This window comes from Macaca fascicularis, chromosome 19 (assembly GCF_037993035.2).
Source record: "Macaca fascicularis isolate 582-1 chromosome 19, T2T-MFA8v1.1".
NCBI lineage: Eukaryota > Metazoa > Chordata > Mammalia > Primates > Cercopithecidae > Macaca > Macaca fascicularis.
The window spans coordinates 8,073,922-8,325,000 of record NC_088393.1 but is presented as its reverse complement, the minus strand read 5'-3'; the positions used below and the strand labels follow the sequence as shown (position 1 = coordinate 8,325,000).

General features: G+C 52.0%; 6 protein-coding genes and 1 long non-coding RNA gene across 48 annotated transcripts; 2 read left to right on the top strand and 5 right to left on the bottom strand.

Moving 5' to 3' along the window:
* Positions 1-21,928: 21,928 nt before the first annotated feature.
* PNPLA6 (patatin like domain 6, lysophospholipase) lies at positions 21,929-50,121 on the bottom strand. 26 transcript variants are annotated; one of them, XR_012428312.1, is made up of 35 exons: positions 50,046-50,121; positions 49,393-49,567; positions 48,729-48,797; positions 48,286-48,373; positions 48,032-48,114; positions 47,760-47,857; positions 44,209-44,349; positions 43,959-44,118; positions 43,557-43,637; positions 43,216-43,344; positions 42,833-42,913; positions 42,577-42,739; positions 42,190-42,273; positions 41,578-41,687; positions 41,320-41,487; positions 41,164-41,241; positions 34,178-34,383; positions 33,860-33,991; positions 33,652-33,775; positions 33,193-33,306; positions 32,717-32,944; positions 29,700-29,843; positions 29,443-29,506; positions 28,992-29,160; positions 28,640-28,822; positions 28,349-28,467; positions 27,933-28,089; positions 27,136-27,252; positions 26,981-27,050; positions 26,421-26,537; positions 24,541-24,842; positions 22,912-23,028; positions 22,567-22,663; positions 22,361-22,470; positions 21,929-22,205 (listed from the first exon to the last, which is right to left on the bottom strand). XR_012428312.1 is itself a non-coding variant. In XM_074025618.1 (35 exons), exons 3-35 carry the CDS (start codon positions 48,753-48,755, stop codon positions 22,131-22,133), a joined length of 3,984 nt encoding a protein of 1,327 aa, XP_073881719.1. In that variant the 5' UTR covers positions 48,756-48,797; positions 49,393-49,567; positions 50,046-50,121; the 3' UTR covers positions 21,929-22,130. The 26 variants fall into 26 exon arrangements, 12 of the variants coding, with proteins under 12 accessions (XP_073881719.1, XP_015296149.1, XP_073881722.1 ...); XR_012428313.1 differs by having other exon boundaries at positions 29,700-29,840; positions 49,393-49,545; XR_012428302.1 differs by having other exon boundaries at positions 26,421-26,739; positions 32,869-32,944; positions 49,393-49,545.
* Positions 50,122-50,297: 176 nt separating this feature from the next.
* On the bottom strand, positions 50,298-62,865 carry MCOLN1 (mucolipin TRP cation channel 1). Of its 4 annotated transcripts, none has more exons than XM_074025622.1 (14): positions 62,341-62,865; positions 60,307-60,512; positions 58,540-58,707; positions 58,256-58,421; positions 57,567-57,675; positions 57,238-57,334; positions 56,941-57,040; positions 56,495-56,601; positions 56,228-56,377; positions 56,008-56,109; positions 55,498-55,620; positions 54,785-55,000; positions 50,635-50,765; positions 50,298-50,529 (listed from the first exon to the last, which is right to left on the bottom strand). In XM_074025622.1, the coding sequence occupies exons 2-14, from the start codon at positions 60,394-60,396 to the stop codon at positions 50,493-50,495; spliced, it is 1,596 nt and encodes a 531-aa protein (XP_073881723.1). In that variant the 5' UTR covers positions 60,397-60,512; positions 62,341-62,865; the 3' UTR covers positions 50,298-50,492. The 4 variants fall into 4 exon arrangements, with proteins under 4 accessions (XP_073881723.1, XP_045235763.2, XP_065391314.1 ...); XM_045379828.2 differs by having other exon boundaries at positions 62,708-62,865; XM_065535242.1 differs by lacking the exon at positions 50,635-50,765 and having other exon boundaries at positions 62,708-62,865.
* A 1,697-nt stretch (positions 62,866-64,562) lies between these two features.
* On the bottom strand, positions 64,563-70,355 carry ZNF358 (zinc finger protein 358). Of its 2 annotated transcripts, none has more exons than XM_045379824.3 (2): positions 70,273-70,355; positions 64,563-66,383 (listed from the first exon to the last, which is right to left on the bottom strand). In XM_045379824.3, the coding sequence occupies exon 2, from the start codon at positions 66,343-66,345 to the stop codon at positions 64,639-64,641; it is 1,707 nt and encodes a 568-aa protein (XP_045235759.1). In that variant the 5' UTR covers positions 66,346-66,383; positions 70,273-70,355; the 3' UTR covers positions 64,563-64,638. The 2 variants fall into 2 exon arrangements, with proteins under 2 accessions (XP_045235759.1, XP_045235758.2); XM_045379823.2 differs by lacking the exon at positions 70,273-70,355 and adding an exon at positions 69,397-69,550.
* A 7,413-nt stretch (positions 70,356-77,768) lies between these two features.
* SAXO5 (stabilizer of axonemal microtubules 5) lies at positions 77,769-86,135 on the bottom strand. Of its 3 annotated transcripts, none has more exons than XR_012428299.1 (8): positions 85,521-86,135; positions 82,567-82,670; positions 82,380-82,480; positions 81,413-81,525; positions 81,223-81,306; positions 80,738-80,939; positions 79,769-79,854; positions 78,153-78,397 (listed from the first exon to the last, which is right to left on the bottom strand). XR_012428299.1 is itself a non-coding variant. In XM_045379821.3 (8 exons), exons 1-8 carry the CDS (start codon positions 86,095-86,097, stop codon positions 78,176-78,178), a joined length of 1,515 nt encoding a protein of 504 aa, XP_045235756.2. In that variant the 5' UTR covers positions 86,098-86,135; the 3' UTR covers positions 78,153-78,175. The 3 variants fall into 3 exon arrangements, 2 of the variants coding, with proteins under 2 accessions (XP_065392664.1, XP_045235756.2); XM_045379821.3 differs by having other exon boundaries at positions 81,223-81,332; XM_065536592.1 differs by lacking the exon at positions 79,769-79,854 and having other exon boundaries at positions 77,769-78,397; positions 81,223-81,332.
* A 12,649-nt stretch (positions 86,136-98,784) lies between these two features.
* PEX11G (peroxisomal biogenesis factor 11 gamma) lies at positions 98,785-110,659 on the top strand. 3 transcript variants are annotated; one of them, XM_005587753.4, is made up of 5 exons: positions 98,785-98,872; positions 101,827-102,015; positions 105,300-105,478; positions 109,159-109,221; positions 110,101-110,659. In XM_005587753.4, exons 1-5 carry the CDS (start codon positions 98,813-98,815, stop codon positions 110,333-110,335), a joined length of 726 nt encoding a protein of 241 aa, XP_005587810.2. In that variant the 5' UTR covers positions 98,785-98,812; the 3' UTR covers positions 110,336-110,659. The 3 variants fall into 3 exon arrangements, with proteins under 3 accessions (XP_005587810.2, XP_073881716.1, XP_065391214.1); XM_074025615.1 differs by lacking the exon at positions 110,101-110,659 and adding an exon at positions 109,515-109,747 and having other exon boundaries at positions 98,785-99,403; XM_065535142.2 differs by lacking the exon at positions 110,101-110,659 and adding an exon at positions 109,515-109,742.
* A 2,749-nt stretch (positions 110,660-113,408) lies between these two features.
* Positions 113,409-247,313, bottom strand: ARHGEF18 (Rho/Rac guanine nucleotide exchange factor 18). 9 transcript variants are annotated; one of them, XM_074025612.1, is made up of 31 exons: positions 247,211-247,313; positions 243,776-243,985; positions 243,540-243,596; positions 229,173-229,297; positions 218,649-218,908; positions 216,041-216,191; positions 215,164-215,278; positions 213,478-213,535; positions 212,915-212,959; positions 211,377-211,454; positions 208,855-208,957; positions 208,546-208,687; positions 152,972-153,110; positions 151,716-151,828; positions 151,429-151,569; positions 149,057-149,307; positions 146,284-146,409; positions 141,929-142,046; positions 132,829-133,077; positions 130,061-130,137; positions 127,525-127,703; positions 126,197-126,288; positions 123,826-124,008; positions 122,226-122,363; positions 121,483-121,613; positions 118,889-118,945; positions 118,747-118,794; positions 118,181-118,651; positions 116,806-117,112; positions 115,879-116,004; positions 113,409-115,785 (listed from the first exon to the last, which is right to left on the bottom strand). In XM_074025612.1, exons 4-31 carry the CDS (start codon positions 229,185-229,187, stop codon positions 115,613-115,615), a joined length of 4,086 nt encoding a protein of 1,361 aa, XP_073881713.1. In that variant the 5' UTR covers positions 229,188-229,297; positions 243,540-243,596; positions 243,776-243,985; positions 247,211-247,313; the 3' UTR covers positions 113,409-115,612. The 9 variants fall into 9 exon arrangements, with proteins under 9 accessions (XP_073881713.1, XP_065391211.1, XP_065391210.1 ...); XM_065535139.1 differs by lacking the exon at positions 247,211-247,313 and having other exon boundaries at positions 113,409-115,364; positions 115,596-115,785; positions 243,776-244,066; XM_065535138.1 differs by lacking the exon at positions 247,211-247,313 and having other exon boundaries at positions 243,776-244,066.
* On the top strand, positions 121,567-121,976 carry LOC135968431 (uncharacterized). Its single transcript, XR_010583227.1, has 2 exons — positions 121,567-121,699; positions 121,811-121,976. It is a non-coding gene; the product is annotated as an uncharacterized lncRNA (long non-coding RNA).
* Positions 247,314-251,079: the final 3,766 nt, after the last annotated feature.

The following is a 251,079-nucleotide window of genomic DNA, read 5'->3' as shown; positions in this document are numbered from 1 at the left end:
TGGCTCACGCCTGTAATCTCAGCACTTTGGGAGGCCAAGGCAGGCGGATCACCTGAGGTTGAGAGTTTGAGACCAGCCTGACCAACATGGAGAAACCCCATCTCTAATTAAAATACAAAATTAGCTGGGCATGTTGTTACATGCCTGTAATCCCAGCTACTCGGGAGGCCGAGGCGGGAGAATTGCTTGAACCTGGGAGGCAGAGGTTGCCGTGAGCCGAGATCGCCCATTGCACTCCAGCCTGGACAAGAGCGAAACTCCATCTCAAAAAAAAAAAACAAAAAAAAAAAAAACAAAAAAAAAAGGAAAAAAGAAAATGAAAATTAAAAAATAAAAATAAATAAAATAAAAAATAAATTTAAGTCTATTAATACAGGAAGGAATTTAAAAGGCATGCAAAACATGAACCCAGCTGTCGTCAAATTACTATGTCAAATTACTATAATGATTCTATGTATTTATTGATTGACTGATTGAGATGGGGTTTCACTCTGTCACCCAGGCTGGAGTGCAGTGGTGTGACCATGGTTCACTGCAGCCTGGACCTCCCAGGCTCAAGCAATCCTCCCACCTCAGCCTTCCAAGTAGCTGGGACCACAAGCATGTGCCACCACATCTGGCTAATTTATTTTTTATTTTGCAGAGGTGGGGTCTCGCTATGTCGCCCAGGCTGCACTAGAACTCCTGGGCTCCAGTGATCCTACTGCCTCGGCCTCCCAAAGTCCTGGGATCACAGGCGTGAGCCACCGTACCCAGCCTTTAAAGATTCTAAAAGCTGGCCGGGCACAGTGGCTCATGCCTGTAACCCCAGCACTTTGGGAGGCTGAGGCAGGCAGATCACCTGGGGTCAGCAGTTTGAGACCAGCCTGGGGAACCTGGTGAAACCCTGTCTCTACTAAAAACATAAAAATTAGCCAGGCGTGGTGGAGCAAGCTATTCTGGAGGTTGAGGCAGGAGAATCGCTTGAACCTGGGAGGCAGAGGTTGCAGTGAGCCAAGATTGTGCCACAGCACTCGAGGCTGAGAAGCAGAGTGAGACTCCATCTCAAAAAACATAAATAAAAATAAAGGCTCTGAAAGCTTTTTTTTTTTTTTCTGGACTCTTTCATCTAAATGGGAAATCAACAGCTTGGGACCAGCTGCAGGCTGCGGTTCACACTTCAAGTAGTACCAGTTTAGGGTTTCTTGATCACGGCACTATTGAGATGTAGAATATTTGGATAACTCTTTGCTGTGGGGGCCGTCCTGTGCATTGCATAACGTTTAGCAGCACCCTTCGTCTCTACCTACCAGATGCCCGTAGCATCCCCCTCCAGCTGTGACCACCCAAAATGTCTCCAGGCATTGCCAAATGTCCCCCAGCAGGCTGAATCATTGCCCCCTTGAAAACCATGTACAGGCTGAGCACAGTGGCTTGCTCCTGTAATCCCAACCCTTTGGGGGGCCGAGGCAGGTGGATCACTTGAGGTCAAGAGTTCAAGGCCAGCCTGGCCAACATGGTGAAACTCCATCTCTACCAAGAATATTAAAAAAAAAAAAGGTAAGCTGGGCAGGGTGGTGTACACCTATAATCCCAGCTACTCGGGAGGCTGAGGCAGGAGAATCGCTTGAACCCGGGAGGCGGAGGTTGCAGTGAGCCGAGACCGTGCCACTGCCTTGCAGCCTGGGCGACACAGCAAGACTGTATCTCAAAAAAAAAAAAAAAAGAAAAAAGAAAAAAGAAAAAGAAAGAAAAAGAAAACCGCGTACATATGGGTGACAAAATCAAACCTGAGAACTTGGTCCAGTAAAACCCATGCACATCTGTGGGCTTCAGGTGGCCCTTGGGGGACCTGGTGTTTCCAAGACAATTCCGGGTAGATCACGGAGGCTTCGCTAACGAGGTCAGCCCCAGGGTGTGGCTTTCGGGCCAGGGAGCACACACGGGTGCAGAATGTGTTGGGAGATGGAATTGGCAGGGCTTGTGGTGGATGAGAACAGGCGGCCAGGAGAGGGAGGGCGGAGCCTTGGAAGATGCCCAGATCGCTGCCTTTCGCAAGCAGGTAGATGGTGGTGCTGCATGCTGAGATGGGGACAGGAGATGAGGGGCCAGGCTGGGTGGGGAAGATGAGTTTCGTCTTGGTCGGGTTGAGTTTCACATCCCGGAGGGCCATCAGGGAGGCCAGAAATGTGTCATCTTTACCACGTGATGAATGCTGGTCCAGGCGCCTCCACCGATACACAAGATCCCCAGAGCAGTGAGAGGAGGGAGCTGTGATCGCGCCACCGCATTCCAGCCTGGGTGACACAGCGAGACCCTATCTCTCTTTAAAACAAAAAACAAAAAAAAGCCGGGCGCGGTGGCTCACACGTGTAATCCCAGGACTTTGGGAGGCCAAGGCGGGCAGATCACTTGAGGCCTGGAGTTCAAGGCCACTCTGGCCAACATGGTAAAACCCCATCTCTATTAAAAACACACACACGCTGAGACGGCCGCCCGTCTGATCACCAGGAGGTCAGGAGATCGAGACCATCCTGGCTAACACGGTGAAACCCCATCCCTACTAAAAAAAAAAAAAAAAAAAATTAGCCAGGCACGGTAGCGGGCGCCTGTAGTCACAGCTACTTGGGAGGCTGAGGCAGGAGAATGGCGTGAACCGGGGAGGCAGAGCTTGCAGTGAGTGGAGATCGTTCCACTGCACTCCAGTCTGGGCCACAGAGCGAGACTCCGCCTCAAAAACAAAAACAAAAAAATTAACCGGGCGTGGTGGTGCAGGCCTATAATCCCAGCTACTCGGGAGGCTGAGGCAGGAGAATCACTTGAACCTGGGAGGCAGAGGTTGCTTTGAGCCAAGATCATGTCACTGCACTCCAGCCTGGGTGATAGAACAAGAAGAAAAAAAAAGCTCTGAAGCTGTGAAAAGACATCAAAGAAACTTAGGTGCATATGGCTAAATGGAAAACACAGTCAATCTGAAAGGACTACTTATTGTGTACTTCTCCAACTCTACGACATTCTGAAAAAGGCAAAACTATGAAGATAGTAAAGTTCAGTGGTTACTAAGGCTTAAGAGGGAGGACGGATGAGTAGGTGGAACACAGAGGATGTTTAGGGCAATGAAACTACTCTGTATGATACTATAATGGTGGGCCGGGTGCCGTGGCTCACGCCTGTAATCCCAGCACTTTGGGAGACCAAGGTGGGCGGATCACTTGAGGTCAGGAGTTCGAGACCATCCTGGCTAACATGGTGAAACCTCGTCTCTACTAAAAATACAAAAAATGAGCTGGGTGTGGTGGTGGGCGCCTGCAGTCCCAGCTACTCGGGAGGCTGAGGCAGGAGAATCACTTGAACTCGGGAGGTGGAGGTTGGAGTGAGCCAAGATCGCGCCATTGCACTCCAGCCTGGGGGACAGAGCAAGACTCTGACTCAAAACAAACAGACAAACCTAGACTGGGAATACAGGTGTGCTGGTGATAAAAATGGAAGCTCCATGGAAAGTGAGATATGGGGTTGAGGATGTGGCCCTGGGAGGGAATGGAGGAGAAAGAGGAGGCTCTGAGTTTCCAGAGAGGGAGGAAATCAAACAAACAAGGGAACAAAGGCTTCGGGAAGGTGGGAGTAGTCTCCAGTGTCCTGGGCTGGCCTGGAGGCTGTGTGAGATAAGAAGTGGGTGGCTGCATTAGATCCAGGGACACGGCGTCCTATCGTGACCTTGGGGAAGATGGTCTTAGCGGTATGTGTGTGGGAAGGCAGGAAAGAGGGTGTCTGATGAAGAAGTCAGTGAGAGGAGTCAGTGAGGGAGATTTCGCCTAAAACCTGCCCTCCTAAACCTCTCTGCATCATCACCCACCATCCACTCTTCTTTCTTTCTTTCTTTCTTTTTTTTTTTTTTTTGATTGTTTTATTTTTTGAGACAGAGTCTTGCTCTGTCATCTAGGCTGGAGTGCAGTGGTGCGATCTCGGCTCACTAGAATCTCCAACTCCTGGCTTCAAGTGATTAACCCACCTTGGCCTCCCAAAGTGTTGGAGTTACAGGCGTGAGCCACCACACCTGGCCTTTCTTTCTTCCTTTCTTCCTTTCCTTCCCTTCCCTTCCCCTTCCTTCTTTCTTTTCTTCTCTTTCTCTTTCTTTCTCTTTCTCTTTCTCTCTTTCCTTCTTCCTTCCTTCCTTCCTTTATTTCTCCTCTCTTTCTCTCTTTCTTTCTTTTTCCTTCCTTCCTTCTTTCTTTCTGACAGAGTCTCACTCTGTCACCCAGGCTGGAGTGCAGTGGCGTGATCTCCCAAGTAGCTGGTATTATAGGCACCCACCACCACGCCCAGCTAATTCTTGTATTTTTAGTAGAGATGGGGTTTCACCATGTGGGCTCCCATGTTGTCCAGGCTGGTCTCGAACTCCTGACCTCAGGTGATCCACCCGCCTCAGCCTCCCAAAGTGCTGGGATTACAGGCATGAGCCACCGTGCCCAGCCAGTGTCCTCATTTTCTGTTTCTTGTCCACCTCCTATCTTTCCCCCAAACTCAATCCCTGTTGTGGAATTGTAGACTATTCCAGAAGAACGGAGCCTTAAACATCTGCTAGTCCAAACCTTTCCCCAGAGCTCACAAAATTCAGCCTATCCTTGATTCTTTCTGTGAACAGGGAGCTCATTATTGAGAAAAACTGTATTTTCTAGCTCTGATGGCCACACAGTTAATCCTTTAGCAGAATCATGCATACAGTAAGTACCCAATTGATGTTTGTGGAATCTGTTTCCTGGCCTTTCTGGTACTTTCTGAGCCCCCATCACCCTGACTTACCTTTCAGTATGCTCTCCTCACTTCTCAACTTCTCTACTGAGTTATGTATCCTAAGGCTGGGTGCAGTGTCTTATGCCTGTAATCCCAGCACTTTGAGAGGCCAAAGCGGGAGGATCGCTTGAGCCCAGGAATTGGAGACCAACCTGGGCAACAAAGGGAGATCCACATCTCTACAAAAGATTTTAAAAGTTCGCAGGGTGTGGTGGAGCACATCTGAAGCCCCAGCTACTCAGGAGGCTGAAGCAGGAGGATGTCTTGAGCCAGGAGTTTGAGGCTCCAGTGAGCCATGATCACTCTACTACACAGCAGCCTGGGAAACAGAGTGAGAACTTGTGTGTGTGTATATATATGTATGTGTACATATATATACATATATATACACATAAACATATATACACACATATACACACGTATACACATCTATACATACATATATACACATATACACACATACATACATATATAAACATATACACACATATATACACATATATACATACACACATATATACACATATATACATACATACATATACACACATATACACATATACACACATATACATACATATATACACATATATACATATATACACACGTATACATATATACACACATACACATATACACATACATACATACATATATACATATACACACATATAAATACATATATACACATATACACGTATATACACATATATACACATATACACATATACACGTATATACACATATATACATATATACATATATACACATATATACATATACACACAGATATACATACATATATACACATCTATACACATCTATACATACACATATACACATATATACACACATATACACGTACATACTTATATACATATACACACATATATACATATATACATACATATATACATATATACACATATATACATACGTATATACACATATATACACACACACATATATATATATCTTCTAGATGTAAACATAATTTTCAAGGTGTGGAGTGACTTGCAGTCATCACAGAGTTTATTATTTTATTTTATTACTGATTTTGTTTTATTTTATTTCATTTTGAGACAGAGTCTTGCTCTGTCATCCAGGCTGGAGTGCAGTGGTGCAATCTTGGCTCACTGCAACCTCTGCCTCTCGGGTTCAAGCAATTCTCCTGTCTCAGCCTCCCAAGTAGCTGGGATTACAGGTGTGAGTCACCTCGCCTGGCCATATACGTATTGATATATATATATATAGTTTTCTATAAACTTATTTATAATACATATGTTAACATATATTTATTAATGTATTTGTTAAATACAGATTAATATGTTAACATATTCATCAATGTGTTTCATATTGGGCAAAGATACACAGTCTCTGTTCTCATCAAGCTTATATTTTCTTTTTTTTTTTTTTTTTTTTTTTTGAGACGGAGTCTCGCTCTGTCACCCAGGCTGGAGTGCAGTGGCCGGATCTCAGCTCACTGCAAGCTCCGCCTCCCGGGTTCACGCCATTCTCCTGCCTCAGCCTCCCGAGTAGCTGGGACTACAGGCGCCCGCCACCTCACCCGGCTAGTTTTTTGTATTTTTTAGTAGAGACAGGGTTTCACCGTGTTAGCCAGGATGGTCTCGATCTTGTGACCTCGTGATCCGCCCGTCTCGGCCTCCCAAAGTGCTGGGATTACAGGCTTGAGCCACCGCGCCCGGCCCAAGCTTATATTTTCATGGGAACACAGACACAGTTATTAATTACAATGGTGGTGAGAGTTCTGGGAGGAAGAGATATAGAGTGAAGTGTAGACAGCACTTTGGGAGGGCAAAGCGGGAGGATCGCTTGAGGGCAGGAGTTTGAGATCAACCTGGGTAACACAGGGAGACTCAACAAGGAGGTCTTGACGTATGTTTAATACTCTTATTACACCTGTATAGATGAAAATTGGTCACACAAAATCACCAAGCAACTAATGTGAACAAATCTGTCCCTTAGGGGCAGAAACTTACCACAGGGAGGGGCTTCGTGTGGTGGATTGCGGAAGTAATGATTCCCGGTTTGTTCACTTCTGCTCGTATCCACACCCCTGGGGAGTCCCCTCCCATGCTGACTCAGGGTTTGGCCATATGACTTATTTTGGCCAATGGGACAATAGAAAATATAACAGAAGCAGAGGTTTGAAAAGCATTTGCACAATGAGGTAAAAGAGGGGATATCACTACAGTCCCTATGGACATTAAAAGGATAATGAGGAATTTTTTTTCTTTTTTTTTTTTTTTTTTTTTTGAGATGGAGTTTCACTCTTGTACTCTGTTGCTCAGGCTGGAGTGCAGTGGCACGATCTTGGCTCACCGCAACCTCCACCTCCCGGGTTCAAGCGATTCTCCTGCCTTAGCCTCCCGAGTAGCTGGAATTACAGGCATGCACCACCATGCCCGGCTAATTTCTTGTATTTTTAGTAGAGACGGCGTTTCTCCATGTTGGTCAGGCTGATCTGGAACTCCTGACCTCAGGTGATCCACCTGCCTCAGCCTCCCAAAGTGCTGGGATTACAGGCATGAGCACCGTACCCGGCGGATAATGAGGACATTTTATCAACAACTTTGTGGCAAGACATTTGACAATTTACTTGACATAGACAAGTTCCTCAAAATGAAAAACCGCTAAGCCTTTATTTGATTTTATTTTGAGATGGAATCTTGCTCTTGTCACCCAGGCTGGAGTGCAGTGGCACAATCTTGGCTCACGGCAAACCGCCACCTCCTCGGTTCAACCTGTTCAAGCGATTCTCCTGCCTCAGCCTTCTGAGTAGCTGGGATTGCAGGTGCCCACCACCATGCCCGGAAAGAAAAGTACGGACCAATATTCTTCAGGAACATCGATACAAATAATACTTAACAAAATATTTGCAAATTGAGTCCAGCAGTATATAAAAAGGAAAACATGTCCTGATCAAGTGGAATTTATCCCAGGGATGCAAGGTGGGTTCGGCATTTGAAAATCGATCAATGGGACCGGGCAAGGTGGCTGAGAGTGAGACTCCATTAAAAAAAAAAAAAAGTGGCCGGGCGCGGTGGCTCATGCCTGTAATCCCAGCACTTTGGGAGGCCGAGGCGGGCGGATCACGAGGTCAGGAGATCGAGACCATCCTGGCTAACACGGTGAAACCCCGTCTCTACGAAAAATGCAAAAAATTAGCCGGGCGAGGCGGCGGGCGCCTGTAGTCCCAGCTACTCGGGAGGCTGAGGCAGGAGAATGGCGTGAACCCGGGAGGCGGAGCTTGCAGTGAGCCGAGATCGCGCCATTGCACTCCAGCCTGGGCGACTAAGTGAGACTCTGTCTCAAAAAAAAAAAAAAAAAAAAAGTGGCCAGGCGCAGCGGCTCACGCCTGTAATCCCAGCACTTTAGGAGGCTGAGGCGGGTGGATCACCTGAGGTCAGGAGTTTGAGACCAGCCTGGCCAACATGGTGAAACCCCATCTCAACTAAAAATAAAAAATACTCGGGTGTGGTGGCAGGTGCCTGTAATCCCAGCTACTCAGGAGGCAGGAGAATCGCTTGAACCCGGGAGGCGGAGGTTGCAGTGAACCGAGATCAAGCCATCGCACTCCAGCCTGGGGGACAAGAGTGAGACTTTGTCTCAAAAAGAAGAAAAGAAAAGAAAAATCAGGCCGGGCGCGGTGGCTCAAGCCTGTAATCCCAGCACTTTGGGAGGCCGAGACGGGCGGATCACAAGGTCAGGAGATCCAGACCATCCTGGCTAACACGGCGAAACCCCGTCTCTACTAAAAACACAAAAAATTAGCTGGGCGAGGTGGCGGCGCCTGTGGTCCCAGCTACTCGGGAGGCTGAGGCAGGAGAATGGCGTGAACCCGGGAGGCGGAGCTTGCAGTGAGCTGAGATCTGGCCACTGCACTCCAGCCTGGGCGACAGAGCGAGACTCCGTCTCAAAAAAAAAAAAAAAAAAAAAAGAAAAATCAATCAATGGAATTGCCAAATGAAGAGATTAAACAAAGAAACACATGAAACATGGCTAATATCGTACTTAATAGTAAGATTCAATGTTCTATCCTAAGACTGGAAACAAGGTAAAGATGTCTAGTTTTTTGTTTGTTTGTTTGTTTTGTTTTTGAGATAGAGTCTCACTCTGTCACCACGCTGGAGTGCAGTGGCGCGATCTCAGCTCACTGCAACCTCCGCCTCCCGGATTCAAGTAATTCCCCTGCCTCAGCCTCCTGAGTAGCTGGGACTACAGGCACGCACTACCTTGCCTGGCTAATTGTTTTTATTTATTTATTTATTTATTTTTGTATTTTAGTAGAGATGGGGTTTCACCATGTTGGCCAGGATGGTTTCGATCTCCTGAGCTCGTGATCTGCCCACCTCGGCCTCCCGAAGTGCTGGGATTACAGGCATGAGCCACTGCGCCCAGCCTGGTTTTTGTTTTGTTTTTTGAGACAGGGTGTTACTCTGTAACTCAGGCTGGAGTGCAGTGGCACCATCTTGTATCACTGCAAACTCTGCCTTCCAGGTTCAAGTGATTCTCCCAACTCAGCCTGCTGAGTAGCTGGGATTACAGGCACGTGCCACCACACCCAGCTAATTTTTGTATTTTTAGTAGAGACGGGGTTTCGCATTGTTGGCCAGGCTGGTCTCAAACTCCTGACCTCAGCCTCCCAAAGTGCTGTAATCCTCCTCAGCCTCCCAAAGTGCTGGGATTACAGGCGTGAGCCACCATGCCTGGCCAAGGATGTCTGTTATTACTACCTCTATTCAGTAATGTAAGTCCTAGACAGTGCAATAAGGCAGGAAATGAAATAAAAAACACACAGACTTGGAAAGAAGATAAAGATGATATCGAACATATATGAAAAGAAAGAAAAATAAAACATCATCTACACAAAAAATCAGAATGAATGTACAAAAAAGCTACTAGATCCAGTAAGTGATTTAGCAAAGCTGTAGAATACAAGGTCAACATGTAAAACTAAACTGTATTTCTACACGATAACAATGAATAATTAGAAACTGAAACATTTAAAAATCGATACCTTTTTTTATTTTTTTGAGATGGAGTTTCACTCTTGTTGACCAGGCTGGAGTTCAATGGCGTGATCTCAGCTCATCACAACCTCCTGGGTTCAAGCGATTCTCCTGCCTCAGCCTCCTGAGTAAATGGGATTACAGGCATGCGCCACCACGCCCATCTAATTTTTGTATTTTTAGTAGAGACGGGGTTTCTCCATGTTGGCCAGGCTGGTCTCAAACTCCCAACCTCAGGTGATCCACCTGCCTCAGCCTCCCAAAGTGCTAGGATTATAGGTGTGAGTTACCACGCCTGTTTGTTTGTTTGTTTTTTTTTTTGGACTCTCTCACTCTGTTGCCCCAGACTGGAGTGCAGTGGCATGATCTCAGCTCACTGCAACCTCTGCCTCCCGAGTTCAAGTGATTCTCCTGCCTCAGCATTCCCGAGTAGCTGGAATTACAGGCACCTGCCACCACTCCCGGCTAATTTTTAAATTTTTAGTAGAGATGGGGTTTCACTATGTTGGCCAGGCTGGTCTCGAACTCCTGACCTCATAATCTGCCAGTTTCGGGCTTCCAAAGTGCTGGGATTACAGACACGAGCCGCTGTGCCCAGCCGTGACTCCGTCTTTATAAAAAAAAAAAAATTAAAAATGAGCTAGTCATGGTCATGCCTCTAGTCCCACCTACTTGGGAGGCAGAGGTGGGAGGATGAATTGAGCTCAGGAGGTGGAGGCTGCACTGAGCTGTGATCATGCCTCTGCACTCCCTCCCAGCTGGGCGACAGAGAGAGACCCTGTCTCTAAAAAAACAAACAAACAAACAAACAAAAGAATAGGGACCTGGACGTGCACAGAGTGGCGAGTTCTGCCGCTTGCCAGCTAGATGGGCTTGGGTTTAAGCTCTCCCAGACTGTTTTACCATCTTTGTATTCTACCTAATTTTAGTCCCTGACACAAAAGGTTCCTTTGTGAGGTAAAGAAAACCAAACAGGCCTGGGGCAGTGGCTTGCCAGTAATCCCAGCACTTTGAGAGACTGAGACCGGAGAATCATCCAGTTTTAGAGACCAGCCTGGGCAACAAAGTGAGATCCCAACTCTGAAATAAACCAAACACACAAATTAGAGATCATATAAAGAAATCCTCACAGATGCATGTGAAGATTCATACATAAAGTTATTGATCCCCTATTACAGAGGCTCATGCCTGTAATCCCAGCACTTTGGGAGGCCAAGGTGGGTGGATCACCTGAGATTGGGAGTTCGAGCCAGCCTGGCCAACATGGAGAAACCCCATCTCTACTAAAAATACAAAATTAGCCAGGCGTGATGGTGCATGCCTGTAATCCCAGTTACTCGGGAGGCTGAGGCAGGAGAATCACTTGAACCTGGGAGGCGGAGGTTGCAGTGAGCCGAGATCATGCCATTGCACTCTAGCCTGGGCAACGAGAGCAAGACTCCATCTCAAAAAAAAAAAAAAAAAAAGATATTTATCCCAGTTTCATTCATAACAGTGAAACGTCAGAAACAACCATGATCACAGGATTAAGTTACTTGATAAACATAATTGTAATCCCCCCACCTCAAAACAGTGGCTGGTATACAATAAATGTTCAATAAACATGAACGATGCTTGATATTCTGCCTAATTGGTGTGACAAGTATTTCCTCCCAGGCTGTTGCTCTGTCTGTCTTCTGTTGTGTTTTGTTTTCTGGGTTTTTGTTTGTTTGTTTGTTTGTTGTTTTTGAGACAGAGTCTCGCTCTGTTGCCCAGGCTGGAGTGCAGTAGCACTTGACTCGCTGCAACCTCCACCTCCCAGGTTCAAGCGATTCTGCTGCCTCAGCCTCCCACGTAGCTGGGATTACAGGCGTGCACGACCACGCCCGGCTAATTTTTGTGTTTTTGGTAGAGATGGGGTTTTGCCATGTTGGCCAGGTTGGTCTCGCACTCCTGACCTCGGGTAATCTGCCTGCCTCGGCCTCCCAGGGTGCTGGGATTACAGGAGTGAGCCATCATGCCCAGCCTTCTGTCATTTTAAAGAAATATTTAGGCCAGGCGCAGTGACTCAAGCCTGTAATCCCAACACTTTGGGAGGCAGAGGTGGGCGAGCCACTTGAGCCCAGGAGTTCAACACCAGCCTGGGCAGAATAGTGAGACTCTATCTCTGTTTTTGTAAAATAAAAAATAATAATAAAATTTAAAAAGATCCAGGCAAGGTGGCTCATGCCTGTAATCCTAGCACTTTGAAAGGCCAAGGTGGGCAGATTGCTTGAGCCCAGGAGTTTGAGATCAGCCTGGGCAACATAGGGAGACCTCATCTCTACTAAAAATAAAAAAATTAGCTAGGCATAGTGGTACATGCCCTGTAGTCCCAGCTACTTGGGAGGCTGTGGTGGGAGGATCGCTTAAGCCCGGGAGGCAGAGGCTGCAGTGAGCTGAGATAGCACCACTGCACCCCAGCGTGGGTGATGGGATGAGACCCTGTCTCAAAAATAAATAAATAAATAAATAAAAGAAAAAGAAATATTCGGGAGGCTGAGGCAGGAGAATGGTGTAAACCCGGGAGGCGGAGCTTGCAGTGAGCTGAGATCCGGCCACTGCACTCCAGCCTGGGCGACAGAGCGAGACTCCATCTCAAAAAAAAAAAAAAAAAGAAAAGAAAAGAAAAAAAGAAAAAGAAATATTTAACAATTTCAAAACAAGATCATTTCTGGGGGCTTTAAAAATTATCAAAATAAATAAAAAATTATCATAATAATGCAATTTCATTGTTAAAGTGTCAAACAGTAGAAAAGTAAAAATACTGAAATTCTCCCCCTTAAATTCCCACCCTGATATTTCTTCCCAAGGAACTATCCTCCCAGCACGTCCTAGGCATGTACAAACCTGTGTGTCACTGATGGTCTTGGACGTAAATGTGATCATACTGCACACAATGTTCCATGGCTTTTTTTTTTCCACGGAGCAGAGTACCTAGGAATTTTTTTTATGTCTCATAGCTATATGTCAGTTTTATTCTTGTTAATGGTTTCAGAGCGTTCCCATAATGCCATAATGTACTGTGCCCTAATTTGTTAAACTATGCTTCTATTGTCAGTCACTGAGACTGTTTTCCAATTTTCACTTTTACAAGCAATGGCATCATTGCAGAAAAACGCTGTGATGAACACACATCTTTAGACACATACATTCATAGAGGATCGATTGTTGGATGAAACCCGGCTAGGTTGAAAGTTATGTGCTTTAAATTTGTTGTTTGACAACAGTCAAATTCCCTTCCCCCTAAAATCTCCATAGTTGATGGTTTCCCAGCCCAACACTGTGAAGATGTTTCTTATTCACCTAACTTTCAGTGTGACCGGATGTGTTAATATTTTTAGCATTTTCCAAATTAAGAAGTGAAAACTGGCTGGGCACAGTGGCTCACACCTGTAATCCCAGCACTTTGGGAAGCCGAGGCAGGAGGATCGCTTGAGCCCAGGAGTTCAAGGCCAGCCTGGGCAACAAAGTGAGACCCCCCCACCATCTCACTTTGAAAAAATGAAACAAATTAGGCGGGTGTGGTGACAGGTGCCTGTAGTCTTAGCTACTGGGGAGGCTGAGGTGGGAGGATTGCTTAAGCCCAGGAGGTCGAGGCTGCTGTGAGCTATGACTGCCCAACAGCACTCCAGCCTGGGCGACAGAGTGGTATCCAGGCTCAAAAAAAAAAAAAAAAAAAAAAAAAAACCCAAAAAAAAACCCAAAACAAAAACAAACCGAAAAGATAAAAAAGGAAATAATAATAGCACCTGTATCAAAGGGCTAAAGATTAAGTTATTTGATAAATATAACCCCCCCAAACAATGGCTGGTATATATAATAGTAAGTGTTCAATAAACGTGAACAAAGCTCCATCATCTGCCTAATTTATGTGACAAATATTTCCTTCCAGGCTATTGGCTTTGTCTTCTGTCTTTGTTTAGCACGTTTTCATGTCATCAACGCGCTCATCTTTTCTTTCAAGGCACTGACTTGCAGTAAAAGCAAATCTAGGACATTTAAATTGATTGCAGAAGAAAAAACTGACTCTGGGCCGTGCGTGGTGGCTCACGCCTGTAATCCCATTGCTTTGGGAGGCCGAGGTGGGCAGATCACCTGAGGTCAGGAGTTCAAGACCAGCCCGGCCAACATGGTGACACCCTGTCTCTACTAAAAATACAAAAATTAGCTGGGCGTGGTGGTGGGCGCCTGTAATCCCAACTACTCAGGAGACTGAGACAGGAGAATCGCTTGAACCCTGGAGGCAGAGGTTGCAGTGAGCCGAGATTTTACCACTGTATACCAGCCTGGGTGACAGAGTGAGGCTTTGTCTCAAAAAACAAAGCAGAGCGAAACAAAACAAAAGAAAGGAAATTGGGATAAAAGAAGAGAGTATTAGTATTAGCAGTGTTCATGTCCAGGCGGTGGAATTCCTATGATCTTTTCTTTTTTTAAGACTCTGCTTTCCTAATGTTCTAATGAACATATATTTCCAAATGAATGAACATAAACACTACCTTTATGTTTATGTTGCATTTGTTTTTTAAATTTGTTCTAAGCACACAAGTAATAATTTGTTTGTTTGTTTGAGATGGAGTCTTGCTCTGTCACCCAGGCTGGAGTGCAGTGGTGCGATCTCAGATCATTGCAAACTCCACCTCCTGGGTTCAAGCGATTCTCCTGCCTCAGCCTCCCAAGTAGCTAGGATCACAGGCGCCCACCACCATGCCCGGCTATATTTTTGTATTTTTAGTAGAGATGGGGTTTCATCTTGTTGGCCAGGCTGGTCTTGAACTCCTGACCTCAAGTGATCCACCTGCCTCGGCCTCCCAAAGTGCTGGGATTACAGGCATGAGCCAATGCACCCGGCCGAAGCACACAGGTAATGATTTTATAGTGAGAACAGTACTCCCTCCCCTCCCGTCCTTTCCAATAAATGTTAATTCTAAAGGACCAAAAAAAAAAAAAAAAAAAGTAAGAAGTCAGTCCACAGCCACAGGATGCTTAACCCTCCCCTAGTCCGCAAAGCTCCACCCCGGAGCCAGATGCCTGAAGGCCATAGCAGGATCGCCCCCTGGTGGCAGAAAAGTAAGAAGCCGATTCAGGTAGGTGTGTGAGTGAGTTTCCTCCTGCAAGGAGCTCTGTTTTGTTTTATCATTAATTTTTTTTTGAGACTGTATCTTGCTGTGTCGTCCAGGCTGGAGTGCAGTGGTGTGATCTTAGGTTCACTGCAACCTCTGCCTCCTGGGTCAAGCAATTCTTCTGCCTCAGCCTCCCAAGTAGCTGGGATTACAGGCGTGAACCACCACGCCTGGCTAATTTTTGTATTTTTGGTAGAGACAGGGTTTCACCATGTTGGCCAGGCTGGTCTCGAACTCTTGACCTCAGGTGATCCACCCGCCTTGGCCTCCCAAAGTGCTGGGGTTACAGGCCAGAGCCACCATGCCTGGCCTATTTTATTTTATTATTCATGTATTATTCTTTATTAGAGATGGGGGTCTCACTATGTTACCCAGGCTGGTTTCGAACTCCCAACCTCAGGCGATCCTCCCACTTCAGCCTCCCAAAGTGCTGGGATTACAGGTGTGAGCCACCGTGCCCAGGCTGTTTCCTTTTATTTAAATCACAGTCTGGGCGTAGTGGTTCACACCTGTAATCCCAGCAGTTTGGGGGGCCAAAGTGGGAGGATCGCCTGAGGTCGGGAGTTCGAGACCAGCCCCACCAACATGGAGAAACCGGTCTCTACTAAAAATGCAAAATTAGCCAAGTGTGGTGGCGCGTGCCTGTAATCCCAGCTACTTGGGAGGCTGAGGCAGGAGAATCGCTTGAACTCCAGAGGCAGAGGTTGCAGTGAGCTGAGATGGAGGTTGCGGTAAGCTGAGATCATGCCATTGCACTCAAGCCTGGGCGATAAGAGCAAAACTCCATCTCAAAAAAATAAAAAAATAAAAATAAATTACAAAGCAACCCATTAGGACTAAAATTAGGTAGAATACACAGGTGATGAATTGGAGAATGGGGGAAAGGAAGCCCAAGGTCAGCTAGCTGGCAATGGGCAGAACCTGCCAGTGTGTGCAAATCTAGCACCCTGATTTTTTTTTTTTTTCTTTCTGGCAATAAAGAAGGAAAGGAAAATTCCCTGATTTTTGCTTTTTTTGTTTTTATTTTTTGTTTCAGAGATAGGGTCTTGCTCTGTCACCCAGGCTGGAGTGGAGTGGTGTGATAATAGCTCACTGCAGCCTCAAACTCCTGGGTTCAAGCGATCCTCCCACCTTAGCCTCCCAAAGTGCTGGGATTACATGTGTGAGCAGCCACGCCCAGCCTCTTATTTGTTTTTAATTTGTTTATTTATTTTTTGAGATAGAGGCTTACTCTGTCGCCCAGGCTGGAGCGCAGTGGAGTGATCTCGGCTCATTGTAATCTCTGCCTCCCAGGTTCAAGCAATTCTCATGCCTCAGCCTCGCAAAAATCTGGGATTACAGGTGTACACCACCGTGCCCAGCTAATTTTTGTATTTTTAGTAGAGAAGGGCTTTCACCATGTTGGCCAGGCTGGTCTCCAACTCCTGGCCTCAAGTGACCTACCCACCTTGGCCTCCCAAAGTGCTGGGATTACAGGCATGAGCCACTGTGCCTAGCCTAAACTTATTATTAATAACATTATTTTTATAAAAGGTTTTGCTCTGTTGCCCAGGCTGGTGTGCAATTATAGCTCACTGCAGCCTCTAACTCCTGGGCTCAAGCGATCCTCTAACTTCAGCCTCCCAAGTAGCTGGGACTACAGAAGCGCACGACCACACTCAGCTAATTTTAATATTTTTCATAGAGTCAGAGTCTTGTTATGTCGTCCAGGCTGGTCTTGAACCCCTGGCCTCAAGCGATCCTCCTGCCTTGGCTTCCCAAAGTGTTGGGATTACAGGTATGAGCCACTGCACTGGGCCTGGGAGGCCGAAAGATGTCCTACAGCCTGACCAGGCTGGTTCTTCCTTGTCCAGCCTCTACATGGCCATTTCCAGAGACTGGACAACAAACACACCAAGAGGCTGGGTGCAGTGGCTCACACCTGTAATCCCAGCATTTTGGGAGGCCAAGGCAGGCAGATCTCTTGAGGTTAGGAGTTCAAGATCAGCCTGGCCAACATGGCAAAACCCCATCTCTGCTAAGAATTAAGAAGAAAATTAGCTGGGCATGGTGGCATGCGCCTGTTATCTCAGCTATTCAGGAGGCTGAGGCAGGAGAATCACTTGAGCCCACGAGGTAGAGGTTGCAGTAAGGCGAGATCACACCACTGCACTGCAGCCTGGGCAACAGAGAGAGACTCTGTCAGAGAAAGAAAGAAAAAGAGGAGAGGGGAGAGGGTGAGGGAAAAGGAGAGGGAGAGGGGGAGTGGGGGGGAGAGAGAGAGAGAGAGAGAGAGAGAAAACACTCTCGTGAATTTGACTCTATCAGTCTCTTGAGTCCATACCTCGTGGCCAAATCCTGTGCATTGCAGGACAGGTTCCCTGACCCTGAACCTAGGTCCTCACTGGAACCTCAAAATTTCTTGGCACTAGTTGAGTCTCAAGCTCTGGAGCCAGAGAAGGGTAGCCTAGAGAGTTCAGGAACGTCCAGTCCAGGCTCAGTTCCAACTCTGTTAGTCAATAGTTCGTTTTTTGTTTGTTTTTATTTTTTGAGACAGGGTCTCGCCCTATTGCCCATGCTAGAGTGCAGTGGCATGATCGTGGCTCACTGCAGCCTAGACCCCCCTGGGCTCAAGTGATCCTCCTACCTCAGCCTCCCTAGGATCTGGGATTTCAGGCTCACACCACTATGCCTGGCTATTTTTTTGTATTTCTGGTAGAGATGGGGTTTTGCCATGTTGCCCGGGCTGATGTCGAACTACTGAACTCAAGTGATCTGCCCGCCTCCGCTTCTCAAAGTGCTTGGATTACAGGTGTGAGCTACTGCGCCCAGCCTGTTGATCATTTGTGATGATCACCAAATATTTCCAATGCTCTCTCTTCTGGGAGGGCTTTTTCCTGGCCACTTACATACGGTTGGGTAGAAACATGTGACTTTTTCTGAGCAATGAGCAGTGAGATAAAAATATTGCATCATTTCTGAACCACAGTATTTAATTATGGGGATGAGGCCTTCCAGAGACGTCTTGCCTCAGTTACAGTGACCCAAAACATTCCAGATAGTGACTACTTCTGTTTTAGAGACAGAGTCTCACTCTGCCGCCCAGACTGGAGTGCAGCGGTGAAATCACAGCTCACTGCAGCCTTGAATTCTCGGGCTCAAGCGATTCTCCTGCTTTGACCTCCCAAGTAGCCGAGCCTACAGGTGCATGCCACTCTGCTCAGCTGATTTTAAAAAGTTTTTTTAGAGATGAGGTCTTGCTATGTTTCCAGGCCGGGCGTGGTGGCTCAAGCCTGTAATCCCAGCACTTTGGGAGGCCGAGGCGGGTGGATCATGAGGTCAGGAGATCGAGACCATCCTGGCTAACATGGTGAAACCCCGTCTCTACTAAAAATACAAAAAACTAGCCGGGCGTGGTGGCGGGCGCCTGTAATCCCAGCTACTCGGAGGCTGAGGCGGGAGAATGGCGTGAACCCGGGAGGTGGAGCTTGCAGTAAGCTGAGATCGCGCCACTGCACTCCAGCCTGGGCGACACAGCGAGACTCCGTCTCAAAAAAAAAAAAAAAAAAAAAAGAGATGAGGTCTTGCTATGTTTCCCAGGCTGGTCTCAAACTCCTGGGCTCAAGCAATCCTCCTGCCTCAGCCTCCCAACTAGCTGGGACTATAGGCGTGAGCCACTGCACCCAGCTCAGGAATTACTTTTGTATTATTTTTGTCCCCTCAAGACTTTGGTGTGATTTGTTACAGTGGCATAACCTGACTTGTCCTGACTGATCCATTACACCATCCACATCATGGCAGCTGAGTCTAGCCAAGGGCTTCTATGTTAGTTTGCTAGGATTTGCTGTAACAAAGTTCCACAGATACAGTGACTTCAGCAAGAAAAATGTATTGTTGACCGGGTGCGGTGGCTCATGCCTGTAGTCTCAGCACTTTGGGAGGCCAAGGCAGGTGGATTGCTTGAGCCCAAGAGTTCAAGACCAGCCTGGGCAATATGGTGAAACCTTGTCTCTATCAAAAATACAAAAATTAAGCCAGGTGTGGTGGCGTGTGCCTGTGGTCCCAGCTACTAGTGAGGCTGAGGTGGGAGGATGGTTTAAGCCTGGGAGTAGTTGCAGTGAGCTGAGATGGCACCATTGCACTCCAGGGCGGGCAACAGAGCCAGACCCTACCTCAGAAAAAGAGAGAAAGAGAGAGAGAGAGAGAGAGAGAGAGAGAGAGAGAGAGAGAGAGAGAGGGTGGGAGTTATCTCAGGAATCTTTGCTGCATCTCTGGAGCTTGATATCATTCAACATTTACTGAGCACCTACCCTGAGCCAGGTGCTGTTCTATGCAAGGTTCTTCCAGTGATGGAACTTATATTTAAGTATGTCTTGTAGAGACAGATGAGAAACAAGTAAGTAAGTGAGGCCTGGCATGGTGGCTTATGACTGTAATCCCAGCACTTTGGGTGGCTGAGGCAGGAGGATTAATTGAACCCTGGAATTTGAGAACAGCCTGGACAACATAGCGAGACACTTGTCTCTAACAAAAAAAAAAATGTTTAAAAATTAGCCAAGCCTGGTGGCACACGCCTGTAGTCCCAGCTACTCGGCAGGCTGAGGTGGGAGCATCGCTTGAGCCTGGGAGGTTGAGGCTGCAGTGAGCTATGACTGCAGCACTGCACTCCAGCCTGGGCAAAAGAGCAAGATCCTGTCTCTAATAAATAAATAAATAAATAAATAAATAAATAAATAGTTAATTAAAAACTTTAGGCCAGGTGTGGTGGCTCATACCTGTAATCCTAGCACTTTGGGAGGCTGAGGCAGGCAGATCACCTGAGGTCAGGAGTCAGAGACCAGCATGGCCAACATGGTGAAACCCGGTCTCTATTAAAAATATAAAAATTAGCCAGGTGTGTTGGTGGGTGCCTGTAATCCCAGCAACTTGGGAGGCTGAGGTAGAGTAGCTTGAACCCAGGAGGCAGAGGTTGCAGTGAGCCAAGATGGCACCACTGCACTCCATCCTGGGCAACAGAGTGAAACTTTGTCTCAAAAAAAAAAAAAAGTTTTATACCTGTAATCCGATCACTTTTGGGAGGCCAAGACAGGCAGATCGCTTGAGGCCAGAAGTTTGAGACCAGCCTGGACAATATAGTGAGACTCCCATCTCTCCAAAAAAAAAAAATAATAATAATAACTAGCTGGGTGTGGTGACTCACGCATGTAGTCCCAGCTACTCAGGAGGTTGAGGCGGAAGGATCACTTGAGCTCGGGAGGTCAAAGCTGCAGTGGGCTGTGATCGCACCACCACACTCCAGCCTGGGTGACACAGTGGGATCTTGTCTCAAAATAATAATAATAGTAGTAATAATAAACAACTAAAACAATAAAAACAAGTGAAGCAACGATGACTAATGAAGTGCTTTAAAGGCGAGGAGACGGGGCCAACAGGGACAGGGAAGTTACTGTACACAGTCTGAAGAGGTGACAGTTAAGGACAGGGTTAGTCAGCTACACAGAGAGTAAAAAGCCCAATTCCAGGCTTTGAGCCAGGAATCGATGGAGAATTTGAGGAATAGAATGAAGCCTGGTACAACTGGAGCCTCGTGAGCCAGGGGGGAAGGAGAGCCAGTTAAGATGCAGACACCAGTAGGTGCCGAACTATGGACTGAACTTTCCCCTTAATGTCCCCCTCCACCCTCAAAACCCAGAGATCTGGAGGGCGCAGGGATATCGGGGGGCTTGTAGGGAAAGACACAGAGGGGGCGTCAGTAGCACCTCGGACAGCACCATCCCTGTCCATGGTGCTGACAGTTCGAGGCACTGACAGTCGGTGGGAATGTAGAACCGTGCAGCCGCTATGGAAAAGTTTGGCGTTTCCTCAATTCAACACAGAATCTCCATATAACCCAACAATTCCACTCCTGGGCATCTAGCCAAGGAAACTGAAAGCAGGGATCCAGATAGTTGTACACCTGTGTTCACAGCAGCATGAGTCACCATAGCCAAAAGGTGGAAGCAACTCAAGTGTCCAACATATGAACCGATAAACACCACGTGGTCCATTCACACAATGGAATATTATTCAGTCATAAAAACAAAAACAGTTCTGGCCGGTCAAGGCGGCTCACGTCTGTAATCCCAGCACTTTAGGAGGCCAAGGTGGGCGTATCACTTCAGGTCAGGAGTTTGAGACCAGCCTGGGCAACATGGTGAAACCCCGTCTCTACTAAAAATACAAAAATTAAGGCCAGGTGTGGTGGCACATGCCTGTATTCCCAGCACTTTGGGAGGCTGAGGCAGGTGGATGGCTTGAGGCCAGGAGTTTGAGACCAGCCTGGCCAACATGGTGAAACCCCATCTCTAAGAAAAATACAAAAATTAGCCAGGCATGGTAGTGCTCGCCTGTGGCCCCAGCTATCTGGAAGGCTGAGGCATGAGAATCGCTTGAATCCAGGAGCGGGAGGCTGCAATAAGCTGAGATTGCATCACTGCACTGCAGCCTAGGCAACAGAGAGAGACACTGTCTCAAAAATTAAAAAAACAAACAAAACAAAACAAACAAAAAACCCAAAACCCCACAAAATTTAGCTGGGCATGGTTGCGGCTGCCTGTAATCCCAGCTACTCAGGAGGCTGAGGCAGGAGAATCGCTTGAACCCGGGAGGCGGAGGTTGCAGTGAGAGGAGATCACGCCACTGTACTCCAGCCTGGGTGACAGAGTGAGACTCTGTCTCAAAGGAGAAAAAAAAAAAAAAGAAATTGAGGGATGCCACATCGGGCCTCCAAGAACACCTGTGAGCTGGGGAGGGTGGCATGGAATGCTTGGCCCTGTGGTCTGGAGTCAGCACTGGCTTCTGAGAGCCAGAGAAGGGGCAGAGTGGGGACAAGAACCTAGTGGGGCCCCGTGTGGATTCTAGAAAGGCACTTCCTGTGGGGGGCAAGCACCAGGTGGTGTCAGACCCCAGCCCCAGCCACCCTGAGCACAGAAGGTGGCTCCCCAACCTAAAGACGACAGGAGGTCATTTCCAAGAGGTGAGTTTATTGGGGGAGGGGACTGGTCAAGTCATCAGTGCAACACGGCATCCCCGCTCAGGGCAGGTGGGTCCAGTGTGTGAGCCCCGGGGGTCAAGGCATAGCAGCAGGAGGGGGAGTGAGCTACCCCCACAGGGCCATCCCCAGCCCAGTCCAGGGGCGGGGGGAAGGGGGTGACCCCTGGCGAGGTCCTCAGGCATCTGTGGTTGAGCCGGGCGGCTCCTGGGGCAGACAGTGTCGGTGCCGGAGAATCGACTTCTCCTCCTCCTGCAGGGACAGGTCACATACACGTCACCCAGCACGGGACACTGATATGTCACTGCGCACATGTCAGCCAGCACCCAGCATCTCAAATACACCCCTCCAACTGTACTCATGACTCTCTGGGGGATGTGAGGGGACCCTGGGCTCCCCACTCTCACCATCTCAGAGGCAGTGCTGGGGCTTGCACCCTCCGGGGACCCCCCTTCATCCCTCGAGCAGTCGGGTCCGGCGTCCTCCTCATACTCTGTCAGACAATCTGACTCCTCTCCTGGAGTCGGAAAGCAGGGCATGGGTGAGGGGATCAGGGCTGGCCTGTCATCTCCAGCCACTCCCTTCCCTCTTGGGGGTCCCCTGGGCCCCTCACCGTCAGCACAGCCATCGGAGACATAGCTTGTGGGGGGCTCAATCCGGGACACGATCTCTGCCAAGTCGGTGAAGCCAGAGCTTGGGAAGGCAAGCACCTGTGGGGTGACATTGGTGAGGCTCTTGGGGGGGCCCACAGAGTCTTGGGGCCCCTGGGGGGCCTAGTGGTCCACTGGGGGCTCAGAGGAGATCCTAGGGTGGGAACTCTCTGAAGTCAGCGGAGGTCTGAGAGCTCAGCAAAACCCAGGGATATATGGGGTCATCTGAGGTTTGGGGGAGACTTTAAGGGGGCTTGGGTTCTGGAATCACTGGAGTCAGAGTGGCCCCGGGGGCATCACAGGCTTACGTCTGCACGGCGGCTCTCATTAAGGTCTGCAGACCGCCGGTCTGTGAGCATTTTCTCAATGACGTTGCCACGGCTCCAGCCTCCAAACACTGCCTTCCCGTACTGGTAGCCCACATCCTGCGGGAAGTGAGGGGCTGGGTCCATGTCTGCAACTCCGTTTTGCTTGTCCCCACTCTGTCTGCCCCTTCTCTGGCCCCTTAAAAGCCTGATGCTCTGGGGGAGTTGGCATTTGAGACTCAACCTATTTCAGAGTCAGCTGCACATAGCACACTCCCCCACATATCCCCTGTCCTGTGCTTGACAGACATTACCAATCAATCTCTCCATGTTCTTTCCCACTCAGCCCCATGCAGGGTGTTGGGTAGCAAATAACACAAACTGGTGATATGTGAGCTTATTTTGAAGTCTGCAAACAGGCAGTACATCTGTGGATATTGCCATCTCCCAAGCCCACAGCAAACATCTTGAATTTCTCATGGCATGGCAGCCCAGTGAGCCCCCAAGGGACATCACATATTTCTTCTCAGACTCAGGGCTTCTGGGCTGCAGCTACTGATCAATTTTTCTTTTTTAAAATTTTTAAAAATTATTTTTATCTTTAATTTTTTAAATTAATATTATTTTTTGAGACAGAGTCTCACTCTATCACCCAGGCTGGAGTGCAGTGGCACAATCTTGGCTCACTGCAACCACTGCCTCCCAGGTTCAAGCGATTTCTCCTGCTGCAGCCTCTCAAGCAGCTGGGACTATAGGTATGTGCCACCACACCCGGCTACTTTTTGTATATTTAGTAGAGACGAGGTTTCACCTTGTTGACCAGGCTGGTCTTGAACTCCCGACTTCAAGTGATCTGCCCACCTCGGCCTCCCAAAATGCTGGGATTACATGCATGAGCCACTGTGCCTGGTCCTTTCTTTTTTTTAGAGACGGAGTTTTGCTCTGTCTCCCAGGCTGGAGTGCAGTGATACAATCATAGCTCACTGCAGCTTCGAACTCCTGGGCTCAAGTGATCCTCCCACTTTAGTCCCCCGAGTAGCTGGGGTGACAGGCGTGCACAACCACATCCAGCTAATTTTTTATTTTTAATCTTTGTAGAGATGGAGTTTTGCTATGTTGCCCAGGTTGGTCTTGAACTCCTGGCTTCAAGCAATCCTCCCACCTCAGCTTCCCAAGGTGCTGGGATTACAGGCATGAGACACCATGTCTGGCCCCTGATCAGTTTCAATTGGCTTGGGCTATGGCACATTTTTCAGGGTCAGTGGCACAACACACACACACTGCTACATCCCTCTCCTGGACCTGTGGCAGGCATTACTACTTCATCACTATTCTCATTCCCGCCAATGCAGAAATGGCATTAGAAATCACTATACAGTGCTTCCGGGGGGGCAGTTGGCCCATAAAGAGAAAGTTCATACACAGCACATGCACAGCCATATCCCCACCACATCCCCTGCAGACATCACTAATTGATCACTGATCTGTTTTCCAGATTCCAGATAGGATTCCTGGATTTCTCCCGGATTCCTCCCCCTCCTGGATTCCTCCCCCTCACACTGCTCTGAGCTTTAAGTAGCAAAGCTTTGCTGGACCGCCTATGCAGGCGCCATGCCACTCCTGCCCACTCACATAGATCTGGTCGAACTTCCCGAAGTCCATGGTCTTGAAGCAGTCGATGGGCGGGCGCAGGTACTCGCAGTAGGAGCTGGACTTGACAACCTCTAGCTGCCGCACGCAGGACACGTAGGCCAGGCGGGACTGGATTTCAGCCATGTCTGGAACCTTCACCTTGTCCGCCCAGGGATTCAGCCGCTTCCACAGCAGCCACCAGCCAGACAGGCTGTCTCCGTAGGTGCTGAGGTCCGTCTCGTCCTGGCTCCCCACATCGATGGCGATGACCGTTTTGGCACCCATGCTGCGGGCGATGTCCGCTGTGGGGTCAGAGGGGTCAGCGGGCTGCTCCTCTCAGGGGCAGGGGGCACAGATGTTCAACCCAGTCCCACAGACGCCATATACAAATGATCACGCAAAAAAAAAAAAAAAAAAAAAAAACCCACACATGAAAACAACATGCTGTCATGTACAGGGAATAGAAATGATGCAACTGAAGTTGAAGAGTGGGGTCAGGTGTGGGGAGGTTTTGTTTTATTTTTTGAGAGAGTCTCACTGTGTCGCCCAGGCTGGAGTGCAGTGTATGATCTGGGCTCAGTGCAACCTCCAACTCCTGGGTTCAAGCAACTCTCTTGCCTCAGCCTCCCGAGTAGCTGGGATTAGAGGCACATGCCACTACACTCGGCTAATTTTTGTATTTTTAGTAGAAACCGGGTTTTCACCATGTCGGCCAGGCTGGCCTTGAACCCCTGGCCTCAAGTGATCCACCCGCCTCAGCCTCCCAAAGTGCGGGGATTACAGGCCTGAGCCACTGTGCCCAGCTCAATAAAGCTTTATTTATACAGTCAAACAGAGGGCAGGATTCAGCCTGTGGGCCATAGTTTGCCCATCCCGTCCTATAAGATTGTGAGTATGTGTGCAGCTAGCGTACATGTCTATTCGTGTATGCACACTTCTGGGGTGTGAAATTTTAAGTTGTGTACCTGCCCACCTCTCACCTGCACCCATAAAGGTGGCAGGCATGGCTTAACTTGGTCAGAGGTGCCGCATCCTATCTATGTGTGTGTACATCCCTGCATGTTTGAGGGAACGTGAAGGACAAGTGGGACAGACTGGTATACATAGGCAAATGCCCTATTTCACTGACACACGTGTTCATCTGTGCACATGTACCTGTGTGTACACATGTGTGTGAGCTCTACCTGCCCGAGAGAAAGCATGTGTGTGTGTAGCCAGTGTGCACACATATGAATGTTGCATTCCACCTGCATGTCCCCTGATGTGCGTGTGGACATGGGCACCTGTCCCTCTTGTACGTACATCCACTTGTGCATAACAGCACGCCAGGAGGTAGATGTAGATTTCTTTTTTTTTTCTTTGAGTCGGAGTTTCAGTCTTGTCACCCAGGCTGGAGTGCAATGGCACAACCTCGGCTCACTGCAACCTCTGCATCTTGGGTTCAAGTGATTCTCCTGCCTCAGCCTCCTGAGTAGCTGGGATTACAGGTGCCCGCCACCATGTCCGGTTAATTTTTTGTATTTTTAGTAGAGACGGGGTTTCACCATGTTGGCCAGGCTGGTCTCGAACTCCTGACCTCAGGTAATATGCCTGCCTCAGGCCTCCCAAAGTGCTGGGATTCCAGGCTGAGCCACCGCACCCGGCCAGGATGTAGATTTCAACTGCACATGTCGCTGTCCACAGGCACCTCCATGTGCACGTGACTGTATGTGTCATACACGTGACTGTGTGTGTGTGTGTGTGTGTGTGTGTGTGTGTCTCACCCCTGCACGGGTGGCTTCGGCATGTGTCCCGTCGTTGAGCCTGTCTGTGTGCCCGTGCGTGTGTGTGTGTGGTGCGGGAGGTGCTTGCGTGTGTGGGTGGTGCGGGCAGCCACTTGCCTGGCAGGTTGTTGATGTAGCCGCCATCCATGAGTAGGTGCCCGTCCTTGGGGTCGCACAGCGGCGGCAGGTAGCCCGATAGCGTCATGCTGGCGCGCACATACCGCCACAGGGAGCCTGCGCGGTGGGACACACAGACACAGACACGCACAGACACGCTCAGACACTCCGGAGGCCCGGCCAGCCCGGCGGGCTTGCTGACCTGGGACGTTGTTAACGTAGCACCCATCCACCAGCAGGTGCCCGTCCTTGGGGTCGCACAGTGGGGGCAGGTAGGGGCAGTAGGAGGCGCTGGCCCGGATGTAACGCCACACACAGCCTGTGGGGATGGCGTGACGGGGGTAAGGCGCCCGACGAGTCTCCCTGCTCCCCTCCGCCGAGGACGGACGTACCTGGGGTCTCCGGGGCATTAGTGGGTGGCGGTTAGTGGTCGGCGATCGGGCCAGGGTGGACGGTCACTCGTGTTAACAACGTCCCAGATGTTCAGCGGCCCTCCCGGAAGCATCCCCCCAACCCCACGTGGTGTCAGCGGTTGCTGCAGGCTGGGCGGGGACACCCACCATCTTTGTGGACTCGCATGGCTGAGGCGGTGATATCTGTGGTCACGTTGAAGTAAGGCAGCCACAGGTCCTGCGGGGACAGGGATCAAGGTGGGGAAGGAGCAGGGGACTCCTTCGAGGAGGGGCAGGCAGGGCAGGGGACGGGGTGGGCCTACCTCAATCTGTTTATCCTGGAAGACCCGGTGGATGCTGCGGTTAAAGGCAGACCCAGTGAACATGGAGGTAACTGGGTACGTGAGGTCCAACACAGGTTCCAGCACTGAAGTCATGCTCTAGGGACAAGGGCGCCAGACAGGGTCAAATAGGAGTCACGTGGGGTCACAGATAAGGTTCACCAATAGGGGGTGAGCAAGGAGCACTTAGGGGCCAGGTGCAGTGGCTCACGCTGGTAATCCCAGCACTTTGGAGGCCAAGGTGGGCAGATTACTTGAGGCCAGGAGTTCGAAAGCAGCCTAGCCATCATGGTGAAACCCCATCTCTACTAAAATACAAAAAAAATTGCCGGGCTGGTGGGGCGCGCCTGTAATTCCAGCTACTCAGGAGGCTGAGGCGGATAAATCACTCCAATCTGGGAGGTGGAGGTTGCAGTGAGCCAAGATCGCGCCACTGCACTCCAGCCTGGGCGACAGAGCGAGACTCAGTCTCAACAACAACAAAAAAAGGAGCATTTAGGAATGATGTGGTCACCCAAGGCCGTTCACAAAGCGGTCACCAAGGGCCCTGGGTGCTCTAGTTGGGGGTTATGGGTTAGGGTCAGTAAACAGGAGGTCCCAAAATGGTTACCCAGAGTTCTAGAAGCATATCTATAAAAGTCCGGACAGCTGGGGTTTACAGTTTGAATCAGGAAGGGTAACCCTGACTCCGGAGTCTCCCCCATGGGATCAGATTAGGGTGGAGCCACGGGTTTTATGGCACTCCTGGGGTGCCGCAATCCCTCCTCCCAACACCACACCTTGGCCCACTCCCGGGCGCGCTGCTTCGTGCGGCTGGCGCTGCGCTCCTCCGCGTACAGCGCTCCGATGAAAGAGCCAATGGACGTGCCGCCTACTAGGTCCACGGGGACCCCCGCCTCCTCTAATGCCTTTAGCACTCCGATGTGCGAGCAGCCCCTGCCGGGAAAATGGGCCCCAGTGACCCGCTAGGCCCCAGCGGCAGGAACTCCCCTGCCCCCACCTCCTCCCACCTCCCACACTGCTAAGGAACAAAGGACCCGCCCCTACCCACGGGGTCTCCCACCGGGAGGAAGCTCCACCCTTGGACACCCAGGCCCCGCCTCCAGGAGCAAGCCCCGCCCCCACGGTTTCTCCCAGGAAGCTCCACCCCCGGATATCCAGGCCCCGCCCCCAGATAGCAAGCCCCGCCCCTCACCTGGCCCCGCCCCCGCCCAGCACAAGGGCAATGGTGTTCCCTGTGAGCACCCTCGCCAAGCGGGAGAAGTCGCTGTGCCGGTCCGCACGCCTGGAGAAAACCTTCTCGTAGAGCTCATGCTGGGATAGGGGAGATAGCCGCGACCGAGGAGCATGAGGGCGGGGTCCGGCGGATCCCCCAGGGGCACTCTGACCTTCGAGCCGTCCTCAGCTCTCCCAGGCCCCGCCCCAATATCCCAAGCCACGCCCGGTAGCCACGCCCCTGGAAGGTGGGGGCCGGCCCGCTCCTCACCAGCTTGGCAGGGCTGCGGCGCGAGAACAGGCGGCGCGGACAGCGCAGGTGCAGGTGCCCCGAGCACCAGCTGCGCATGTTGAGCCACTCCACGGTGCGTGTGGGGCCCGCGCCCTCCTCTCGGTGGAGCAGGACGAGCTGCTTAAGGGCGCGCACCGCCGTGTTCTCCAGCATCTGCTCCAGCTGCGGAAGATGGACGGCAGAGGTCACTAGCCACCCCACTACCACCTGGCCACACTTGGGTCCCTGATCACCTACCCCCACAGCGAGGGTACACGTGGCCTGGTGCAGGCACGGAAGGGCAAGGGATGGGGCCCGAAGCGGGTGAAATCAGGGGGCACAGCCTTCCAACCTGGCCGAGTGTGGGCTCCTGGTCCCCCAGGCCCACGATGAGGATGCAGTCGGCCTGTCGCAGGCAGCGCACGGTCCAGGGCGTCAGCGAGGCGTCCGTCTGGTAAAGTACGATACGGTGTGCATCCTCCTGCTGGGCCAGCCACCCTGACAGCCGGAACTCTTGAATGCTAGGGTAGGATGAGGGCAGCGTCATCCTGGGGCTGGCCTGGGTTCAGTGTGCTCCCCGAGACCACAGAGCTCCGTTGCTGGGAGGAACTTAGACACCCAAACCCCCACCATGGAAGTCCGTGCCCTGGTGGGCAGATTCACACCACTGCGAAACTCCCCGTTGACCTACGGGTAGGACGCATGCTCCGTGGTTGGAAGCCGAGAACTTGAACTCAGGTCTGAAAGAATTTGAGGCTCCAAGCCCACCCATCACCCTACCCACTCCCTTCTGCAACACATACCTATCCAGTGCGGAGGCCCCCAGGCGTGCCCGGATGATGTCACTGTTAAGGAGTAGCGTCGGACCTAGGGGTAGGTGGGGAAGGGAGGCTGGGAACCATGGTCCACAGGGCTGGGGCCTCACTCATAAAAGAATATCCATTACCCCACCCCGGTGGCCCTGTTCCCCTCCACCCCCCAAATGACCTACCCGAACATCTTTCACTCACTAATGTCCCACCCACGGCCAGCCCCCACCCATGACCCTCACCCCACTGACCAATGGCCTGCAGGGCATGCTGCAGCTCCAGCGTGAAGGCCACCATGGGGACCTCAGCACACACGGGCAGGACTGCCACCGTTGCCAGGTTGCTGGCTGGGTTGGTGAGTTCCGAGTGTGGGGGCACACCCAGCCCAGAGCCTGCTGAGAACCCAGTGGATGAGATTTGTGGTGCAAACCTGTGTCTAGAGAGCTGAACCCTCCTCCTCCTCCTCTTCTTCCTCTTCCTCCTCATCTGAAGTTCCTGCTCCTCTGCTCCCAGACTGCAGCCTCCAGCTGCCCAGTCTTGACTCTACCATACTGAAAACCGTGGGTCTGGTCCTAGACCCCCAGCCTTAACTACTATCCCCTCTTTTGTTAAAACCTGGCCATCCACCCTCCACTTTGGGCCCTGATCACCTCAGTGGGATCCATTACACAACTCTACAACCATTCAGATTCACTGTGCTTGGGAGATCAATTGGCCAGTGTCCCTGCCCCATTCTGGTCTTGGTTCCTCTGTCTAATGGGGGACCTGAACACAAAACGAGGCAGAAATAAAGCTACTTTTAGCCTGGTCAACATGGAGAAACACTACTCTACTAAAAATATAAAACAATTAGCCAGGCGTGGTGGCATATCCCTGTAATCCCAGCTACTTGGGAGGCTGAGGCAGCAGAATCACTTGAACCCAGGAGGCAGAGGTTGCAGTGAGTCAAGATCATGCCACTGCACTCCAGCCTGGGCTACAGAGCGAAACCCTGTCTTAAAAAAAGGAAAAGAAATGACAAAGACAAGAAAAGAAAAGGAAGTAAAGCTACTTTCGACCCATCTGTTGCTTCCCAGCTTCTCCACTAACAGCCTAGACCAAGCTGTCAACTCCCATATCTTGCCTAGACCTCTCGTTTTCTCCTTACTGGTGGAATCCTTCTTCCCATGTAACAATCTAAATAAGCTCAAATGCCTGTCCACAGCCCCTAGCCCCTATGTGACTTACCCCCCAACTCCTGCCACCTCTCCCCTTGATCACTTTCCTCCTCTCAGTGCTTCGAAACCACCAGCCACCCTGTGCAGCATCCCTGGTTTCTCTTTCATGTCTGGCCCCATCTCATTTGTCGTCTCAGCTCACTGTCTTTAGAAAAGCCTCTTTCTTCCTCCCTCCCTCCCTCCCTCCGTCAGCCACACACCATCATGACCCTCTTTTGTCTTCTAGATATTGTTTTGTTTTGTTTTGTTTTGTTTTTGAGACAGAGTCTCGATTTGTCGCCCAGGCTGGAGTGCAGTGGCGCGATCTTGGCTCACTGCAAGCTCCGCCTCCTGGGTTCACACCATTCTCCTGCCTCTGCTTCCCATGTAGCTGGGACTACAGGCGCCCGCCACCACGCCCAGCTAATTATTTTGTATTTTTAGTACAGACGGGGTTTCACCGTGTTAGCCAGGATGGTCTCGATCTCCTGACCTCATGATCTGCCCGCCTCGGCCTCCCAAAGTGCTGGGATTACAGGCGTTAGCCACTGTGCCCAGCCAATATTGTATTCTTTATCTGTAATTTCTTTCCTTCTTTTTCTTTTCTTGGTTTTTTTTTTTTGAGATGGAGTTTCACTCTTGTTGCCCAGGCTGGAGTGCAATGGCACAGGCTCCGCTCACTGCAACCTCCGCATCCCGGGTTCAAGTGCTTCTCCTGCCTCAGCCTTCCACCACGCCCAACTAATTTTTGAACGTTTAGTAGAGATGAGTTTCACCATGTTGGCCAGGCTGGTCTCGAACCCCTGACCTCAAGTGATTCATCTGCCTCGGCCTCCCAAAGTGCTGAGATTACAGGCGTGAGCCAGGCCTCTAATTTCTTAAAGATGTCTTTTCTGCCACTACTGCCCTGCCCCTGCCTCGGGGGATCTAGGGGTCAGGGCCAATTGGGTAGAGCCCCTGGAGGGAAAAGGGGTATCTAGGTTGCTGGGCTGGCCCAGAATCTGGCTGCCACAATGTAGAAACTAAGGCCCACATTTCAGCAGGCCTCCAACCCCATTGCACGCCCCATTCTGTTCTAGCTCATTGAAATCACAGGCTGAGACACGGGCTACATCTCCCAGCATGCTGTAACTTCAGAAGGCAAGGTGCCCAGAGTCCTAAACAACAATCCACAGACTATTTTCCATCACGGTATGGGAAGTTTTGTTTGTTTGCTGTTTTATGTTTTCTGAAACAGGCTCTAGCTCTGTCGTCCAGGCTGGAGTACAGTGGCACGATCACAGCTCACTGCAGCCTCAACCTCCGGGCTCAAGCAATCAATCCTCCTGCCTCAGCCTCCCGAGTGGCTGAGACTACAGGCATGTATCACCACGCCCAGCTAACGTTTGAAAATTTTCGGCCGGGTATGGTGGCTCACACCTGTAATCCTAGCACTATGGGAGGCCGAGGCGGGCGGATCACAAGGTCAGGAGATCCAGACCATCCTGGCTAACACGGTAAAACCCCGTCTCTACTAAAAACGCAAAAATTTAGCCGGGCGTGGCGGCAGGCGCCTGTAGTCCCAATAGGGAGGCAGAGGCAGGAGAATGGCGTGAACCCTGGAGGCGGAGCTTGCAGTGAGCCGAGATCGCGCCACTGCACTCCATCCTGGGCGACAGAGCGAGACGCCATCTCAAAAAAAAAAAAAGAAAAAGAAAAAGAAATAAAAAAAAGAAAAGAAATTTCTGTAGAGACGGGTGGTCCTACTGTGTTGCCCAGAGTGGTTTCAAACTCAATCTCCTGGGCTAAAGCAATCCTCCTGCCTCAGCTTCCCAAAATGCTGAGATTACAGGCGTAAGCCATCACGACCGGCCTTGCCATCATATTCTGATCTAGGACTCCCTTTCTCTCTACATCCAAGCCATGGACTTCCCCAGCAAGCCCAGACTCCCGGGCAGACTCCGCCGCCTAAGACTCCATCCCTGGCACCACTGATTCACTTTCCAGCCCATTAACTAGCACGCCTGGGGTCAAGGACTCTGTTTCCCAGCATGCTCACGAACACGAACTCCATTCCCCAGCATGCACTGCACCTCGGTCCTACTTCGGGTTTGAAACCCGCAGGGGCATGATTTCTTCGCGGAACTCCATTTCCCAGCATCCCTCAGGAAGAAGGCGTCCCTCCCAGCATGCTCTGGACGCGGGACTACATCTCCCAGCACGCTCCGGGCCGGCCGGCTCTCACCTGGGAAGGGTCCTTGCAGCTGCTGCAAATTTCCTAGAATTTTCTGGCTCAGCAGGTGGATAAGACGGGTCACAACCTGGGGGCGTTGGAGGCCGGCATTTCAGTGAGACCCGGGAAGCAGCTGTCCAGGTCCCACCTCTCCCTCCTCTGCCGGGGCTCCTGGGTCCCCGTTACCTGAGTCCCACCCCCAAGAGCCCCGCCCTTACTCTCTCGCCTTGGCACCTCCCTCGGCCCCCGTCCCTCCGGAAGCCCCTCCCACACGCTAGGCCCGGTGCCCCCGGGGTCCGGCCTCCGGCCCTCTGCCCCGCCCACAACAGGGCGTACCTGCGGGTACCGGCGTTTGATGTGACCCAAGGTGCCCTCGGGAAGCTTGGCCAGCTCCGTGTCTCGCACCGCGTGCACCGTCGTGGCTCGCGGCTGCCGGGTCAGCGCCTCCACCTGGGGAGCCGTGTGCGTAATTGAGGCTGCTTGGGTGGGGAATGGGGAGGCCGAAGATTGGTGGAGAGGGGGCTGTACTGCCCCATCTAGGGATCCCCTGCAATGGGGGTGCAGGGAAGCAAGCCTCGCTCGCTACCCATTAGAGGTCCGAGAAGAGGGAGAGGACAGGGATACACGACAGGCGGAATCCCCTTTTCCGACGAAATGAGGTCTGGGAGGGGAGCGGACTGGGTGACGTCAGAGGTCGGGAGCTGCATTCACCACTTTACCCGGGATGATGTGTGTGTGTTGTGTGGGGATTGGCCTGGAAAAGGCCAGAGGTCAGTGGGTGGGGGCCGCGCTCACCACGCCGATGAGGTCGCCGCGGCCGTACTCGCCCACCAGCTCCTTCTTGCCACTGCCTCGCTGGATCACGCTACGCAGCCGCCCATTGAGCACGATGTAAGTGCAGTCGGAGCGGTCCCCCTGCCTGAGTGGGCGTGGAGATCAGCAAGGTCTGACCACCCCCAAGTCCCCACCCCTAGGCCGGGCCTGAGCGTGGTGGAAGCTGCACCTGTACAGCGCGCGTCCCGCCTCCACTGCCGTCCAGTCGATGGCGAAGTCCATCTGGCGTACGAAGGGCGACATCCTGGCTGCCACCGTGTGCGCCGCGCTCAGCACCACACTGGGCTGTGCGCGCATGATCCTGCAGGGATAGACTTGGGATGAAAGAGCAAGGCCTCAAAATTGCCCTACACCGGCGCCGGGGGGCCAGATCTGGAGGGTCCCTTCTGCTCTTCCAGGAGTGAGGTTGAGGGATGGGGTCCTGGCCACTCTCACGGGTTGGGGGTCCTCCGAGTGCCACCCCCACTCCAACCTCAGGCCGTCATACTCGTAGAAGTCGGACTTGGAGATCCGCAGGAAGGTGCAGTCGCGCTGGGCTCGCAGCGTGAAGATGAGAGGTTCGCCAGTGAGCACCGCCAGCTGCCCCACCAGCTCCCCGGGCTGCGCTACAAACAGGCACACGTCCTCCGCCTTGTCAATCATGCGCTGGTACACGTGCAGGCAGCCCCAGAGCACGAAGTGCAGGCTCACGTCCTGTGCGGGCAGGGGATGTGATGAACACAGAACCCGGACAGCGTGGACCCCCAGCTCAGGTCAACGTGCTCCACAGAAAAACATTAAAGAAGGAAGGAAGGGTTAAGAAAAATATGAAGGCGCAGGACGCGGTGGCTCAAGCCTGTAATCCCAGCACTTTGGGAGGCCGAGACGGGCGGATCACGAGGTCAGGAGATCGAGACCATCCTGGCTAACACGGTGAAACCCCGTCTCTACTAAAAACACAAAAAACTAGCCGGGCGAGGTGGCGGGTGCCTGTAGTCCCAGCTACTCGGGAGGCTGAGGCAGGAGAATGGCGTAAACCCGGGAAGCGGAGCTTGCAGTGAGCTGAGATCTGGCCACTACACTCCAGCCTGGGCAACAGAGCGAGACTCCGTCTCAAAAAAAAAAGAAAAAAAAAGAAAAAAAAGAGAAAAATACGAAGGCGCAGGACGTGGTGGCTCACGACTATAATCCCAGTGCTTTGGGAGGCCGAGGCAGGGGAGTCATTTGAGGCCAGGAATTCGAGACCAGCCTGGCCAACGTGGCAAAACCCGTCTCCACTAAAATAAAAAAATTAGGTGGGCGTCGTAGCACATGTCTGTAATTCCAGCTACTCAGGAAGCTGCGGCAGGAGAATTGCCTGAACCTGGAAGGCGGAGGCTGCAGTGAGCTGAGATCATGCCACTGCACTCCAGCCTGGGCAACAGAGTGAGACGCTGTCTTAAAAAAAAAAAAGAAGAAGGCCGGGCGCGGTTGCTGACGCCTGTAATCCCAGCACTTTGGGAGGCCCAGGTGGGTGGATCACGAGGTCCGGAGATTGAGACTGTCCTGGATAACGCGGTGAAACCCCGTCTCTACTGAAAATACAAAAAATTAGCCGGGCACCGTGGCGGGCGCCTGTAGTTCCAGCAACTCGGGAGTCTGAGGCAGGAGAATGGCGTGAACCCGGGAAGCAGAGCTTGCAGTGAGCTGAGATCACACCACTGCACTCCAGCCTGGGCGACAGAGTGAGACTCCGTCTCAAAAAAAAAAAGAAAAGAAAAAGAAAAAGAAAAACATGGAGGAGAGAATAAAGACTTTGGATATGAGCAGCATCTATATATACATATAAATACATATAAAAACATATAAAAATATTTTTACATAGATTATAGATGAGCAGCATCTTTCTCTATATATGTGTATATATATGTGTGTGCATATATATATATATGTACCATATACCCAGGATTCAACCAACCTTGGATCTAAAATATTCAAGAAAAAAAATTGCACCTGCGCAGACCATTTACAGACTATTTTTCCCCATTATTCCCTAAATAATACAGCATAATGACTATTTACATAGCATTTACATTGTATTAGGTATTATAAGTAATCTCGAGATGATTTAAAGCGAGCTTGTCCACCCTGCAGCCCACAGGCTGCTTGTGGCCCAGGCTGGCTTCGAATTTGGCCCAACACAAATTCATAAACTTTGTTAAAACATTATGGAATTTTTTGTGTGTGTGTGATCTTTTTTCTTTTAGCTCATCAGCTATCTTTAGTGTTGTTTGCTTGTTTGTTTTGAGACGGTGTCTTGCTCTGTCGCCCAGGCTGGAGTGCAGTGGTGCAAACTCGGCTCACTGCAACCTCTACCTCCAGAGGTCAAGTGATTCTCCTTCCTCAGCCTCCCAAGTAGCTGGGATTAAAGGTGCCTGCCACATGCCCGGCTAATTTTTGTATTTTTAGTAGAGACGGGGTTTCACCATGTTGGCCAGGCTGGTCTCGAACTCCTGACCTCAGTGATCCACCTGCCTCAGCCTCTCAAAATGCTGGGATTACAGGTGTGTGCCACTACGCCCAGCTAGTGTTAGTGTATTTTATGTGTGGCCCAAGACAATTATTCTTCCAATGTGGCTCAGGGAAGCCAAAAGATTGGACACCCCTGATTTAAAGTATACTGAAGGGGCTGGGTGCAGTGGCCCACAACTGTAATCCCAGCACTTTGAGAGGACTAGGTGTGAAGATCGCTTGAGCCCAAGAGTTTGAGACCAGCCTGGGCAACATAGTGAGACCCTGTCTCTAAAAAAAAAAAAAAAATTTAAATTAGCCAGGCATGGTAGCATGTGTCTATAGTCCTGGCTACTCTGGAGGCTGAGGCAGGAGGACTGCTTGAGCCCAGATGTTTGAGGTTGCAGTGAGCTATGATACCAGCCTGGGCTACAGTGCAAGACCCTGTCTCTAAAATAAATTAAAGGCCAGGTGCAGTGGCTTATGCCTGCAATCCCAGCACTTTGGGAGGCCAAGTCAGAAGGATCGCTTGATAGTTTGAGCCCAGGAGTTGGAGACCAGCCTGGGCAACATAGCGAGACCCCCGTCTCTAAAAAAAAAAAAGAAGAGTAAAATGGGCAAAAGATCTGAATAGCAACTTCTCCAAAGAAGACATACAAATGGCCACAAGGTGCATAAAAAGCTGTTCAACATCAAGTCATTAGAGAAATGCAAAGCAAAACCACAATTACACTTCACACCCACAGAAATGGTTAGAATTACAACGTGTTAGAGAGAATGTAGAGGGACTGGAATTCATACGCTGCCAGTGGAAATGTAAAATGGTGCTGCTGCTTTGGAGAACAGTCTAGCAAAGAAACAAACAAACAAAAACAGTGCTTAAAAAAATTAAAAATAGAGGCTGGCCGTGGTGCCTCACATCTGTAATCCCAGCACTTTGGGAAGCTGAGGCAGACGGATCACTTGAGGTCAGGAGTACGAGACCAGCCTGATCAATAAGGTGAAACTGTTTCTCTACTAAAAATACAAAAATTAGCTAGGCATGGTGGCATGTGCCTATAATCCCAGCTACTCGGGAGGCGGAGACAGGAGAATTGCTTGAATCTAGGAGGCAGAGGTTGCAGTGAGCCAAGATTGCACCACTGCACTCCAGCCTGGGTGACATAGTGAGACTCCCTTTAAAAAAAAAAAAAGGCCGGGCGCGGTGGCTCACACCTGTAATCTCAGCACTTTGGGAGGCCGAGGCAGGCGGATCACGAGGTCAGGAGATCGAGACCATCCTGGCTAACACGATGAAACCCTGTCTCTACTAAAAATACAAAAAAAAATTAGCCAGGCGTGGTGGCGGGCGCCTGTAGTCCCAGCTACTCGGGAGGCTGAGGCAGGAGAATGGCGTGAACCCGGGAGGCGGAGCTTGCAGTGAGCTGAGATCCGGCCACTGCACTCCAGGCGACAGAGCGAGACTCCATCAAAAAAAAAAAAAAAAATAGGTGGCTTATAACCCAGCAATTCAACTCCTAGGTATATACCCAAGAGAAATGAAAACATATGTCCAAGCACTTTGGGAGGCCAAGGTGGGAGGATCACTTGAGCCCAGGAGTTCGAGACCAGCTTGGGAAACATAGTGAGACCCCACCTTTAAAAAAAAAAAATAAAACATATGTCTACACAGAAACCCTTACATAGGACTAGGTGCAGTGACTCATGCCTGTAATTCTGGCACTTTCGGAGGCTGAGGCAGGTGGATCACCTGAGGTCAGGAGTTCGAGACCATCCTGGCCAACATGGCGAAACCTGTCTCTACTAAAAATACAAAAATTAGGCGGGCATGGCCGGGTGCGGTGGCTCATGCCTGCCTCAGCTTCCTGTGTAGCTGGGACCACAGGCATGCGCTACCACGCCTGGTTAATGTTGTTTGTTTTTTGTAGAGACTGGGTTTTGCTGTGTTGCCCAGGCTGGTCTTGAACTCCTGGACTCAAGAGATCCTCCCGCCTCGGCCTTCCAAAGTGCTGGGATTACAGGCGTGAGCCACTGCGCCCAGTCTAAAGTATATACTTTAAATGGGTAAACTGTATAATACATGAATTATAGCTCAATAAAACCATTACACCCCCCCCAAAAAATATTGTTCCACTTGAGGCTCACCGACTCCCTTTTTTATTTCTTAGAGATCAGCCTATTTCTTCCCACCACACATTTGTACAAGCTCTTCCTTCTGCCTAGAATGACCTTTCCAACAACTGCATCCAGTTTGTTCCTCCCCCTCCTTCCTTCTTAGGTCATGGCCTTAGAGGTGCCACCCTGTCTAAGCCAGACTTTGTAGTGCCAAGATCATCTCCTTTGTAGCACTAAGCACTTATGATTTTACAAGAATTTGTGTAATCCTTTGAGTCATGTCTCTCAGAATACTGTGGGCTGCCCAAGGGCAGGGACCACTTAAGGGCTTTCCCTGCCCACATTTGTTTTTGTTTTTGTTTTTTTGAGACAGGGTCTCACTCGTTGCCCAGGCTGGAGTCCTGGGGTGCGATCTCAGCTCACTGCAACCTATCTCCTGGGTTCAAGCGATTCTCCTGCCTCAGCCTCTCGAGTAGCTGGGACTACAGGCATCTGCCACCACGCCTGGCTAATTTTTGTATTTTTAGTAGAGATGGGGTTTTACCATGTTGGCCAGGATGGTCTCGAACTCCTGACCTCAAGTGATCCGCTCACCTCGGCCTCCCAAGGTACTGGGATTACAGGCATGAGCCACCATGCCCAGGCCTTTTCCTGCCTCTTGTCCAGCTGGCAGCACATGGTTCGGGATGGGGCAAATGCTGGGTAAACACATGTTTCTTTCTTCTTTGGGTAGCCTGACCAGCTAGACACCTTCCTGTTCCACCCCTTTATAAATAAGGAACTGAAACTGCCCAGAAATGGAGAGATTCCTTCTTTATCCACCACACCAACTTGTCTGGCACCCAGTGAAGCTCCACCTGCCAAAACACTGCAGGGACCCCTGGGTGAGGCGCAGTCCCAGGAGATATAAACACATGCTGGAACCTTCTAAGACAGAATTTCCAGACTGTGGCCAGGCACGGTGGCTCATGCCTGTAATCCCAGCACTTTGGGAGGGTGAGGCGAGTGGATCACTTGAGGCCAGGAGTTTGAGACCAGCCTGGCCAACACGGTGAAACCCTGTCTCTACTGAAACTATAAAAATTAGCCAGGTGTGGTGGCACGTGCCTGTAGTCCCAGCTTCTAGGGAGGCTGAGGTGGGAGAATCGCTTGAATCCGGGAGACGGAGGTTGCAGTGAGCCAAGATCGCACCACTGCGCTCCAGCCTGGGCAACAGAGCAAGACTTCATCTCAAAAAAAAAAAAAAAAAAGTTTCAAGGAGAAGCACAGGAAAGCAGGGGGTCTCTAACAAAAGTCCTGCCAACCCAGAGAAGCTCTGAGGGGCTGCAGACCAGCCTGGTACACTGACAGGCCAGGGCTGGGTTGTGGCCAACAGTCTCCCAGATAAGCAGGGCCCAGGGGCCCCCAAAGAAGCCACAAGGTAACCTTACTTCCTCAGCTGTACTAAGAACAGCTCGCAAAAGCCTCGACTTCCTCTCCAGAAAAGAGCCCATCCCTGCCATGGGTGGTTCAAGGGGACAGCAGAGTCACTGGGTCAAGTGACACAGCAACACCCTAGCTGGCTAACAGTAGGACCACAGCTCCCACCCCACCCCGACCTTGCCCCAGGCTTCTCTCCCCCGAGCCTGGGGCAGTGCTGGGGTCCCAGTGCCTATGACAGCTCACTGTCACCACAGGCCCTCCTCAGAGTTAGCTGCTGCTAAACCCCCTCCCTGGCCACCTGTCACTCTTACAAACCTCACACTGTGGATAATAGACTGGATGGTTCCAGCCTGTTGCTTCTGTACATTTGAGCATCCCTGGTCTCTACCCACCAGGTGTCAGAAACAGTACCCGGTGAAATCCTAACAATCAAAAATGTCGCAGCAGGCCGGGCATGGTGGTTCATGCCTGTAATCCCAGCTCTTTGGGAGGCCGAGGCAGGTGGATCACCTGAGGTCAGGAGTTTGAGACCAGCCTGGCCAACATGGCGAAACCCCATCTCTACTAAAAATACAAAAATTAGCCAGGCATGGTGGCACAACCCTGTAATCCCAGCTATCTGGGAGGCTGAGGCAGGAGAATTGCTTGAACCCAGGAGGTGAAGGTTGCAGTGAGCTGAGATTGCACCACTGCACACCAGCCTGGGTGACAAGAGCAAGACTCTGTCTCAAAAAAAAAAAAAAAAAAAAAAAAAGGCTCATTGGGGTTCTGCAAACTGGGCATCTCTTCTTTATTACCCCATTCCACTGATGAGGAAGCAGAGAACCTTCTAGATCATCTGCCACACTCTGGGGGCAGAGTGTGGGTTTCAACTTTCCTCTTCTTCCTCCTCCTCCTCCTCCTACCCTGGGACTTCTTGACTTTCAGCTGGTAGTCGGGTCACTAACCCTTGACAAGCCTCAGTTTCCCCATATGAACAGTGGACAGAATAGTGGGATATATTTTCCTACACATCCTGGGTGCTGCTACAAGGCCCTGAAACCCCGCCCCCATGGTTCATGGCCTTCCAGGGCCAGATGGCAATTTGTAGCCATTTATCGAGCCCCTATCCTGGCAGCAGTCAGCGTGAGAAGCAGACACGTTAGCGAATACTGCAGGATCAGAAGTTCAGAAAACAGAATTACAGGAAGAGCCAGGGCAGGCAGGAGCGATCTCGGAGTTGGGGTCCTAGGGCGAAAGGTTCAGGGGTCACAGGTGAAGAGTTGATGGGTCCAGAGGACATGGGGTGGGGTTGGGGGTGGGGGTCACAGGATCCAAGGGTTAGAGGTTGGAAATGATAGGATGAGAGAGGTCTGTTTCCATGGGAGAAGGTGCTGGTCTTACAGTCAAAGGGCAGGGATCAGAGGTCACAGAAGACAGAGGGAATGATCTCAGGTGGCATGGTTACAGGTCAGGGGTCAGCCTCACCTGGTCTCCCTGGCGGGCAATGATGGTGCCAGCTTTAGCGTGGTGCAGCAAGACTCGGCTGTTCAGGAGGGAGGGGTCCTGGGGAGGGAGGGGGGTTGAGATGGGGGCAGCCAGGCCTCCCTCATGCCCTGGGCCCAGCTCCCCTTGGCTGCCCACCTCGATCCGCATCAGCTTGGCCAGCTCCCGCTTTGCTGCCTCGAAGATGCTGCTGGTCTGGCGACCCTGGTAGGGCCCGAAGGGGCAGCCGCCGGTGGCCGACTCATCCTCACAGTAGCTGTATTCGCAGGCGCCTGCTGGCTGCTCACGGGGCTCCTGAGTAGGGGTCTGAGTGGGGCAGGCTTGTGACCTCCTGATGCTCCCTCCCAGCCACCTTCCCCAGCGGGCTCCACCACCAGCCAGGGTCCCAGGCCTTACCCGAGCGGGGGTTGCTTGGGACCCCCCGGAGGCCTCTTCCTGCAGGGACACGGAGATCCGGCCACGCTCATAGGCCATGTCAAAGTCGGAGCGGGGGCCACCCTGCAAGCCTGCAGGTGGGCAGGAGGGCAACAAAAGCCATAAAGATGAGAGTAAGATTTTTAAAAAATGAGCCGGATATGGTGGTATAGGCCTGTAGTTCTAGCTATTTGGGCGGCTGGGGCTAGAGGATCACTTGAGCACAGGAGTTCGAGGCTGCAGTGAGCTTTGACAGCACCATTGCACTCCAGTCTGGGAGACAGGTCTCAAAAGAAAAGAAAAGAAAAAGATGAGAGTAACCACAGTTGCGGTCTGAGACTAATGGATAGCAACGTGCCATGGGCCACTGCTGTAGCAGACATGACCAATCAATGCCTGCACTCTCTCTGAATCCTTCTAAATACAGGTGGGAGAAGCACTATCTCAATGAATACCTACCAAAAAGTGCCCGGGGAAGTACTGGCAGTATTCCCATTTCACAGATTAAAAAAAAAAGTCAAGATGGGCAGGCAATGGACCTGGATTCAAATCCGGAAGCCCCATGGCCCTCCCCCCAGACCCAATGCTCCAAACCTGAGATGTCCCCTGGCATGGAGACGCAGCGGCTCAGCAGAGGGGCCGAGGTGGTTTCCAGGGATGTGGGCTTCACGGGGTCCCCTGGGGGAGACACATGTTCAGGCTCCTGCTCGTCAGAGCCACTAGGCAGATTAGCAGGTTGGGAGATTAGGAGACGCTGGGGACGGATGAACTAGTGAAAGCAATTCCAATGGGTCCTTGGGGATGAGGCCAGAGCTTCCTGGGTACCAGTCAGGAGTCAGACATGGGTACCCAGCTATGGGGTCCCTGTGGGGCTAGACAGGGTCACGTTGACTCTGTAGAACTAAAAAAGGGTCTGGGGGCTGAGACGGGGCTTCCTGGGAGATTGGGCAAGGCTGGGTCCCACCTCTGGTCCCTGGGTACCTGTAGGTCCAGGCAGCGGGGCCCCGGTGGGGTCAGGTGGCCGGCCTGGCGTCTCCCTGGGCTCGTCTGTAGCTGAGGTGCTGACCATCCTCTTGGAGCCCCGCACAGGGCTGGTGCGAGTTGGGAGGCCGGGGCTGGGGAACAGACGCAGCGGCTGGATCTCCTGGGGGCAGAGAACAGCTGGTGGCCTGTCCTAGGAGTCCCATCCTGATCCCGCCCCCATCCCGCCAGTGCTCGCTCCCCGCCACCCACTCACGTGGCTGAAGAGCTCATTGGTCAGACCCAGGTAGTTGTGCAGCGCCAAGAAGGTGACTCGCTGCAGCCGCACCATGATGATCTGCAGGGCTCGAGGGGTGTGGCCATAAGATGGGGCGGGGTCAGGGGCAGGGCCAGATAGTGGGCAGGGCTAGTTCGCAGCATAAGGGGTGGGGCGGGAACCAGGGAGAGACCCACAGTCTGGGGAAATGGGGCGAGGCAGCTAAGGGAGGAGTCCGCGGCTGCGGACATCTGGCTGCTCCAGGCCGATAACCACAGCTCCAGCGCCTGCTGGCTGCTGGGCCTCTGCCCCTTGGAACCTGGAATGGGTGGAGGCCAGGGTGGGGTCCCTCGGGGGGTGACGGGAGGCGAGGGCCCGCTGACCTGCACGACCCGCACCAAGCTCTCCGGGTACTTGGTGAAGACCGCGGAGAACGCTTCCACGGGCAGGCGCAGCACTGTGGAGTCCCGGGCCGCCCGGGCAGACACGGTCCGCTGGGGATGCTGGTGACCCTGGGGGAGGGGAGAGCGTGAAGAGAGACAAGGGCAGGGGCTGCGAGTCCCCCTCGCTACTCCCCCAATCCTTCCTGGCGCCAGTCCCAGGAGGGGCCATCGGCAGCATCAGGGATGAATCAGAGATTGGGGATCCGGTGATTTCCTTCAACCTGGTCTCTTGGGTGGGTCCTCGCACCCCAGCCCCCCTGCCCCAGGGACTGGTCACTCACGGTGATGACATCCAGGATGCTGAGAAGGCTGTTGACGCTGTCCCCGGGAACCACTTCCTTCACCACACACTCCTTCCCGTCCTGAGACACAGGGGACCAGGGATCCTTGGTGGCCTCACCCTGGTGACTGGCATGTCACCCCCTCATCCATCCCAATGATCGCTGACACCCCCCATCCCTTCTCAGGGGAACGTGCCAAGCCTTCCAACCAGCAGGCATCCCCCGTCGTTCAATACCTGTAACTACTGAGCAACCATGCCGACCACCCCAAATGTCCTTGGTCACTCCCGTTCCCCTGACTTCCGATGACACGTCTCCAAAGACCACCAGCTCTACAGACCTGCCTGCTGCCCATCCCCACCACCCATCCTCCTGCAGCAGCCCCTGGGGAGGCCCACTCACAGGCCCCGGCAGACAGAGCTCCAGCAGCCCGTCCTGCACCACGTAGATGCTGGCATCTGGCTGGCCTGGCCGGAAGACGTAGTCACCCTGGCCCAGCCGCTGGAAGACCATGTGGCGGCAGAGCTCCAGGAAGAGCGGCTTCTCGAAGTGGCCCAGCACCCTGTTGGACAGGCAGTGGGGGACAGAGGCTGGAGGTCAGGGCGGCCCCACGTCTGTAGTCCTCCACCCCCACCTGCATCCCAACACTGACCGGACGTTCTTGAGCATATAAAGCACTTCGGAGGGCAGATGGGAGTTAGCCAGGTCGCCCTCGGTCAGGTCAGCTTCCAGCACTGCGGGAGGGGGCTCCTTCCGCTGCAGCGTGGGGGTCTCTTTCTGGATGCGCAGAATCCTGGTGGGAGGGGAGGGGTGCCGGGGGATGAGGGGGACAGGGAGAAGGCTCAGGCAAACCTGAGACCCCCACATCCTCTTTCCCTAGGGCTCACGTACAGCAAACTCTGGCCTGCTGGCCAAATCAGGCCAGCCACCATTTTTTTTTTTTTTTTTTTTTGAGACGGAGTCTTGCTCTGTCGCCCAGGCTGGAGTACAGTGGTGTGGTCTCCGCTCACTGCAAGCTCCGCCTCCTGGGTTCACACCATTCTCCTGCCTCAGCCTCCCGAGTAGCTGGGACTACAGGCGCCTGCTACCACACTTGGCTAATTTTTTTTGTATTTTTAGTAGAGACGGGGTTTCATTGTGTTAGCCAGGATGGTCTCGATCTCCTGACCTCATGATCTGCCTGCCTCGGCCTCCCAATGTGCTGGGATTACAGGCTTGAGCCACCGCACCCAGCCTTTTTTTTTTTTTTTTTTTTTTTTTTTTTTTTTTTTTTTGAGACAGAGTCTTGCTCTTTTACCCAGGCTGGAGTGCAGTGGCGAAATCTCAGCCCACTGCAACCTCCACCTCCCAGGCTGAAGCGATTCTCCTGCCTCAGCCTCCCAAGTAGCTGGGACTACAGGTGTGCGCCACCACGCCCAGCTAATTTTTTGTATTTTCAGTAGAGATGGGGTTTCCCCATGTTGCCCAGGCTGGTCTCAAACTCCTAAACTCAAATGATCCTCCCGCCTCAGCCTCTCAAAGTGCTAGGATTACAGGTGTGAGCCACTGCACCCGGCTGGCCACATTTATTTTTGTAAATAAAGTTTTATTGGTACAAAGCCACATTCATGTATTTGCATATCATTATGGCTGCTCCCATGCAGCAGAGTCAAAGAGTTGCAACGGGGCCATATGTGGCCAGCAAAGCCTGAAACATTTACTATCTGGCCCTTTATGGAAAAACCCTAGGACTCCAGACCTAAAGTTCTCCGAGATGGCCCCTCCACTAGGCATAGGCCCCTGAGCTGAACCCTTTAGGGAGGCAGACCCCGACATAGCTTCCAAGATAAGGGTAAGCCCGGAAATGGTACGTATGTTTGTCGTGGGCGTCCTGAAACGTTCCCTCTAGTAGTCACAGAGTAGACTGCTGAGATATTGCCCTTAACGTGAGTATGCCTTTGACATGGCTTCCAATATATAAGAAGACCGAAGATACAGCCTCTCTGCTCTATGTAAACATTCCTGAGATAGACCTTCCTCCCAGTCTGAGAGAACCTTGAGACAGCCCCTCTGATGGCCACAGAGGTCCCTGAAGTAGCCCTCATTATCAATGGAGAATCCAGAGATAGCCCCTCTGCTAATTGTGGACCTGGGCAAGCCCTTCCCCACAAGTCACAGTGATTGCTGAGACAAGACTCTCCACTGGCAAAAGATCCCTGAGATAGACCTTGGAGGATGGGACCCTAGGTTAAACTCAATGAAATCAAGAAATTCCAATATAATTCCTTTTTTGGCTGGGCGTGGTGGCTCATGCCTGTAATATCAGCACTTTGGGAGGCCGAGGCGGGAGGATTGCTTGAGGCCAGGAGTTCAAGACCAGCCTAGGCAACACAGCGAGACCCCCCATCTCTACAAAACATTTAAAAATTAGCCAGGCATGGTGGTGCATGCCCGCGGTCTCAGTTACTTAAGACGCTGAGGCAGGAGCGATCTCTTGAGCCCAGGAGGTCAAGGCTGCAGTGTGCTGTGACTGTGCCACTGCACTCTAGCCCGAACAACAGAGTGTGATCCTGTCTCCAAAATAATAATAATAATAATAATAATAATTATTATTATTCCTTTTCTGATCAGGGATACCTTGAGCTAACTCTTCCCTAGGTCACGGAAAGCTGAGATAGCCCCCTGACTTTCATGAAGACATCAGGGTAGTCCCTGAAGAGTATGCAGACACTAGAGACAGCTCCTGTGATGTGGAGAAACCTGAGATATGGACCCTCAACCCTCATAGGGAACTTCGAGATAGCCCTTCTACTCAACTCATAGAAAGCCCTGCCATTGGCCAGGCGCAGTGGCTCATGCCTGTAATCCCAGCACTTTGGAAAGCTGAGGCAGATGGATCACAAGGTCAAGAGATCGAGACCATCCTGGCCAACATGGTGAAATCCCATCTTTACTAAAAATGCAAAAATTAGCTGGGCATGGTGGCGTGCGCCTGTAGTCCCAGCTACGCTGGAGACTGAAGCAGGAGAATCTTTTGAACCTGGGAGGCAGAGGTTGCAGTGAGCCGAGATTGCGCCACTGTACTCTAACCTGGCGACAGAGCGAGACTCCGTCTCAAAAAAAAAAAGAAAAAAAAAGAAAAGAAAGAAAAGCCTGCCATTGCAGGACTATTGATCATGGAGAGCCCTGGTGTGAAGAAACCCTTGAGGCAGACCTCCAGGTAGACTCCATGACATAAGGGGATCCCAGAGCCAGCACTCAACTTGCAAAGAGAGTTGGAGAGCCTTTCTCACAGACCCTGAGATAGCTCCTTGCTGCCAACAGGGATCTCTGATGCATCCTTCCTATATTTCTAGTGCAAGAAAATTCCTAAGAGCCCCTAGGGAACAGAAACTCCTGAAACAGCCTCCTCAGTGTGGGAAGAACTCCAAGGTCCATAACAGGATTGATGCCTTCTGATGTAGAGAGATGCCTGAGATAACCGCTGGAGAAGAGAGGCTGGAGGCTGCAGATAGCCCCTTTAGGAGATCATAGAAACACAGTTACCTAGTGAAGTACCCTGGAAGAAAACCACTCATGTGAGGAGACCCATGAAATAACTTACGTGGAGACCCCTGATGTAGACTCCCCCACTAAATATATAGCAAGACCTCTGAGATACTGACTTGGGAACAAATAGCTCAGATACCCCAGTGGAAGGAGAACATCACTGAGGTAGCCCTCAGGGAAGAGAGACCCTAGAGACAGCGTGTCTGGTGTGGAAGAGCTCTGAGATAGCCCCTCAGAGGAGAGTCCAGAGATATCCCTCTGAAACAGGAAGACGTTCTTTTTTTTTTTTTTTTAAAGACAGAGTCTTACTCTATTGCCCAGGCTGGAGTGCAGTGGCGTGATCTTAGCTCACTGCAACCTCTACCTCCAAGGTTCAAGTGATTCTCCTGTCTCAGCCTTCTGAGTAGCTGGGATTACAGGTCCATGCCACCACGCCCAACTGATTTTTTTATTTTTAGTAGAGATGAGGTTTCGCCATGTTGGCCAGGCTGGTCTCAAACTCCTGACCTCAGGTGATCTGCCCGCCTCAGCCTCCCAAAGTGCTGGGAATTACAGGCGTGAGCCACGGCGCCCAGCCAATATGGGAAGACTTCCACAACACTTTGGTGTGGGTTGATTACTCAAAAGGCCCCTGACATAACCCCTAATACCAGGTCACACCCAGCACAGCCTTACTTCTTGGCAATGTTGAGCATCTTCAGTTTCTTCTTCATGCGTGGCCGGGAAGTGGCGGAGACAGAGGTATCCACGAGGGAGGACGTGGATTGTGACACCTGGAAGAATGAAGGCGGGATGGGTCAGTTGCTAATTCAGACCCTGGGGGAGAGGCAGACGGATCCAGGGGGTCTCCATCAAGGAAGGAGCGGTGGTGGAGCCTAAGACGTGTAAATAGGGAAGGGGCGCGGCCTCTGTGTGGTCAGGGCAGACCCCAGGGGTCACGGACTCACCTTCCGCATAATCTTCCGGCCATAGAACAGCACTTTGTCCCTCTTCCGGAACCGATACCGGGGGCCATCCGGGGCTGGGGTTTCTGGGGATAGGTGGGGACAGGGGCACTCCGAGCTCTGTGCAGACTCCACCCTGCTAGAGCTGGGGTACCGCGAACAGACGCCAGCAAATCCCCATCTCTGCCGCCTCGGGACCCGGGCATTTGGGCTCCCCCACCACACAGCCTCCCAAGAGGGGCCCCTCGGGTGCTCACTTGGCACTCGCAGCCTCCGCACCACCAGGAGGATGAGCACGGCCGTGACCACCACCGCCACTCCGGCCCCGATCATCACGCCCAGCACCTGAGGGACAAACGGCACTGGCTGCGCACCGCAAATCCGTCCCGCCGAGACTTCCCCGGGCTCCGGGACGTCCTGGAACCCATCCCTCTCCCCCACCTTCGCCCCCGAGGAGTTAGTAGCCAGCCCGTGACTCGATGTCCCCATCTGCAGAATGGGCCAGTGCTGCTCCCTCCCCGGGGGCGCGACTCTTCCCTGAGGCCCGGCGGCCCGCAGTGCATGCCGGGAAACGTAGTTCCGCCCAAGCGGACGCAGCGTGTTCTCGCCAGATCATGTAATGCGCGCTGAGCACGCCGGCAGTTGTAGTCCCCGTGGCGCCCCACGCCCGCGCCTACCCGGTCCACGCCCCACCCCTTACCATTCCAGTTTGCAGCGGAGCCTCCATCGGTTGATTCCAGCTGAACTGCCAATCTGGTAGCCCGTAGTCCTGGGAAATCAAGGAGTCGAAGGAATCCGTGCAAGTCGTCAATCTGGGCCCGCCCCTCCCCTGCCTCAAGCCCTGCCCCCAGCTTAAGCCCCGCCTCCGGGGGGGTGAAGCGTCTCCACCTGCCAGGGGCGCGGCTAGAGGGGCTCTGCGAGACTAAGGAATGGAGCAAACGGACCTCCCGGCCCAGGCCAGGAGGTGAGGCGAGTCCCCGGCTCCCTTCGCCTACGCGTAGGGCCTACCAGACGCTCCGCCCGTCCAACCCCACCCCGGGGCCAAAGGCCGACCTGGCACCGACTGTCAGCAGCCTGAAGGCAGGTCCCCGCTGGGCACGGTCCCCTGCACCTGGTGACTTCCTCCCGGGTCACTGCCCTCTGCGGGACTGATCAAGCCTGATCACCCGACCCTCCAGGCCGCACTCCCTACTCCGTCGAACACTGAATGCCCCACCCCAGGAAAACTGGGGCCCGCAAGCCGTGGGGTCCGGGGGTGGGGACCTAGATATCCAGCTCCTGACCCAAGCCTGCCCCCGGGAAGACCCAGGAGCTGGGAGGCACGGGACTACTGTCGGGCATCCGCAAAGGCGTCTGATACCCACGTTTCAGAAGAGTCCTGGGATGCTTGGTGTGGTGTGGGCTTGCAAGGCGCTGCTGGTTTTTGCCAGGGATTTACTATCACGTAGTAGTGAAGTTATGGGGGCTCTATGGCACGGAGCATCACTGGGACTCCGGGACCGATGGTGGCGCCATTGCTGGGAGGCGTAACCAGAGACGCTGGAATTAGTGGGTGGGGATGGGGGGTCACTGGAAAGTTACTGAGAGATTCTGAGGATTACAGTACTACTGCTGGGAAAACCAGGAGGTGGGTGGGCACATTCCTGGGGTGCTTATGAGAGCGGGCCTGGGTAGGGCTCCTTGGAAGATACTGAGAGATGCTGGAACATTACTGGGATTTTTCTGGGAAGCTGAGGATGTTTCTGACACCGCTAGAGTATTAATGGGAATTCGGGGGCCGGGGGGTAGGAATCTCGGAGCCTGCGAGTCGTTACTTGGAAAATTCCTGGGTGGCCTGTCCTCTTTCACCCCAGGGCACACCTGGCTACCGGTGCAGAAACACCTGCCGGGACGTGGGGGGATGGGAACATCAGAGTCTAGAGTTAACAGAAATCGGAGGACAGATGTGGGAAAGCGGAGGCTCGCCAATGACCCTCGAAGGGACACCCCTGCGAGGCCAACGGAAACCCGGACTCACCCAGGGGCGGCAGCCGGGGTCCACTCCGCGCCAACACCGCTAGCGTTCCGCCCGGCTCCGCAGGCGCGGTCCCTTTAAATTATTCACTACAAGGCGCACAGCGGTCCCGCCCCGCCCTCCCCCTCCCCACCCGCGCCACACTTGGAAGGCCGACTGAGGCCGCCATGCTGAGTGCGGCTGAATGAGGCCTTAAAGGGCCTCACACCGCTTAACGCAAGGACTGCTCCTCCCGCTAAAAATGAGAACGACACATTTATTTTCCCTTTTATTCAACACCCTCCCCACCCTGTCTCCCCGCCCCCAAAGGTCCGACACGAAAGGTCCAGGCCCTCCTCGGGCGCGACAGGGAGCCGATCCTTAAAAGCAAACCCTAAAAATAAATAAGCGGGGTGGGGGGCGGGGGTCTCCGCAGTCCAAGGCCTATGGTCCAATGGCAGTCAGGTAGAATCAATTCACCAGCAGCGAATGCTCCTCCGAGGGGTCCCTGGAGGAGGGAAGCAGGGATGAGGGGCGTCAGTTTTCTCTGGCTTGCTCCCCTTTCCCCAGTCCCTAACCCCCAATCTGAATGGGCCAGACTCGGGACTCGAACCTTCCGCAGCAGCAGAGAAGGCTGCAGGCTGAGCCGCTCCCGCGGCGGAACTTGCCAGAGGTGGGACTGTCCTGGCACTGTGCGATGTAGGCCTGCAGCTCGCTCTCCTCTGCGCCTGCGCCGCCAGGATGCTGGGGAGAGAAGCTGGGAGGCTCAGCCTGAAAGTGGCTCCCAACCTCCAAGGCCCTTGAAGTCTGCCCTCCCCTCCAGCCATATCTGCATCGCTTCCCACCTCCAGGCCTTTGCACTTGCTGTGCCTGCTCCACCCGTTGTTCCATAGTTTGCTTGCAGAGAGAGACCTTCCCTGACCCCTGAACGTGGATGCAAGCTGTGTCTTTGCCAGTCTGGTGCCCTCTGCTATGGGCCCAGCAGCTGGAGACCTAGAGCCAGGGCTGACACGACCTCGGTGGTCAGAAACCATCTATTGAGAGAGCTGGAGGCACACTAAGCACAGCCGTGGGAGCAGGACCTGAATCTGCCCACCAGAGTGGATGCCTGTGTGTGATGACTATGCGCTAAGGCAAGACAGGAAGTAGCTCCAAGGGCCTGAGTGAATGTCTGTGGGACAGCTGAATCCATGCCTGGGAAAAGGGGGTGTACCCATCTGCTGGTGACATTGGATGTGGCAGGGGACCAGCCAAGGTTTCCTTCCTCTCACTCAGCCTCATGCAGGGACCATCTTTTCTCCAAGTTTTTTCAGGCTACTAGACCTTTGCTTTAGCTATTCCTTCCCCCTGGGTGCACTGCCCCTGGGCTCCCAACTCTTTGGTCTAGAGACGATGGAAGTGTTCAATATCTATGCTGTCCAACATGGCAGCCACCAGCCACACTGGCTTTTGAGGACTGGATACACGATGGTGCGAGTCAGGGGCTGAATTTGCAATTGTGCTTCATTTGAATTAAAATTTTTAAAAAATTGTTTTGTTTTGCCGGGCGCGGTGGCTCAAGCCTGTAATCCCAGCACTTTGGGAGGCCGAGACGGGCGGATCACGAGGTCAGGAGATCGAGACCATCCTGGCTAACACGGTGAAACCCCGTCTCTACTAAAAATACAAAAAACTAGCCGGGCGAGGTGGCGGGCGCCTGTAGTCCCAGCTACTCAGGAGGCTGAGGCAGGAGAATGGCGTGAACCCGGGAGGCGGAGCTTGTAGTGAGCTGAGATCCAGCCACTGCACTCCAGCCCGGGCTACAGAGCAAGACTCCGTCTCAAAAAAAAAAAAAAAAAAAAAAAAAATTGTTTTGTTTTGTTTTTGAAGCAGAGTCTTGCTCTGTCACCCAGGTTGGAGTGCAGTGACTTGATCTCGGCTCACTGCAACCTCTACGTCCCCGGTTCAGGCAATTCTACTGCCTCAACTTCGGGAGTAACTGGGATTACAGGTGCGTGCCACCACGTCCGGCTAATTTTTTGTTATTTTTAGTAGAGATGGGGTTTTGCCATGTTGGCCAGGCTGGTCTTGAACTCCTGACCTCAGGTGATTCACCCCCCCCCCTCTTGGCCTCCCAAAGGGCTGGGATTACAGGCGTGAGTCACCGTGCCCAGCCGGAATTAAAATCAAAATTTAAATAGCTGCATGGGGCTAGAGACTAGCGATGGATAGAACATTCGAGAAGCTCTCCTGGACCCACTCTCATACCAATCTAAAGCAGGAGTCCCTCTGTAACCTTCCACTCTTCCATCATACCTGTTACAAGTAGGTCATTGGTCATGGGATGTCTGTTTCTGTGCCATCCTTGCCCACAGGCCTTGGACAGATCATGCACACCTGATTTTCCTCGATGCCCAGAACCCAGCACAGATCTTGGCCCTTGGATATATTTGCTGAAAGAATCCTGTCTACCTGCCACTTCCGCATCCTGCTGTGTCCCCTGAGCCCTGCAGCTTGCAAGGAAACCACTGTTCCCAGCCACCCTACTAAACAGAGGGGTTAGGAGCATGGCTTCTGGAATCAGACAGTCCTGGGTTGAGCCCATTTTTACTGCTTAGAAGCTAACCTGGGCCAGGCACGGTGGCTCACGCCTGTAATCCCAGCACTTTGGGAGGCTGAGGGGGGTGGATCACCTGAGGTCAGGAGTTTGAGACCAGCCTGGCCAATATGGCAAAACCCCATCTCTACTAAAAATACAAAAATTAGCCAGGCATGGTGGTGGGCGCCTGTGATCCCAGCTACTCAGGAGGCTGAGGCAGGAGAATCGCTTGAACCGGGGAGGCAGAGGTTGCAGTGAGCTGAGACTGCATCATTGCATTCCAGCCTGGGCAACAGAGTGAGACTCCATCTCAAAATAAATAAATACATAAAGAAGCTAACCTTGGGCGGGGTCAGAGGGAGTCAGGGGCATGGCTGGGGGCTGGGGTCAGGGTGGGGGTTTTAGAGGTCAGCTGTAGGAATGGGGCCAACTGAGGGTCACCATGTTAATAGCAAGGTCCCAGGGTCAATGACAAGGTCATTGAAACTCTTATGACTTAGCCGGGTGCAGTGGCTCATGCCTGTAATCCCAGCACCTTGGGAGGCCAAGGCAGGTGGATCACCTGAGGTCAGGAGCTCGAGACCAGCCTGGCCAACGTGGTGAAACCCCATCTCTAGTAAAGATACAAAAATTAGCCAGGTGTGGTGGCATGTGCAAGTAATCCCAGCTACTCAGGAGGCTAAGGCACGAGAATCGCTTGAACTCAGGAGGCGGGGTTGCAGGGAGCCGAGTTCATGCCATTGCACTCCAGCCTGGGCCACAGAGTAAGATTCCATTAAAAAAAAAAAAAAAAGGCCGGGCGCGGTGGCTAAAGCCTGTAATCCCAGCACTTTGGGAGGCCGAGACGGGCGGATCACGAGGTCAGGAGATCGAGACCATCCTGGCTAACACAGTGAAACCCCGTCTCTACTAAAAAATACAAAAAAAAACTAGCCGGGCGAGGTGGCGGGCGCCTGTAGTCCCAGCTACTCGGGAGGCTGAGGCAGGAGAATGGCGTAGACCCGGGAGGCGGAGCTTGCAGTGAGCTGAGATCCGGCCACTGCACTCCAGCCTGGGCGACAGAGCGAGACTCCGTCTCCAAAAAAATAAAAATAAAAATAAAAAAAAATAAATAAATAAAATAAAATAAAATAAAAAAAAAAAACTTGGCTGGGTGTGGTGGCTTATGCCGGTAATCCCAGTGTTTTGGGGGCTGAAGTGGGAGGATCGCTTGACCTCAGGAGTTTAAAACCAGCCTGAGTAACATAGTGAGACCCTTATCTCTAATAAAATAAAGAATAATACAATAATAATAAAATAAAATAGGCCGGGCATGGTGGCTTATGCCTGTAATCCCAGCACTTTGGAGGCAGTAGATCACCTGAGGTCAGGAGTTTGAGACCAGCCTGACCAATACGGTGAAATCCCATCTCTACTAAAAATATAAAAATTGGCGGGGCGCAGTGGCTCAAGCCTGTAATCCCAGCACTTTGGGAGGCCGAGGCGGGTGGATCATGAGGTCAGGAGATCGAGACCATCCTGGCTAACATGGTGAAACCTCGTCTCTACTAAAAATACAAAAAACTAGCCGGGCGTGGTGGCGGGCGCCTGTAGTCCCAGCTACTCGGGAGGCTGAGGCAGGAGAATGGCGTGAACCCGGGAGGCGGAGCTTGCAGTGAGCCGAGATCATGCCACTGCACTCCAACCTGGGTGACACAGTGAGACTCCGTCTCAAAAAAAAAAAAAAAAAAAAAAAAATATATATATATATATATATATATAAATTAGCTGGACATGGTGGCATGTGCCTGTAATCCCAGCTACTCAGGAGGCTGAGACAGAATTGCTTGAACCCGGGAGGTGGAAGTTACAGTGAGTCAAGATCGCACCACTGCACTCTACCCTGGGTGACAGAGCGAGACTCTGTCTCAAATAAACAAATAAATAAACTCTATGAGTCGGTTGCCCTGTTGGTAAAGGCAGACTCAGGCCCCCTCCTGGCCCAAGCCCGCCTTGACAATGCTGAGATGCCATCAGCTCCCCCTGCGCTCCCAAATTCCGAACCACCCTCTTTTTGGTTTCATAGAGTCTCCCATATTCTCTCCTGGGGTCTTCTCTGCTCACCCCGCGGTGTCCCCAAGACGCCCTCATGGCAAACTCCAGGGGACCCAGAGCCTGAGCTGGGGGCTGGGCGCGTGCGGCTAACCTTGATGGTGTCGTAGGCACCGGTGATGAGCGCGATGAAGAGGCTGAGCACCATGTAGATGAAGAGGCTGATGAAGGAGTACAGGTAGAGCTGGGAGAAGAGCCACACCAGGCTGCTGCGGCCCTGCTGAGCCTGCATGGCGGCGAACGTCACGAACATGTCATCCCCGTTGATGAGTGAGAACAGGCACTCGGACACCATGGAGAGCGAGCGGAACTGTCAGAAGGGCGGCGGGGTCAGAGGGAGCCAAGGCATGGCCAGGAGCCGGGGGCTGGGGTCAGGCTGGGGTCCCACGTGAATGGCCGAGTCCCAGGCTGGGGTCACCTTGTGAGTGGCTGGGTCCCAGGCTGGGGTCACCATGTGAATGGCCACGTCCCAGGCTGGGGTCACCATGTGAATGGCCACGTCCCAGGCCAGGGTCCCATGCGAATAGCCAGGTCCCAGGCTGGGGTCACCATGTGAATGGCCAGGTCCCAAGGTCAATGACAGGGACACAGGGCCGACCTAGGGTCTGGGTAGATACAGCAGAAGGGGAGTAATCCAGTCGAACTAGGGTCATCAGCAACTGTGACACAGGGTCAGTGTCAGGGTCACCAAGGACCACAGGGGACAGTGGACAGACTCCCAGCAGTCACCGAGGGGTCATCTGGGGGTCACAGTGGCAATGACAAGGTCACGGGGTCGATGTCAGGGACATCAGGGGTTAGACGTACCTTCACATGATAGGGTCCCAGCACGATCCAGCCACAGAAGCAGTAGCCCAGGTAGATGACGGCGACGCAGCAGCAGAAGCGCATGACGCTGGGCAGGGCCACCCGCAGTGTGGCGATGAGGATCTGGGTTGGGGCAGAGGGAGCCTTGTTGAGGGTGTGGTCACAACTCAGGTCAGCTGTGGGCACCCAGATGGGGGTGAGAGGGGCAGGGCCTTGCCGAGGGCACAGCAGGTGTGGCCATGGGAGCCAGTGGGTGCCTAGAGGGGTTGTGGCCGTGTCTGAGGGGGTCTGAGGGCACCGCATGGCTGGACTCAGCAGAGTGGGCACACAGGAGCAGGCTCCCGGGGCCCCGCCCAGGTACAGCGACAGATATATCTGGTGTGGGCAGGTATGAGGCGGCGGCTTGCAAGCAGTCATTGGTCGGGGCTGGTGAGTGCTGGCTGTGTAGGGATTTATTTGGAGGGTGTGGGGTAACCATGCGGAAGGCCCAGCCGCGTGCGAAAAGCTCACGTTGTAGTTGTGGAAGAAGGTCAGGTAGCGGATCACGCCCACCCACACCAGCAGCGTCGAGGTGCCCAGGAGGATGCTGCAGACGTCGTAGCTCGCCAAGTTCTGCGGGTGGGAGCTGCATCAACCTACCTGGCCCAGCCCTTCCTTTGGAGGGCCTGGGGGAGGATATAGCCCGGGATAGGCACCGACAGCAGGGGCCCAGGGTGTGGGCAGGACGTACCTTGGCCTCGATGCCAATCTTCATGATGGTGCCCGAGATGGTGAGCACATCGCTGGTGACCAGCAGGATGTACCAGCCATTGACAAATTCCAGCCGCTCCCACAGGCTGATGACCCGTCTCCGCTGCCGCCACATGAACCCCACAAACTCCTGCAGAAGGCAGGTGGGGTGAGCGCCTGACCAGGCACAGGACCCTCGAAGCCCTGGCTTTTATCGCCCCAGGGCAAGGCGGGGAGGACACCGGCACACGTGACGCAGGAGCCTCACGTTCTGCAGCAGGAAGCCTCGAAGGAGCGAGCGGGCGCAGAGGAGGAAGGACAGGGAGCAAGTGAGGATGACCACCACGTCAAACAGGAGCCGGAAGCTGTTGTCTCCTGTGGAGAGGGCACAGTGGGTAGGGCCAAGGGTAGCATGGAGCCTTGGGAGGCCAGCGCTGGTGCCAGGCCAGGCTGGAGACCTAGGGGGCTGCACGGCTGGTTTTGGTTGGTCAGTGGGGCTCAGGGCTTGCTTGGGGTGAGTCAAGAACCCCGGTCAGCGCTGGTCTGGGGCTTGGAGGATCCCAGGACAGGACAGGGTCCCTGATCTGTGCTGATCTGAGGCTCAGCGGATTCCTAGGGAGGTCAGGGCCCCAGGCAGCGCTGCTCTGGGGCTTGGGGAATCCCAGGACAGGCCAGGGCCCCTGGTCAGCGCTGGTCTGGGGCTCAGGGGCTCACCGTGCCGGAAGACACTGGGGTGCTTACACTCCTGGATGTGGGCCTGGGTCTCCAGGCTGATGGGGATCCGCCCACTGTGTGCTTTGTTGTCAAACGTGATCTGTGGGGGCCAGTTGGGGGCAGAGTAAACCTTGGCAGCCCCAAGCCCCAAGGTCCACATGACAGGTGGCCTGACAGACCCCGGGCTCCCTCCCTCATCACCCACACGCTTGCCCTTGGCCAATGCTTCCAAGACACTCCCTGACCAGGTCCCTGCCCTGGAACTCAGGAGCCCTGTGGGTCCCTGGGGGGCCTCACCAGGACGCTGAAGGTATAGCAGTCCGGGATCTCGTTATTGATGAGGCTCTGGAGGTTAATGGTCTTCAGTCGGAAGTGGATGGTGACATTGACCAGCCTAGGCAGGAGGCTCGGGTGAGGGGCAAGGGCGTCTTCGGGTCCTTTCCGGCCCCAAGTGCCAGCGCCCCTGCCACGTGCTGACTCTGCAGCTGGTAGGGGAAGTGCTCACCCAGCAGGTGCCAGCGCAGGCGGGGGGCCCTGTCCCACCTTAGGGAAGTAGCTACTGGGGTGAGAGTGCCTAGTGTGCTGCCTCCCCCACCCTGGGCCCCCCTCGAGCCAGCAGGCAGTACTTGTGGAATTTGAGCGTGAGGTTCTTGTAACTGGAGCTGCCTTCCAAGAGGGCGAGATCGTCACTGGGGGACGGAGGGGGCCGCTCGGGGGGATCCACCTGGATGCAGTCTGAGGACAGGGAGTCAGGGAAGGGCCTCAGGGGGCAGGGGAGGCCAGGCTGGTCTCCCCGGAGTCCCCAGTGGCCTGCTTTCCTGTGCTTCCCCAGGGCTGGGTCATTCCTACAGGCCTGACACTCTCTGGGACCGCGGCTATTTACTGAATGGACCATATTAAGAAATAACACCTGGTGCTTTCTACGTGGCAAGAGTCACATTCACACTAAGCATACTTTTTTTTTCTTTTTTTGAGACAGGGTCTCACTCTGTCACCCAGTGTGGAGTGCAGTGGCATGATCATAGCTTACTGCAGCCTCAATCTCCCGGACTCGTGATCCTCCTGCCTCAGCCTCCTGAGTAGCTGGGACCACAGGGGCACGCCACCACGCCCGGCGGCTAATTTTTTTGTACGTAGAGACAAGGCTTTCCTACGTTGCCCAGGCTGGTCTCAAACTCCGGGCCTCAAGCAGTCCTCCCTCCTCAGCCTCCCAAAGTGCTGGTATAGGCATGAGCCACCGTGCCCAGCCACAGCTGTTGATTTTAATCCCAGCAGCTCAGGCCCCAAACAGTGAAGCCCCACCCTGCCCACTCACCAGTAACCACCATTGGATCAATGTCAAATGTGTCGTTGGCCGGGTCCACATGGCCTCGGTGGTAGTACCGCTGGCAGAGAGCAAGCCCTGAGCCATTGGTCCAAGGGTCACCCCCGCCATGGACATACGCATACCGGCCCAGTGACACGTCAGGCAACGCCAGGTACTGTGGGCAGAGAAGGGGAGGGCCTGTGAGTCCGGCCCACTCTCTGCAGCCTGCGCACCTGCACCTGCCCGCCCACCTGCACCTGCCCACCCACCTGCACCTGCCCGCCCACCAGCACCTGGTCCACAGCATGGAAGATGGCCTGGTACAGCTGTTCCCGCGTGTAGGCTGCGAAGGTGTCATCCGCCCCGTCCGAGTAGCCCAGCAGGAAGAGGTGTCGGAAGGCAATGGTGTTCTCTTCCCGGAATGTCACAGCCAGCTGATTACTGAGCCCAAACAGGATGAGCTGGGGAGAGGGTAGCGGAGGTTGGCATGGCTAGGATGGGGATTGGGGGATATCTCCCTTGGGGCATAGGCAGAGGAAGAGGACAGGGAGGGCCCTAGAGATGTCCACTGGTGGGGGCAGGGCCCTGCTAACTTGGGCCACAGACACGGATTTCACTTGTGCATTTCTTTGCTTTAATTTCACCCCAACTCCTGGCATAAGCTCCATGTCACGCCGACCACTGTGTCCTCCCCCATACATCACAGGATGGGCACTCATATATATCACTGCAGGGACTAATGTCCATTAAATGTTTACTGGATGTCAGATTCTGTGTTAAACCCAAACTTTCAGGGTAAGTACCATGACTGGATTCCTTTTCTTTTCTTTCTTTTTTTTTTTTTTTTTTTTTGAGATGGAGTCTCGCTCTCTCGCCCAGGCTGGAGTGCAGTGGCACGATTTCGGCTTACTGCAAGCTCCGCCTCCCGGGTTCTCACCATTCTCCTGCCTCAGCCTCCCGAGTAGCTGGGACTGCAGGCACCTGCCACCACACCCAGCTTATCTTCTGTATTTTCAGTAGAGGCGGGGTTTCACCGTGTTAGCCAGGATGGTCTCGATCTCCTGACCTCATGATCCGCCCGCCTCAGCCTCCCAAAGTGCTAGGATTACAGGTGTAAGCCACTGTACCCAGCTTTTTCTTTTTTTTTTTTTTTTGAGACAGAGTCTCACTCTGTTGCCCAAGCTGGAGTGCTGTGGTATGATCTCAGCTCACTACAACCTTCACCGACCAGGTTCAAGAAATTCTCCTGTCTCGGCCTCCTGAGTAGCTGAGTTACAGGCACCTGCCATCACACCCAGCTAATTTTTGTATTTGCAGTAGAGATGGGGCTTTGCAATGTTGGCCAGGCTGTCTGAAACTCCTGGCCTCAAATGATCCGTCCACCTCAGCCTCCCAAAGTGCTGGGATTATAGGCATGAGCCACCATGCCTGGCCAATTGGGTCCCTTTTCCGAGGGAAAATTAGAGGCATGGTGACACGCTAAAGTCAGCCCAAGACATGAAGCAAGCACTTAGAGCAGTGGCTGGGTCTGATTCATCTTGGGGCTCCCAGAGCCCAGCACAGGGTCTGGCATGGGGAAGGGAGAGCCAACTGTCTGTGCAGCCAGTGGGTCAACATGGTGTCAGACTGCCTGGGTTCAAATCCCAGCTGCCAATGTTCTGTTGCTGTGTGACTTTGGACAAGTCGCTTAACCTCTCTGAGCCTCAGAGGTAGCTTTTTTTTTTTTTTTTTTTGAGACAGAGTCTTGCTCTGTTGCCCAGGCTGGAGTGCAGTGGCATGATTTCAGCTCACGGCAACCTCCACCTCCCAGTTCAAGCGATTCTCCTGCCTCGGCCTCCCAAGTAGCTGGGATTACAGGCACCTGCCACCATGCATGGCTAATTTTTTTTGTATTTTTAGTAGAGATGGGGTTTCATCATGCTGGCCAGACTGGTCTTGAACTCCCAGCCTCAAGTGATTACCGGCCTCAGCCTCCCAAAGTGCTGCTTTAAGACGCTTCTTCAAGAAGCACAGCAGCCACAGGTGGCCTTCGGCTGGGGCCCCTGCTTGGCTGTCCTCACCTGCACCGTGACCACCAGGATCTTGACCACCTGCAGCATCAGCTTGCAGGGCTTGCGGCCCTTGGCTCGAAACTTGTCGCAGGGACTCATGAAAAAGTATTTGAGACGACGGCGAAGGTCTTCCTCTTCTGGGGGTGTCGGAGGGGCCGGCGAAGGCCCCACCTGGGTCCCATACCCGGGGTTGGGGGTCAGAAGCCGCTCGGTCTCTGTGGGAATAGGAGAGGGTGCTGGGGTGAGGGCTGGGCAACTCCCCTTTTCCCCTTTATCCAACCAGGAAGGCAGCACACACCCTATCTTCATGTTCCCATGCTCCTGCCAAGGAAGAGTTCTGAGAGGTCTAAAGAAAACCAGAAAACCTGCAACGTTGTCTGTATCTATGCACCAGTCCTGCTCAGAGGTTATGAGCTGGGGTTCAGGAGGTACAGGGCCTGGGCTGATTCCTGCCCCTCCTGCTCACCAGCTCTCTGAGTCTCAGTTTCCTCATCTGCAAAATGGGGTAGGAATCATGTCTCATGGGAACGCTAAGGACTGGATGCTTATGAAGCATTGATCACAGGGGCCGGTCCATGGTGAACGTCAGAACATTTCATCAATGTTCTCGTTACTGATCTGTGGGGAGAGAATGAACTGCTCCCACCGGCTTTTCACTGGGCATCCAAGGCTCCTGGGCTCATCCCAGCTCCAGGTTCCGGACATGAGCATAGAACTCAGCCTGTATTCTAGGTTTGTCTGGACAGATACTCAAAAGATGACCTCTGGGTTCATTATAACCTGGCCTATCAGCTGACACTCTCAGAAGCCAAAGACCTGGAGAAGGGGTAATTGACAATGTAAGTAATAATAATGGAACACATTTGCTAAAGACTCATTTTATCTCCCTGAAAAGCACTAGCTCCTGGAAATCATGCAGCCCTAGCATCAAATCCTAGACCTGCCACTTTCCAGTAGGGTGACTCCAGGTACCACCCTGAGCCTCCATCTCCTCATTTGAAGAGTGGAAATTTTATAAAGGCTACCCCTTGGCTGGGCTCAGTGGCTCATCCTGTTATCCCAACGGCTTTGGGAGGTCAAGGTGGGATGATTGCTTGAGCCCAGAGTTTGAGACCAGCCTAGGTTATACAGCGAGACCTCCCTCTCTGCAAAAAAAAAAAAAAAAAAAAAAAAATTTAAATAGTCAGGTGTGGTAACGGCTCATGCCCGTAGTTAGTAGCTGGGACTCCTTCTACCTGGGAGGCTGAGTTGGGAGGTCACTTGAACCCAGGAGTTCAATGTTACAATGAGCTAGGATTATGCCACTGCACTACAGCCCGGGTAACAACAACAAAAAAGTCTCAAAAAAAACGTCCACCCTCCCCCTGAGCCCTGAGGTTGAGATCCTGAAGCTGCTCTGAGAATTCAGTGAGACACAGTAGATAAAGACCTCTTCCGCAAACACAAGCTGTTCTAATCACTATTTTATTTTTTTTCCAGCCTAACTGTGAGATCTAAGGTTTCAGCAACTGCTGGAGTCCAAACCAGTCACAGTAGCCCAGAACTGTCCCTGTCACACCCCCATGGGGATGTGCTTTCTAGGGCCTGGCCCCCTGCCTAGCAAAGCTGTCAGGATAAATGTGTGCACTGTCAGAACCTCCCATGCAGAGAGGGACAAGTTCCCGGCCCCTCCCTTTGTAATGGGATGCTGCTGTGGCTGTTTACCACAAAGTCAGAGAGCAGGGCCCGCCTACAGAGCTGAGATTACAGCTAACCCACCCCAGACCCTACTAGCTGGGACCCCGGGACACCTATCAGGTAGGGGTCCCCAGCTAGCTCCAGAAGGGGAAGCTAACACAAGGGGTCTTCCTCTAGCCTCCCAGAGAAGGGGTGGCATCAGAATTGGCTGGAAGCCCGAATTTAAGAAGGCTGCGCTTCCCCAGGTTTGCAAAGCTAAAACTGAGTTAATCTCCTGGGAGCAATCCCTCCAGCTCTCCCCGCTTGAGTTTAGGGTAGCTGAGCATTTGTCTCCTGGAATCGGGAGGGGAAGGCTGGGAGTCTCACGCGCGGGTTGGAGAAGCTGGTGCCCGCTGTCTGAGTTCCAGCCGAAGTTGAGCAATCGGAACCTAGGCTCCCAGTGGAAATCCCAGGAACCTCGCCGCCCCAAAGGGAGAAGCTGGCGGCCCGGCGCGATCGCTGCTTGAGTTTGGGAACCCAGCAGAGCCTGGCTTCAGGAGGGAGAATCGGAGAGGCTGGTGCCCACCCGCCGCCCAAGTTCTAGGAGCCGTCTGCCCATTTCTCCACCGTGGGGAGGCTGAAAAGTCAGCGCTGGAGCTTAGAAAAAAAGAGACTGGGAGCTCCGCCGCCCCAGGTCGGAGAAGCAACCCGCCCGCCTGAGTTCCGGGCCCCACGGTGCCGCCCGCGCCCTCACCTGAGCCGCGCGGACCCGCCGGGTCTGTCATGCTGGGGCGGGTGCGCACGACGCAGGCGGGTACCGCGGGGCAGCCTGGGTCCGATCGCCCGCCGCTGTCACTGCGACCTCGCTCCCTCGCGGCGCGGCTTCAAACCCTCCGGCATCAGCTGATCGGTGCCTCGGTCACGTGACCCGGTAGCCCAGAGCCCCTCACGTGACCGCCTCTGGCCCCGCCCCCTGCGCCACGACATCGCCTGCCGGAACAGCGCGCATGCGTGCCTCGACGGGCGCCCTCTGGGTCGAAGGCAGTCGCCAGGTCCTAGCGCCGACGTGCTCTGGGTGGCGGGGGATGGGCTGACTCTGAGCTTGGCAGCGACGAGCTCCGCCCTGGCTCCCGGCCGTCCCCCGAATCCGGTGCCAGGCTCGTGACTTCCATGTCCAGAGCTTGACCCCTTATCCTCGTTGGTGCCTGGTGATGACCCTGCGTACTATCTCAACGCTGTCTTTCTTTCTCCCAGAAACTCCTTTTACCCTTCTCCTGCGGATCTTCAGCAAACACGATTTCCTAATTATGTATCAAATAGAACCACTCATCCCCACCCCTATGGCCCCCAGCCCAGAGTCTTCCAACATTCCTGGCCTGGATCTTTGCAGCAACCTCCTGCCCGATCTCAGCCTCCCTCCACTCCACTCTCGGCCCAGCAGCCACAAGCATCTTCAAAGAATACTGCCTATCCGTCCTGCGAGAACCTGCCCTCGGCTTCCCATTGCTCTGGACTGACAGGCAGAGTCCCCACTCTCGTCTATCAGGGCCCTCTGATTTGGCCCCTACCTCCACCCAAAGCTCATCTTTCTATAGTGCCAGAGCCTTTGCAAACTTTTACCCTGGAGCGTAATGGTTAAGAATTTGGACTCTGGAGGGCAATTGGGATTTAAATCTAGGCACTGACAAATGCCACTTCTACATCTTCCAAAGTCCCTTCAACTCCAAGCTGAGCGCAGTGGGTGGTGGCATGCACCTGCAATCCCAGCTACTCAGGAGGCTAAGGTGGGAGGATCGCTTGAGCCCAGGAGGTCGAGGTTGCAGTGACTATGACCACACCACTGCACTCCAGCCTGGGCAACAGAGCAAGACTGTCTAAAACAAAACAAAACAAACAAAAAACATATACATATGTGCCGCAATTTTCTCATTTGCAAAATGCGGAGATTCAATCAAAGTCGTCTACCTCCTGGGACTGTTGAGAAGATTAAATGAGAGAATGCAAAAGCTATTGCATAAGGCTGGGCAAACAGTACTGATTATTAAGTTAGTGATTATTGGGATTATAAAATCCTTCATTGAGAAAACTGCCTACCATTTATATCAGAAGTCTTGTTATGCTTCTCCTAGAATATACCATACCCTGTAATTATTTTTTAAGTATTCTGGATTTAATATCTGCGAGCTCCGTGCAGGTCGAGGCCATACTTATCTTGTTCCCTGCTGAGACCCCAGCAATCCAGAGATGTTTGTTGATTGCATAAATGAGCAACCTGTTTTTCTGCTTCCTGCAGAGACCCCAGCAATCCAGAGATGTTTGTTGATTGCATACATGAGCAGCCTCTTTTTGTCCACTTGTGTGCCTACTGTGTGGGCTTTGAAGAGCAAGGGGTAAGTGAGGGGAACAAAGAGTGGTGACTAGTGGGATGGACCAGGGTGAGGCATTGTGGGTTAAACTGGAAAGTCTAGCTGGTGGGACTCCAGGGCCTAAGAAGGAAGCCAGGACACTGGAGCTCCAGATCGTGGCTGGCCCTGGCCACACTGTCCCATCTCTGGAGCAAGGGGCTGTGCTCAGAAAGAAAGCACAAAAGGCAAGCCACGACACAGAAGCCGGAGGCAGTGGGAGGATTTTACTAACTGCACAACACACAACTTCCCCAGGCCCCGGAGGATGCCCGAGTCCCCTTCAGCCATCAGGCCCCAGCAGTGCCCCTTGCTCCTGTACCCACTCTGGACTCTCGCCGGTAGGGAGGGCTGGGCTGACAGTGTCACCAGTGGGAGAGCAGGGGTCAGGGTGGGACACAGGGTTGGGATCAGGGCTGGGCACAGGATCAGGGTCTGGGCTGGGCGCAGGATCAGGGTCTGGGCTGGGCACAAGGTCAGGACCAGCGTCGTGCCCAGCCTTCGGGTCAGAAGATTCCACAGGAGTAGGGCTGGGGGTGGATCTGGAGCGGGGGAGGGGTTTGGAGCTGGGATCCGGCAGAGTGCCCGGCCCGGAGCCAGGGTCAGAGCTACGGCCAGAGCTGGTGCCAGAGCTGAGGCCCAAGCCAGAGCCGAGCACAGAAACAGCATCAGAACCCAGGAGGGAGACCTGCCCCGGCCTCATCATGGATGCAGGGCTTAGGCCAGGCCCTAGGCCCAGGCCGGCCGCCGCTGCTGCGGCTGCGGCAGCCGCGGCAGCTGCAGCAGCGGCTGCACCCTCATGCACCCGTTTGTGCTTGGTGAGGCTGGAGGCCTGGCCAAAGGCCTTCCCGCAGAGCTGACAGCGATAGGGACGCTCGCCCGAATGCACGTGCAGGTGCTGGAGCAGCGCTGAGCTCTGCCCGAAGGCCTTGGAGCAGTGCGGGCAGGCGTAGGGCCGCTCGCCCGTGTGGATGCGCAGGTGATGTTGCAAGTTGGAGCTCTGCCCGAAGGCTTTGCCGCAGTGGGGGCAGCGGTAGGGGCGTTCGGCCGTGTGTGTGCGCTGGTGCTGCAGCAGCGCCGAGCTCTGCCCGAAGGCCTTGCCGCACTGCGGACACGGGTAGGGCCGCTCGCCCGTGTGCGTGCGCAGGTGTTTGAGGAGCGCAGAGCCCTGGCCGAAGCCCTTGGCGCACACCGGGCACTTGTGGGGCCTCGGGCCGCCGTGCGTGCGCAGGTGCTGCGCCAGGAGCGAGCCGTGCCCGAAGGCCTTGCCACACACCGGGCAGTGGTGCGGCTTCTCCCCGCTGTGGCTGCTGCGATGTTTCAGCAGCGTGGAGCGCCAGCCGAAGGCCTTGCCGCACGCCGCGCACTGGTACGGCCGCGCCCCGGTGTGGATGCCACGGTGCTGCGCCAGGGTGGCACCGTGGCTGAAGGACTTCCCGCAGTCGGGGCAGCGGTACGGCTTCTCACCGCTGTGAGTGCGGCGATGCTGGCTCAGCCCGGAGCTGCGGCGGAAGGCTCGCCCGCAATCCGGGCAGGAGAAGGGCCGGGGCGGGCTGGCGGGGGCGGGGAGCACCGCGGGGCTGGTGGCCAAGACCTGGGGGGTGGCAGTGAGGCCAGGGGAGATGGGGTCCACGTTTGGATCGCCGGGGCTGAGGGTGTCGCTGTTAGGATCGAGAATCAGGGGTACGGGGCCAATCACATCTGGATCGAGGTCGAAACTCGAAGACATGGGGTCGGGATCTTGGGGTTCCGAGCCCGGAGCTTCGGCGTCGGGGTCCAGATCCTCCGAGACGGGCTCCAGATCTTCATAGCTGGGGTCCACGTCTTCCGGGACAGTGTTGAGGTCTTCAGGATCAGGCTCTGGGTCTTCAGAAACCGGGTCCAGATCTTCAGGATTGGGGTCTAGGTCCTCGGAATCAGAGTCAAGCTCTTCATAAACGGGTCTCAGGCCTTTGTGGCCTGGGTTCCTGACCAGGACTGAGCGCCGCATTTCAGGCGTGGATGTGCCGGCAGCTTCTGGGGCAGGACCTGCAAGGGCAAGAATAGAGGGTAGAGGGTAGGTGGGTTCTAGGGGAGCGGGGGTGTCTTTTGGAGTCTGGTTAGGGATGAGAAAGGGGACCCGGTTGTGCCCTCAGAACCCACTTTTTTTTTTTTTTTTTTTGAGATGGGGTCTTTTTGTGTCCCTAGGGCTGGAGTGCAATGGCAGGATCTCGGCTCACTGCAACCTCTGCCTCCCAGTTTCAAACAACTCTCCTGCCTTAGCCTCGGGAGTAGCTGGGATTACAGGCGTTCGCCACCACACCTGGCTAATTTTTGCATTTTTAGTAGAGACAGGATTTCACCATGTTGGCCAGGCTGGTCTCAAACTCCTGACCTCAGGTGATCCACCCCTTCAGCCTCCCAAAGTGCTGGGATTACGGACGTGAGCCACCGCGCCCAGCCCCACTTCTTTATTTTTATTTTTTTGAGATGGGGTCTCACTCTGTCACCCAGGCTAGAGTGCAGTGATGTGATCATAGCTCACTGCAGACTGGAAATCCCGGGCTCCAGCGATCCTCCCGCCTGGGCCTCCCAAGTAGCTGGAATTACAGATACACCACACTCAACTAACCTCAATTCTTTCTTTCTTTCTTTCTTTCTTTCTTTCTTTCTTTCTTTCTTTCTTTCTTTCTTTCTTTCTTTCTTTTTCTTTCTTTCTTTCTTCTTTTCTTTCTTACTCTTTCTCTCCTTTCTTCCTTCCCTCTCTCCTTCCTTCCTTCCCTCTCTCCTTCCTTCTTTCCCTCTCTCCTTCCTTCCTTCATTCCTTCCTTTCTCACTCTCTCTTTTTTGAGATGGGGTGTCGTTACGTTGCCCAGGCTGGTCTCAAACTCCTGGACTCAAGCAAACCTCTGACCTCGGCCTCAGAAAATGCTGGGATTACAGGCATGAGCCACTGTGCCTGGCCAACTCCCACTCACTTCTGAGCATACACGTGGATGTTTCCCTTGTCTCTGACTGCAGGGAGATTTCTGACTTACCCCAGCCAGGGCAGGGAGTTGAGGGACCCGGGTGGGACATGGTAGGACCTTCCCCTTTCAGCCCCGAACCTGGACAGAGGTCATGAGACCCGGCACTAGAGGTTTCTAGTCCCCAGCTCCATGGCTCTGCCCCTCTCTCCATCCTGGGCTCCTCTTATGGGAAGCTGGGGTCCTGTGGAGGAGACAGTCCTGGGTTCCTACCACCTTGCTGGAGGTCACCACATGGGGAACAGTGTGGGTGTCAGCGTTCTTGTGCTCCTGAGCACATGGCCTGAATTCTTGTCCTATACTTGGGGGTGGCAGCTTAATTTATCGGGGGGAGTTCTGGTAGGGGAGGCCCCCCTCCAGCAGCAGCATTCTGAGCTCTAGAACCCATGTCTGGGGGATAAGAATATGCAACAAATAACATCTGGCATCCCTCCCAAGTCACTGGGGAAAGACAAGAAGACCCTAGCTTGCCTCCTGGGGAGAAGAAAACCTGCATTCCAGAACTCACAGCGCCAGGTGGGAGTCAGTGTCAAATCCTCTCTCTTAGATCGAGAATGCCCTTTCCTACAGCCAGATGGTGAGCACGGTAGAGTGATATTTGGGACCCCTCCTGGTGAGGAGGGGTGGGCACGGAGACTCATGAACCCCATAGGCAGGAGGGTGGGGACAGTTGTTAGTATACCTGTTTTATTTATTTATTTATGTTTGAGATGGGGTCCTGGTATGGTACCCAGGCTGGACTCAAACTCCTAGGTTCAAGTGATCCTCCCGCCTCAGCCTCCCAAAATATGGTGATTACAGGCATGAGCCACCATGCCCGGCCAGTATACCTGTTTGCACTATTGGCTGGAAGGTCCTGAATTTTAACTTCTAGCTGGAGGATGGGCACGAATAATACCTGGGGACCCTCTGAAGTTACTGGAGAAATGCCTGAGCCATCTCCTCCCATGGCTGGGACGTGGCGGGTAGTGTCAGCACACTTGTGGCCCTTCCTGCAGGAAGGATCCTGAACTGAACTCCCAGTTTGTGACTGGGGGCAGGCTGGGAGGTAGAGGAACAAAAGCTGGAACCACTTCTGGGGAGCAAGGGGAGCCCAGGATGACCTGCCTGGGGCGGGGGAGGCCTTGAGCTCCCCACCCATGGCTGGGTGTTGAGGTGCCAACAATGAATGATCTGCTCCTAGGAGAAGGTGTGGGGGGACCTGTGGCTCCCCTTCTGGGGAGGGGAATACACTGAGCCACAACCCCATAGCTGGGAGTGTGCAGGCAAACAGAGCCGAGTTCCTGGACAGGGGGTCCTCAACCCAGACCCGTAGTTGGAGAGCGGGGGAAACAATACCTGGGACCCCTCCTGCATTCCTGCGGGGACAGAGGAACTCTTAGATTACCTCCAGGGGAAGGGGTCCCCTCAATTCACATCTCTTAGCTGGAAGGTGGGAGGAGAAATCACTGAAGTCTTTCCTGAGTTCCCAGGGGTGAGGGCAGGTGGACCCCCTGGATCACCTCCAGGGGAAGGAGCTTCCAGAACTCCAGACTCCAAGACTGGAGGGGGAGGGGGACAATCGCTGGTACCCTTCCTAGGGTCCTGGGGGAAGAGGGACCTCCTAGATCCCCCTCTTGAGGACAGGGCCTCCTGAACTCCCGACCCCAGGCGGGAGGTGGGAACAATACCGGAGCCCCTCCTCGAATCAGGAGGGGAGGGGGTCCTGGATAGCCTCTTGGGAGGGGGCGTCCTGCGCTCCAGACCCCAGAGCTGGCGGGCGCCCCCCACCACGCCCGATTGAAGGTTCCCAATCTCCGGGGCCCTTTTCCCCGGCCTCAGCGGCGGGATGGGCTCGCTAGGCCGGGGTGGGCCGCGGGGTCCCCTCCCCATCGAGCCCGCGACCCCCATTCGCCCGGGCCAGGGCTGGCGGCGCGCAGGGCGGGGGACGAATAGAGGTCGCCCCGGGCTGCGCCCCGCGCCTGGAGCCCCCCCTGCCCGTCCGCCCCCCGCCCGGTCCCCCGCCCCGGCCCCAGCCCGTTCGCGGGGACACTCACCCGGCGCCCCTCGCCCCTGCCCGGCCCGCCGCGCCCGCGCCGGCCGCCGGCGCCCCCCGGGCCCGCAGGAAGCCCCCCGCCCGCCAGCCCCGCCGGCGGCCCCCTCGGCCCAGCGGCCCCGCCAGGCGCTCCCGGGGAGCGAGAGGGGCCGGCCGAGGGCCGCAGCGGGAGCTGCTGGGACTTGTAGTTCGCCCGCGCCCGCCGCGGCCGTCGCCATCGCTGCCCCCGCCCCCCGGGCAGGCCTTTGTCCCCGGCCAGGCCACCCCGGCCGCGCGGCCGCGCCTTTGTCTGCACCATGCCCCGCCCGCACGCAGCCCTGGCCCCATCCCTAGTCTCCTCCTGGGCCTGTCTCAGCCCCTCTGTGGCCCTGGCCCTGTCTGTTTCTCTCCGTCTCTATCCCTCTCTCTGTCTCTCTCCGTCCCTATCTCTCTGTCTCTGTTCATTCTCTGTCTGCTCTGTCCCTGTCTTCCCATCTCTGTTCCTTTCTCTGTGTCTGTCCCCATCTCTTTCTCTCTGTGTTCCAATCTCTTTGCCTCTGTTGCTTTCTCTGCCTCTGGCTCTCTCTCTGTCTGTCTCTCTGTCTGTCTCTCTGTCTCTCTCTCTGTCTGTCTCTCTGTCTGTCTCTGCCTGCTGCCCATGTCTCTGACTCTATCTTCGTTCATAAAACTCTACACATGTTGTTCTTGTAGACTTGCAATGCACACAGGCACAGCCAAGCTTCTCAGCTCTGCAATCTAAAAATAAGTCTAGTTTTGCTTAACCTGGCTTTCCTCCAATTTTTCCTTTATGCATGGTGAAACCCGTCACCCTTTCTGGGTAACACCCGCCAAGGCACAGATTTGGGATATTCGTCCCCTAGTGTTTTCAGCCTCCTACCCAGATGGCGGGTCACCACTGTCCCTGGAGGCCTCCAAGTGCTAGATGTGAGTGATGGTTTCCGGAGAACCTTAGGCAGGGCTGGGAAGGGCTGGGGGCAAACTTGCCTTGGAGACACAGATCCCCATTGCCAGCCAGGAGAGAGAGTGGAAATCAGCTCCTGGCAGCTGGGCCGCGATGTTCTCCACTAAATATAAACAGTGGCCACAGAATATAAACAATGATGAGACAAGGCCACTCTGTGACCATGTCTGAACCAAGATAGAGACATGGGCCCTCTGCAACCACAAAAATGAGTTCTCATCCCCCTCTCCCAGTGAACACAAATGACTGCCACTTCTTACCGACCACAAATCCAACCCAACTTCCATCCTCCCACCTCTGAGATAAAAATCACCGAAATACCTAGTCAGCAAAGTGCTTCCAGCTTCCCAACAATACCACCCTAGTAATTCTCTTTAAAACCACCCAATATAGGCTGGGTGTGGTGGCTCACACCTGTAATCCCAACGCTTTCGGAGGCCAAGGGGGGCAGATCACGAGGTCAGGAGTTTGAAACCAGCCTGGCCAGCATGGTGAAATCCTGTCTCTACTAACAATACGAAGATTAGCCGGGCGTGGTGGCGCACACCCATAATCCCAGCTACACAGGAGGCTGAGGGAGGAGAATTGCTTGAACCCAGGAGGTGGAGGTTGCAGTGAGCCAAGATTGCACCACTGCACTCCAGCTTGGGCAACAGAGCAAGACTGCATCTCAAAAACAAAACAAAAACCCAAACTAACAAGTACAAGCCCAAATTCTATAAGATGCTCCTCTGCCCCCATGTCCTCCTTATAGAGACACCCTATGGTTCCTTCTTCCTTCCTGAACCTTCTAGATGTGTGTTGGACTCATAGCCTGAGACCTGCTTTCCATCTTTCCGCAGAGCCCATAGCAGATCTGAGAGACTGGAGATAACTTCAATTGGATTATGCCCCTAGTTCCTTATCCTGCCACTTCCTGGATGATCCCATTACAAATACTTGTGATGACATCTGTTGTTTCTTTGGCTTAGAATCTAACAGTACTTTCTTTTCCTTTGTGGAGTCCCCTCCACTACTCCAAATGGACATATGTCTAACACCCCTTCCCAGTCCCATGTGATCTGGACTCTAATCAAAGGGCCCCATCCCCTGGCCACAATAATTAGGTATGGGATGAAAAGGTGACATTGGAGGTTCTCATTCTACCTCTGGGATTATGAGCCACAAGGAGCTCATTCTGTCTGCAGTCACCTTCCCCAGTTGTTCAAAAGAACAGTCTGCAGACTGAGGCCAATATGCACCAAGATGTACAAGTAAGAGTCAGAGAGATAGCTCTGGCTATATTTGTTGAGCTCCTGGATATAGCTGTACCTGAAGCCAGAGAACTCATTCTTTCCTGTACCACAAAACCCACAAATATTCTGGGTGTTTGAGCTAGTTTTAGTGGATGTCTGTTTCTTGCATCCGTGACAGTCTTGACTAATTTAGGAATTATTACCTGGAAAGGAAAGAGTAATAAAAAAAAATCTTAAAAATAAAACCTAAAAATGTGGAACCAACTAAAGGAAGATGGGGTAGAGAGCCAGGATTGCCACACACATGGACTATAAAGTGAACGGGGCACCTTAGATTATGGAATGCACAACCTGTCTAGATGTACACAGGGGTTATGTAAAAGAGCTTTTCCCCCAGAAAACTAGAGTTATGTGGAAGAAAACCAGCTGATTAAATTGTTGCCTGGCCAGGCGCGGTGGCTGACACCTGTAATCCCAGCACTTTGGGAGGCTGAGATGGGCGGATCGCTGAGGTCAGGAGTTTGAGACCACCCTGGCCAACATGGTGAAACCCCATCTCTACTAAAAATACAAAATTAGCCGGGCATGGTGGCAGGTGCCTGTAATCCTAGCTACTCAGGAGGCCGAGGCAGGGGAATCACTTGAACCTGGGAGGTGGAGATTTCAGTGAGCCGAGATCGCGCCACTGTACTCCAGCCTGGGCGACAGAGCAAGACTCCATCTCAAAAATAAAAAATAAAAAATAAATAAATAAATAGTAACCTATTTTATCATGGAACTCTAACCATGTGTCTCCTAAGGACCAGAATATTGGAATATAGGGAAGCTTTCTTTCTTTTTTAGAGACAGGGTCTCATTGTGTCACCCAGGCTGAAGTGCAGTGACACAATCGTAGCTCACTGCAGCCTTGAACTCCTGGGTTCAAGCCATCCTCCCACCTCAGCATCCTGAGTAGCTGGGACTACAGACGAGTAGCTGGGGACTCAGCCTCCTGAATAACTGGGACTACAGCCACCATGCCTGCCTATTATTATTATTTTATTTGTAGAGATAGGGTCTCACTATGTTGCCCTGGCTGGTCTCGAACTCCTGGCTTCAGCAATCCTTCCAACTTGCTGGGACTGCAGGTGTGAGCTACCATGCCTGGCCTGGGGCCTGGAGAAGCTTTCATGCAATCTTCAGCAAAGCCTTGCAAGAAAGACACAAGTTTCTGGAATGTGTTCCTTCTCAAAGCAGAGACTCATCTGCTTCATCTTGTGAGATTGTCAGAGCTGAATTTTCTGTCCCAGGCTAAAAGATGAGGCAGACGATGAGGTGGAAGATAAGACTGGGATTATGGGAGAACATCTGACACCCTAAGCTACTCCCCAACACTGAATATTCCTTGTCCACAAAGCTGACGATCACTCTCACTGGGAAGAGCCTATTAGCTGAGCTAATCCACCCTCCAGATTGCAACCTGGGGCAGGACACAGATCTGTCCTTAGGAGACACAGTCAAGTTTGGGCTCCAGCGCCGTGATCTGGGTTTGGGGAACTAAATAACCTAGGGGTGGGCTCCTGAGCTGGCCAAGCCAATTACAATATTGTTTTCCTCTAGGCACAGTGATTGGTCCACAACTGGGTGTGTGATTCAAATGGGCTAATCAGCCTGTTCCTTAAATTCCAATGTGGGTCCCGGCATGGTGGCTCATGCTTGTAATCCCAGCACTTTGGGAGACTGAGGCAGGTGGATCACTTGAGGTCAGGAGTTCAAGACCAGCCTGGCCAACATGGTGAAATCCCATCTTTAATACAAATACAAAAATTAGCCGGGCATGATGGTGCATGCCTGTAATCCCAGCTACTTGGGAGGCTGATGCAGGAGAATCACTTGAACCCAGGAGGTGGAGGTTGAAGTGAGCCATGATTGCAGCACTGCACTCCAGCCTGGGTGACAGAGTGAGACTCTGTCTCAAAACAAAACAAAACAAAACAAAACAAAACAAAAAAAACAAAAGCAAAAAACTCAATAGAGGGAGCATGTTGGAAAGACCCTGCCCTTCTCTAGGGGCTTTAATCATTAGCATTGGTAAATACTACCAACATCTTCCTTTGCTGTTGTTTGGAGGGACACAGGACTGAGAGATGGACAGGCAGACACAGTCCTGATGCAAAATGCCTGATATTAGACCCAATTCCAGACTCAGACTTTCTTGTTTCTGTGTGTGTGTGTGTGTATTATTTTTGAGACAGGATCTTGCTCAGTTGCCCAGGCTGGAGTGCAGTGATAATAGCTCACTGCAGCCTCAATCTTCTGGGCTCAAACAATCCTCCCACCTCAGCCTCCCAAGTAGCTGAGACTACAGGTACATGCCACCATGCCCAGCTAATTTTCTAAATTATTTTTAGTAGAGATGAGATCTCACTATGTTGCCCAGGCTGGTCTTGAACTTCTGAGTTCAAGTGATCTTCCCGTCCCAGCCTCCCAAAGTGTTGGGATTGCAGGCACGAGCCACCATGTCTGGCTTTTTTCTAAATCAATGAAATTCCTTTTTTTCACTTGAGTCAGATAGAGCTTGGTTTCTGTCGCTTGCAACAAAATGATATAAGACATTAACACATTTAGTCACCATTCATTGAGCTGCAGCCAAGTGCCAGGCCCTCTTCTGAGCATGGTACATGCACCTTTTATTTAATTCCTGTATATACTCTTTGAAACGGGAACTATTGGCATTCCCATTTTACAGAGAGGGAAAGTGAGGGTCAGGGTGTATTCCTGCCTAAGGACAGAAAGGCAGGTCTGAATTCTGCTGCTGGGTGATGCTTTCCATTGAGAAAGTTGTTTTCCTTTAAAAATTAATCTTGGTGACCAGGCACGATGGCTCATGCCTGTAATCCCAGCACTTTGGAAGCCGAGGCAGGCAGATCACGAGGTCAGGAGTTCAAGACCAGCCTGAGCAATATGGTAAAGCCCCGTCTCTACTAAAAATACAAAAATTAGCCAGGCACGGTGGCGGGCACCTGTAATTCCAGCTGTTTGGGAGGCTGAGGCAGGAGAATCGCTTGAACCCAGGAGGCGGAGGTTGCAGTGAACTGAGATTGCACCATTGCTTTCCAGGCTGGGTGGCAAGAGCAAGACTCCATTTTGGGAAAAAAAAAAAAAGAAAAAACTTAGTTTCTCACATTCAATTCTATATTATTTGTCTTAATCCCTAGGCTTTTTGGGGGAGGAAGGGGGTGAGTGGAATATAGGAGGTTAGTCATAAATCCATAAAATACATCCAGAATCATCCTGATGTAGTGTCTTTCCCCAAGGATTAAACATTTCCAGTACAGTTTCTGTTCTTCCCTGGTAAGCCATCCTAGGGCTGGTCATTTTCATTGTTAGAAAACGCTTCGGCCGGGCGCGGTGGCTCAAGCCTGTAATCCCAGCACTTTGGGAGGCCGAGACGGGCGGATCACGAGGTCAGGAGATCGAGACCATCCTGGCTAACACGGTGAAACCCCGTCTCTACTAAAAAATACAAAAAACTAGCCGGGCGAGGTGGTGGGCGCCTGTAGTCCCGGCTACTCGGGAGGCTGAGGCAGGAGAATGGCGTAAACCCGGGAGGCGGAGCTTGCAGCGAGCTGAGATCCGGCCACTGCACTCCACCCTGGGCGACATAGCGAGACTCCGTCTCAAAAAAAAAAAAAAAAAAAAGGCCGGGCGCGGTGGCTCAAGCCTGTAATCCCAGCACTTTGGGAGGCCGAGACGGGTGGATCACGAGGTCAGGAGATCGAGACCATCCTGGCTAACACGGTGAAACCCCGTCTCTACTAAAAAAATACAAAAAATTAGCCGGGCGAGGTGGCGGGCGCCTGTAGTCCCAGCTATTCCGGAGGCTGAGGCAGGAGAATGGCGTAAACCCGGGAGGCGGAGCTTGCAGCGAGCTGAGATCCGGCCACTGTACTCCAGCCTGGGCGACAGAGCGAGACTCTGTCTCAAAAAAAAAAAAAAAAAGAAAACGCTTCAAGTTGTGCTGAAATCCAGCTCCTTTTAACAGCTATGGACTGTTTTCCTCTAATGCCTAAGGCTGTTTTCAACTATTCCAGGCCAGGCACAGTGGCTCACGCCTTTAATCCCAACACTTTGGGAGGCCGAGATGGGTGGATCACTAAGTCAGGAGATCAAGATCATCCTGGCTAACACAGTGAAACCCCATCTCTTAAAACAAAACAAAACAAAACAAAACAAAAATTAGCCGGGTGTGGTGGTGGGCGCCTGTAGTCCCAGCTACTGGGGAGGCTGAGGCAGGAGAATGGCATGAACCCGGGAGGTAGAGCTTGCAGTGAGCTGAGATCATGACACTGCACTCCAGCCTGGGTGACAAGAGCAAGACTCTGTCTGAAAATAAATAAATAAATAATAACAAATAAATAAACCATTCCTGGCATGAGGCAGGAAGATAATCCCACAACTAGAGCTACATAGAACTTAAGACCAAATAAACATTCTGAGCTTCCCAGCAGGCAAGGCAAAAAGAGAAAACCTTTCTGTTCTAGTAGTCTGGTCACTAGGCAGACCAGCTTCATCAGAAGAGGATGAGCTTATTGCAGTGATTTCCAACCAGGGCAATTCTTTCCCATCCGGAAGATATTTGGCAATATTTGGGACATTTTGTTACAAGTGGGAGGGAGAGGTACTACTGGCATTTAGTGGGTAGAGGACAAGGATGGCACTAAATATCCTACAATGCACAGGAGAGCCTCCAATAAAGAATGATCTAAGACATCAATAGATGACAAGCCCTGGTTTATCCTGAAGTAACTCAGAAGAGCATGATGCCAAATATCTTTAGAGGACATATTCTACAGCCGGCAGATTCTTGCATGGTCAACGTGGATACCATGTGTGGTCCAAAGGGTCATCTTGTCCCTACAGGATGCAAAGCTGGATTCCCTCCTGCCTTTCTTGCAGAAATGACAACCTGGCCTAGAAGAACTGATGCCAACCAGGAAAGGGCTCCTGGGCAGGGTTGAGATTGGCTCAACCTCATGGTTCATTGGATTGGGGTCCTTGGTCTTTGGAGGTTTGATTCTCGGTTCAGGAAAGCCATATTCACTCCTTGAAACTGGACATTCAACAGCCCACAGAGGCAGGCACCTTACCCCAGACAGACCTTACCCCAGACAGACCTTTCTCCTCACCACGCCCTGGACCTTCAAGGTCAGGCGCTGTCCAAGGTACTGGTCCTTACTAAGCCCTGTCACTCACTTGTTGCAGAGCCCCATGACATCCTCCTCCTTTTGACCCTTTACATTTTGTCTCTGGCTGAACACTTACCCCCTTGGACCTGGTAATGTCTTGATGGCTTTTGTCAATTTGCCTCTGGACTCTGCTCTGACTTGGGGGACAGTTTCCCAGACAGTCAGTGCCCCATTCGGTCTCTAGTCTTTGCCCATGATGGAAGAAACTGCTGGGCTATTGTCAACTGTGTCCACTCCTCCATGTCCTCTACAGGCCACACCCAGTGTCCCCACCATTGAAAGCTTTTTCCCCACACCCTGGCCTTCCCCACTTTCATCCTCAGAAGGGGAGCTTTCCCTCCACGACCCCAGCCCCATGCACTGAAAAGTGTGGACATTTCTCATGTTTAACAGTCTCATGGGAGAGTTGCTACTTATCCCCGTTTCATAGACGAGCAAATTGAGGCTCAGCAGGGTTAGGTGACTTGCCCAAACTACTCTCCAGGACATGGAGGAGTCCGGGTTTGGACTATGTCCATCCAGCCCCCACAGGGATCTATGTTCTCAAGCACACACATCAATATCTCTGTTCAGCACTACAACTTTTTTCATTTTGTCTTTTTTTGAGACAGAGTTCTTGCTCTGTTGCCCTGACCGGAGTGCAGTAGTGCAATCATATAGCTCACTGTAGCATCAAATTTCTGGGCTTAAGTCATTCTCCCACCTCAGCCTCCTGAGTAGCTGGGACTACAAGCATGTACCCCCATGCCTGGCTTTTTAAAATTTTTATTTATTTATTTACTTACTTACTTGCTTACTTATTTATTGAGATGTAGTCTTGCTCTGCTGCCCAGGCTGGAGTTCAGTGGTGTGATCTCACTGCAACCTCCGCCTCCCAGGTTCAAGTGATTCCGTGCTTTAGCCTGTCGAGTAGCTAAGATTACAGACATGTGCCACCACGTCTGGTTAATTTTTGTATTTTAGTAGAGATAGGGTTTCACCATGTTGGCCAGGTTGGTGTCGAACTCCTGATCTCAGGTGATCCGCTCGCCTTGGCCTCCCAAAATGCTGGGATTATAAGTGTGAGCCACTGCGCCTGGCCAATTATTTTTTGTAGAAACAGGATCTCCCTATGTTGCCCAGGCTGATCTCAAACTCCTGGGCTCGAGCAATCCTCCCATCTCAGCCTCCCAAAGTGTTGGGGTTACAGGTGTGAGCCACCGCGTCCAGCCTTGACTCCATACTCTTCATGGCAACGCAGCAACAATGGAGTCATCCTTTCCCGTGCAGTCCCTTCCCCCAGCCCCCACCCACCCAAGCATCCTCTCGACTGGCTGACTGATGGGGAAGAGTGGAATGTTGCCAAGGTGGCATTTATTACTGGCTGGGGCACGGGTACATAGGGGGCTGGGGAGCCCGAGGGTCTATCTTCTCCCTGCAGCCGTGCTGGTGAGGCGTGCCCAGGGGCACGAAGCCCTCCTGAGGATTTTTCAGTCTCAGGGCTGCTGGACCCTGATACTTGAAAGGAAATTCGTCCTTGTATTGGGTTGAGAAGAAGCGCAGTCCACCCAGTGGGGGCTCCATGTGACTGTACTTGCACTATGGAGTCAGGGTGGACAGCATGGCAGGGCAGCCTGGCAGGTGGCTGACCCACCCTGTCCACCCCAGGATCTCCAGGCCTAATGAGTCAGGGGCTGGGGCCAGGCAGGACAGGCTAGTTGGTCAGTGCAGAGCCAATGTCTGACGAAGGAGGATGGTTAAGACTGGGTAAGAGAGGATAGGGAAAGGGGCAAGGCTATGACCAGAAGGGTGGAGTTATGCAAGGGTAGGACATGGCTACGAAGGGGCCGAATTGTCCAGGGGTGGAGTTTGGGCTCTGGTCAATTTGGGGTGGGATTTAGCGCTTCAGGAGGTGAAGCCAGGGGAAGGGTGGGGCCGGTTAGGGGCAGAGCCAGAGCATCAAAGGCTGGGGAGGTTGAACCCTGGGGAGAGGTGGATAAAAAGGGCCCCAGGCGAGGCTGAATAAGGAGCTGGATAAGAAGCTGGAGAGTAACCAGGGGTGTCCCTGGAAGGACTCCAGGGTTGGGGTGCTCCTCGGTGGCTCTGAATTAACCCTCGTCTTGGGTATAACAGTGGTGGTGGTGCAAAGATGCCCCTGAGCTGACCTGGACACGACCCTGGGGAGTGAGCTAGGGATTATCTCTATTTTATTTTTTTCTTTTTTTGAGGCAGAGTCTTGCTCTGTTGCCCAGCCCAAAGTGCAATGGCACAATCTTGGCTCACTGCAACCTCCGCCTCCCCAGTTCAAGTAATTCTGTCTCAGCCTCCCGAGTAGCTGGGATTACAGGCATGCACCACCATGCCCGGCTAATTTTTGTATTTTTAGTAGAGACGGGGTTTCACCATATTGGCCAGGCTGGTCTCAAACTCCTGACTTCAGGAGATCCGCCTGCTTTGGCCTCCCAAAGCGCTGGGATTACAGGCGTGAACCACCGCACCCGGCGAAGCTAGGGATGATCTTGAGGCTAAAGGGATATTAAGATGCCCCCGGCCGGGCGAGGTGGCTCAAGCCTGTAATCCCAGCACTTTGGGAGGCTGAGACGGGTGGATCACGAGGTCAAGAGATCGAGACCATCCTGGCTAACACGGTGAAACCCCGTCTCTACTAAAAAATACAAAAGAACTAGCCAGGCAAGGTGGTGGGCCTCTGTAGTCCCAGCTACTCGGGAGGCTGAGGCAGGAGAATGGCACGAACCCGGGAGGCGGAGCTCGCAGTGAGCTGAGATCCGGCCACTCCACTCCAGCCTGGGCAACCGAGCGAGACTTCGTCTCAAAAAAAAAAAAAAAGGTGCCCCTGAGCCTGGATGGTCACTAACTCTGAGGCTGGGTGACAGCATAGTCTTCCTGAGACAACTCTACACCCATGTGGGGGTTGCCTAATGATGGGTGGCTCCCCTCCCGCTCCCTCACCCGCTGTAGCATCTCTTCAGTCACCAGGGCCGGAGCTGTTCCGTGTGGCTTCAGCATCTTCTGGTTCATGGTTAAAAAATCGAATTCTGGAGATTCAGGTTAGGGAGGCTGAGTGAGGGCTGTGGGCAGAGGCGGGGCTGAGGGTGTGGTGAAGTTCAAGGGAAGGGTTCAAGAGCCAAGCCAGGCTAGCGCTGATGTTGACCAGGGGAGAAGAAAGGATTAGGAGAGGGGAGGAGGGAGGAGCCAAATAAGGAGGGAGGAGCCAGAGGAAGGGGGAGGAGCTGGGGAAGAGGGAGGAGCTTGGGAAGAGGGAGGAGCTGAGGAAGAGGGAGGAGGTGGGAGAGGAGGGAGGAGCCAGGGGAGGAGGGAGGAGCTAGAGGAAGGGGGAGGAGCTGGGGAAGAGGGAGGAACTGGGAAACAGGGAGGAGCTAGGAAAGAGGAAGGAGCCGAGGAGGGAGGAGCCAGAGGAAGGGGGAGGAGCTTGGGAAGAGGGAGGAGCTGGGGGAGGAGGGAGGAGCTAGGGGAAGAGCCAGGAGCTAGGGCACAGGGCTAAGAAGATCAGGGGTGGGACCCGTCCAGACGAGTCTGGGGGCAGGGCCACGCACGGCTGGCTGGCGGGTCAGGGGCGGAGCCAGAGTCTGACAATCAAGGAGGAGTTAAGACTGGATAAGACAGGATGGAGAAGGGGCGGGGCCATGTTCAGAAGGATGGAGTTATGAAGGGGAGAGGTATGACATGAAGGGGAGAGGTATGACATGAAGGGGCGGGATTATCCAGGGGCAGAGTTGTGGTTCTGGTCAATTGGGGGTGGGATTTAGCCTTACGGGGGTGAAACCAGGGGGAGGGGAGGGCTGGTTAGGGGCGGGGCCCGAGCAGTGGCAGGGGGCGAGGCTTCCAGGGCTGGGGCTTCCTGGGGCGGGGCTTCCCGGGGCGGGGCTCTATGGGGCGGGGCTTCCCGGGAGCGCTCACCGCCGGTCCCCTGCGGCAGGTTGCTCGGCTGCAAGTGGAGGTTGGGCGCTTTCTGCACCTGCCTCCACTCGGAGGGGCAGTAGTCAGAGCCCATGGTGGTCTTGAAGAAGCATCTGAGTAGCTTTGGCTCCCCTAGGGTCACGTGACTCTGTAGTTTCTCGTGAGGCACGTGGCGGCTGGGTGGCTGTGTCGCGGGTGGCGGCTGTAGGACCACATGGCATTTGAAAGCTCCGGCGTCCGAGAGGTCCCCGGGCCCGGGATCGGGAGGGAGGAGGTGGGCTCTGTGTGACCTTGAACAGCTCCCTCGCCCTTTCTGGGCCCCACCGAGGATCGGAGTGGTTAATGACTCGCCCTAGATCACTCAAGTACATCCAGGAGATTCCTGCATACATATCAAGCTCATTCCCCCTTTGGGACTTCTGCACCTGCTATTTGCTCTGTCTGGGAAGCCCTTTCGCTGCCGCCTTTTCGCTCTTCCTGCTCACCTGGCCGTAGAAGTACTGCATGAAGGTGTCCAGACTGCCGGGGCCGGGCCACCAATTTCCTTTCAGGATGTGCGACTCCGGAGTCTGATCGTGGTGAAGAACAAAAGGTTCTGCCAGGAGCCGAACAGGTGCAGAGCTGCCCTGGGAGGCTGCGGTGGGAGGCGGGGCGGGGCGGGCCGCAGGCTCTCACCTGGCTCCCGGGCATAGAAGTGCTCGGCCTTGGTGGTTCTGTCATGAAAGAGGCCGTCACCAGGACGGATATTTACATAGTGGATGTGGGCTGCGGCCTGGGCCTTGTCATACCTGCATGTAATGTATTATTCTATCAAGAACAAGGTAAAGTGAGCCGGCGCGGTGGCTCACCCCTGTAATCCCAGCCTGGCAAAAATGGTGAAACCCCATCTCTACTAAAAATACCAAATTAGCTGGGCATGGTGGCACGTGCCTGTAATTCCAGCTACTCGGGAGGCTGAGGCAGGAGAATCGCTTGAACCCGGGAGGCGGAGTTTGCAGTGAGCTGAGATCATGCCACTGCACTCAAGCCTGGGCAACAGAGCGAGACTCCGTCTCAAAAAAAAAAAAAAAAAAAGAAGAAGAAGAAGAAGAAGAAGGTAAAGTGGATCCATCTGAGGCCTTGTAACCTCCAGAAAGGGGGAGGGGATCAGGGTTTCCTAATGACCAAGCCATGGGGCTCTAATAATGGGAGACCTGGCACAATAGTGCACCTTGGCTACCAGTGACATAGACCTCAAAGGCAGAGTATTGGTCCTAAAGCCCTAAGGGGCTCATACCACATGCTACTGAAAGCCAATTGTCCCATCTGGGTGGGAAGGCAGTGCCCTCCCCACTTTTTTTTTTTTTCGAGATGGAGTCTTGCTCTGTCGAACAGGTTGGAGGGCAGTGGTACAATCTTGGCTCACTGCAGCCTCCGCCTCCCAGGTTCAAGGGATTCTCTGGCCTCAGCCTCCCGAGTAGCTGGGATTACAGGTGCCCACCATTACACCCGGCTAATTTTTGTATTTTTAGTAGAGACGAGGTTTCACCATATTGGCCAGGCTGGTCTCGAACTCCTGACCTCATGATCCGCCTGCCTCAGCCTCCCAAAGTGCTGCGATTACAGGCATGAGCCACCGTGCCCGGCAATGGCCCCTTTATACCTATCTTCAGGCAGACCCTGGGGCCTGTAGGCCTGTTTCTGCTCCGAACACATCGATCCATAGCTGATCTTGCAGTCTCCCAGCTCCACTGTAGAGGAGGCCTGTGGGCAGACAGGGATAGGAAGGCCCAAACCACCCAGCCCCCAATTCTGCCCCCACCTGCAGCCCCAACACAGCCTCAATTTACCCTCTTACACATCAAGGCAGGTGGGCCTGGCAGGGCCTGGAACTGTCTTTGGTAGGAAGTCCCATCTTGTCTCGTGTAGTCCCACTTGAGGGTGTTGGGGCCTCCTTAGGATAGGCAAGAGGGGAGAGAGAAAAGAAGAGAGAGAGAAAGGGAGGGGGAGGGGGAGAGAGAGAGAGAGAGACAGAGAGACAGAGAGAGATTGAGATTCTCTGCCATCTCAAGCCCTCTGGAAGGAATTCTAGTTTTTGCCTGGGAAGGGCAGCTGGGCCATTCTGAACAGTGTAGACTGAGAGCTGTCTGGCAAACACCAAAGAATAAAAATAAAACAAGTTATACTAAAAGCCAGGGGCAATGGCCCATGCCTGTAATCCCAGCTATTCAGGTGGCTGAAGTGGGAAGATGGGCTTGAGCCCAGGAGCTGGAGACCAGCCTGGGCAACATAGCAAGACCCTCATCTCTAAAAAATAATGATAAATTTAAAAATACAGCCAGGTGCGGTGGCTCATGCCTGTAATCCCAGCACTTTGGGAGGCCAAGGTAGGTGGATCGCCTGAGGTCAGGAGTTCAAGAGCAATCTGACCAATATGGTGAAATCCCATCTCTACCAAAAATATAAAAATTAGCCGGGTGTGTTGGCATATGCCTGTAGTCCCAGCTACTCAGGAGACTGAGACAGAATAGTTTGAACCCGGGAGGCAGAGGCTGCAGTGAGCCGAGATCACGCCACTGCACTCCAGCCTGGGTCACAGAGTGAGATTCCGTCTCAAAACACATACACACACACACACACACACACAAATAAAAAAACAAAAAAATCCCGATAATATCTACCAAGGACTATATTGAGCCATGCACAGGTTAAGTGCATTGCATCTTCTTCCAGGACCTAGCATCTCTCTCTCCCTCTCTCTCTTTTTTTTTTTTTTGGAGACCGAGTCTCGCTTTGTGGCCCAGGCTGGAGTGCAGTGGCACAATCTCGACTCATTGCAACCTCCACCTCCCAGGTTCAAGCGATTCTCCTGCCTCAGCCTCCCAAATAGCTGGAATTACAGGTACGCACCACTAAATTTTTGTATTTTTAGTAGAGATGGGGTTTCACCACATTGGCCAGGCTGGTCTCCAACTCCTGGCCTCAAGTGGTCCACCTGCCTCAGCTTCCCAAAGTGCTGGGATCACAGGCGTGAGCCATCGTGCCCGGTCGCACCTTCTTGGACCTGGTATTATTTCTCTTATGTTACAGTCTCCTTGAGGCTCAGAGAGGTTAAGCAACTTACCAGAAACCACAGACACTAGGAACTACAACTAAATGTCAGATCAGGGTTTGACAATCCCTGAGGCCATCTTAGGGACATCTGACCAGTAACATTCACCAGAAGGGTTCCTGGAGTCACAGAATTGGAAAATCACACGAATGGTGGCTACTCTTTGTTGGGTGCTCTCTGTACCAGACACACCATACACATTCAGCTTTACCAGCTCCTGTGAATTGGATCCCTGTGATCGCACCCATTTTGTAGATGGGGAAACTGAGGCTTGGAGAGGTCAACTCGCTCAGTCTCACACAGCTACTAAGGTGGTAAGGCTGGGGGATGTGGGGAGGAGGGTGTGCAGATGGAAAACTTAGCTGATTTGTCTGACCCCAAACTGGCATTCATGACTTCTGCCAACCACGCACCACTCTGGATAGATTCAGAGGATATGTCCACCCTCCTGATGCTGAAACTGACGCTCAAGGTGGTTCCAGGGTTTCTGAGGCTTGGTGTGATTGACATTTGGGGCTGGCTAATTCTCTGCTGTGGGGGCTACCCTGTCTGTGGGAGGATACTTGGCAGCGTCTCTGGCCTCTACCCGCTGTCTGCTGGTAGCACCTCTGTCTGTCTTTTTAAATTGTATTTTGTAAGGGCTGGGCTCGTTGGCTCATGCCTGTAATCCCAGCACTTTGGGAGGTCGAGGCGGTAGATTGCTTGAGCCCAGGAGTTCAAGACCTGCCAGGGCAACATAGTTAGATTGCATCTCTACAAATAAGTACAAAAAATTAGCTGGGCCTGATGACAAGTATGTCTGCAGTCCCAGCTGCCTGGGAGGCCGAGGTGGGATGATCGCTTGAGCTGGGCAGATCCAGTCTGTGTGAGCTGAGACTGTGCCACTGTGCTCCAGCCTGGGTGACAGAGAGAGAGACACTTTCTAAAAAATTTTATATATACATACACATTATATATAATATGTGTATATATACATTATATATATAATGGATATATATAAAATTTATATATATTTGTAGACATGGGTCTTGCTATGTTGCCTGGGCAGGTCTCCAATTCTGGCCTCAAGAGATCCTCCTGCCTGGGCCTCCCAAAGCACTGGGACTACAAGTGTGAGCCACTGCGCATGGCCTCAGCCCCCCACCGAGTCTGCCTGCCTGCCTGCCTGCCTGCCTGCCTGCCTGCCTGCCTGCCTGCCTTCCTTCCTTCCTTCCTTCCTTCCTTCCTTCCTTCCTTCCTTCCTTCCTCCCTTTCTCTCTCTCTCTTTCTTTCAGATGGAGACTTGCTCTGTCTCCCAGGCTGGAGTGCAGCAGTACAATCTCGGTTCACCGCAACTTCTGCCTCCTGGGATCAAGCAATTCTCCTGCCTCAGCCTCCCAAGTAGCTGGGATTACAGGCACCCGCCACCGCGCCCTACTAATTTTTGTATTTTAGTAGAGACGGGGTTCCTCCACATTGGCCAGGCTGGTCTCGAACTCTTGACTTCAAGCGATCCACCGACCTTGGCCTCCCAAAGTGCTGAGATTACAGGTTTGAGCCACCGCGCCTGGCCACCCCTCAAGTCTTGACCATCAAAAGTGTTTCCAGACATTGCCAAATGTTCCCTGGGGGAAGGGGAATGAAAAGTCCTTGCCCCTCTTTGAGAACCATTGGGTGAAGCAAATCGCCCTCTCAGTCCGGGTGCGCGCTCACCGAGGTGGCGACTGGGCGCGCGAGGCTGCGGGCGCGCGTCGTGGGGTGGAAAGAGCGCCTGGTGCGTGGTGGGCGGGATGCGCAACTTGTCGCGGTCGCCGGGCGGTAGGGAGTCGCGGTCGAAGATGAGGCGCGCGCCGCGGATCCGCTCTCGGGCGCGCGCCGGCAGCTCGGGCCAGACGTAGGCGGCGCGCGCGTTGGAGAGGCCGATCCCGGCGTGCGCGTCCTCGTGCAGGTGCAAGTTGCTGGCCTGCATGGCGAGCGTGCGTTCCCGCGCCTGCGCTTGCAGCAGCTCCCACGGCGGCGTCGACGGCGGCGGGAACGCGCGGCGCGCCTCCGACACGCGCTCTTCCCGGTCCCAGTGCGGGTCCGCTGGGAAAAGCAGCGCGGGCGGCGGCTGCAGGCTCGGCGGCTCCCGGGTGGCCGTCGGGTAGGCGAAGTCCCGGTGCGACGTGGTGTGCATGGTACCCTCGTGCAGCCGCAGGTCGGGCCCCAGCGAGAAGTGTGAGGCCTTGAGGAAGTCCTGCTGGGACATCGGGCACGGGCGCGGGCACGGCAGGAGGGCGCCTGCGGCCATCGCGGGACACCAGCCACCTGCGAGAGGGTGGAGATGAGGGACTGAGCAAGTGGCCAGCGGGGCACCTGCCTTTGACTCCTGCCTTTGACTCCTTTCTGCTCGCCAAGCACTGAGCTGGAGGCTGGGGACATCACGGGAAACTGGCACAGCCTCTGTGCCCTCCTCCAGCAAGAGCAGAGATAGAAATAATCATTCATGGCCGGGCTCGGGAGCTCACGCCTGTAATCCCAGCACTTTGGGAGAACCGTGGCGGGTGGATAACCTGAGGTCAGGAGTTCGAGACCAGCCTGGCCGACATGAGGAAACGCCATCTGTACTATAAATAAAAAAAATTAGGCCGGAGTGGTGGTGGCACCTGTAGTCCCAGCTACTCGGGAGGCTGAGGCAGGAGAATTGCTTGAACCCGGGAGGCAGAGATTGCAGTGAGCCGAGAATGTGCCATTGCACTGCAGCCTGGATGACAGAGCGAGGCTCCGTCTCAAAAAAGAAAGAAAGAAAGAAAGAAAGAAAAATCATTCATGTGGTGCCTAGTGTAGGCCTGGCACACAATAGGCACCATATAAATTGATTATTTCTGTCACTACTCTAGGCCTGGAGGCCAGCAGGGGTGAGGAACTAATAGTTCACAAAATAGACCTAGATCCCTGACTTTGTGGAATTGATAATGGGGCAGGAGATGACAGACAATAATGAAAAAATATAACAACAAAAATTGAAGAGTAGGTTAGAAGGTAATAGCCGTGTACTGTGGCTCACACCTGTAATCCAGGCACATTGAGAGGCCAGAGGGAGAGGATTGCTTGAGCCCGGGAGTTCAAGACCAGCCTGGGCAATATAGTGGGACCCGTCTCCCCCCCCATCCCCCCCCACACACAAATTAGAAAAGTGTGGTGGGCTCAACCTCTTGGGCTCAAGCGGTCCTCTCACCTCAGTCTTCTGAGCATCTAGGACTATTGGTTTGCACCACCATGCATGGCCAATTGATTCCTTCCTTCCTTCCCTCCCTCCCTCCCTCCCTCCTTCCCTTCCTTCCTTCGAGACAGGGTTCTCGCTATGTTGCTCAGGCTGGTCTCAAACTCCTGGGCTCAAGCAATCCTTCTGCTTCAGCCTCCCAAAGTGCTGGGATTACAGGTGTGAGCCACCATGCCTGGCCAAGGGTAGGTTTTAACTACTGCTTCACAAAAGACGTTGAGGCTCAGGGAGGTGGTCATTTGCTTGAGGTTTGAACCCAGGGCGACTGATTCTAGAACTTGGAGAATTAACCACTGCATTCTACTGTATGTCTGATACGAGAACCCCGTCTTCTCACCCTCAGTCAGTTATCAAGGCCACGGTTTTCTCCTTCTTCCCCTCTGCGGACCCTTTTTTGTTCCTCTGCCTGACTCCAGCCCTGCACCCCAGCCACTGGCCATTTCTGCTTCTGCCACGCTCTTTCTCTCTCTCTCTCTCCTTCCTTCTTTCCTTCCTTCCCTCCCTTCTCTCTCTTTTTCTTTTTTTTCCTTTTCTTTTTGAGACAGAGTCTCAGTCTGTCTCCCAGGTTGGAGTCCAGTGGTGCGATCTCAGCTCACTGCAACCTCCACCTCCCCTGAATTCAACTGACTCTCCTGCCTCAGCCTCCCAAGTAGCTGGGATAACAGGTGCCTGCCACCACGCCCAGCTAAGTTTTGTATTTTTGGTAGAGATGGGGTTTCACCACATTGGTCAGGTTGGTCTCAAACTCCTGACCTTAAGTGCTCTGTCTGCCTCATCCTCCCAAAGTGCTGGGATTACAGGTGTGAGCCACCATGCCCAGCCTGCCACACACTTTCTTACTGGTTTTCCTCTCCTCTGCAGTTGTCCTAGGTCCTGCCTATTGTCAGTCTCTTCCTGTCTTCACACTTTTTGAGAGCTCTCTCCTCTGACCTTCAGCTTCGGACTCCAAGCCTTCCTGGACCCTCCGCCTCTGCTCAGCCACCTGGGACTTTTTTGCCTTTGCTTATATCACAAGTGTCTCCCCTGGTCTCCTCTCTGTCTCCCTTGGAGACCAGCATTCCAAGTTCTCAGGCTCACCTCCTGCAGGAAGACCTCCCAGATCACTTCAACCCACAAAACCTGCTTACCTCTACCTCTTTAGAAAACATGGACCAGATGGGCACAGCGGCTGAGGCCTGTAATCTCAGCACTTTGGGAGGCCGAGGTGGGCGGATCTCCTGAGACTGGGAGTTCAAGACCAGCCAGACCAACATGGAGAAACCCCATCTCTACTAAAAATACAAAATTAGTCGGGTGTGGTGGCGCATGCCTGTAATCCCAGCTACTCCAGAGGCTGAGGCAGGAGAATAGCTTGAATCCGGGAGGTGGAGGTTGTGGTGAGCCGAGATCGCACCATTGCACTCCAGTCTGGGCAACAAGAGTGAAACTCTGTTTCCAAAAAAAAAAAAAAAAAAAAAGGAAAGAAAAAGAAAGAAAGAAAGAAAAAGAAAAAAAAAAAAAGAAAAAAATTACAAAAATTAGCCAGGCATGGTGGCATGCGCCTGTAATCCCAGCTACTTAGGAGGCTAAGGCAGGGGGACTGCTTGAACCTGGGTGGTAGAGGTTGCAGTGATCCGAGACCACACCACTGCACTCCAGCTTGGGTGACAGAGTGAGACACCATCACGAAAATAGAAAGAAAGAAAACATGGATGAAGAAGTGTGCGTGTTTTAATGAAACCACAATTTTTCAGTGTGTAAGTTTGCTCTTTTTTTTTTCTCGGCTCACTGCAACCTCTGCCTCCCAAGTTCAAGCGATTCTTCCACCTGAGCCTCCAGAGTAGCTGGGACTATAGGTGTCCACCACTATGCCTGGCCAATTTTTGTATTTTTAGTAGAGATGGGGTTTCGCCACGTTGGCCAGATTGGTCTCGAACTCCTAACCTCAGGTGATCCACCCGCCTTGGCCTCCCAAAATGCTGGGATTACTGGTGTGAACCACCGCGCCTGGCTGAGTTTGTAGCTTTTAGAATCAGTTTGCCACCTGAAATAGTTGAGAGTTGAATATGACCTCCAAAATGGGTCATCAGAGAATCCAGCAACTGAGATTACTAGCCAGGTAATGTTGGAATAAGTAATTAAGCTCCCATGAGCCTCAGTCTTCACCTCTGTACATCAGGGACAAGGACAGTGTACCTACCTCAAGGGATGGCGTGTGAATCAATGAGTCTTAGAAAACACACTTAGCGGCCGGGCGCGGTGGCTCAAGCCTGTAATCCCAGCACTTTGGGAGGCCGAGACGGGCGGATCACGAGGTCAGGAGATCGAGACCATCCTGGTTAACACGGTGAAACCCCGTCTCTACTAAAAAATACAAAAAATTAGCCGGGCGTGGTGGTGGGCGCCTGTAGTCCCAGCTACTCGGGAGGCTGAGGCAGGAGAATGGCGTGAACCCGGGAGGCGGAGCTTGCAGTGAGCTGAGATCCGGCCACTGCACTCCAGCCCGGGCGACAGAGAGAGACTCTGTCTCAAAAAAAAAAACAAAAACAAAACGAAAACGCACTTAGCTACAGACTAGATCTTTGGATCTCCCTCTGTCCCTGGTCTCTCAGAGGACCCTCGTGTTCCTTCCCAAGCTGCATCGAAGTGTGGTCTGCCCTGTCCACTGTGATCCCAAGAACTTCCTTTGTGTAATGGTACTGTCACAATGACTACTCAGCACCTCTAGGGGCAGCCGGGAGGAAAATTACCAGTCAGGCTTGGTGCAAATCCTGCCTCCTGAGAGCTCCAGGAACCCAGGCAAGTAAATTGACTTCTTGGAGCCTCTGGGGTTTTTTTTTTTTTTGGTTGGTTTCATTTTTGAAGTAGGGTCTCGCTATATTGTCCAGGCTGGACTTGAACTCCTGGGCTCAAGCGATCCTCTCGCCTCAGCCTCGCACGTAGGTGGGTCTACAGGTGTGTGCCACTATGCCCAGCTAGAACTTAGGTTTTGTCATCTGCAAAAGGGGATTGATGATGGTAACCACTTCAGAAAGTGTCATTGTTGAGGACTTGATGTAATAGGCTGCTGGTGTCCATTATTATTATCATCCTCTGAAATTTTTCTGTCCCTTTACCTTCTACACACCCCACACAGAATGGACCCACTCCCCTGAGTCACTGTACCTCTTAATATTATTCTAGGGCGCACAGATCTCCAAGGTGCCCTTTAAAGGGGACAGTCATCCCTCCCCTCCTCCCACAGCCAAAGACCACCGGCAATGTACTTGTGATTGAGCACATTCAAGCTTATTACTCATCAAAGAGAGAGAGACAGAGAGACAAAGAGAGAGGGAGAGAGAGCTCGTACATGTCATAGGGCACGATGGGGGTCTCAGTAGGGAGGTGTTAGAAAGAACTTATTTTTATTTATTTTTTGAGACAGAGTTTAGCTCTTGTTGCCCAGGCTGGAGTACAATGGCGTGATCTCAGCTCACTGCAACCTCCACTTCCCGGGTTCAAGTGATTCTCCCGCCTCCGCCTCCCGAGTAGCTGGGATTACAGGCATGCACCACCACGCTGGGCTAATTTTGTATTTTTAGTAGAGATGGGGTTTCTCCATGTTGGCCAGGCTGGTCTCGAGCTCCCGACCTCAGGTGATCCGCCCACCTCGGCCTCCCAAAGTGCTGGGATTATAGGCATGAGCCACCACGCCCGGCCAGAAAGCACTCATTATGGGATTTGCAGTTCTGCTTGGCGTTTCGGGGGCACAGCTTAAGGAAGTGGGGGTTTGGGTGGGATGAATTTCTTGGTTGGAAATTTTACTTTCTTTTTTTGAGATAAGTAGATAAAAACAAATAAAAGCAACACACAGGTGAGGCATGGTGGCTCACATTTGTAATCTCAGCCTCCCAAAGTACCATCCAGAAAACGGCTGTTGTGGCTAGGTGCAGTGGTTCACACCAAGGCGGGTGGATCACTTGAGGTCAGGAGTTTGAGACCAGCCTGGCCAACATGGTGAAACCCCATCTCTACTGAAAATACAAAAATTAACTGGGTGTAGTGGCTCACACCTGTAATCCCAGCACTTTGGGAGGCTGAGGTGGGCGGATCCCCTGAGGTCAGGAGTTTGAGGCCAGACTGGCCAACATGGTGAAACCCTGTCTCTACTAAAAATACAAAAAATAGCCGGGTGTGGTGGTGGGCACCTGTATTTCCAGCTACTCAGGAGGTCGAGGCAGGAGAATCTCTTGAATCCAGGTGGTGGAGGTTGCAATGAACCGAGATCATGCCACTGCACTCCAGCTTGGGCCACAGAGCAAAACTCTATCTCTTTTTTTTTTTTTCAGACGGAGTCTCACTCTGTCGCCCAGGCTAGAGTGCAGTGGCGCAATCTCTGCTCACTGCAGACTCCACCTCCCGGGTTTAAGCAATTCACCTGCCTCAGCCTCCCGAGTAGCTGGGATTATAGGTGCCCGCCACTGTGCCCGGCTAATTTTTGTTTTTTTTTTTTTTTTGAGACAGAGTCTCGCTCTGTCGCCCAGGCTGGAGTGCAGTGGCCGGATCTCAGCTCACTGCAAGCTCCGCCTCCCGGGTTTACGCCATTCTCCTGCCTCAGCCTCCCGAGTAGCTGGGACTACAGGCACCCGCCACCACACCCGGCTAATTTTTTTTGTGTGTTTTTAGTAGAGACAGGGTTTCACCATGTTAGCCAGGATGGTCTCGATCTCCTGACCTTGTGATTCACCTGTCTTGGCCTCCCAAAGTGCTGGGATTACAGGCTTGAGCCACCGCGCCCGGCCTAATTTTTGTATTTTTTTAGTAGAGACGGGGTTTCACCATGTTGGCCAGGCTGGTGTCGAACTCCCGACCTCAGGTGATCCACCCGCCTCAGCCCCACAAAGTGCTAGGATTATAGGTGTGAGCCACTGTGCCCAGCCCCGCCCCCCAAAAAAAGAAAAGAAAAAAAAGCAAGGGAGGCCGAGTGCAGTGGCTCAGGCCTGTAATCCCAGCACTTTTGAGAGGCTGAAGTGGGAGGATTGCTTGAGCCCAGGTGTTTGAGACCAGCCTGGGCAACACAGTGAGACCCTATCTCTACAAAAGATTAAAAAGCCAGGTGTGGTGGCGCATGCCTGTACTCCCAGCTACTCGGGAGGCTGAGGTGGGAGGATTTTTTGAACCCAGGAGGTTGAGGTCGCAGTGAGGGTGCAGTGAGCTATGATTCCACCACTGCACTCCAGCCTGGGCGACAGAGTGAGATTCTGTCTCAGGAACAAAAACAAAAGAGCAGCTAGGGAGAGAAGGAACTCTATTATTCAGCATCTCAATCAGCTGTGTGAAGAAGTCAGAAGGAAGGAAGGAAGGAAGGAAGGAAGGAAGGAAGGAAGGAAGGAAGGAAGGAAGGGATTTGGGATCTGCAGTTCTGTTAGGTGTTTTGGGGGCACGGTTTTGGTGCAAATCCTGCCTCCTCAGAGCTCCAGGGAAGCTGGAAGGAAGGAAGGGAGGGAGGGAGGGAGGGAGGAAGGGAGGGAGGGAGGGGAAGGAAAAAGGAAAGAAGGAAGGAAGGAGGGAAGGAAGGAGGGGAGGAAGCAGGAAGGGGGAAGGAAGGAAGAAGGAAGGAAGGAGGGAAGGAGGGAGGGAAGGAGGGAGGGAGGGAAGGAAAGGAATTAAGAAAGAAGGAAGGAAGGAAGAAGGAAGGAAGAAGGAAGGAAGGAAGGAGGGAGGGAGGGAGGGGAGGAAGCAGGAAGGGGGAGAAAGGAAGGAAGAAGGAAGGTAGGAAAGAGGGAAGGAGGGAGGGAGGGAAGGAAATGAATGAAGAAAGAAGGAAGGAAGGAAGGAAGGAAAGAAGTTGGAAGACTAAAGCTGTGCTTGGTAAGGAACAGCCGTCACTGGTATTAGCTGGCAGCAGAGGAGGTCCAGTTACTCTGATGGTGTGGACAGTGTTCGTGTTTTGCCTGTGTTCAGACATGATTATGGAGCAGGCTTGTTTTGTCTTGCTCTGCAACAGTCACAGAGTGGCCTTGTCTGATGTCGGCGTCATGTGAGATTGTTTATGTCCAGCAGGAGGACACCAGGGCCCTGCTTGGACTGCCAGGCCAGCTCCTAGCAACACCAAGGCCAGCTGTGAACACCAGGCCAGCTCCTGGGTCTGTTTCAAAGGTCGAGCTCAGACCTAGCCAGAGGGGGGACGCTGGGAGGGCTGGGCTGTGTCTGCAAAGCTCACTGCTGTATCTCTGTTGCCCAGAACAGGACCTGGCACACAGGAAGCACTCGGGCAAATGCACTGCGCTGTTCCAAGGCTGTTGGGCTCGAGAGGAGGGATCTGCTCATTCACGCAGCAGCAGGCTTTGCAGCCAGAAGCCTCTTTCCTCTGCATGTCTGCACCTTGGCTTTGGATTTTTTTTTTTTTTTTTTTTTTAACTTTTTTAGAGATGGGTCTTGCTGACGCCCAGGCTGGAGTGCATTGGCGTGATCTCGGTTCACTGCAACCTCCACCTCCTGGATTCAATTGATTCTTGTGCCTCAGCCTCCTGAGTAGCTGGGACCACAGGCACAGGCCACTGCAGCTGGCTTGGCTTGGGTTTTTCAGCTGCGAAAACAGTGACCTCCCGGCTGGGCGCAGTGGCTCATGCCTGTAATCCCAGCACTTTGGGAGGCCGAGGTGGGCGGATTCCCCGAGGTCAGGAGTTTGAGACCAGCCTGGCCAACAGGGCGAAACCCCAGCTCTACTAAAAATATAAAATTAGCCGGGCACAGTGGTGGGTGTGCTGTAATCCCAGCTACTTGGGAGGCTGAGGCACGAGAATCGCTTGAACCTGGGAGGTGGAGGTTGCAGTGAGCTGAGATTGCCACTGCACTCCAGCCTAGGCAATAGAGTGAGACTCTGTCTCAAAACAAACAAACAAACAAACAAAAAGTTGGTTAACATCGTGAGTCATCAGGAAAAGGCAAAACAAAACCACAACGGGATACTACTGCACACCTACTACGATGGTTATCATAATCAAAAAAGGATGTTGCGAGGACGTGGCGAAACTGGAACCCTTGTGTAACGCTAGTGGGGATGGAAAATGATACCGTTACTGTGGGAAACAGTTGGGCAATTACTCAAAAAGTTCAACAGAGTTAGCAAATGACCCAGCAACCCCACTTCTAGGTATGGACCCAAAGGAACTGAATCCAGGGACTGCAACTACATATTCACGAATGTTTCTAGCTGTACTTATTCATGATCATTAAAAGGCAGAAACAGCCCAAAGGACCATCAGCTGATGCATGCATAAACAAAATGTAGTCCATCCACATGGCGCAATGTTATACAGCTGCAAGTGGAATGAAATTCTGATACATACTGCAACTTAGATGAACCTCAACACCATTATGCTCAGCTGGGTGCGGTGGCTCACACCTATTATCCCAGCACTTTGGGAGGCCAAGGCAGGAGGATCCCTTGAGTCCAGGAGGTTGAAGCCTGGTGAACATAGCGAGACCCCATCTCTACAAAAGAAAAATTTTAAAAATTGCCCAGATGTGGTGGCGTGCACCTGTAGTCCCAGACAATGTGGAGGCCGAGGCAGGAGGATCTCTCAAGCCCAGGAGTTCGAGGCTGCAGTGAGCTATGATCGCACCATTGCACTCCAGCCTCGTGACAGAGCAAGACCCTGTCTCAACAACAAAAAGCAAATATCAAAACAGCCCATTATGCTTGGTGGAAGAGGCCAACACATATGGTCACATATTGTATGATTCCATTTGTATGAAATATCAAGAAGGCCAGGAATAGTGGCTCATGCCTGTAATCCCAGCACTTTGGAAGGCCGAGGCGGGCAGATCCCTTGAGGTCAAGAGTTCAAGACCAGCCTGGCCAACATCGTGAACTCTGTCTCTACTAAAAATGCAAAAATTAGCTGGGTGTGGTGGCACGCACCTGTACTCTCAGCCACTTGGGAGGCCGAGGCAGGAGAATTGCTTGAACTCGGGAGGCAGAGGCTGCAGTAAGCTGAGATCGCGCCACTGTACTCCAGCCTGGGCAACAGAGTGAGATTCTGTCTCAAAAAAAAAAAAAAAAAAGAAATCAAGAAGAGGTAAAAATAGAGACAGCAGAGAATGCAGATTAGTGGTTGCAGGGGCTGGGAGGAGGGAGGAATTGAGTGATTGCTTTATGGGAACAGGGTGTAGAGGAGGAAAAATACTTTTTGCTTTATTCTTAATTCTTAGCTGTGGCCGGGCGCGGTGGCTCAAGCCTGTAATCCCAGCACTTTGGGAGGCCGAGACGGGCGGATCACGAGGTCAGGAGATCGAAACCATCCTGGCTAACACGGTGAAACCCCGTCTCTATTAAGAAATACAAAAAACTAGCCGGGCGAGGTGGCGGGCGCCTGTAGTCCCAGCTACTCGGGAGGCTGAGGCCGGAGAATGGCGTGAACCCGGGAGGCGGAGCTTGCAGTGAGCTGAGATCCGGCCACTGCACTCCAGCCTGGGCGACAGAGCGAGACTCCGTCTCAAAAAAAAAAAAAAAAAAAAAAAAAAAAAAAAAAAAAAAAAAATTCTTAGCTGTGATGGATCCTTGCAATGAAAGAATTAACAGGGGCAGGCACAGTGGTTCACGCCTGTAGTTCCAGCACTTTGGAAGGTCGAGGTGGGAAGATTGCTTAAGCCCAGGGCTCAAGGCCAGCCTTGGTAACACGGTGAGACTCCATTTCTACAAAAAATAAAAAGAAATTAGCCACTCGTGGTGGTGGACACCTGTGGTCCCAGCTACTCAGGAGGCTGAGGTGGGAGGATCGCTTGATCCCAGGAGTTCAAGGCTGCAGTGAGTTAAGATCGTGCCACTGCACTCTACCCTTTTTTGTGGGTAGTTGGTCATGCTACCATGGGGCAGAATGTAGCAAGCTCTGGGGATCATCCTGGGTCCTCGGACCCAGAGAGCACACATGTGGTGGCCTCACATCTACACATTTGGTTCCTCCCAGAGTGAGACCCTGTCTCAAAAAAAAAAAAAAAAAAAAAAAAGAATTAACAAGGGAAAAACAAATTTATTAACATGTATACCTTATGTATACATGGGAGATGCCAAGAGAAATGAGGTGGCTTATATAGCTTATATAACTCCTGCTTAGATAGCACTTTCTTTTTTTTTTTTTTTTTTTTTTGAGACGGAGTCTGGCTCTGTCGCCCAGGCTGGAGTGCAGTGGCCAGATCTCAGCTCACTGCAAGCTCCGCCTCCCGGGTTCACGCCATTCTCTGGCCTCAGCCTCCTGAGTAGCTGGGACTACAGGCCCCCGCCACCTCGCCCGGCTAGGTTTTTTTTTTTGTATTTTTTAATAGAGATGGGGTTTCACCGTGTTAGCCAGGATGGTCTCGATCTCCTGACCTCGTGATCCGCCCGTCTCGGCCTCCCAAAGTGCTGGGATTACAGGCGTGAGTCACCGCGCCCGGCCTTAGATAGCACTTTCAACATAGAGCAGCAAATGTTGGGAGAAGTGACAAGACGAAGGAAAAAGACATTGAGGCCGGGTGCAGTGGCTCATGCCTGTAATCCCGGCACTTTGGGAGGCCGAGGCGGGGAGATCACTTGAGGCCAGGAATTTGAGACCAGCCTGGCCAATGTGGTGAAACCCCGACTCTACTAAAAATACAAAAATTAGCCAGGCACAGTGGTGCACACCTGTGATCCCAGCTACTCGGGAAGCCGAGGCAGGAGAATTGCTTGAACCAGGGAAGCAGAGGATGCAGTGAGCAGAGATGGCGCTACTGCACTCTAGGTTTGGGAACAGAGCAAGACTCCCTCTCAAAGAAAAAAAAAAAAGGCCGGGCGCGGTGGCTCAAGCCTGTAATCCCAGCACTTTGGGAGGCCGAGACGGGCGGATCACGAGGTCAGGAGATCAAGACCATCCGGGCTAACACGGTGAAACCCCGTCTCTACTAAAAAAATACAAAAAATTAGCCGGGCGTGGTGGCGGGCACCTGTAGTCCCAGCTACTCGGGAGGCTGAGGCAGGAGAATGGCGTAAACCCAGGAGGCGGAGCTTGCAGTGAGCTGAGATCCGGCCACTGTACTCCAGCCTGGGTGACAGAGCGAGACTCCGTCTCAAAAAAAAAAAAAAAAAAAAAAGAAAGAAAGAAAAAAAAAAAAAAGACGTCTCAGACAAGAGTCTAAAGGTGTCCCTGGTGATAAATCAACCTTTGTCCTTCCCGGTAGAGAGGGGAGGAGGGTACCTTTGTACATTTAGGTCCTGCTTTGAGGCAAATCAGGGAAAAGCAGAGAGCTTTTCCAGTATCAGCTCCATTGATCTCAGCTCAAAATAATCCTATACCAAAGTCGCGTATTTCAGAGTGGCATATGCTGGTCTCCTACGGGGGTCTCTTTTCAGGGTGATAAAAATACTCTGAAACTAGAAAAGGGTGATGGTTGTACAACATGGGCATGTACTAAATGTCATTGAATTGTGCATTTTTATTTTTATCTATTTATTTATTTTGAGGCAGAGTCTCGCTCTGTCGCCCAGGCTGGAGTGCAGTGGCCCGATCTCGGCTCACTGCAAGCTCCGCCTCCCGAGTTCACGCCATTCTCCTGCCTCAGCCTCCCAAGTAGCTGAGACTACAGGCGCCGGCCACCATGCCTACTTATTTTTTTGTATTTTTAGTAGAGATGGGGTTTCACTGTGTTAGCCAGGATGGTCTAGATCTCCTGACCTCGTGATCCGCCCACCTCGGCCTCCCAAAGTCCTGGGGTTACAGGCGTGAGCCACCAAGCCCGGTCTTATTTTTTATTTATTTTATTTTTTGAGACGGAGTCTCTCTCTCTCCCAGGCTGGAGTGCAATGGCCTGATCTTGGCTCACTGCAACCTCCGCCTCCAGGGTTCAACCGATTCTTCCGCCTCAGCCTCCCAAGTAGCTGGGATTACAGGCGCCGGCCATCATGCCTGGCTAATTTTTTTTTTTTTTTTTTTTGTATATTTGTAGGGACGGGGGTTTCACCATCTTGGCCAGGCTGGTCTCGAACTCCTGACCTCAGGTGATCCTCCCAAAGTGCTGGGATTACAGGAGCGAGCCAACGCGCTTGGCCAAACATTGTGCATTTTTAAATGGTTAATTTCATCTTGTGCGAATTTTACCTCAATAACTAACAAAAACGGGTGAAAATGGTATTTGACTTTTTTTCCACGAGATGATACAAGCATATTGCACAAAATTTAACAGCTACAAAATGGCATAAAGGTAAAAATGTAATATTTTCCCCAATCACGCGGGTTACCTTTTCTGGAGAAAGTCCAGTTACAGTTCTTGTGCATTCTAGAACAATTCTATGCATTTCCTTAACGTCGAAAGATGCCTTGTTGTGATATTACAGCAGTCATTCCTGCTCACCACAAGCAAGCAGACAGTGCAGAAAAGGTGAAGCACAAAAATTAAAAAGGAAAATCTCTCCTTGAGCCATTGCTAACAGGTTGGTGGTTTTGCTTGGAGTATTTTGGGAGCGTGTGGGTAGTTGGTTAAACTTGGAAATATACTTTTTTGTGCGTGGGTAGTTGGCCAAACCGCCGTGGGGCAGAATGCAGCAAGCTCCGAGGATCATCCGGGGTCTGCAGGCTTGGAAAGCACACACGTGTCGTCCCCACCTCTGCAAACTCTGTCCCTCCCCTACAGCGGACAAGAAGCCGGACCGGGGACAAAGGCCTGCGACCGCGCCTGCGCGCAGGCCTTTGGGGCGCTCCAGGGACCCCGGCCTGGCCCCGCCCTCTGGTGCGGCGCGCCGACGTCGCGGTGACGTCACGGAGTTGCCATGGCGTCGCTGAGCGGCCTGGCGTCGGCGCTGGAGTCGTACAGGGGCCGGGACCGCCTGGTGAGGCAGGGGCGGACCGGGGCCGGAGGGCCTAGAGTTTGGCCCAAGCTCAGAGACGGGGAAACAGGCCAGAGAGGGGAAAGAGTCGCCCAAGATACTCCGTCGCAGAGGCCGCGTCCGAGCTAGGCTCAAACGCGGTGCCCTAGCATTGGACATTTATTTATTTATTTAGGCTGGAGTGCAGTGATGTGATCTCTGCTCACTGCAGCCTCCGCCTCCCGGGTTCAAGCGATTCTCCTGCCTCAGCCCCCCGAGTAGCTGGGACTACAGGCGCCCTCCACCACGCCCTGCTAATTTTTTGTAATTTTAGTAGAGACGGGGATTTCACCGTGTTAGCCAGGATGGTCTCGATCTCACCTCAAGTGATCCTCCTGCCTCGGCCTCCCAAAGTGCTGGGATTACAGGCGTGAGCCACCGCGCCCGGCCAACGTTGGACATTAAGATCATTTCTGTCAACCCAGCCTGGCCGGACATTGACACACTGGCCAGATTCTCGTGTTTGGACGTTTTGGATCTGACCAGGCCACTGAAGTCAGTCCCTGCGTTGTCCTGAACAATCTCATGTTGGGTTTTGGGGTGTTGCAGGGCTCCCCTGTGGCTGGACATTCATTTCCAACCAGATCACCTATAGGTGGGCATTTAGGTTTTTTCAGCCAGCGTAGACCAAAGAACCCACCGTGTCCTGGACCCTGCCATGCCTAAGCAGTGATGGATTCCAACAAAACCCCAGTTGGTCATTTAGATCGTTTGCACCAACCCAGCCTAGCTGGACGTTTACATACCAAACAGATTCCAATGTTTGGACATTTAGGATCTGACCAGGCCACTGTAGTTGATCGCTGGATTGTCCCAAACAATCTCATGTGGGGATTTAGGATATTGTAAGACTCTCCCTATGGCTAGACAGTTTTAAGTTCCAATCAAGTCCCATATGGTTGAGCATTTAGGTTATGCCATCCATGTCCCTGAGTCTGGACTCTTAGCTTGTCCCCACTGGTCTCTTATAGGTAGACATTTAGGTTGTACTAGGGGGTGTACCACTAGGCATTTAGATTCCATTCAAATCTCATGACTTGGTGTGGGGGGGGTTAATAAATCCCCCCCGAGTTAGACATTCAGATTGCAGTGTTTTGCCGTTATAATGGGCTGGAAAGGAATTACAAGTAAAAGTAAAACAACAGGAACAAGCAATTTCTGAAAAGCAGGTAAAATAAAGATGTAAGGGAGGCCGGGCATGATGGCTCACGCCTGTAATCCTAGCACTTTGGGAGGCTGAGGTGGGTGGATTGCCTGGGCTCAGGAGTTTGAGACCAGCCTGGACAATGTCTGTACTAAAATACAAAAATTAGCCAGGTGTAGGCCGGGCACGGTGGCTCATGCCTGTAATCCCAGCACTTTGGGAAGCCGAGGCGGGTGGATCACGAGGTCGGGAGATCGAGACCATCTTGGCTAACATGGCGAAACCCTGTCTCTACTAAAAATACAAAAAATTAGCCGGGCGTGGTGGCGGGCACCTGTAGTCCCAGCTACTCGGGAGGCTGAGGCAGGAGAATGGCGTGAACCTGGGAGGTGGAGCTTGCAGTGAGCCAAGATGGCGCGACTGCACTCCAGCCTGGGTGACAGAGCTAAACTCCGTCTCAAAAAAAAAAAAAAAAGAAAAAAGCCGGGTGTGGTGGTGGGTACCTGTAGTCCTAGCTACTCGGGAGGCTGAGGCAGGAGAATTGCTTGAACCTGGGAGGCAGAGGTTGCAGTGAGCTCACACCTTTGCACTCTAGCCTGGGGAACACAGCGACACTCTGTCTCCAAAAAAAAAAAAAAAGAAAGATATAAGAGTAGTGAAGATGACTTACTTCACAAGGCTCCAAATCACCTACTGAGTAGGTTCTTTCTCTCTAAAGTAATTCAACCAAATTATCCTATTGTTCACTGGGTTGAAACCTGTTCACCTGCACCCAGCGTTCGGCACAGCCAAAGGCTTTGGTCCAGGCAGGTAAATGTAAATATACACTTTAGCTGCAGCTTCCTGCCACCTGGGAAAAGAAGGACCTGGGAGGTGGGAAGTAAGGAGTTTTGTTTTCTTTGTTCCTGTCACATCTGTCCCCGAAGGCTGGGCCCTTCACTTACATGAGCAGGCACTCCCCACAGCACCTTTGGACAATGACGTTATGTTTCTTCATTTGTCCCACCTACAAGTATGTTTTTAAACTTTCAGCTTTTTTTTTTTTTGAGACTAGGTCTCCCTCTGTCACCCAGGCTGGAGTGCAGTAGCACGATTAAAGCTTGCTGCAGTCTGGAACTCCTGGGCTCAAGTGATCCTCCAGCATCAGCCTCCCAAGTAGCCACCATGCCCTGTTAACTTAAAAAAATTTTAGTAGAGACAGGGCCTTGCTATGTTGCCCAGGCTGGTCTCAAACTCCTGGTCTGAAGGCATCCTCTCACCTCTGTCTCTCAAAGTGCTGGGGTTACAGGCGTGAGCCACTGTCCCTGACCTACACTTTCAGCTTTTACTGTCACTTTGTGGATTTAGAAGTTTCCAGACCCTTGGGTCAGGCACCGTGTCTCATGCCTGTAATTCCCACACTTTGGGAGGCTAAGGCAGGTGGATCACTCGAGGTCATGAGTTTGAGACCGGCCTAGCCAACATGGCAAAACCCTGTCTTTACAAAAAATACAAAAATTAGCGGGGTGTGGTGGTGGGCGTCTGTAATCCCAGCTACTTAGGAGACCAAGGCACAAGACTCACTTGAACATGGGAGGTGGAGGCGGCAGTGAGCCAAGATGGCGCCACTGCACTCCAGTCTGGACGTCAGAGTGAGAGACTCTGTTTCAAAAAAAAAAAAAAAAAAAGAATCTTCCACAGTCTCAATCCAGTGGGGCCCAGGCCAGGTCGGGGGAGATGCAGCTCAGTTCTGCAGAACAGGAGGGCCACGCTGACTGCTTCTGGTTTCCCACAGATCCGAGTGCTGGGGTACTGCTGCCAGCTGGTTGGTGGGGTCCTGGTTGAACAATGTCCCACCAGGTCCGAAGTGGGGACACGTCTGTTGGTGGTGTCCACCCAACTCAGCCACTGCAGGACCATCTTGCGACTCTTTGATGACCTGTCCATGTTTGTCTACACTAAGCAATACGGCCTGGGGGCACAGGTAACAGGGTTTGTGGGGCTCTAGGGAATACGGCGTGGATCTGAGCGGACATTTAAAAAAACTTTTTTGGCCCCTCACGGTGGCTCATGCCTACAATCCCAGCACTTTGGGAGGCCAAGGTGGGCAGATCACGAGGTCAGGAGTTTGAGACCAGCCAGGCCAACACGGTAAAACCCTGTGTCTACTAATAATACAAAAATTAGCCGGGCGTGGTGGCACACGCCTGTAGTTCCAGCTACTTGGGAGGCTGAAGCAGGAGAATCGCTTGAATCTGGGAGGTGGAGGTTGCCATGAGCCAAGATTGCACCACTGCACTCCAGCCTGGGTAATGGAGTGACTCCATCTCAAACAAAAAAAAGAAAATTTTTTTTTTAGAAACAGGGTCTTGCTCTGTCATCCAGGCTGGAGTGCAGTGGCAAGATCATAGCTCACTGCAGCCTTGAACTCCTAGGCTCAGGTGGTCCTCCTGCCTCAGCCTCCCTGAGTGCTGGGATGACAGGCGTGAGCCACCATGAGCATTTTATAGTCTTGTCCCAAAGTGCTCCCTGCGTGGGTAAGTTTATTACTTTTAAAAATTTCACTTTCTTCTTTGAGAGGATCAGATGTTCTCGTTATGATTTCAATTTTTAAAAATAGCAAACATGTTCACACGTTCCAAAGGGGGATATAATTTAAAAAACCTCCCTCCTTCCTGATCTTCCAGGCCTCCAATTTTTCCCCACAGAGGCACCCACCATGGTCAGCTTCTTTTTTTTTTTTTGAGACAAGGTCTCACTCTGTCACCCAGGCTGGAGTGCAGTGGCGTGATCTCGGCCCACTGCAACCTCTACCTCCGGTGGCAATGATTTTTCTGCCTCAGCCCCTCACGTAGCTAGGATTACAGGCACCCCCATCACGCCTGGCTAATTTTTGTATTTTTAGTAGAGATGGGGTTTTGCCATGTTGGCCAGGCTGGTCTCGAACCCGTGACCTCAAGTGATCCACCTGCCTTGGCTTCCCAAACTGCTGGGATTACAGGTGTGAGCCACTGTGCCTGGTCCTGTGGTCAGCTTCTTGTGTCTCCTTTGTGAGATTTCCTGTACTTGCATAGGCAGATACATATGGTTTACATAAATAGTGATTTTTTCATTTAACAGTACAACTCGGGCATCATTTCTTTATCTTTCTTTTTTTCTTGGAGACAGGGTCTCACTCGGTCACCCAGGCTGGAGTACAGTGGCGTGATCATGGCTCACTGAAGCCTTGACTTCCCGGGCTCAGGTGATCCTCCTACCTCAGCCTCCCAAATAGCTGGGACTACAGGTGCACCACCACACCTGGTTAATTTTTTGCATCTTTTGTAGAGACAGGGTTTTGCCGTGTTGCCCAGGCTGGCCTTGAACTCCTGGGCTCAAGTAATCCACCTGCCTCGACCTCCCAAAGTGCTGGGATGACAGGCGTAAGCCACCGTGCCCGGCCACAGATCATTTCTTATCAGTCTAGAAAGAGCTCCGTTCTCAGGACCACATAGTGCTCTGCTATGCAGATTCAGATTTATTTAACCGGCCTCCGGCTGACGCACAGGGCAATGATTTCTAAGGTTTTGCTATTGCAACAGTGTGCAGAGAGTAGCCTTGTCCCTGCGGTGTCCCACAGGCGTGCCAGCCTATCTAGAGGGCCATCTTGCCCCCCAGGGGATGATCTCAAGAGGGTGCATGGGCCAGCCTCTCAGGGTCATGCCCCTCCCTGGGCTGCCCTGTCTGTTCTCTCTGTCCTCCCGGGGATCACCCCGCTGAGCCACTTGCTACTCAGATGCTCCCCGCCCCGAACCCCCAAGCCCACCCCGTTCAGCTCCACGTGTCCTTGGCCCGATCATCCCACATCACCAGTGTTGCTCTGGGCCGCCTTCCTGTTTTGACACCTGTGGCATCCTCCTCCTCCGTGTCTGATTAGGACAAAGCTCTGGTGCATCCCTGATACCCCTCCCTCCTCTGTCTTGTCTGTGGAAGAGCCCTCAGGCAAGGGGTGGGGGCCCTTGCACCTCGAGTGTCCCTTGGCCAGAACAAGAGCCCCTTTGTTGGGTTTCCGGTTTATATGTCTGCGTTCCTCCCTGCCCTGGTGAGCCTCTGCCCCTCCCCAGCGTCTAGCCTGGACCCCGCGGCTTCTCAGGAAACCCGGGTGGAATGAGCGCATTGGGGCGGGGTCCGCCATCCTCAGGGAGGTGGGAAATGTACCAGGACGCGCCAGGCAGATGAGGGAAGCTGGAGTGAGGTTCAGAGCCCAGAGGAAGGCAGGATGGTGTCTGGCCAGAAAGAAGGAGAGCAGCATCAGCAATCAGCGGTGGGGCGGGGAGGAGCTTCCTGGGAAGTCAGAGAGGAGGGGAAGGGTGTGGCAGGCAACAAGGAAGGTGAAGGTAGAGGGGGCGGGGTCCCCAGGGGCGGGGGCCCCCGTTGGCCGCGGGGCTCCAATCCCAGAAACCAGGCTTTAGCGCTGTGGTCCTACAGCCTCCACTGGTCATGGCTCGCTGGCTGTAGGCGGTGGTTAAGAACTTGGGGCAGAGGGTATGGGCGGCGTGCAGCACCGAGAGCCCGCGTGTGCATTGCAATTTGAGGGCCTGGAGGACCATCCCTGCTGGAACTGGGACCAGCAGCTTTCCCTGAGAGCCTCAGCATGGCTGTCTGTAACGGGGGACAGTAACTTGCTCGGGGTTGAGGGAGGCCATGAGTCTACAGCACTGTGCCTGGCGCGTGCTCAGCACTAGGCGTGCGGTGGCCCACGGGTTGGCACACCATCTCAGCCTGGTCAGGGTTCCCTGCGGGCCACCTCTCATGCTCCCTGCGTAGAGTCTGGCATCAGAGGTCCTTGCCTGTGCGGGAACTGGAAGCCTTTGGGAAGGAAGGTTCTGACACAGGGGTCCCAACGTGGCCGTACCTGGGAATCCCCTGGGAATGTGAAAATTCCTTGTGAAAATTCCTGGTGCTGGCGCCCGCCCCAGGCTGAGTGAGGCAGAATCCTCACAGCTGGCACTGGGCATGGGGTTTTTGGAACTCCGCAGAGGATTGCACTGCACAGATGCGTTGAGACCCTCCCTTCAGGGGGCCCTGAACACCATGCTGCCGAGACACGGAAATCAGGCCTGTGCGGGGACCCCAGCCCCAGAGCCGTTCTCCTGCAGGGCCTGCCAGGCCTGGACACGGCCCAGGGACTGGGGGCAGGAAATAGCTCACTGCTTCCTGGCATGGCTACGGTGCTAAAATGAGCAGTGGGTAAGTCTGACCCTAGGCCCCCTGCTCCTGGTCCTGCAGGAGGAGGACGCCTTTGTCCGCTTGGTCTCCGTCCTAGGGAACCTGGCCGACCAGCTCTACTACCCATGTGAGCACGTCGCCTGGGCGGCTGATGCCCGGGTCCTCCACGTGGACTCTTCCCGGTGGTGGACGCTGAGTACAGCCTTGTGGGCCCTCTCTCTGCTCCTGGGAGTTGCCAGGTAAGTGGCACGGGCCAGAAGGCAGCACCCAAGGTCCCTGGGCGGGACCTCCTTAGCAAAACAGCAGCAGCCCCAGCAACAGCACAGGCTTCAGACTGAGGCATGTGGGTCTTTGCCTCTTAGAGTTTTCGTTGGAGGTTTTGTTGTTTCTTCCTTTTGTGGATGTATTTGTTTAGAATAACTGCTGAAACAAATTACCACAACGTTATAGCGCTGGGCAACAGAAACTTACTATCTTAGGTTCTGAGGCTGGAAGTCGGAACACTCCCTGGGCTAGTGTCAGCAGGTGCTGATGCCTTCTGGAGGCCCCAGGGGGAGGTCCGTTTCCTTGGATTTTCCAGCTTCTAGAGGCCACCCACATTCCTTGGCTCATGGTCCCTTCCTTCATCTTCCAAGCATGACCTCTGCTTTCAGGGTCACACCTCCTTCGCTGACCCTCATCCTCCTTCCTCCCTCCTGTAAGGACCCCTGTGATGACATGGGGACCAACTGGATGATCCAGGGTAATACCCCATCTCAAGATCCTAGGCTTAGGTTGGGCGTGGTGGCTCATGCCTGTAATCCCAGCACTTTGGGAGGCCAAGGTGGGCGAGGAGCCCAGGAATTCTAGACCAGCCGGGCCAACATGGTGAAACCCGTTCTCTACTAAAAATACAAAAAATTAGCTGGGCTTGGTGGCACACACTTGTAATCCCAGCTACTTGGGAGGCTGAGGCAGGAGGATTGCTTGAATTTGGGGAGGCAGAGGTTGCAGTGAGCCGAGATCACATCCCTGCACTCCAGCCTGGCAACAGAGCAAGATTCCGTGTCAAAAAAAGAAAAAAATCCTTAGCTTAATCCATCGGCAAAGCCTCCTTTGCCTTGGAGGTAAACATGTTCACAGGCTCAGGGCATGGCCATTTTTGGAGGGGCCATGACTCTGCTGACTATACCCAGAAAGAAGAAGTAACTCTAGGGCCTGTGAGAAGCAGCCAGCGGAGTGACCTTTTCCCGGGTCCCTGAGTCCTGCTGGCATTGCTGTCAGCTGCCACCCCGGAGAAGACAGTCAGCAGTTTCCTGACTAGCTCTGTGCCTCCAAAAACGATACAGTTTCTAGAACTTTCCAGTAATGGTTTCCTCCCAAACATTTTCCTCTTTGCAAATGTGCTGAGTCAGAATCCCCGGCCCCTGTAAACACCAGGAGGAGCTGGGCGCCCTGGTCTGCATGTTTCAGTGGTTGTGAAGGGCTCTTAGATCACCGGGCTGAGGTGCGGCTATCCCAGCCTCGGGGTAGGCTGTGTCGTTGGTTCTGGGGGAAGCATTTGCTTTTCCCTGGGTGAGGTTCTGACTCTCAGTAGTTCTCGTTTCCCCCCGACACAGATGTCCTAATTACATGCTTACTGTAGACAATCTGGAAAATGGATAAACCTCAGAGTAGAAGATTTGAATCACCCACAACCCAACCCAGAGACTCCCACTGTTCAAGCTTCGGTGGTTCTTTTCCAGCCTTTGACCTAATACCCTGTCTACGCGTTTCGACTGTCTCAAAAGGGTCATGTTTCATGGCCATGGACCCTGGAGGCCGCAGTGTCTGTGGCGATGGCCTTCCTCATGTCCTGGCACACCCGTGGAAGGGTGCCTGGGCCCAGCCCGGATGCTCCTGGGGCTCAGGTCAGAGCGGGGCTTTGGCTCACAGCCCCTCTTCCTCCACCTTCCTCTGGGTGCCTCGTGACCTCTGGTTTGTATTTTAGGGGCAGCCTTGGTTCCTTTCTTTTTTGCTTAAATAAGCTTTTTTTTTTTTTTTTTTTTTTGAGACAGGCTGGAGAGCAGTGGCTCAATCTTGACCCACTGCAACCTCCGCCTCTTGGGCTCAAACAATCCTCCAACCTCAGCCTCCTGAGTGGCTGGGACCACAGGCATGTGCCACCACACCTGGCTAACTTTTGTAATTTTCTTTTTAGAGATGTGGTTTTGCCATGTGGCCCAGTCTGGTCTCCAGCTCCTGGGCTCAGGTGATCCCCCTGCCTCAGCCTCCCAAAGTGCTGGGATTACAGGCGTGAGCCACCACACCCAGCCCAGACTTTATTTTTTTAGAGCAATTTTAGGCTCACAGCAGAATTGAGTATAACATTCAGAAAGCTCCCATATACCCCCAACCCCTCCCCTAGACAGCCTCCCCAACTACTGGCACCATCCCCATGGTGCATTTGTTACAACTGATGCCCCTCCATGGATCCACCATCACCCTGAGTGCATAGCTCACGTTAGGGTTCACGCTAGGTTTTGGGCATCCTATGGGTTTGGACGCTGACACGTGTCCCCCATTGCAGTATCAAATGGAATTGTTGCACGGCCATCAACGTCCTCTGTGCCCTGCCTGCTGCGGCATTCTTGTTTCGGGCATGTGGTTTTTCATCATTTCTCTGGGTTTGGGGTGAGCAGGGGGAGTGGGTGGAGAGCATTCCATGTGTGCTCATCATGACCAGACATCTGCCCTAAGGCCCAGGCTGCCAGAGCATTAGCCAGCAGGTTGCTAAATGGAGATGCCTGGGTCCAGTGCCCAGGGCTTCTGATTCTTTTTCTTGAGACACAGTCTTCCTCTGTTGCCCAGGCCGGAGTGCAGTGGTGTGATCTTGGCTCACTGCAAACTCCGCCTCCCGGTTTCAAGTGATTCTCCCGCCTCAGCCTCCCGAGTAGCTGGTATTTCAGGCGCCTGCCACCACCCCCGGCTAATTTTTGTATTTTTAGTAGCGACGGGGGTTCACCATGTTGGCCAGGCTAGTCTCAAACTCCTGACCTCAGGTGATCCGCCTGCCTTGGCCTCCCAAAGTGCCAGGATTACAGGTGTGAGCCACCGTGCCTGGACTAGAACTTCTGATTCTGTGGGTCTAGGGAGCCCAGGAATCAGTGTTTTGCCCTAGCCCCCCAGGAGGCTCCCACCTGCTGTACCACTGGTGCTACCCTGCATCCTGCACCCTGGGTACCCGGTGGCCAGGGAAGATGTGACCAGGCCCTGCCCATTCTGGTCAGGAGGTCACAGTCACAACCTGGCACACCCCACTGCCGAGGCTGGAGAGTGCAGGTGCCTGGTGGACCGGCCCGGGTGGGTGCCATGCATGGCTACAGAGTCCCCTGGGAGCACAGAGGCTGCCCACTGGGTAGCCCCTTCCTCAGCCTGCAGATGCCAGCCCTGGGGGCCCAAGGGATCATCCAGATAGATCCAGCCAATGTCCGGGGTGTGTGTGCAGGGGACGCTGGCATGGCACTGGTTTGGGCCTTTCCATACAGAGCAGGCGAGGCAGCTGAGGCCCGGAGGGGAAGTGGCGTCCCCAGGCCTGTCCAACTGCAGGCCCCTTGGCATCCTCTTCTGTCTAGGACTCCCTGCCAGGCTGTGAACACCTCACGGGGCTTGATGTTCCTTTGAGCACTTGCCAGTGGTTTGCAGAGGCTGGGCCAGGCCCTGGATGGCCATGTCAGAAGCGCAGGACGATGTCCAGGGTGGGACGGGGCCATGTTAGGGATGAGTCCCCGGGAGTTTGAGGCACAGCGGGAGGGCGTGGGACTGTGGGGGCAGGGAGAGGGCAGGCCATTTATTCGAGATGCAGCACCTGTCCCAGACTGTCTGTCTGGGGCCAGCGTTGCGGAGCTAACCCTCCTGCCCCACCCCCCGGGGCATCCTCCCTCGGGCTCTGGTGCTGCAGGTCCCTGTGGATGCTGCTGAAACTGAGACAGAGGCTGCGGAGCCCCACGGCGCCCTTCACCAGGTAGGAGCCTGCGATTACCCAGCAGGAAGGCCCACTCCCTCCAGCAGGCGTGGGATCCCGGCTCAGAGCTACCCCTGTGCAGGCCCGTGCTGGGGTCTGTTGTGCTCAGGTCATGGCGGTCTCACTGCAGCCTCTGGTGGGTGGCGGTACCTTTGACAGATGGGGAAACTGAGGCTTGCTTGAGGGAGGACTCCAGGGCTGAGCCTTCATGGCTGTGCCCCCAGCAGGAGAGAATGATCAATTTCCCGAGGGCCATGGCCATTGTTAGTGTTGCTTTTTCTTTTTTGAGATAGGGCCTTGCTCTGTCGCTCAGGCTGGAGCACAGTGGTGCCATCTCGGCTCACTGCAACCTCCGCCTCCCGGGCTCAACTGATCCTCCTGCCTCAGCTTCCCGAGTAGCTGAGACTACAGGCACGTGGCACCATGCCTGGCTGATTCTGGTATTTATTTTTTGGTGGGGATGGGGTCTCGCCACATTGGCCAGGCTTGTCGTCACTGTGTCATCCTGAAAAAGAAAGGCTGGGCAGGCACAGGCCACGCTCCTGGGGTTCCCCCTTGCCTCCATAGCACTCCCAAAGTGCATTTGTGCTTTCTGTTTTTTACAAGGAACCCCCATCTCCGGGTGTTCAGGAGGAGTGAGGTGTGGATTTGAGGACTTGGACCCAGGTCCCTGCCCTGTTTGTGCTTGGGCCGTGGGGGTGATGGGGACTCAGTCTTTGTGGAGGGTCACGGAGGCCACCTCGGCCCTGCCAGCTCCTCCCACTCACAGGCAGGGGCTCAGGGCTGCCAGGCCACACAGGGCCTTCGGGGGTTTGGGAAGGGCAGGCAGGCAGGTGTGAGCGTGAGCGTGAGTGTGAGTGGCTCCTCTCTGCCCCACAGCCCGCTGCCCCAGGGCAAGCGGAGGGCCATGGAGGCGCAGATGCAGTCGGAAGCACTGTCACTTCTCAGCAACCTGGCCGACCTGGCCAACGCCGTGCACTGGCTGCCCCGGGGCGTGCTGTGGGCCGGCCGCTTCCCGCCATGGCTGGTGGGCCTCATGGGCACCATCTCCTCGATCCTCAGCATGTACCAGGCGGCCCGGGCCGGCGGCCAGGCCGAGGCCACTACCCCCTGACACTGCCAGAAGAGCACAGGGATGCAGCCGGAGCCCACGGAGGGCCCTTCCTGCAAAGCAGAAGCCAGCAGGGCAGGAGCCGGGGCTCTCGTGGAGCTGCCTGTGGCAAAACCCATGGGCAGGGTGGGTGGAGGGACTGATGCGAGGTCTCGCGGGCCTCAGCCCTGAGCTCCTGAGCCGGAGTTTTCAGGGGCTGTGGGGGGCTTCAGCGGCACCTCCTGCCTGCCAGCTGGAGTTTTGTATCCAAATCAAGAGGAGGAGGAGGGAGCCTGTCGTGCCTTGGGAAAGCTGGGACGGGAATCAATTAAACATTGTGGTGCTGGCGCCTGGCTCAGGGTGAAGGTTATTACACTGGTGGCTCCTGGCCCCTTCCCCTCCATGGGATGGAGCCACAGTTGGAAACCACACTTCCCCAGCCCACCTTCAGGAATGCCCTCGGCCCGGTGGGTCCTCTCCGTCTTGGAGCAAGCGTTGCCTACGGACCCCAAGTGGCCTCCAGCCATTGAGGGCTGTTCTATACTCCCCAGAGTCCTGGGCACACGGCCAGAGGTACCACCTCCGGTCAGGCCACCTGAGGGCATGGCCTCATGCCGCTGTGCTGCAGACGCAGGGTCACTGTGAGCGTTTTGAGGGCTCCAGGCTGAGACTGGGCAACACACACCGATAGACACGTGGGGCCTCCACGTCAGCCAGTGTGTGGTGGGATGGGATGAGGGTACTTCTTAGTCTGCTGGCTGAGAACGACGCCTCAGAGTCCGTGCACATGTGGCTTCTGGCAGACATTGGTGCACAGCCTGGCCCAGGAATACACAATAGTCAGTATGTGTGCCCTCGGGCCTCGTGATGTCAATTGCACTGCCTTGATTTTTGTCTTTTTGACACAGGATCTCACTCTGTCACCCAGGCTGGAGTGCAGTGGTGCGATCATAACCTCACTGCAGCCTCGAACTTCTGGGCTCAAGGGATCCTCCTACCTCAGCCTCCTGAATAGCAGGAATTACAGGCATTTATCACCACGCCCAGCTAATTTTTAATTGTTTTGTAAAGATGGGGTCTCGCCATATTGCCCAGGTTAGTCTTGAACTGGCTTCAAGCTATCTGCCTGCCTCGGCCTCCCAGAGTACATTTGTGGTTTGTTTTGTTTTTACAAGGAAGACACTAGGTGGCTCTGAGCAGCTGGGAGGCCGGGGACTGCTCAGGATCAAATGGGTGCAGGAGATCCCATCTGTGGGGCTCCTTCTGCCCAGGACTCACGAGTGGGCCGGGCTTGGTGGGTTCCCCCTTCTCTCCCTTGTCGGGGGTGCAGGCCTGTCCGGGTCCTCAGCAAAGGCCACCTTCCCAGCCCCTAGCAGCACCTGCATGATGAGGACATCTCATTATCTACCTGGAGACCCAATTACTCTCCCAGCTACTCGGGAGGCTGAGGCAGGATAATCGCTTGAACCCGGGAGGCGGAGGTTGCAGTGAGTCAAGATAGCATGCCACTGCACTCCAGCCTGGGTGACAGAGCAAGACTCCATCTCAAAAATAAGTAAAAATGAAATAGTAAATTAATTTCATCCTTTTTCCTTTTTTTTTTGAGACAAAGTCTCACTCTTGTCCCCCAGGATGGAGTGCAATGGCACAATCTCGGCTCACTGCAACCTCCGCCTCCGGGTTCAAGCGATTCTCTTGCCTCAGCCTCTGGAGTAGCTGGGACTACAGGCGTTTGCCACCATGCCCGGCTGATTTTTGTGTTTTTAGTAGAGATGGGGTTTCACCACATTGGCTAGGCTGGTCTTGAACTCCTGACCTCAGGTGATCCTCCCGCCTTGGCCTCCCAAAGTGCTGGGATTATAGGCATGGGCCACCGCGCCCGGCCCTTTTTCTTTTTTTTTAAAATTTCACTTCTTTTTTCAATCCTCCCCAATTTTTTTTTTTTTTAATTTAAGCTCTTAGAGATAGCGTCTCACCATGTTGCCCAGGCCGGAGTGCAGTGGCACGATCATAGCTCACTGCAACTTCGAACCCCTAGGCTCAAGCAATCCTCCTGCCTCAGCCTCCTGTGTAGCTGGGACTACAGGTGCATGCCACCATACCTGGCTAATTTTTTACTTTTGTGGAGAAGGGGTTTCACTATGTTGCCCAGGCTGGTCTTGAACTCCTGGGCTCAAGCGATCTTCCTGCCTCAGCCCCCGCCCTAACAAAATGCTGGGATTACAGGGATGAACCACTGTGCCCGGCCCTCCTTTTACTTTTTTAATATGACTACTAAAAATGAAAAATTCCACACGTGGCCTGCATCATCTTCCTGGTGGAGAGTGCTGCCTGAGAGTTCTCATTTTGCACTTCCTAGTGACCTAGTGATTGACTTGACACCTAGTCACCTCGTGACGGGAAACCCTCTGTTGAAACAGCAGTGTCTTTGCCCCACTGGAACTCAGACCAGGTGGAAATGCTGAGTTCACACTCATAGCCAAGCTGCCTTTCGCACCAGATGGAGGAACTGAAAGTTACACTCTTGGGGGTTATTTTGGATTAAAAGCAAGAAGATTTTTGTGGAGGCGCCACAAAAGCCTGAAGTGTACCCGGTGGGCACCTCCACAGGCACCTCCACGCCCCACTCCTGCCTCTTGTCCGTAATCCCAGCACTTTGGGAGGCTGAGGCGGGCAGATCACTTGAGGTCAGGAGTTCGAGACCAGCCCGGCCAATATGGTGAAACCCCATGTCTACTAAAATAATACAAAAATTAGCTGGGTGTGGGGGCGTGTACCTGTAATCCCAGCTACCCGGGAGGCAGAGGTTGCAGTGAGCTGAGATCCTGTCACTGGTCTCTAGCCTGGGCGACAGAGCGAGACTCCGTCTCAAAAAAAAAAAAAAAAAAAAGCAGAAACAAAAACAAAAAAGAACCCCCAACAACTCTGTGCCTGAAGGGGCCTTCAGAGTGTTAAGCAAGACACGGAGGGCAGGGGGGCGAGCTGAGGTGCAGGAGCCACGGGAAACCCTCACCAGAACCCGCTACTCCTGCAGCGACGTCTGGGCAGAAGAAAATCCTAAAACAAAACCCCCAAGAACGTGCACGCCAGTCACTGCTCATCTTGGACACGTTTATTGCTAGAATCAGGTCTTAAGTTCTAAAGCAGGTCAGAAATATCCCGCGGTGAGGAAACGTTGTAATCATCGTAAACATAATTAGCAGGTGACTAAGATCACGATCACGACTGACAAAGACGTGTGCAGATCCCACGAAAATACGAACATGTGCTCGACTGTCAACTTTACAAATAAAATCGGGCTCCAACCCAAGAGTGGCCGAGGGGCACTGGTGAGGGAAGGGCTGTCAATGCCGCCGCCCCATGCCTAGCACAACTGAGACCCCTCGGCCATGTGGCGGGGACGCAGGGTTCCCACCGAGTGGCCGAGCAGAAATTCCTTGAACTTCTCCCCCATCCAAGGAATTGTGGCATCTCGGAGGGCTGGACCGGCACATGCCAGCTCAGGAGGGTGCGAGGGTCTGGGAATGTTCTCTTCACAACAGAACAGGAATGTACAGTCAGCTTTTGTAAAGTGCTCTGATACTCAGTACAAAAATACAAAACACTGATGATAAACATGGCACACATGGGATCCGACGGGGGGCAGAGAGCGTCGCTGATGGCCAACGGCTGGGCTGGGTGGAGTCGAGGTCGTCGGAGGGGCCAGGCGTCTTGGGACGCCTGGCCACTCACTGTGTTCTCAGGACCTTGTCACCAATGGGCTGTATGGCTGTGGGGCTCTGGTCCTAGTTGGCACCAGCTCCTGCCCTGTCCCCTCCTGAGCCCACAGCACCCAGTGGGCGCCTCTGCCCAGGGGAGCACTTCCTGATGGAGTTTCCCATCCCCTGTGCCCGTCTGTCCCCGAGTGGCGGGAATGTCCCTATTCACTGTATTCAGGGTCACAGGAGCGCCTCTGCCAGCACAGTGGGAGAAGGGCTGAATCCCCCCGGGATCTGCGGTTCCCAGGACCCTGGGTTCCGGAGAAGGACTTGGCCCTGGCGGGGGCTCACGTGTACCCCACTGGGAACAAGGATGACCAGCCAGGACCCAGTCCTGCCACTAATGCTTGGGGTGCAGAACAAGGCTTGAAATGTGTCCCGTTCTCCACCGGAGCTGGATCATGGCTGGATCTCACCGTCCCGGGATCGCCACCATGGGACGTCCCAGCACCTTTGACACTGCCCAACACTCCTTCCTCCATCCTCCAGGGGAGGGGCCATGAGCTGCAACAGCTCACTACAAGCGAGGGGCCCGCACAGCGGCCACTTGGCCACTCGCTGCAACGTCTCTAGGTGCTTCCTCCACACGTCCTGGGATGTGGCACTCTCGACAGTCTGTGACGTGCCAGCCCTGCCTGGAAGGTGGGATGCCAGCCCCAGGAGCTCATTTCTCGGGGGCTGAGGACCCTGTGTCCGGGGTGTATATGCGCCCTGGCTGAAGCTAGAGACCCGGCTGCCCAGACAGATGTAGCGTGTGAACAGCAATGGGTAACCTCGGGAAGCAGAGTTTGGGAAACAGCTGGTTTCAAAACCAATGCCAAGTAAAAAGGGGCAAAGGTCAGCCCCTTTCACAGTGGGCTTCCAAACCCACAGAACTGCCGGGAGGGCCACTGATGTCCCCTCAGTGGGCCCTGCCCCGTGGCCCTCTCTGCCCATGCCCCCGTGCCTGGCTCATTCCCTGGCCCTGAGGTTCACAGTGAACCTGCGTGAGTCTCTGCTTGGGAAGTGGATTCTGCCTGATTCTGGGGACAGATGCTGCCGACGCCACCTGGCTCCTCCTGGTGCCCTAACCCCTGACTCCAGTGTTGCGTGGTGGCCGTGGAGCGTGGCCCCGGCCGGCAGCTCCTTCTCAGAGCGAGGTCTGTCGTGTCCTCAGCTCCGTGCAGAGCCGGCACCGTTCCTCACTGCCTCAGAAAAACAGCGCGGAGTGGGTCTCCCCGCCACCAGCATGGGGCGCTATGATTTCAGACAGCTCCCTGGTTTAATCCTGGCTCAACTTTCCATTAAAAACTTTCCTTTTTGGAAAAAAAAAAAAAAAAAAAAAGAGGTTCAGAAAGTGACCCAGGCCACCACTGCTAATCCTACAGAAAGAATTGCGAGGCCCAGAGCACCGATAGGCCAGCCCCTGCCAGGCGGTCATCGGTGGTTTGCTAGGGAAGAGGAGGGGACAGCTGGGTGGGCATGGTGACCCCATGGGTGTCCCCAGAGAGCAGGAAGGTTGGGCAGGGCAGGGAGGGGCCTTGCACCTTGAGTCACGGCCCTTTTAGAAGAAGATGACGTCTTCCTTGCTGGCGTCCTCTTTGGCGCTGAGTGGTGTGGCCGGCAGTGGCGAGGGAGCTGGGGGCCCGGGCAGGAGGGCTGTGCCCCCGGCCTTGAGAGAGAAGCCCTCAGAGGGGCTGTCAGCTGGCGGTGGGCTTGGGGCGGGGAAGCCAGGGTCTGGAACAGAGAGGGGGTCCAGACTGAGCAGTTGCCGGGTGGTGCCACAGCTGCCAAGTGGGACTGGGCTCATGTCAGCAGGTGGGGGCTCACCTGGCGGTGGCGCGGGGCTGTGTCTGCTGGGCAGGATGGGGCTCAGCGAGCGGCGGTTCCGTGAGGTGCTCTCATCTTTCCCCATGAACTTGTTGAGCAGCAGCTGCTGCTTCAGGTCGAAGGACGCTGGAAGAGGGAAGGCGCTTGGGCCAGCTCCAGGCTGCCTAGCTGTCCCCGCTCCCTAGGGCAGCCTCCGAGAGCAGAGGGGCCTGGCCACCCCCACCTGACACTTCCCACGGGCAGCCTGGATCCCATGACCTGAGCTGCTCAGATGCTAAGCCCCAAATTCAGGGAGAATGGCCCCAGCCTCGCTGTGGAAGGACCTGCAGAGTCACCTGGCATCTGGAGAGGAGGTTGAGCCTCCTGTGGAAACAGCACAGGCCCCAGTGGCCACGGGACACACCTAATCTTCAGGGAATGTCTCAGAACATCCCTGGTTGTCCCCCAGGGAGGTGTCCCCCAGAGCAGCAGGGCCGGCTCTCGTGCCAGAGGAGCCCCTGGGCACCCTCCATGGAAACACTGGGGCTGCTCTGGGCTCTGTGTCCCCCTCTGTGGAATAGCTCTGTGGAACGGGGACGATGAGCAGAGGTGCCTGCACCTGTCCCCGCCCCGGCTGTGCTGATCCCAGGTGGCCAGGGCTCTCTACCTTCTAGCCCGTGTCCCTAAGGCTCCTGGTCCCCATCCCACTGTTTGAGGGTTGAGGTGGGGAAGACACACAGTGGATCATCTCAGTTTTGGGCCTGGAGACCAAACATGGCCCTGTGTGGGGTGGCCTCAGCCATGATGCCAGCTCTGCCTTCTGGTTTTCCTCTCCGGAGGATGGCACAGGTGTCCTGAATTTCCTGGCTCCCAGCGAGCCCCTACAGCCTGACCAGTTGCCCACGGCTGCACCTTCCAGGCCCAGGCGAAGGGGCGGGGCCGGCTCACCTGAGCTCTCCCAGCGCTGAGAGCCCCTGCTCTTGCCGCCCTTGTCCTTGCCACCCTTGGTGGAGGCCGCCAGCTTGGTGGGGATCTGCTGCTGCACGGCCGCCTGCCTCTGGAACTGGTTGGTGGCGCTGAGCAGCTGGATGGGCACATCGCTCTTGGCCAGCCGGCTCTCAGTGGGGGCGCTGTCCCGGCGAGCCACCTCAGGGCGCTCTGCGTACTCTGGCCCCACACCGGACAGCAGCATGCTCACCCGAGGCCCCTCCAGCCCTTCCCCGTTGAAGCTGGGAGGGTGGCTTGGGGGCTGGGCCTGGGGGGACAACAGCACATACATCCCAATGCCAGGTTCCTGCTGTGTGGCCTCTGGAGAGCCCCCGAGGGTCGTGCACAGGAGACCCTCGACCTCTCCTGTTCTGGACAGAGCCAGGTGCAGCCTGAAGGAGCTGCTGGTCATTGCCTGTCCCCAACCCCTGTTACATGTGCATACTGGTGACACTCGGTGGCACCCATACTGTCACATACTCATATACAAACACCTCACACATTCGTGTCCACACCCATTCACACAACCCATGGTTTATAGGTTTGTTTTCAGAGACAGTCTTGCTCTGTCACCCAGGCTAGAGTGCAGTGGCACAGTCACAGCCCTTGAGCCTCTTGGGCTCAAATGATCGCCCTGCCTCAGCCTCCCAAGTAGCTGGGATTACAGGTATGTGCCACCATGCCCTGCTAATTTTTGTTATTTTTTTTTTTAGAGACGAGGTCTCACTCCATGGCCCAGGCTGGTCTCAAAGACCTGGCTTCAAGCAATCCTCTGGCCTCAGCCTCCGGAGTAGCTAGGGCACACACCATGGCACCCAATTTTTTTCTTTTTTTTGCGCAGGCTGGAGTGCAGTGGCGTGATCATGGCTCATGGCAGCCTCAGCCTCCCGGGCTCAAGGGATCCTCCCACCTTAGCATTCCAAGTAGCGGGGACCACAGGTGCATGCCACCATGCCTAGCTCATTTTTGTATTTTTTCGTAGAGATGGAGTTTTGCCATATTGCCCAGGCTGGCCTGGAACTCCTGTGCTCAAGCAATCCGCCCGCCTCCACCACCCAAAGTGCTGGGATTACAGGAGTGCATTTTTTTTTTTCCTTAAAGAAGTTTCTAACATTTATGGAATGTTTTGAGCAACAGTGTTCTGTTAAGCATTTAGCCAGCTCTGAGAAAGGTTCTGCATTGTGGCATGAGCTGTTAATGCCAGGGTATCTTGTGCCATTTGCTCTTACACTCCTGCACGCATGCACCTGCGAACCCTGTCACTTGCATGCACTCGTGCAAATGCACGCACAAGCCGGTCACCCCCACCTGCGCACACTGGCTGCTGAGCGCTCACCTCGGTCAGTGTGTCGGGCGGCAGCGCGCCCGGCGCGGTGTTCTGCTTCTTGAGGCGGCGCAGCAGCTCCAGGCGCTCCCGCTCGCGCTCCACCGCGCGCTGGGCCTCGCGCAGCCGCTCCAGGTCGTGCTGGTAGGCCTGGCGCTGGCGCTCCAGCTCGGCGCGCTCCTGCTCCAGCCGCTCACGTAGCTGCCGCGCCTCGCCCTCGCGCTCCTGCAGCAGGGCGCCCGCACGCTCCAGCTCCTGTTGCTGCCGTTGGCGCTCGCGCTCCCAACGCTGCTGGTCCTGCCGCAGCTGGCTCTGCAGCTTCTCCACGGCCGCGCGCTCCTCCCGCTGCTTCTCGAAGTTGCGCTGCCGCTCCTGCTCCAGCAGCAGGTTCCCACGCGTGGACTGCAGGCGGAACTGCTTCTCGCGCTCCAGGATGGCTGCCCGCTGCGTCTCTACATAGCTGTCCTGGTGGGTGATGACCGCCTGCGGAGGGCCAGGGCCAGGTGGGTGAGAGCCGCACCCGCGCCCCAGCCAACCAGGAAAGGGCACGTGTGGCCGGCCCTACCCCGCCCCTGTACCTGGAGGTTCAGGAGCAGCTGGGACAGTGTCTGGATCCGCTGGACAAGCTGCGGGGAGGAGAGGGAGATTGACGCTAGTTCTCGGGCCTGAGGCCACAGGGGCGTGTACACGGCCCTGGGGAGATGGATAGCGGGCGCCTACCTCCAGCTCCAGGACGGTGGGTAGACGGGAATCAGATTCCATGCCTGGCGCCTCCACCTGGGAAGAGGACACCGTCAAACCACAGAGAACGCTCAAGACCCATCCGACTAGACCCAAGCCTGCTGCTGCTGCTGCTGCTTTTTTTTTTTTTTTTTTTTTTTTTTTTTGAGACGGAGTTCTGCTCTTGTTGCTCCAGCTGGAGTGCAATGGCGCGATCTCGGCTCACTGCACCCTCCTGCTGCTGGGTTCAAGTGATTCTCCTGCCTCAGCCTGCCAAGTAATTGGGATTATAGGCGCGCGCCTTCACGCCTGGCTAATTTTGTGTTTTTAGTAGAAACGGAGTTTCACCATGTTGGCCAGGCTGGTCTCAAACTCCTGACCTCAGGTGATCTGCCCGCCTCGGCCTCCCAAAGTGCTGGGATTACAGGCGTGAGCCACCATGCCTCGCTTCGGGTTTTTTTTTTTTTTTTTTTTTGAGGCAGGGTCTAACTCTAGAGTGTAGTGGCCTGATCCTTCTACCTCAGTCCTAAGTGGCTGGGACTACAGGTGTGCACCACCCGGATCAGCTTTTAAAAAAAATTTTTTTTTTTGGCCGGGCGCGGTGGCTCAAGCCTGTAATCCCAGCACTTTGGGAGGCCGAGACGGGCGGATCACGAGGTCAGGAGATCGAGACCATCCTGGCTAACATGGTGAAACCCCGTCTCTACTAAAAAATACAAAAAACTAGCCGGGCGCGGTGGCGGGCGCCTGTAGTCCCAACTACTCGGGAGGCTGAGGCAGGAGAATGGTGTGAACCCGGGAGGCGGAGCTTGCAGTGAGCTGGGATCCGGCCACTGCACTCCAGCCTGGGCGGCAGAGCGAGACTCCGTCTCAAAAAAAAAAAAAAAAAAAAAAAAAAAAATTTTTTTTTGAGATGGAGTTTTGCTCGTTGCCCAGGCTGGAGTGCAATGGCACGATCTCAGCTCACTGCAACCACCACCTTCCTGGTTCAAGTGATTCTCCTGCCTCAGACTCCCAAATAGCTGGGATTGCTCGCATGCGCCACCACGCCCGGCTAATGTTGTATTTTTAGTAGAGGCAGGGTTTCACCATGTTGATCAGGCTAGTCTTGAATTCCTGACCTCAGGTGATCCACCTGCCTTGGCTTCCCACAGTGCTGGGATTACAGGCGTGAGCCAACACGCCCAGCAGCTACTTTTAACTTTTTTGAAACAAAGTCTTGCTCTGTCGCCCAGGCTAGAGTGCACTGGCACAATCTCGGCTCACTGCAACCTCCACCTCCCAGGTTCAAGCGATTCTCCCACCTAAGCCTCCTGAGTAGCTGGGATTACAGGTGTCCACCACCACACCCAGCTAATTTTTGTATTTTTAGTAGAGACAGGGTTTCACCATGTTGGCCAGGCTGGTCTCAAACCCTGGACTCAAGTGATCTACCCGAGTCGGCCTTCTGAAGTGCTGGGATTATAGGCATGAACCACCACGCCCGGCCAAAGGATCAGCTATTTTAAAAATATTTTGTCGACATGGTCTTGCTCTGTTGCCCAGGCTGGTCTCAAACGCATGGCCTCAAGTGATCCTCCCAAGGCCAGGTATGACAGCCTTGCCTGTAATCCCAACACTTTGGGAGGTCAAGACAGGAGGATTGCTTGAGCTCAGGAGTTGGAAACCAGCCTGGGCAACATAGAGCCAATATCTACAAAAATTTAAAAAATCAGGCAGGTGTGGGGGCGCGCACCTGTGGTCCCAGCTACTTGGGAGGCTGGGGTGGGAGGATTGCTGGAGCCCAGGAGTTAGAGGTTGCATGAGCTGTGATCATGCTACTGCCCTCCGGCCTGGGTGACAGAGTGAGACCTTGTCTCCAAAAAAAAAAAAAAAAAAAGTGATCCTCCCATCCCGGTCTCCCAAAACACCGGGATTATGGGTGAGGCACTGCACCTGGCCCCTGCTTCTTATTGAAAATACATCCCTTAGTTTGGATAACAGGAAGGACCCAGGACCGGGACATGACTGGGAACACTGGCCCTGCCGGTCACCTGACTTGTGCAAATCTAGGTGTTTGGAAAACGAGGGGCTGGGGCCACCTGGGAGGTAGAGTGGGCTTGGCTATAAGGCCTGCATGCCAGCTCTGGCCACAGCGGCAAGTCCAAGCCTCAGAGCTGACCAGAGGCAGCTGGCCTTGGCCTCTGACCCCTAACCCGGGCAGGGCCGAGTAGGCACCTGGCCTTCTGATTCAAAGGCAAAGGAACAGCCAGGGAGCTCTGGCATCTGGTAGGTGCCACCTCACCTGCCCTGGCTAAAACCTGGTGGTCCCTGTAGGAGGGTTTCTCGCCTGTTGATGAAGCCACGGTGGGTGCCCTGAGCCTGTCCCCTCCCCAGCCTTCCTCCTGGGGACCTCTTGCTTTTCCCGGGAGGCCGTAGGAAGAACGCAGCTGCCGGCGTGTTCATCTGGGCTGAGATACTGTTATTCACCACAAAACGAACCACGCTTGTCGATGCTGGTAAGACTAAAACTAGACAACCCCAGCAGAAGCCGCTCACACGCCTGAATCCTTACGACGACTCAGACTGTACCGAGCAAACGGATATCCACGTACCACCTGCGGCGATTCCTCGGAGCCCCCAGGAACGTCAGTGTGACCGAGCTTCAAGTCCGGGCTGTTTGGGGGGCCTCGCCAGTCTCGGGGCCTGGGGTCGGTGCTGCTGACTTTCTTCTTGAAACTGCCATCTGAGAACCCCAAGCCAGAGGCGTGAGGCTGCTGCCATCCCATGGGGAGGGGAAACCTTCCCAGTCCACCCCCAGCCCCTGCCCAGGTAGGAAACCCAGGCTGGGCCGGAATGGAGGCCTCTGCAGCACAGACACCTGCTGGGGGGAGGGGGCTGGTCCGGGTGCTGCTGTCACAACACAACCGACAATGTCTGCAGGGTTTCAGAAGGCTCCAGAAAACTGTCTGGGCGCGCTGGCTCACGCCTACGATCTCAGCACTTTGGGAGGCCGAGGCGGGTGGATCACCTGAAGTCAGGAGTTCGAGACCAGCCTGGCCAACATGGCGAAACCCTGTCTCTACTAAAAATACAAAAGGTAGCCGAGCGTGGTGGTGTGTGCTTGCTGTCCCAGCTACTTGGGAGGCTGAGGCGGGAGAATCACTTGAACCCGGGAGGTGGAGGTTGCAGAGAGCCGAGATTGCGCCACTGCACTCCAGCCTGGGCGACAGAGCGAGACCCTGTCTCAACAACAACAACAACAACAACAAAGAAGCTTCCAGAAAACCCCATACAAGCTAATGTGCGTCCTGAAGGGTGGCCCTGGGGGCGGGAGGGGCGATGGCCCCACTCTTACTCTTGGTGGGGCTGTTTGTGCAGTCGTAGCCCCCGAAGGTCTCGGCCCTCCTGGGCGGGCCTGTGGAGCTACCTCCGTCTTCCGCCTGGCCGTTGGCGCTGCCCAGCCGCCTGCAGATCAGGCTCTGGATGCCCTCAACTGTGGAAGGAAGGGGACAGGAGGCACGGGTCGCCCTGCGGAAGTGTACGGGGGAATATGGAGTGCTGGGGCAGGGAGACCGGGGCGGATGGAGGGACTCGTTAGGGTGGTGATGGCCTGGCCCGCACTGTCTGCAATGGGATTTCAGCCCCACTGTCCCTGTGCACACCCCTGCTTCAGGTGTGGCCACCAGGACAGGCCAATCCGCATCTAAGTGAGAGGACAGGGCTGTAGGGCAGCCAGGGGGAGGGCGGGTACAGGCTCCTGCCCCACCTTCCACCAGGCAATCCTGGGCCAGGGGCTGGAGAATGCTGGATGTGGCCCTGCCCAGGGCCAGCAGGACACACTTGGTGTGCACAGAGGTGGGGACAAGAACATTCCAGGCCAAGGTGCGGGATATGAGAGTGTCCCCGGGGGCCAAGAACAACGGGCACTGGAGCCGGGTGGAAGGATGTCAGTGGGGCTGGAGGGGAAAGGCTGACCCCCGTCTCTGCCTTCTTACTCTGCGGAAAGGCTCTGGAAGGCAGGGGCTGTGTCGGCCTCCCTCACTGTTGAAAGAGCAGATTGGGGCAGGGCACGGCGGCTCACGCCTATGATCCCAGCACTTTGGGAGGCAAAGTGGGGTGGATCATCTGAGGTCAGGAGTTTAAGACCAGCCTGGCCAACATGGTGAAACCCCATCTCTAGTAAAAATACAAAAATTAGCCAGGTGTGGTGGCAGGTGCCTATAATCCCAGCTACCCAGGAGGCTGAGGCAGGAGAATTGCTTGAACCCAGGAGGTGGAGGTTGCAGTGAGCCGAGATCATACCACTGTACTCCAGCTTGGGTGACAGAACGAGACTCCATCTCAAAAAAAAAAAAAAGAAAAAAGAAAAAAAGAAAGAGCAGACTGGGCACTGACTGCCTGCCCAAGCGGCCAGCTCAGGGGCCTGGCGGCTGTGTTGGAGCGGCTGTGTTGGAGCGGCTGTGTTGGAGCAGCTGTCTTGGAGTGGCTGTGTTGGACCGGCTGTGTTGGAGCGGCTGTCTTGGAGTGGCTGTGTTGGAGCTGTGCTTGGGGAACCCCTGAGGGAGCATGCGTGTGTTTTTCTGGGGATATCACCATAGACCCACCTCCCAGGAAGAAGAGGAACCTCTGATGGGTAGGGAACCAGTGTCAGTCAACTTCAGATCCTCCCCAGCCCGGCTTAGTTCTCCGCATGCAGGGAGCATCAGAGCGGTTGTTGAATGCGGGGGGAAAGTGCTTTATGTCTGCAAGGAGGGGCTGGCCCAGATTGTGTCTAAGGCCCTTCTGGCTCTAGCAGGCACCAGTCGGGGGGTCAGTGCTGCTCCTGGGTCTCCCCAGATAGAAGCCTGTCCTGGACAGAGTGCCGTGTTGGCCACACTGAGCCGTGAGCCTGTCCTGGGCTCCCCTGAGCCCACCCAGGCAGGACTGCACCCTTGAGGTGTGGGCAGCCAACTTACTCTCGCTCATGGCCGACTTGAGAATTAGCTCCCCCTGCAGGGTCTCGGATGGGTCCCCTCCACGGAATAGGCCTCGGGGCTGGGGCAGGTCTTCCAGGCCGCTCATCTCTGCCATCTCCAGGTAGATCTGCTGCTTCTCTAGGAGGCTCTGTGCAATCAGCTGGTCTTTCATGCTTAACCGCTCTGCAGAGTGATGGTGGAGGTGGCAGTCAGCCTGGTCAGCCTTCCCTGGAATTGTCTGAGCCCCAGGGACTGGCCTAAGGAGGAGGACCCCCGCTGCCCCTGCCCTGAGATAGGCTGCCCCCTGTGTCCTGCATTCCTGGGAGGTGGGGGAGGGCATGGCCTTGTCCTCTGATTATTTTCCCCCTCGTTATAAAAATCAGGTTAGCTGTGGTGGCTCAGGCCTGCAGTCCCAGCACTTAGGGAGGCCAAGGTAGGAGGATTCCTGCAGCCCGGAGTTCGAGACCAGCCTGGGCAACATAATGAGACTCTGTCTCTAGAAAGAAATAAAACATTAGCTGGTTGTGGTGGTGCATGTCTGGGAAACAAGGCAGGAGGATCGCTTGAGCCCAAAAGTTCAAGGCTGCAGTGAGCTATGACCGCACTACTGTACTCCAGCCTGGCCAACAAAGCGAGACCCTGTCTCTAAAAGAAAGAAAATCAAACACAGTAGGGTGTGAGTGAGGATTGTATCAGGCCTGTTTATTAGTCTGGGACCAACTTAGAGCCTTAGAAAACTGAGTTTTCCTTCCTCCCTTTCTTTCTTTCCTTATTTTTTGGAGGAGGAGTCTCGCTCTGTTGCCCAGGCTGGAATGCAGTAGCACGATCTTGGCTCACTGCAACCTCCACCTCCCAGATTCAAGTGATTCTCCTGCCTCAGCCTCCCGAGTAGCTGGGACTACAGGCATGCGCCACCATGCCTGGCTAATTTTTTGTATTTTTAGTAGAAATGGGGTTCACTATCTTGACCAGGCTGGTTTCAAACGCCTGACCTCAGGTGATCCACTCGCTTCGGCCTCCCAAAGTGCTGGGATTACAGGCATGAGCCACAGCACCCAGCCTAATGTTTAAATTTTTTGTAGAGACGGGGTTTCGCCATGCTGTCCAGGCTGGTCTCAAACTCCTGGCTTCCAGTGATCCATTTGCTTCAGCCTCGCAAAATGCTGGGATTACAGGTATGAGCCACCATAGCAGGCCACTTACTATTTTAGTATTATCCAATTTAAAAATGAATAATACAGAGCCGGGCACACTGGCTCATGCCTGTAATCCCAGCACTTTGGGAGGCCGAGGCAGGCAGATCACGAGGTCAAGAGATCAAGACCATCCTGGCCAACATCGTGAAACCCTAAAAACTCTAAAATTCTCTACTGAAAACATAAAAATTAGCGGGGCGTGGTGGCACGCGCCTGTAGTCCCAGCTACTCAGGAGGCTGAGGCAGGAGAATCCCTTGGACCTGGGAGGCGGAGCTTGCAGTGAGCTGAGATCGCGCCACCGCACTGCAGCCTGGTGACAGAGCGAGACTCCGTCTCAAAAAAAAAAAAAAAAAAGTACAGACAGTGAAAGGGAAGAAGGGAGCTTGCTATAGGCTACAGGGTACCAGAACTGTTCCTGACAATGTGCTCACTGAACGCAGACGAACCTTGACAACATCACACCCAGTGAGAGAAGTCAGACCCAAAAGGTCGCACAGTGTGTGTGACTCCATTTATGTGGAATATCCAGGACAGGCCAATCCACAGGGACAGGAAGTAGATTCCTGTTGTCAGGGTTGGGGCCCGGGGTGGGGAGTGACTGTTAAGGAGGAAGGGGCTTCTTTCTTGGGTGGTGGAATGTTCTAAAGTTAACGTGATTTTGGCTGCATAATTGGAAATGCACTAAAATGCCACCGAACCCAACGCTTGGGAGGGTGAGTGGCGTGGTGTGTGAATTACATCTCAATAACGTAATTAAACAAACAGGGAGGAGGAAGCTCTGGAAGGAGGCTGTGGGGGCCCTGTGCTATTCCTTCGTAGGGGACTGGGATGCCCTGTCGAGCTCCTGGCTGCACGAGGACAGGGTGGTGGCGGCGTTTTGTGGCTGCGTGATCGGCTCTGGAAGGGGCTTAGGGCTCCTGAGCTCTCCTCCCTCCCTCTCCTACGTACCCCGCAGGGCTAAGTGACCTCTGGAGATCGCTATGTCATGGCACAGCCCAGTTCTAATGCTTCACAGAGCTGCAGGACACGGCACAGCCCACAGGAAAACACTGGGTCACTTTGGGGTTTCACACGGGTCACTGGGGGGGCAGTTTGCCCTCTGTGGCCAACCCTGATGGGGGGGCCCAGGGCTCACCACACACGGGGTGTGCCCAAAACGCCGTCTCCCCCTCACCTTGAAAGTCCCGGAGTCTTGTGGCGCGGGCCTCGACCACCTTCCTTTCCTCTTCGGGCAGGCTGAAGGGCCCCTGCTCCTCGTCAGGGCAGCTGCAGGGAGAGGAGTCAGGAGGGTAACTGTGCCTCTCAGGCAGGCCGGGCTCCCGCACAGACGCTGGTTCTACAGAACCAGCCGCCACGACCGTCTCTGACTGTGGGAGTGATTTAGCTTGTTCATGGTGCAGGAGGATGAGGAGGGGAAGAGAGAGAGCCACTGACACTCATCCGGCCCCAAAGCGCCAGGGCATAACCAGGAAGAGACTTTACGTGCCTGTCTGTGACTTGGAGGAGGAGTCCAGGGGACGGTAGGCTTGCAAGGGATCTGCCAGGTGCAGATGGGTGGCTGCAAGCCCCACAGAGGTACAGCGACTGTGGATGGGGGAGTCTGAACCAGGCTAAGGCACCAGGAAGCCTCCAGGAATCAATAGAGGGAGTGGCCGGGCATGGTGGCTCATGCCTGTAATCCCAGCACTTTGGGAGGCCAAGGAAGGAGGATGGCTTGAGGCCAGGAGTTCAAGACCAGCCACAGTGGCAACACAGAGAGGCCCCATCTCTACAAAAATCAAAAATCTAGCTGGGTGTGGTGGTGTGTGCCCATAGTTCCAGCTACTTGGGAGGCTGAGGGGGAGGATGGCTTGAGCCCAGGAGTTTGGGATGCAGGAAGCTATGACTGTGCCAGTGCACTCCAGCCTGGGTGACAGAGCAAGAGCCCGACTCTAAAAAACAAAACAAAACAAAACAAAACAAAATAGGCTGGGTGCAGTGGCTCATGCCTGTAATCCCAGCTACTTGGGAGGCTGAGGCAGGAGAATCGCTTGAACCTGGGAGGCGGAGGCTGCTGTGAGCCGGAGGCTGCTGTGAGCCAAGATTGCACCACTGCACTTCAGCCTGGGGGACAGAGCGAGACTGTCTCAAAAAAAAAAAAAAAAAGAGAGAGAGAGGGGAAGCCAGCTGGTCCCGGGCCCTGAGGGGTGCTCGGCCCAAGGAGGAAGGACAAGATACCATGCCCTGCTCCAACAACTCTGGCCCTAGAATGCAAACAGCCCGCCATGTCAGGTGCAGTGGCCCACGAATGCAGAAAGACCCAGGTTACAGCTGCCTTTCCAGGCCCGTTAGCCTCAACATCCAACAGGCTGAGTCATCAGAAGGAGCTAGCATAGCATCATGGGTCCCAAGGTGGGATGAATGAATTCAAGGTCACAGCCAATGGCCAACCATCAAAGCCAAGGGTGGACCAGTCAGCGGAAGGAATACAGGGAGTGGGGAGATCCTCCAGGCCCTCCTCACCTCTCCACAGCCCTTCGGATGTGGGCCATCCAGGTGTTCCTGTCCTCTTTGGAGCTCGTGTAGATTTCATACATCTCTGGCCCTTGCAAGGAAGCGCTGATCAGAAACATCGCTTTCTCCTCGTTGGCCACTTCCCTCACGATGAGCTTTTGTAACGAGATGACGGGTGGCTTTGAGTCCTGCATGGGTAAAGGGCATTGGAGAGGTCACCTTTTACCTCACCGCACCCAAACAGCAGCGAGGTCAAGGGCCTGGTAAGGGGAACGAAGAGTGGGGGTCACGCTCCTCGTTTATTTTCAAACAATTCAAAGCAGAAATATTTTGCCATCTGGGGGACAAAAGACGCTATTGCAATGAAATCCTAGAATCCTTTTTTTTTTTTTTTTTTTAACTATCTTGGAGGCCAGGTCTTGCTCTGTAACCCAGGCTCCCTGCAGCCTTGACCTCCTGGGCTCAAGTGATCCTCCCACCTCAGCCTCCTGAGTAGCTGGGATTATAGGCATGTGCCGCCAGGCTCAGGTAATTTTTGTATTTTTTGTAGAGATGGGATCTCACTATGTTGCCCAGGCTGGTCTTGAACTCCTAAGCTCAAGTGATCCTCCTACCTCGGCCTTCCAAAGTGCTCAGATTACAGGAGTGAGCCATCTTGCCCCTTAGTATCCCGATAAGGTGTCAATTTCATCAGCTTAAAAATTTGTTTAAAAATAGCAATGCACGGCCGGGCGCGGTGGCTCAAGCCTGTAATCCCAGCACTTTGGGAGGCCGAGACGGGCGGATCACGAGGTCAGGAGATCGAGACCATCCTGGTTAACACAATGAAACCCCGTCTCCACTAAAAATACAAAAAAATTAGCCGGGCGTGGTGGCGGCACCTGTAGTCCCAGCTACTCGGGAGGCTGAGGCAGGAGAATGGCGGGAACCCGGGAGGCGGAGCTTGCAGCGAGCCGAGATCCACCACTGCACTCCAGCCTGGGCGACAGAGCGAGACTCCGCCTCAAAAAAAAAAAAAAAAAAAAAGCAATGCACATACACACTACAAAGCTCAAAAGATACAACAGTGTGTAGTATGAAACAACAAATAAGCCTCTGTCTTGTGCCTCAGGCCTCCCAGTCTGTCACGCATCCTTCAAGAGACAATGCTTCCACAGACCAGCAAAATGCACATTTTAACTGGTTAGAGTAGGCTACACTGTGTTCTCCACAAATCCATATGAGGTCCTGACCCCCAGTACCTCAGAATGTGGCTGTCTTTGGAGATGAGGCCTTTAAAGAGGAGATTAAGGTCTGGGCGCGGTGGCTCACTCCTGTAATCCCAGCACTTTGGGAGGCTGAGGCGGGTGGATCACTTAAAGTCGGGAGTTCGAGACCAGCCTGGCCAACATGGTGAAACCCTGTCTCTACTAAAAATATAAAAAGTAGCCGGGCGTGGTGGCGGGCGCCTGTAATCCCAGCTACTGGGGAGGCTGAGGCAGGAGAATCACTTGAACTCGGGAGGTGAAGGTTGCAATGAGTCGAGATTGTGCCACTGCACTCCAGCCTGGGTGACAGAGTGAGACTGTCTCAAAAAAAAAAAAAAAAAAAAAAAGAGAGAGAGATGATTATGGCAAAATGAGGTCATATGGGTGGGCCCGAATCCAACCTGACTGGCATCCTTCTAACAAGAGGAGATGAGCACAGAGACACACACAGAGGGATGGCCACGCGAGGACACAGAGAACAGATGAGCAGATGGCTGTCTACAAGCCAAGGGGCCTCAGAAGAAACCAACCCTGCCGACACCTTGATCTTGGACTTTCAGCCTGCAGAAACGGGAGACGATAAATTTATGTGGTCCAAACCACCCAGTCCGTGGTACTTTGTTTACAGCAGCCGCAGCAAACAAATACACTGGTTAACAACACACCAGCAGCTGGGCGCAGCGGCTCACGACTGTAATCCCATCACTTTGGGAAGCCAAGGTAGGAGGATCACTTGAGGTTAGGAGTTGGAGACCAGCCTGGCCAACATGGTGAAACCCCGCCTCTACTAAAAATACAAAAAATTAGCCAGGCGTGGTGGCGGGAGCCTGTAGTCCCACCTACGTGGGCCTGGGAAACTCACAGGGGCACCTTTCATGGGCAGTTTCAGCCAACCTCCCAACAAGGTCCCAGCAAGCAGGGCCCTTTGTCTGTTTTTTTGTTTTGCTTTTTTGTGTTTTTTTTGTTTTGAGATAGAGTCTCACTCTGTTGCCCAGGCTGTAGAGCAGTGACACAATCTTGCTGGAGTGCAGTGGCACAATCTCAGCAACCTTCGCCTCCTGGGTTCAGGTGATTATCCTGCCTCAGCCTCCTGAGTAGCTGGGACTACAGACATGGGCCACCATGCCTGGCTAATTTTTGTATTTTTAGGAGAGGTGAGGTTTCACCATGTTGGTCAGGCTGGACTTGAGCTCCTGAGTTCCAGTGATCCGCCCACCTCGGCCTCCCAAAGTGCTGGGATTATAGGTGTGAGCCACTGCACCCGGCCGACCCTTTGTCTGAAGAGACAGGATACATACCACAGAAGCAAAGACGTATTTCTGATCTTTTTCTTGTAGCAGCAAAAGTACGTCGGTCAGCAGGACGGCCAGGACATCTGGGAAAATAGTATGGAAGGAGGCATCTTAAAAGTCCCATGGCCAGCAGGTCTTGCTGGGCACCCCCGTGGATGCCACCTCCCAGAAAGGTGTAAGCAGCGTGATGCTTCTGCCTGGGCCTAGAAGTTTCCTTTCTGCCTTGCCTGCATGCCCCCACCAACGCCTTTCCAGGTCTCAACCTTCAGCACCAATGAGCAGCTGGAGCCTCCTCTAAGTCCCTTCCGTGTGCAGAGCTCCAACCAGGGCTCCTGCCCATGTCAGGCCACTGGGCCCCACAGTTCTCTTTGCTGTAACAACATCTGCTGGATCTGACCTTTGAGAGTCTGATATGGTTTGGCCGCGTCCCCATCCACATCTCATCTTGAATTCCCACGTGCTGTAAGAGGGACCCAGTGGGAGGTAAGTGAATCATGGGGGCAGATCTTTTCCGTGCTGTTCTCGTGATAGTGAATGAGTCTCATAAGATCTGACGGTTTTATAAGGGGGAGTTTCCCTGCACAAGCTCCCTCTCTCTTTGCCTGCTGCCATCCATGTAAGATGTGATTTGCTCCTCCTGCCTTCTGCCATGATTGTGAGGCCTTCCCCACCAGGTGGAACTGTAAGTCTATTAAACCTCTTTCTTTGGTAAGTTGCCCAGTCTCGGGTATGTCTTTATTAGCAGCGTGAACACAGACTAATACAGCATCTCTCCCTCTGATTTCTCAGATGTGAATGGAGCCCTCTGTTCTCCCTGCTCCTGGGTCACCAGGACCCGAGCCACTGCAGTGATGCAGGCCAGGGGTGGTCTCAGTCCCCTCGTGCCCCTCAGTCCCCCTCGCTGCCTTGTCCCTGTATGAACGTCTTGTGCTGTAAGGCTTGCTGCACAGAGATGCAAATCAAGAGCTGCGTTCAAGGGCAACACCGCTTTTGGGGAGCTGCTTCTAACACCCCTGTCTAAGTCAGATACGCTTTCGCTAATTCTCTCGTATTGCAGTCTGCTGGCTTCCTTAAAGCATTTGCTGGACTTATAACTAGTTTTTCTGTTTGTTTGCTTGTTTCTCTCTTTCAGCCCGAGGGACTGATGCCCTAAAAGGCTGGGCACCAGGTCCTGCCCGGTGGGGTGTATTCCTACCATCCAACTTGGCACCTGGCAGGCAGAAGGCGCTAAACCTGTCTGCCAAATACATGCCTACTCAAATGATGAGTGGGCAAATGCTGTCATTTGGCCACTTCAATGACTCACTCAAGATCCTTAAAGATGCTGATGCAAATAGATAGCTTGGGATGTTTCTAGAGGCTCCAAAAATGAAGAGGAAACCCAGGGATGAATCCTGAGTACTCTCTGGTCTGAACTGCAACATGGGTCTCGAAAGCAGGGCTCGGAGCACACCCTGGGCAGCGAGTGGGATGCCTGGGGACACTGACCAGCAGTCCTGGGGGTATTCTCTATCCATATGGGGGCCTCTCAGTGGCTGGGCCCATGGCAGGCTGGCCCATGACTGCCCAGATGGGCAGCTGAGCGTGTTTGGAATTCTGGACCTGGGTTGTCACGATGTGTCACCAATGCCCTGGGTTTCCACTTGGAAGTCAACGACTCAGCATGGCCTCCTGGTTTGTACTGCATCCTTCCAAAGACCAGAGGAGGAGGACGGTGATACAACCACCTCTTTTATGCTACACCCCAGCTGCCTTGCTCATCCTGACTCAGTTCATAACCTCCCTTCAGCCATGAAGTAGCCAGACTTCAGTGGTTCTGTGTCAGTTGACACCCAGCAAACCAAGATGGTGCCCACGGATGTAAGAGGGCACCCACTGATCCGAGATGATGCCACCACTTCTAAGACCATGCCACCAGTCCGAGATGGCACCGACCAATCAAAGATGGTGCCATCACTCCCAAGACCATGTCACTGATCTGAGATGGCACCCACCAATCAAAATGGTGCCCACTGATCCAAGAGGGAGCCCACTGATCAAGATGATGACACCATTCCAAGATGGTGCCCATTGATCCAAGATGGTATTCACTGATCCAGGATGATGTCATTACTTCCAAGACTATGCCACCAATCCAAGATGGCACCCCCCAAGATGGCACCCACTGATCCAAGATGGTGCCATCATTCCCAAGACCGTGCCACCAATCCAAGATGGCACCCACCAACCCAAATGGTGCCCACTGATTCAAGAGGGCACCCACCAAGATGGTGCCACTGATCCAAGATGGTACTACCATTCCCAAGACCGTACGACCAATCCAAGATGGCACCCATCACTCTAAGAGGGTGCCCACAACTCCCAAGATAGTGCCACTGATCCAAGATGGCACCCACCAATCCAATATGGTGCCACCACTCCAAGATGGTGCTGCTAATCCAATATGGCACCCACCAATCCAAGATGATGTCTACTGATCCAACATGGCACCCACAACTCCCAAGATGGTGCTACCAACCCAAGACAGCACCCACCAACCAATTTAGTGCCACCAATCCAACATGGCACCCACCAATAAAAAATGGCAACCAACACTCCAAAACGGTACCCACTGATAACAGGATAGTGCCACCAATCAAGACAGTACCCACCACTTTGAGACGGTGACCACTCCAAGATGGTACCCACTGATACAAGATGGTGCCACTAATCTAAGGCAGTGCCCACTGATCCAAGATGGCACCCACTAGAGGTGGCCAGGGGCAGGCTTTTACCTTTCAAGCGCCCTGATGTGGTCTTCCAGCAGAGCATGCCCTCCAGGTGAAGCTGCCGCTGAAGCATGTCTTCCTTGCGGAAGGTGAGCCCGTTCTTGAGTTTGCCGGAGGACTTCAGGTCCATCTTCCCTGCGATCTCCCTGAGGCGCTGGCCCTTCTCAAACTCGCTGACCTTGGCGTCCACTTGTGAGATGATATCTTTAATGAGGTTCAGGGCCTGGGTCAGGTCTTCGTAGTCCTCAGTGCCAGCTGCCACACATAGCAGAGTTAGCGTCTTTCTTTTCCACTTTAACACAACAGAAGTGGACACACTCACTATGTATGGGCGCGTGGGATCTATGAGGTGTGTGGACACAGTATGTATGGGTGCGTGGGATCTATGAGGAGTGTGGACACAGTATGTATGGGCGCGTGGGATCTATGAGGAGTGTGGACACAGTATGTATGGGTGTGTGGGATCTATGAGGTGTGTGGACACACTCACTATGTATGGGTGTGTGCGATCTATGAGGAGTGTGGACACAGTATGTATGGGTGCGTGGGATCTATGAGGAGTGTGGACACAGTATGTATGGGCGCGTGGGATCTATGAGGAGTGTGGACACAGTATGTATGGGTGTGTGGGATCTATGAGGCGTGTGGACACAGTATGTATGGGTGCGTGGGATCTATGAGGAGTGTGGACACAGTATGTATGGGTGTGTGGGATCTATGAGGTGTGTGGACACAGTATGTATGGGTGTGTGGGATCTATGAGGTGTGTGGACACAGTATGTATGGGCGCGTGGGATCTATGAGGAGTGTGGACACAGTATGTATGGGTGTGTGGGATCTATGAGGCGTGTGGACACAGTATGTATGGGTGCGTGGGATCTATGAGGTGTGTGGACACAGTATGTATGGGTGTGTGGGATCTATGAGGTGTGTGGACACAGTATGTATGGGCGCGTGGGATCTATGAGGAGTGTGGACACAGTATGTATGGGTGTGTGGGATCTATGAGGTGTGTGGACACAGTATGTATGGGTGCGTGGGATCTATGAGGAGTGTGGACACAGTATGTATGGGCGCGTGGGATCTATGAGGAGTGTGGACACAGTATGTATGGGTGTGTGGGATCTATGAGGTGTGTGGACACAGTATGTATGGGTGTGTGGGATCTATGAGGAGTGTGGACACAGTATGTATGGGTGCGTGGGATCTATGAGGAGTGTGGACACAGTATGTATGGGCGCGTGGGATCTATGAGGAGTGTGGACACAGTATGTATGGGTGTGTGGGATCTATGAGGAGTGTGGACACAGTATGTATGGGCGTGTGGGATCTATGAGGTGTGTGGACACAGTATGTATGGGTGCGTGGGATCTATGAGGAGTGTGGACACAGTATGTATGGGTGTGTGGGATCTATGAGGCGTGTGGACACAGTATGTATGGGTGTGTGGGATCTATGAGGAGTGTGGACACAGTATGTATGGGTGTGTGGGATCTATGAGGCGTGTGGACACAGTATGTATGGGTGTGTGGGATCTATGAGGAGTGTGGACACAGTATGTATGGGTGTGTGGGATCTATGAGGAGTGTGGACACAGTATGTATGGGCGCGTGGGATCTATGAGGAGTGTGGACACAGTATGTATAGGTGTGTGGGATCTATGAGGTGTGTGGACACAGTATGTACGGGTGCGTGGGATCTATGAGGAGTGTGGACACAGTATGTATGGGTGTGTGGGATCTATGAGGCGTGTGGACACAGTATGTATGGGTGTGTGGGATCTATGAGGAGTGTGGACACAGTATGTATGGGTGTGTGGGATCTATGAGGAGTGTGGACACAGTATGTATGGGTGTGTGGGATCTATGAGGAGTGTGGACACAGTATGTATGGGTGTGTGGGATCTATGAGGAGTGTGGACACAGTATGTATGGGCGCGTGGGATCTATGAGGAGTGTGGACACAGTATGTATAGGTGTGTGGGATCTATGAGGTGTGTGGACACAGTATGTATGGGTGCGTGGGATCTATGAGGAGTGTGGACACAGTATGTATGGGTGCGTGGGATCTATGAGGCGTGTGGACACAGTATGTATGGGTGTGTGGGATCTATGAGGAGTGTGGACACAGTATGTATGGGTGTGTGGGATCTATGAGGAGTGTGGACACAGTATGTATGGGTGTGTGGGATCTATGAGGAGTGTGGACACAGTATGTATGGGCGTGTGGGATCTATGAGGAGTGTGGACACAGTATGTATGGGCGCGTGGGATCTATGAGGAGTGTGGACACAGTATGTATGGGCGCGTGGGATCTATGAGGAGTGTGGACACAGTATGTATGGGCGCGTGGGATCTATGAGGAGTGTGGACACAGTATGTATGGGCGCGTGGGATCTATGAGGCGTGTGGACACAGTATGTATGGGCGCGTGGGATCTATGAGGCGTGTGGACACAGTATGTATGGGCGCGTGGGATCTATGAGGTGTGTGGACACAGTATGTATGGGCGCGTGGGATCTATGAGGAGTGTGGACACAGTATGTATGGGTGTGTGGGATCTATGAGGCGTGTGGACACAGTATGTATGGGTGTGTGGGATCTATGAGGCGTGTGGACACAGTATGTATGGGTGTGTGGGATCTATGAGGCGTGTGGACACAGTATGGGTGTGTGGGATCTATGAGGTGTGTGGACACAGTATGTATGGGTGTGTGGGATCTATGAGGTGTGTGGACACAGTATGTATGGGTGTGTGCGATCTATGAGGTGTGTGGACTCACTATGTATGGGAGTGTGGGATCTATGAGGTGTGTGGACACAGTATGTATGGGTGTGTGGGATCTATGAGGTGTGTGGACACACTATGGGTGTGTGGGATCTATGAGGCATGTGGACTCACTATGTATGGGTGTGTGGGATCTATGAGGCGTGTGGACACACTATGGGTGTGTGGGATCTATGAGGTGTGTGGACACACTCACTATGGGTGTTGTGGGATCTATGAGGTGTGTGGACACACTCACTATGGGTGTGTGGGATCTATGAGGTGTGTGGACACAGTATGTATGGGTGTGTGGGATCTATGAGGTGTGTGGACTCACTATGTATGGGTGTGTGGGATCTATGAGGTGTGTGGACACAGTATGTATGGGTGTGTGGGATCTATGAGGTGTGTGGACTCACTATGTATGGGTGTGTGGGATCTATGAGGTGTGTGGACACAGTATGGGTGTGTGCGATCTATGAGGTGTGTGGACACAGTATGTATAGGTGTGTGGGATCTATGAGGAGTGTGGACACAGTATGTATGGGTGTGTGGGATCTATGAGGAGTGTGGACACAGTATGTATGGGTGTGTGCGATCTATGAGGAGTGTGGACACAGTATGTATGGGTGTGTGGGATCTATGAGGAGTGTGGACACAGTATGTATGGGTGTGTGGGATCTATGAGGTGTGTGGACACACTCACTATGGGTGTGTTGGATCTATGAGGTGTGTGGACACACTCACTATGGGTGTGTGGGATCTATGAGGTGTGTGGACACACTCACTATGGGTGTGTGGGATCTATGAGGTGTGTGGACTCACTATGTATGGGTGTGTGGGATCTATGAGGTGTGTGGACACAGTATGGGTGTGTGGGATCTATGAGGCGTGTGGACACAGTATGTATGGGCGTGTGGGATCTATGAGGAGTGTGGACACAGTATGTATGGGTGTGTGGGATCTATGAGGAGTGTGGACACAGTATGTATGGGTGTGTGGGATCTATGAGGTGTGTGGACACAGTATGGTATGGGTGTGTGGGATCTATGAGGTGTGTGGACACAGTATGGGTGTGTGGGATCTATGAGGTGTGTGGACACAGTATGTATGGGTGTGTGGGATCTATGAGGTGTGTGGACACAGTATGTATGGGTGTGTGGGATCTATGAGGTGTGTGGACACAGTATGGGTGTGTGGGATCTATGAGGTGTGTGGACACAGTATGTATGGGTGTGTGGGATCTATGAGGTGTGTGGACACAGTATGTATGGGTGTGTGGGATCTATGAGTTGTGTGGACACAGTATGTATGGGTGTGTGGGATCTATGAGGTGTGTGGACACACTATGGGTGTGTGGGATCTATGAGGTGTGTGGACTCACTATGTATGGGTGTGTGGGATCTATGAGGCGTGTGGACACACTATGGGTGTGTGGGATCTATGAGGTGTGTGGACACACTCACTATGGGTGTGTGGGATCTATGAGGTGTGTGGACACAGTATGTATGGGAGTGTGGGATCTATGAGGTGTGTGGACACAGTATGTATGGGAGTGTGGGATCTATGAGGAGTGTGGACACACTATGTATGGGTGTGTGGGATCTATGAGGTGTGTGGACACAGTATGTATGGGTGTGTGGGATCTATGAGGAGTGTGGACACACTCACTATGGGTGTGTGGGATCTATGAGGTGTGTGGACACAGTATGTATGGGCGCGTGGGATCTATGAGGAGTGTGGACACAGTATGTATGGGTGTGTGGGATCTATGAGGAGTGTGGACACAGTATGTATGGGTGTGTGGGATCTATGAGGCGTGTGGACACAGTATGTATGGGTGTGTGGGATCTATGAGGCGTGTGGACACAGTATGTATGGGTGTGTGGGATCTATGAGGAGTGTGGACACAGTATGTATGGGTGTGTGGGATCTTGAGGTGTGTGGACACAGTATGTATGGGTGCGTGGGATCTATGAGGAGTGTGGACACAGTATGTATGGGTGCGTGGGATCTATGAGGTGTGTGGACACAGTATGTATGGGTGCGTGGGATCTATGAGGTGTGTGGACACAGTATGTATGGGTGCGTGGGATCTATGAGGTGTGTGGACACAGTATGTATGGGTGCGTGGGATCTATGAGGTGTGTGGACACAGTATGTATGGGTGTGTGGGATCTATGAGGTGTGTGGACACAGTATGTATGGGTGTGTGGGATCTATGAGGTGTGTGGACACAGTATGTATGGGTGTGTGGGATCTATGAGGTGTGTGGACACAGTATGTATGGGAGTGTGGGATCTATGAGGTGTGTGGACACACTATGGGTGTGTGGGATCTATGAGGTGTGTGGACACAGTATGTATAGGAGTGTGGGATCTATGAGGTGTGTGGACACAGTATGTATGGGTGTGTGGGATCTATGAGGTGTGTGGACACAGTATGTATGGGTGTGTGGGATCTATGAGGTGTGTGGACACACTATGGGTGTGTGGGATCTATGAGGTGTGTGGACACAGTATGGGTGTGTGGGATCTATGAGGAGTGTGGACACAGTATGTATGGTTGTGTGGGATCTATGAGGTGTGTGGACACAGTATGGTTGTGTGGGATCTATGAGGTGTGTGGACACAGTATGTATGGGTGTGTGGGATCTATGAGGTGTGTGGACACAGTATGTATGGGTGTGTGGGATCTATGAGGAGTGTGGACACAGTATGTATGGGTGTGTGGGATCTATGAGGTGTGTGGACACAGTATGTATGGGCGTGTGGGATCTATGAGGAGTGTGGACACAGTATGTATGGGTGTGTGGGATCTATGAGGTGTGTGGACTCACTATGTATGGGTGTGTGGGATCTATGAGGTGTGTGGACACACTATGGGTATGTGGGATCTATGAGGTGTGTGGACTCACTATGTATGGGTGTGTGGGATCTATGAGGTGTGTGGACACAGTATGGGTGTGTGCGATCTATGAGGTGTGTGGACACAGTATGTATAGGTGTGTGGGATCTATGAGGAGTGTGGACACAGTATGTATGGGTGTGTGGGATCTATGAGGAGTGTGGACACAGTATGTATGGGTGTGTGGGATCTATGAGGAGTGTGGACACAGTATTTATGGGTGTGTGGGATCTATGAGGTGTGTGGACACAGTATGGGTGTGTGGGATCTATGAGGTGTGTGGACACAGTGTGTATGGGTGTGTGGGATCTATGAGGTATGTGGACACACTATGGGTGTGTGGGATCTATGAGGAGTGTGGACACAGTATGTATGGGTGTGTGGGATCTATGAGGTGTGTGGACTCACTATGTATGAGTGTGTGGGATCTATGAGGAGTGTGGACACAGTATGGGTGTGTGCGATCTATGAGGAGTGTGGACACAGTATGTATGGGTGTGTGGGATCTATGAGGAGTGTGGACACAGTATGTATGGGTGTGTGGGATCTATGAGGTGTGTGGACACAGTATGTATGGGTGTGTGGGATCTATGAGGAGTGTGGACACAGTATGTATGGGTGTGTGGGATCTATGAGGAGTGTGGACACAGTATGTATGGGTGTGTGGGATCTATGAGGAGTGTGGACACAGTATGTATGGGCGTGTGGGATCTATGAGGAGTGTGGACACAGTATGTATGGGTGTGTGGGATCTATGAGGAGTGTGGACACAGTATGTATGGGTGTGTGGGATCTATGAGGAGTGTGCACACAGTATGTATGGGTGTGTGGGATCTATGAGGTGTGTGGACACACTCACTATGGGTGTGTGGGATCTATGAGGTGTGTGGACTCACTATGTATGGGTGTGTGGGATCTATGAGGTGTGTGGACACAGTATGGGTGTGTGGGATCTATGAGGTATGTGGACACTGTATGTATGAGCGTGTGGGATCTATGAGGTGTGTGGACTCACTATGTATGGGCATGTGGAATCTATGAGGTGTGTTCTCCAAGGCCACCACTCAGAAGACCCTCAAGATCACTTCCCAGCTGTAATCTCCCGAGATGCAAATACTTCTCCAAAATAAATGCAACATCTCAGAGTTTAGTTTTCTGGTTTTGGCAGAGGGGAGGGGGACGGAGTCTGGCTCTGTCATCCGGGCTGGAGTACAATCTCAGCTCACTGCAACCTGTCTCCCAGGTTCAAGCAATTCTCCTGCCTCAGTCTGCCGAGTAGTTGGGATTACAGGCACCCGTCACCACGCCCAACTCCTTTTTTTTTTTTGGTATTTTTAGTAGAGACAGGGTTTCACTGTGTTGGCCAGGCTGGTCTCAAACTCGTGACCTCAAGTGATCTGCCTGCCTCAGCCTCCCAAAGTGCTGGGATTACAGGCATGAGCCACCATGCCTGGCTCAGAGTTTCGTTTTTATCCAGGTATAGCCTCTATCAAATGCAGAAGCTAAGGTGCAATTCAAGTGGCAAAACTGCCACGACTAGCTCTGCCATCTACTGCTTGGTAAACACACTCCCCTCTGTCCCAATCCCTTCATAAAAGACTCCCAGCTGGGCGTGGTGACTCACACCTGTAATCCCAGCACTCTGGGAGGCTGAGGCGGGCAGATCACCTGAGGTCGGGAGTTCAAGACCAGCCTGACCAACATGGAGAAACCTCGTTTCTACTAAAAATACAAAAATTAGCCAGGCGTGGTGGCGCATGCCTGTAATCCCAGCTACTCGGGAGGCTGAGTCAGGAGAACCACTTGGACCCGGGAGGTGGAGGTTGTGGTGAGCCGAGATTGTGCCACTGCACTCCAGCCTGGGCAATAAGAGTGAAATTCCGTCTTAAAATAAATAAATAAATTAATTCATTAATTTAAAAAAATGAAAAGACTCCCTCCACCTCCTGTTGTGACTGGGATCTGGCTCCTCCCACTCCAAGGATGTAGCTTTTACAGCAGGGAAGCTTGTTCATCCTCTCATGGCCTGAATTCACTGGTGAAGGGAGAGCTATGGTCAGCATGGCCCTGGCTCCCAGAACTCCTGGCTGGACTGCCCGCCCTTCTCTGCCTCCCTGGCTCCACGCACATTCCTTGCTCAGCCCTGGGCATGTGACACAGGGGCCATGTCTGGGTCTGTCTGAACCACCACGGCACCATCTCCATCCATTCATCCTTTCCACAGACACTGACACTGAGGGCCTGCACTGGCCCAGCCTGTGCTAGGGGCTGGGAGAAACAGTTGGCAAATAAAACCTGGCTCTTGCTTTCATGGTATTGACCACCCCATCTTTCTTGCATCAAAAACCCCAGGCCAGGCCAGGCTGGGTGCGGTACGGTGGCTCACACCTGTAATCCCAGCACTTTGGGAGGCCAAGGTGGGCAGATCATTTGAGGTCAGAAGTTCAAGACCAGCCTGACAAACATGGTGAATCCCCATCTCTACTACAAATACCAAAATTAGCTAGATGTGGTGGTGGGCGCCTGTAACCCCAGCTACTGAGGAGGCTGAGGCAGGAGAATCGCTTGAACCTGGGAAGTGGAGATGGCAGTGAGCCGAGATGGTGCCACTGCACTCCAGCCTGGGGGACAGAGTGAGACTCTGTCTCAAAACAAAACAAAACCCAGGCCAGATGTGATGGCTCATGTCTGTAATCCCAGCACTTTGGAGAGACCGAGGCGGGAGGTCCACTTGAACCCAGCAGTTCCAGAACAGCCCGGGCAACACAGCGAGACCCCATCTCTAAAAAAAAAAAAAAAAAAAAAAAAAAAATTTTTTTTTAAAATTAACTGGGTGTAGTGCCATGTACCTGTAGTCCCAGGTGCTTGGGAGGCTGAGGTAGGAGGATCACTTGAGCCCTGGAGTTGGAGGCTACAATGAACTATGATTTCACCACTACACTCCAGCCTGGGCAACAGAGTGAGACTTTGTCTCTTTAAAAACAGAAAAAAAAGGCCAGGCGCGGTGGCTCAAGCCTGTAATCCCAGCACTTTGGGAGGCCAAGACAGGCGGATCATGAGGTCAGGAGATCGAGACCATCCTGGCTAACGTGGTAAAACCCCATCTCTACTAAAAATACAAAAAACTAGCCGGGCGCGGTGGCGGGCGCCTGTAGTCCCAGCTACTCGGGAGGCTGAGGCAGGAGAATGGCGTAAACCTGGGAGGCGGAGCTTGCAGTGAGCTGAGATCTGGCCGCTGTACTCCAGCCTGGGCGACAGAGCGAGACTCCGTCTCAAAAAAAAAAAAAAAGAAAAAAAAAAGGAACCCCAGCACCCAGCAAAGTGGATTCCCAAGGGAATTTATCCAGTCCGCTGCTAAATAGGGAGTGGGTGCTCAGTGAGAGCCCCATGCTGCAGCAGCACGGGCGGGCGGGGCAGTGGGGAGAAGGCCTACCTTCCGTGTTCTGGATGATGCGCTCCACCAGCACTGGGTATTTGGTTATGCGCTGTGTAACCAGGAGAATGCACTCCTGCACACCAAGCCGCCGCACGATGGAGAAGTTGCCGATTTTCTAGGAAACAGACAGCAAGATCCCACATTAACATCTCGGAAACGGACAGCAAGGGCCCGCATTAACATCTCGGAAACGGACAGCCAGATCCCCCATTAACATCTTGGAAACGGACAGCAAGGGCCCGCATTAACATCTCGGAAACGGAAAGCCGGATCCTACATTAACATCTCGGAAACGGACAGCAAGGGCCCACATTAACATCTCGGAAACGGACAGCCAGATCCTACATTAACATCTCGGAAACGGACAGCCAGATCCCGCATTAACATCTCGGAAACGGACAGCCAGATCCCGCATTAACATCTCGGAAACGGACAGCAAGGGCCCGCATTAACGAAACAGACAGCCAGATCCTGCATTAACATCTCGGAAATGGACAGCCAGATCCCGCATTAACATCTCGGAAATGGACAGCCAGATCCCGCATTAACATCTTGGAAACGGACAGCAAGGGCCCGCATTAACATCTCGGAAATGGAAAGCCAGATCCCGCATTAACAAGTCGGAAATGGACAGCCAGGGCCCGCATTAACATCTCGGAAACGGAAAACCAGATCCCGCATTAACATCTCGGAAACGGAAAGCCAGATCCCGCATTAACATCTCGGAAACGGACAGCAAGGCCCCACATTAACATCTCGGAAACGGAAAGCCGGATCCCAAATTAACATCTTGGAAACGGACAGCAAGGCCCCACATTAACATCTCGGAAATAGAAAGCCAGATCCCGTATTAACATCTCGGAAACGGACAGCCAGATCCCGTATTAACATCTCGGAAACGGACAGCCAGATCCCGCATTAACGTCTCAGAAACGGACAGCCAGAGCCTGCATTAACGTCTCGGAAACGGAAAGCCAGATCCCGCATTAACATCTCGGAAACAGACAGCCAGATCCCGCATTAACATCTCGGAAATGGACAGCCAGATCCCACATTAACATCTCAGAAACAGACAGCAAGGCCCCGCATTAACATCTCGGAAATGGAAAGCCAGATCCCGCATTAACAGCTTGGAAACGGACAGCCAGATCCCGCATTAACATCTTGGAAACGGACAGCCAGATCCCGCATTAACGTCTCGGAAACGGACAGCCAGATCCCGCATTAACATCTCAGAAACGGACAGCAAGGCCCCACATTAACATCTCGGAAATAGAAAGCCAGATCCCGCATTAACATCTCGGAAACGGACAGCAAGGGCCCTTATTAACATCTCGGAAATGGACAGCCAGAGCCCGCATTAACGTCTCGGAAATGGAAAGCCAGATCCCACATTAACGTCTCGGAAACGGAAAGCCAGATCCCGCATTAACATCTCGGAAACAGCCAGCCAGATCCCGCATTAACATCTCGGAAACAGCCAGCCAGATCCCGCATTAACATCTCGGAAACGGACAGCCAGATCCCGCATTAACATCTCGGAAATGGACAGCCAGATCCCGCATTAACATCTCGGCTCCTGTCCAATTAGTCAACAATCGGCTGCCAAGGCTGGGGGCTGCTTTCTTTCTCAGCTCACCAGGACCTTTCCTTTGCCACTTTGAAGGGGACAGACACCAGATATCTGAAAGCAGGGATCACCTGCTGTACACACAAACGCCACCAAAGGCCAGATGTGGTGGTTCATGCCTGTAATCCCACACTTTCGGAGGCCAAGGCAGGAGGAATGCTTGAGACCAGGAGTTTGAGACTAGCCTGGGCAACACAGCAAGACCTCATCTCTACAAAAAATTAAAATATTAGGTGGGCATGGTGGCACACTCCTGTAGTCCCAGCTACTCATGAAGCAGAGACAGGAGGCTTTGCTTGAGCCCAGGAGTTTGAGGCTGCAGTGAGAAATTGCACTCCAGCCTGGGCGACGGAGCAAGACCTGACTCTCAAAAAATAAAAGAAATGAGAACCAGCCAGGGGGTGGATATGGAAATCATCTGTCAAGCTGTCCACAAACACGATGTACAAATGAACACACACTCCCTAACCCATGACTGCTGGAACCCTCCAGAACTAGAGTGGGCTTGTGCCTTTTGGTTGGGTCCCTGGGTGTGATATTGGCTCACTGCAACCTCCGCCTCCGGAGTTTAAGCGATTCTCCTGTCTCAGCCTCCGAGTAGCTGGGATTACAGGCGTGTGCCACCACACCTGGCTAATTTTTGTAGTTTTAATAGAGATGAAGTTTCGCCATATTCCTCAGGCTGGTCTCAAACTCCTGGGCTCAAGTGATCCGCCCGCCTTGGCCTCCCCAAAAGTGCTGGGATTCCAAGCGTGAGCCACCGCACCCAGCCTGGGTGCTTTCTGACGCTCACCTCTGGCTAAGAACCAAGAGCAGTCACCTGACGCCCACTCGGGAGCACAGCACATTTTCTGCTTGTTTGCTCCCGCTGCTCTTGTGTACATTTTAGGGATGCCAGCACTTGCAAAGAGCCACTGAAGAGGCCCAGAGCCGCTGTGGGATTTGCAAGAGTCCATGATGGAGGCTTCACTGGAATCCCCCTCCTGGCTTCGAAGAACTGCGGCTCCAAAACGATCCTCTCCCTTTCCCACCTATCCTATAACACAATGAAGTTTAAATGCATGTCACTCCTAACTTTGGACCACTGGGCGTAGAATGCCACTGCAGAATCAAGTCCCGGCCAGGCCACAGGTGATGCAGCTCGTGTGGAATCAGCGGTGTGAGGGCCTCTAAAGAGGCAAATGTTGATAGAACCAACTAGCCATCATCCAAGTGCGGTTTCTAGGATGCGGGAGGTGGGGTCTCCCTTGACTTGGCTGACTCTGGCTGGGCTTCGAGCACCTACCCACACTCACACAAAGGAGGCAGGAAGATCCATCTACAGGCTCCGGGGGTGAACACGGACCAGCAAGGGGACAAAGGCTTGGAGTAACCCTCCTTTTTATATTTTGTATTTTTTTGAGACAGAGTTTCGCTCTTGTTCCCCAGGCTGGAGTGCAGTGGTGCGATCTCGGCTCACTGCAACCTCTGCCTCCCGGGTTCAAGCGATTCTCCTGCTTCAGCCTCCCACGGAGGTGGGATTACGGGCACGCGTTACCACGCCTGGCTAATTTTTTGTAGTTTTAGTAAAGACGGGGTTTTGTCATATTGGGTAGACTGGTATCAAACTCCTGACTTCAGGTGATCTGCCCGCCTTGGCCTCCCAAAGTTACAGGGATTACAGGTGTGAGCCACCGCACCCAGCTGGAATAACCCTCCTTAAGACAGACAGCATCCCCAAGGCAAAACAGGCCGGCTCTGGAGGGCCAGTTCCTGGGACAGGGCAGCCCCTTCAAACAATCCTTTGTGTCATCCAAACAGTGATGACACAGTGATGGTCAGCAGGTCCCATGCTGAGGGCTGCAGGGATCTCTCAGGGCCCACTGTGGCCTGGCAAGGAACAAAGTCTAGACATGCTTTCTTTGATTGATTTTGTTAATATGTGTATGTGTATATTTATGTATTTTATATAATAGAGATGGGATCTTGCTATGTTGCCCAGGCTGGTCTTAAACACCTGAGCTCAACTGATTTTCCCTCCTTAGCTGCTGGAGTAGCAAGGGTTACAGGTGTGCACCAATATGCCTGGCTAATTTTTAGATTTTTTGTAGAGACAGGATCTTGCTATGTTGCCCAGGCTGGTCTCAAACTCCTGGACTCAAGCAATCCTCCCGCCCTGGCCTCCAGAAGTGCTGGATTTACAGGCATGAGGCATTGCATCTGGCCTGCTTTATTTTACATCTCAGGATTCTATGTAAGATTTCACTGATGTGTTCTGAATGGAGTTGTGGTTAAAACCCAAACCAAACCTTGAAAATCACTGCTACATAACAAATGCCTTATAATTCCCAGGTCCCAAGACTCTACAATTCTGTGGAAAAACTCGACAGTGAAGAATATAAGTTTTTTGTTTTTTGTTTTTGAGATGGAGTCTTGCTCTGTCACCAGGCTGGAACGCAGTAGCGTGATCTCGGCTCACTGCAACCTTCGCTTCCTAGGTTTAAGCGATTCCTCTGCCTCAGCCTCCCAAGTAGCTGGGATTACAGATGCGTGCCACCACGCCCGGCTAATTTTTTGTATTTTATTAGAGATGGGGTTTCACCATGTTGGCCAGGACGGTCTCGATCTCCTGACCTCGTGATCCGCCCGCCTTGGTCTCCCAAAGTGCTGGGATTACAGGCGTAAGCCTCTGAGACCGGCCAGAATATAAGTTTTTGATTAAAAAAAAAAAAATTGTTTTTACCTTGATCAAGTTTTGAAATTTCTTGTTTTGCTGAAGCAGCAACTTGTAATGACTAACAGCTTCATTGTGGCCGCTACAAAACACACCGTACTTTTCTTTCATTCTCTCCCCATTTTCACCTGAAAACTGATAGACAAAAGAACGGAAATGTCAATTAAACATGAAAACTGCCAAAGTATATTTTCATCTAATTTGTCTGACTCTGCTAAAATAAATATTTATTTGCAATTCCATTTTATTTATTTATTTATTTATTTTAGAGACAGCATCTTGCTCTGTGGCTCAGGCTGAAGTGCAGTGGCACGATCTCAGCTCACTGCAACCTCCACCTCCTGGGTTCAAGTGATGCTTCTGCTGTAGCCTCCTGAGTAGCTGGGATTACAGGTGCCGCCACCACGCCCGGCTAATTTGTTTTTAGACAGAGTCTCGCTCTGTTGCCCAGGCTGGGGTGCAGTGGCGTGATCTTGGCTCATTGCAACCTCCACCTTCCGGGGTCAAGTGATTCTCCTGCCTCGGCCTCCTGAGTAGCTGAGATTACAGGTGTGCACCACCATGCCCGGCTAATTTTTATATTTTTAGTAGAGACCAGGTTTCACCATGTTGGTCAGGCTGGTCTCGAACTCCTGACCTCTTGATCTGCCCACCTCGGCTTCCCAAAGCGCTGGGATTATAGGCGTGAGCCACCGTGCCTGGCCAGCCAAAGCATATTTTCATCTAATTCATCTGACTCTGCTAAAATAAATATTTATTTACAATTCCATTTTCTTTCTTCCTTTTTTTTTTTTTAGAGACAGCATCTTGCTCTGTGGCTCAGGCTGGAGTGCAGTGGTGCGATCTCAGCTCACTGCAACCTCCGCCTCACGGGTTTGAGCGATTCTCCTGCCACAGCCTCCTGAGTAGTTGGGGATTACAGGTGCCACCACCACATCCGGCTAATTTTTAATTTTTTTTTTTTTTTAGTAGAGATAGTGTTTCACCATGTTGGTCAGGCTGGCCTTGAACTCATAACCTCAAGCGATCCACCCCCCTCAGCCTCCCAAAGTGTTGGGGTTACAGGTGTGAGCCACAGCGCCCGGCTGCAGCTCCACTTTCTAATACATCCTCAAACAGAGAAATGCTTCAGTTTGGGGCGTCTAATCACAAGGTGTCAAAAAGGTAAAATAAAAAAACCTGCTTCGGGGCTTTGCTACATCACAGATGCTATAAAACTTCCTGAGAGCCAAGAAAAAAAGTAAATGTCAGCCAAAGGACGTTAGAAACATAAAAAGCAGGCCGGGCACAGTGGCTCACACATGTAATCCCAGCAGTTTGGGAGACTTAGGCAGGTGGATCACTTGAGGTCAAGAGTTCGAGACCAGCCTGGCCAACATGGTGAAACCCTGTCTCTACTAAAAATACAAAAAAATCAGCCAGGTGTGGTGGTGGGCACCTGTAATCCCAGCTACTCGGGGAGGGTGAGGCATGAGAATTGCTTAAACCTGGGAGGTGGAGGTTGCAGTGAGCTGACATCACACCATTGCACTCCAGGCTGGACAATAGGCTGAGACTTCATCTCAAAAAAAAAGAAACATAAAAAGCAAAAGGAGTGTTCTTCTAATTAGTTGGCCCAGGATGCTTTGAGCAAATAGTTCGAGGTCACACGAGGGGCACAGCTCCCCTGGGTAAATCTTGGCCTAGGGTGGTCATTTGGGGTTAATACCACTACCATGGATGGTGCTGGTCCACAGGTATGCTTCCCTGCTTCCCCCCTCCCCCCCGATATCAGGTCTTGCTCTGTTGCCCAGGCTGGAGGGCAGTGGCATGATCATAGCTCACTGCAGCCTTGACCTCCCATGCTCAAGCAATCCTCCCACCTCAGCCTCCTGAGTAGCTGGGACTACAGCTATACACTACCACAGCTGGCTAATTTATTTTCACGTTTTGTAGACACGGGGTCTTGCTATGTTGCCCAGGCTGGTCCAGAACTCCTAGGCTCGAGCAATTCACCTGCTTGGCCTCCCACAGTGCTGGGATTACAGGTGTGGGCCACTGCACTCAGTCAATAGGCATATTTTGAACGGTTGAAAGCATAAGTGATTTGAACCAAAAAACAAAAACCAACCAACCAAACGAGCATAGAAGAATGTAACACTGAATAGTGTTCAGCCAGGGACACTGGCTGATTTAGGCCTCTGTGTTTCTAGAATATGAACTGCAGGCATCGCTATAAGGGGCCCAGAGCTGTGTGTCCTCAGGGGAGCAGGTACTCAACAAACAGGAGCCACTCTCGTTTTATTATTCAAAGGAACAGACCAGCACAATGGCTTATGCCTGTGATCTCTGCACTTTGGGAGGCCGAGGAGGGAGGATTGCTTGAGGCCAGGAATTTGAGACCAGCCTGGGAAACAAAGCGAGACCCCATCTCTACAAAAAATAAAAAATTAGCCAGGCGTGGTGTTCCCTGGAGTCCTGGCTACTTGGAAGGCTGAGGCAGGAGGATCACTTGAGCTCAGGAGTTCAAGACCAGCCTGGGCCATATAGTGAGACCCCATTTCTACAAAAAATAAAAAATTAGCTGAGCATGGTGGTGCACAGCTGCAGTCCCTGCCACTCGGGAGGCTGAGGTGGGAGGATCACCTGAGCCTGGGAGGTTGAGGCTGCATTGAGCTGTAACTGCACCACTGCATTCCAGCCTGGGTGGCACAGCAAGACGCTATCTCAGAAAAAAAGAAGAAAGGGACAGAGACAGGGCAGAGGCTTTGAAGACTGTTGAGATGAACATGGCTGCACCCACCTGCTGAACCAGGAGGTCGCCGATTTTCTGGATGACATAATTCCGGTCGCTGCCCTCCTCCAGGGACTCCTGGCGGCGCTCCTTGAGCCGAGCGAGGAAATGGCTGTGCGTCTCCAGCAGGTCATCAGCACATGGGAAGAGGCGGCCAATAGCCTTGCTGCTGAACTGCAGCTCCTCCTGCAGGGCCCTGGAGTACACCTTCAGCATGATCTTGAGAGTCCGCACGTGGTGCACCTCCGTCTGCATCAGCTCTGCAGGGACACGGACGGCAGGACTTAGCCACGCTGGCTCCACGGCCCTGCTGGGCAGTCGTGGGTGCTGCCTGCCCTTCACGTACTGAACTGGCTTCTGAGAGTTCTCTGCCTAAGGCCTTGCGCCTTTGGGGTCTTTCTTACTTCCAGGGCATTCAGGGTTTAGAGTGCTGCAGGGGGTCCCAGCCTAAAGGAGCAGGGGAAGGAGACAGCCCTGGGACCTCCCTATCACAGGAGGGTTTTGTGCCCAGTGTCAACCCAACAGACAACATTTTAAGTCCGTGTGGTTTTTGTTTTTTTTGTTTTTTGTGTTTTTTTGAGATGGAGTCTTGCTCTGTCACCCAGGCTGGAGTGCAGTGGCGCAGTCTCAGCTCACTGCAACCTCCACCTCCTGGGTTCAAGCGATTCTTCTGCCTCAGCCTCCCAAGTAGCTGGGATTACAGGTGCGCACCACCAGGCCCAGCTATCAAGTCTGTTTTTAGGAAGAAGAGTGTTCTGAGGAACACTCCTGTGGCTGTCAAAACTCACACGTCACATCTGTGTGTGTCCCTGACCAGACCTAGACTGCAATGAACAAGATGTTTGCGTCCCCCAAAATTCGTATGTTGAAATTCGAACCCCCAAGGTGATAGTACAGGAGGTGTGGCCCTTGGAAGGTGATGAGGTCAGAAGGGGAGAGAACCTCATGGTGGGACTAGTGCCCTTAGGAAAAGGACCTGAGAACTGGGGGTGGTGGCTCACGCCTGTAATCCCAGCACTCTGGGAGGCCAAGGTGAGCAGATCACTTGAGGTCAGGAGTTGGAGACCAGCCTGGCCAACACAGCGAAACCCTGTCTGTACCAAAAAATAAAAAAATTAGCCGGGCATGGCCAGGCATGGTGGCAGATACCTGTAATCCTAGCATTTTGGGAGGCTGAGGTGGGCAGATCATGAGGTCAGGAGTTCGAGACCAGCCTGGCCAACATGGTGAAACACTGTCACTACTAAAAATACAAAAATTAGCCGGGCATGGTGGTAGGCACCTATAATTCCAGCTACTCGGGAGGCTGAGGCAGGAGAATTGCTTGAACCCGGGAGTTGGAGGTTGCAGTGAGCCGAGATGGAACCACTGTACTCCGGCCTGGGCGATAGAGTGAGACTCCATCTCAAAAAAAGAGAAATTAGCTGGGCATGGTAGCAGGCACTGTCATCCCAGCTACTCAGGAGGCTGAGGCAGGACAATCGCTTAAACCTGGGAGGTGGAGGTTGCAGTGAGCTGAGATTGCATCACTGCATCCAGCCTAGGTGACAGAGTGAGACCCTGTCTCAAAAAAAAAAAAAAAAAAAAAAAAAAAAAAGGACCTGAGAAAGACCATGAAGACCTTGTGAGGACATAGCCAGATGCCACCACAGGAAGCCAGGAAATGGGGCCTCCATGGACACTGTCTGCCGCTGCCTTGATCTTAGACGCCCCAGCCTCTAGAACCATGAGCAATAAACTTCTGTGGCTTCTAAGCCACCCTGTGTATGGTGTTCTATGAGAGCTGCCTATACGGGCTAAGACAGCACAAAACAAGGGAAGAAGAAGATGGATGTGGGCATTCAGCCAGATGCGTCCACAGGGACGTATTCTAACAAAATCCTCTCCGACCGTCTCTTCCCTGGCGTGGGAGGAAGGGCTGCACCAGGGGAGGAGAGAGAAAGACGGAGGCCAGGCACCGTGGCTCACGCCTATAATCCCAACACTTTGGGAGGCCCAGACGGGCGGGTCACTTGAGCTCAGGAGATTGAGACCAGCCTGGGCAACATGGTGAGACCCCCGTCTCTACAGAAAATAAAAAAATTCGCCAGATGCGGTGTGGTCCCAGCTACTGGGGAGGCTGAGGTGGGAGGATTGCTCGAGCCCAGGTCGAGGCTGCGGTGAGCTCTGATTGTCCCACTGTACTCCAGCCTGGGCAATAGAGAGAGACTCTGTCTCAAGAAAGAAAAATAAATAAATAAAGAGAGAAAGAACAAAAGAGGGAAAGAGAGAAAGAGAGAGAGAAAGACAAAGATAAGGAAGGAAGGAAGGCAGGGAGGGGGGAAGGAGCAGAGAAGAGAGTGGAGGGCCGGCGTGGTGGCACAGGGCTGTGGACTCCTCACCGTAAAGGACATCTTGTCTCTTCACCACCTCCCTCTTTTGCTTCTTGGCGTAGGCTGGGTCCACGGCGAGACTCCAGGACTCGGCTTCGAACTCGTGGCCGTCTGACTCAATCTCACTCCTCAGAGAGGCGGCGTAGGGATCTGAGGGAAGAGCGAGGGGCGGCTGCTGGGGGCCCAGAGCCATGTCACCCGGATTCCCTCCCGTGGACGTGCTGACACAGGCCCCAGCTCTTCCCAGGAGGGACAGGGACTGTGTGGCAGCCGCGAGAGAGCGGAGATGACCATACCTTCTACAAAAATGGACTCGGCGTTCGAAGCTGTGAGGGACAGAGAGTCATCAGCTGTCTGCTTAAGTTTTAAAAGCACAGAATCGCCTTCATCCATCTCTCCTGTGAGTGGTCTGGGTGCAAACAATAAAAACAATTGTTTTAGAAAAGTGAATTAAACACACACGCACATCCGATTCGATACTCTCCGAGAACTCTCCAGATTTTCACAGAAGCCTCAACTTTGTCTACAGATCATTGTTTTTAAATTGGGAGATTTGCCGGGTGCGGTGCCTCATGCCTGTAATCCCAGACTTCGGGAGGCCGAAGTCAGGCAGATCACCTGAGGTCAGGAGTTCGAGACCAGCTTGCCCAACATGGCAAAACCCCGTCTCTACTAAAAATACAAAAATTAGCCGGGCGTGGTGGCAGGTGCCTGTAATCCCAGCTACTTGGGAGGCTGAGGCAGGCGAATCACTTGAATCCGGGAGGTGGAGGTTGCAGTGAGCTGAGATTGTGCCAGTGAACTCCAGCCTAAGCGACAGAGACTCTGTCTATAGAAAAAAAAAAGCAGGGGCGGGGGAGATTATCTGTCAATGTCACATCAGGATTTCTTCCATAGTAACTTCCTTCAATGTTTAGTTACATCCTAATGGGGTGTGGATGGCAGCGTCCTTGACAGACCACTGGAGCCCACTTGGGGCCCCTAGGATCCTGTCTACCAGGAGTTAAGTGGAAATGGCTTCATGGTCAAAGGTGGGAGGGCAGTCCTTACTCAGAGGAAAAAGATAATCTATTCCCTTTCCCACGAACTCATGGAATAGCCACCACAAACGTATCAGCTTCTAGCATCACTTTGTACTCGGACACCGCTGCAGGCATTATCAAGGGAACCACTTTGAAGTCCTATAAAACGAGGTAAGGCACAGATAATGGGACGCCACCTCCACACACACCCAGCAGGACTTTGAGCATCACCTTGAGTAAGGAGCCTGGCCTAAGGAGCGAGTCCAAGGATCCCCTGAGGCCACTAGGCAAAGTGGCTCCACCAGGGGTTGAATACACCCCGGGTCACATCGAATATACCCCGGGACACATCGTTTTTGCAAAAAGGCGTGGATCCCGGAAGCAAGCGTTAATGGGAATTTCTCTGCTTGGCACAGGGGCTGCCGTGTGGATTCACACAGATCTAAGTCGGGGTCTCCCTCTGGGGAGGCTGTCAACAGCTCCCCGGGGAACGCCACCCACCCGAGGGCGGAGAGGGGACTCCGGCTTACCCGAGTTGCGTCCCAGGGCCAGCCGGGCTCGGTGTTGGCTGGGGACCCCCTTTCTGAGAGACCGTCATACCGACATTCCTGGACAGGGCCGGGCTGCCATCGGACAGGAGGGTGCCCCGGGGGTTCTCCTTGAGCGAGGCTGTGACAGAGGCAAGGACAGAGTTGGTGCTGAGAAAGTGGGTCGGGTAGCGGAGGTCGCCCGCGCGGAAGCCCCGCTCCGACTGCGGTCGCAGCACGGACAGGATCTTGGAGGTCAGCAGCTCGTTATCCAAGAAGACGTTCTCGCTCCATTTCCTGGGGAAAGAGCCGTAAAAAGACAGCTCGGGGCGGCCGGGGAGCGTGCCGTGCCTGTCCCCGCTTTTGGAGTGAGCATTCCCCATGTTCGCGCCCGGGGCTCCGGGACCCGGCGCGGTGCCAGGCTGGGCTGCGCCGTTTTTATGCCTCGGTGGGATCCTTCTAGAAAACAGAGCTGCGTCTTCCCTTGCTGTATTGGCTGAAGCAGCGGGTCTGGAGGGCAGGATATTGGTCCCCACTGTGACCATTTACTGTGGAAATTGCACAGTATTTGCTGCTTTGATAGAATAAAACAGGGGGAAAAAAAAAAAACCCTCTAGGCTCTCCTTTGGTCTTTGCAGGGTGTAAAAACCAAGTGAGCTGTTTCAGTTTGCTGTAAATAGTCTAAGATCATGAAACTGTGCGTCTGGCGCGCTTCATGCCAAAACCTCGCACGTGATGATAATTAATCTGAGATCAGATGTTAGGGTGACTCTAAGACCCAGAGATGGCAAGACACGGTGTTTAGCCGCCCCTGGTCATCAGGACTCGAATAGAATTCTACCATCGAAGCGGACCTGAGGCTCCGATTCTGTTCCACACCGTGATTATAAACCAATCCAACATCAACAGGGGCTGCAAACACTTGTCTACACCCATCTGTTCGTTAATTTAAGGGTTCAGATCATAGGATACATGTGCCCGCGGATAAGCTCACCTACTCATGGAAAGATGCAACTCTTTTAATTAATTATTATTATTTTTAGAGACAGTCTCACTCTAGCTCAGGCTGGAGTGCAGTGGCCGACCACAGCTTACTGCAGCCTTAAACTCCTAGGCTCAAGCAGTCCTTCTGCCTCAGTCTCCTGAGGAGCTGGGATTATAGGTGTGCTGTATAATTTTAAAATATTTTCTTGTAGAGAGATGGGGGTCTCACTATGTTGCCCAGGCTGGTCTTGAACTCCTGGCTTCAAGTGGTCCTCCTGCTTTGGGCCTCCCAAGATGCAACTCTTAATAAAGCTCAACTATGGCCGGGCGCAGTGGCTCACGCCTGTAATCTCAGCACTTTGGGAGGTCAAGGTGGGTGGATCACAAGGTCAGGAGTTTAAGACCAGCCTGACCAAGATGGTGAAACCCCGTCTCTACTAAAAAAACAAAAAACAACAAAAAAAACCCCACAAAAATTAGAAGGGTGTGGTGGCAGATGCCTGTAATCCCAGCTACTCGGGAGGCTGAGGCAGAGAATTGCTTGAACCCAGGAGGCAGAGGTTGCAGTGAGTGGAGATCGTGCCACTGCACTCCAGCCTGGGCGACAGAGTGAGACTCTGCCTCAAAAATAAAATAAAATAAAATAAAATAAAATAAAATAAAATAAAATAAAATAAATAAAGCTCAACTATCATTCATTAGGTTCAGTTTTCCCCTCCTACTTGACAAGTGTAGTTGAGATGGGCTACTTGGCTAGTTTATTCTTACATTTTATAAAATTGTATCTTCAAGCTCTGCCCAGATAAGGACAAAGAGTAGCATTAAAAAGAAATCTGGGCTGGGCGTGGTGGCTCATGCCTGTAATCCTAGCACTTTGGAAGGTAGAGGTGGAAGGATCATTTGAGGCCAGGAGTTCAAAACCAGCCTGGGAAACATAGCAAGACCCTGTTTCTACACAAAATAAAAAATTAGCTGGGCACAGTGGTGCACACCTGTAGTCCCAGCTACTCGGGAGGCTGAGGCAGTAGGATCACTTGAGCCCAGGAGTTCAAGGCTGCAGTGAGCTATGATCGTGCCACTGCACTCTAGGCTGGGCGACAGAGCGAGACCATCTCAAAAAAAAGAGAAGAGGGGAGGGGAGGGGAGGAGAAAGGAGGGGAGAAGAGAAGAGAAGAGAGAAGAAAAATAGAAATCTGATCTGTCAGGCTGGGTGCAGTGGCTCATGCCTGTAATCCCAGCACTTTGGAAGGCCGAGGCAGGTGGATCACCTGAGGTCAGGAGTTTGAGACCAGCCTGGCCAACATGATGACTAAAAATACAAAATTAGCTGGGCATGGTGGGGAACAACTGTAATTCCAGCTACCCGGGAAGCTGAGGCAGGAGAATCACTTAAACCCGGGAGGCAGAGGTTGCAGTGAGCCCGACATCATGCCACTGCACTCCAGCCTGGACAACACCAGTGAGACTCCATCTGAAAAAAAAAAGAGAAAAAAGAAAAAAAAAAAAAGAAATCTAATCTGTCCAGTGGCCTCCTGGGTCCTAGGTACTGACATACCTAGGATGTCTTGGTTTGTCTATGTTACAGGAAGAGAGCAGCTGGAAGTCTCTTTCTTGGGAACATGGAGTTATAAACCATGGGGTGGGCAGAGCTTGCCCTAGTGGAAAATGTACTCACAGCAGCTCTCCTGGGAGAGGATTCAGCATTCTGAGCAACTTCTTCGTTTTTCTGTTTTTTTTTTTTTGAGACAGATTTCCGCTCTTGTTGCCCAGGCTGGAGTGCAATGGCGCCATTTCGGCTCACCGCAACCTCTGCCTCCCAGGTTCAAGTGATTCTCCTGCCTCAGCCTCCCGAGTGGCTGGGATTACAGGCTCCCCACCACCACACCAGGCTAATTTTGTATTTTTAGTAGAGACGGAGTTTCTCCACGTTGGTCAGGCTGGTCTCGAACTCCCGACTTCAGGTGATCCACCCGCCTCGGCCTCCCAAAGTGCTGGGATTACAGGCTTAAGCCACCGCACCCGGCCTCTGAGCAACTTTTAATTTAGCTGTAAATTGAAGGTGATTGTTAATGTGCAAGTGGGTGTGTGTTAGAGATTTTCTGGCAGAGGAGCCAAGAATTCTCGCCGACTAAGACATCAGCCACTAAGCTGTGTGACAGCACATCACACACATACTCAGTCGCTGTTCATTCTTTCCACGGCCTAGCACAGCAAGGATGACATTTGTTCAGTGGCCAGAAACATTCTGACGTCATGATAATACATGACTAACAATTCCTATTATTATAGGAGACAAAGCAGTTGACGATGTAATTCACAAAGCAACACCTATGTAAAAAAACAGGAATCCTGAACCAAAGGCGACACGGTCCAGGACAGGCATTTCCTGCCATTTCTGTCCAACAACTCCACCCAGACGATTATGACCTAAACATACAAATACAGTGCAAAACCTGAGATGTATCCTTTGCCCAGCAGCATCCTGGCACGGCTGACACATGGTTGCTTGTGGACTGAGGTCCTGACTGAAATCAGATGAATTCTGCTCTAGCACAATAGTCCATAGAAGAAAAAGTCACTAAAAACAGCATTTGGCCAGGCACGGTGGCTCACACCTGTAATCCCAACACTTTGGGAGGCCAAGGGGGGTGGATCATTTAAGGTCAGGAGTTCAAGACCAGCCTGGCCAACATGGTGAAATCCTGTCTGTACTAAAAATACAAAAATTAGCTTGGCGGTGGTGGTGCACACCTGTAATCCCAGCTACTCAGGAGGCTGAGGCAGGAGAATTGCTTGAGCCTGGGAGGCAGAGGTTGTGGTAAGCCGAGATCATGCCACTGCACTCCAGCCTGGGTAACAGAGTAAGATCCTGTCTCAAAAAAAAAAAAAAAAAAAAACCAAACCAAACCAAAAAAATAGCATGTAAAGCAATGCCAATTCCCAAAATCAAGTTGATGGCAAAAAGAAAGAAAAGGAGGGAAGGAAGGAAGGAAGGAAGGAAGGAAAGAAGGAAGGAAGGAAGGAAGGAGAGAAAGAAATGCTGATTCCAAAGAATTTTAATAAACTATTGGTAATGCTAAATCTATGGGAACAGATGTAAATCTTCCTTTCATGATTTAGAAGACACTGAAGTTTTCACATGTTGGGGTCATGACCAGGGGACACCAGGTGAGAGACCAGCCTGGGCAACACAGTGAGATCTCGTCTCTTAAAAAACAACAACAACAAATTAGGCAGGCATGTTGGTGTGTGCCAGGAGTCCCAGCTACCTGGGAGGCTGAGGTGGGAAGATCGCTTGAGCCCTGGGGTTCAAGGCTGTGGTGAGCTATGATTGCCCCACTGCACTCCAGCCTGGGTGACAGAGCAAGACTCTGAAAAAAATGAAACAAAATGAAATAGAATAAGAGGTGGACAGTCATAAATACAGTCTTCCTGGAACACGTGCGGCCGCTGAAATAGCTGACGGGTCAAGACATGAGTCAGTGGCCCTGCCACAGACCCGCTGCATTGATTATGTCCTTTTATTCCGTATTTGTGATGCTTTGACCTCTTGGGGCTTTGCTGAGCAAGGACGCACAGCCCCTCCCAGGGCTGGCCAGTTTCTAGAGATAGTAAACGGTCTGCAGCCAATGCAGAGCTCAGACCCCCAGTTGCCTCCTTTATGGGGCTGTCACACTCCTGGCCGTGGTCCCGCTGCCCTCATCACCTCGGGGTCCCGTCCTGAGCCTGCTCACCCTGCCTGGTCCATTTGTTCCCCAGGAAACCACAATGAAGATTCCTGTCCATATTTTCCCCTGTCCCCCAACCGACCCTGGTGCTTCCCCGTGTGGCCCCTGTGTGGTGTGCCCTGCCTCCTGCTTCCAGAGGACTGTGAATATAAACTTCTTCCTTCCTGATGGTCATTTCTGGGTCTGCGAGTCTCACCATACTGGGTTCAGACAAATCCCAGGTATCCTAAAACGACAGCTGCCCAGGGACCAGAGGTCTGCTTGCCAGGGATGGGAGAGCCTCAGATCGTCTGCCACCTTTTTTTTTTTTTTTTTTTTTTTTTTGAGATGGAGTCTTGCTCTGTCACCCAGGCTGGAAAGCAGTGGGGGTGATCTCGGCTCACTGCAACCTCCACCTCCGGGGTTCAAGTGATTCTCCTGCCTCAGCCTCCTGAGTAGCTGGGATTACAGGTGCCTGCCACCTTGCCCAGCTAATTTTTGTATTTTTAGTAGAGACAGGGTTTCACCATGTTGGCCAGGCTGGTCTCGAACTCTTGACCTCAAGTGATCTGCCTGCCTTGGCCTCCCAAAGTGCTGGGATTACAGGCGTGAGCCCCCGCACCTGGCCTACGGTGTTTCCTTTTGGGGTTCTACGATCCATTGCGGTGACTCTGTGAATACACTAAAAGCCCCTGGGTTGTACTCTTTAATGGGTGCATTGTATGGTCTGTGAATTACGTCTCAATAAACCTGCTCAACCAACAGATTCACACCTGTGATGGACAGGCTTCCTTCTGCAGGGGGAGTGCAAGATACTTGATTTGCAGTTCAACATACGGTGGGAATTAGTCGCTCTGCTCTTGGCTCTGAGAGAGACAGGGATACGTATTTATCTCCTGCTACGGTTTTTCCTACAGCAGACGGCCATGGTGCTTGGGGTTCAGCTTGTGCTGTCCAGAACTTTCTGTGCAGCTGCAAAAGCTACTCAAGAGTCTAATTAGCGCCTCCCGCCCACTGCTGAGATGCGATCGATCGGGGAGCACCTGGCCCGCTGTGGCCACTGTATGCCGCAGAGCTCTTTCTGCAAGGGGACCTGGAGGATGGATGGAAAGAAGTGAACGGTGAAAATCAAAACAGTTCTGACCTGAGGGGGAAAAAATATACCCTATTCTCAGCAACACACACAGACGGTGGCCTATCTTCAGGGTGATTTTTAAAAGCTGGTTTTGTCTTGATTTCGTAAATTCAAGAGTAGTCTCTGGCTAGGCACAGTGGCTCACGCCTGTAATGCCAGAATTTTGGGAGGCTGAGGTGGGAGGATCGCTTGAGGCTAGGTGTTCAAGACCAGCCTGGGCAACATAGTGAGACCCTGTCTCTATAATTTTTTTTTTTTTTTTTTAAACACTAAAACAAGAGCAATCTGAGCAAGTTAGATGACACAGCTTTCGTAACAGGTGTCAGGATCCCACCTGCATTACTTTACTGGGACAAAAGATTCCATACTTTTCTTCTTCTTCTTCTTTCTTTTTCTTTTTTATGAGACAGCTCTCACTCTGTCACCCAGGCTGGAGTGCAGTGGCGCGATCTCGGCTCACTGCAACCTCCACCTCCCAGGTTCAAGTGATTCTCCTGCCTCAGCTCCCTGAGTAGCTGGAATTACAGGTGCCCACCACGACGTCTGGCTATTTTTGTATTTTTTTGTAAAGATGGTATTTCTCCATGTTGTCCAGGCTGGTCTCAAACTCCTGGCCTCAAGTGATCCGCCTGCCTCAGCCTTACCAAAGTGTTGGGGTTACAGGCCTGAGCCACCTCACCCAGCGTAAGAGCCCAGACTTTTTTATTATTATTATTTTTTTTGAGACGGAGTCTCGCTCTGTTGCCTAGGCTGGAGTGCAGTGGTGCAATCTCGGCTCACTGCAAGCTCCGCCTTCTGGGTTCACGCCATTCTCCTGCCTCAGCCTCCCGAGTAGCTGGGACTACAGGGGCCCGCCACCACGCCCGGCTAATTTTTTGTATTTTTAGTAGAGACGGGGTTTCACCATGTTAGCCAGGATGGTCTTGATCTCCTGACCTCGTAATCCGGCTGCCTCGGCCTCCCAAAGTGATGGGATTACAGGCGTGAGCCACCGCGCCTGGCCGACCCCAGACTTTTTCTAGTGCCTCTGTGCTTCCTTTGTGACTCAGTCTCTCATAAATCCTGTAAGTCACAGGCTTTGTCCTCTGATATCCAAGGACACTCCTCATTAGGTCTTACAGGAACAGGACTCACCAAAAATTACATGAAAATGGCTGAGTAGTTACTAGCCTGTTCAAAGTAATATTCAAGAAAATCCTGATACACTTTTTTTTTTTTTTTTTTTTTTTTGAGACAGAGTCTTGATCTGTCACCCAGGCTGGAATGTAGTGGCACAATCTTGGCTCACTGCAACCTTCACCTCCCTGCAGTGGTGCAATCTTGGCTTACTGCAACCCTGCTTCCTGGGTTCAAGTGATTCTCCTGCCTCAGCCTCCCCAGTAACTGGGACTACACGCGCCCACACCCAGCTAATTTTTGTATTTTTAGTAGAGATGGAGTTTCGCCATGTTGGCCAGGCTGGTCTCACACTCCTGACCTCAGGTGATCTACCCGCCTAGGCCTCCCAAAGTGCTGGGATTATAGGAGTGAGCCACTGAGCCCAGCCTGCCTTCTTGTTTTTTTTTTTTTTTTTTTTTTTTTAAGAGAGACAGGGTCTCACTCCATCACCCAGGCTGGAGTGCAGTGGCATGATCACAGCTCACTGAAGCCTCCAATTCCTGGGCTCAAAGGACCCTCCGGCCTCAGCCTCCTGAGTAGCTGGGATTACAGGTGCGTGACACCATGCCCAGCTAATTTAAACTTTTTCTGTAGCAACGGGGATCTCATTATGTTGCCCAGGCTGGTCTTGAATACCTGGCCTCAAGGGATCCTCCCACTTTGGCTTCCCAAAGTGCTGGGATTATAGACATGAGCCACTGTACCCGGCCTTGATATGACATGTTAAGTGACTGCCTTAATTGGTTTCAAATTGTCTTTTATATATAATCTAAAGGCACACTGACTTCTAGAAATGCCTTCTAGAAATGCCAATTTGTAAGCCTAAATTGCAGATTCCTATATATAGCCTCTCACTTGTAAAGGCACCCCAACCATCTTTTAAAGGCAGCTGGGCCCTGGTCCATAAGTCTCCACAGTTTCTGCAAAGGACTGTTCAAGAAACACATGGGGCTGGGAGTGGTGGCTCAAGTCTGTAATCTGAGTACTTTGGGAGGCTGAGGCAGGAGGATCCCTTGAGCCCAGGATGTCGAGACTGCAGTGAGCTATGATGGCACCACTGTACTCCAGGCTGAGTGACATAGCGAGACCCTGTCTCTGAAAAAAAAAACAACAAAAAGAAAGAAACAAGTGAACCAGACAAGTGTCTCGGTTTCAAGGCCTGGCCTCAGAAATAATGGCTTCTTTTCTCACATTTAGGGGGATTTTCTGTCCCCACCCATCCTTCTGTTCTTTGTTTCAGCCCAGACTTTTCTTTTAGGCTGAGAGTGCAACCTGGCTCTAGAGAGTTCTAGCAAGCACTGGCTTACCGGCGAGTGTTCGAGAGACAATTAGAGAAAATCTGATGCCAGATGAAGTTTTCAGTTCACAGTTCCTGCCTTTTCAGCCACCTGGGAATAGACTAAATCGATGAGAAGGCGACTTCATCGATTTCTCTTTCTTGCCTCATTTTGATGTTACACAAGCAAGATAGTATTAAAAAGAATAAAAAGGTAGGAGGAAGAAAAAAACCCCTTCGTCCCACACCTCAGGGGAGAAAGAAAAATTTAAAAAGACATCTTGCAGCTTAGAAGGTAAGTATGACTCAGAATATTCTTCCCAAACCTGGTACTATCCAAAAACAAGAAACAAAACCAAAAGCCGCCTACTTCAAATTACATGTCAAACCCCCAAAATACCATTTTAAAAAAATGTGGTAATTCGTAGCAACAGGTCTTACTTATTGAGTGCTTCTTGCATTCCAGGCTGGGTCCTGAGGACCTAATATTTTTTTTTTTTGAGAGGGAGTCTCACTCTGTCATCCAGGCTGGAGTGCCGTGGCATGATCTTGACTCACTGCAACCTCCACCTCCCGGGTTCAAGCGATTCTCCTGCCTCAGCATCCTGAGTAGCTGGGATTACAGCTGCCCGTATCCACGCCTGGCTAATTTTTATATTTTTACTACAGACGGGGTTTCACCATGTTGGCCAGGCTGGTTTCGAATGCCTGACCTCAAGTGATTCGCCCACCTTGGCCTCCCAAAGTGTTGGGATTACAGGGGTGAGCCTCCGTGCCTGGCCTCACTTAGTATTTCTTAAGTCCTGCAGTCCTCACAATGACTCAACAGTAGGTACTACTGTTATTTTATCTTTGTATGTTTTGAAACAGGGTCTCACTCTGTCACCCTGGCTATAGTGCACAGGCACTATCACGGCTCACTGCAGCCTCAACCTCCTTGTCTCGAGTGATCCTCCCACCTCAGCCTCCCGAGTAGCTGGGACCACAGATGTGTGCTATCACGCCTGGCTAATTTAGAGATGGGATCTGGCTGTGTTGCCAAGGCTGGTCTCGAACTCCTGGACTCAAGTGATGCTCTTGCCTTGGCCTCCCAAAGTGCTTGAGTTCATTTTTGTTATGAAGTATAACATTTAGGTTGAGGTTGGTTGATTTATTTATCGTCTATGGATGTGGGCATTATTGTTCTATTTTATTTATTTATTTATTTGAAGATAGGGTCTTGCTCTGTCACCCAGGCTGGAGTACAGTGGCACAGACATAGCTTACTGCAGTTATGAATTCCTGGGCTCAAGCAGTCCTCTGGCCTCAGCTTCCCAAGTGGCTGGGACTCTAGGTGCATATCACCATGCCCAGCTAATTTTTTAGATATTTTTGTAGAGAGAGGGTCTCCATGTTACCAAGGCTGATCTTGAACTCCAGGCTTTAGCTGTCTCCCACCTCAGCCTCCCAAAGTGCTGGGATTACAGGCAACACCATGCCTGGCCTGTGTTAATTTTGGGAGCTGTATATTTGGGTACAGTGGCTCACGCCTATAATTCCAGCACTTTGGGGGGCCGAGGTGGGAGGATCACTTGAGATCAAGAGTTTGAGATCAGCCTGGCCAACATGGTGAGACTTCATCTCTCCAAAAATTAAAAAAAAAAAAAAAAACTTAGCCAGGCATGGTAGTGTATGCCTGTAGTCCTGGGTGCTCAGGAGGCTGAGGCAGAAGGATCGCTTGAGCCTGGGACCTCAAGGCTGCAGTGAGCCATGATTATGCCACTGCACTCCAGCCTGGGTGACAGAGCAGGCCTTCATCTTTTTTCAAGAAAAGAAAAAAAGACAGGGAAGTATCTCAAAAGTTAAATCCACCAAGTGCAATGTGGTAGCCTGAGCTGGATTCTGGAGCAGAAAAATAAGTGAAATTTGGATAAAGCCTGGGAGTTTAGTCAACAGTTATTAATGTGAGGGGAAACTGGGTGTGGGGTACATTAATATTCTCTTTTCTATCTATGCAACTTTTCTGTAAATTGAAAATTATTCCCAAGCAATAGGTTCCTTAAAAAAAAAAAAAAAAGCCGGGCGCGGTGGCTCACGCCTGTAATCCCAGCTCTCAGGGAGGCAGAGGCGGGAGGATAGCTTGAGCCCAGGAGTTCGAGACCTGCCTGGGTAATATAGTGAGACCCCGTTCTCCACAAAAAGGAAAAAAAAAAAAAAAGTTTATTGAGGCACGAATCAATTTTTTAAAAAAAGTCCTTCCAGGACGCACTGAGGCTTGTTAAACACAACAGAGTTTTTGGTAAGGCATATGCACGGGGGTGCTCTGACTTAAGAAAGAACCAGAACTCACTGGCACTGAGACAGCGCCCTCTCTGTGGCATGCATGCCACTGCCCTCTGGGCCCCTCCTGTGGGATCTTCTAGAGCCTCCTCTGACGGATGTGGGGCCCTCTCTCAGTGCCAGGGACATGAGCCCCAGCTTGGGGAGCCTATGGGACGATAACTTCTCTTGTACCTTGAAATCCAATCGGCCACAGTCCTGCCTTCTGCCTGTTTCTTAAAATTTTTATTTATTTATTTATTTTATTTGATTTTTTTTTTTTTTTTTTTTTTTTTTTTTTTTTTTTTTTTTTTTTTGAGACGGAGTCTTGCTCTGTCGCCCAGGCTGGAGTGCAGTGGCGCAATCTCTGCTCACTGCAAGCTCCGCCTCCCGGGTTCACGCCATTCTCCTGCCTCAGCCTCCCGAGTAGCTGGGACTACAGGCGCCCGCCACTGCGCCCGGCTAATTTTTTTCTATTTTTAGTAGAGACGGGGTTTCACCATGGTCTCGATCTCCTGACCTTGTGATCCGCCCGCCTCGGCCTCCCAAAGTGCTGGGATTACAGGCGTGAGCCACCGTGCCCGGCCTATTTGATATTTTTTGAGATGGAGTCTTGCTCAAGTCACTCAGGCTGAAGTGCAGTGGCGTGATCTTGGCTCACTGCAAGCTCCGCCTCCCGGGTTCACGCCATTCTCCGGCCTCAGCCTCCCGAGTAGCTGGGACTACAGGAGCCCGCCACCGCGCCCGGCTAATTTTTTTGTATTTTTAGTAGAGACGGGGTTTCACCAGGTTAGCCAGGATGGTCTCGATCTCCTGACCTTGTGATCCGCCCGTCTCGGCCTCCCAAAGTGCTGGGATTACAGGCGTGAGCCACCGTGCCCAGCTTTATTTATTTATTTTTGAGATGGAGTCTCACTCTGTTGCCCAGGCTGCAGTGCAGCAGCGCGATCTCAGCTTACTGCAACCTCTGCCTCCTAGGTTCAAGCAATTCTCCCTCCTCAGCCTCCCGAGTAGCTGGGATTACAGGCACTTGCCACCATGTCCGGGTAATTTTTGTATTTTTAGTAGAGATGAGGTTTCACCATGTTGGCCAAGCTGGTCTCAAACGCCTGAAGTGATCCGCCCGCCTCAGCCTCCCAAAGTGCTGGGATTACAGGCATGAGCCACCGCACCCGGCCTTCTGTTTAACGAGCTTTGGGGCTACCCCCTGGTCACTTAGCCCAGGCTGAGATCACCGTGAGTGGCTGCCCATCTGGACTCACCCATTCTCATCCCGCCCCATCTACAGAGTCCAGACGCTCCCTGGCCTCACCTCTTGCCACGTTTTGTACCCTGCATCCCAACTACACTGACGTGCCATACCAGGAAGCCTCAGACGCCTGGGCCCCTTGGCTCAAGGCGTCTCCCTTATCTGGCCAGCTGTGGGGCCAGGTCAGAGTCCTTCTGCATGGTGCACCCCCGCCCTCGGGCCCCGTGGCTTAGGCCTGCAGGCTTCCTTTACAGCTCACCATGCTCATGACTTTATCACCCTGCCTCGCTGCACCTTGACCTCCCTGGGAGCAAGGGTCAGGTGCTGTTCATCTCCAGGCACTGGCGTCACATCAGATCTACGCACTCAGCCCGTTGCGGCACGAGCACACAGCCATGCAGGCTACCACGGCCCTGTGGCGAAGGGTGCAGTCGGGGAGGGCAGGGGGCAGAATGAGGACAGAGGTCAGGGAAGGCACCCAAAGGTGCGACCTGCGGGAGTCCAGGGTAATCTCCTTCTCGGCCATTTCCCTTTCGTTTTTTTGACAGTCTCAGTCTGTTGCCCAGGCTGGAGTGCAGTGGTGTGGTCCCAGCTCGCTGCAGGCTCCAACTCCTGGGCTCAAGTGATCCTCCTGCCTCAGCCTCCTGAACCATTAAAGACAACAGCCACCTTCAGGGCCATTATCTTTGGTGGGATTTTAAGTTCCACTTAAAAGGAAAAAAAAAAAAACTCTTTAGAAGGCCAAGGTGGGAAGATCACTTGAGGCCAGGAGTTCAAGGCTCCAGTGAGCTATGATCGTACCACTGTACTCCAGCCTGGGAGAGAAGTGAGAGTCCATTTCAGAAGAAAGAAAATATCCACGCGACAGGCTGTGGGGTCAACTAGGCTCTGCTGGAAGGTGAAGGAAGGCTACAACCAGGAACCAAGTGGGTGCCTGGCCTGACAGATGGGAACACAAACTACCTCCCAAAGCCAGGGGTTACTCACCCAAGAAAATCGAGTTAAAAACTGCCTGAAAAAAATGCATTTTAAGCACTGCTATTTCTTAAGTGGAATTGTAGGACTCTTCGACTTAGCCACCACCCACCCCCAGTCAGTTTCACATAAACACGAAAATCCTTACACATTCTCAACACGACCGCAGGAATTAACTGTTGGGCTACTTTCTGGTTTTATCATCTTCTTCTTCTCACTGTTTATTTAAGTTCTGAACATGTTTGCCCAGAGGTTTGACCTGTTACAAACTCTTATTCTATTCCTTTACAAAAGAGGTGATTTTCATTTTTTTCTCTCTCTCTTTTTCTTTTTTCTTTTTTGAGACAGAGTCTCACTCTGTCATCCAGGTTGGAGTGCAGTTGCGTGATCTCGCCTCACTACAGACTCTGCCTCCCAGATTCAAGCAATTCTTGTGCTTCAGCCTCCCAAGTAGCTGGGATTACAGGCGTGTGCCATCACACCTGGCTAATTTTTGTATTTTTAGTAGAGACAGCGTTTCACCATGTTTCCCAGGCTGGCCTTGAGCTCCTGAGCTCAAGCAATCTGCCTGCCTCAGCCTCCCAAAGTGTTGGGATTACAGGCATGAGCCACTACGCCCGGCCTTCCTTTTTTTTTTTAGAGACAGGGTCTCACTGTCATCCAGGTTGGAGTGCAGTGGCATGATCATAGCTCACTGCAGCCCTGACCTCCGGGGCTCCAGTGCAGTGATCCTCCCACCTCAACCTCCCAAGTAGCTAGAACTACAGGCAGGCACTCCCACACTTGGCTGATTTTTGTATTTTCTGTAGAGACAGCGTCTCGCTATGTTGCTCAGGCATCTTGAATTCCTTCCCGTGCTCAGGCAATCTTGCCACCTTGGCCTCCCAAAGTGCTAGGATTATAAGCGAGAGCCATTGTGCCTGGCCAAGACAGCCCTTTTTGTTTCTGGACAGTGCCTGGACACATGAAGCCCACACACATCCCCGCTCCAGGGTACTGGGTAGACGCACCTGCCCTTGGGCCCAGCTTGCAAAAGTTAGGCTGTTGGGGCAACATGTGACCTCAGGGAGACTCGTTTCTTCACTGGGGGGCTCTCCAGAAGCCTGCGGTGAATCGGGCCCTAAAACATCCTGTGTGAGACTTTCCTGGCAGGTTCTGCGACAGCAAAAAGGCCAGACGGAACCACATTCTTGCCTGCGGTGGGGGTTTGGGTTTCCCCCACCCCGAGCTTATGAGAGGGAAAAAGGAGGGCTGGGTCATCTCTAACCCCAAAGCTCCTCCACCCCAATCATTCAAACTTAACTTTCTTTGAGATTCCGAAGGCTCTGTAGAACCTTTCAACACAGCGAGGTAACCTGTGATTTTAGAATATTTGACAGCATAACTAAGAACTCAAGCGTCCACGGTGAGAAACCGCATTCTCTATGGCAACCCTTCGAAGCCGTTTTTTCCCCCTGGGACCAGTCTCATCGTAAGAGTAAGGGATGCCTCACAGTACAAAACACACTTGCTGCTGGCTGGAAATACCCACGTCCTAAGGCCTTTATCCTGGTGGGAGTGTTCCATTCTGAGCAAACGTTCTCTCATCCAGGGCAGCCGCATTTCTGTGACATAGGAGAATATTACGTGATTTTGCATAAGGGGAAAACTAAGGTGGAGGTGGGAAAGGCAGGCAAAGAGGTGGATTTTGGTGCCCAAATCACTAGATGTCGATTAGGTGTCTGGTATACTGCCTAAGAGTAAATTCTCATCATTCTTTGGTGCTTTTTTTTTCTTTTTTTTTTTTTTGAGACGGAGTCACACTCTGTCGCCTGGGCTGGAGTGTGGTGGCGCAATCTCAGCTCACTGCAACCTCCGCCTCCCAGGTTCAGGCAATTCTCCTGCCTCAGTCTCTCGAGTAGCTGGGACGACAGGTGCGCTCCACCATGCCCGGCTAATTTTTGTATTTTTAGTAGAGACGGGTTTCGTCATGTTGCCAAGCTGGTCTCAAACTCCTGACCTCAGGTGATCCACCCGCCTCAGCCTCCCAAAGCGTTGAATGGATTACAGGCATGAGCCACCGTGCCTGGCTCATTCTTTGGTGCTTTTTTTCTTTTCTGAGACAGGGTCTTGCTCTGTTGACCAGGCTAGAGTGCAGTGGTGCAATCATGGCTCACCGCAGTCTCCAACTCCTAGACTCTAGCAATCCTCCTGCCTCAGCCTCCCAAGTAGCTGGGACTACAGGCATGTGCCACCAAGTTTGGCTAATTTCCTATTTTATTTTATTTTTTGAGACAGGGTCTCACTCTGTTGCCCAGGCTGGAGTGCAGTGGTGTATTCATAGGTCACTGTAGCCTCGAACTCCTGAGTTCCAGCAATCCTCCTGCCTCAGCCTCCTGAGTAGCTGGGACTACAGGCACACACCACCATGCCTGGCTAATTTTTATGCTTTTTGTAGAGACAGGGTGTTGCTATGTTGCCCAGGCTGGTCTTGAACTCCTAACCTCAAGCGATTCTCCTGCCTTGGTCTCCCAAAGTGTTGAGATTACAGGCATGAACCACTGTGCCTGGCCTCCCATCATTCTTAAGCTTTTTTTTTTTATTGAGACGGAGTCTTTCTCTGTCACCCAGGCTGGAGTACAGTGGTGCGATCTCGGCTCACTGCAATCTCCGCCTCCCAGGTTTAAGCGATTCTCCTGCTTCAGCCTCCCAGGTAGCTGGGATTACAGGTGCCCACCACCATGCCCGGCTAATTTTTGTATTTTTAGTAGAGACGGAGTTTCACCATGTTGGCCAGGCTGGTCTCGAACTCCTGACCTCGTGATCCGCCCACCTTGGCCTCTCGAATTGCTGGGATTACAGGTGTGAACCACTGCGCCCGGCCTATTCTTTTTCTTTGAGACAGAGTTTCACTCTGTTGCCCAGGCTAGAGTGCAGTGGCATGATCTCAGCTCACTGCAAGCTCCGCCTCCCAGGTTTACGCCACTCTCCTGCCTCAGCCTCCCGAGTAGCTGGGACTACAGGCCCCCACCACCACGCCCAGCTAATTTTTTGTATTTTTAGTAGAGACGGGGTTTCACTATGTTAGCCAGGATGGTCTCGATCTCCTGACCTCGTGATCTGCCCGCCTCGGCCTCCCAAAGTGCTGGGATTACAGGCGTGAGTCACCGCGCCTGATCCATTCTTAATCAGCTTTAACTCCAAACGTTTGTGTTTTCTTGTAGGGGAGCAGGGGGAGACCCCCAGCTTTTTTCCATTGATATAGAAGGCATTTCTCTAAATGTGTAAGAGCAAGCCAGAGCCCTACTCTTGTTTAATAAAGATAAGAACTAAGGCAAACTGCTCTAGGTGAGACACCTTAGGGGGATTAGAAAAAAAAAAAAAAAGGAACAAAATGGAACATTCTTGGGCATAAAACCAGTTGGCTGCATGTTATGGCCTTAAAAAAGTACAAATGTGGTACAAACTCTTCATCTGCAAAGATTCCTGGCTGATAAGAAACGGCTCTCATGAAATACTGATAAGGCTCATGAAAAAATGTCACCTATAGCACTGTTACCTGAATTTGAGCCTTTTTTTGTGGGGGGAAGGGGGGAGGGGATGGAGTCTCACTGTGTCACCAAGCTGGAGTGCAGTGGCGCGATCTCAGCTCACTGCAACCTCCGCCTCTCAGGTTCCAGCGATTCTCCTGCCTCAGTCTCCCGAGTAGCTGGGATTACAGGTACCTGCCACCATGCCTGGCAAATTTTTGTATTTTTAGTAGAGACAAAGTTTCACCATGTTGACCAGGATGGTCTCGATCTCCTGACCTCGTGATCTGCCCGCCTTGGACTCCCAAAGTGCTGAGGTTACAGGCATGAGCCACCGCACCCGGCCTAAATTTGAGCCTTCTTAATGAATAGTACAAGAGTGAACTAAAATTTAAAATTAAATTAAAATTGACCAGCACTCTTACCATCACTTATAAATGTCTCCATGCCCCCATCTGTATTGACATGGGTGTATATGTTCAGTTATAGTTGCAGGGAACATACGAATATTTCACATTGCTATGGGCTTTGTAAGTACTGTTTTAATCATTTCCCTGCTGTTAGACATTCGATGCCTTCCAATTTCATATATGAGTCTCTGTGAGATGAGATTTTGGATGCAGAGGTTACAAATCCTGTCTGATTTTTAGACTTGCATTACCAAACTGCTTTTCCCAAGGACTCTGCTAATAAGTGTAACCTTGCAGGAAAATCTGGCTCAAGAAAGAAACTCCAGCCTGGCGTGGTGGCTCATGCTTGTAATCCCAGCACTTTGGGAGGCTGAGGCGGGCGGATTACCTGGGGTCGGGAGTTCGAGACCAGCCTGACCAACATGGAGAAACCCTGTCTCTACTGAATATACAAAATTAGCTGGGCATGGTGGCGCATGCCTGCGATCCCAGCTACTTGGGAGGCTGAGGAAGGAGAATTGCTTGAACCCAGGAGGTGGAGGTTGCATTGAGCCGAGATCGTGCCACTGCACTCCAGCCTGGGCAAAATGAGCAAGACTCCATCTAAAAATAAATAAATAAATAAATAAATAAATAAATAAATAAATAAATAAATAAAAAACCTCAAGGTGGATGGCTACCATTTTTGATGCCACCTCATATCAATAGGGTGTCAGTTTTCAGATGGCTTGCTTCTATGAGATCCACTTCTGTTAGATCCACTAGAACACATAGCCTGCTTCTATTAATACTAGACCCACTTCCTCTGTTTCCTTTCCCAAGTGTGGGGGTGGGGGCTGTACAATTAGGGGCATCTCGATACATGACATTTCTCTTCCAAAACCCAGGCTTTGGCATCAGGTAGAACAGGGGTTTGAATCTTATTCTGCCATGTGCTTTTTTTTTTTTTGAGATAGAGTCTCTCGCTCTGTCACCCAGGCTAGAGTGCGGTGGCGCAACCTCTGCCTCCTGGGTTGGTTCAAGTGATTCTCGTGCCTCAGCCTCCCGAGTAGCTGGGATTACGGCCATGCATCACCATGCTTGGCTAATTTTTTTCTATTTGTAGTAGAGAAGGGAGCTTCACTATGTTGGCCAGGCTGGTCTCAAACTCCTGGCCTCAAGTGATCCGCTCGCCTCGGCCTCCCAAAGTGCTGCCACGTGCTTTTATTATCTTTGTGATCGTGGTCAATTAATGACCTGGTTCCCCTGAGATTGTTTAGTCATCTGTGCAAAAGCAATCAACAGCACCCACCTCATAGGACTGTTAGGACAATTCAATGGGGAAATAAACCTCAAGAATCTGAGAACAGAGCAAGGGGCCAACTGTCAGCTCCCTCACGCCCAACCCAAATACTCAAACAGCTAACTGAAGAAAGATCGGACAACATTCTCCTGAACGCAGACAGGACTGTGCAAATGGGCTCAGTAACAATCCGTGAAACGCCAGCACACTGGAACGAGGAGGAACTGGGGCTCAGCTCCTCCTGGCTGTTAATCCCTGCGCTGGCCAGACAGTCATGATGACCCATGAGCCATGTTTCCAAAGAAAAATTATTTACACATCTGTTTAGAAAAGTTAAAACAGCCGGGCGGCGTGGTTTATGCCTGTAATCCCAGCACTTTGGGAGGCCAAGATGGGCGGATCACTTGAGATCAGGAGTTTGAGACCAGCCTGGCCAACATGGTGAAACCCCATCTCTGCTAAAAATACAAAAACTAGCTGGGTGTGGTGGTGTGCACCTGTAATCCCAGCTACTTGGGAGGCTGAGGCCGGAGAATTGCTTGAACCTGGGAGGCAAAGACTGCAGTGAGCTGAGATCAAGCCACTGCACTCCAGCCTGGGTGACAGAGTGAGACTCCATCTCAAAAAGAAAAGAAAAGAAGTTAGAACACATTTTGTTGTGGGACTGATGATGTGGTGTTTAAGAGGAGGTCTCCAGTCCAGAGGAGCCCAGGTGATCCAGGAGGTGATGTGTTAGCAAAGGATGATGGGATCGCCAATAGTGGGAGCTGGGGTGGCTTGAGGAGGAAGGTGAGTCATTTTGCCTGGAGGCAGAAGGTCATGGGATCCTTTGCACTGGGTTTTGAGGGATGAATAGGAGGTCATTAGAAGAAAGAAGGATGAGGGAAGGTCATTCTAGGAGAGGACAGTGGGCAAGGGCAGAGGCATTAACAGGGGGAATGATGGCATATTGTGGGGAAGGTGGTTATAGGATAAGGGGATGGGGGGAGCCATGGGCAGGAGCTGGGCAGGCAGGCAGTGCCAGAAGAGTGTGGCGGGAGATGAAGATGAAAGGCAGGCTGGGCGTGGCATGTGTGGCATTTTACATGCTGCCCTACGGCACTCTTCCAAAATGGGAGCCAGGGGAAGGTTTTAGGCAGGGAGAGGCATGCTTAGACCTGCATTACAGAGGTAACCAGTGATAGGAGAGGCAAATGATTAGATGGGGACAGAGAGATGACAGAGGCAGGGAACCAGTTTGGCAGCCTAAGTGCGAGGTGACAAAGTCCTTAAGGAAGGCAGAGGGTGAAAAGTCGGGATAGGAGGTCAGAGGCAGAACCAGCAGGGCTTGGTGCCCTGGTAAACACGGATGCGGATGGAGGAGGCCAGGATGACGAAGATGTCTGGTTTGGGCTACTGAGGTGGGACCTGGAAGAAGGAAGGGAGAAGGGGACAGAGGTGGGAAAAAGAACAACAGCTATCCTAGCAGACACGGTCAGTCTGAAATGCCACCCAGGACACTCTGCTCAGAAGTCCCGAAGGCTGTTGAGACATGTGTAGAGTCAGCTATCTATCTGTCTGTCTGTCTGTCTGTCTGTCTGTCTGTCTGTCTATCTATCTATCTATCTATCTATCTATCTATCTATCTATCTATCTATCTATCTATTTAGAGGAGGGGTGTCACTCTGTTGCCCAGGCTGGAGTGCAGTGGTACCATCTCAGCTCACTGCAGCCTCTGCCTCCTGGGTTCAAGTGATCCTCCTGTCTCAACCTCCCAAGTAGCTGGGATCACAGGCGTGCACCACCATGCCTGGCTAATTTTTGTAATTTTAGTAGAGATGGGGTTTCACCATGTTGGCCAGGCTGGTCTTGAACTCCTGACCTCAGGTGATCCACCTGCCTTGGCCTCCCCAAGTGCTGGGATTACAGATGTGAGCCATTGCAACCGGCCAAGGCTGGGGATACCTATTTGGGAGCAATCCCCGTGCAGAAGCAGAAAAGAAGAGGAGGGTACAGTTGTCCTGCAGATGGGAAAAGCCGGCCCTCCGAATCCGCACGTTTGCATCCTGAGGACACTGTATTTTTGATCCCCTTTGGTTGCAGAAGCAGAAGCTGTGGCTGCAGAGGGCCAACTGTATTGACTGGAAAAAAGTCTGTGTGTAACTGGACCCACGCAGCTGAAACCCGTGCTGTTCAAGGGTCGGCTGTAGTCAAAGACAGAATCTTGAGGAACGGCATTTGGAGGCTGAGGTGGGCAGATCGCTTGGGCCCAGGAGTTTGAGACCAGCCTGGACAACACAGTGTGATCCCGTCCCTACAAAAAATACAAAAATTAGCTGGGTGTGGTGTCATGCGCCTGTAGACCCAGCTATTCGGGAGGCTGAGGTAGAAGAACCACTTGAGCCCGGAAGGTGGAGGCTGCAGTGAGCCGTCATCGCACCACTGCACTCCAGCCTGGGCGACAGAGCAAGACTGTTTTGAAACAAAAACAAAAAACAAAAAGCAGTTTTGAACAGAGCTGTCTGCCATCCATCCCAGTGCTGAGTGTGGGTGCACTGGGGTGCAGGGGGCAAGTGTGGGTGCATCTGGGGTGTGGGGACCAAGTGCGGGTACACCTAGGGTGCAGGGGCCGAGTGTGGGCGCACCCGGGATGCGGGGGCCGAGTGTGGGCGCACCCGGGGTGCAGAGGCCGAGTGTGGGCACACCTGGGGTGCAGGGGCCAAGTGTGGGTACATCGGGGTACAGAGGCCGAGTGTGGGTACAGCTGGGGTATTGGGGCCGAGTGTGGGTGCACCTGGGGTGAGGGGCCTGCTGGGGACCGGAGGGCAGACACACCTGCAATGCAGAAATGAAGGGAGAGGCCTTTCCATTCCCTGGTGCTTACTGAACGGGTGCCAGGGGGAGTAGCAGACATCTGAAAGGAAAGACTCTCCAGGAAACAAGTATTTGTGGAAACTCAAAAGAGCCGTCAATGCGCGCCACCTTCACCTCCTCTCCTCCCTCTCTCCCCCTTGAATCCACACCGACGACTCCATCAGCCACACGTGCTGGGGCAGAGAGGGCAGCTGTGCTAGGAACAGACACTGCAGCCACGCTGCCCGGGCTCAAACCCCCACCTCCGAGATTCAGAGCGAGGGACCTAACAGCACCTTGCCTCCGTTTCCCCCATCTGTAGGATGGGGATCGTAGTAGTGCCCGCTGGCTGGGCATAGTGGCTCACACCTGTAATCCCAGCACTTTGGGAGGCTGAGGTGGCAAGGTGACAGAGTGGCCACCTGTCACTGACAGAATGGGAGGACTGCTTGAGCCCAGGAGTTTGAGACCAGTCTGGGCAACACAGCAAAACCCCATTTCTACAAAAAATAAAAAATTAGTCAAGCATGGTGCACGCCTGGAGTTCATGGTGCGCCCAGGAGTTCTAGGCTGCAGTGAGCTGTGACTGTGCCACTGCACTCCATCCGGGGTGACAGTGAGATCCTGCCTCAAAACGAAGACCCACAAACACAAAAAACCAGTAATGCCCTCTCTGGGGGTTGGCTGTGATGAAGAACATTCTGGAATGCCGTCTGGCACAAGGCAAATACTATCCTTGACTATTTGTACCACCGCTCACTTCCTCCGTAACTGCTGGAATGGTTCCACTAACAACCAAGTCAGGCATTTCCCTCCTCTGCTCAAAGCCCTGCCATGGCTCCCATCTTCCCCAGGAACCCCTGTCTTTACTGTGACCTGCAAGAGCGGTGAGCTAACTATGGCCCCAGGGCCAAATCCAGCACCTGCTTTGGTAAAGCAAAAGTAGGCACCAGAGACCTTATGTGGCCCAGAAAGCCCAAAGTGTGTACCATCTGGTCTCCTACAGAGAGTCCAGGACCTCTGGCCCCACCCACGCCATCTCCTCACCAGCTACCACCCGCCTTCACTCTCCCCCTCTCCTGAGCCACCTGGCTCCACCCACCCTGGCCTCCTCCAAACATGTCACCACCCCACTGGGCCCCTGTGGCTGCTGCTCCTCCTGCCCGCCCCCATCTTCTTTTTCATTTTATTCTTATTGAGACTGAGTCTCACTCTGTCACCCAGGCTGGAGCACAAAGGCGCAATCTCAGCTCACTATAACTTCCACCTTCTGGGTTCAGGTGATTATCGTGCCTCGGTCTCCCAAGCAGCTGGGATTACAGGCGCTCGCCACCACATCTGGCTGCGTTTTGTATTTTTAGTAGAGATGGGGTTTTGCCATTTTGGCCAGGCTGGTCTCCAACTCCTTGCTTCAAGTGATCTGCCCACCTCGGTCTCCCAAAGTGCTAGGATTACAGTGTGAGCCACCGTGCCAGGCCAACTTTTATTTTTAAATAAATAATTTTGACATAGAGACAAGGTCTTGCTATGCTGCCCAGGCTGGTCTTGAACTCCTGGCCTCAAGCAGTCCTCCTCCCTCTGCCTCCCAAAGTGCTAGAATTACAGGTGGTAAGCCATCTTGTCTGGCCTGCCTGCCTTCTCAGTGAGGCCCCAGAGGCCACTTTGTTTAAAATATCATCCAGGCCAGGTATAGTGGTTCACGTCTATAATCCCAGCACTTTGGGAGGCTGAGACAGGTGGGTCACTTGATGTCAGGACTTTGAGACCAGCCTGACCAACATAGTGAAACCCCGTCTCTACCAAAAAATACAAAAATTACACAGCTGTGGTGGTGCGTGTCTGTAATCCCAGCTACTTGGGAGGCTAAGGCAGGAGAATGGCGTGAACCCGAGAGGCGGAGTTTGCAGTGAGCCGAGATCGCGCCACTGCACTCCAGCCTGGGCGGCAGAGCAAGACTCTGTCTCAAAAAAAAAAAAGAAAAGAAAAAGAAAACCACCACCCAAATAAAATATTATTCACCCCAAAACACCTACACACATGAATTTTCTCCATGAGGCACATCACAGCCTCCTTGCACTCAGGGGCACTTTCTGGTACTTCAGCACTATGTTTGAAGGTCATTTTATTTTCTAAAAATTTTATTATTATATCATTATTTTAGAGATGAGGTCTCTGTTGCCCAGGCTGGAGCGCAGTGGTGTGATCATAGCTCACTGCAGCCTTGAACTCCTGGGCTCAAGGAATCAAGGGATCCTCCTGCCTCAGCCTCCCAAGTAGCTGAGACCACAGGTGTGTGACACCATGCCTGGTTAATTAAAAAAAAAACATTTTTTTAGAGATAGAGTCTTGCTATGTTGCCCAGTCTGGCTGGTCTCAAACTCCTGGGCTCAACTAATCCTCCTGCCTAGGCCTTCCAGTGTGCTGGGATTATAGGCACGAGTCTCCTCGCCCAGCGAGGGGTCATTTTCAACGTTAACATCACCAACAAGAAGCACGCAAATGTGAAAACCGTGGCAGTCCACAGACCTTAAACAGGGCATGTGTTTACAGCGTGAGAGGCTGAACAAGAAGGCAGAGTGTCGCCTCGCTCAGCCTCAGCTGGGAACGTGCGTGGGAACTCCAAGTTTTCTCCACTCTGCACCAATATGAATGGATTGATGTTGCGGTTACAGAGAAATTTTAGCAAGCCAGGTGAAAATTAAACAAAGAATCACCATCCGATCCAGCAATTCTACTCCTGGGTTTATCTTCCAAGGAGTAAACACTGATTCCGCAAACCCCGAGGCTCGACTGTAGTTGTGTTTATTTAGAAGGGAAACTCCGGGAGCTGCGGGTCCCTGTGGTCATGGCTGGCACCAGGCCTGTCACGTGGTGGGTGGGTGCTTAACAAATATGCGCTTCAGGCAGGGAGGGAGAGGGCGTCTGGGAGGGACCTGGTCTGGACCGGTCAGAGGAGAGAGGAAAGGGCAGGGTGGAGGGAATGTCTTATTCCAGGAGGTGCTGTCGTGGGCCTTGGGGGCCTTTGGAGAGTCACTTTCTCATTGAACCTGAAGCCATGTGTAGGAGTGGATGAGCTCTGCTTCTAGAAATGATGGCCGCAGCGTGGGGAGCGGGGCACACCGGAAGGGGTTGCTGGTGGACGCAGGGGGACCTGGACCTTCAGGGTAGGGTGGAGAGTGGCAGAGAGGGGCAGTGCAGGGGCCATGAGGTGGGGGGCAGAATGGTGAGCTCGGCAGCAGGGGCCACTGGCACAGGGGTGTGGCGCTCAGGAGGGTGCTCTAGGAAAGGGAAGGAAATTTGGGCCGAAGGTGCTACCTGGAGCCTAGGAGAATCCAGGAGTGCCCAGGAGCAGGGCTAGAGAGGTGGTTTAACGGAGCTGCCTGGAGATTCAATGGGATAAGGGATGGAACTAAGGTCCTTGGGTCCAGCTTTGTTGAAAGCGGTCTTGGGACCAGAAGAGGTGAATGGCCTGAATGGTTTTTATTTTGGGGGAAGGGAGAACACAGCTGTATCATAACCACTGGCTCAAACTAGTATTATTTTATTTATTTACTTATGTATTTTGAGATGGAATTTCACTCTGTGGCCCAGGCTGGAGAGCAGTGGCACAATCTCGGGTCACTGCAACCTCTGCCTTCCGGGTTCAAACGATCCTCCTGCCTCAGCCACACAAGTAGGTGAGATTACAGGTGCACGCCACCATGCCCGGCTAATTTTTGTATTTTTATTTTTATTTATTTATTTTGTTTTTGAGACGGAGTCTCGCAGTCGCCAGGCTGAAGTGCAATGGCGCGATCTCGGCTCACTGCAACCTCTACCTCCTGGGTTCAAGCGATTCTCCTGCCTCAGCCTCCAGAGTAGCTGGGATCACAGGCATATGCCACGATGCCCAGCTAATTTTTGCATTTTTAGTAGAGACGGGGTTTCACCATCTTGGCCAGGATGATCTCGATCTCTTGACCTTGTGAACTGCTTGCCTCGGCTTCCCAAAGTGTTGGGATTACAGGCGTGAACCACCGTGCCAGGCCTAAGTTTTGTATTTTTAGTAGCGATGGGGTTCACCATGTTGGCCAGGCTGGTCTCGAACTCCTGACCTCAGGTGATCCACTTGCCTTGGCCTCACAAAGTGCTGGGATTACAGACGTCAGCCACGGCGCCCGGCCCTCAAACTAGTATTATTATGACTTTTTAAAAAAATGATTGACAGAAATCCTGAAGTTGTTTCCTCGCAAGCTGTCACTAGGTTCTGTTTCCCCATCCTGCATTTATATAGTTGCTTACTTGGACCGGCGATTCTCTACCAGGGGCGATTCTTGCTCTCAGGGTCATTTGGCAGAGTCTGGAGACATTTTTGGTTGTTATGGGAGTGACGGGGGAAGAGGGGTGCTCCTGGCATCTGATGGATGGAGGCCAGGGATGCTGCTCAGCACCCTGCAGCGCCCAGGTAGGTCCCATCCCAAAGAACGATCCAGCCCCAAATGCCTACAGTGTCTAGGCTGGGAAACCCTGATTTAGGCCTACGCACAGGAATCTAAGCATCCCAGTGCTCACTCTGTCACCTGGTGATTAAAGCTACCTCTCTAGCTGTCTGTCATCTCCAGCTTTGATAAGCAAGCTTTCTACATCTTTATCTTCCCAAATTACAAGTTAAATGACTGACCGAGACACAGCAGAGGACAGAACCGTGGGTGGCTTCCTACCAAGTTAACACCAGCCCATTAATTAACAGCTTTGTGAACTTCCATCCACCGATGAGCGTGGCTAAAAGATGATTACCTCACAACTCTCTTGTTTGTTTGTTTATTTTATTTGTTTTTTGGAGACAGAGTCTCGGCTGGAGTGTAGTGGTGTGATCATAGCTCACCGCAGTCCCAAACTCCTGGGGCTTAAGTAATCCTTCTCCCTCTCTCCCAAGTAGCTGGGACTGCAAGCGCACACCACCACAGCTAATTAAAAACGCTTTTTTTTGCCAGGCGCGGTGGCTCATGCCTGTAATCCCAGCACTTTGGGAGGCTGAGATGGGCGGATCACGAGGTCAGGAGATTGAGACCATCCTGGTTAACACAGTGAAACCCCATCTCTACTAAAAATACAAAACATGAGCTGGGCGTGGTGGCAGGCGCCTGTAGTCCCAGCTACTTGGGACAATGACAGGAGAATGGCATGAACCTGGGTGGCGGAGGTTGCAGTGAGCCGAGATCACATCACTGCCCTCCAGCCTGGGCAACAGGGCAAGACTCTGTCAAGAAAATAAATAGAAAAGAAAAGGGAAGGGGAGGGGAGGGGAGGGGAGGGGAGGGAAAGGGGAAGGGGAAGAGGTAGGGGAAAGGAACGGGAAGAAAGGAAGGAAGGAAAGAGAGAAGCTTGGTGTGCAACTTCATTTTTAACATAAAAGAAAGTGCCTAAGGCCAGGTCTCAGGCGGAGAGGCCCGCGCTGCCCAGGCTTGTTCTGAGATCCTCTGCTTCCTTTTGTGTAAAATTCACACTATTTTCTGGTATCAGAATGGAGGGACCTTCAGTATCACCCACAGATGTTGCAGATGCTGACAAAGCATCTGCCTTGTGAGTATTTCTCTTGACACTGGGCACAGGCCAGATGCTGAAGTAAAAGAGGGCCCAGAAAACCATTCCACCCCCTGAGGCCTTCTCAGGAAGGGCAGCGTGCAGCATCTTTTAAACAATTACTAAATTCTATTGACTGGGCAGAAATCAAAATGACAAGGGTGAAACACCTTTTTTTTTTTTTTTTTTTTTTAATTTGAGATGGAATCTCACGCTGCTGCCCAGGCTGGAGTACAGTAGCGCGATCTCAGATCACTGCAACCTGTGCTTCTCAGGTTCAAGTGATTCTCGTGCCTCAGTCTCCCAAGTAACTGGGATTATAGGTGCATGCCACCACACCCAGCTAATTTTTGTATTTTTAGTAGAGACGGGGTTTCACCATGTTGGCCAGGCTGGTCTCGAACTCCTGACCTCAGGTGATCCGCCCGCCTCAGCCTCCCAAAGTGCTGGGACTACAGGCGTGAGCCACCACGCCCAGCCCCTGAAAAACATTTTGATGAAAACAAAACTGATTCTGAAAAGATTAATTCAGGTCTAGTTACATAGCCGAAATTTTCCAGAAAGCTGGAAGATTTATATACATATATATGTATATATGTGTGTGTACGTGTGTATATATGTATGTATGTGTGTATATGTGTGTATATGTATATGTGTGTGTGTATATATGTATATGTGTGTATATGTATATATGTAAGTATATATGTATATGTGTATATATGTGTATGTGTGTATATATGTATGTATATGTGTGTATGTATATGTATGTGTGTATATATGTATGTATGTGTATATATGTATGTATATATGTATGTGTGTATATGTATGTGTGTATGTGTGTATATATGTGTGTATATATGTATGTATATGTGTGTATGTATACGTGTATATGTGTGTATATGTATGTGTATGTATACGTGTATATGTATATATGTATGTGTGTATATGTATACGTGTATATGTATATATGTATGTGTATATATGTGTGTGTATATGTATACGTGTATATGTATATATGTATGTGTGTATATATGTGTGTATGTGTGTATATATGTATGTGTGTATATATGTATGTGTGTGTATGTATGTGTGTATATATGTGTGTATATATGTATATGTATATATGTGTATATGTATACGTGTATATGTATATATGTATGTGTATATATATGTATATGTATATATGTGTGTATATGTATACGTGTATATGTATATATGTATGTGTGTATATATGTATATGTATATATACTTGTGTGTATATATATATTTTAAGCCAACAATTTTAATGTGGTAAATAAACAGCAAATAAATGTCAGCAGAGGTATCTCTAAGAGGGGCAGAGGAAACCAAACACCTGAGAGAGGCCGGGGTTTCTCTTTCAGCAGATCAAAAGCAATCTGTCACAGGCGGAAGGCAGGGCAGAAAAACAGGAGTGCAGAATGCCAGAAAAAAACCTGTTTGCCTTCAATGGGCGGGGAAATTATTCAAGGGCACTGCATTTTTGCAAAAAGGGAACTGAAACGATGTCAGGGCGGGTGAACCTGAGAAAAGCCCTTCACAGGCCGGGCACAGTTGCTCACGCCTGTAATCCCAACGCTCTGGGAGGCCGAGGTGGCCCTCGGCTCAAGTGTGAGGTCAGGTGTTTGAGACTAGCCTGGCCAACATGGTGAAACCCCGTCTTTACTAAAAAAAACCGAAAATACAAAAATTAGCTGGAGGTGGTGGCAGGCGCCTGTAATCCCAGCTACTCAGGAGGCTGAGGCAGGAGAATAGCTTGAACTTAGGAGGTGGAGGTTGCAGTGAGCCAAGATTGTACCACTGTACTCCAGCTTGGGTGACAGAGTGAGACTCCATCTCAACAAAAAAAGAAAAAGAAAAAAAAAAAAAAACCCTTCACAGGGAGTTTCCAATCTAATCCCAACTCTCACAGAGGCCAGTCTTTCCATAGCATGGACTGGGACTGCCATAGGTCTTTTTTTTCTTTTTCTTTCTTTCTTTTTTTTTTTTTAAAAAGGAACAGGGTCTCGCTCTTGCCCAGGCTGGAGTGCAGTGGTGCAATCACAGCTCACGGCAGTCTCGAACTCCTGGACTCAAGCGATCTTCCTGCCTCAGCCTCCCAAGTAGCTAGGACTACAGGTGCACACTACCTACCTGTAGTCACCATGCCTGGCTAAGTTTATATATTTCTTTTTGTAGAGATGAGGTCTCACTATGTTGCCCAGCCTGGTCTTGAACTCCTGGGTTCAAGAGATCCTTCCGCCTTAGCCTCCTGACGTGTGAGATTACAGGCGTGAGCCACTGCACTCGGTCTTGTTTTAACCCGGGTGGGGGGACCCAAACTCTATGGTGAACACCCCCAGGCTTGCAAACACCACAACAGATCATTATCCCCTTAGAAAATGCACTGCAGGATAAAGAGGGGCCCCTTGGGGAGCTGCTACTCATGCACGGGCCCAGATTGTGCAGACGCCAACCTGGCACACAGCTGCTGAGCTCATGAGACAGGCGAGGTCCTCCTGTTCCCTAACCCGCGTCCCTCGCCAAATTTACAGTCAGATCATTGTGGCCCTAGAAACAGAACTGTAAAAATGATGAGTCTACTGTAGGGGCTGGTGAACCCCTACTGTCTGTGGGCTGGCCACCTGTTTTTGTAAATAAAGTTTTATCAGAACACAGCCACACCCACTTGTTTCTCTGTTGTCTGCAGCTTGTTTTGAGTTGCCGTGACAGAGGCTATGTGGTCTGCAAAGCCTGAAATATTTACTATCTGGCTCTTTTTTTTTTTTTTTGAAACAGGGTCTCACTTTGTCATCCAGGCTGGAGGCAGTGGTGCGATTTTGGCTCACTGCAACTTCCACCTCCTGAGTTCAAGCAATTCTCCTGTCTTAGACCCCCAAGTAGCTGGGATTACAGGTGTGAGCCACCACGCCCGGCTAATTTTTGTATTTTTAGTAGAGACAGGGTTTCACCATGTTGGCCACACTGGTCTCGAACTCCTGACTTCAGGTGATCCGCCCACCTTGGCCTCCCAAAGTGTTGGGATTACCAGCTTGAGCCACAGTGCCTGGCCAGTGGTTGGTTTCTGAGCACCTCAAATCTCAAGTTTCCTACCATCCTGAGTATGATGGCTATAACTATTAATGTAAGTCAGCAACCAGCTCCTACGCTAGGAAAATTCCAGAACCTTGCAAAGACCTTCATCAGTATTCCTTTTAGAATTGCAACAGTGTGAGCTTGAATATGTTTTAACATACCCTGTGTCTCAAGGGCAGCTTGTAAGCTAGGTGCAGGGGTAGGCAGCTGCTTTGTTTTTCGCCGCTCTCTCTGAATCTACAAAACTTTTGTGTTTGATAAAGGTGGTATCTGAATGCAGGGGAAGGAGTAGATGATATGGAGTATAGGCACATGGCCAGACATTTGACATACTATAACATCAGGTTCCTACTCATACTTTTTGGCAAATTCACAGAGAAATCAGATTTAGAAGTTTTCAAAAAGAATCTGGAGGCCAGGTGTGGTGGCTCACACTTGTAATCCCAGCACTTTGGGAGGCCGAGGTGGGTGGATCACCAGGAGTTTGAGAGCAGCCTGGCCAATGTGGTCAAACCCTGTCTCTACTAAAAATACAAAAAAATTAGCCAAGCGTGGTGGCACATGCCTGTAATCCCAGCTACCTGGGAGGCTGAGGCGCGAGAATCGCTTGAACCTGGGCGGGCAGTGGAGGCTGCAGTGGGCTGAGAAAGCGCTACTGCGCTCCAGCCTGGGCGACAGAGCGAGACTCCGTCTCAATAACGACAACAACAACAAAGAATGTGGAGTTCTCCTGAAGACGTCCTATTTCCTCTCTGCAATTAACTGGTTCTAAAGAGTGAGCCCTTCTACATTTACTTCAACTTCAAAATACTGGAAAATCACTGTGGTGTAAAGAACCTAAGAAATGAGTACCAATGACTTGTAAACTTGTTCTAGGCTGCGAATGGTGGCTCACACCTGGAAGCCCAGTGTTTTGGGAGGCTGAGGCAGGAGGATCCCTTGAGCCCAAGAGTTTAAGACCAGCCTGGGCAATATGGCGAAACCCCGTCTCTACAAAATAACATTAAAAAAACCCACAATTAGCCAGGTGTGGTGGTGCATGCTTGCAGTCCCAGCTACTCAGGAGGCTGAGGCAGGACGACTGCTTGAGGCAGGCAGGTAGAGGTTGCAGTGAGCTATGATCGCACCACTGTACTCCAACCTGGGCAACAGAGCAAGACCCTGTTTCAAAAACTAAAACAAAACAAATTTGTTGTTTACAAATCACTAGAAATAGGAGGTTCCTGAAGTGGGCTGAACAGTGTCCCACCAAAATTCATGTCCACCGAGAACCCTGGAAGGTGGACTTCTTTCGAGAAGGAGCCTGGGCAGAGGTCATTAGTTAAGGATCTCGGGATGAAATTTCAATTTAGGGTGGGCCCTAGAGCCTATGACTGGTGTCTGTGTAGAGAAAGGAGAGGGAGATTTAGAGACACGGATACAGAGGGGAAACACACACACAAGTGAAGGCCATGTGACCACAGAGGGTGGGGAATGACATGGCCACAAGCCAAGGAATCCCTGGGGCCACTTTTAGAAGTTGCAAGAGGTCGCAGGGCACAGTGGCTCACGCCTGTAATCCCAACACTTTGGGAGGCCGAGGTGGGCGGATTGTCTGAGGTCAGGAGTTCGAGACCAGCCTGACCGACATGGTGAAACCTCATCTCTACTAAAAATACAAAAAATTAGCTGGGCATAGTGGCAGACACCTATAATCCCAGTTACTGGGGAGGCTGACGCAGGAGAATCACTTGAACTCAGTAGACAGAGGTTGCAGTGAGCCAAGATCATGCCATTACACTCCAGCTTGGGTGAAAGAGTGAGACTCCAGCCGGGTGCGGTGGCTCACGCCTGTAATCCCAGCACTTTGGGAGGCCGAGGCGGGCGGATCACAAGGTCAGGAGATCGAGACCACGGTGAAACCCCGTCTCTACTAAAAATACAAAAAATTAGCCGGGCGCGGTTGTGGGTGCCTGTAGTCCCAGCTACTCGGGAGGCTGAGGCAGGAGAATGGCGTGAACCCGGGAGGCGGAGCTTGCAGTGAGCCGAGATCGCGCCACTGCACTCCAGCCTGGGCGACAGAGCGAGACTCCGTCTCAAAAAAAAAAAAAAAAAAAAAAAAAGAGTGAGACTCCATTTCTCAAAAAAAAGAAAAATAAAAATAAAGCACCCGAGTCTGTCGCACACAATAAAGATGAGTACGGTTTGGTAACACTTTGCAACCTATTATTGTATGTGTACCCACTGGGTCACGGTACAGAATGTTCTGTTTTTGGTCAAAACAAAATGCACCTATCTGAAGGAGCTACAAGAGACTGCCAGAGGCCCCTGTCTTCAGGCCCAACCATCGGGCGAACCTTCCAGACCAACGGGAAGCTACCCTCATGCTAACATACTCCAGGACTGGGATGTTCAGGTCAGATTAGCTCCACGATCTATCTAAAAGGCCTTTTAGTAAAGACATGGCAAAACCGCGTCTCTACTAAAAATACCAAAATTAGCCGGGTGTGGTGGTGGGCGCCTGTAATCCCAGTTACTGGGGAGGCTGAGGCAGGAGGATCGCTGGAACGCAGGAGGTGGAGGTTGCCAAGATCGTGCCACTGCACTCCAGCCTGGGTGACAGAGCGAGACTCCGTCTCAAAAAAAAAAAAAAAAGAAAAAAGAGAGAGAGAGAGAGAGATCTTTCGGCCTCAGCCTCTCAGAGTGGGTTTGCTTTGGGTTTCTAACTAACTGTGTTTCTTTCTGCTTTTTGTGACTTGACAACAGTTGTCCAGATCAGTTGGTATTTACAGGACAACAGAGAACCCAGCCCAAGAAACCCCTCAAGCATCTAACTGGCTCCCTGGAGCCAGGACAGGGAAGGGATCAACAATGAGCACACAAGGTCAGGTCAACTGAGTGAAACGGCCCCAGGGCAGCCCGTACCTGCCTCTGGCAAGGTGCTCCTTACTATTCCTTCAAAGTTCTTCTTACAGATCACAAATAACTAGGCCAGATGCAGTGGCTCACACCTGTAATCCCAGCACTCTGTGAGGCTGAGGCAGGAGGATCGCTCTCTCTTTTTTTTTTTTTTTTTTTTTTTGAGAGGGAGTCTCGTTCTGTTGCCTAGGCTGAAGTGCACTGGCTCAATCTCAGCTGACTGCAACCTCCGCCGCCTCCCGGGTTCAAGCAATTCTCCTGCCTCAGCCTCGTCAGTAGCTGGGATTACAGGCACCAGCCACCACGCCTGGCTAATTTTTGTATTTTTAGTAGAGATGAGGTTTTGCCATGTTGGCCAGGCAGGTCTTGAACTCCCAACCTCAGGTGATCCGCCTGCCTTGGCCTCCCAAAGTGCTGGGATTACAGGTGTGAGTCACTGCGCCCAGCAGGAGGATCTCTTGAGCCCAGGAGTTCAAGACCAGCCTGGGCAACATGGCGAGGCTTCATCTCTACAAAAAATAAAAAATTAGCCGGGCATGGTAGCACACACCTGTAGTGCCAGCTACTTAGGAGGACGAGGCGGGAGGATCGCTTGCGCCCAGGAGGTCAAAGCTTCAGTGAGCTATGATTGCTCCTAGCCTGGGTAACAGAGCAAGACTGTCTAAAAAAAAAAAGAAAAGAAAGAAAAAGCTAAGTTTAGGCAACAACATAAATGAACCTTACAATTGTTATGCTAAGTAAAAGAAGCCACATTAATACGTCAAGTATACTGTAAGATTCCACTGATATGAAAAATCTAGAATAGACAGATCTAGAGATAGAAAGTAGGGTCGTGGCTGCTGGGGGCTGGGAGGATAGGGGAATGGGCAGTGAAAGCTAAGGGTGTGAGCTTTTCTTGTGGGTGAGGACAATGTTCTGAAATTATAGTAGTGACAGCTGCATGACTCTGTGAACATAGTAAAAATCACTGATTTGGCCGGGTGTGGTGGCTCATGCCTGTAATCCCACCACTTTGGGAGGCCGAGGCGGGCAGATCACTTGAGGTCAGGAGTTCGAGACCAGCCTGACCAACATGGTGAAACCCCATCTCTACTAAAAATACAAAAGCTAGTCGGGCATGGTGGCCTGCACCTGTAGTCCCAGCTACTTGGGAGGCTGAGGCAGGAGAATCGCTTGAACCCAGGAGGCGGAGGTTGCAGTGAGCCGAAATTGTGCCACCGCACTCCAGCCTGGGTGACGGAGTGAGACTCTGTCTCGAAAAAAACAAAACAAACACATTGAATTGTACACTGTAAAAGGGTGAATTGTATGGTATGTGAATTACATTATCCCAATTTTAAATTTGCGATCATATAAATTGCGATAATATAATTATCTTGGCCAGCAGCAGCTGGTCAGGAGGGTTTTCTGGGTCATGCCTGGGCTATACCTGCTGCGAGGCTCTCACCTCGTCACACTGGATGGCACAGACACACTTTGTAACCTTCTCCTACGTGGTCCTACATGGCAGGGACCAGCATGTGGGCATACTGACATTCATTCTCCTGAGCATTAGGCAATCTATTAACCTAGCCCCACACCACTTACAGGGCAAGCTGGTCCCCCTTCCTTTAGGGTTCTCTTAGCTTTACCCCCCAGTCTTCCTGCTACTCAGTCTCAAACTGTTCCTTAAAATTCTGTCCCATTGTCACTGTGCTTCCAGTTCTTATCCCATCTCTTCCTCTCTTTGTAACTGCTTTATTGAGATAGAATTCTTGTACCACACGATTCACCCTTTGAAAGCGTCCAATTCAATGGTTCTTAGTATATTCACAGAGTTGTGCATCTATCATCACAATCTATTTTATTTATTTATTTATTTATTGTATTTATTATTATTTTTTGAGACAAGAGTCTCGCTCCGTCTCCCAGGCTGAAGTGCAGTGGCAGGATCTCGGCTCACGGCAACCTCCGTCTCTGGGGTTCAGGCAATTCTTATGCCTCAGCCTCCCGAGTAGCTGGGTCTACAGGCACGCGCCACCACGCCTGGCTAATTTTTGTATTTTTAGTAGAGATCGGGCTTCACCATGTTGGCCAGGCTGGTCTCCAACTCCTGATCTCGTGATCTGCCCATCTTGGCCTCCCAAAATGCTGGGATTACAGGCATGAGCCACTGTGCCCAGCCTACAATCAATTTTAGAATGCCTCCATCCCCTTAAAAAGAAAACCCGTTACCTTGGCCACCACTCCCCACTCCACTACCCCTAGCCCATGGCAACCACTAATCCACTTTCTGTCCTTGTGGATTCATTCGCCTGTTGTATACATTTCATATAAATGGAATCACATAGCAGGTGGCCTTTGGGGGCTGGCTTCTTTCACTGAGCAAGTTTTTTCCAGGTTCATCTGTGTATCAGAACTTCTTTTTCATGGCCAGGTAATATTCCACAGTATGGTGGGACCACATTTTATGTATCCATTCCTCAGCTGATGGACATTTAGGTTGCCTCTGCTTTCTGGCTATTTGGAATAATGCTACTATGAACATTCCTCTGCAAGTTTTTGTGTAGACCTATGTTTTCATTCGTCTTAGGAATCTACGGAGGAACAGAATTGCTGGGTCCTATGTTAATTCAAGGTTTAAGCTTTTGAGGAACTGCCTGTTTCCCAAGGCAGCTACACCAACCTATATTCCCACCAACCCCGTAGGAGGGTCCCAATTTTTTCATCTTCCCGTCTCTCTTAGGGACGGACACAACAGCTCATGCCTATAATCCCAGCACTTCGGGAAGCCAAGGCGGGCAGATTGCTTGAGTGCACGAGTTCAAGACCAGCCTGGGCAACATGGTAAGACCCCTCTCTCCAAAATATAAAAAAATTAGTCAGGCGTGATGGTGTGCGCCTGTGGGTCCAGCTATTTGGGAGGCTGAGGTGGGAGGATCACTTGAACCCAGGAGGTTGAGGCTGCGGTGGGCTATGATCATGACACTGCACTGCGGCCTGGGCGACAGAGCAAGACCCTGACTCAAAACCAAAACAAACAAAACCTCATTGGTTAGGAGCCCCCAAGTGGACATCACAAAGGGTCACACGGACCCACCATTGGCCACCACACCCTGGCACTGTCAGCACCACAGAGCTGACCCCTTGCTGCCTCCAGCGCCCAAGGATGCTAAAATCCTTTGCTCCACATTCTATCTGGTCCGTCACTATCCATTTCACCCTTGTAAGGGAACTACTGAGTCCGGTAACCCCTACTGTGGATAACTTCCCAACTTACTACTGTTTCTAAATTCGATTTCGCTCTTCAAATGAAACCTCAGCAAATTAGAGGTATCTATACACAGAGCGTAACTGGGAGGTCCCTGTATGCAAGATGATGCTAGATTCCTGCCAAGTAATTTGACACAGTCCTCCCCTCCTTCCATCCCACACTGCAATGAGAAAGCACCTGCTCAGGACTCCCTCTTTTCATTTATAAATATTTATTTATTTAGAGATAAGATCTTGTTCTGTTACCAAGGCTGGAATGCAATGGTGTGATCACAGCTCTCTGTAGCCTTGACCTCCCAGGCTCAAGCAATCCTCCCATCTCAGCCTCCCAAGTAGCTGGGGTCACAGGTGTGAGCCATCACATCTGGCCAATTTTTCAATTTTTTGTAGAGATAGGATTCTTGCTATGCTACCCAGGCTGGTCTTGAACTGCTGGCCTCAAGTAGTCCTCCTGCCTCAGCCTTCCAAAGTATTGGGATTACAGGTGTGAGCTGCCGTGCCCGGCCAATTTTTGTTTTCATTTTTGTGGCAAGACTTTCTCCAGACCAACTCCCTCTTTTCACTTTCTCTCCTCCTGAAACTCACCCATAAGAACGATGAGCTGAGCCAGGTATGGTGGCTGACGCTTGTAGTCCCAGCTACTCAGAAGGCTGAGGCAGGAGGATCGTTTGAACCCAGGAGTTTGAATTTAGCCTGGACAACACAGCAAGACCCTATCTGTTTTTTTTTTTTTTTTTTAAATGATAAGATGTCCTGGAATTAAATACTGATGACTGTTGCTTAACTCTGTGAATATACCAAAACACACCAAATGGTACACTTTTAAAAGGTGAATTTTATGCTGTGCTAATTATATTTCAACAAAGCTGCTGTATTTAAAAAGTGACATGAATTTAAAATGTAGCCATCTGGCCGGGCGTGGTGGCTCAAGCCTGTAATCCCAGCACTTTGGGAGGCCGAGACGGGCGGATCACGAGGTCAGGAGATCGAGACCATCCTGGCTAACACGGTGAAACCCCGTCTCTACTAAAAGATACAAAAAATTAGCCGGGCGAGGTGGCGGGCGCCTGTAGTCCCAGCTACTCGGGAGGCTGAGGCAGGAGAATGGCGTGAACCCGGGAGGCGGAGCTTGCAGTGAGCTGAGATCCGGCCACTGCACTCCAGCCTGGGTGACAGAGCGAGACTCCGTCTCAAAAACAAAAAAAAAAACAAAAAAAAAAGTAACCATCTACAATGTATTAAATGTGTACTGTTAGTGAAACCTTTAGAATATATATTTTTTTCAATATATGACCATAAATCAGTGTACGAAGCCGTGCACAGTGACTCACCGCCAACACTTTGGAGACGAAGGTAGGAGGATCGCTTGAGCCCAGGAGTTTGAGACCAGCCTGGGCAACCCTGTCTCTAACATACACACAAAAATACAAAAATCAGTTGGGCGCGGTGGTGCGCGCCTCTAGTCCTAGCTCCTTGGGAGACTGAAGTGGGAGGATTGCTTGAGCCTAGGAGGTCAAGGCTGTAGTGAGCTGTGATCGCACCACTGCTCTCCAGCCTGAGTAGTAAGAGCAAAACTGTCTCAAAAAAAAAAAAAAAAAAAAAAAAGGAAAAACAAAAACATGAGTGTATCTACTGCTTGAACACATTGAACATAACCAGACTAGAACTCTATACTCAGTTGAAACTATGAATCTATCTCTGACAAAAGCAGAGAAGCAAGCAAACTTAATTTAGCTCACATACAACTTAATCTGCATCATAAAAATGAGAACAACTGCTGTCACTGAACGCCCTCAGAGGACATTAGTTTACCCAGTTTCCCTCCCTCGCCCAGTCAGTCACAATCCTCCTCCTAAAACATTCCTCCAGGCAGCTGTGGCGCTTCCCCGGTGCTGTTTTGCACCTAGAGAGAGGGTTTGCAAAACACGGTAGCTCTTGACCATCTCAGGGGGAAAGTAAAGTTTACCTAACAAATAACAAAGAAACAGCGATTGGCTGGACGTCATATAAGGACTCTGGGCTTTTAAATGATTTTCAGAGAGCTGGCAGCAAAAATGTTTTGTAAGTCATAGAGTTGGAAGACATGGGAACGTGACCCAGGACGACTGAGAATAAGGGAGATCTTGACACAGGATCGGAACTATGTTAAACATGTGCTAGGTAAACACCCAGGGAGGCACAGCCAGTCACCACGGCCCTGGCCCACCAAGGGCAATGGCCTTGAAGCTGTAATTGCTACTGTGTGACAAGAATGAAAATTATACCACAGCTACGCCAGAAACAATGCATGTGCCACTTCCCCTTTCAAAGTAGGGACATTCTCAAGTCGATTTAAGCAAGAAAGAGAGAAAGAACCAAAGAATCTCTTTTCTTTCTTTCTTTCTTTTTTTTTTTTTTTATTTTGAGACGGAGTCTAGCTCTGTTGCCCAGGCTGGAGTGCAGTGGTGCGATCTCAGCTCACTGCAACCTCCGCCTCCCAGGTTCAAGCGATTCTCCTGCCTCAGCCTCCCAAGTAGCTGGGATTACAGGCGCACGCCACCATGCCCAGCTAATTTTTGTATTTTTTAGTAGAGATGGGGTTTCACCCTCTTGGCCAGGCTGGTCTTGAACTCCTGGCCTCTCTGCCCACCTCGACCTCCCAAGGTGTTGGGATTACAGGTGTGAGCCATGGTGCCCGGTCTCTTTTCTGCTTCTTTAAGGTATGCCACTTAAAAATGAAATATGACCGACCGGGCGTGGTGACTCATGCCTGTAATCCCAGCACTCTTGGAGGCCAAGGAGGGGAGATCACCTGAGGTCAGGAATTCAACATCAGCCTGGCCAACATGGCGAAACCCTGCCTCTACTAAAAATACAAAAATTAGCCGGGCGAGGTGATAGATGCCTGTAATCCCAGCTATTTGGGAGGCTGAGGCAGGAGAATTGCTCGAACCTGGGAGGCGGAGGTTGCAGCGAGCCAAGATCACACCACTGCACGCCAGCCTGGGCGCTAGAGCGAGAGCGTCGCAACAAAAAAAGAAAAAGGAAAAACGAAACACATTTGAAGTATATATACACCATGGCATGGTTATATCTAGCTTAGCAACAAACACAGCGCTTCGCATAGCTCTCATTTTTGTGGTGAGAGTACTTAACATCTGCTCCTCTTGCATTTTTCAAGAATACGTCATGTTGTACATGATAAATACATACACTGTTATCTGTCAATTAAAAAAACAAAAACAAAAACCACAGGCTCTGGCAGCTCATGCCTGTAATCCTAGCACTTTGGGAGGCTGAGGTGGGAGGATCGCCTGAGTCTAGGACTTCAAGACCAGCTGGGCAATATAGCAAGACTCTACCAAAAAAAAATTTTTTTTTTTTTTTTTTGAGACAGAGTCTCATTCTGTTGCCTAGACTGGAGTGCAGTGGCGCGATCTCAGCTCATTGCAACCTCCACCTCCTGGGTTCACGCCATTCTCCTGCCTCAGCCTACCAAGTAGCTGGGACTGCGGGCGCACACCACCATGCCCAGCTAATTTTTTGTATTTTTAGTAGAGACGAGGTTTCACTATGTTAGCCAGGATGGTCTCGATCTCCTGACCTCGTGATCCGCCTGTCTCGGCCTCCCAAAGTGCTGGATTACAGGCGTGAGCCACCGCGCCCGGCTCAAAAAATTTTTAAAAACTAGCCAGACATGTAGGCACGTGCCTGTAGTCCCAGCTACTTGGGAGTTTGTGGCAGGAGGATTATTTGAGCCCAGGAGTTCGAGGCTGTAGTGAGCTATGACTGTGCTGTTGCACTCTAGTCTGGGCAACAGAGTGAGACCCTGTCTCTAAAAAGAAAAAAAAAATTTTTTTTAAGTAAAATCACATACTAATTTCAGAAGAAAACAAAAGTGAAATAAGCTGTACAAAACAAAAACAAAGTAACGTTTACAAAAATGAAATGTATTACGCCTTCCAGCTGTTTGCTCTTTTTTGCTCTAGAACAAACACATCTTCATTTTTTTTTTCTTTTCTCAGAAAGGCTTGTTGACCTGCAGAAAATAGCAAACTACTGACAAAGTGTAAACCCTGACCCGTTCCAAACAACATCCGAGATGCTCAAATTTTCCAAACTCTTTATATTGGGAATGTTAACCTAAACATCCAAGCCTGGCAGCATTCACGTAGGCAAACGGTATAGAACACTGATGGAAAGTTTGCCATATGCCAGACACTTCTATGATGCACCTTACACAGATCATCGCATAGAAACCCCAACCAACCCTTATTCCCATTTTAAAGACGGGAAGACGGAAACTTAGTGAAGTTACACGGCTAACAGGTGGTAGAACTGGGACCAGAACCCAGCTTGGATCTGACCTCAAGCCTGTGCTCCTGACACGTCTTTTTTTTTTTTTTGTAGACGGAGTCTTGCTCTGTCGCCAGGCTGGAGTGCAGTGGCCCGATCGCGACTCACTGCAACCTCCGCCTTCCGAGTTCAAGTGATTCCCCTGCCTCAGCCTCCAGAGTAGCTGGGACTACAGGCGCCCGCCACCATGCCGGGCTAATTTTTGTATTTTAGTAGAGACGGGGTTTCACCATGTTTGCCAGGATGGTCTTGATCTCTTGACCTCGTAATTCATCCGCCTTGGCCTCCCAAAGTGCTGGGATTATAGGCTTAAGCCACCGCGCCCGGCCGCTCCTGACACTTCTTACAGGTGGAGAATTAATCATTCACCCAGACACCTGCAAAGCTCATCCCTTGGCCACTGGGCTGTCTACATTGTCCTGAACTCTCTCTGGTCAATGGGAAGAGAATGGGGCCCTTCAAAGCTATTGGCTGGAGTTTCATCTCCACGAAAACAAGGCAAAGGGGCAAACGCTGTGTTGGCCGCTTTGCTTCTATGGTAGAACTTTAAGAATGTTTTTTAACCCTGTGGTCCAGGCTTTAATCTCAACAGAGCAAGAGATAAGGGGCAGATAGCTACAGCAAAACACTCAAGCACTAGTCGAATTAATGCAGGAACAGAAAACCAAATACTGCACTTTCCCACTTGTAAGTGGAGCTAAACCTTGGGAACTCATGGACACAAAGAAGGCAACAGAAACTGGGCTCCACCAGAGCGGGGAGGGAAGGAGGAGGGCAAGGGTTGAAACACTAACTATTGGGTACTATGCTCAGTACCTGGGTGACGAGATCAGTCGCACCCCAAACCTCAGCATCACGCAATATATCCAGGTAACAAACCCTTACATGTACTCCCTCAATCTAAAATAAAAGTTGAAATTTTAAAACGTAAAACAAAAGGAAACATACAAGGACCAGGGGAAAGATTCTCGCTCCCGTCCGCAATGAAAGCACCAGCTGAGTTCTTACACAAGAAACTAAAACCCAAGGCACAGATAGTTCTCATTGTTTTACACCCAAACGCTCCCTGCCAGGGAGGGCTGTCTGCTCCGGGAGGCCTGAAACACGACGGTGCTGGGTACTGTGGTGGGTTCCATGCCATCCCTGGTCCTGCCCCGGGCGCTCCTGAACGAGGAGCAGAAGCTGGGGCCCGAGTGACCCCTCCTCTCCTCTCCTGGAGGAGGGTAAGTTGCAGCACCCCAGGACTGGCTGGGGCTCGGACGGAGCCGGCGGGCATCGTCTGCACCTGTGAACCCTGCAATCGCCTCCTAGAGCCTCCACGCATTGAAGGAGCAGCCTGCACGCCAGCATCCGTGCGCCTGCCTGGAGGAGTCCCCCAGGAGCCGGTGGGAGGCCCGAGGCAGCCTCGGGGGTCCCGCGCCCCAGCCCACCCCCTGAAAAGAGCGAGGGCCCCCTCCTGAGCCCCGTTTTCCTAGTGACCGCCCCGCCGCCGCCCCCCTCACCTCGGCCCGATCGCCCGCTGGCCGCTCTCCGCCAGCTCCTCTGCCACTCTCGCAGCCGCCTCGGACGCCTCCGCCCGACCTCCGCCTGGCCTCCGCGGAGCCACAGTCACCAGCAGCTGGGAGCCGGAAGCGGGAAGCCGCGCAAGGAGAGTGGCGCATGCGCGACCCGCCTTGGAGGCGGGGCAGAGGGCGTGACCCGGAAGGAGGCGTGGCCTCGAGGGCGGGGCGCTCCCAGGTACCTGGGGCTGCTGCTCCCCGAGCCGCGGGGAGGGTCGTCGGCTCGGCCTTGAGCTGGGTGCGGGCACCGAAGTGGGAGGGTGCTCGCAGCGAGGATAAGGGCGACTTTTGAGGGGCAGCAGCGGGGTTGGGGGGCTTTTTGAAGGAGATCAATGCGAGCCTGGCTATCAGTAGGGCCGGGGGCTCTGAGGGCACAGCTGGGTTGCGGGGATCCGGAGGGAGAGCAGCAGGGTTAGGTGGGCGTTTTGTGGGGTTAACGGAAGCCTGGGTGATTAGCGGGGCTGGAGAGGGAGTCTTGAGGAGGACAGCGGGTTGGGGGATTTCAAGGGGGGTACAGCACAGTTAGGGGGACCCTGAGGGAGGACAGCGGGGTTGGGGGAACCCCAAGGGAGAAGGGAGAACAGTGGAGCTGGGGGTGTTTTGGAAGAATCAAAGGATGCCTGGAAGGGTTGTCAGTGGGGCTTGTTAGGATTGGAGGTACCTAAGCGGGGCACCCCGGTGGTAGCGAGTCTTAGCGGGGAGAGTCCAAGAAATGGAGAGGGCAGGGTCTGTCACCTGAGAAAAAGCAGCAGCATCAGGGAGTGGCGGGAGGGTCACTTCAGCCCAGGAATTCAGGAGCACCAGTCTGGGCAACATAGCAAGACCCCATCTCTACAAAACATTTTTTAAAATGAGCAGGGCGTGGAGGCACCTGCTTGTGGTCCCAACCCCTCCAGAAGCTGAAGTGGGAGGATGACTTGAGCCTGGGAGGTCCAGGCTGCATTGAGCTATGATCACGCCACTGCACTCCAGCCTGGGCAACAGAGTGAGACCCTGTCTCAAAACAACAACAACAGAAAAGCGGCAGCTTAGACTTCAGAAAGGCTGGTCTGGGAAAAATGAATCATATATCCCTCCAGTGGTCTCAGACACCCCAGCATACATACCATCAGATCCCCTAAACACAGACACCCAGGCAGGTGCCATCAGATACCCAAAACAGGTTTCCAGGTAACCCCCAAATATGTCAGACACTCTACGTAGGTCCAGCAGATACCCCCAAACACATACTAGATAATCCCAATACAGATGCTGTCAGATACCCTCAAACGGGCGCTGAGAGTCTGAAACACGTACCATACCCTCCCCCATCCACTTCCACACAGGTGCTATTTGGCAGATGGGGACAGGCCAGATGCTTCTCCCAGCACCAGAAGCCTCTCAATTACCATCAGACTCCCCAGCCTTGAGGTTGCCTGTCTAATCCAAGTCCCCCCCACAGGGGAGGCAGTTGAACAGTAACCAGGAGTCTAGCAGAGCAGCTCTCACCAAGGTTGGCTGGTCAGCCAGGCCCAGAAGATCTCCCCCTGGCCAGGCAAGATGGCTCATGCCTGTAATCCTAACACTTTGGGAGTCCGAGGAGGGAGGATCACTTGAGTCCAGGAGACCAGGCTGGGAAACCTAGCATGACCCAGTGTCTATTTTAGAAAAAAAGATTTCCCCAAACCAAATCACTTCAAAACATGCACAATATGTTGTTGAGAGTCCCCAGTTGAGAAGCTGGGGGGTGACATCCCCAAATGGACCAGCCTTCAATTTAAGTCCAACCTTCATGGTCCAGAGGAAGGGAGCATGTTCAGGGAATTGGATGGCCCAGAAATGCAAGACATAATTCGTCAGGCACCCTACTGCAGCTGAGGCCAGAAACCCTAACACGGGAGTTTATGAGGGCTCAATGAATGAGCAGCTGTTTCTTCTCTGAGTAGCTATGACTTTTGGACTTAGGGCCATGAACCTTCTTTTTTTCTTTTTTTTTTTTTTTTTTTGAGACAGGATCTCACTCTGTCACTCAGGCTGGAAGTGCAGTGGCACAATCATAGCTCATTGCAGCTTCCATCTCCTGGGCTCAAGTCATCCTCCCAACTCAGCTTCCCGAGTAGCTGGGACCACAGGCATGCACCACCACACCTGGCTACTTTTTTTGTATTTTTTGTAGAGATGGGGTTTCGCCATGTTGCCTAGGTTGGTCTTGAACTCCTGGGCTCAAGTGATCTGCCTGCCTGGGCCTCCTAAGATGCTGGGACTGTAGGCGTGAGCCATCGTGGCTGGCCTTTGAACCTTATTTCTTTCTTTCTCTTTCTCTTTTCCTTCCTTCCTTTCTTTCTTTTTTCTTTTTTTTTCTTGAGACGGAGCCTCTGTCACCCGGGCTGCTGTGCAGTGGCACCATCTCGGCTCACTGCAGCCTCCACCTCCTGGGTTCAAGTGATTCTCCTGCCTCAGCCTCCCAAGTAGCTGGGACTACAGGTGTGCATGACCAAGCCTGGCAAATTTTTGTATATATATATACTTTTTTTAGTAGAGTCAAGGTTTCACCATATTGGCCAGACTGGTCTTGAACTCCTGGCCTTAAGTGATCCTCCTACCCTGGCCTCCCAAAGTGTTGGGATTACAGGCGTAAGCCACTGCATCTGGCCATAAACCTTATTTCTATAGCTATCTTGGTTATAGGAACTTTCAGGTGGACGCAGTCCTCCCCTCAACATAGAAACCAACTTTCTCAGAGATAATCAGGAAGGAGAAGCATCTCTCGTCTTTCTTTTATCCATCCAACCATTCCGCATTTATGAGTCTCTTGTTTTGTTTTGTTTTTTTTATTTTGTTTTGTTTTTGAGATGACAGAGTCTCACTCTCTTGCCCAGGCTGGAGTTCAGTGGCGTAATCTTGGCTCACTGCAAACTCTGCCTCCCAGGTTCAAGCCATTCTCCTGCCTCAGCCTCCCGAGTAGCTGGGATTACAGGTGCCCACCACCACACCTGGCTAATTTTTGTATTTTTTGTAGAGATAGGGTTTTACCATGTTGACCAGGCTGGTCTTGAACTCCTTAGGTGGTCTGCCTGCCTCAGCCTCCCAAAATGCTGGGATTACAGGTGTGAGCCACCACACCCAGCCTCATTTATGAGTCTTTATCATAAAGCATCGGGGGCGCTAAGAGCTAAGGAGATGCAATGAGCTTAGGCCCAGAGCAGGGTTTTCTCAGTCTTGGCACTTTCGACAATTAGGGCTGGATAATTCTCGGTGGTGGTGGCAGGGGTGGTCTCCTATGCACTGCAGGGTGTTGAGCAGCATCCCTGGTCTCTACCTCCTAGATGCCAGTGGCTCCCCTGGTCCTGAAAAAAATGCCTCCAGATGTTTCCTTGGTTGAGAGCAACTGGCCTAAGAGACATTCAGATACTTATCCAGCCTAATTCCGACTTCCTGGAGGAAGTGGGCCTGGGCTTTGTCTTAAAAGGATGAGTAAGAGTTAGGTGGGAGAGGGAGTTCCAGGAACAGCGCCGGATGAGCAAGGCACAGGTGATGTGTATGAATAGCCATGAGACTTCAGGGTGGCTGGGCCGTGGAGTCTGGGGAGCCTGAGTAGTGGGAGAGAAGCATGGAGGGATAGGTGGGGTCGAATCATAAAGAACCTCAAAGGTCAAGGCTAGGAACAGGACTGTCTGGCGTGGTGTCTGTTCTCTGAAAAGCATCCCGACTTTATCATAGAGGCCCACCTTCTCTAATTACCTGGAGTGTGACTCATTCTCTGTTCTGTTTGTTTAACTTGCTGTGAGGCTGTTTCCTCCATGGGAGAGACTGTCACGTCTGGCTTTGAATACCTTTAAAAGCAGGTAGGCCTGTGGGGAGGCCTACCTTGGCCTACCTTGGCCTACCTTGGGAAGACCTTTCTCAGTCTGCTGGGAATGAGACACGGGTGTTCTGGCCCCTGCATGCCTCCTGACACAGGTGGGGAGGGGTTTGCGGTCAGAGAACAGGGTTAGGGGCTGTGATTTTTTTCTTTTTAATTACTTTTTTGAGACAGAGTCTCAGTCTGTCAATGGGTTGGAGTGCAGTGGCATGATCTCAGCTCACTGCAATCTCTGCTTCCCGAGTTCAAGTGATTCCCCTGCCTCAGTCTCCCGAGTAGCTGGGACTACAGGCAGGCACCACCGCGCCCAGCTAATGTTTGTATTTTTAGTAGAGACTGGCTTTCACCATGTTGGCCAGGATGGTCTCGATCACTTGACCTCATGATCTTCCCTCCTCAGCCTCCCAAAGTGCTAGGATTACAGGCATGAGCCACCATACCTGGCTGAGTCTGTGATTTATTATTATTTTTATTTATTTTTGCAGCTTTGCAGAGGCAAGCGTCTATGATTTAAATGCTAGCTTTGCCTCTTATTGGCTAAAAGGCTTTATATGACAATAACAAAAAAATGAAGCCGGGCGCGGTGGCTCAAGCCTGTAATCCCAGCACTTTGGGAGGCCGAGACGGGCGGATCACGAGGTCAGGAGATAGAGACCATCCTGGCTAACACGGTGAAACCCCATCTCTACTAAAAAATACAAAAAACTAGCCGGGCGAGGTGGCGGGCGCCTGTAGTCCCAGCTACTCGGGAGGCTGAGGCAGGAGAATGGCGTGAACCCGGGAGGCGGAGCTTTCAGTGAGCTGAGATCCGGCCACTGCACTCCAGCCTGGGTGACAGAGCGAGACTCCGTCTCAAAAAAAAAAAAAAAAAAAAATGAAGAGGAGGATGATGATGATACAAGGTACCGTTGCCCGTATGTGCCAGACATCATGCTATCATGCTAAGTGCTACCCACATCCTCTTTCTTTCCTTCCTTCCTTCCTTCCTTCCTTCCTTCCTTCCTTCCTTCCTTCTTTCTTTCTTTCTTTCTTTCTTTTTTTGAGACAGAGTCTCACTCTGTCGCCCAGGCTGCAGTGCAGTGGTGCAATCTTGGCTCACTGCAACCTCCACCTCTTGGGTTCAAGGGATCCTCCCACCTCAGCCTCCTGAGTAGCTGTGATTACAGGCGTGCGCCACCACGCCCCACTAATTGTTTTGTGTTTTTAATGGAGATGGGGTCTCACCATGTTGGCCAGGCTGGTCTCAAACTCCTGACCTCAAGTCATCCTCCTGCCTTGGTATCCTAAAGTGCTAGGATTACAGGCATGAGCCACCACACCCGGCCTTTACCCACATTATTTCTTTTTTCTTTTTAGGGACAGGGTCTTGCTCTGTGGCCCAGGCTAAAGCACAGTGGCAGATCATAGCTCACTGTAGCCTTGAACACCTGGGCTCAAGCCATGCTCCCACTTCAGCCTCCCGAGTAGCTAGGATTATAGGCGAGTGCCACCACACCTGGCTAAATTTTTAACATTTTTGTTGTAGAGACAAGGGTCTCACTATATTGCCCAGACTCCTGAGCTCAAGGGATCCTCCTGCCTCAGCCTCCCAAAGCGTTGAGATTGCAGGCGTGAGCTTCTGCACCCAGCCCTATATCATTTCTTTCACACAAACTCAAATCTTTCTTGAACTCAAAGAGTTGTCCTGCAAATCAAAATCAAATGATGTCTGTAGGAGAAAGAAATTCCCACCCCCCTGAGAGTGGGATGGATGTCATGACTTGCTTCCAAAGAATAGAGTAGGGAAACTGAAAAGCAGTTACTTTTGGAGACGTTACCTTCACAATGATTAAGGCTGACATCTCCAGGGATGTCCTGCGGATAGCATGGACCTCCTGATTTGATGAGACCGGAGAGTTCTAAAAAACCACAACCCCTGGCTCATTCTAATAAAACATCAGACAAACCCAGATTGGGAGATTGTGTACCAGATACCTGGCTAGTACTTCTCAAGACTGTCACAGTCATAAGCAGTAAGGTAAGATGGAGAGACCCTCACAGGCCAGAGACATTAGGGAGAGGGCATGATTTAAGATGATGTGGCCGGGCGCGGTGGCTCACGCCTGTCATCCCAGCACTTTGGAAGGCCGAGGCGGGCGGATCACAAGGTCAGGAGATCGAGACCATGGTGAAACCCCGTCTCTACTAAAAATAGAAAAAAATTAGCCGGGAGCAGTGGCGGGCGCCTGTAGTCCCAGCTACTCGGGAGGCTGAGGCCAGAGAATGGCGTGAACCTGGGAGGCGGAGCTTGCAGTGAGCCAAGATTGCACCACTACACTCCAGCCTGGGCGACAGAGCGAGACTCCGTCTCAAAAAAAAAAAAAAAAAAGATGATGTAAGGCAGGAACGGTGGCTCACGCCCGTCATCCCAGTACCTTGGGAGGCCGAGGAGGGCGGATCGCTTGAGGTCAGGAGTTCGTCACCAGCCTGGCCAACATGGTGAAACCCCATCTCTACTAAACATACAAAAATTAGCCAGGCGTGGTGGTACGCACCTGTCATCCCAGCTACTCGGGAGACTGAGGCAGGAGAATCGTTGAACCTGGGAGGCGGAGGTTGCAGTGAGCCGAGATGGCACCACTGCACTCCAGCCTGGATGACAGAGTGAGATTCCGTCTCAAAAAAAATAAAATTAAACAAATAAATAAATAAATAAAAATAATGTGGGGTGGACGCAGTGGCTCACATATGTAATCCCAGCACTTTGGGAGGCTGAGGTGAGTGGATCGCTTGAACCCAGGAGTTCAAGACCAGCTCGGGCAACATGACAAAACCCTGTTTCTACAAAAATAAAAATAAAAATAAAATAAATTATCCTGGTGTGATGGCATGCACCTCCAGTCCCAGCTACTTGGGAGACTGGGGTGAGAGAATTGCTTGAGCCCATGAGGTGGAGGGTGCAGTCAGCCAAGATCACACCACTGCACTCCAGCCTGGGCAACAGAGCGAGACCCAGTCTCATTAAAAAAAAAAAATTAGCCAGATTTGGTGGTATAAGACTGTAGTCCCTGCTACTTGGGAGGCTGAGGTGGGAAGATCTCACAAACTCAGGAAGTCGAGGCTGCAGTGAGCTGTGATCATTCCACTGCACTCCAGCCTGGGCAACAGAGTGAGACTCTGTCTCAAAAAAATTAAAAATAACATGAGGAGAAGATGGGGAAGAGGGCTTAAGGGGACTGTCTCTGTTTTCTTTGTACTTTCCTATAAATATAAAATTAAAAGTATATTTTTTAAAAAATCAAAGGGCAGGTTGGGCACAGTGGCTCACGCCTCTAATCCCAGCACTTTGGGAGGCTGAGGCGGGTGGATCACCTGAGGTCAGGAGTTTGAGACCAGCCTAGCCAACATGGTGAAACCCCGTCTCTACTAAAAATACAAAAAGTAGCCAGGTATGGTGGCACATGCCTGCAATCCTAGCTGCTTGGGAGGCTGAGGCAGGAGAATGGCTTGAACCTGGGAGGAGGAGGTTGCAGTGAGCCGGGATGGCACCACTGCCCTCCAGCCTGGGTGACAGAGCGAGACTCTGTCTAGAAACAAACAAACAAATAAATAAATCAAAATCAAAGGGCATCATGTGGCAATGGACTGGTGATCAGGAGCTCAGGCTGTGAGTTCAAATCCTGACTTAAGCAAAAACTTAACTTCTTTGGGCCTCAGTTTCCTCATCTGTGAAAGAGAGAAAGTGCTAGTGTCTATAGAGTTACAAAGCTGAATGAGGAAATCGGTTTAGAGCGCTGACAGACTGGGCTCGGTAGTTCATACCAGTAATCCCAGCACTTTGGGAGGCATAGGCAGGAGGATCACCTGAAGGCAGGAATTCGAGACTAGCCTGGACAACATAGCAAGACCCTGTCTCTATTAAAAATATATATATATAAATAAAAACAAACTAAAGCACTTACAGTGTTTGCGATAGTGTAAGTGCTCCGTACGGTAATGCTAACCATTGTTATTATTTGTGCAAAGTCTTTTATGATTATAAAGTGACATTCAGGAAATTAGACATTGTTGGAACTCTCATCGCTCAAGGTCATTTTTGTAAGGGGTTTATTGATCTGCAGGACATGATAAGCTACTCGCCTTGCTTGCTACCAGATAACCTCATTCAGGGGTTGGCAAACTTGCTCTGTAATGCTGCAAACTCAACTCTGCCAACCAAAAGTGTAGCTTGAGCCAGACATGGTGGCTCATGCCTATAATCCCAGCACTTTGGGAGGCGGAGGTGGGTGGATCACTTGAGGTCAGGAGTTTGAGACCAGCCTGGCCAACATGGTGAAACCCCATCTCTACTGAAAAAAATTAGCCAGGCATTGTGGCAGGCACCTGTAATCCCAGCCACTCGGGAGGCTGGGGCATGAGAATTGCTTGAACCTGGGAGGTAGAGGCTCCAGTGAGCCAACATCGTGCCACTGCACTCCAGCGTGGGTGACAGAGCGAGATTCTGTCTCAGAACAAAATAAAACAAAAAACAAAGATGTAGCTTGGAAACAACCGAAGATGATACATAAATGAACAGGAGAGCTGTCCTGCAACAAAACCTTATTTGCAGACTGTAAAATGCAAATTTCTTTTCTTTCTTTTTTTTTTTTTGAGACGGAGTCTCACTCTGTCACCCAGGCTGGAGTGCAGTGGCCGGATCTCAGCTCACTGCAAGCTCCTCCTCCCGGGTTTACGCCATTCTCCTGCCTCAGCCTCCCGAGTAGCTGGGACTACAGGCACCCGCCACCTCGCCCGGCTAGTTTTTTTTGTATTTTTTTTTTTAGTAGAGACGGGGTTTCACCGTGTCAGCCAGGATGGTCTCGATCTCCTGACCTCGTGATCCGCCCGTCTCAGCCTCCCAAAGTGCTGGGATTACAGGCTTGAGTCACCGCGCCCGGCCAAAATGCAAATTTCATAGAATGGTTGTGTGTCACCAAATATTTGTTTTCAACCACTTACAAATGTAAAAAACCCACACTATTCTTAGCTTTCAGCGTATACAAACAAAAAAACTCAAGAAAACAAAAAAACAGGTGATGGACTGCAATGTGCCAGTCCCTGACTTAGTAAATTGTTGCCAACCTTTTCCGAGGTCGTGTGTTCTATTTGGAGATCTGATGAAAACCCTGGATGCTCACCTCCTGCAAAAAATGCAGGGACACAGCAGATGTGGTATACAACTCCAGGGGGTCTGAAAGCTCATACACGGGCGCCAGAGGCTGTCCCGCCCGAATTCCCAGCTAGAAGGCAGGAATTGTCTTTGCAGCTCCCCCAGTGCAGAAGGGATCCCAAGCAGCAATGGCAAATTCCGGGCTCAAAGAGGGGCCACTGAAGCCTGCCTTCCCTGAGAAGAGTCTAGGTGGAAGCTGGATTTGCAGACAGCAAGCCCAGCCATCAAGTGACAAGTGACAGGGTCCTCTGAGCAATGCCTCAGATGGGGGCAGGCATGCACGTTTGTGTGACCTGCAGCGGGTTCCGACAGACCTCTTCTACCTCCACTTCAAGCACACTGGCCTGTCTGCTGCCTGGGGTACATTCCTGCCCCAGGACCTTTGCACCTATGACCTGGAATACTCTTCCTTACATATCCACAGGGCCCTTTCCCTACTTCCTCCACATCTGGATTCCAACGTCACCAATTCGGAGAGGCTATCCCTGGACACTTAAGGGAGAGCTGTGGTCCTCACCTGGGGGTGACTGCATTCCTACCCTGCCACTAGAGGACACTCAGCAACTTGGTCATCATAGCTAGGGGTGCTCCTGCCACCAAGTGGGTGAAGGTCATGGACGCTGTTCAACCTCCTCCCAGGCACAGGGCGGCCCCACACGACAGCCCCAAATGTCAGTAGTGCTGAGGTTGACAAACTCTGTAATCACTCTGTCTCCTTTTCCAACTTCATATTTTTCCTTTGTCTTTTTTTTTGAGACAGAGTCTCCCTCTGTCGCCCAGGCTGGAGTGCAGCAGTGCGATCTCAGCTCACTGCAATCTCCGCCTCCCAGGCTCAAGCGATCCTCCCACTTCAGCCTCCGGTGTAGCTGGGACTACAGGCATGCACCATCACGCCCAGCTTTTTTTTTTTTTTTTTTTTTGAGACGGAGTTTTGTTCTCGTTGCCCGGGCTGGAGTGCAGTGGCACGATCTCAGCTCACTGCAACCTCCGCCTCCCGAGTTCACGCGATTCTCCTGAGTCAGCCTCTGAGTACCTGGGATTACAGGCCTGTGCCACCACGCCCGGCACATTTTTGTATTTTTAGTAGATATGAGTTTCACTATGTTGGCCAGGCTGGTCTTGAACTCCTGACCTCAAGTGATCTGCCCGCCTCGGTCTCCCAAAGTGCTGGGATTACAGGCGTGAGCCACCGCACCCGGCCAGGAAATACTTTTGGCTGTCCCAATTGGGGGGGAGGGGGGTTGCTATTGGCATTGAGTGGGTCCAAAGGCCAGGGATGATAGCCAACATCCTGCAATGCACAGGAGAGGCCCTCATGATAGAAAGTGATTGGGCCCCTAGTAGGTCAATAGTGTTGAGTCTGTGAAATCTGCCTGTGAGCAGCAATGAGCCAACTAACGGCGTACAAATCACTCCTGGTTCTTGTTAAAATGCAGATTCTGTTTCAGTCCATCTGAGATGGGACCTGGGATTTGATATTAAAAGTTCCCAGGTGGGCCAGGTGCAGTGGCTGATACCTGTCATCCCAGCACTTTGGGAGGCTGAGGTGGGAGGATCACTTGGACTGGGGATTTCGAGACCAGCCTGGGCAACATGGAAAAACCCTGTCTCTACAAAATATTAGCCAAGTATTTGTGACACGCGCCTGTAGTCCCAGCTACTCGGGAGGCTGAGGTGGGAGGATCACTTAAACCTGGGAGGCAGAGGTTGCAGTAAGCTGAGATTGCACCACTGCACTTCAGCGTGGGTGACAGAGCCAGACCCTATCTTAAAAAAAACAAAAACAAAAACAAAAACAAAAAACGCTGGGAGCGGTGGCTCACGCCGGTAATCACAGCACTTTGGGAGGCTGAGGCGGGCGGATCACGAGGTCAGGAGATCGAGACCATCCTGGCTAACATGGTGAAGCCCAGTCTCTACTAAAAATACAAAAAATTAGCCGGGCATGGTGGCGGGCACCTGTAGTCCCAACTACTCGAGAGGCTGAGGCAGCAGAATGGCGTGAACCCGGGAGGCGGAGCTTGCAGTGAGCCGAGATCGTGCCACTGCACTCCAGCCTGGGTGACAGAGCAAGACTCCGTCTCAAAATAAATAAATATATAAATAATTAAAAAAAAAAAAGTCCCAGGTGGGCCAGCCATGGTGGCTCATGCCTATAATCCCAGCACTTTGAGAGGCTGAGGCAGGAGGATCCCTTGAGCTCAGGAGTGTGAGACCAGCCTGGGCAACATAGCAAGACCCCGTCTCTACAAACAGACAAAAAAAATTAAAAATTAGCAGGATGTGGTTATATATGCCTGTGGTCCCAGCTATTTGGGGGGCTGAGATGGGAAGATTGCTTAAGCCAGGGATTTCAAGGCTGCAGTGAGCTATGATCACACCACTGCACTCCAGCCTGGGGCAGAGAGAGAGAGAGAGAGAGAGAGAGAGAGAGAGATCCTGTCTCTAAAATAAAAATAAAAATTTTAAAAGTTCCCAGGTGACAGGCCAGGTATGGTGGCTCACACCTGTAATCCAAGCACTTTGGAAGGCCGAGGCAGGCAAATTACTTGAGGTCAGCAGTTCGAGACCAGCCTGGCCAACATGGCGAAACCCTGTTTCTACTAAAAATACAAAAATTAGCTGGGCATGGTGGTGGGTGCCTGTAATCCCAGCTACTCGGGACGCTGGGGCAGGAGAGTCACTTGAACCTGTGAGGTGAAATTTGCAGTGAGCTATAATCATGCCACTGCACTCCAACCTGGGTGACAGAATGGGACTCCATCTCAAAATAATAATAATAATAATAATGATGAAGTTCCCAGATGATGGTGATGCTCTAAGTCAGTGGGCCACATGGACATACAAGACCTTGGATGACCCCAAATCAGAGTTTAAAGACCTCAGGATTTTTCTGAGAAGCAAAGCAAAAGCAGGAACAGAAACAAATGGAGAATGATAGTGAACCAGCAATCATAGAAGGAAGTGCCTGGTTCAGCTAAACCTGGAGCTGTTCAAGCAAGGGCACCCAAGAGCGGGCTCCCAGAACCTGCTCTGTGCAGCCTTGGTTCTAGATCTCTGGCTTTACTCACCCAACTTCCAACCTCCTACCTGCCCCTTGCATCTGATGCCTAAGATAGATTGAGCACACCTCATGCCCTGCAGAAGAGAACAAGGTGCCAGGGAAAAGAGGGAGTCACCTGCTGTCCCAAATTAAGGACTTCAACATGCCGACTTTGATGGTGCACTGAAGATTTGGCAAAGGCTGGGCACGGTGGGGTGACTCACACCTGTAATTCCAGCACTTTGGGAGGCTGAGGCAGGAGGATCGCTTGAGTCTAGGAGTTTGAAAGCAGCCTGGGCAATAGAGTGAGACCTTGTCTCTACAAAAATAAGTTTAAAAATTAGCCAAGCACGGTGGTGCACACCTGTAGACCCAGCTACTCGGGAGGAGGAAGTGGGAGGATTGCTTGAGCCCAGGAGGCAGAGGCTGCAGTGTGCTGAGATCACACCATTGCACTTCAGCCTGGGCAACAGAGTGAAATCCTGTCGCAAAAAAAAAAAAGATTTTGCAAAAAGCCCATGCCAGCCTCTGCTGAGGACGGCTCATGGGTCACAGAGCTGGATGGGGATTGCCTAACAAAGGAAAAGCTCAAAGAGGAACAGCCTTGACACCACTGACCACCAACAGCCACGCCCAGCCCCATGGCCAGCAACGGCACTACAGAAAGAGAGGGAAACGAGAAAGAAGGAAAATTCCTGCGCCTGGAGCAGGTAAAGCCAACAAATGCAAAACCTGCGGTCAGGTTGCTCAGAAGCACTTGCCCCGGGGTGGAGATGTTGCTCTCACTGCATGGTCTAAGCCTATCTAGGATCTGCTTGCCCATCTCATTCACCCATTGATTCCTGTCTGGAGGCAATTCTGCCCCCCAGCAGACTTATGGCCATGGCTGGAGACATTTTTGGTTGTTGCAACTGGAGGTAGGAGGTGGTTATTACTGGCATTTAGAGGGCAGGTGCCAGGGATGCTACTCAATATCCTACGATGCACAGGATAGCCCCTTAGAACAAAGAATTACCTGGACCCAAATGTTGACAGCGCTAAGGTCCAGAAACTGTGAACTAGCCTGAGTTCTGCCAGCCACAGACGGCGGTTTGGATTCTTGCTACAAACGGCGCACGCATCTTTTCTAACACACAATCGCCACCACCTCCTCTTCTTCATTCCCTTCAAAGTGGAGCTTATTTGCAAAAAGACTAAGTTCTAAATCCCAGCCATGACCAGAGCCATCTCTTTCTGGGAGTCTCTTGAATCCGGTACTCTTTCTTGAGTAGAGACTCTTCCCCTCGCAACCCCGCAACCACCAAGAGCCCCAAGAAGCAGAAAACGACCTGTTATGGATAAAATTATATGCCTCCCCACCGTCAAATTCATATGTTGCAATCCTACTCCCCCACTTCTATCCTTTAGGATGTGACCTTATTTGTAAATAGAGTCTTTGTGAGTGTAAATAAGCTAAGATGAGGCCACACTGGAGTCTGGTGAGCCCCTAATCCAATGTGGCTGGTATCCTTATAGAAACGGGAAATTGGGATACAGACAGGGCCATGTGACGCTAAGGGATGAAGCCAGGAGAGATGCCTGGAACGGATCATTTCCTGGCACCTTCATATGAAGCTCAGCCCTTGATCTTAGACTTTAAGCCTCCAGAACTGCAAGGGAATATATCTCTGATGGTTAAGCCACCTGGTAAGTGGTGCTTTGTCATGACAGCCCTAGCAAACCCATCCATGGCTCAAGTCCAGATGCTGCAGGAGGATTCCCACATTGTCAAAAGCTGGGACTTAAAGGGACTGTTGCCAGTCCTGAGTTAGCCCAAGGGACCCTGTGCCCAGGGAGCCATCCCTGGTTCTTTCCAGGGAGCCGCCAAGGAGAGGGCAAAACAGAACGAGGATGCACACACACATCAAGAGAGCCCAGAAGTATGACTGAAAGGACGCGAAGAAGAGAAGGTGACTGCCCTCCAGGAGGATGGATTGGGCCACCAGACTTACCCGAGCTCAACAAGGGTTTGCCACACAGGGGACAGCTGGAGGGGCTGGAGAAGGTCCCTTGCACGAGCTGGTGCCCATTGACACACTCCCGCCTCTCTCGTGCATCCTGGCCCTTGTCCTTTAGATGTGCCGGGCTCTTCCCCTGGATGGGACAGAGGCAGGTCTCAGGATGCCCTCTGCAGGGGCTGGCCCTCTTAGGTACTGTGTACGCAGTGCACCGCCAGCCCCAGTCACAGGGCTCCCGGGTTAAGGGCAGCATGCCAAGCTGGGGAAGGCAGAGGGGGGCCCCCGTGGCTCAGCTCCCCTGACCTTCTCCTTCTGCCTGGTCACTCGACTGCGGAGGCAGCTCAGCCTGCGCTTCACGCTGGTACTCTTGTCACTCTTCTCATTCTTGCCAGCACTGTCCTCGCTCCTGGGGGACAAGAGGGAACGTCCACTAGAGGGGGCCAGGGGCCATTCTGAGGCAGCCCTGTGGGTTGCTCCAGGAACCCACCTGGAACCTGTCTCCCTGTGGCCTCCCGGTCCTGCCTTACCCCTTCCCTGGCCCTTGACTTCCTCCTTCCCTCCCTCCTTCCCTCTCTTACCTATTCACTCAGCAAACATGAATGAATGTTTGCAAAGTTCTGGGAGCTTTGGGGACTGGGTTTGCAGACAGAAATGCAACATGATCTCAGGTTTGAGGTCCCTCAATGCCTGGGCTGGGAATTTCAACTCTGTTCACTTGTGATTTCTATCTCTAATTCACACCCCCCACCCCCACCCGGTATCTAATTGACCTTATTTATTTATTATTATTTTTAAATTTGTATTTTTTTTTTTGAGACGGAGTCTCGCTCTGTCGCCCAGGCTGGAATGCAGTGGCCGGATCTCAGCTCACTGCAAGCTCCACCTCCTGGGTTTACGCCATTCTCCTGCCTCAGCCTCCCTAGTAGCAGGGACCACAGGCGCCCATCACCTCGCCCGGCTAGTTTTTTGTATTTTTTAGTAGAGACGGAGTTTCACCGTGTTAGCCAGGATGGTCTCTATCTCCTGACCTCATGATCGCCCGTCTCGGCCTCCCAAAGTGCTGGGATTACAGGCTTGAGCCACCGCGCCCGGCCTATTTATTTATTTTTTTGACACAGAGTCTCACTTTGTAACCCAGGCTGGAGTGCAGTGGTGCAATCTCCACTCACTGCAACCACTGCCTCCAGGTTCAAGCGATTCTCATGCCTCAGCCTCCCGAGTAGCTGGGACCACAGGTGTGTGCCACAGCTAATTGTTGGTTTTTCTTTTGTTTTTTGTTTTTGTTTTTGTTTTGAGACTGAGTCTTGCTCTGTCGCCCAGGCTGGAGTGCAGTGGTGCGATCTCGGCTCACTGCAAGCTCTGCCTCCTGGATTCACGCCACTCTCCTGCCTCAGCCTCCCGAGTAGCTGGGACTACAGGCGCCCACCACCATGCCCAGCTAATTTTTTGTATTTTCAGTAGAGTTAGGGTTTCACCGTGTTAGCCAGGATGGTCTCGATCCTGACCTCATGATCCCCTCGCCTCGGCCTCCCAAAGTGTTGGGATTACAGGTGTGAGCCACCACGCCCAACCTGTTTTGTATTTTTAGTAGAGGCGGGGTTTCACCATGTTGGCCAGGCTGGTCTCGAACTCCTGACCTCCGATGATCCGTCTGCCTCAGCCTCCCAAAGTGCTGGGATTACAGGCATGAGCCACTGCACCCGGCCCTAATTGGTCTTTAAATCCTGCTCGTTCTTCTGTCTCCTCCCCCATCCCCAACTCCATCCCCGGGTCACTGGCATGGCTTCCTGGATTTCAGGCACACCCTCATTTAATAAATATTAGGTCAGTGACATATAAGGCAGACATGATTCCTGCTCTGGTAGGATCTGTTTTCTGGGCAGAGATGCCATTTCTCCAGTCTGTGCCCCCGATCCCAGTCCAAGTGGCTTCTGGAACTTTGTAAATATCCGTAAATGTTTGTTGAATGAATGAATGAGTGAATGAGAGAGGGAGGGAGGAAAGGAGGGAGAGAGAAGGATTCAGGGACCTTCAGCCCTGTCTGTGATCCTCATCCTGTCCCCATCCTATCACCAGAACTGATGATGCTCATGCTCGTAGGCCCCCCTGCTATTTATTTATTTATTTTTGAGAGGGAGTTTCACTCTGTCGTCCAGGCTGGAGTGCAAGGGTGCGATCTCGGCTCACTGCAACCTTCGCCTCCTGGGTTCAAGTGATTCTCCTGCCTCAGCCTCCTGAGTAGCTGGGATTACAGGCACCCGCCACCACGTCCGGCTAATTTTTGTATTTTTAGTAGAGATTGGGTTTCACCATGTTGGTCAGGCTGATCTTGAACTGCCGACCTCAGACGATCCACCCTCCTCAGCCTCCCAAAGTGCTGGGATTATAGGCATGAGTCACCACGCCCGAGCTCCACTGCTCTTTAGGATAAAGTCTGAGCTCTCTCGTGTGGCTGAGGTTGTCTGGTCTCTGCTGACTTCTCCCATCTTCCCTCCTCCCCGCCCTACTCTGATGTCATTCCCTAAGCCTTCTAATTCCATTTTGTTTCCTTCATCCTCATCTGCACATATTGGCAAACTCCTACCCTTCCGTCAGAACCCTGCTTACATCGTCACCTCCTCCAGGAAGTCTTCCTCTGTTCTCTCAGGGTATACGAGAGCCTCATCCCTCCCTTCCCTGCCAGCTCCCCCCATTGCCCTGATGGGGGCCCCAGCTCCTGCCTCCAGCACAGGGGGCCTGGCCCAAAGGACCATCCGTAAACCCTTGTTCAAATCCAAGGCTGCCCTCCCCTGCCGTTCTCACTTGCAGCAGGTCTGTATACTTACTCCGACAGGAATTCAAACCAGGTCAGGTTCGAGTGGGCTTCTCCGGAGCTGGGTGACATGCAAGCCCTCTGCCGGGCCCTGCAGGATCAGAGGGGACAGATATCTGGGTCGGCAGCCTCCTCTCCCACTCCCCTACCCCAGTGCTACCAAGTACAGGCAGGTACCAGGTACCCCGTCTAAGAGCCCACCCGTCCTTGACACTCTGGGCTTGTGTGTGAGACATTGTGACAGGTTTTCCAGCAGAGGGCAGTAATGTGTCTTGGCTGAACAAAATCAGTGTTAGCAGGAAGATTTTTTTTTTCTTTTTAAATAGAGATGGGGTCTTGCTCTGTTGCCCAGGCTGGAGTGTAGTGGTACAATCACAGCTCACTGCAGCCTCGACCTGTGGGGCTTGAGTGATCCTCCCGCCTCAGTCTCCTGAGTAGCTGGGACTATAGGCATGTGCCACCATGCCTGGCTAATTTTTAATTTTTTTTTTAACCAAGTACTTAAATCTTACGCAATTTTTTTTTTAAACAGGGTTTGGCTCTGTTGCTCAGGCTGGTGTGCAGTGGCATAATCATGGCTCATGGCAGCCTTCAATGCTTGGACTCAGCCATTCTCCTGCGTCAACACCCCCACACCCCCTAGAGTAGCTGGGACTACAGGTATGTGCCACCACGCCCAGCTAACAACAACAAAAAAATTTATACAGACAGAGTCTCACTCTGTTGCCCAGGCTGGTCTGAAACTCCTGGGCTCAAACAATCCTCCCAACTCAGCCTCCCAAATTGCTGGGATTACAGGCGTGAGCCACCTCACCCAGCAAATTTTTAATTTTTTTTTGTAGAAACAGGGTCTCACTATTTTTTCCAAGCTGGTCTCAAACTCCTGGACTCCAAATGATCCTCCCACCTTGGCCTCCCAAAGTGTTGGGATTACAGTGGTGTGAGCCACTGCACCCGGCTACAAGAAGACTTTGTAACAGATGGTAGTGTCTTAGGCAGGAGGCACATTTACCTGTTTGCTCCAAGGGCCCCCTGTGCCGGGGCAGCCTGCCCCACTCCACCTCTTGTCTTCTAGCCTCCTCCTTCCTCTCCTGCCTCATTTTTCTTCCCTTGAATGCAGCCTTCCCTTTCTTCTTTTTTTTTTTTAAGTCAGAGTCTCGCTGTGTCACCCAGGCTGGACTACAATGGCGCGATCTCGGCTCGCTGCAACCTCCACTTTCCGGGTTCAAGCGATTCTCCTGCCTCAGCCTCCCAAGTAGCTGGGATTACAGGTGCCCGCCACTGTGCCTGGCTAATTTTTGTATTTTTAGTAGAGACAGGGTTTTGCCATGTGTGCCAGGCTGGTCTCGAACTCCTGACCTCAGGTGATCCACCCTCCTCGGCTTCCCAAAGTGCTGGGATTCCAGGCATGAGGCACCTCACCCAGCCCTCACCCAGTCTTCTCTACCCCTGTCTCCCACACCTGTACACGCCCCTGCATGTCTCCTACTCTTGTCTCCCACTTTGTTCCTCCACGTCTGTCCCCTCATGCCTGTCCCGATTCCCACTTACCCATGGTACTGTCGAAGTTCTTGAAGCACCTGCTGGACAATCAGCCTGTGGGGGTTGGGGTGGGATTAGAACAGCCCACGTTAGCTCCAGGTGACAGACACCCTCCCAGAGACAAGCTGGGGTTGCCCAACCAGGCCTCAGGTCCTGATGCAGACCCTACTCAAAGCCAGCCACTCTGGAGGCTGAGGCAGGAAAATCGCTTGAACCTGGGAGGCAGAGGCTGCAGTGAGCCGAGATTGTACCACTGCACTCCAGCCTGGGTGACAGAGGGAGACCAAGTCTCACAAGAAAAAAAAAAAAGCCACAATTATCTCCCAAGGCTACACTGAGAACCTTTCTGAGGGGCCTGGGCCTCTCCCGCCGGGAGAAGGACGGTGTCAGAAAGAAGATGAGGTTATGGGGGACTAGTGGGACGGTGTCTGGCCCTGGTCACTTATGGCCAGCAACGCTGCACCCTGGCAGCCCTCCTCCCGCAGCCCTCCTCCCTCAGCCCTCCTCCCGCAGCCCTGACTTTCCGGTCTGTTCCCTGGTGGTCCCTCCCCCACCACGAGGCAGAAACTCACACGTGATCTGGTTCCACGTGGTCTTTTTCCATGCACTCCAGCACTGGAGGTTCCAGGCCTGAAAGAAGCCCCCCCCATCCCAGGAAGCACAGTTGTGAGGAGTTCTGGGACAGGACCAGCCCAGCAGAGCCCTCCCAGATGCCACCCTGAGTCCCTGCAGAACTGGAGGCCATGCAGACAAGGCCTGTACTCTCAGGGAACAGAGACGAGAAGAGGACAGAGAGCCAGGGACAAACGCAGCTGTCCCCAGTATCTCGTGAGTGCTTACACCCTACTAAATGCTTTACATGTGTGAGCTCAGCAGACTCTCCAAGTGGCCTTAAGGAGATAACGCTTATTATCCCCCCTCCCCTTTTTTTCCTTAGACAGAGTCTCACTCTGTCACCCTGGATGGAGTGCAATGGCTCAATCTCGGCTCACTGCAACCTCCGCCTCCTGGGTTCAAGCGATTCTCCTGCCTCAGCCTCTAGCTGGGATTACAGGCACGCACCACTATGCCCGGCTAATTCTTGTATTTTTAGTGGAGATGGGGTTTCACCATGTTGGCCAGGCTGGTCTCAAACTCCTGATCTCATGTGATCCACATGCCTCGGCCTCCCAAAGTGCTAGGATTACAGGCATGAGCCACCGCGCCAGGCCTTTTTTTTTTTTTTTTTGAGACAGTTTTACTCTGTCACCCAGAGTGGAGTGCAGTCCTGCCATCAGAGCTCACTGCAGCCTTGACCTCCTGGGTTTAAGCAATCCTCCCATCTCAGCCTCCCAAGTAGCTGGGACTACAGGTGCACACCGTCATGCCCAGCTAATTGTTTTTATATTTTTAGTAGAGACAGGTTTTGCCATGTTGCCCAGGCTGGCCTCAAACTCCTGGGCTCAAGCTATTCACCTGCCTTGGCCTCCCAAAGTGCTGGGATTCCAGGTGTGAGCTGCCGCGCCTCTTCTAATAGAGGAAGCCACAGAGGCTCAGAGACTTGTTATGTGTTTAGACTCCAGGTTTGTCTGATGCCAGAGAGGTGCAAGGTCTCACGATAAAAATTCAGAGATAAAGAAAGAGATAAACAGAATGCCAGGCGCGGTGGTTCATGCCTGTAATCCCAGCACTTTGGGAGGTTGAGGCGAGCCGATCACTTGAGGTCAGGACTTTGAGACCAGCCTGGCCAACATGGCGAAACCCTGTGTCTACTAAAAATACAAAAATTAGCCGGGCGTGGTATCGGGTGCTTGTAGTCCCAGCTACTTGGGAGGTTGAGGCAGGAGAATCGTTTGAACCCGGGAGGCAGAGGTTGCAGTGAGCTGAGATTGCACCACTGCACTCCAGCCTGGGTGACACAGCAAGACTCTGTCTCAAAAAAAAAAAAAAAAAAAAAAGAATCAGAGAGAGAAGAGAGAGAATCTCGGAGGCAAGGTCATTGCAATGGGGCAATCTCACACTGGCTCGAGGGCTGCAGGGAGAGGAGGAGGGACAGATGCTGGAGGTCCTTTCCTCTCTCTGGCTTCCCCCAACATTCTGCCCAGTCCCTGCCCAGGGGACCCTAAGCCAGCTCCCTTCCGTTCCCTGGGGCCCATTGGGAGCCCCATCAAGGGGACTCTCCAGGATGAAGGATGAAACCCCAACAGGGTTTCACCATGTTGGCCAGGTTCCTCTTTCCCTGACTTGGTTTGAATGAAGGAAACTCCCAGGCTGGCTACCTTGAACAGGTGGAGCAGGCACTTCCAAATCCGGAGAGATTTCCGGGGAGCAGATCTCATAGGAGGACACAGGAACGGACCTTGACCTCACTCTTTTCTTGGGGCTGTCACATTCCTGCAGGGAATTAAACATCTCACTAAGCTGGGAAGGCAGCCTGGACGGCAGGCAGGTTCCCTAGGTTGAGGGTCCCCACCCACAGCCAGGGCCACCTCCACAGAAACGGGGTGACACACTCATCCAAGCCTCAGCCTCCAGCCATTCCCCCCTGGCCATAGGGCATGGGTTCAGCCACCCCCTCCCCAGTCACAGAGATGTAGTCCTGGCCGAGGAGCCTCCAGCTATGAGCTGGAGCCCCAGGTATCAGGGTCACGGGTTCCAACAATGGCCAGAAATTTCCCCCAGGGTCATTTGTGATCACAGCCAGAGATGTCTCAGCCACCAGCCACTCCAAGCATGCATTCCTCAGATGTGACCTGGGATCTCAGGTCAGAGACAATTCTCCTTAGCTGCCTACCCCAACCACGGACACAGCTGCCTTCCGGCTGCAGGCTACACTCCAGGCAAAGATCCTCCAAGCCTGGCTAAAACTGCAAGATAAGACATCCCCCACCCGCTTGTCTCCAGCCCTTGGGTTGCAGTCATGGCCATGCATAGCCTGCCCTAGATGCTTACCCAGGGAAAACCCTTTAGGCCTGGGCTGGAATCTTAGGACCCAGAGACTACCGAGGCACGGGCCACGCCGTAGATAAGCACCCCCCACCCCGCCATGGTGGGTAAACACCACCAGCCCTGGCGAGTCTCTCCTTCCTACCCATAGCACTGGCTTCTGGACCCAAAAATATGCTATTGTCAGGGGTGGCTGCAGGTTACACCCACTTTGCCTGGGCTCTCTGCAGGGGTCCCGCCCCCAGACAGACACTCTTGAGTCCAAGTCTTCAGCCCTCCTCCCGGCAGGTTCAAAGCAAGGCTGGCCAGTGTTCGAGGGAGACAGGGTTCCTCATCCACAGCTGAGGCATCGAGGCTGAGCCTAGTGGGAGAAGACAAGGTACTGGGGCTTCCGCAGGTCTTGCCCACCTGGCTGCTGCCCCAGGCATCCAGGGGGACTTGAAAGAACATGCAAGGGGGCCCTTCCAGGACAGGGAAGGGTGCACAGGCCACAGAGAGGGGTCTAGACCTCCCAATATGAGAGGAGTTGGTGACAAGGGGAGAGTACAAAGAAAGCCAGCCTGGTTATATTTGTTTTTGGTTTTTGTTTTTTTTTTTTTTTTTTTTTTTTTTTTTTTTTGAGACGGAGTCTCGGTCTGCCGCCCAGGCTGGAGTGCAATGGCCGGATCTCAGCTCACTGCAAGCTCCGCCTCCCGGGTCCACGCCATTCTCCTGCCTCAGCCTCCCGAGTAGTTGGGACTACAGGCGCCCGCCACCTCGCCCGGCTAATTTTTTGTATTTTTAGTAGAGACGGGGTTTCACCGTGTTAGCCAGGATGGTCTCGATCTCCTGACCTCGTGATCCGCCCGTCTCGGCCTCCCAAAGTGCTGGGATTACAGGCTTGAGCCACCGCGCCCGGCCTGCCTGGTTATATTTGTTGGAGCTACGTTTGCATCTCAGATCGTTTTTACACAGACTGTTTTTTTTTTCTTTTCTCTTTTCTTCTCTTTTCCTTTTCCCTTCCCCTTCCCCTTCCCTTTCCCTTCCCTCTTTCTTTTTTTTTTTTTTTTGAGACAGAGTCTCACTCTGTCACCCAGGCTGGAGTGCGGTGGCACAATATCAGCTCGCTGCAACCTCTGCACAATCTCGGCTCACTGCAACCTCCGCCTCCCAGGTTCAAGCGATTCTCCTACCTCGGCCTCCCAAGTAGGTGGGATTACAGGCATGCACCACCATACCCAGTTAATTTTTACATTTTTAGTAGAGACAGGGCTTCACCACGTTGGCCAGGCTGGTCTCAAACTCCTGACCTCAGGTGATCCCCCTGACTCTGCTTCCCAAAGTCCTGGGATTATAGGCATGAGCCACTGCACCCGGCCTGAATTTCTATTTGGGATGACTTGGAAGGGGTTGAGAGACACAGGTTAGGGGTGGCTAGAGCGCCCCTCCTACTATTTGGTGCTGCTACTGTGGGGTGCCTGGCATCTCACACATTTCCGGTTTGATCATAAGTGCATGGATGCACATCACATTTAGGCTTATATGCATGGGTCTGATGGGGGCTGAGCATGGCTGTACTCTCAGCAGGTGTGCAAGATTGGGTTTTTGTGTGCTTGCAGTGTGTGTGCTTGCAGTGTGTGCGTGCAGTCGATTTTTTTTTCTTTCTTTCTGTTTTGTTTTTGTTTTTGTTTTTTTTTAGATAGAGTCTTGCTCTGTCCCCCAGGCTGGAGTGCAAGTGGCACAATCCTGGCTCACTGCAACCTCTGTCTCCTGGGTTCAAGCGATTCTCGGGCCTCAGCCTCCCAAGTAGCTGGGACTACAGGTGTGCACCACCATGCCAGGCTAATTTTTGCATTTCTAGTAGACAGGGGTTTTTGCCATGTTGACCAGGCTGGTCTTGAACTCCTGACCTCAGGTGATCCACCCGCCTTGGCCTCCCAAGGTGCTGGGATTACAGGTGTGAGCCACTGTGCCTGGCCTCACGTGCAAGTTTTTTGGGCTGCCTCTGATGGTGCAGATGCCCCTCATGTCCCTACAGCAGGGATCCCCAACCCCTGAGCCACAGACTGGTAGGTACTGGTCCGTGACCATTTATTTATTTATTTATTTATTTATTTATTTATTTATTTAAGACGGAGTCTCACCCTGTCGCCCAGGCTAAAAGGTCACGGACGGCCAGGCGCAGTGGCTCACGCCTGTAATCCCAGCACTTTGGGAGGCCAAGGCAGGTGGATCATGAGGTCAGGAGTTCAAGACCAGCCTGACCAACATGGTGAAACCCCATCTCTACTAAAAATACAAAAATTAGCCTGGTGTGGTGGTGCACGCCTGTAATCCCAGCTACTCGGGAGACTGAGGCAGGAGAATCGCTTGGACCCGGGAGGTGGAGATTGCAGTGAACCGAGATCACGCCACTGCACTCTAGCCTGGGCAATGTAGTGAGATTCCGTCTCAAAAAAAAAAAGAGAATCTAATGCCTGATGATCCCATCACCCCCAAAATGGACCAGCTAGTGCAGGAAAACAAGCTCAGGGCTCCCACTGATTCTACATGATGATAAGTTGTATAATTATTTAATTATGTATTACAATGTAATAATAATAGAAATAAAGTGCACGATAAATGGAATATGCTTGAATTATCCAGAAAGTATCCCCTTTCCCCCTGGGTCCATGGAAAAATTATCTTCCATGAAACCGGTCCCTGGTGCCAAAAAGGTTGGGGACCATGGCAGGTGCAAGGGGCAGCTTGTCTCAAGACCTGGCTCTGGCCTTCTGGACCCCTGCCCTGTCCCAGGGGTGCACTGTGGGAGGCAGGCAGTCAGCAGCGGGGAACTGACCTCCGCCAGCTCTCTGAGCAGCTCCGCGACCTTTCCCAGCTGCGCCGCCTTGACAAGTCCTGGGACCCCGCCAAGTTGGAGAAAAGAGAATCCCTTCCTGGTTCTTCACTGGGGGCGCGGCTGTCTGGGGCCTCCCCAGGCTGGCTGTGGGAAGGGGCCCCAAGGCCCAGGTCCTGCAGATACTCGCTGCCCTGAAGGGCCCCCAAATCCAGGCTGAGGTCCTCCGCACTCTCGCTGAGCCGCCTGGGAAAATCATCCTCCTGTAGGTTGGGAGGGTGAGGAGAGAGAAGATGTTCACCAAGGGGCAGCAGAGCCTGGGGTCTCTTGACCACAAGGTCCCTGCTCCCAATGTTCAGACCCTGCCTGTCCCCCACCTGTCCATCTGGGCTTAGTGCCCTTCTCACAGCGAGTGGAATGGAATGGGAGGGAGTAATCCCCCAGTGCCCTGTCTAACCTGGACCTTCAAGACCTCACCCCCACAAAAGGACCAGAAGTCTGGTCTTCCATGCCAAATTCCCCTACTTCTAGCCTTGGCAAAGTACTTCTCGTCACTGAGTTTCCATCTGATTATCTATTTTTTTTGGTTGTTTTTTTTTTTGGTACAGTTCCTGCTCCTGTTCCTATTTCTTTTTCCTTCCCTTCTTTTGTCCTTCACTTCCCTCTTCTCCTCCCAGTCATTCTATTTGTCATTCTGTCCAGCCAGGGCACCTACCTTTTCTTCTCCTTGCAAAACCTCCTCTCCCACCCGGCCCATCCTGAGTCTGTCTGGTGAACTCCTATGCATCCGTCAAAACCCAACTTGGGCATGCCCTCCAGGTTGCTTTCCTGACTCCTCAAGGTTGGTAAGATGCCCCTCCTCTGGGCTGTCAGGATCTGGAGGACAGGAATTGTCCTTTTTCAGGCCTTTGTTAGGACTGTCTGCACACAGGATTTGGTGGGTAGGTGGGTGGGTAGGCTTCCCCCATGGCTCCATGTGAGGCCAGTGCTGAGATGTGGCTCCAGGCATCCATGTGACCTCAGGCAGCCCTTGGTGGATGCTCTCAATTTGTCAGCTGCACATCTTGGCCGGCAGGAGGCAGGGGGTCCGTGTCCACATCTATCTTGGGATAGATGTCCACATCTATCCACATCTATCTATCTATCAAGGAGGAGCTATGCAGGGTTTGCCCTTTTACCTGAACTCACCCATGTTGATGTCTTTATAGATTTGGCCGCTCCCTTCTTTTTATTGCAGTGAAATACACATCACATAAAATTTATCATCTTAACCTTTTTTTTTTTTTGAGATGGAGTCTTGCTTTGTCACCTAGGCTGGAGTATAGTGGCACGATCTCGGCTCACTGCAACCTCCACCTCCCGGGTTCAAGCGATTCTTCTGCCTCAGCCTCCTGAGAAGCTGGGATTACAGGCACCCTCCATTATGCCCAGCTAATTTTTGTATTTTCAGTAGAGATGGGGTTTCACCATGTTGGTCGGGCTGGTCTCGAACTCCTGACCTCAGGGGATTCGCCTGCCTCGGCCTCCCAAGGTGCTGGGATTACAGGCATGTGCCACTGCTTCTGGATAATTTATATATATATTTTTTAGTAGAGACAGGGCTTCACGATGTTGGCCAGGATGGTCTTGAACTCCTGACTTCAGGTGATCTGCCTGCCTCAGCCTCCCAGTGTTGGGATTACAGGCGGGAGCCACCGTTCCCGGGCCCATCTCTTAACCATTTTTAAGTGCCCAGTTCAGCATCATTAAGCACATTCTCATTGCTGTGCAACCACCACCTCCATGTATCTCCAGAACTTTCTCATCTTCCCAAACTAAAATTTTGTTCCCATGAAACACTCGCTCCTTATTTCCCTCCCCAGCCCCTGGCACCCACCCTTCTACTTTCTGTCTCCATGAATCTGACCAGGCCTGGCGTGGTGGCTCATGCCTTGGAATCCCAGCAATCTGGGAGGATCGCTTGAGCCCAGGAGTTTGAGACCAGCCTGGACAACACAACAAGACCCTATCTCTACAAAAAAAAATTTAAATTGAGCTGGGCATGGTGGCAGGCACCTGTAGTCCCAGCTACTTGGGAGTCTGAGGTGGGAGAATCACTTGAGCCTGGAGGTCGAAGCTGCAGTGAGCTGTGATCATACTACCGCACTCTAGCCTGGGTGACAAAGAAAGACCCTGTCTCCAAAAAAAAAAAAAAAGCGGGGGGTGGTAAATCTTGAACCCGACGAGTCCAGAGACCTCCTACAAGGGGAATCAGGCAGTATTTGTCCTTTTGTGTCTGGTTTATTTCACCGAGCATAGCATCCTCACGGTTCCTCTACATTGCAGCACGTGTCAGAATTTCCTTCCTTTTTAAGGTTGACTTGTATTCCATTGTGTGGATCGATCACATCGCATTTATTCATCCATCCATCAACGGACACCTGGGCTCTTTCCATCTATTGGCTCTTGTGAATAACGCTGCTATCAACATCAGTGTGCGAATATCGGTGAGTCCTTGCTCTCAGTTCTTCTGGGAAGATATCCAGAAGTGGAATTGCTGGATTGTGTGGTTTATTATTATTATTATTATTATTATTTTTGAGATGGAGTCTTGCTCTGTCCCCCTGGCTGGAGGGCAGTGGCGCGATCTCGGCTCACTGCAAGCTCCGCCTCCTGGGTTCACGCCATTCTCCTGCCTCAGCTTCCTGAGTAGCTGGGACTACAGGCGCCCGCCACCGCGCCCGGCTAATTTTTTGTATTTTTAGTAGAGACGGGGTTTCACCGTGGTCTTGATCTCCTGACCTTGTGATCCGCCCGCCTCGGCCTCCCAAAGTGCTGGGATTACAGGCGTGAGCCACCGCGCCCGGCCCTATTATTATTATTATTATTTGAGACAGAGTCTCGCTCTGTCACCCAGGCTGGAGTGCAGTGGCACCATCTCGGCTCACTGCAACCTCTGCCTCCTGGGTTCAAACGATTCTCGTGCCTCACCCTCCTGAGTAGTTGGAAATACAGGTGTGCACCACCATGTTGGGCTGATTTTTCTATTTTCAGTAGAGACATGGTTTCATCATGTTGCCCAGGCTGGTCTCAAATTCCTGATTTCAGGTGATCCTCTCCCACTCGGCCTCCCAAAGTGCTGGGAAGACAGGCGTGAGCCACTGTGCCCAAACTCTTTTATTTTATTTTTTGAGACAGCCTCTCGCTCTGTCACCTAGGCTGGAGTGCAGTGGCACAATTGCGTGGCAATTTTAGGTTTAACTTTCTTTTTTTATTTTATTTTTATTTTTTTGAGATGCAGTCTCACTCTGTCGCCCAGGCTGGAGTGCAACGGAGCTATCTCAGCTCACTGCAATCTCTGCCTCCCGGGTTCAATCAATTCTACTGCCTCAGCCTCTCGAGTAGCTGGAATAACAGGCGCCTGCCACCATACCAGGCTAATTTTTTTGTTTGTTTGTTTGTTTTGTTTTGTTTTGTTTTTTTGAGATGGAGTCTCACTCTGTCACCCAGGCTGGAGTGCAGTGGCCAGATCTCAGCTCACTGCAAGCTCCGCCTCCCGGGTTTACGCCATTCTCCTGCCTCAGCCTCCCGAGTAGCTGGGACTACAGGCGCCCGCCACCTCGCCCAGCTAGTTTTTTGTATTTTTTTTAGTAGAGACGGGGTTTCACCATGTTCGCCAGGATGGTCTCGATCTCCTGACCTCGTGATCCGCCCGTCTCGGCCTCCCAAAGTGCTGGGATTACAGGCTTGAGCCACCGCGCCCGGCCTGTATTTTTAGTAGAGACAGGGTTTCACCATCTTGGCCAGGCTGCTCTCCTGAACTCCTAACCTCATGATTCACCCGCCTCGGCCTCCCAAAGTGCTGGGATTATGGGCGTGAGCCACTGTGCCTGGCTAATTTTAGGTTTAGCTTCCTAAGGACTCACTCTACTGTTTCCACAGCCTGCCTTCTTCCTGAATCTCTCCTCTGTGGCCACCATCCTCGTTTCCCTCCCACCTCCCTGCTGACTCCTCCTCTGCCTCCTCTTCCTCCCTCTGCCTTTTGATCACCGGGGTCCCTCTTTTTCAGTCTCTTTCTAAGGAGCCACAGCTCTAGCTCTGGCTGGCCCTCATGTGACTTGGGTGGCAGCCTCCTTTCAAATCCCCACCTACCCCCCAAATGGCTCCATTCCTACCCCCGGTGCCTGGACAACCTCCTACTGTCTTTTCTGTCTCTGCCCCCAAAGGTTTTTTTGTGTCTCTGGTTTTCATCCTCCCGTAAATATAAACATGTCAGGACAGCCTCTTGGCCTGGCTGAGCCTCCCTCTTTCTCCTGCATCTGGCCTCCCTCAGAGGAGGCAGAGGTGGGAGCCAGGCCAGAGATGGGGGTGGAGCCGGGGAGTCGGGAGCCGGGCAGTACAGGCTGTTCCAGCTCCCACTGGTAAGTACATTGAGGGAGGGAGACAGTGAGTGTCTCATCTTTTATTTTGGAGCTTGCACTTTTGCTCTGACATATCTTGGGCAAGAAAAGATGAGAACCAGCCCAGTGGGGTCCTTGCAGGTATCTGAGTAAACATCGTATGCTGCCCCGCTGGCCCTGACACCCCAGAGAGGATGCTATAAATCCAGGCTCCTGTTCCCTACACCCGGGGGAGCCTTGGGGGATGGGATCCGCTGTCAAACCCAGAGGCGAAGCAGCCCAGGGTTCCCCACTCTTCAGAAGGGCTCACCACGCACAGTTTTTCGTAGTACATGGATAAATGCTTCTCTTAAAAATGTAAATAGCTATTGATCTTGTTGTGTATTGGAAAAACATAACACACCAAAGCAGCTTCAAGCATAACGTGTCCCTGGTCCCCATTTTGTCATGTAAAAAAGTGGCTTGATTTCAAACAAAATGGCATAAATCATACAGCAGATAGCCTGCCTGCCTTTTTTCTTTCTTTCTTTCTTTCTTTCTTTCTTTCTTTCTTTCTTTCTTTCTTTCTTTCTTTCTTTCTTTCTTTCTTTCTTTCTTTCTTTCTTTCTTTCTTTCTTTCTTTCTTTCTTTCTTTCTCTCCTTCCTTCCTTCCTTCCTTCTTCCTCTCTCTCTCCTTCCTTCCTTCTTTACTCTCCCCTCCCCTCCCCTCTCCTCTCCTCTCTCTCCTTCCCTTCCTTCCTTCCTTCTTCCTTCCTTCCTCCCTCCCTCCCTCCCTCCCTCCCTTCCTTCTTTCCTTCCTTCCTTCCTCTCTCTTTTTTATTTATTTATTTTTTTGACAGGATCTTGCTCTGTTACCCAGGCTGGAGTGCATTGGCGCCATCACAGCTCACTGCAGCCTGGAATTTCTGGGGTCAAGGCATCCTCCTACCTCAGCCTCCTGAGTAGTCGGGGCCACAGGCGTGCATTACCATGCCCAGCTAATTTATATATATATATATATACACACACACACACATATATGTACATATATATATATATATATTTTTTTTTTTTTTTGAGACGGAGTCTCGCTCTGTTGCCCAGGCTGGAGTGCAGTGGCCGGAACTCAGCTCACTGCAAGCTCCGCCTCCTGGGTTTACGCCGTTCTCCTGCCTCAGCCTCCGGAGTAGCTGGGACTACAGGCGCCGCCACCACGCCCGGCTAGTTTTTTGTATTTTTTAGTAGAGACGGGGTTTCACCGTGTTAGCCAGGATGGTCTCGATCTTCTGACCTCGTGATCCGCCCATCTCGGCCTCCCAAAGTGCTGGGATTACAGGCTTGAGCCACCGCACCCGGCCTTTTTTTTTTTTTTTTAATAGAGTTTCGCTCTTCTTGCCTAGGCTGGAGTGCAATGGTGCGATTTCGGCTCACTGCAACCTCTGCCTCCCGGGTTCAAGTGATTCTCTTGCCTCAGCCTTCCAAGTAGCTGGGACTACAGGCACCCACCACCACACCTGGCTAAATTTTGTATTTTTAGTAGAGACAGGTTTCACCACGTTGGCCAGGCTGGTCTCGAACTCCTGACCTTAGGTGATCTGCCTGCCTCAGCGTCCCAAAGTGTTGGGATTACAGGCGTGAGCCACCATGCCCGGCCCCAGCTAATTTTTTTTTATTTTTTGTAGAGACAGGGTCTTGTTATGTTGCCCAGGCTGGTCTTGAAATCCTGGGCTAACGTGACCCTCCCACCTCAGCCTCCCAAAGTGCTGGAATTACAGACATGAGCCACCGTGCCTCGCAGAGCAGATGGTTTTCAAATGGTCATTGGGTAGAAAGACCTCAGTCAAGGTTTGCATCCTGCTATGGTAGCTGTTGTTAGCTAAGCATGACCTGGGTCAAGTACCTGAAGCTCTTTGAGCCTCAGTTTTTTCCATCTCTAAAATGGGCATACTGCCACCTACTTGTAGGATTGGGTTGTGCAGATGAAATGAGATGTTTGGGCATTGCAAGCCCTTGGCCAATGGAATAATACATTGCTGTTTTTAATGTCATGAGTCGGGGGCCAGGGCCGTGGCTCACACCTGTAATCCCAGTGCATTGGGAGGTCAAAGTAGGAGGATCATTTGAGGCTAGGGGTTTGAGACCAGCCTGGGCAACATAGCGAGATCCCATCTTTAAAAAAAAAAAAGAAAGGCCGGGTACAGTGTCTCACGCCTGTAATCCCAGCACTTTGGGAGGCTGGGGTGGGCAGATCACAAGCTCAGGAGATCGAGACCATTCTGGCTAACACGGTGAAACCCTGTCTCTACTGAAAATAAAAAAAATATTAGCCGGGAGAGGTGGCGGGCGCCTGTAGTCCCAGCTACTCGGAAGGCTGAGGCAGGAGAATGGCGTGAACCTGGGAGGCGGAGTTTGCAGTGAGCGGAGATCGCACCACTGCACTCCAGCCTGGGCGACAGAGTGAGACTCCGTCTCAAAAAACAAACAAACAAGCCGGATGCGGTGGCATGCACCTGTAGTCCCAGCTACTCTGGAAACTGAGGTGAGAGGATTGCTTGAGATCAGGAGGCAGAGGTTGCTGTGAGCTATGATCACACCACTGCACTCCAACCTGGGTGACAGGGCAAGACCCCATCTCTACAAATAAATAATTACATTACATAAAATAAATAAATTTCAGGAGTCAGGACCCTTCCTCTGAGCAAGCCTCTGATAGCCCCAAATCGAGTCACACGGTCTCCACTGTCCTCACGGAGCGAATTGGAGAAGATAGACGATTAAGCCCAACCATTATAATCAAGAATGCTAGAAGGTTCCAGCCAGCAGGCTGGGGAAGATCTGCGGGGGAACAGATTACGCTGTCCAAAGAATATCAGGGAGGGCTTCCTGGAGGAAATGGCAGCATGTGAAAGTCTGAGGACTGAGTAGGGGCTGGCTAGGCAGATACTGCAGGTAAGCATATTCCAGGCAGTGAAAGAACAGGACATCTAGAAGTGAGCAGGCTGGAGAGCTCATGGCGCCTTTAAGCAACTGGCCAGTGTTCCTATGGCTGGAGGTGTGGACAGTTGGGGAACACGAGTCTGGTTGGCCAAAGCATAGATTTAATCTGGAAGTTTCCAACAGTGGTGGTAGGGAGGGCAGTGATTGGCCTTCAGAAAGATTATTCAGCTTGCTGGCTGGGCGCGGTGGCTCACGCCTGTAATCCCAGCACCTCGGGAGGCCGAGGCGGGCAGATCACATGAATCCAGGAGTTTGAGACCAGCCTGGCCAACATGGCAAAACCCCATCTCTACTAAATATACATAAATTAGCTGGACGTGGTGGTGTGTGCCTGTAATCCCAGCTCCTCAGGAGGCTGAGGCACAAGAATTCTTGAACCCGGGAGGTGGAGGTTGCAGTGAGCCGAGATTGTGCCACTGCACTCCAGCCTGGGTGATGGAGTGAGACCCTGTCTCAAAAAAAAAAAAAAAAAAAAAAAATGTATTAAGCTTGCAGAGCAGAGATGGGCTTGGATGGGGCCAAGATGCAGGCAGGTGGCCCAGCCAGGACACCCATGCAGATGACGTGGGGGAGCCATGATGGGGACCACCACCAGGGAAGCGGAAGGAGGCTGCAATGCACAGAAATGGAGGGTCCTTGGGGTTCACCATTCACAGGACTTGGTGCCTGATGGGAGAGGGAGGGGCAAGGAAAGTGCCCGGGCCTCCAGCTCTGGTGACCAAGTGGATGATGAGAATAGAGACTCAGGAAGAGAAGACAGATTTGCCAGGGGGTGGGGCCACAGCCTTGCTGCCTACTTACAGGCCTCCCTGCTTCCCCAGAGCCCACCGTTCCCCCATTGCCGTGTTATCCACCCAACTGCCTGCATCCCATGGTTCTCTTTCAAAGAGGTTCAGATCCTAGGGAAGGCACGGGGCTAAACTCCAGTCCTGGTTCTGTGATCCTTCACCTGGGACTTTCCATGACATCTGGACTAATTCCTTCACTTCTTGCATCTCAATGTCTTTTTGTTTTTTCCTCATTCTGTCACCCAGGCTGGAGTGCAATGGTGTGATCTTGGCTCACTGCAATCCCCACCTCCTGGGTTCAAGCGATTCTCTTGCCTCAGTCTCCTGAGTAGCTGGGACTAAAGGTGTATACCTCCATGCCCGGCTGATTTTTTTATTTTCAGTAGAGACAGGGTTTTACCCCATTGCTCAGGCTGGCCCAGGCTGGGCATGTTGGCCAGGCTGGTCTCAAACTCCTGACCTCAAGTGATCTGCCCACCTCGGCCTCCCAAAGTGCTGTGATTACAGGTGTGAGCCACCGTGCCCGGCCCCTCGGTGTCCCCTTCCATAAAATGACAAGTGTGGGTACATGAATTGCCCTTTATGGCTTAACCATAACAGACCCTCTTTCCTTAGTGCAGCGGATGTTGTGGAAAGTCACTGAGATCCCCAGAGGCTGTGGGAGAAGGAACTGTCAGCTCTCAGCCCCCTTCCTGGGCAGCCCATCGGCAATGGTTGATTGACAAGGGAGTATAAAGGCTTGACCATTTCAGCCTGGCTCCATCTGAGTCTGCTTCCTGAAGACTCAACACACACAACCTGACCGTCTTGGTCCCTGGTGGAGCTGGAGCTGAACTGTGTTCATGAGACATTTCCCCGGCCCCTGCCCTCTCAAGGGTGCACCTCCTAGATGCCACATCTTCCACCCCAGGAGATCTTCCGTGAAGCAGCCTGGAGGCTGTCAAGGACCTTTGCCAAGACCTCAGTCCCAGCCAGCCACACACCATTAGGGCTTGATGTTAACTGTGCCCCAGCTCCATCCAGGGACCTCAAGCTTTCAGGGTCTTTCTTTTGAGACTGGAGCCTGGGGGCTGGCCTGCCCCACAGGCCCCTGACATAAGCACTTGGAGAAAGTGTGTGGAGCAGAGGGTATGGACGCAGACTGAAGAGTCAGACTGGGCTTGAATCCCAACTCTGCCATGATGGGAACTTAGGCAAGTCAGTCTACCTTTCTAGGCTGTATTTGGTTTTAGTCTGCCTGCCTGCCTTCCTTCTTTCCTTCCTTCCTTCCTTCCTTCCTTCCTTCCTCCCTCCCTCCCTCCCTTCCTTCCTTCCTCCCTTCCTTCCTTCCTTCTTTCCTTCCTTCCTTCCTTCAACTCACCCTTCTTCTCATCTATCCATTCACCCATCCATTATCCATCCATCTTTCCTCCATTCTTTCATTTATCCATCCTCCTTCCTTTCATCCATCTTCCTTCCTTCCTTCCTTCCTCTCACACTTCTACTCATCCATCCATTCACCCACCCATTATTTATCCATCCTTCCTTCTTTTATCCATCCTCCTTCCTTCCATTAACCCATCCATCTATCTCTTCCTTCCTTCCTTCCTTTCTTTCTTCCTTCCTTCCACTCACCCTTCTTCTCATCCATCCATTCACCCATTATCCATCCATCCTTCCTTCATTCTTTCATTTATCCATCCTCCTTCCTTTCATCCATCTTCCTTCCTTCTTTCATTTTATTCATCAATCATTCATGTATCCATCCACCCATACTTCTCATCTTTCTTCCTTCCTTCCATTCACCCACCTTTCTACTCTTTCATTCATCCACCATCCCTCCTTCCTTCCTTTAATCCACCCATCCATCCATACTTCCTTCTTTCCTTCTTCCATTCATCCATCCTCCTTCCTTCCATCGGCCCATCCATCTATCCGTCTAGCTTTCTTCTTTTTATTCACCCATCATCCATTTATCCATTCACCCACACTTCTACCCATCTTTCCTCTCTTCCTTCTAGTCATCCATCATCCATTCATCTACCTAACCACCCTTCTATTCATCCATGTACCCATCCATCCACCCGTCCATCCATCCTTCTACTCATCTGCCCTTGATTTCCTCTTTCCTTACATCTATCCATCCATCTATCCAGCCATCTACCCACCCATCTATCCATCCATCCATTCATCCCTCCATTGCTCCTTTCCTCTCTCTTCTTATTTCAGAACAGATTCTGGTTTCCTCATGTGTAAAACAGGATAATAACGACTTTGCAAATTTGGATGAGGATTCCCTGAGATAATATATACAAAGTGCCTGGTAAAATACAGGTGCTAAACAAAGTGTACTTGCTGCCACTGTTGTCATCAGCTGCTGCCCGTTTCAGCAGTCAGACACCTGCCTGATCATCCCCCATGGCAGAGAAGAAGTCTGGGTTCTCAGGTTTCCAGGATCCACTGCTGCTGTTGGTGGCCGAAGCCACAGCTCCAGAGTCACAGGGCTGGACACATGACTTGGGCTCAGAGCCTGTGGAGAAAGGAGGGACAAGGTGTCAGGGATAAGCTGGGAGTGCTAAGGAAGCTAGGACCTGGATTCTGCATCTGTTGGTGGTCACCCTGGACCTCAGTTTTCTCATCTATAAAATGAGTTGGTGGCCGGGCGCGGTGGCTCAAGCCTGTAATCCCAGCACTTTGGGAGGCCGAGACGGGCGGATCACGAGGTCAGGAGATCGAGACCATCCTGGCTAACACGGTGAAACCCCGTCTCTACTAAAAATACAAAAAATTAGCCAGGCGAGGTGGCAGGCGCCTGTAGTCCCAACTACTCGGGAGGCTGAGGTAGGAGAATGGCGTGAACCCGGGAGGCGGAGCTTGCAGTGAGCTGAGATCCGGCCATTGCACTCCAGCCTGGGCGGCAGAGCGAGACTCCGTCTCAAAAAAAAAAAAAAAAAAATGAGTTGGTGAGGGGAGTGGGAGGATAGTCTCAATGATCTTGAAGCCAGCATACGTGTCACCTCTTCCCCATCCTAAGCCTATGACGGACATTGCTAGTCAATCATGAGGCAATTTCCTGCTTAGCCATTTGCCCCCTCAGGATTCTTCCCAACACACCGGTTCCAGTAGTCATTACCAGGTGATCCAAGTTGGCTTATGTATGAAATCAATTTGTCATGCCTGCTCTAGCAAAAAGCCTTCAGTTGATCAATGATGCTAATGGTCCCATAGACCAAATGCAAGTACCCCATGTCCACATTGTTTTTCCCTCTCCTCCTCCTCCTCCCTTCTTCTTCTTCTTTCTTCTTCCTTCTTCTTCTTCCTTCTTCTTCCTCCTCCTCTTCCTCCTCCTCCTTCTCCTCCTTCTTCTTCTTCCTCTCCCTCTTTCTCTTCTTCTTCTTCCTCTTCTTCTTCAACAGAGTCTTGCTGTGACGCCCCCAAGCTGGAGTGCAATGGCATGATCTTGGCTCACCAAAACCTCCGCCTCCCGAGTTCAAGCCATTATCCTGCCTCAGCCTCCTGAGTAGCTGGGATTACAGGTGCACACCACTGTGCCTGGCTAATTTTGTACTTTTAGTAGCGTCGGGGTTTCACCATGTTTTCAGGCTGGTCTTGAACTCCTGACCTCAGGTGATCTACCCCCCTCAACCTCCCAAAGTGTTGGGATTACAGGTGTGAGTCAAGGCACCTAGCTTTCTTCTTCTTCTTTTTTTAAATTAAAAACTACTTTGAAAAATAAGCTTATTTTTTCCTCTTTTTTCTATTAGAGATGAGGTCTCACTATGTTGCCCAGGTTGGTCTCAAACTCCTGAGCTCAAGTGATCCTCCCGACTCAGCCTCTCAAAGTGCTAGGATTACAGGTGTGAGCCACTGTGCCCAGCCCTAATGCCCACAATGCCCACATTTGTAGGAGAGTCTCTCTCTCATGGTGGAATTGAGGCTGCCTCTTCTTTTGGTGGGGAGTGAGAAGCAGAGAGCAGGGAGTTGGGCCCCCCAGGAGCCACATGCCCCAGGACCCACCTGCAGATGGAAATGGATAAGCTCCAAGATGCTCAGTCCCAAAGCAATGACAAATTCTAATCCATGTCCCTTGCCCCCTGAACATTTCACATAAATGGAATGATACACTATGTGGTGTCTTGTGACTTGCTGCTTTGACTTTACATATTTTGAGGTGTGTCTATAATGTGGTGTATGGCAGTGCTTCATTTCTTTCTCTTTCTTTCTTTTCTTTTCTTTTCTTCTCTTTTCTTTCTTTTTGAGATGGAGTGTTGCTCTGTCACCCAGGCTGGAGTGCAATGGAGTGATCTTGGCTCAGTGCAACCTCTGCCTCCCGGCTCAAGCAATTCTCCTGCCTCAGCCTGCCAAGTAGCTGGGATTGCAGGTGCACGCTGCCAAGCCCAGCTAATTTTGGTATTTTTATTTTTAGTAGAGATGGGGTTTCACCATGTTGGCCAGGCTGGTCTCGAACTCCTAACCTCAGGTGATCCACTCGCCTTGGCCTCCCAAAGTGTAGGGATTACAGGTGTGAGCCACCGCACCCGGCCAGTGCTTTATTTGTTTTAGGGCTGAATACTATTCAATTGTATGGAGATACCACATTTCGTGTATCCAGTGATCTGCTGATGGACGTTTGGGTTGTTTCCACCATTTGGCTATTTCAAATCATGCTGCCATGAACAATTGCTTACAAGTTTTTGCACGGATGTGTGTTTTCCATTGTCCTAGGAAGGAAATTGCTGGAGTACATGCTAATCTATGCTTAACTTTTTGAGGAACTGCTGTTATGCAATCTCTTTTTTTTTTTGAGACAGAGTCTTGCTCTGTCTGTTGCCCAGGCTGGAGTGCAGTGGCCGGATCTCAGCTCACTGCAAGCTCCGCCTCCCGGGTTTATGCCATTCTCCTGCCTCAGCCTCCCGAGTAGCTGGGACTACAGGCGCCCGCCGCCCCGCCTGGCTAATTTTTTGCATTTTTAGTAGAGACGGGGTTTCACCGTGTTAGTCAGGATGGTCTTGATCTCCTGACCTTGTGATCTGCCCGTCTCAGCCTCCCAAAGGGCTAGGATTACAGGCGTGAGCCACCGCACCCGGTCGCAATCTCTTTTTTGAGATAAAGCCTCACTCTGTCCCCCAGGCTGGAGTGCAGTGGTGCCATCTTGGCTCACTGCAACCTCTGCCTCCCGGATTCAAGCGATTCTTCTGCCTCAGCCTGTCGAGTAGCTGGGATTACAAGTGGGCACCACCACACCTGGCTAATTTTTGTAGTTTTAGTAGAGATGGGGGTCTTGCTATGTTGGCCAGGCTGGTCACGAACTCCTGAGCTCAGGCAATCTCCCCACCTTGGCGTCCCAAAGTGCTGGGATTACAGGCATGAGCCATTTCACCTGGCCTAAAACCACTGAATTGTGTGCTTTAAATAGGTGAAGTATATGGTAGTTGTTAATAAATATTAATAATTTGTTATTAAAATATTTTTTAAAAGTTGTTAATAAAGCTGTTGCTAAAAAAATTTTTGCTGGAGCCTCTTGCAGAGTTTTGGATGGGACAGGTGCACATGGGGCCTGAAGCTTCAGTTCCATTGCTTCAATGTAAATTTGCCCCCTGATGCCGCCTGTATTCATGGATGAATGGCTGGACAGTAACGGGCAATGCCGGGGTTTCCACCATCACTGCTTTCCAGGCTGCCCTCCCAGGCTGGTTGGAGGGACTCTGTTCAGCTGCTGTCGTTAATCTTCCCCACCCAAAAGCCAAAGCAGCATCTGTGACTCACAGAAACGAACCAAGCAGGCTGTGAAGGAAAGCCAGATGTGGGGGAGGGTCCTGGAGGCTGGTGGGAGCTTGGGAGGGGAAAGGCAGTCCCATTCCTCAGCCAAGTCCCCTGGGGGCTGGAGGAGAGGCAGCAGGACTGGCTTGCTTCACTGGACAGGGTCCTTGTGGAGGCCTGAGGCCTCCCGTAGCCTGCAGAACCTCATGCACCGTATCTGTGAAACCTGAAGGTCTGGGGTCCAAAGATCAAAGGTGAAAGGCCAGGGTTGGCCGGGCGCAGTGGCTCACACCTTTAATCCAGCACTTTGGGAGGCCCAGGCGGGCGAATCACTTGAGGTCAGGAGTTCGAGACCAGCCTGGCCAACATGGCGAAACACAGCCTCTGCTAAAAATACAAATATTAGCTGGGCATGGTGGCGTGCACTTAGAATTCCAGCTACTAGGGAGGCTGACACATGAGAATCTCTTGAGCCAGGGAAGGGGAGGATGCAGTGAACTGAGATTGTGCCACTGCACTCCAGCCTGGGTGACAGAGTGAGACTCTGTCTCAAAAAAAAAAAAAAAAAGAAAAAAAAAAAAAGAAATTCCAGGGTTGTGTGTTGTGTGTGTGTTTTTTTGTTGTTATTGTTTTGTTTTAAGAGAGTCTCACTCTGTCACTCAGGCTGGAGTACAGTGGTTCGATCTTGGCTCACTGCAATCTCTACCTCCTGGGCTCAAGCGATTCTTCTGTCTCAGACTTCTGAGTAGCTGGGACCACAGATGTGTACCACCATGCCCAGCTAATTTTTGCATTTTTAGTTGAGACAGGGTTTCGTCATGTTGGCCAGTCTAGTCTCAAACTCCTGGCCTCATATGATCCTCCCACCTCGGCCTCCCAATGTGCTGGGATTGCAGGCATGAGCCATGATGCCCGACTGAGTTTTGTTTTTATAGGGAACCTTCTGACCTAGGAACAGGTTGAGCTTGACCTGATGATGAACTCAATTCTGATCCTAGTTCCCAATGACTGACTCAACTCTGATCCTAGTTTTACAGATTGAACCCTAAACTCTGTGTCACAGACTGAGCCATGATCCTGGTGTCATATACTGAGCCTTGATCCTGATATCATAGACTGAACCTTATCTGGCTGTCATTGGTTTAGCACTCATTCTTGTATCATAGACTGAACACCCATTCTAGTGTCACAGACTAAGCCTTTATCCTGGTGTCATATATTGACCCCGATCCTAGTGTCATAGGCTAAGCCCTAATCCTGGTGTTATAGTCTTAGCTCTTATCCTGGTATCATAGACCGAGCCCCAATCCTGGTGTCATACACTGAATCTTGATCTGGCATCATAGACTAAGCTCCAATCCTGGTGTCATAGGCTGCGTCCTGATTCCAATATTATGAGCTAAGCCCTAATCCCCATGTCATAGACTGAGCTCTGTCAATTACCAACCACAATCACCCCAAATGATTGCCAATCACATTTGTAACAGACCCTCAGCTACCAGTCTGTCCCCTGTAGTACACCCTGGAGTTGGTGTGTCCTTTTGATACAACACTCTGATGGTCACTCCCCTTCTACTGATCCCCACCCCCATAGACTCCAGTCCCCTTAGGATGACATTCAGAGCCCTTCCCAGCTTGTCCTCTTACCTCCCCCTCACACACATGCACCCCCAACTCACCATTCTCCTGGTATCTCTGTGCCGTTCCTACCACTCTTCCTGCCTGGCAGCTGAGGGCTCCGTCTCAGATCCTCTGCAGACAATTTTAGCCACAGGACTTTGGATTGCTCTGCCTAGCTCTTTATGGAAAAGGTTTGCTGATCCCTCCTCTAGAGCATGAGGTCTGTGAGGGCAGGGACTATATCTGACTCACTTTTACATCCCCAAGCTCCAAGGGGCAAAATCTTGTATCATCGCTTTCTATATGCCTGGCTTAGTGCTAAGCCCATCATGTACTTTTCATTCTTCTATACTCACAACAACTCTCTGAGTCCTCATTTTATAGAAAGGGAAACTGAGGTTTAGAGAGGGGCATTGACTTTACCAAGGCCATACCACTATGGTGTGAGGTAGAGCTGGGAGTCAAATTCAGGTATTTCTGAATTCAAAAAAGAGCTCACAATCACCAGGCTATCCTGTGCTGTGCTGGGTTGGACACAGAGTCAGTGCCCATACATTTGCTAGTGAATGGATAAATGGGTAGATAAATGGTTAGACGGCTGGATGGATGGATGGGTGAGTGGATGGTTGAATGGATGGGTGGATGTGTGGAAGGATGGATGGATGGATGAATGAGTGGATAGATGGATGGGTGAATGGTTGGATAGGCAGATGGATGGATAGGTGGATGGATGAATAAGTAGATAATTGGATGTATGAGTGGATGGGTGGATGGATAGGTAGATGGATGAATGGATGTTTGAATGGATGGATGGTTGGATGGATGGAAGAGTGCATGGATGGATGAATGGATGGATGGAGGGATGGAAGAGTGGATAAATGGGTGGGTGGATGGATGGAAGAATGGATGAATGGGTGGGTGTGTGGGTGGGTGGGTGGGTGGATGGATGGATGGATGGATGGATGGATGGATGGATGGATGGATGGCTGAAGAGTTGGCTGACTGGCTGGTTGGCTGGATAGATAGTTGGATGGCTGCATGGTTGCAGGGATGAATGGGTAGATAGTTGGATGGATAGGTTATATGGCAGTGTCCAGAGCCAGTGATGCATTACACTCAGGAGATGGCATTCTGAGGGGGTGAGGAAGGAGATGTAAAAGGAAGAGGGACAGAATTGTGGCAGAAGAGCCACACAGGAAGGAAACCAAGGTGAGCGAGGCACAGACTGCACTCATCAGACATGCACCAATAGATTGAGGAATGAATGAGAAAACGTGAGTGGAATGGTTAACGGGGGCAGTTGATGGGGGAAGGGGCACTGGGATCCTTCACTAAAAGTCTCAGTTCTCCTCTCCCAAGCCTTACTTGCCTCCCCAAGTCCAATCCCACCCTTTCCCCAGGAAATTCCTATTAGGTGCCCAGACAGCCAGTTACAGAGCTTAAGAGGGTGATAAAAAGGCCATTCTTCCCTGCTTTCCAAGGTTACTGACAAGAGACACGACGTGAGGGAGTCACTCTCCCAGGGGAGCTAAGCCAGAGGAGACATGAGGCCTCAGGGAAAGGGGCTCTGCTGGGGATGCATACTGCTCCCCACCCCCATGCTCCTCTCCAAGGAGCTGTCCATCAGCCTGGATTCAGGTCCCAGGCAGCCTCCTCCACTACCAGCCCCTGCAGCATCAGCCATAAAAGGGTTTAAGAGTCACTGTCAGTTCCCACAGCTCACTCCCCCACCTGCTGGCATATAAATCTCAGCCTCAATTGCCTGGGCAGGGAGACAGGGGGAGCTGAGCAGCCACAAGAGGGGCAGAACTTCTTAGGGACCTGGGTCACAGGCGGACACTTTGGTGATCCATGGCAGATACACTGATTCTTCAGGATCGCCATCCATCATGGGATCTAAAAACCCTCCCCAGGCACTCCAGCTGCCCACATTGGCAGCTTTGTTCATCGGTCAGAACACATCAAAGTGGCCTCAGACAGAATCCGCTTCAAATCCTGGTTCCTCCAGCATACACTTGCTGTGTGACCTTGAGCAAGTCACTCAACCTCTCTGAGCCCAACTTCATGAGAGCTCAACAGCTAGCAACAACTTCTATCCTGATGATGACTCTTCTATTGCATCCCAGTTCCCTAGGCCATCCTCTCTGCCCCTAACTCCAGCCCCTGGGTCCCCTGATACTCCCACCTGCTCCCTGACCCCAGCACAGCACCTGGTATGCAATGAGCCTTCAAGGATGGTCCGTGGAATGAACCAGCTAGTCAGTCTTCCCATTGGCCCCCTCCTTCATGAAAACTCATTGCTACCTTGAACAAGTACGTGGCTCATGCAGGTGATGGTGGCCGTGACTAACAAGTCATGCAGGCTGAGCGATGTGGCTGGCCTGACCAGGAGGGGCTCATATGGGCAGTGGGGAATGGGGGACAAGGAAGCTCACGAAGCAACGAGTGCATGACCAGCTCTTATGATATTGTCCGGCACTGTCCTCTCGTGCCCTGCGTACCTGGACATCATCTGGTTATCTTCAAGGGCTAAACTCTTGAGCATTAAGTGTCTCTTTGATGGCTGGGTGCGGTGGCTCACGCCTATAATCCTAGCACTTTGGGAGGCTGAGGCAGGTCGATCACCTGAGGTCAGGAGTTCGAGACCAGCCTGGTCAACATGGTGAAACCCCGTCTCTACTAAAAATACAAAAATTAGCCGGGTGTGGTGGGGGGGCACCTGTAATCCCAGCTACGCGAAAGGCTGAGGCAGGAGAAGCGCTTGAACCTGGGAGGCAGAGGTTGCAGCAGTGAACCAAGATCACGCTCTAGCCCCGGCGACCGAATGAGACTCGGTCTCAAAATAAATAAACAAATAAATAAAGAAGTGTCTCTCTTTGCAACAACAGTTCACTCAGACCTTTGATGATATAATAAAGGCTGTTACCAGTCCCCAAAGAGGTCACCTGAGGCCTGGGGACCCTGGGGGTTGAGAGAGCAGGCACCAGTCGATGTGTGTATGTATGTGTGTATGTATGTGTGTTTGAGTGAAGTGTGTGCCCAAGAGCCACTAATCCCCCCGTTTTTGTTTCTGCCCCGAGCCTCCTGTCCTGCACCTGGGCCAGAAACCCACAGTATCTAGGACCCCCAGGAAATCACTGGACTGCCCCTAAGGAGTTCAGCGGCTGAGTTAAGAGGGCGGACTTTCTTTCTGCAAATTTACCGCCTGAGACAAGTTCCTGGCCGAGTCTTGGGAGACATTGCCTCTGAAACAAGAAGGACCCCACAAGTCTGTGATAATTCCAGGGGGCCCTGGAGAATCAGGGGTCATGGAATCCAGGGCCGGTGCCAGCGAAGTCTGTACCCTGGCAAAGAAAAAGCTCGAAGGGGGTTGGCGGGCAGGCCGTCCTGGGATCCCCGCCTGGGTGGATGGCTCCCGCTGGTCACTGCCAGCTGCTTACCTCTCTTGAAGGCCCACCGCTTCAGCCACAGCTTGGAGAAGGCTGGCCAGGAGTGGTTGAGCACCGAGTCAGCCATGGGGGCCGTGCGTGCGTGCGTGTGAGAGCTCGAGTGTGAGCTGGGCTGGGAATCCCTGCCAGGACGGGGCTGCCAGTAAGAGAGGCGGAGACTGCCTCCAAGGTCTGCCAGATACATCAGCTGATAGAAGCCTGGGGCTTCAGCAGGGGGGCTGGGGTTTCCAGCTCAGGGGCCCAGGGACCCCTGGTTTGAGGCGAAGCCAAGCCCTTTAGCACCCTCTGTCCCTTAAACCCAGTCCTACAAGTCTCTTACCCTGGCTGGACAAGACAATCTTAGGGAAATACAAATACCACCTGGGTCCTATGGGGAGCCTGGGTGTGCATGGATGTCTGAGTGTTTGTGTGTGCGTGCGTGCCATCGTCTCGGTGGGTTTGATGATGCATTTACATGTTTAGAGAACACATGTTTCAGGGTTAGTTCTGAATATTAACTTGTCAATGTGGGGTGTATTTGATTATCTAGATAGTTTTAAAAGTGTCTCTGTGATTGTGTGTGCGTGTGTGTGTGTGTGTGAGAGAGAGAGAGAGAGAGAGAGAGACTGAGAATGCCCATTTGTATCTGTGGGGTCAGATCCACCTGCATGACTCATCTGTGTCTTGGGGAGATCTGTTTCTAGTATCTGTGAGGTGGTCTTGGTGTCTGCCTGGGTTTCTATGTTTCTACATATTTGTGTCTTCATCTGTTTCTGTTTTTTTGTTTGTTTGTTTGTTTTGAGACGGGGTCTTGCTCTGTCACTCAGGCTGGAGTGCAATGGCGTGATCACAGCTCACTGCAGCCTCCAACTCCTGGGCTCAAGGGATCCTCCGGCCTCAGCCTCCTGAGTAGCTAGGACTACAGGTGTGTGCCACCACACTGGCTAAGTTTTTTTTTGTTTTGTTTTTGTTTTTTGTAGAGCTGGGGTCTCACTATGTTGCCCAGGCTGGTCTCGAAACTCCTGAGCGCAAGCGATCCTCCTGCTGTGGCCTCCCAAAGTGCTGGGATTACAGGCATGAGTCACACCACCTTTCTCTCTGTACCCAAGTGTAGGATATGGTCTGTGTGTCAACGAGTGCTCATCTGTGCAGGTGCTGCCCCCTGCTGGTGGAAGCTCCTTTATCAGCATCTTCACTCCTTGCGTCTGAAAAATCCCTACTTCAAATCCTGGCTTCAAATCCCAGCTCCTCCATCACGTACTTGCTGTGTGACTCCCTCCTGCAGTCCCCTAATCCTTTACATTACTTCCCAGCCCCAAATCACCCCCAGCCCCAAATCAGCCTCCCAAAGTGCTGGGATAACAGGCATGAGCCGCCGCTCCCGGTCTGTTATTTTTTAACTTTCATTTTTGACACAGGATCTCACTCTGTTACCCAGGCTGGAGTAGTGTGATCTATAGCTCACTGCAGCCTCGAACCCCTTGGCTCAAGCAATCCTCTTGCCTCAGGCTCCTGAGCAGCTGGGAATATACGCGCATGCTATCACACATGGCTATTTTTTTTTGCTTTTAATTTTTTTGTAGGGATGGGGTCTTCTACGTTGCCCAGGCTGGTCTCAAACTCTGAACTTCAAGTGACCTCCACCCTTCCAAAGTGTTGGGATTACAGGCGTGAGCCATGGCACCCAGCCAAATCTCACATTAAAGATGCAACAGGGGTATCTATTTCTTTTTTTTTTTTTTTTTTTTTGAGACGGAGTCTCGCTCTGTCGCCCAGGCTGGAGTGCAGTGGCCGGATCTCAGCTCACTGCAAGCTCCGCCTCCTGGGTTTACGCCATTCTCCTGCCTCAGCCTCCCGAGTAGCTGGGACTACAGGCGCCCGCCACCTCGCCCGGCTAGTTTTTTTGTATTTTTAGTAGAGACGGGGTTTCACCATGTTAGCCAGGATGGTCTCGATCTCCTGACCTTGTGATCCGCCCGTCTTGGCCTCCCAAAGTGCTGGGATTACAGGCTTGAGCCACCGCGCCCGGCCAGGGGTATCTATTTCTTTTCTTTTCTTTTTCCTTCTCTCTCTCTCTCTGTTTTTTGTTTTTTGTTTTTTTTTTTTGTTTTGTTTGTTTGTTTGTTTAGACAAAGTCTCACTCTGTCACCCCAGGCTGGAGTTCAGTGGTGCGATCTCAGCTTACGGCAACCTCCAACCTCCAACTCCCGAATTCAAGCGATTCTCCTGCCTCAGCCTCCCAAGTAGCTGGGATCACAGGCGTGCACCACCATGCCCAGCTAATTTTTGTATTTTTAGTAGAGGCAGGCTTTCACCATGTTGGCCAGACTGGTCTTGAACTCCTAACCTCAGGTGATCCTCGGCCTCCCAAAGTGCTGGGATTACAGGTGTGAGCCACTGCACCCAGTTAAGTGTCACTTTTAAAAATACAACAGGGTATCTACTTCTCTTTCTTTTCTTTCTTTCTTTCTTTCTTTTTTTTTTTTTTTTTTTTTTTGAGATGGAGTTTCACTTTTGTTGCCCAGGCCGGAATGCAATGGTGCAATCTCGGCTCACTGCAACCTCTGCCTCCCAGGTTCAAGTGATTCTCCTGCCTCAGCCTCCCAAGTAGCTGGGATTACAGGCACCCGCCACCACGTCTGGCTAATTTTTTGTATTCTTAGTAGAGACGGGGCTTCACCATATTGGCCTGGCTGGTCTCGAACTCCCGACCTCAGGTGATCCAACTGCCTCGGCCTCACAAAGTGCTGAGATTACAGGCGTGAGCCACTGCACCCAGCTGGAATATCTGTTTCTAATGATGGCAGGCTAGCTTATTGCAGATTTATCCTCCCACCAAGAACAAAGAGAAAAGCTGGACAAAACTGGAAGAGTAAAAAACCACCCTTGCTTGGAAGGCATTGGCAGTCAGATTTGGAAGAATCACAGCCCTGGAAAGAAAGGAAACCTTGGGGCTGGATGCAGTGTTTCACATCTGTAATTCCAGAACTTTGGGAGGCCAAGGCAGTCAAATCACCTGAGGTCAGGAGTTCAAGACCAGCCTGGCCAATATGGTGAAACCCTGTCTCTACTAAAAATACAAAATTAGCCAGGCATAGTGGTGGGTGCTTGTAATCCCAGCTACTCGGGAGGCTGAGGCAGGAGAATCGCTCGAACCTGGGAAGCAGAGGTTGTGATGACCCAAGGTCATGCCACTGCACTCCAGCTTAGATGACACAGCGAGACTCCATCCCCCCCCCCCAAAAAAAAGGAAACCTGGGAAAGTGAGAAGGACATAATGATGCAGTGCTTTTCTCTCACAAACAAGTTGTTGATTTGAACACAGTTCTTGAGTGAGTGGGAGGCAGACCAGAAAAAGCCTGAGAAGCTGAATGTAGCTCTTAGCAATCTTATGTTGGGGAAATAAACATTGGAATTCAGGGTCCACAAAGAGGAGGTGATTGAGATGCCTAAAAGACTACACCCTAGGAGCAAGGAGGGACCAGACATAGACTAGCCCTCACCAAGAGCAAAATCCATCTTGAAGTCAGCGTAGGTCATAATCAGATTAAAGTGATCTTTCCTTTCTCTAACTGCCTGCCCAAAGCAAAAGTAAACCCTCTACGGAGAAGAATGACACCATAAAGAGACACAAATGATCCCTATTGTTTTTCACAAACAAGGCCTGGCATTTAATCAAAGACTACCAGGCATACTAGAAGACAGAGCCTCATACCAAAAAACAAGAAGAAAAACAGACAATAGCAACAGCCCTACAGGAGATAAAGAGGTTAGAATTAAAAATACAACAGGCCGGGTGCAGTGGCTTACATCTGTAATCCCAGCACTTTGGGAGGCCAAGGCAGGCAGATCACCTGAGGTCAGGAGTTCAAGACCAGCCTGGGTAACATGGTGAAACCCCATCTCTACTAAAACTACAAAAATTAGCCAGGTGTGGTGGTGCACACTTATAATCCCAGCTACTCAGGACGCTGAGGCAGGAGAAGTGTTTGAACCCAGGACGTGGAGGTTGCAGTGACCTGAGACTGTGCCACTGCACTCCAGCCTGGGCGACTCTATCTCAAAAAAAAAAAAAAAGAGAGAGAGAGAGAGAGAATACAGTAGCATATGACACAGGGATGGGTGGATGGGATCCTCAAGAAGTCCACTCTAGCACACTTGCTTACAGATTGAGATCCACTATGGGTGTGACACAGAACATTTCAGAAGATGGTGGGGACTGCTCAGGAAGGAAGGCTTAGGGACAAGGTCAGAGTATGAAGGTATAGGTGAGGCTGACAATGTTTTCTGATCTGTCACGTGCCAGACACTGCACTAAGATCTCACAGACAAAACTTCCTAACAGGCTGAGCGAGGCGGCTCATGCCTGTAATCCCAGCACTTTGGGAGCCCAAGGCAGGAGGATCACCTGAGGTCAGGAGCTCAAGACCAGTTTAGCTAATATGGTGAAACCCTGTCTCTACTAAAAATACAAAACTTAGCCGGGCGTGGTGGTGGGTGCCTGTAATCCCAGCTACTTGGGAGGCTGAGGCAGGAGAATTGCTTAAACCCGGGAGGTGGAGGTTGCAGTGAGCCGAGATTGCACCAATGTACTCTAGCCTGGGTGATAGAGCAAGGCTGTGTCTCCAACACACACACACACACACACACACACACACACACACACACACCCCAAAAACTCATAACGGCCTTTTAACAGATGAGCAAACAAAAGCTCAGAGCAGTTAATTCATTTGCCCAAGGCCACAGAGAGGACAGGGAACTGGGATTTGAACGCCCGGCTGTCCAACACGGTCACCATATCATCTACAACAGTATTGACCATCAGCATATGCCCATCCCTGTGTCACGGGCTGGGGGATGGCCAGGGAGGCCTGGAGACAGCCCAGACTAGAAGCACCGACGTGTTTGCAGTTGGCATCTACTGGGTCTTCAAGGAATAGTGAAAAGGCTGCCTCTACCAGGAAGCCCTCCCAGAGTGACTCCCAGTCACAACAAGGGAGTTGAAACGTGGCTGATTATGAGGGTAACCCTTTCCTGACCTCCTTTGGTTATCAGGTTCTTTTCTCAGAACTGCAGGTGACCTGGCCTTGGAGCATCAGCCCCCAGAGTCACTCACCGGCTCCATCCTCTCTGCCCCAGCTGTCCACTCTTAACTAGACTCACTCCCTCCTGGTTCTGGGGCCACCTTCCTAGACCTCAGGGTGCCTGAAGCCCGCCCTGCAGCACTGGGGGCCGGCAGGAAACAACAGACTGGGTGTGCCCAGCAGAAACCGCAACCTTCCTCCCCTCCCCACCCCCCACCCCTGGTCCCAGGCAGGCGGTGGTGCGGGAGGCCCCCTAAGAGGCGGCCACGAGAGGAGCCAGGGGATGCCTCCCAAGCAGGAGAACTCAGAACCTTCACCTGGAGGAAGGCTGCCTGGGGAGGGTCGTGCACTCTGAATGATCTCAGATCAGGACAAGACCCTTCTCAGGGCCGGTTCTCAGCCTTCGGCCTTAAGTGTGAGTTTGTTTTGACGGTGGATTCAGAATCTGCATCAGGGAGGTTCATGGGGTGCCCCGGAATCTGCAGTTTAAGATGCAAAGGGCACCTGAGCCTTTGCCACAGCTCCCCCATTCATTCTCTGTCTCCTGTCTCCATGCCGGAGGGCCTTGGCTACAAGGAGGTCTATCTTCCTTTCTTTTTCTTTTCTTTTCTTTTTTTTGAGACTGAGAGACTCACTTCAACCTCGGCCTCCCAGATTCAAGCCATTCTCCTGCCTCAGCCTCCTGAGTAGCTGGGACTACAGCCGCCCGCCACCACGCCTGGCTAATTTTTGTATTTTTAGTAGAGACGGGGTTTCACCATGTTGGCTAGGCTGGTCTCCAACTCTTGACCTCAAGTGATCCACCCTCCTCGGCCTCCCAAAGTGCTAGGATTACAGGTGTGAGCCACCACGCCCGGCCTCCACCTCCCTTTCTTACCTGGTGGCCCCTCACGGATCCCCGTCCCCTGGGGTGACCTCTTATGACCACAGATCTCTGCACAAAGAACGTAAGGGTCAAACAGCTTCCCCCACCCACTCAGGAAGCAAGCTGACTGCAAGGGGGAGAGAGGCAGTGATGTCTGTCTGCTCGCTGTCCCCTGAGACTTCCCAGACCCCACCACCACTCTGTCCCGATGGGTGCGTCTCTCTCCACTTCCCAGGATATGTACTCACCAGATGGAGCTCGGTTCTTCGACCTGTAGGCACCCAGCCTGGCTACCAGCTCCTGCAGCCCCCATGACCTATGGCCAGGGTTTCGATCTGGCCCAAGGGTAGAGCCTCGGATAACCACAGAGTGGCCCAACAGCACCTCGACTTCCTCTTTTTCAACTGCCTGCCTGCATGCTCGCCACTCTGCTCCCAGCTGCAGGCCAATCGAGGAGCCTAAGAAGAGTACAGAGGATGGGGGTTCTAGAGGAAGAGAGCCCTGCTCCCACCCCTCAGCCCTGTGCATGCAGGTGTCTTGAGGAGGAGGCGTGGGGAGCTGGGGGGGAGGCCCAGCATCCTCAACCCACACCCAGCAGCTTCCTGTGGAACCAACTGCTGGAGAGAAACAGGGTGTGGGGGCCTCACCCAGGCACATGGGTATATAGACAGCAACATACAGGGACATGCAAGTCATGTGTATCCGTAGAGACTCAGGCACCCAGACGAACCCCAGCATGGTGGGTACACACAGAGAGACAGAAACACACATAGTTACATTGTTACGTGGGTACCTGGAAACTGGTGGAACAACATGGTGTGCTGGTAATGTTTAACAACCACCTCTCCGATTTGTAGCCATTGCCAATTCTCCTGGTGTAAACACCCCCAGCATGGCTGATTTCACCTACCAATCATGTCACCAAGCATAGAGTTGATAGGAAATGCTCAAATTTGGCTTTAAAAAAAAAAAACAAACAAAAAAAAACGTTTATTTTATTTTTAGAGATAGGGTCTCATTCTGTCATCCAGTCTGGAGTGCAGTGGAGAAATCAGAGCTCACTGCAGACTCAATCTCTTGGGCTCAAGTGATCCTTTGGCTTCAGCCTCCTGAGTAGTTGAGATTACAGGCACATGCCACCATGCCTGGCTAAGTTTTTTGTTTATAGATAATTTATGTATAATTTGTATATACTTTATATATAATTATGTATAAATTATATATAGACTTCATAAAATTTATATGTAATTATTATATATATATATTTTTTGAGACAGGCTCTCACTCTGTCATCCAGGCTGGAGTGCAGTGGGGGCAATTTTGGTTCATTGCAACCTCTGTCTCCTGGGCTCAAGTGATCCCCCCACCTCCGCCTCCTGAGTAGCTGGGACCACAGGCACACATCACCAGGCTGGCAATTTTTTTTTTTTTGGTTTGTACTTTTAGTAGAGACAGGGTCTCACCATATTGCCCAGGCTGGTCTCGAACTCCTGGGCTCAACCAATCCACCCACCTTGGCCTCCCAAAGTGCTGGGATTAGAGATGTAAGCCACTGCGCCCAGCCTAATTTGTTTTTTTTTTTTTTTTTTGGTAGAGACAGGGATTTTACTATGTTTCCCAGGCTGGTCTTGAACTCGTGGGCTCAAGCAATCCTCCCACCTTGGCCTCCCACAGTGCTGGGATTATAGGCATGAGCCATGATGCCCCACAAAACTTGGCTTTTGAGCTGGCTTCAGCCTGTCACTGGAGTGGGTGCTCTACAAAAAATTTAAAAATTAGCCAGATGTGGTGGTGCCTGCCTGCAGTCCCAGCTGCTACAGAGGCTGAGGTGGGAGGATCACTAGAGCCCAGGTGTTCAAAGCTGCAGTGAGCTTGATTGTGCCACCATACTCCAGCCTAGGTGACAGAGTGAAATCCCATTTTTTTTAAAAGAAGGTTAAATGGTAAATGTTATGTTATGCCTATTTTACCACATTTAATCACTTTAACATTATTTTTGTTGCATTTTCCATAATCTGTGCTTTTTTCCTTTTCCTTTTCCTTTTTTTCTTTTCTTTTTTTTTTTTTTTGAGATAGAGTCTTGTTCTGTTGCCCAGGCTGGAGTGCAATGGTGCAATCTCGGCTCACTGCAACCTCCGCCTCCTGGGTTCAAGCGATTCTCCTGCCTCAGCCTCCCAGGTAGCTGGGATTACAGTCACCCACCACCACACCAGGATAATTTTTTTGTATTTTTAGTAGAGATGGGATTTCACTATGTTGGCCAGGCCGGTCTCGAACTCCTGACCTCAGAGGATTCTCCCACCTTGGCCTCCGGAAGTGCTGGGGTTACAGGTGTGAGCCATCACACCTGGCCTTACAATCTATGCTTTCGATGTTGCTTTTGCCTACGGAACCTGTTTGGTAGAAATATTATATAATGGGTGCTGCTGCCCATCTCTTTCTGACTCACTGTTCAGTGGCACCATTCGAAATTGGCTGTGGTGAGAGTATTTACACCATGAGAACTGGCAACACTGTAAATCAGTGCTTTCCACTGAAGAGGTTCAACATTTACCAGCACACTCCTGCACAGCAGCGCACACAGATGGTTTTGGGACACCGCACAATCGGACCTCACACACGGTCACACGTAGGCACAGGGACTCACAGAGGCAGGTACAAATGTGCACATCTACATGTAGGACGCCCCCCCCCCCACACACAGAGAACACGAGACACATACACAGGCACAACAGAGCACAATAGCCCTGCACAACAGGACTGTAGGCTCCTGGAAACACGAAGCTCAAGTGCACACCCAGAGGACACACAAGGAGATGCAAACACACACACGTGTGCTCATGGACACAACTTCACACCAGATCATGCAATGTCATGTGGACACGCAGAATGGGCATGCAGACACACACACACACACACACACACCCCAAACACCCCTGACATGCACGTGGACTCACAATCACAGTCACACAGAACACACACACACACACCAAACACCCCTGACATGCACGTGGACTCACAATCACAGTCACACAGAACACACACACACACACACACACGAGCAGATGCTGCTGGCCAGGTGCGGTGGCTCACACCTGTAATCCCAGCACTTTGGGAGGCCGAGGTGGATGGATCACCTGAGGTCAGGAGTTCAAGACCAGCCTGGTCAACATGGGGGAAAACCCGTTTCTACTAAAAATATAAAAATTAGCTGGGTGTGGTGGCAGGTGCCTGTAATCCCAGCTACTCGGGAGGCCGAGGCAGGAGAACAACTTGAACCCGGGAGTCGGAGGTTGCAGTGAGTCAAGATCGTGCCCCTGCACTCCAGCCTGGGCGACAGAGCGAGACTCCATCTCAAACAACAAACGAAAACAAAACAACAACAAAAAGGAACAGATGCTGGCCACCTCTGAGAACACCTATGGAGACACTGACTTGCACACTGGTTGCCACAGGACCCCTCAAAGTCACAAACACACAGGCCCGAAAGCCCTCACCACAAACACTCACTGACCCATAGCTCCACGCTTGTCCCCAGGGACACACGTGGGGCCGTCCAGAGAATCACAGCAACGAGACACACACAGGACACGGGGGACACAGACGTACACAGATCTGCACACACCCATTCTGTAACCAACTGATTATTTCTTTCAGCCAACATGCATTTATCAAGCACCTACTGTATGCCAGGCACTGTGGCAGGTGAACAAGACAGACACAGACCCCTGCTCTGCAGGAGCTCCAGCCGGGGGAGGCAAACCGTGAATCAGGAAACACAACTATGAGATAAATTCAGGTCCTGTGAATTGCCGCAGCAGGAAGTAAACAGAGTGATGTGACAGAGTGGGTGGGGGAGGTTCACGCTTTAGCCAGGAAGGTCAGGGAAGGCCGTTTGAGCTGAGGTCTGTAAGCTCAGAAGAAGTCAGGAATATAAATCAATGTCTAGCCGGGTGTGGTGGCTCACACCTGTAATCCCAGCACTTTGGGAGGCCAAGGCGGGCAGATCACATGAGATCAGGAGTTCGAGACCAGGCTGGCCAACATGGGGAAACCCCATCTCTTCTAAAAATACAAAAATTAGCTGGGTGTGGTGGCGTCCACCTGTAATTCCAGCTATTAGGGAGGTTGAGGCAGAAGAATCACTTGAACCCGGGAGGCAGAGGCTGCAGTGAGCCGAGATCGTGCTACTGCACTCCAACCTGGGTGATAGAGTGAGATCCGGTCTCAAGAAAAGAAAAAAAAAAAAAAAACATCTAGCGGAAAGTTATTCTGGGTGGTAGAAACTGCCAGGGCAAAGGCTTGGAGGCAAGACTGAGCTTAGGGTGTTTGAGGAACAGGAGGAAGCAGGCGTGGCTGGAGCCAGGCTGGAGGAGACTGTCATAGGACCCCAAGTACTGGGATTAAAAATGGGAGCCACCGCACCTGCCCTTTTCTTCCACTTTTGATAGAGACATGGCAGAGTGAAATATTTCTGTGTGGTAGAAATATTCTGTGCTGGGCCGGGCGCGGTGGCTCAAGCCTGTAATCCCAGCACTTTGGGAGCCCAAGGCGGGCGGATCACGAGGTCAGGAGATCGAGACCATCCTGGCTAACATGGTGAAACCCCGTCTCTACTAAAAAATACAAAAAACTAGCCGGGCGAGGTGGTGGGCGCCTGTAGTCCCAGCTACTCGGGAGGCTGAGGCAGGAGAATGGCGTGAACCTGGGAGGCGGGGCTTGCAGTGAGCTGAGATCCGGCCACTGCACTCCAGCCTGGGTGACAGAGCGAGACTCCGTCTCAAAAAAAAAACAAAAACAAATATTCTGTGCTGTTTGGGAGTGCCGTCCACACTTCCTGTCTATGCTTCCCCACTCTCTGAGCCCTGGACTCTGTCCCCACTGCCCCTTGGACACCTGACACTGGCCTCCTGGAGGCTGAATGCAGAGGCCACCCCTCAGCTGTGCACACCTGGCTCCTTTCCTTCCCTTCTACCACCCTGTCCAGCCTGCAGAGAGGGCCGCCACCTGCTCTACCCTTTACTGCTTGTGTTGGTGGGAAAAGACACACAACATAAAATTTACCCTTTTACCTTTTTTGTTGTTGTTGTTGAGACGGAGTCTCGCTCTGCCGCCCAGTCTGGAGTGCATGGAGTGCAGTGGCAGGATCTCGACTCACCATCACGTAACCCCCGCCTCCCAGGTTCAAGCAATTCTCCTGCCTCGGCCTCCCGAGTAGCTGGGATTACAGGCACCTGCCACGACACCTGGCTAACGTTTTGTATTTTTAGTAGAGATGGGGTTTCATCCTGTTGGCCAGACTGGTCTTGAACTCCTGACCTCAAGAGATCTGCCCGCCTTGGCCCCCCAAAGTGCTGGCATTACAGGCGTGAGCCAGCATGCCTAGCCTTAACCATTATTTTTTTAATTTAAAAGATGATTTTTAAAATGTGTATACATTTAAGGAGTATAAAGGCAATTTTATTACATGGATAGATTGCACAGCAGGAAGCCTGGGCATTAGTGTAACCAACACCCAAGTAATGTCCATTGTACCCATTAAGTCATTTCTCATCCCTTACTCCCTCCCACCCATCCTCCTCTACCCCTTCCGAGTCTCCACTGTCTAAAATTCCGCACTCTGACCGTGCATACGCATTATTTAACTCCCACGTATAAGTGAGAACATGTGGTATTTGACTTTCTATTTCCGAACTGTTTCACTTAAGATGATAACAGCCTACAGTTCCATTCATATTGCTGCAAAAGACATGATTCAATTCTATATTTTAACCCTTTGTGTTTGTTTGTTTTGTTTGTTTGTTTGTTTGTTTTTGAGACAGGGTCTTTGTCACCTGGACTGGAGTGCAGTGGTGCAATCACAGCTCACTGCAGCCTCAATGTCCCAGACTCAAACCATCCTCCTGCCTCAGTCTCCCGAGTAGCTGGGACCACAGGTGTGCACCACCATGCCTGGGTAATTTTTAATTTTTTTGTACAGAAGGGATCTCATTATGTTGCCCAGCTGGTCTTAAACTCCTAGACTCAAGCAATCCTCCCATCTGAGCCTCCCAAAATGTTGGGATTACAGGCATTAGCCACTGCACCCAGCCTATTTTAACCGATTTTTTTTTTTTTTTTTTTTTTGAGACAGAGCTTTGCTGTTGTTGCTCAGGCTGGGATGCAACAGCGCGATCTCTGCTCACTGCAACCTCCACCTCCTGGGTTCAAGCGATTCTCCTGCCTCAGCCTCCCAAGTAGCTGGGATTACAGGCACCTGCCACCGCGCCCAGCAAATTTTGTATTTTGAGTAGAGACAGGGTTTCACCATGTTGGTCAGGATGGTCTCGAACTCCTGACATCAGGTGATCCACCCACCTCGGCCTCCCAAAGTGCTGGGATTACAGGCATGAGCCACCACTCCCAGCTAGATTTATTGTTTTTCTTTCTTTCTTTTCTTTCTTTCTTTCTTTTTTTTTTTTTTTTTGGTGGTGGTGTTTGTTTGTTTCTGAGACGGAGTCTCACTCTATCTCCCACGCTGGAGTGCAGTGGCGCGATCTCGGCTCACTGCACTGCAACCTCTGCACCCGGGTTCAAGTGAATCTCCTGCCTCAGCCGCCCGAGTAGCTGGGGATTATAGGTGTGTGCCACCACACCTGGATAATTTTTGTACGGTTTTGTTTTTTTTTTTTTGTATTTTTAGTAGGGACAGGGTTTCACCATGTTGGCCAGGCTGATCTCAAACTCCTGGTCTCAAGTGATCCACCTGCCTCGGCCTCCCAAAATGCTGAGATTGCAGGTATGAGCCACCACGTCCAGCAGAATACATGCAATAGAACATAGGTCAGCAAACTATAACCCTTAGGCCAAGTTTAACCCAATGCTTATTTTTATAAATAAAGTTTTTGTTCTTGTTTTCTGAGAGACAGGGTCTCATTCTGTCACTCAGGCTGGAGTACAGTGGTGTGATCATAGCTCACTGCAGCCTCGACTTCCCAAGCTCAAGCCAGCCTCCCTCCTCATCCTCTGGAGTAGCTGCGGCCGCAGGCATACAACGCTGCGCCCTGCTATTTTATCTTCTTTTTGTCTTTTTGAGACAGAGTCTCACCCTATTGCCCAGTCTGGAGTGCAATGGCGCAGTCTTGGCTCACTGCAACCTCCGCTTCCTGGGTTCAAGAGATTCTTCTGCCTTAGCCTCCCAAGTAGTTGGGATTACAGGCATGTGCCACCATACCTGGCTAATTTTTTTTCTTTTGTATTTTTAGTAGGGACGGGGTTTCACCATGTTGGTCAGGCTGGTTTTGAACTCCTGACCTCAGGTGATCCACCTGCCTTGGTGTCCCAAAATGCTGGGATTATAGGCATGAGCCTCCCTGCCCGGCCTTATTTTATTGTTTGTAGAGACAGGGTCTCGCTATATTGTGCAGGCTGATCTTAAACTCCTGGGCTCAAGTGATCCTCCCACCTCAGCCTCCCAAAATGCTGGAATTACAGGCATCAGCCACCCGCGGAGGGTTTTAAGCAAGGGCCTGTGAACCCATTTTGCTTTCAGCTTTAAAAGATGCCTTTGGCT

What these genes read in the sequence shown, in the direction of transcription:
- MCOLN1 (XM_045379828.2), bottom strand. Translation starts at nt 62,738, where the DNA reads ATGACAGACCCGGCGGGTCCGCGCGGCTCAG. An exon ending in GAGGCTTCCTGCTGCAGAAC is followed by an intron (nt 56,378 to 56,494) that starts GTGAGGCTCCTG and finishes TGCCTTCTGCAG; the next exon opens with GAGTTTGTGGGGTTCATGTG. An exon ending in TGGGACCCTATCATGTGAAG is followed by an intron (nt 55,001 to 55,497) that starts GTACGTCTAACC and finishes CCCTTCTGACAG; the next exon opens with TTCCGCTCGCTCTCCATGGT.
- PNPLA6 (XM_015440662.3), bottom strand. Translation starts at nt 48,517, where the DNA reads ATGGGGACATCGAGTCACGGGCTGGCTACTAACTCCTCGGGGGCGAAG. An exon ending in TCCAAGTCCGACTTCTACGA is followed by an intron (nt 33,992 to 34,177) that starts GTATGACGGCCT and finishes CTATCCCTGCAG; the next exon opens with GATCATGCGCGCACAGCCCA. An exon ending in CATGCGAGTCCACAAAGATG is followed by an intron (nt 26,740 to 26,980) that starts GTGGGTGTCCCC and finishes CCATCCCCACAG; the next exon opens with GCTGTGTGTGGCGTTACATC.
- ZNF358 (XM_045379824.3), bottom strand. Translation starts at nt 66,345, where the DNA reads ATGCGGCGCTCAGTCCTGGTCAGGAACCCAGGCCACAAAGGCCTGAGA.
- ARHGEF18 (XM_065535138.1), bottom strand. Translation starts at nt 244,055, where the DNA reads ATGCACAGGGCTGAGGGGTGGGAGCAGGGCTCTCTTCCTCTAGAACCC. An exon ending in GCCTGCTCCACCTGTTCAAG is followed by an intron (nt 213,536 to 215,163) that starts GTAGCCAGCCTG and finishes GGCTTCTTTCAG; the next exon opens with GCCTGGAACCTCCAGTGCTG. An exon ending in AAGACTCCGGGACTTTCAAG is followed by an intron (nt 124,009 to 126,196) that starts GTGAGGGGGAGA and finishes ATCACTCTGCAG; the next exon opens with AGCGGTTAAGCATGAAAGAC.
- PEX11G (XM_005587753.4), top strand. Translation starts at nt 98,813, where the DNA reads ATGGCGTCGCTGAGCGGCCTGGCGTCGGCGCTGGAGTCGTACAGGGGC. An exon ending in CTGCTCCTGGGAGTTGCCAG is followed by an intron (nt 105,479 to 109,158) that starts GTAAGTGGCACG and finishes CTGGTGCTGCAG; the next exon opens with GTCCCTGTGGATGCTGCTGA. An exon ending in CCCACGGCGCCCTTCACCAG is followed by an intron (nt 109,222 to 110,100) that starts GTAGGAGCCTGC and finishes TCTGCCCCACAG; the next exon opens with CCCGCTGCCCCAGGGCAAGC.
- SAXO5 (XM_065536592.1), bottom strand. Translation starts at nt 86,097, where the DNA reads ATGGCCGCAGGCGCCCTCCTGCCGTGCCCGCGCCCGTGCCCGATGTCC. An exon ending in CGCGCCCAGTCGCCACCTCG is followed by an intron (nt 82,671 to 85,520) that starts GTGAGCGCGCAC and finishes GCCTATCCTAAG; the next exon opens with GAGGCCCCAACACCCTCAAG. An exon ending in CCTGCCGCAGGGGACCGGCG is followed by an intron (nt 78,398 to 80,737) that starts GTGAGCGCTCCC and finishes CTGACTCCATAG; the next exon opens with TGCAAGTACAGTCACATGGA.